The 288,358-nt window shown below is 37.4% G+C and overlaps 6 protein-coding genes and 1 long non-coding RNA gene across 9 annotated transcripts in view; 4 read left to right on the forward strand and 3 right to left on the reverse strand.

Moving 5' to 3' along the window:
- Window positions 1-25,224: 25,224 nt before the first annotated feature.
- UCHL5 (ubiquitin C-terminal hydrolase L5) lies at window positions 25,225-44,129 on the reverse strand. Its single transcript, XM_080602157.1, has 11 exons — window positions 43,900-44,129; window positions 43,395-43,458; window positions 41,347-41,452; window positions 32,691-32,816; window positions 32,545-32,606; window positions 32,320-32,450; window positions 30,440-30,503; window positions 29,246-29,348; window positions 28,708-28,821; window positions 28,262-28,360; window positions 25,225-25,844 (listed from the first exon to the last, which is right to left on the reverse strand). Exons 1-11 carry the CDS (start codon window positions 43,979-43,981, stop codon window positions 25,800-25,802), a joined length of 996 nt encoding a protein of 331 aa, XP_080458283.1. The 5' UTR covers window positions 43,982-44,129; the 3' UTR covers window positions 25,225-25,799.
- Window positions 44,130-44,175: 46 nt separating this feature from the next.
- RO60 (Ro60, Y RNA binding protein) lies at window positions 44,176-62,258 on the forward strand. Of its 2 annotated transcripts, none has more exons than XR_013954276.1 (9): window positions 44,176-44,386; window positions 49,477-50,075; window positions 50,593-50,813; window positions 51,070-51,216; window positions 51,960-52,097; window positions 52,417-52,533; window positions 53,305-53,411; window positions 53,867-54,013; window positions 55,327-55,464. XR_013954276.1 is itself a non-coding variant. In XM_080602154.1 (9 exons), exons 2-9 carry the CDS (start codon window positions 49,496-49,498, stop codon window positions 55,477-55,479), a joined length of 1,617 nt encoding a protein of 538 aa, XP_080458280.1. In that variant the 5' UTR covers window positions 44,177-44,386; window positions 49,477-49,495; the 3' UTR covers window positions 55,480-62,258. The 2 variants fall into 2 exon arrangements, 1 of the variants encoding a protein (XP_080458280.1); XM_080602154.1 differs by having other exon boundaries at window positions 44,177-44,386; window positions 53,305-53,418; window positions 55,327-62,258.
- Window positions 62,259-62,989: 731 nt separating this feature from the next.
- On the reverse strand, window positions 62,990-65,594 carry GLRX2 (glutaredoxin 2). Its single transcript, XM_080602163.1, has 4 exons — window positions 65,320-65,594; window positions 64,916-64,985; window positions 64,295-64,471; window positions 62,990-63,671 (listed from the first exon to the last, which is right to left on the reverse strand). The coding sequence occupies exons 1-4, from the start codon at window positions 65,352-65,354 to the stop codon at window positions 63,552-63,554; spliced, it is 402 nt and encodes a 133-aa protein (XP_080458289.1). The 5' UTR covers window positions 65,355-65,594; the 3' UTR covers window positions 62,990-63,551.
- A 1,798-nt stretch (window positions 65,595-67,392) lies between these two features.
- On the forward strand, window positions 67,393-163,829 carry CDC73 (cell division cycle 73). The gene is made up of 17 exons (XM_080602155.1): window positions 67,393-67,631; window positions 71,588-71,693; window positions 72,103-72,172; window positions 73,124-73,186; window positions 73,275-73,327; window positions 75,032-75,120; window positions 77,351-77,567; window positions 87,670-87,768; window positions 89,059-89,137; window positions 96,657-96,721; window positions 145,327-145,384; window positions 148,232-148,267; window positions 148,583-148,670; window positions 155,843-156,004; window positions 157,882-157,982; window positions 161,505-161,646; window positions 162,888-163,829. The coding sequence occupies exons 1-17, from the start codon at window positions 67,501-67,503 to the stop codon at window positions 162,922-162,924; spliced, it is 1,596 nt and encodes a 531-aa protein (XP_080458281.1). The 5' UTR covers window positions 67,393-67,500; the 3' UTR covers window positions 162,925-163,829.
- On the forward strand, window positions 96,728-108,812 carry LOC308198919. The gene is made up of 2 exons (XR_013954281.1): window positions 96,728-105,877; window positions 106,437-108,812. It is a non-coding gene; the product is annotated as an uncharacterized lncRNA (long non-coding RNA).
- B3GALT2 (beta-1,3-galactosyltransferase 2) lies at window positions 118,493-145,305 on the reverse strand. Its single transcript, XM_080602156.1, has 2 exons — window positions 126,250-145,305; window positions 118,493-121,361 (listed from the first exon to the last, which is right to left on the reverse strand). Exon 2 carries the CDS (start codon window positions 121,230-121,232, stop codon window positions 119,964-119,966), a length of 1,269 nt encoding a protein of 422 aa, XP_080458282.1. The 5' UTR covers window positions 121,233-121,361; window positions 126,250-145,305; the 3' UTR covers window positions 118,493-119,963.
- Window positions 163,830-285,443: 121,614 nt separating the features above from the next.
- LOC308198916 (uncharacterized protein) overlaps window positions 285,444-288,358 on the forward strand; it is an 802,411-nt gene continuing 799,496 nt past the window's right edge. The window contains exon 1 of one of the 2 annotated variants that reach the window (XM_080602161.1): window positions 285,444-288,358. This exon is cut by the window's right edge and continues 882 nt beyond it. The gene's annotated coding sequence lies outside the window, so the exon portion shown is untranslated. The other variant, XM_080602162.1, reaches the window with a different exon arrangement.

The following is a 288,358-nucleotide window of genomic DNA, read 5'->3' on the forward strand; positions in this document are numbered from 1 at the left end:
ACCCAGCTCAGAGAGAAGGCAAGTCCTTAGGAGAGTAGAGATTTTATTTCTGCACAGACAAAAATAAAAATAAAACCCTAAGCAAAAAGCTGAAATGTTTTTCTTTTTGCTTATAATAATGTTATTTCTTCTAAAAGAACATCCTTCACTCTGTAATAAGGAACTCAAGCATTTATAGTAATATATTTTAAATAGAACATGAATAGTTTAAAATCAGGTTAAAAACAATCTGGCTTGTAGTGCTTAATGGAAGATGGAAAATGCAGTCAACAGAGAAACATTATACTTCACAAGGGAAATGTTCTAATCTATTCTTAACTCATTTTTATCAATAATTCCCAGAGCTGGCTTCTAGCCATTCCAGATGAATAATCTAAATCCAGGAAAAAAGCAGTTTGGACAGACATTATCCACATCTGTAATTCATCTGCCTTGCTATATTAAGTCATTCACCTGTTAAAAACTAATTTACTGGTATATAGATTAATATGCTTAAAGGTTACAGAGCTAAAAATAACGCTGCCTCCAGGATTTTCTATACTGTGAAACACATAAATTATCCTTGTCAGGAGGCTGCTATAAAAAGGCTTTTGCTTGTACTTCTAGAAGCAGACATTTTAAAGTTCAGTCCGGGGTTATATTTGGCAAACACAACTTGAATAACTTCACAACGTATATAAAGTTGTGTGGTTTGTTATTGAAGGTACTTTGTTATTGTCATTATTCGGGGGAAATAAAGCTATTGGTCTCACCATGCACGAACAGAATAGTAGCATGTGCCTAAAACCAGCAAAATTATGTATGAATATATATATATTTTTGTCAGTGGTGATTTTTTAATTTTTTTTAATAACAAAAAAAACGTTTAAATCTCTAAGCGCTCTATGGCTGAGCCAACTTAAAACTGCAAATTTTCTTTCTGCAAAATGACTGCCCCAGCAGGATGCAGCTGCAGCTCCTTCCCCCCCTCCTACCGTCCCTGTCCTGCTCACCCACCCCAGCCACCGCTGTCTCAAGGATCCTTCTCCCGCACACCCCATCACCTACTGCACCGGGCAGCCCATGTAACAGTCGGCCAGCATCTGTCCCCTGCTGAGTTTAGCAGGAATGAATTAGGGAATGTGTTTTTATTCTACCTTGCGCATCATGAATAAAACCATTTGCAAGGCTGCACAGATGCACCGTAACCTCTGTGCTGGTGTTACGACAGCCCCAGTAGGGCTTAATAGAATATTTATTGCTTGTCATTAAATACAAAATGGAAAAAATGCTCTTCAACCTCTGGGAGTCTGGGATGACTTTTGCTGACCTGAAAGAAAAAAACAAGGTTTCCATCTCTAATTTTGATTTGGAAAACACTGAGAAGTACTTCATGTAGGGTTAACTCTAGAGCTCTCCAGTGGCCAGGACATAACCTTTCAGTGCCACTCAGCAAGGCCTCGTGTCTTCTACGTACAGCCAAAGCCTCACAGCGTGCTAATGAAAACGCAGCAGGAAAGCCAACGTGGCAGAATGCCAGTTTCGTTAAATAGAAAATGTGCAGCTAGTAAGCTCTTGTCCATAAAAGAAGTTATCCAAGGGCCAAAACAACAATGGAAAATTGCAGTTCTAGTGTCAACGCTATGCCAAGGATTGTCAGAAACAAAGGGATTCTGCTCCAGCCAAGCAGATGGAAATTCTTCTATCGCGTCGAGATAAAGCAGGCCTCCCTCCCGGGACCCGACCGCACAGTTACACCGCTGCCTGAGCAAAGCCTTTCAACCACTCCCATGCAGAGCAGCATCCAGGAAGGCGGCTTGATACTGCAGCTATTTTTATTATTGATCCCCGCTTCTCTTGTACGGAGAGATACGAGCAGAAGGACACCAACGTTCCATGAAAAAAACTTCCTTTGATAAACAGGATGTTGGATTTTGTTTGGAGTCCCCCTCACACCTGTTCTCTTTATGGCTGCGTAAACATCCTCGACTCCCCGCAGATCCTTTTGCATACTGTACACATAACACATCTTCCTCCTGCTATATTCATCGCTTCAGCGGGAGCGGTTGGCGCGTCACTCAGCGCTCACGTTGTTAACGGGGTGCATGAATCACTTGTTATCTCATTTACGGCACCGTGGCAGAAAAAAGCAAAGACAAATACATGAACCCATTCACAAACATTGCAAAGAAATGCACAAGTTTTCCTTTTAGCAGAACAAATAATGAGAAGTGACCTATCAGATCCCAAGATCAGCTGGCATCCTGCTCTATAGAATTACTTGTATTTACCTTCTCTTGCCTTATCTAACTTGATTAACTTGCGTTCAGGATATGAGTATACATTCATGTTTGTCTTTCCAAAGAGAGTACCATGACTGGAGCAAAGCTCTGCTGGAGCAAAATTCCACTGAAGTCAACGTTATCCAGCCGTGCAACACTGACATGGACACATGGGCTGAGTTATCGTTTGTTTTGATTGGTTAGATCACATCCTGAAGAGGTGCCATGGCCCCGCTGAAGTCCATCACTGACCACACGAGGGGCTCCAGCCCCTGCCTCCAGCAGGATGCTCTGGGGAACACCCTGGGGTGTTCCTGAACAAACAAGCAGGGAGCAATGTCAACCCTGTCACTTGAGGATGCTCCAGTCAGCATTGCTCTCCATTTCCATGTTTCCCCACTCGTCTGGGTCCTTATCTCCTTTCCTCCCCATCTCCCCAGACTCATCTGGGCTTTCAGTGGTGTGTGCACTGCCTTCCCCTGCCTTCACGCCAAGGACCATTCAATGCTGCAGGACAACGCCAAGGACCATTCAATGCTGCAGGACAAGCATTGGCTGCCTTTATCCAGAGAAGTCTAACTGCAGCACGGAGGAGAAAACCACGAGATACCAAATTCTGATTTAAAAATGAGGTTTATACATAGCAGCAAGAGCATTAAATCTTGAGGTAGGAGCAGGTACGTGAGCTTACAATTAAGATGCAGCTCTTCTAGAGTTACTCTACTTGTGATTCAGCTCTTAAATTTGGGATGGCAATTTTCTTGTAAGATCAAAGAGAGATCCAATATGTGTTACAAAAGATAGGCTTTATCTTGAGACATATATCATCTTAATAAACAAAAGACAGGGACAGAGACAGGAAATCAATAAACTCGGTCTAGGAACAATATCAGGAACAATGAACTGGGGAAGAATAATAAGAGGAAATAGAGAAGATCAAGCACACTAAAGTAATTTTAGAAAGAAAGAAGACAATGACGTTCCTCTCAGCTAGCAGGGGAACTACAGTGAGGGTCACCTGGGTAGCTAGAAGTTATAAATAGTATGGAACAATAGCAAATAAGAAATACCAGAACTTTTCAAGCTGAGAGGAAAGAAGTTTGACTTTAGAGTTCCATACTTTTTTTTTTTGTGTAGTAACTAATGATCATGTGAGTGGGACTCTACTTTTTTCTAACTAGAGGTTGTTTATGAGTGCCCCTCACACTGCATGTCAGTTAAAAAGTCCAGGGCTGAAGAAAAACTTTGCCAAATCAGGGCTCCTGGCACATGGCCACAGGGTAAGATCAGAGAAACTAATCGAGTATTTCCACTGAGACTGTGTGAAGAGGTAAAAATGCTGAAGACAGCTTTCTAAATGACTGTACAATAAAGGGAGATCTGAAATAAAACAACATTTGAGGCAAGAAAAAAAAGAAAAAAGTTTAACTTGATTTTGACCTGTCTCAAGCAAAGGAAAACAATATAGCTGTAAGCATATCCCATACCTCTGATTGTCTTGATGTTAGAAATGACTGACAGTGAGCTGCACAACCAGCTGATCTTTAAGAAGCACCAGTCCAGTGTGGAATGAGCTGCTGACCGTTCAGGAACAGGGTTTATTCCATAGGAATTGTTTTCCCACTCCTCCACTACCCTCATTTACTTTAATCAAGCAGCAAGTTACAATACTTGTGGGCATTTACTATCAGCCTGCAATGCACAAGAAAAAGTTACAAGCAAGACAATAGGAGAAAGAAGAGAGATGCAGGGGGGTAACAGTAACCACAGCTAGGACTGCACTGTAACAGTTCTTTTGAATTGAAAATTCTTAATTATTCCGTGAAATCAAGCTCAAGCAACCCCATCTCCCAAGATAACTAGTGACTTGCCCTATTCAGCACCTGGGTGTTTCACTGAAATCCCCTATTAAGCTTATGGAAATCTATTTATAGTTGTCATTGTAACCATCCAGTTCTCTGTCTTTTCATGGGTATTTCATTACATTCTTTGTTTTCCAAAATGAGTCATTCTTGCTTTAGAGTCATTTCTGAAGACAATACGATATGTGGAGATAATGTAATATTTTCCTGCCTCCAGGAGTTTTCTCAATAATTTTATTTCATTTCAGAGGACATTGTAAACATGTATAATCACATTTCTATTCCTCTTGGGCTATATCATCAGCTGCTTTTAAACAGTATAGCTCCAATTTGTGTACCAATTCTAATAAGTCTTTCTCACCGAAATTAGCAGCATGATACAGATTGACATTCAAATAAGATTTGGCCCAATTACGTAATGTCTAACTACAGGCATTAGTTTATTTATTAAACAGTTGGAGAAACAACAGTTCAATTATTATTATTATTTTTTAAAGCTCTTAATGACTATATAAATAGGAAAAGCACTAAAAAAAATCATATATGTGAATACAGTAATTAAAAAAGATAAACAGTATTCTTTTGGACCAACTTTGAGCTTTGTCACTACCATGACTGCCACTCGTTTATATGCCAAGAAGAACTGTGGCATCCCAACTGTCCGAAAGGCATTTGGGAAAATTCATGCATTTGTCCCACTGTGACCACCAGGACGACACAGACCTGCAGCAGGATACTTAACAAAGGTCACTGCTGGATTGTATTTTGCAAGTTTTGATTAAAGAGAGCTTGCAGCTATTTTTAAATTCTAGAAAACAGGCCTAACAAGGACAGACAATTAAACTATTCTATATTTGGAGACATACTTGCTGACAATGGATTTGGCTTGACTTGCCTTTGCTCTTTTCTGACCCCAGTGAGTCAATATTTTATCCTGATTTTCAAGCTAAAAGACCACGACTAGATGTGTTTGATACACATGTGATTTTTACGACTGATTAATATATACTGACAAATTCTTGTCTTGGTTCTCCTTTGCTTCTCTTCCTCCCTCGCCTCTACTCTAGACAAGAAATAAAAATACCTCGGCCAACAGAAGGGTTTATTTGACCTCATTTTACAAAGTCTAGTTGCAAACAACATTTTGACTGAGTAAAGACTTTGCAAAGTGATATTCCTGCTGTGCTACAGGATTATCTTTCACTCTGATTACATGCAAATAATATGAGATCTGAAAACTATAGTGTTGTTTATTTTCCCAACTTTCGTCATCATCAGCTGGCATGCTATGTGACGAAGAAGAAGAAAAAAAATGCATTTTTATACTTTCAGAACTCAGAATATTTATGTTGGTTTCAATGAAAAACACCAAGCAGTCCGTGTTTTGTCCCCCCAGAACATACGGGTTTTAGTTACTTAAAAGAATCCAGAGCTTCCACTTCCCTTCAGGAACCCTTCAGGCTTATTTAGGACACATCAATGAGAAATTGTGCGTCACATAGTATCTGGTAGTTTTAATCTTAATAATTTAACATATTAGTATGTCCCACCACTTTATTTATTTTGTACTTTAATAACAGTCACATGAATTTAAACAGGTAAATAAAAAAAATCCCAACTTTCCCATTATGGGTGACAGAAGACTCTGTTCTGTGCAGATACAAGCTACCAGTTGGATGTGAATAAAGCAGCCAAAATCAGCCCTTTAAGGAAAAACCTTGCTAGTTTATCAATAAAAGGCGAACAAGAAAGAAATGTTATGTATATTTATATTAGAAATGAGACGCATGTTTTCAATAATGAATACTAACATCCATCGGAAAAAATACCGAGAAGAAACAGGGAGGGCTTCCAGCAGACTTCTTCAAATGTGCCCCACCACAGAAGCAATCTGAGCCATAACTATTACAGTTATTAGAAGTATTTTGCTCTCCATCTGGAAGTTTAACAAAGTATTAGCCCAAACTGATGAAAATTAAGCTGGGGAAATTATACCTAAATATTCATTATTAGAATGAACTGGAAAAATTATATCCCTGTCCAATTACATCTTTGACAAATCTTCAGCAAGGGCCACATATCCTGTTGTACGCCATAAACACCTCCTGTAAGCTCAATGCACCTTGAAGGAAAATGCTAGTGCAGCAGCTTTTGCCATAGGCTCCTGCTAAGAGTGGGATAAATAAAATAAACGTAACATTACAGTAAGATCATCCTGTTCCAGGTACAGCGGGGCATCGACAAACCTGTTCTGCTTTCCCTTTGTATCGTTAATGCTCTAATTTTAAATCTTTAAATATTGCTTCTTTGTTGAAAGGGATTTATGAGCAGGCACAAGTCATCTTTTGTGTGCCAATAAATACCCTGGTGTTGGAATAGATACCTGAAGAGCTGTGAGGTGAGTTTGTCTAGTTTAGACTACTGCAAAGAATTTTGGTAGCAAGCTTGAAGATGCAAAAATAGTCTGCAAAGCTGTGGTGATACATGCTCCTAACAAGCCTAACTCAGAAAACCAGTAAAAATCAGTAGTGGTGGATAGACTTCAAATTTGGGAAGTACAAATCAAAAGATGGTACCACTCAGAGTACATTTCCTGGCCTGATAACGTTGTGCAGGAACATTAGTTTACATACAGCTCAGAGCGTCGGGCTGTAGAAGCTTAAAGAAGCTTGCAGGTTCCTCAGGAGGAGGCAAGCAGTAGCAATTTTTTATTTGCTGTCATTCCCACAGCTGAAGCAAAGAAACAAGACAGGAGCTGGCCATAGCATGTTAAATTAATCAAAGGCTTAAGGTGCAAAATTACTGAAACAAAGTTATAGCCCTAGACACGAGTTTCAAGTTACCCTCTCAACAAAACGAGCTTCCACTTGGGAAGATTCCCAAAACCACGCAAACGGGCTCAGCAGCACCTCGGGGCTACGCACGATGCTGGGTGGCTGCAGAGCACCAACCCCAGCCCCAGGTGCTGTGCCAAACCAGAGAGGAACCCAGGGACAGCAGGAAATAAAAGAGAAGAGGGAATCTTTCACAAAGATAATGATTAGCGAGAAAACTACTGACAAAAGTTACAGTAAAGACGAAAAGTGATTTGTATAAAGGTAGGGCAGGTCGGCACAGAGCTCCACGCCCCAAACCAGCAGCGCGGTTGCAGTGCTTTTCATTCAGACTTGAAAACGTTTGTCTGATGCAAGCTGTTCATCACCTTCTAGTTGCAACCTCTCTGGTCTTAACGGTGCCCTTACGCTGCCTACGAAGGACGTCCCCAGGGAACTGTGGGATCACAAATAAGATTTTAAGACCTATTGGCTCGTGCCATCGTACTTTGTCCACTTACGCACAGGTATGGTCGTGGGCACACTCCACCAGTTAGGGGAATTCTCTACCACATCCAAACACTGTATTACTATAAATGCTTCCAAAAGCTTTGGGGTATATTCGTTCATGGGATAACAACTGCTCCTGAAAGCTTTCCTTTTATTTATCATTTATTTGGTCAGCAGAGAGTGCAGATGTAGGGGATACGGTGGCTTCATTTTACACCAGTGAAGCAGAGCACAGAAGCTGAAATAACTTGTCTTGCAGAAAAACAGCTATGGGATTGAGAAAAGAATAAAGCCCTAGGCTTATACACCAGTGACATAATCACGAGACCCAGCTTTCCCTACCTAATTATTCTTATTGAAACCAAGTTAGCATTGGACACTGGGATGCTAGCCAGGGAATACATGGCAAGAACTGACCCAAAGAGAATTAGAAGTTTGCTTCGTGTTATTCCAGGCACATTAATATTTAATAGCCCCTACTGAGGCTAATCTGAATTTTTGCAGTGGTTCCCAAAGAGCTGAGAAAGTCTCTGAGGGAAGGACAGGTGCAGAGAACTGACTGAGCGTGCTCCTTACCTCATCTTGTCCTCAAATAGCATCTCTGTGCCTGCCTGCAACTATCCCAACCTGTTTTTTCATGCTGAACTTGAAACGGTTTGGCTTGGATGAATGCCTGTAAACAATATACAAACTCTACCTTTGTTTACTTGTTCTAGCATTGTTTTTAGTGCTGCTGGTATCTGCTACTCCACAAAAACAACAAAAAAAGCTTTTGATTTCTTGATGGTAGAAAAGCACGATCCCTTGCATGGAAATGCTCTTTGTACCCCATGACATACTGAAAGCCGCCCATAAATATTGACATTTTTGTGTTAGGTGAGATTCCAAAGAAGCCATCGCTCACTTCTTGTAAGCGAACCAAATATCAGAAAGGCCCAGGCTCGAGTATCTTGCTGCTTGATGCAACTGACAGAACAGTTAAACAGACAAGCAGCAACCCTAAAAATAAGTTGCCCACGCAGGGAAATATTTTCCTACAGATTATATGGCATATATTTGACATTTACTTGACCTCATTATACAGTCAAATAAGATATGTGCAGCAAATAAGGTAGGTGCAGCAAAATTATACTTAAAGAAAGAAAAAAAAACAAAAAAAAACATGGCAGGAAGGTACTTTAGAAAGTTGTACCAAAACCATTGCAAATTCTGTACTCAGAGGGACACGGACCAGGTGCAAGGGTCGCTGCTCTGCAGGGTGGGCAACAGCAGAAAACGCACGGCTGGCTGCTGCTCGCTCACCTCCAAATACTGTGCTGGCCCTAGCACCTCACCCACACAACCCCGTGTGCCATGATAACCTTGTAGGAAAACGCTACCGTGTTTGAATCAATGCAAATGTTTCTTACGTAAACCGAAGCATCTTTGCAGTAATATAATTTGCAACCTGAAAAACTGCAGAATTACTAGCATTTACAGTAATCTACTCTCGCAGTGTTTACCTTGTTTTGGTAGTTACTTGAAGATTGATAACACCATCCCCTACCTCAGTGCTCTCATCTAAAAATCTTAAATCTTACTTTTCCTCATTGAATGTATTGCATACGATCAACTATTTGTTTTACGGGACTTTTTCCCCATCTGACAAAAATCTGATGCAAAACCAAAAAAGCACTCCATAAGAATACAGCACTTCTCTTTCTAGTCTCCATATCAAAAAGAACGAGAGATCATTACATGCTAGGAGAACAGCAAATGGAAGCAGTGTGGAGAAGAGACTTCTGCTCCCAACTAGGAAACAAATCAGCAAACCCAGGCGTTTCACAAGACGGAAGAAAACTTAAACCGAGTCTCATTTTAGCCTTCTGTGTTCAGGAAAAACATCTGAGACAGTCTCAGTGCAACCTCTGCAGATACAAAATTCATACATGTGACTTTGCAGAAGTCTGTCAGAAGGTCTCTTATATTTGCTTATGCACACAAATGTAAATGATTCCCATACGCATTTGCAGGGCTATTTGGAAAATGTTATGAATTAGAATTGCTCGGTCAGACCATTCAGTGTAATTCACTGTCTTGTACATTTTCCTTAGATCCACTGCAAAGTGGACGGATGTTTCCAGATGAAACATTTGAAGAGGCAGTGAATTTCTTCAAAGAACGTTACTCAGTCACTTCCAGCAGCCCTCAGTGATCCCATCCTCGTAGCAGTTCCCATCACTTCTCTGTCAGATGGGTATTGAAGATAAAGCTGTGGTTTCAGCAGTTGTTGAGGCAAAATGAACACTACTGCCATCATCCTGCAAGCTAAGCAAGTCTTGATTAAACGTCTAGATGCATCCACTGAACTGCTCATCTTTCGATGCTTACACAGGACAGCAAAACGCCTGTGGCAGTGGAAGGATCAAGTCCTGTTTTGTGCTACTCACACTCAGAAAGGTGCTTACTTGAAGAAGGCATTTGTGTGGGCAAGGAACTGCACACCTTGAAAAGTGCTGTCTTCAGGCTGTGGGTTTGTGTTTTTTTTCTTGTTGTTCATTTTACAGGAAAAAACACTTTAAACAGAGATAGAAGCTAAGTGGAATCTCTGCACTGAGTAATCCTCATACATGAGAAACATTATTATAATCTGTGATGGTATAGACAAAATGATGGCATATACCAAAATGGCATAGACACAGCTGCTTCCCCCCCCCCCCCCCCAAGTTTTATATTATAATAATGAGGGACAAATTCTATTTTCTGCCAGGGACCTCAACAGAATTAGAGATGTAGAGATGTAGAACAGAACAGGATTTGTGCGCTTGCAACAAATCATGGCAAAAGTGTCATGTTTCAAGCAGACTTGATTTTTGAAAAAAAGCTGGGAGTCACGCACTAAAGCATTCAGTAAACACATGACCTCCAACACACAACTGACAACATCAGGAAACTCCAAGAAATTTCTGGACAAAGATTTTTCTTCATCTTACCCTTAATGAGCCTTTGCATAAAGCCCCACTCGGTCTGACAGCAACTTAGTTATCAATGTTCTTAATTAAAGCCCCACTCGGTCTGACAGCAACTTAGTTATCAATGTTCTTAATTAAGCAGGCTCAGCTCTTCATGTCAAGGTATTTTAAGAATGTCTCTGATTTATTGTTGGAAGAAGCAGAACTGTTGAGCCTTAAGGCTTTTGCACATTGTGGGAACACATCAGGCCTTGAAAGCATCGCCCACAGACCCCACAATACGTGTGACTCATGAGATGCTATTCTTTTTTGAGTATGCAATTAAAAAATATTATTTATAGGATCACATATGCTATTAAGAAACTGTTTTCCTCTGAAGTTTAGGCATAGCAAGGGAATAATAATTTGGGTAAAATGTAGTATGCGCAATTTCTTTGAACTAGGGCCACATAACGTATCTTGGCAAAATATGTGGTTATAAAGAAGGACTCCAATTCCGCCAAATAATTCTGACATTAACAAGTTTGCTGAGGTTAACATCTGCCTGTTTTTGTCTCTGAAGTGACTTGAGCAGCAAAGGAGTTTAAAGAACATGAACAGTGGAGTCATTTCCTTGTCTTAGGGTACTCCTGTGCCTTGTGATGCGTCTTTACATATATCCTTGTACAGGTCTTTCAGTTCTGGAAAAATGCTCTGGATAGGACTTGTCAAAAGCATTCAACACAGCCACATCTGTTCCCACCACAGTTTGGGGCAAGAGGTCGGTAAAACCCAGTAGGGCAGAGAGGCATAAGCTGCATATTACATGACTGTTCTTGCCATTGTCAGTTGTGCTCTGAGGACTTCAGTGACGCAGGAGATAGCTCATCAGTGCTCATCTTGGCCCAGGCTATAAGGACAAAGTCTTTCCAAAGATGACATTTACAAGAAAATTTAAGTCACAATCAGCTGGAACAAAGCATTACAGAATGGCACTAGGTTTATGATAGGTAGCTTTTCTTTGTACAAAATACCCCTTTTCTGAAGCTGATTACACCGTAGAGAATGAAGCATCATCTTACTGAAAATGAGCAGGAATTGGTTGTTTCGCATGCAGCAATCAGAAGAAAGGTAGGTACAGTTCCAAATACAGTGGCACCTGGTAACTTGGGCTAGAACATGAAGCCAGAAATTCATGAGTGTTTAAAGCCATGCTCGCACCTTTTAGTTTCAAACCTACTCAGGTTAGTCTGCTTTTCGTGCCTGAAGCCTAGTAACAGTTTTAAGCCTAGTAATAGTTTTCTAAGATTCAAGTACAACCCAATTCTTAGTATGTGCAAAAAAAATAAAAATAAAATAAAGCAGGTGGATGAATTGGAACATGGTGAAGATCTGTTCAAGAGGAGACACCAGAAAACAGATGAGAGAGAGAACACAAGTGATTAAGGCTGTACACTCTCTTTGCAGCACTGTCTTCATCTCCTAGGCTCTTGAAGGCAGCCTAAGAGAGGAGCCCCAGGCAGAAGCCCTGCTGTGAAAGGACCACTGCCAGTTCCACTCATGGTGCAAAAGGCAGGAGGGCAGTTCATCTGCCGGTGTCTGCTCATTCTGCAGCACAGTTTATAAAGCAGTGAAAGATTTTAAGTGGAAAACCCGTAAGCAGAAGACACTTTTTGGTTTTGGCTTCCCTGCCTCTCAGCACAGAGCGAACTCATACAAGGTTGAGATCCTGAGAACAAATTACCTTTCCCCTCATAAACTGAATGCTGTTGTAAGTTTTTGCATTTCCCGTGTTCTCATTCAGAGCAATGGCACACGAATCAAATGCAATAAAAATCTGTTGCTAAAACATACCCTGAAACACAACCCGGGCTGAAGGAACAACTGTCGCACTTTGCACACAATTCAGAAGGGCATTTGAGTTCCTGCTGTCGCCAGAAGTTGTATTTTAATCGTTAGAGAACATGATATGCCTGGGACTGCGTGCAAGAGCTGCACAACACTGCAACATGAGCAACAGCCAGTATTTTTCCTTGGTTCATGCTAGGCAAACTGTCATAGTTTCTTTTCTCTCTGATTTTATGCCAACATGTACCCAGAAAGCTGTCGTCTAGTCTTTCTGTCCCTGTGATGTATTGCACCAATCTCTTATTTCCCACAAGCTCATTTCTAAAAGAGCTTCTGTTCATTTATGTCTGCCTCATAAAAGATCTGCATTGTTTTTCTCCCCACCCCTGTCAAGACTAATAAAGAAACATTTTGCTAAGAAAAAACTTGAGCATCAATCAGATTTCATAACTGATTAGCTGGGAGATACTCTGGCTGCATTCACAATTGGCCTCTTTCAACTGCTTTTGCTTCTAAAATTAGCTTAGCTATTTCCTGCGAGAAGTTTCAGGATAGAAGCAGAGACGCCCACAACGCAGCACATTCGGGCTGTGAAAAGCTGATCGGGCTACCCAAGAAACCAGAGAAACTGCTCATCTCCCTGCCGCCAGCGTGGCCATGGGAGCCCCACGCTGCTAAGTGTAGCTGAGGGTCCTGCATCTGGAAGTCTGATGCAGCAAGGGAAAGTCAGAAATGGGTGCGTAAGACAAAGCACTGCTCGTTAACTGCATCCCCTACATAACCAGGGTTCCCGTTATTATTTATGCCCGGGCTTGTTCCCACTTGGCTTGCTGGAAGCCAACACCTCACCTCTGCCAACAGCAGGGTTCACGTGTCCTGGAGATGCCCTGGGTGCAACACCTCAGCCACCAGATGGTAAAAGTAGTAATTTATAAAAATGGTTCCTGCCCTCATGCATAAATAGATGCTGCATCCCAATTTTCAGAAGTTGTTTTCTTCAGCCAATTTACTCACTCCTGTGAGATTCCACAGGGTAAATTCTGGGAAGTCCAAACAACCCCTTTGCGAGCAACATGTTTACACCGCACTCCGTGCAGGCCCTATTTACATGCTTTACACACTTCTGACTGTAGAAGAAGATTGGACCTTGATAAAAATAAGTTACAATTACTTCTCGGAGATGCATACATTTTCTCCCTTTGCTCAGGTTTACTTTCTGCCACCGGCCAGCCTGCATTATGAAACACAAGCAGAGTGGTTGCTTCCAGTCACGGTGCAGTCAGTCTCACGCAAGACATTTACCAGGAGACATTTCCTTTTCAAACGAGGAGCTGACAAAACCATGTCTTGCTATGGACTGCTCTAAAGTGCAGGCTGGGAACATGTATTTCTGAGCAAGATGCAGTTTCTGAAAATAACTTGGTAGAAGAACAAGATAAGACACTGTGACTGCTTCTGAAGGTCTGCTCAAGGAGTACTTTTAAAGAAAAAAAGTAATCAAGTTGTAACAGAAAGGTCTAATAAAGGTGCTATCCCCCTGAAGTCTGTGATGACATTTTATCAGAGTAACGCCAGAGGAGCAGTTAGGCACATTTGGACCTCAGGTCTGCCTAATAAAGATAGATGTGGAGTTTCTTTATCTAACATGTACTGTATAAAGAGAATAGACCCTCAGTGACTGAATGAAGCCAGCTTTAAAAGGAGACACAGCCCAAGTTTCTGTGACACCGCATATCTTACCCTGCTAGGAGAGCCAGGTAACGATTCTTCTTTTACTTTATCTTTTTTTTTTTTTTGGAGGGAGAGGTGGAAAGAAACCTTTTATAAAGTGACAACTGATCAAAATAACAGCATTATTCATGCAGGATTTTGAACTGAAGAGGTTGTTGAGGAAAAAAAGACTTCATCAAAATGCTCACTGAGATACTGATACTGGCAACTTTAGGCCAACTTCCCCCTCTGTATGCAGACAGTAACATGATTACTTGCAAACATACAACGCAACATGGCTGCTCATGAAGGTGACACATAATACTCCAAATAAAAAACAGAGAAAATTGTATTTAAAAAAAAAAAAAACAAGCAAAATAACAAGAACAGAAAGCCATTAGCTGCAAGTCTGGAGGCAAAACCGGATGCTGTTACAATTCTTTTCAGTCCTGTTAACAATTTAGGCAGTGTTTAAACTGTGGGCATGAATGCTCTCTTCACTACTCACTGCCAAGGTCTCAAGGAAGAAGATATAAAATGGATCATAAGAGAATCAATGCGCTGAATGTGAGCACCAACCTCCTTGTTTAAGGAATTCCCCCCAAATAATATAAAGGTAATTTAATCTATTGAATTAGTATCAGCTTCTAAGAGGTTGTAATTAATTTAATGTACACCCCTACTCTGTTAACATAAGATTACACCAGATCAACTATTCCCAGGGACTCTGTCTTGCATGAATTGTATTAAAAAGTTAATTTTTCTTTGCATGCTTAAAACCAAATCATGTTAGACCCTGTAAATTATAATCCAATTACACTGTTCAGCCTCATTTAGTCCTCCTGCTAAAGGAGGTCAGCACAAACAGGCAAATCCAACAAGCTACAGCAGTGCTTTACTACAGCTGGGCATGGAAATCCCACAGCCAAGGAGCCAGCGGAGACCAAGCAGGAGCTGAGCACAGTGTGTGCATTACACACATCTACTCATTTGGGGATGTGCTGCGCAGTTTCTCCTTATCCTCATCAACACCAAGATACAGTTTCAAAATCAGCACATCACCTTAAATATATGTTGCCAGAAAAGAAGACATCCTAAGTAGCAGGGGGCAATGATTTTCACAGAAACATTTTGGATCCAGCCACAGTAAAGAATCTTGGGATTTCAGCTTGTACCTTTTTGTCAGTTGGGTTTCAGTAGGTCCTGCTCACTACTTCAGCATGGACGGAGAAATTTGACAGTGTTGACAGCAGCCAGGAAGATGGAGACTCCTACAAGTTGGTTTGGCCAGCAGCAAACACTGAATGTGATGCTGTCCTAAATCCTCCCCACCTCTGCTGCTGGTGCCGGATGCGGAGCTCAGGAGAGCATGAGGGCGAGGACAGACACACAGAGCCCAGAGCACGCATCATCAGCACGTTTCCACAGCATTTCTGTCAAGAGGAGGGCAGGATTTGCGCTTTTAAAGATATACAAGAAAAATAGTGGTGATGGTCCTTACCTGCTCCATAACCCCCTCGTGGTTACAGCATTGCCCAAGGAAGAAACGAGACATCCTCCCTTTTCCCACAATGAGGCCACTGGAGGTCAGCATCCCAGGAGGGGCAGACGTACCTTAATCTGGACAGAATCAGGAGATAAAAATGCAATTAAAAATCTGTAACGCTATCCCTCCAGTAAGTAGCAAAGAGCTTTCTACATCAGTCTCTGCTTGCTCTATTTCTTGCATTTTCACTTGAATTACCCAGAATGAATTTACCTTATTTAACTTTGCCTTGTAGCCATACTGTAGGCTATGTAGACACAGCTGAAAACGTAAGAGCAAATAGCTAGAGAGGATCCCATGCTATATGCTCTTTTCTTGGAGCTCAGGACAAGATACTCCTTGATGGGGGGATATTCTGAGGGGACTGGGAGCCAGAAAGGGCTCAGCTGCAAGAAAACATCCAGACTTGGTCCTGCCCCTGTCTGGCCCAGAGAAAAAGAGTCAGCTCTGCAACAAGCTCATCCTCCCCAGTTCCTGACGGAAGTTACCTTTGGAAAACTGAAATACCCCTGCTGACTAGATCATCCCCCATCTGTGTCAGAAGCCTTCCAGGATATGTCAGGCATCATTAAGCCTGCGATGTGGTCCAAAACTAAAAAATCCCTTATAGCCATGAGGCACAAGAAGAATTGGATGCTTTGATATACCTTAAGGTAGTTTTTACAGCAAAGCAAATACAAGTACGAACTAGTTAGTGGGCCTGCTTTATTAATTCTGTATGTGCTAACCGTGTATGTGGTACATCACACGCTTAAATGTAAAAAATATGCCTTAAGTACAAATGCTTCCAATGTTTCCAAAGTCCATTGAGGAAGCTGGAAAAAAGAGATCAAAGTATCAATGAGGAAGTGACCTTTGTCTGTCGCTTCTATAGAGTACTCAAAGTAATGCGACTCTATGCTTTATTCTCGAAGATAAAAAGTGTACTATAGGACAAGATTAATTAATCAGTACTTCATGCAAAACAGACTATTTTAATAGTTTGTAATTTTAAAGTAGCATTTGCATCTCCAAATATCAATCCACTTTCTGTTTTTTGCTTCAAGTTCTTCAATATGAACTTGTGACGTGAAATTTTGCTTGACTGTGTTGCAAAAGAAAAAGGTCAGGAAAAGAAATAAAAGAATAGTAAAAAAAAATAAAGATAAGTGTATTTAAAAAAGGTGGGGGGGAAGGGGGGAAAGAAGGACAGGAACAGTAGATAGAAGCTTTTCTACTTTCCTAGTTTGTTACATGGTTTATCAGAATTAGATAGTGACCTTGAACACTGAGCTTTTACCAAGTTTGTAAGTAAGCAAGAGAACAGTAAAGCATAAAACCTCTTATAAATAACGAACTAAGAACAATATGGGCTCAAGCCCAGTCTAAATTAAACATCTCATTTTTAACTCATTGCTGTCTCAGAGATGTTCTGAACTTCGTTTTATTTACAGCATGACAGGAGACGTTGTAGGTATTTCTTATCTGCAACAGCTGCACACTAGGACCTGAGATGAAAACTGTTTAGAACTACAGCAAGTAGCTACTCAAAGGCAGTGAACTGACCGAGTGTGTAAGCTACATATGCAGACATGAGCCTTACTGTACCTACACAAACTATTTATGCAAGAAACCTGACTTGAGCAGACTCTTCATATGCACATAAATATTTGCAGAACCGGGAATCAGTCAAATGCTGAGAAAAAACCCTCTTACACTAAATAAATAAATAAATATCCAAATACCTTGTGACAACATCTAAAAAAGTTGTGAAGCTCTCAACTAAGTCCCAATGTTAATCACATCTTCACAAGAAAAGGGTAACAAACAACTTCCTTGCCTGTGTATTTGAGACATAAGACCAAATCTAATTGAAACAAACAATTAACATCACTCATCATTAAAAACCATTGGGCCATGGCAGTTTTTTCTCCAGTGGAACAGCTGATGCATCTGACGTAGTGTCTGATTTTTCAGTCAAATATTTTTATTTTCTTTGGGGAAGAAGTATTTGAATGTACCATTTCAAAATGAACGATCTTATATAGACAAACGCAGCCTTTAAACCAGAACAAGGATCTGGACTTTGGCTTCACTGCAGCGAAGATTGCTATCTTTAGAGCTCGGCGTTTGCCATATAGCAAGTAATTATATTTACCAAGATACGAGGACTGTAAATTCAGAGTGTAAGTCTAAAATAGAACCTGAAGCATACAATGTTCCTGCTGTCTGCTATGAGCACAGTCATTAACATTTTACAGCAGTTGTGACCTATAAACTCCGTGTGCTGTGTATTGCGTTTGTGTACGCAACAAGCCATGTGGTAGGCACAAGTCACTGAATGCAACTCTGCAGAGGAAGAACTGCTATAGTCAAAAGAAAGGCTCTGTGAAACTCTTTGCACATCTACGTACATCTCCTGGTGTCACCTACAGGAATGTACGGACACAGAAGAGAAAATTCAATAATCCTGTATTGCACAGCAGAAAAGTCATCCAGATGTGCTCAGTGGAAAATAATTTCCTGTGACATTAATATTAATGAAAACCAGCATGTGCATTATAAGAATGAAGAACAAATCTTGCTTCTTTTCTACACAAACCACGTTCTTCTCTTCTGTTGCTCTCCCATCACACAACCAAAACATATTTTCAAGTGCTTCTTCCATGCACATTACAAACTCTCGCCCCACTGTCACCTCCAGCTTGCTGATAAGAAAAGTCTCGAGACGTGTTCTTTGTCAGTACTATCCGACTTGCTTACCTCTTGCGTATTGTGTATATCTGGCTGTACTCAGCTGTTTTGGAATAAACTATGGCAAACGTATGATGCAATTATCCTGATGCAAACACTGCATGAACATTGCTGCAATCTAACTGCTCCATCTAACATGAAAAACAAGTAGTTCTAGAATCACATAAATTTCTGCCCTTCTCATCGCTTCTTTTTTCTTCCACTTCTGCAGAAGCTTCCAAACACTTGTCTGTGTGATAGAGAAGGCCACTTCTCTTGTTTTCCCAATTTGGGTACTTTGTTGGTATTGAACTCCATTTCTCAGCTTTGAATTCATAGCTTTCCATAAACTCTTCGGGTAATTTCAATTCCAGCATCATCTTCTGTACAAATATTGCTTAGCTTCTCAAGACAGGAGAGCATTCAGTCTCTGCAGCGCGCTAAGCCCTATCATTTACACCTGGCTTCCTTTCAGCTGGTCGCAGCTTTTACCATTTTTGGTTTCCCGAGTCCACATCACGCTCTAGGCACACTTAGTCAGATTTCTGTTAAGTATCGCAGACAATACCGTTAATGCGCGTTTGGTGGCTTCAAACTGGTAGCAGATGGCACAGCATGCAGCTTGAAGTGATTCATGAAACATAAAAAGGATAACAATCTACTGGAAGTGTCTCATCCCACTTCAAAGCACTGAACGAAAATTCCAGCTACACAGAATTCTGATTCCCTTGCATCATTTCCAGGGAAAACAACTAAAATTTTTTTTCCGCTCCCCTTTCCATCACATAAACAATATTAGGGGCCAGGCTTCCAAAGCCAACCAGAGATTACAGTGTCTGATATTGAACAAATGAAAAAAATATTTCTGAAACAGCCAAATATTCTCTTCTGGCTTTGACTGTTGTATTTCTGGTTTGCAGTAAAGTTACAGTTAAAATATTTCATGCATATAATACAAAGGGGCAGTTCATACCCCTTTTGGTAACTGACAATGCAAGAATGTGAAGTTTGACTTTTCCCTAATATCACAGGGGTCTATCACAGGTAACATACCACTCTCATGGTATTGCCAGCAATTTGACTTGAGTGCTTTTCATAAAGGAGCAGTCCCAATGATAAGTTATTGAGGATTGTTTTCACATTTAGGGTAAATTGCTACATCTTGGGATGGTGGAAGCATAAACCAGGGAGAGCAGCATGTGTAGCACAGAGTACACACTGAACAGTCTCTCTGGAGTCGCTGCATTTGATTAAATTGACGAGTTGCTGAAGCACAACACGAAGTGAAGGAAGAAGAGATGATCGATACCTAGAAGCATATTAAGCTCCAGAGAGCCAGTATGACCTTGTGATTGCTAGGAAAAATAGCTAACAGAAATCAAAACATTAAGCTAAGAAACTGAGGACATTGCCATTAGAAAGCAATCCTAATACAGTTAGGCATACAAACCTCCCAAACAACCGAGGATTCTGAGACCTGATTTGATAAGCACAGATAGATACTTTTTCATTTGATTTAAAAAAAGCACCAAATCCCGCGCATAGCTATGATTTTGATGGCACACAGTATGCTTCAGTTTGACCCAGGTCAATGCAGCAGGCTGCAGAAGTACGATGAGCACTGGGTACAGAGGGGTGCAGTCCGGAAGCAGCAGGGGCAGGCTGCTCTCCCAGGGAAAGACCTACAGATCCAAGGTCAGGCCACAAAGTGAACCAGCAGGTAAGGATGAGGATCAGGTCTGTGGAGAGTAACCAGGGCCAGACACCAGCAGTCGTCAGCAGGCAAGGTGTTTTTTCAGACCAAAGGTGCCAGTGGCTTTATTCTGGGTCATGCATTAAGTGCAAGAAGTTCAGAATGTTCAAAACCTCAAGCCTACCGTTAAAACAGAAATACCGGGGGAGTTCTTTAGGCAACACAGACATTTTCTCTATTCGTCATGTTATTTTGCATGTTTGTTGTACAATATCGAAGGCAAGTCAAATTCATTAATTTAAATATATGTAATAATACACTCTCAAAGTGAAAATAAATAATATCCTGCTGAAGCACAAAGCAAAGATTGAAGTTCTACATCTAAACTTTTTTCCTTTGATGTTTTTCCTCAGTGGTAAGATTCATTTTTCAAGTAACTTTAGTTGTGAAGTTTGCATGTGCAGAACACGTTTCTTATCCAGAATGCTTCCTACAATCACAGAAATTTTGAGAAGAACGAATTAATCACACTGCGAATAAAGAGAAATCCATTGCATTCGTTATATCCTTCTTCTAAATTGGCATCATTTATTTGGCTCCAGTACATCTCATTGCTTTAATCGATCAAACCTGTGGATGACACTTCTGGTATCTTAAGTATTTACCATTCACTCAGCGAGGAATTTACAATGAAATGCTTATGGGAACTTTCATGAATGACGGAAATACCTTCAGTTAAGCAACAACTAAACAGATTCCCCAAGCAGAACCAAATCTCCTGCTTGTTTTTATTGGACATCTCTGTTTTTTTGCAGTGGGAGGAAGATCATTTTTATGCCTAATCAGTGATTTATTATGAGTCACAAGAAGTGAATCAAATTTAATGGAAAATGAATCACATACCACAGTATCATCCATTATTGCTACTTCCTCAGGCTAAATTTCTTGCTGCTTATGGAATTCACTGATGTTTTTATAGTCCTCGTCTGATACTCGCATGTTTCAAACACACTAAGAGGTTTAGATCCTTCATTACCTAACCTCATAAACTTAATGGAAACAATTGCAGGAAATGCTAACTGAATTAGCTTCTGCAGAAACAAACTGCAAAACATTCATGTAACAGCATACTTCAGACAGGGAATTGTCTGACGTAAAAATAAAGAGTGGATTTTTAAGAGTCAAAGCTAAAGGTCATGCTAAATGTTTGCTAGATTAAAACCTATGCTTTAAGATGCTCAATATTGCAGAAAAATGCAAAATAGAGTGGTAAGATGAGGTTTTATTATATTGAAAAGCTACTCAAAGAAACAGCATAGCAAGTGTACAGGTCTATTTATATCATAACAAGTGTGTAGGTCTAACTATATCTAAAAGGCATACTCAGGATTATTAGGCTCTCTTATTTTTCTCCATTTATGTAAATCTTATAGCCTCACTGTCCAAAGGCGAGACCTGTGGAACACTGCAACTAAAAGAAATTAAACAAAGCATTACTTTATCTGCTGTTCATTCACCCTTAAGAGTACGCTAACAATGTAGATCCAACTAATTACCGAAGGTCAGAAGTCTCGCAAATCTAAGGCTTTAGTACATGAAAGTGAAAGGTAAATCCATTGTACACTGCAAGAACAGTGAACTTCAATATTACTCCTCAAGGTAACACACACAGGCAGCATAAGCTGTGGGAGGGAAAGAAGGATAGCTTCCTACAGGAACAGTTTGGAAGAATAAGCAAATACAGTATTTCATACTTTTACTTGTGCGTGGGGAGGAAATTATTCTCCACTGTGGCTTTCCAGGGATAAAGAAAAATTTCTCTACCACTACAGCGGACTTAAGTCATACTTAGTCTTTCTAAGACATGAAAATCATTAAACATTCATTTCCCGAAGAAGCTCTGTTTTTGATTACGTTCAGATAACTGTACCCATGGACTCCACATCTACAATTTCTACCTCCGTCGCATCACGAGAATAAATACATCTACTATTTGATCTGACATTTAAGAAGCTGATATAGCAATGTGTACATACAGATAGCATGATTATTTTCTCTGCAATACCCTTTTATTTAAAAGGATGCTGTGAACTTTAAAGAAAAGCCAGATAAGCTCATTTGCATTACTTAATGAGAGAGCCAGCTAAGAATAATTTTATTTTTTAATTTTAGGTATTGCAATTCAAGTGGAAGAACTACTAGTAGTAGCAGGTCATTTTCATGAACAGATGTAGAAATGCATAAACATCTATCCTTAACATATAAAAAGGCTAGCTTTATGTGTGTGTGTATATATATAGTATACACACACACGAATCTTTATATATAAATGAATCTTCCTAAATCTCCCTGTGTCCTTAAACAGAACAAGAGACTGTGTCCCCAGTACAACCATCTGGATCTAATCCTTCCTCTAACAACTTTCTTCTGCTCAGGGGTAATTTAACTTAAATTCTTCTAGTGCAGGTCCATTCTATTTTATCCTTCTGTGACCAAAATAAAATTTATTTGAAGTAGTACAATAGGAAAGATAATACTTTCCCCTGAAGCAAACACTTAAGGAGTGCAGTGGTATGTCTGACTTCATCTCTCCCTCCTAGCCAAAACCCGTGCTACTGTATTTTCACATGACTTAAACTGGGCAGCTACTCACCCAAATCAAAACACTGTTGAACATGCATATATGTTTACCATTTATATTTTAGAACTCACGTACAAAAAAAAATAAAAATGTTACCCTGTGAAGGACAAAATCAGGTTACGGCAGAATTATTAAACTTTTGTCTTTCGAAGAACTTAAAATATGAACTGCACTTGCCGTGACTACAACAAGATTTTTAAAGAACCATTCAAGTCTGGTTGGTTGGTCAGCTCATTACAGTTACCTTTAAAAATAAATAAGTAATTGAACATCTTAGGTAATTAAGGAGTAGAAAGCAATATCCCAGACATCTCAGGACAATGCCATATCCTTTACTATTCAGTGAAAGACTATAGCGCTGATATCGCATGGGTGTTCAGAGTGTTAAGTTGCTGGATCATAATTTTCAGTACTTACTGTTTTAATATTAATATATTTTTAAACTATAGCTTCAGTTATTTTTACAATTTTCATTAACTGGCTTCGAAAGGAATCAGCTAACAAACATGATCTCATGCTGCAGTTGTATCATTACGCATTATTTGGCCTCACTCGCCAAAATTCAATTGGGGGTAAACAGGATTAAAGCACATCTAAACCCTGACTATTAATAAAGACAAACACACTGCATTATTATTAAATTTAGCACTGACAGCCAAAGCACAGCAGTGAGATCACACTGAAATTTTACAGTGAGATTTTATGTTAACAGACTCTTACTAAGTGGGAGACACGCTGACCTCTTTTGGGGGACAGGAAAAAGCAACGGTAAAGCAGATTTCTTCACAGAAATTGAACTTACTGTTTGCTACCAATATGGCCAAATTTCTGTTTTGACAGCTACTCCACAACATATGTTTTTTTTCCAGCAAGATGCACAGCCCTTGAAATAAATCAGAGCACAAACCTTTCACCATTCTATAAAGAGCAAAATAAGTCTTAATACTGTAAGACAGAATAATACCCAAACCTCTATCTTGATCCCCCCCACCCCAACACCTTTAATATGGTAATTTATCGAATTCACTTACAGCTTTACATTCATGTGATACCATCCTAAATGTAAGTCACACATAAATCATAACCTATAAAACCAAGATCCACTTTATGACAAGTGCTTTTACAAACTTGGTGAAAATGGTCTAAAATCATTAAGGTTTTGATCAAGAAAAACAGAAAGACTGTAATACACAGTACGCTAGCTTTAAGTTGCTCTAGTTCTACACTAAATGCCTTTTTGGCTGATTTAAAAAAAAACAACACATTTTTCACTCACACTGGACTATCAAGTTTTGTTCAAATTTGATCTCGACAGTCACCATTCTCCCTGTCTATTCAATATCCACCTTTTTTTTTCGTTCTACTAATTCACATTTTAGTTGCAATTAGAATTGTTTTTTCAAAAAAAAAAAAAACACCCAACAATACAAACCTATTGTTTTTTTCTTCTTTAGCAAAATTCCTTTTCCTCTTATACACACCCTAGCATGCACAGAGGAAAATAAAAGGAGAATGGAGTGTCTTCAAATTGACATCTATTATGGAACAGGAAAATTGTGTTGTAGAAAGTTATTAAAAGTCTTTGAGAATGTCATGGTACAGCTATCACATCAGGCTATCAGTTAAACTATAAACATTTTCAACAGATGAAGTTTAGAGTACAATTTTAAGCTCAGAAATGCCTCTTGAAAAAGAAAGCCTTTCCCTTTTCCTAAGCAATGCTGCCTCAATTAAATACTAATGTAGAGAACACTTGTACAGAGCTATCTTCTGGCTTTCCTGATCATGGCTTACCTGATCAATTTTGTACAGACATGGCTTTCATGTCCTTTTTTTTTTTTTTTTGAAACAAATCTTATCCTTCCAGCCACTGCAATGACTCAAGTGGATCCTTTCAGCAGGAGAGTGCAGTTTATTTCTTTAGTCAAAATTTTATCCTGTCAATATATGCAATATATATAAAGCATCAACAAATAACAGAATTTGTTTCACATCCTGCTTTCCAGAAGTTTTCTGGATAGAGTACATTCTCATCATACAAGCCTACCAGATCAAATGACCTCACAGTTCAATGCAGTATAACTATAGGCAAAGTGAAACCAACACCTTTTACCAGTTTTAAATGTCTTCCAAACAACCTGAGTCCTTTTACTTGTTTTTCTTTATTTCTTATCCAAGCCTTCCAGGAGAAAACTGTAAGTTTTCTAAATGAATTTATATATGCTATACACTAATAATGGTTGAGTAATTGAAGCATTATGTATTGTTGCAATGGCTGTTACTATCCTTACCAGAATGGTTTGCCTTTTCATGGTTCACACTGAGTAGCACTAAGAGAGTAGGAGGCTATGCAAGCTCCGCTCCCTTTGGTTCACAGGAGACAGGTCAAGCATCTTCCAGTACAATGTTATGAACAAGAATCTTCCTACATGCTTTTTCTTATGCAATTACATTTTCTTATACGACTAAATTTTCTCTTACCTCCCAAGGTGAATTAAAAAGCATTGTTTTAAAGGCAACTTCAACATACTGTATAATAGGACTATATTATATTCAAGAACACTAACTCCCTGAGACAATGCTGTACCTTCTTTCTAAGACAAAATGACAACGCATATACTCAAAGTCATAAGACTGATGACCTTCAATACATACCTTAGTTACCTTATCCGATAATAAAAATACCACAGGAAGAAAGTTTGCCAAAATAAAAATGGGAATATTTATTATCTTTTCTACTAAAGCAATGCAGATCTTTTGAGATTATACATCGGTCTTTGCAAATGTTTCTACAGCTAAATTCATAATTTCCAACTTTGTAAAAAAATTAGACATGGACTTCTTAAAAACAAAGACACAGGGCATGTCACTGAACAACTGGATAGTAGGGATGAGCTCAGAACAACTGTTAGTAGGGATGAGCAAAGGAAGCTCATGCTTATGCGTAAATTCTGGCATTTGTATCATCATAAACTTATGTGGGACAAAATGGGTACATTTTCCTTAAGCATTTTAGGCCCACTTCCCAAGCTTTCAGAAATCAGACTTTTAAATACTGCATTTGACCAAAAGAACCTAAACATTACTTAATAGCCCTACATGCACATGATGCAAGAGGAGGAAAAAAAAATTTGACCCGTGCATACAGTACAAGACAAACTGTAACAATTGTCAAACGTGCACTGGACAAAATTTAAAGTTTATGAAAAGTTTTATTTGTTGTCATGAAAATAGTTTCAGAAGCACATAATTGTATGTATTTTGCAGTCATCTTCACTTGGCCTCCTGAACTTTCTTGGCATTCTGTTTTTCTTTTGCCTAGAATGCAAAGGGGGATACTGTTAAACTCTGATGAGATAGATCTACCTTCTGTAGCTTTGACTGACTAGTCATTCTATTACTGAACCTTCAGCACAGAATGTTGTGGAAAAAGACATTCAAAATGTATATTCAGATGCTTCAGAGGTATCCTACTGCTGGCTTACTACTACTATTATTTTATGTATAACAGAATGTAAGGATACATACAGGCATAAGTTTATATAATACAAAAGAAATTTTAAAGTTACATAATTCCTGGGGGTGTGGGAGCACTTCTTTTTAAAACAGAAAATTTAACTTTGAATTTTCCTACCTCCACTCATTCCTTTTAGCTTACAAATAACTCTTACTAATGAAAATATTTTACTTCTCAGGCAAAAATTATATTCAGATACAGAATATCTGGAAAATATTACAGGTGAATTCAAAATTAAAGGAAGATTTGTTCCAAGAAATGTAATCTAAGTGAATGTATTTCCTCTAGATGTCTGCAAGACAGCATCAAGTTGGGTGGGACTATTTATCTGGCTTGAGAGTAGGAGTGCTCTGCAGAGGGATCAGGACAGGCTAGATCAATGGGCCGCATCAAGCTGCATGATGCTGCGTCAGCAAGGCTAAATGCTGGCGGCTGCACTTGGGGCATAACAACCTCATGTAGCGGTACGGGCTTGGGGAAGTGGCTCAAAAGTTGCCTGGCAAACAAGGAGGTGGTGGTGCTGAACGTGATTCAACAGCGTGCCCAGGTGGCCAAGAATGCCAAAGGCATCCAGGCTTGTATCAGAAATAGTGTGGCCAGCAGGATTAGGGAAATGATTGTCCCACTGCACCTTGAGTACTGTGTTGAGTTTTGGGTCCCTCACTACAAGAAGGGTACTGAGTTGCTCAAGTGTGTGCAGAGAAGAGCAACAAAGCTGGTGAAGAGTCTAGACAACAAGACATATGAGGAGTGGCTGAGGGAACTGCGGCTGTTTAGTCTGGAGAAAAGGAAGCTGAAGTAAGACCTCATTGCTCTCTGTAACTACCTGAAGGGAGGCTGCAGCAAGGAAGGTGTCAATCTCTTTTCTCAGGTGAAAACTGATAGGATGCGAGGCAACAGCATCAAGTTACATGAGGGGGAGGTTTACACTGGATATCAGGAAGAATTTCTTCGTGGAAAGGGTGGTTAGGCTTTAGAACAAGCTGCCCAGGGAGGTGGTAGAGTTGCTGTTCCTGGAGGTATTTAAGAGACCTGTGGATATGGTGCTTGGGGACATGGCTTAACGGTGGACTTGATGATCTCAAAGATCTTTTCCAACCTAAATGATTCTGATTCTATTCTATGGGCTTCAAGAAAACACAGATAGTTCCTAAGAGCATTCACTGTCTCCTCCCCCCTCCTCAACTATATATCAGAACATCATAAAACCAGACTAAAGTTACTGTTATAAAGTACTACTCTACAAGCATACTCTAAGTAAGTTTAGCTAAATGAATATACTCATTAAATAATACTTAGCTTTTTTTTTTTCGATTTAATAATATACAGATCTTTTTTGACGTGAGTTGAAAATGAGGGATACTGTCTACTGCACATCAATAGATATACAAGCTAGTACAATGATCTCATTACAATTTAAGTACTTGAATCGCCATATTGCTATAAACAAACTTTAATAACCTTGTCAGGGTGACAGACACACTTTAAAAAACACGCTTTAACATTGATTTACTATCAGGGTTTATATTATTAGCTAGATACTAGACAAAGGGCAAAGCAATGAGCCAGTGAATTGGTACTGGGACAAAGAAAATGAGAACAATTTTCAAGTCCTCTGAATAACCAGAGTTCTGTGCTGAGGTTGCCATCTAGCGTTGACAGCTAAATAAATCACCAGAACAGCTTTAAAGACTCCAGCTTGGCAAAAGGAATCAGCCTTGTACATAGGTATCTGTACATGTATACTTTTATTTTCGGTTCAAAAAGGGATGTTAAGGTAGCATGGCAGAACTTCTACTACATCGCTGGGGTTCCACATCACAACCTTAAAAGGAATTTTTTATTTTTCAGAGTAGAAAAATCCCAAATCATGCTTGTACTGCAGATTTTATGTGCTGTAACATGACCTTTACCTGATACTAGATTGCCTCTTCCTCTATCACCACCAGAAAATTTCATTTATGTTATCAAGGAGGAGATAGAGCATGCTTTTGCATAAAAGTGTTTAATCTCCAATCTGTGTTAGAATTCTACTTCTTGAGAATCACAAGGGACTATCAGATAAACCAGCAATATATTTCAATGTAGCAGTTTCAATAAACGAACCCATGCCATTTATGCTGTCCTAGACAATTGACTGCATTTTAAAGTAGAAGGTATAAAAAATTACAGCAATACATTGTTTTGTTTCTTATAAATTCAACTAAAAAATACTCACTTTTTCTACTAATGGTATTAACTGTTGGTGTTCTGCTAAAGTCTTCAATAATTCCATGATGAAAGGTAAGTAGTTATGTTTTCTTCTAATATTTTCAATCTAAAAATGAATTTAAAACATTAACAGAATTATTATATGGTTGTTATATGAGCAAATTCACTGTGCTCAAAATAACTTTTTAAAGTGAGAAATATACAAAGAATTGACAAAACAGAACTACAGAGAATGCAAACTGACTTGCAAGCCTTATGCTAAAAGGAAGCAAGCTGGTAAGTAAAATGTAAATTCAGGACTGGCAGGTGAATTTATGTAAAATATTTAGCACATTGTCTTTCTAATACCCATCCAATTCCCTCAAATTAATTGCAACAGCCTCCCATAGACCTAACAGCTAGCTTTCTCTTGCATTTTTTCCATACTTTAATCAAAAAGCAAAGGCTACATACCTTATATCTTTTTAATTTTTGGTTTTCTTCTTCAATTAACATCTGGTATTTTGCAACTTCTGACTGTATAGAACTTAACATGTTACTACTTTGATCTGTATCCATAGGCTCCTCCTTCCACAAAACAGAAAGTGTTAAACAAAGTTAGTGCAAAAAAAAGTCTTGCCTTTTGAGTATTTCTATTACAGAAAGATTCAGTTTTGCTTACAGTTCTGGTAATATTCAAGGAATTTCTGCAGTTAATTTTAAGTGTATTATTTTTTTTTATTAGGAAAATAAAGGTTCAGTTACCGCAGCATATTAGCCAGGACAGAGAGCCACATTCTGTGGCCATCCTGTACTGAGTGCTCAAATTAGCTCACTTAGGTGATCCCTGGGTATCACCCAGGTATCTCCAGCACAGCATTGGACAGGTATAGTAATCCTTTTACTTGAAAAGGATTTTCAAGTAAAAATTTATTACTTGAAAAGGAGGTGAATAATAAAGACAGAACTGTCACCAAAGAACTACCCCACTACCTTAAATAACATGACTTACCTCTGCAAGTTGCCGCTGTAATTCTGCAATTCTCTGTTCATATATCATCTTTCTGTCAGACACAATAGCCATCAAATTAAACCTTATCTCGCCTTCACTGTATCTAAATAAAGAACAAAAAAAAAATCAAAATTAGTCTCAAATAAAAAAGCCTCCTCCAGGATTTCCTTCCATTATAAGGGAACACATTTTTGGAGGGCTGGGGAGGGAACATAAAGAGTTCTATTAATTGAAGTTGTGCTACAGATCCGATCCTGCCATGAAATAAAATCAGACCTCAGATTAGCACTATCCAAACTGTAACTCCTAATAACCTGCTCTTCCAAGATACTACTGTTCCTGCCTGTGGTCAAAAAAAAAATATTATTTGAAACTGTGTTCAAAAAAACAAGGCACCAGGAAAAAAATGATTTGGCTGACGACAAAATTTGTACAAGACTGCTGCATGCAATAGTTTATTTCTTCCTTACTGTTACTTTTTAGACAGTAACAACCTCATACGATGTGAAAAGTACATTCAACAGTTAGATTAACAGTCCTTTCGGAGTTTAAATTCTCCAAATGGGGTGTGGCAGTCATATTTTGCTTACCAAATAAAAGTCTCCAAGTAAAAGATTTTCAAAATTATTTCCTAAAACCAACATAAAATCAATTTTAACATGTTTAGGGCTGTAACCTGTGGTCACAGCTAAGAAGCTGGAAAACTTCTATAGTACCTTTTTCTAGCTTAAATTTCCAAAATAACCAACATACATAAGGAAAGCGTGTTTTTTATAAATACCAGATGTATGAATATATTTATTATCTGGTATTTTGAATTAAAAGTGCACACCCAAACTTAATCCATGGTAATGGCACTGAGTTTTTCACTTGTGAAGACCCATAGCTGTCTAACAGTTAAACTTGCTCTCATTTTTTCAGAGTACTAGCAGCATCTCTCTTCACTACACAGATACCTACTTTGATTAATCATACTGGAACACAGCGTATTTGAGACTTATCTATTCATCACATTTGGCTCATGTTGGGCAATAGGTTCTGAAGTCACGCTGTGATATGCGCATAAAATGATGCACAAGCTTCATTCCTTAGAAATTCAGTTGAAAGCCTTTAATTGAAGGAAATCAAGAATAAGGATATATTTTTTTAAACATATATAAGGAGCTGTATTTTAAAAGCATCATGATCATTTACTTTTGTATACGTTTCTCTATGACAGGCCGTACAGCACTTATCCAGTCATCTTGATTGCACGCACCTAGAAAAAAATAAAAAAAATAAAAATGACTTCTTCAAAGCTTATTGCAAATTCAGAAGTTGTATAATTCTGGATTATGCACCAGCTTCAGATAGAATATGTAAAAGTTCTTCCTAGGCAAGAATCTTCCTAGGCAACTGCAGTCTCAAACTGATCACATGATCTTTTGGGGAAGTGGATTACACTTTTTTGAATAGCTATATTTAGATAACTTCCCAAAACAATAGAAAAAAACCCTCAGTTTTAATGGCAAAAGCATCTAACATTTACTGTGATGATAAAAAATAGAAGAAAATTCTAATTTCAATAAGAACACAAACCAGTGTAACTGCACAATAAAGGCCAGAGTTTTTTAACTGATTGGAAGTCTATAAAAAAAAGGATGGACTCTTCAGAGGAAGAGCACAGCATATCATACGTTTAGTAAGTATTCATATTGTATAAAAATGTAAGAGATAAGGAAGTCAAAGAGACTATTGATTTTCTTATTCCCTGTCATAAATAATTATTTTCCAATAAAAGTTTTGCTTCATTAGGCCTACAAACGTGACTAATTGTTCTAAAGGATGTGAAAGAGGACAGAAAAAGGGAAAAAAAAAGTGATGGTAGTCATAGCCATTCTATTTAGGTGAAATAAAGAGTTAACACTGCTTACGGAATACTATGTAAAAAGTCAAACAGAAAAAAAAGGATATACAATAACTTAGTCTCCTGTTTGTCTTGGAACCAACTAACGATTCTCAAGATTCTCTTTAGACTAACTAAAGGTAATTTCATAAATTGATAATGTCTTTCTAGCAATTTCAGGACTGTACCATAAATGAAAAAGCTTGTATGATCTGTGATCATAACAGTTATGCTATTGATAGATGTGCTGGTTGTAGTCAGCAGCCAGACTGAAGGTGAGACTTAGCAGAAAGCCATTACTCAGCCTAAAAATAAATAAAATCGTCAAGCACATTGAGAAAAGATGTTGGAAACAGAGTTTGGAACACTCTGGATTATACCAGAGTCAAAAGAAACTGCAGAAACATGATAGGACTGTAACTTTTCAAGATACAAGATGTTACACGTACCACAAGTTAAGGAAGACTACAAGACATGAAACAGGAACTCTAACAGAGAATAAAAAAAAACTTTGAGCAGCTATTCTCTCTGATATATTTTGGAAAATATTTGCTACCTATGGAGAAAGAGGGCAAGGTGTAAATGTCAGCTGCATAATGTACAAGTACATGGGGTCAGCTGTACTTCCGCAAAAATAAATGATAAAATAAAGACATATAATTAACCTGTAGAAAAATAGCTTTCATAACATGACATGGGAATTGTCTTGGGTGACAATACCACAAACAAAAGATAACACTAGGACAAAGGGGAACAACACAGTAAGGAAAACAAAAAGCATTACATGGTTTTACCATTTTTTTTTTTTTGAGACAAAGCTGAAAATAACTTATTTCCTTGCACAAGGAGAGCAAATATCCACCAATATACTATTGGTGCTTCTCAATTTGCAACAAAACTATTAAGGTATTAGAAGCCCACAGGATTGCATAAGCTTTTCATTTGATTACTGGATGAAAGGAGAGATAAACAGAAACCTAGTGGAAGCAGGAAGAAAAATGGATTTTCAGATTAACAAAAATAAAAAAATATGAATTACTGCACAGAAGTATGTGACTGAGTTGTATATTAAGAAAATCTATTTATTTTTAATAAAGAACTTCATTTGATCCTAAAACATATATACAACCAAATTGTTCCACCAAGTTATTGTTAAAATGAAGGATGTTCAGAAAAGATGAAATACTACCTAAATCAATTGGTCCTTCCCTTAATCCATCTAGTTCATATAGCCGTCCATTAACAGGAACATAGCTTACAAAGTGAAATGCATCTTCTTCTTTTGCTGAAGACTTTGCATCAAATTCAAACATCTGTTGTCTACAAAGAAAATGTAAGAAAAAAAAAAAGATCTGAGATTAAAAAGAATTTGCCTGAATTCTGCCTAGCTGGAAAACATGTAAACACTTGCTACCTGGCAAAACTGTTGTGAACTTGCCGAATCACTTCTGAGTTGCTTAGTGCCAAACCTTTCATCTGAAATTAAATAAAAAAGTTAAATTGTAAGCCAACATATAAACAACACTGATACTTAAAATACAGAAAATAGTAGGCACTTACCGCAGCATCAAAACTTTGTGAAAATTCTTTAAATTCTGACAAAGTCTCTCCTAGATGGATATCTTGATGAGCGCAATTTAATAGCACACTCACTATGGCTTGAGTAGCACAAGCATTATTTATTACCTACAAAAAAGTGCAAGCGTTGAGAATTGGCTCAGTACTGGTGACAAAAATATAGTTTAAATTCGGTAACATGTTTGGTTACACACACTGCCCTCACTGATTCATGTTACTGCTTCGCTCTCACACAAGACAGCAAATCTAGCTGAGTAGCCACAGGAACAACTTTGCTGTAGAAGACCAACGAAATGAACACTGAATGACTGTTGTATATTAGTCATTGATTAAACTAGTGTTTCACACCTGTTAGAAACTATGTCATTCTACTGACTACCTCCCTTTTTGTCCATTAATAAAGGACAAAACAACAAGGAAACAACAAAAAACAGGAACCCTCTGATTTTAGTGGAATGACCAGTAAAACACTACTCATGGCAAGCTGCCCAAACTATATTAAATCTAATGTCAAAAAACAAGAGAGTCATCCTCCCAAAGAGGATGTCATTCAAATAGTTCAAATAATCAGTATTCCTAACAGGATTAGAAGCACTCAAAGAATATTCATTTGGGCAATAAAGCACATAACCAGACCTGGAATTTTTTTCTTAAAAGGTTATGCTGGACAAAACGTATCAAATATCCTAGGGATAAAGTAATAAATTTAGAGGTGTTCCAAGATATAAATATTTTTTCCCACAGACTTTTTGCTGAATACCATATGAAATATAAATACCATACGAAAATATAATTTTTTCACTTGTTTCTTACTTCCCAATGTGCCTATCCTTTTCAACATAACATTTAAGTTACTATTGTGTGACTGTTCCTTAGACTTGTGCTAAATATTCAGTTTTTAGAAATATAAACAAACCCCTTCACATTACAGTCGTGCCTTTAATGGTTTTTAAATCATATCCACACTAATATATATACAGCATTTAAAGAACATAAATGAGACCATAATACCAGAAAGACTTCTTATCAGCAGTTTTTTGCTCAGTGAGCTACAGACTGGGAAAAATAATGTATTTTCAACCTGTGAGACTATTTTTCAATTGAAAATGCTACTTAAACCTTAGGACTGAGAAAGAATGTTGCTTTTGTATAAAAAATGAAAATTATTTCGGGACTGAATATGAAACCACTTCCAACAAGAAATAAGGGGTGTGGGGGGGAAGAATGAACCCTCAACTCCCCCCAACCACAACAACAACTTTTTTCACAATCAAAACCATCAAATTCTCCTCATTGAATGCAAACAGTTGTCAAAAAAAGTTGACAGAAAAATCTGGCCATGTTTGCTTTTCTTTAATTCTCTTTATTTAAATTCTGTCGATCATCACTGCCCTTTGCATTGCCATTCCTGCTTCAGAAATTGCCTCAGAGACATCACTTGTTTCTCTCGATCTTTTATGAAATCCAATTGTGTTAATACTACATGCCGTATCAGACATTTATTTTTTGTACTTCATGACATTCTTAGTTCAGATTTAGTCCAGTCTTTATAGTGCAGATCATAAAGTAATACCAAAACACTTCTTAGTTTAAGAAAAATGCAATCTGGTTGTCTTAAATTATAACCAAGGGAGTCAGCTACACACGCAGAACAGATTATAGCACCTGAAAAAACTTAAATAGATTGCAGGTATGCAAGCTAAAGGCTGCATTTCACAGTTAGGAAAGAAAGAGCATGGAAAGAAGATCGGTTGAGGGTAGTGAAACAACAAACAGCAGCAGAAAAAGTGAATAACACAGACTTATAGAATGAAATAATTTGAAATCAATGAACTGTAACACAAAGGGAACCACGAACAATAGATTCTCTGCCATGTGACTACGGAGTGGTATCAGACACTGTTGTAAGAGAACTAGTTTGAAAGCAGGAGGATCTGAAGTGGATTACAGCGAGCCAGCCTGAAGCAGTGGTACAAACATTGCAGAAACTCAGCTGACACAGCAAGAAGGCAGGGAGGACAGGAGAGACCCCTGCAGTGAAGCGCGTGCTATTAAAATGAAGGTACTCTTGAGCAAACTTCAGCTGCAGAATAACTCATACAGGATATTAACGGCAGAGAGCACACCATGTGATGATAATTCTCACTGAAAAATCAAGATGAAATGATGAGTTGCTCTGGCAGACTGCTAACCCAACAGTGAATTCAGAAAGGGAAGGGAAAGTAAAAGAGACATTTTGAGTCTAGAGGCAGATCAGCACAGAAGCTGGACCAGCTGGACACAGGAGCTTGAACTAACAGCAAAAATACAAGGAAAAAAATGAAACTCAGCATGGATTTGTGGTCTTACACTGAAAGGCAAATATTGGACATTTTTGTATGCCAACTGCAGTGTGGAAGTAGTCTGCTAAAGTGTACAAGAACCATCTTAAACCATCTCGTCTTACTGCTAGAAAACAATACAGAACAAATGCAGATCTTAGACCAGTGCTAATGAAATGGAAACAAGTTACAAAACTTGAAATACTCCAGAATACGTGAGGGAAAAGGAAGAAAAAAGCAGTAAGAAGAGAGTGCTCCAGCAGAGCAACAGAGGGAAGGGCAGGTGATCGATGTAAAAGGACAGCTTGGTGCTGGAGTCAGACGACAAGGGAGAAGTACCTGGTGGAAGGAGGAGGTGCCCAGCTAGCAGCAGCCCACAGGCAGGGCCAAGTACACTGACCAAGGAGGTGACTGTGGTACCAAAGGTAGACGAGTGCAAGGCTTACTTGTTACGCAGCTCAGCATCCTATCACCGCATGCAGCCAGTCCAACAACGCTGTACATGCAAGCTATTACGTCCTTTTAGAGAGAAATGGTCAGGATGTCCATCTACCCCAACCAACTTCTGACGTATCTCCGTTACTTAAGGTGTCTCAGTGTTGACCGAAACCATTTTCTACATTCAGACAGCATGACAGTACACACAGGTTGTCCTAGAACAAACCTTTTCAGCATAATATTTTGAATTGAAGAAATTATGGAGGATTTTCTGCATTTGTCCAGAAATCCCCAAACTTGCTGTATATTTCTGTCCAGTAAGTCCTGGCGCATTTGAACATTGATTTGATCAGCATTCAAGGATTCTGACTTAAAGCAGACATCCGTATTTGAAAGATTTTGCTGTTGGAAGCTACAAGTTCCATTTAATAATATTTGAAAAGGAAAAGAAAAGCGAACAAACACAAACCAACCACCAGTACATATGCACTAGTAAGATGCAGAAGCCAGACTCAACCCCCCTGAGAAAACTGCTGCATTGCCAAGTGACGCTTAGCTTAAAACAAACCATGGCAAGGAGCTACTTGACAAGGCTATTTTGTCACGCTCTCCCATTAAGGTTCACAACTCCATAAGCAGACACCTTTCCCTAAGAATCCAGCTCAAGTTTCTGGGTCAGCTTAAGGTTGTAGTACTTTGAGTCCTCAAATTACATCCTCCATCCGATGGATTATCTATTCTGTTTTCCAAACAAAATCTCTGAAGAGCCCTGTGCCATAACAGGGTAGGCTACGTACCCAGGGTAACAGGGTACGGTGGTTTTTTTTCCTGGTACAAAAAAGACAGGGAACTCCTGGAAAGAGTCCAGTGGAGGGCCACAAAGATGATACGGGGCCTGGAGCATCTTTCCTATGAGGAAAGGCTGCGAGACCTGGGTCTGTTCAGCCTGGAGAAAAGACTGAGAGGGGATCTTAACAATGTGTATAAATACCTGAGGTGTGGGAGACAGAGGGATTTGGCCTACCTCTTCTCAGAGGTTTGTGGGGATAGGACAAGGGGCAATGGCCAAAAGATAGAGCACAGGAAGTTCCGCACCAGCATGCGAAAGAACTTCACAGTGAGGGTGACGGAGCACTGGAGCAGGCTGCCCAGGGAGGTTGTGGAGTCTCCTTCTCTGGAGATATTCAAGGCCCGTCTGGATGCCTACCTGGGCAGCCTGCTCTAAGGAGCCTGCTTTGGCAGGGGGGGTGGACCCGATGATCTTTCAAGGTCCCTTCCAACCCCTTCGATTCTGTGATTCTGTAACTACTAACACAACCAGCAAATCTCAAGGGTTTACATGCTAAGCATCAAAGAATTATAAAACAGTTGGCTTTACAAAGCCCGATGACAAAAATTTAGCATTAGGACCACGTTTTGAAACTTATTAATGTTTATAACTGCTAACTAACTTACTTAAGTCATCCTTTGGTATAAAAGTATAGTCTCCCTATCATTATATTCCATTACTAAAAATCTCTTTCTGATTTTCATCTGGTGTGTATCCAAGTTCATTTAATTTCTTATGATGTTATCTGTTATCCCACGTTTTGCTTTAGCATGGGTATCTGGTCAATTTTAATGTTACCAAGCCTGAAAATGTCAAAAAAAATTAAGCTTGAAATCAGCTGAAGTATTTGAAATTAAAAAATAATAATTATTTAATGTGCTCTAATTAGTGGCACAAAGATACCTACAAACCCAAGTTTTTTTATTACAGTATCATTAGCAAGATTTTGCTTCTGAAGATATAGACTTTTTTCCTGATTAATGATGTTATTGTTTTATTATCACAATTATAACATTCTATCATCACAATGCAACACAAAATAAATACATGGCACAAAATAAATGCATTATATCAATACTTCAGTAATAAAAACTGAAAGGGTTATTAAAATAACAATAAAAAAGTATGCAAGTCTACAGCTACAGCTTTCTTTTCTGTCAAAAGATGCTTCCACTTCCACAGCGGTCAGCACAGAACACAGCTATTCAAAACGGTGCTGAAGACAGCTGAATGCATTGAGTGGTACAATCACGTAACCGCTGCATGTAAAAATAATGGCAAGGGCCTACTGAAACAACACAGAAATCAGGAAATTCAGAGTTAAGGCTGAAATTGTATCCTTAACTCACCTCATTGTGCCTAGGTATCCTAGCTCAAAGGGTAATTCATCCAGAGTTCTGTGGCCCCAAAAAGAGGGCCAAATCATACCTAGGCATAACAGGGAGGCCAAATTTAAGATGAGTGCACATAAAACTGACCAATATAAAAAAAAAGCCTTTAATATGCATGCAGATTTGACAGACTTTAAAATTCAACTCCTCCCCCCTCCCCAGCATACTCATGATTTAACCTTGAACAAGATCAAATTGCCATTTAAAATTCAGCTTCAATATCATCGTGAAAGTGGGTAGGAGCAAAATACAAGCATGCAAAAGCTTCTTATAAAAATCAGGTTTCCTATCACAATTTGAAAGTTGTTTTGCTGGACAGGGTATAGGAGTTGTAGCCTCTAATATCTAAAGTTTCTCCCCAAATTAAATAAATTTCAACATACAATATTCGATTAATATTGAACAGAAATGGAGCTACACTATTAATATCATTTCTTTCCAATACTGAATTGTTGTTGCATATTAACAACTTAGTCTTGCTCATAGAGGATTTGGAATTTCATTTTAGAACTTCTCTGCAGTAAGATGTATTATACCCAATCTCTTTAGATGATAACATTTAAAAGAAGAAAGTGTATCGAAATGGGAAAGAAAGGCAATCAATGAACTTAATGAGATCTTTGTTGCCCCAGCGTCACGTTAGAACAGACTGGTAATCTTAAAAGTCATACAAATCTTGCTAACCCAAACAAGAAATCTATTTGTCCTGGGCTTACATCCTATAAACAAACATAGTTATCTTATTGATCACATTTTTTTTTGAGATGCTAAAAATAATAAACAGATTCTTTAAAGATAATGCCCCTACCCTCCTCAAAGCCACCATATTATTGGCCTTAAACATGTAAGGGGAAAATAAACTAAGAGGGACGCGAACCCTGCTGCTTGATAGCTGGGAGAAGTTGCTATTTTACAACAGAAATCTTTAATAGCAATGTTTGTCTTCCCTTCTGCTCCCAGGTGACTCAGCAAGATTCACAGACTGTGGTTTCAAGAAATACAGTAACATCACCTCTACCGTACGAGAAGCTCCTGTTCCCACTCACCTTTTACCAGCTTTGGTCTGTACAAACTCTCATTGTGAGACTAAACAAATACATCTCACAATGTGGCAGTAGACTAACCCAGAAAAATAAGCACAGGAAACCTACAGAAAACTGCTTGCTAATGATCTGCACTGGCTCATGGAAGTTCAACGAGCATCTGAGCCATCGCAAGAGAAGACCAGAACCATGCAGCCAAAAGGAGGCAGGATGGGAGGACCAAGACTTCCATATTCTAATCAGCAGCAAATATTCAGATCAGCCACTTGCTTGAGAAAACACTATTAATCCTCAAAACACAGCTCATCGAGTTAAAACTCTCACCTTAGAGGAAGTCAGCCTTTGTTAAAGCTACCAGAACTAAACAGGTGCTACACATTCCTGCCAAAATACTGAAACCAACTTCTTTCATTGATCTCTCGACTTTTTAAGTTTCATTTCTTTGCAGCTATTTCACTAGACATTCAGTCACAATACCTCAATCCATGCAAAACTGATCTGATGTGAAACATAAGCTACATCTGTAAGAAATGTTTTGATTTTGCCAAGCCAGCATACTCAACAAACAGATCAAACTAAAACATTACAAACAGATTATAATTTTAATCTCTTTTAAAGTTACTTTTGAACTATACATTCAATGTCATCCAGTGAAATAACTAGGAACTATTAATTTAAAATAGGGAATACTTCTGGAAACTGCCTTCCACACTTAAATTAATGAGTCAGACCAGCACACCCACCTTGAAGAACTGCAGGTGAAGGAGGAAGGAAGATTAGAAAGGTCCTTCACCTCCACAACAAGAAGTTTAACATGTTGGGATTTAATTTTAAAAAGCAAAATATGAATGCTTCAATGAATGCTACAAAACAAAGAAAGCTTTTTCACTGTTAGCCTTGAATTTTTTTCGTATTTTTGTTAGCAAATCTAACATTATCTAAGTTTTCTGATGTACATTCTGCAAAGCCAAGTTAAAGCTCAAAGCTCTTCTTAGCCACTTGCTCTTAAACAGTTGTCACATTCCAAAAAGGAAAATACAGGGGGGGAAGCAGATAAAGTTGAGCAAATAAATGCTTTCAAACTTTTGAGCTGCTGCCTACTCATAGGAAATGAGAGATGAAATCTCTTGCATGAGGATAAATTTGTGTTCATCTGAAAAAAAAAAAAAAAACAAAACAAAACCAAACCAACCTTTCTGCATTCACATCTGAGTTGCTTCCTCCTGCCAAGTAGCTACCCTTTGACAGTTGTATCAAGGATTTTCTCTGAGGTTCTTTGCAACAAGGCTACTCCATAGCCACAGCCTATCGATCACTAACAATAGGTTTGATTACGCAGAAAGAATAACCTAAAATGGTGCCTATGATGCCAATCAAGCTGTAAAGACAAAGGTCAACTACTGCTGATCACTGTATCCAAGAACGATGGGACACTGTTTGGCAGGATTCAAGAGCTGCAGCAGGGGAAGAATTAAGAAATAGTATTGAAATAGCCCAAGGAATAAAGTCAGCCACAACAGCAGGAAACAGTAAGGTAAAAGGATTATAAGAGAAACTAATTAAAGACTATTATCTGCATAACAGAAGCACATATACAGAGTAGTCAGGTGAGCCATAAATATACCTTCTGGTTCCATTGCTTTCCACATTTCTGTTTTTAGCTAGGAGCGCACAGACAATTCTTTATATCCTGAAATTTACGTAGAAAGCACTTCTGCGTTTGTAGAAAAAAACATGAGTGTGCGAGGCTTCTCTGAAAGCCTAATGATTTGCCCTTTGATATGCATGCTTTGTGTTTAAAACACGTAGTGCTATCATTCTTGTTTGAACAGCTTCAATTATGTCTTGAAAAAAGTTTAAAAAAAATATTAAACACTTCTGCTTTCATTCTGGTCACTTTCTCTCGATTTTTTTGTTTGTAAACAATACCTCAATGCACACAGCAGCCTGTCAAAGGTAACACAGAATTTCAGTACTACGCTGTACTTAATAAAATGCAATGGATTACATAGGCAAAAACAATCAACTCAATTTCAACTTTCTGATTTAAATACTTCAAACTTAAAATTTACAGACCAAAATGGTCTATAAAGTCTTAAAGAAAAGCACTAGCCCTGGAAACATATTGACCTGACTGCAGAGTATTTGATAAACACAAGAGACAAGAAATGGAGTGAAATAAACATTTTTTCCTATGATTTGTTGAAAGTGGTTTCAAAAACAACAAACACAAACAAACCAAAACCAACCAACACATCAATAAAAAAAGCTAACTACAAAACAAGCCTTGCTCCTTCTGTCAAAAACTAAATAATTCTTTATGGTACAGAAGAGTTGCTTGCTCTTATGCTCTTATTTATTTTGTCAGCCCTCTCCTCCTACATGAGCTTTACTTTCCTATACCTGATGATATTTTTGTCTGCCTTGACAGATCAATCAGATTCGCTTTGCTAATCATCTTATACACTGTTTCTTGTCTCACAGGACTTGCTGGAATTTATTCCACCTTGCAAAACGTTAATTTCTGTGTACATTTTAACAAAATGCTAGTTTACCTTTCAGTATTAAAAGCTCTGTTTCGTGACACATCTAACAAAAATACTGAACTTGCCGTACCTGTTTAGCAAAAAATATTGTATCCAGTCTGGAATCCTGAACAACAGAACCTGCTGGTTCCTCTCCAGGCTGCCACTTGAATAGGAAAATGAGCCCGTGTACTGGCCTAAAAAATAAAATTGATAGGAATAAAAACAACTATATTGAGGAAATGCATCAAAGCCAGAAACACATACTATAATTTAACCATATGCTGCTACAGTAATTCTGTTAATTATTTCTTTCTGAACACTAGGAGCTCACACTGGAAATTTTGGACATGGTCTTTTAATTAGGCAGAACATACTTCAGACTTCTTTCCACATATGCTAAACAATTCCAATCTGAATTGGCATTTAGTAGTTTTCCTAAGTCAGGACCAGTTTTTCTGGTCACTATAATAGTTGCACAACGTCCTTTTGAATTTGTTAGTGATTGGGAAATATTTTGATAGCTATTTACCAATCGTATATGTGAGCTGGAACTAAAGTTTTGATATTCCTTTTAGGCTTAAATAAAATATTCAAAGAATAGGACAGCTCTTATGAAACTTCACGCTTTGAGGTATCGTTCCAAGAAGATGCTTTTCTCCTCTACTAAAACCATGTCTTGCTATTCATACTGCTTGTCTTGCACTGAAATAGCTTTTCCTGCATGCGGCACTGTATTCAGTACTCACAGCTACATTAAAGCAAAAACTTATTCATTGTATCAGTTTGAAATTAAGGTTATCTCCACAAAGGTGCCACAAAAGGTTTATTTGCAAAAATGTGAACATGCTACTGTGCTGCATAACAAACTCTTCTTAACTTCCGACAGCATTAACAGTAGGTCTGTTGCGGGAATTTGAAAAATGCTACATGTTAATGTATCATTATTTTTTAAACATCTTCAAGTTATAATGTTGTATCTGTAGATGGGAAGGAAGGAAGCTGGTGAGGACTCAAGACTGCGAAGATATACAACTGACAGTAAAAACAAGTAACGCTGTTACTTTATGGACAAAACAGGTAACATTCCAATGGAGCACCAAATGAACTATGGCTCAGGCAGCAAATAATCCACTTCTGAAGTAACATTTCTGCCATTCAGGTGCCACTTGCGAAATACCTTCTGTGAGGCAAAAAGAATCTAAAATCGTACCTTCCATACTGATTGCTACCTCTCTGGAAAAATTAAACATACAAGTGTAGCTTAACGGCACAGCAGTAGAACGTGGCCTAGGCCGGATGATTTTTTCTCTTAAAATCTTGCTTGCAAACATAGGTTAACACTTAACGCATAATGGAGAGAATGGCAATAGAATTACTGCTGCCTAATGAGGACAGCACTGTTCCCTATGATATCAGTCATCATCAGTTATGACACGACTATTTGCCTTCACAAACAGTTCTGCGGGAAAGATGGGTTACACAAGTGCCTAGCTACAGTAAATTAATTTATTTAAGACAGCAGATAAAATGCCATGTTACACAGGGAAGAAGGGAGATAAGTTTTAAAAAAACAATGACCAAAAGTTAAGCAATTTGTGAAAGGATGTAATTCAAGCCAATGACAAAGTCATCAGCAGTTTTTCACGTTCTAGTTGCTATTATCATCTCTTCCCATAAACAGAAAAGCTAACTTACATACCAAGGCATTAATAAAAGGTCGTTTAATTACCAAGTACTTGATTAAATTAGGACTAGAGGGAATGGCCTCAAGTTGCACCAGGGGAGGTTCAGGTTGGAAATGAGGAGACATTTCTTCTCAGAAAGAGCAGTCAGGCATTGGGACGGGTTGCCCAGGGAGGTGGTGGCGTCACTGCCCCTGGGGAGGTTTAAGGAAAGGTTGGACATGGTGCTTAGGGACATGGCTTAGTGGGAATACTGATGGTAGGCGGACTGTAGGACCAGATGATCTTGGAGGTCTTTTCCAACCTTAAGGATTCTATAAATCAAGATCCTAATTAACTTCTGGGGAAATTAGGAAAAAAAAAAGCCACCTTCCTGAGTTTAGTACATTTCTTTTGGAGACTTCACAGGAGTGTAAACTAAAAAAAATGCATGTTAGAAAAGAAAGTTCCTTACTTCAGTTTTTCAAAATTTTCTGGCTCCAAGCTCCATATTTCTTCAACTTGTGCTCCTCTACAACCTGAATAAGGAAAGAGAGGTTTTCTCAAGTGCTGCATTTAAAAGGGGCGTAACCAATTAAAAAGGGAAGATTAATCTATTAGTTAAACAGAAACACAAGCGAAGTGTGCCTAGACTTTGTGAGGAAAAAAAGAAACGAGATGTGACAGGGATTATAAATTAATGGGCAAAATCATTTTGCTCCTATCACCAAAATCCCCACAGACTCACGTGCCGATTCTACCACACAACCCCTGCGCTGCTAGAGCTATTAAACGCGCGTCAGAGCAAAATTTCACCTCCGAGGAGCGGAGGCAGCCCCCCGCGGGCTGCCCACCTCCCCCCCGCCCTCTGCTCCTCCGCCGGGAGGCTCCGAGCGCTGAGGGGCCGGGGCTCGCCCCCCTCAGAGGCCGCCCCGGTGCGCAGCCCCGCGCCCCCTTCCCGCCCGCCGCCGCTCCCTCACCGAAGCCCTTGATGAGCTCGGTGAAGACGCCGGGGTCGCTCTCCATGAGGCACCACTCCCCGGCGCTGCTGCCTCCCGACATGGCGGCGGCTCCGAGCCCTGAGGGGAAGGAGGGAGCGCGCGAGGGCCGCCACCACCGGCACCGGCTCCGCGGCAAGGCCGAGGCGCGGCGCTCCCTTCCCGGCAGCCCCCGCAGCCCATCTCCGGGGCGGGGCCGGGCCGGGCCGGGGCCGGCGGCGCTCCCGCCTCCATCCGGGCACTGGGGGCGGCCCCATCCGGGGCCCGGGGATGCTGTCAGGGCGCCGCCGGGCGGAGCTGCTGGAGGCGGCCGGGGGAGACGGGGAGCGTCCGGCGGCCGCTGCGGGAGCTGCTGCCCCGCCTGCCCGAGCCGCCAGCGCTGTCGGGCCCGCCGGGAGCCGGAGCTGCGCCGCTGCCGGGCGTCGGGGGCTGCCCTGGGCCGGGCGGGCCCTGACCTGCGGCCTCGGAGGCAAGTGGGGGGCTGAGGGGCGGGGGCTGGGGCTGAGGGGGTCTCGGGGGGGCTGAGGGGGTCGGGGGGAACTGAGGGGGGCTGCGGGAGGGCTGAGGGGGTTATTGGGGGGATCAGGGGGTTGGGGGGCTGTGGGGTCGGTGCGGGCCGGTTGCCGTCCAGGTGCCTGCTCGGAGCCGCCGGTTTCCCGAAGCACGGGGCTGGCCTGGCAGGCGCAGCCCTCAGCTCCGAGCCGTTCGCCACCCTCGGTTTAGGGCTGGTTTCAGCCTAGCGAGCGCAGAGTGGGCGAGCGCGGTTTCTCACAGGACAAAGCGCATATGGTTTGGAAGAATTTGAGGGCGATTTGAAGTATTGTCTTTAAACTTTCAGTGCAATTTTTTTTCCCCACAAACATCCAGCTTAGTCAAAGTCTAACTCCGTACGCTTTCACTGTAGAGTTTGTTTCATCGTTGCTAACCTAGCAGTTTAAATTTAAGAACTTAAAAGACCGTGCTTCTGTTAAAGCTTTGTGCTTTAAGTCTATTTTTTTCATATGTACCTGAAACTTGTGCTGTAAGGCATCTCTAGAAAACCAGGAGTGATTTGGAGTAGTCACAGAAAAGGTAACCGGGGCTAGCTTGCAGAACTCAACTGTGTTGTGGTCCAGTAACACATGGGTATTGACTTGTCAGTCAAGTCTTAACCATTGGATAGGCTGTTTAGTGCCAGGCAAACCCATATTTTACTTACAGATTTATTTATATTATGTTTAGAATATATAAAAAGTACTTCCCTGTGGAAAACAGTCTGGTAGATTATAGTTTACATTTGATAAAATTCATCTACATGGAGAAGCTATGCTTACAAATGTCTAAAAAAGCAAATATAAAATGGATTAATTACTGCTTTACTAAAAAACCACAATAATTTAACTTCAACATTTTAGTTTGAATCGTTGATATCCAGCTATGATCTTTCTCCTGTTAGTGGGAACTGGACATTGTCAAGCTGGACAGGTTCACATCATTATTCTTTCATTAATAATTTAATTTGTTGTAAAGTGTCTAGTCTGCAACTTTTAAGGCTTTTCACATTGCTGTTTGCATTCAAACAACTCAGAAGTTTGAGATGGTTATGGAAGCAGAATATCCCTGCTGAATCGTCCATGAGTACTCAAAATTCAAGTTCACTGTTGCAGCTCAGTAGATGAAGAGTAGGGTTTTGGCTGGGCAGACATTCGCTGTGTGCATACATTTATCCAGCTGTGAGAGTGAAAGCTGTGTGCATTTACAGGTGTTAGAGGAGGGAAATAACCTTGAAGTCTGGGCAGAGGAGAGAGACTAGTTAGCGAGATGGAATAGCTTTGGGAACTTGTAAGGCTGAAATATAAAACAGAATCTAGAAGTGGCCAACACGATTTAAGTAGTTCAACGCCGAATAAGGGTGTTAAGGAATTTATAATTTGTATTAGGACCCAGAACATGCTGTTGATTTGAACCTCTCTCAGTCTGTGAGGCAGCAATGAACCATTTGAGAAAGGTCTGTTTTATATCCTAGATGCAGGTGCATGCTAATTGGAAAGCATTAATAATTTTATTATTTGGCTGCTATTCATTTAGAAAATTAGAAAAGGTTTCAGAAGACTTGTTGTAAGTGTTATTATTGGGAGAAACATTGCAGGTAATTCATTTCATTATTAAATGCTATGTGCCATCTAGGAAGACGACTTAGAGGGCTGAATGAAAATGAAGGTGGAAATCGTAAGAGTGTAAAACAGTATCTGTTTTTATAGCTCTATGAATATTCCTAAGAAAGCCAATCAAAGAGCTAAGCATCAGAAAAACTAGAAGTGTGTATCAGTAACTGTCTTTTTAGAATATGGTTGTCTGTGTCAGAAGCCAATAGGTGCTACAGTATACCTACCTCTTTTCAGTGCTGTGGATCCATACAAAAGCCTATCAATTTGAGTGAATGTAAAAATTGTCCATTAGTAACATAAATTAATGATATTTGTTACATAATTTAACAGAGAAGTGCAGCAGGATAATTTTCTTACTTACTGGTTAGCTCTAAACTTGTTTAGTACAATAAAATTTTAACGTGACATAGCACGTTCCCACTTAAAGGAGTTTTGCTTTTCAGGACGATATCTTTGATGGAAATACTAATCTTGCATTACAATACTTTATAAACAGCAACAACAACAAAATTTCAGATCAGATAACTATTAACTGTAATTTTAGAAATGTTAAAATTCTTTCATTTAGGTTTTGTTCCCATTCTCAGGGTGATGATGATAAGGATAGCTAATGTGTGATGGTGACTAGAAGACTAAGCATGTGAGGACATTATAATTGGGTGTAGTCCAAGTGAGACAGCGAGTGGACGTATCGGATGGAACCCATGCAAATGGAAAAACATAGGGGAAAATACTAAAATATTAAAAGAAATGCATGTATTTCTTAATATAATCTGCAAGGACATGCATAATAATCAGTGAGATCATAAACATTTTGATTGACTGAAGGCATGGCCCTTCCAGTTCAGTTTAAGTCTTGGTAATCCATAGGTGGCTTTTGTTACAGTGTAGTAATGTTTGTTATGGCACAGATAGGAAAGACACAACAAGCAATTATTCTGTACATTTCATATATCATAGAATCATAGAATATCCTGAGTTGGAAGGGACCCTTAAGGATCATCAAGTCCAACTCTTGACACCGCACAGGTCTACCCAAAATTTCAGACCATGTGACTAAGTGCACAGTCCAATCTCTTCTTAAATTCAGACAGGCTCGGTGCAGTGACCACTTCCCTGGGGAGCCTGTTCCAGTGTGCAACCACCCTCTCTGTGAAGAACCCTCTCCTGATGTCAAGCCTAAATTTCCCCTGCCTCAGCTTAACCCCGTTCCCGCGGGTCCTGTCATTGGTGTTAATGGAGAAAAGGTCTCCTGCCTCTCGACACCCCCTTACGAGGAAGTTGTAGACTGTGATGAGGTCTCCCCTCAGCCTCCTCTTCTCCAGGCTGAACAGGCCCAGTGACCTCAGCCGTTCCTCGTACGTCTTCCCCTCCAGGCCTTTCACTCATATATGGAGATCCAGCTACTCATGCATGGTCCTTTCTGCATTCCGTTCTTACTTGTACTTCAACATAATGGTGTTTTTCAATTTTTTTTCACACACTCAGGTTTTTTGTTTTATTTTTTTGGTTGGTTGGCTTTTTTCCCTGAAAAATATACTAACGGATTTCTGATTTCTGGATTTTTGTTTGGATTTTGTATGTTTATTATGAAACATTACCTACTGCGTAATGAAACCAACTAATTGAAATGTACTGAAAAAAAAGTGTTCAAGACATTAAAACAAACTGATATGGTACTCATGCATTGCAAATACCACTCTTGTTATTTTCAGTGTATTTACATCCTTCAGATGTCAGTGAAAAAGTCGGATGAACTATGATGTATTTAAATGGGTTTGGCAGGAAACATGGTTGGAATATTTAAGTAATAAGAAAAGCAGCTGAGCTTTGATGCTCTGAATAATATAGGTAAAGATGTTTTTTAGTTAATTTTAACTGAAACTTGCTTTTTAAAATCAGGTACCAGCATTTGGCTTTTTTTTTTTCTTCATAATTTTAGAAGCATGTAGAATATAATGGGACCACTGATGATTGTTCATGTTGTTTGTTTGTTTTTATTTATTTTATTTTTTTTTTAATTCTGGATGCAGACAGCACACCATTGCAGGTGGGCAAGAATGGAGGAAGGTAGTCTCTAGTCTCTTGCAGAGAAAGGAAAATTCTGTGTCAAAGAGAAAGTACGGAAGTTGTTTGTAAATAAGTATGTTACTCCGCTACACTGGGGAAGAAGTCTTTGTCTGCATTAGTGACATTTATTTGCGCTAACTTATCGTGGTCAACGAAGCAATGCTGTTCATCTTCAGTATCCAAAAAAGCACGTCAGAGCAAGATATGTACAATAATTAAAAATTGCCAAGTGGATTTCTTTGAAATGTCATGTGTATGTGCATATTTTAAGATCTATATAGAGTTTGATGGATTGGCTTACTGGTACTGTGAGTTTGTGTGTGTGTGTCAGCTGGTACCTCTCTAGGCTGTTCAGTGTCTCTTTACTGAGGAAACTGAATTTGTTGTTGTCATGTTAATGTTTTGGGGCTAGTGATGATAGTGGGGGTTGGAATTAGATGGTCTTTAGTGTCCCTTCCCCCCTAAACATTCTGATGATGGATTTTCTTTTCTTCCCATAACCCTGCTGATTTTGAGTCACCAGCATTTATTTCAGCTTGCATATTATGGGTTGAATAGTATAATGCTAAATGTTGTTTGAGCAAGAACAGTGTTGTTGCCTACAATTACTACTGCAGAACTCTTTTGCAGCTCAAGGGTTTATAAATACAAAGACCTGAAAGGCTCAGACTCTGGATTTTCGTGGTGTTTCCTTGCTTTTTAGCTTAAAATGTAAAGCAGTATAAGATTTGCTAATAAGTCCGTGTCTTGGATCTCATTTGAAACAGCCGACTGAGCCTGTAATAAAGATGTTTTTTTCTTGAGCTACTGCCAGTTGCTAAAAAGCAGTTGTGAAAGCATCGCTGAAGCCCACCATATTTAAACTCTCACGAAGTCTTCTGACTACCTAATTTTGCAGTATTTTACTTCTTTATTTTACTGTCACGTTTCTTCGGTTCGTCAGTATGACCAGTCCTTCTGCAAAATAGAGTGGGACAAGATCTGAGTTTTGACCAAATTCTAGTATACAATCTAAAACCCTACCAAGGAAAGTAGTGGCCAATGGAAATGGTGCAAGCCATGTTTTCTGTATGCCACTGATTGGGGTAAGGTAGCTTCTAGCTTGGTTTTAAGGAAATGAATTTATCACCATTATAACTCAGTTTCTTTTTTTTCTTTTTTCTTTTTTTCTGTAACTGGTATTTGTTATTGCACACTGAGAGCAGACTCTTAATAGGTTTATGAAGGAAAAATTACAAGTGTATGAATATGATACATACACTTAGATAAGAAGCAATAAAAGGATATAGTCATCAAGTTCTCACAGGACTTTTAAATAAGCTTTTTATTATTCTTTCAACAGACGTTTGGAAGCGTAAACAATGGAGGACGAGGCAAACCAAGTGCAATCCCTGAATGAAAAGCAGGTGCCGAACTCCGAAAGCGGTTATGTGTGGCATGTCACCGATATGAATCGACTGCATCGTTTCTTGTGTTTTGGTTCAGAAGGTGGTACTTACTGCATCAAGGAGCAGAAGCTGTGCTTTGAAAATGCAGAAGCTTTAACGAGGCTAATTGAAGAGGGTAGAGGTTGTGAAGTTGTTCAAGAGATAAAGACATTCAGTCAAGAAGGCAGAACAGCAAAACAGGAGCCCCTACTTTTTGCTCTTGCAGTCTGTTCCCAGTGTTCTGATGCAAAAACAAAACAAGCAGCGTTTAAAGCTGTTCCTGAGGTGTGTTGCGTACCAACTCATCTCTTTACTTTCATCCAATTTAAAAAAGATCTGAAGGAGGGCATGAAATGTGGCATGTGGGGCCGTGCACTGAGGAAAGCTGTTGCAGATTGGTACAATGGAAAGAATGGCATGGCTGTTGCTTTAGCAGTTACAAAATATAAACAAAGAAGTGGTTGGTCTCATAAAGATCTTCTGAGATTGTCCCACCTAAAACCTGCCAGTGAAGGTAATATGCTTTTTATTTACCTAGAAATACTATGTTTTAAGCCTCTTATATTTACTGTGGAACTGTTTTGGAAACACCGGTACCAGTGTGGAATGATGACATATTGGTGATCATATCCTGGAACTGAGTGATCACATCAGAAATATAACTGTTTATCTTCAGAGGTAAACAGGGTTTATTTCTTGTTTTTCTCTGCGTATGGCAAGAAAAGGTAAAATAATACAATTCCCTCAATTTGTTGCTATCTAGCTTACAAATGATGAAATAACCTTTTTTCATCATTTGGGAAGATCTGTTGGTTTGGAATGAATTAGGCTCCTGGCTTGCAAGGAGAATAAAACAGCTGCTCTAACTTGTATGGGGATGAACTCTTTTAGCTGGTCAGCAGGTCTGGGAAATTCCATTTATGGTGGTGGTTTTTGTTTTTAACAAAAAAATGCGCTAACTTTTTTGCTTGCCAGAATGATAAATGCCAATATAAAGAAGGTAATCCTGCTTGGAAAATATTTTTCTATAGGAATTGCTATAGTCACTAAATACATTACCAAAGGGTGGAAAGATGTCCAAGAAGCGTATAAAGACAAAGCAGTTTCTGCTGAGACTGAAAAACTTTTAAAGTATCTGGAGGCTGTGGACAGGGTGAAACATACAAAAGATGAATTGGAAGTTACTCATTTAATAGAGGAATATGGTCTGGTTAGAGAACATCTACTGACAAACCATCTGAAATCTAAAGAGGTAGGTAAAATTCAGGAGCTTTGTATTCTCTTTAGAGTTAACACTTTTTAGAGTATTAAGACTTGATTTCCATTCAAAAAGCCCTTATGGTTTATTTTTTTCAAGTTTATTTACACAAGTGGCTAATTTAATAAATGTCTCTTACATGTATTTTATAACTTGAACGTTTATTTCAAAATACAGTTATTTAATGTGCAGGTGTCAGTTTTTGTACTTGGGAATCTCATCTTTTTTCCTTCTGTTTCTTTGATCATAGGTTTGGAAGGCATTGCTGAAGGACATGCCCATTTCTGTATTATTGAGAAATTTAGGAAAGATGACAGCAAATTCAGTTCTTGAACCAAGAGGCTCAGAAGTGGGAATAATATGCGAAAGACTAAGAAATGAGAAATTACTAAAAAAGGTAAGACATTTTTCACAATCATCTGACTGACTTTTAACCCCTTCTAACCTGTATTTCTTTAGGCAACCTCTTTACAGAATAAAAGAGATTCTTTTTAAGAAATGTGTAGCTTATTCTTAAAAAACACCCAAACAACAACAGAAAACCCACACAACAATAGTGGAATTACCTTCACCTTGATAATAAAACTTTAATAATTTCTCATTTGATTTTCTTTGCCCCTATTTCCAAAACTTTTTTACGAATGAAGTGTAATGACAGCTAGGATCTTTTCTTAAATTAAGGTCGAGGCAAGCTTTGCTTGTTGGGTTCATCCATTGCTCCAGAGTGTTGTAATTTAGAATCAGCAACACAATCCTAAAAAGTGAGTGGAAGCCACTCTTACAGGATCCTAGGAAGTGAATGAAGAAACTAGCACAGCAGCTGAGAGAAAAAGTGACAGAACAAGGAGACTTTCTCCTTTCAGAGTGCTTTACTTTTTCAGAGGTAATGCAATAAAAGGAAAAAGAGGGTTCCAATGGAATTCGTTGGAAGATTCGAGAAAGGGAATGAGGTTCATCGTTACCTGTAACTGACAGCTATCAGTTCATGCTACAGCTTTAAAAAAGACTGCACAAACCCTTTGAACAAATTGAAGTAAACAGATCTTGCAGTAGGATCTTCTTTTTAGTTTGTGTTGCTTTTTTTTTTTTTTTAAGTGAGTTGACTTCTGAAAATTTACTGTTGATTTATTTTGTCTGTAGGGTAGAGTACATCCATTCCATATATTGGTTGCATTAGAAACCTATAAAGCTGGACATGGAAGCAGAGGGAAGCTTTGGTGGCGTCCTGATGAAGACATTTTAGAAGCTTTAGATGCTTCGTTCTACAAAACTTTCAAGGTAATAAAGTTCTTCAATTCACTAAGCTTTTTGAGAAGTCTCTTTTTTTTTTTTTTGAAAGCTGATAATACAGAAAAATTTGTTGGGTGGATAATATTTTTAGAACTTCATAATAAAAATCTTAGTAATAGCTATTTTATTAAACAGAGGACAAAAAAACCAACAACTTTCATATATTCAACTTTTGGCAATGTTATTGTCCCAATGTTGCCCGAAAAAGAATTAAAAAAAAAAACCACACACGTCTATGGTTGAAAGTAGAAGAAGGAAGAAGTTAATATATTATGTAGATATTTTCTTACTTTTTTTTTTCTTTTAGACAATTGAACCGACAGGGAAACGTTTCTTACTTGCAGTTGATGTCAGTGCATCAATGACCCAAAAAGTGTTGGGCAGTGTGCTGAATGCTAGCACGGTTGCAGCGGTGATGTGCATGGTGAGGCATTAAACTTCTTTTATTTGTAGCTATTTGCAGCTTGAGCTTTCCTTTTGATACAAAGGTACTCTAAAGCTGGTTAGAAACCAGAAGGAAGTTGATATATATATGTATAATTTTTTATTATTATTTTTGTTACCGAAGGTGTGGCTTTATGCTTTACTGGTAGACCAGATGCTTAAAGCAGCCAGATTCAGAAAGGTCACTTTGATTAAAACTGGAAACCAGCTTCTTTAAAGTGGTTGAGGCTGCTTTTTCACTTATTGAAACTGAAAATACATTGAAAAAAACACACACACACAAAAACAAAAACCAAACCAAAAAACCAGAAGCATTAATAATTTAATACAGATTGGATTGAGAAATTTTGGGTTAATTCTTCTGTGCATTTGAGCTATTGACACTGACTTTGTATCACAATGGCTTTCACCTCAATTTGATATTCTAAAGCTTCTTGTGCGTTTATATTATTAGAGTAGAACTTGTTTGCATTGAAAAATGTTTAGTGTTTTATGTCAAAGGGGAGAGAAGAAATAGGGAAGTATTTTTAGTTACAGTAATTAGAACATTTTTTTTTAGCTCTGATTTTGCACTGTCTATTCACAGTAGTATTACAAAGTATTTAAAGTATAGAGTGAAGCTTTAGCATATATAATGAGCCACTCTGACTTACATACAAAAGGTTATGATGTGTGTTCAGCAGGGAATGTCTTGGTTCAGTCAGGAAAAGTTCTAAATAACGTTTTTATTTTTTGTCTTCTTCTTTCTCAGGTTGTAGCACGTACTGAGAAGGATTCCCACATCGTTGCCTTTTCACAGGAAATTGTCCCTTGCCCTGTGACAGCTGATATGACGTTACCTCAAGTTTTAGTGAAAATGTATGAAGTATGTAAAAATAAATGAAAAAAATGCATTGCCTTTTTTTTTTATTTTATTATTTCTTGTGCTGTGGTTAGTCCATATCTGTATAGTAGAATGCTGTGTATTTTTTTTTCTCCCTTTTATTTAGGGGAGGTCCAGCAAATGTTATTATTTCAACTGCCTGAATATTAAATAAAGCAATTTAGAATGGCATTGCTAGATCACAATGGCTTAATTTGAAAACAATAACTTCAGTTATGTCATTATTTTATTTATTTAAGTGAAATGAATGAGTGAACTGTTTTGTTGTTTAACAAAGACGATTCTGTATGTGATATACCATGAGGCTTACATAAAAAGTAATTTTTCCATGAGTTACTAATTTCTGTAGTAATGTGTTCCATGTGTGTATATATATATTTTATATATATATATATATATATATTTATATAGATTTTTTTTTCCTTTTAAGATTCCAATGGGTACGACTGATTGTTCCCTTCCAATGATATGGGCTCAGAAAACACAGACAGCTGCTGATGTCTTCATTGTATTTACTGATAATGAGACATTTGCTGGAAATACTCATCCTGCAACAGCTCTTAGAGAGTACAGGGAGGTAAATATGCTTCTGAGTGCTTGCAATTGATGAATGCAGTACAGAATAAATACTAGTTCTCTACATGTTTTACAGATTAAACAAGTTGTCACTGTCTGCAGTAAATAATAATCTCTATATCGTTAAAAACAAATTCTATGCGTAGGCTGAATTAGTGGAAGTAATTGCTCGTATTCAAAACCATTGAATTGCAAAAAGGATTTGTAATTAAACTACTTTGCTAGCTGTACTTGTAATATCAGTGAAAATTTGTTTGGCATTGAGAGAGTGTATGAATTTCTGCATTCTATAATTCTATGATTGATGCTGAATTCTATAATTGATGAAATAAGTTTTTTACAGGAAGCTCTTAAATAATGGTACTGTGCTCCCAGAATTAAATTAAACTTTGATCTCTGCATTAGATCTCACAAACATGAAACAAAGTAATGAAGACAAGTCTGTAGGGAAACCCTCAAGAGGATAAGGTGATAGTACAATGTGAAGAAAGCCCTATATGTTTTAAAGTGGCTATGTATGCATTTTTGAAACAGAACTAAGAAAAACACTTCCTACGAGCATGTTGCTATTGAAAATTATTTGAACAGCAAACAATCTTTTAGGCTTAAAGGGAACTATTTCTAAATTAATATATTTTAAACTGCAAAGACAAGTACGTATGGGCAGTGATCTTCATACCATGTCCGTCCATTTGAAATTAATACCAGAATCTTTAACTTGCCTAGTGAAACCTTGCCACAGAGTTATTTAGTTGAGAGTAGCTCCCACTCCTAAATTTTTGCTTTTAACAAAGCATTCCCATACTCTGGCCTTAATATCACTTGCTTTGTTTCAACTTACACATTACTGACATGTAAATCAGCTCATTTAGCTGAGTTGTCCAGGTCACAGCTGCTTTATTTGTTCAACCAACACTTGGACTCCTTGCCTGAGACAAAAACACGCTCCTTGATTCATATTAGATGATTTGATTATTATTATTGAAAGTTTTCTCTCAGAATGATCTTCAGAATAGCAAATGCAGTGTTTACATTTGAAGTCTATAAATCTTAATATTGCAGGGAAGTTTTGCCAATAGCATTCGTTGTAGTTTATTTGTATTTGTTTAAATATAACTGTTGTTTTTACTGCAACTTAAGTACGGTGTTAACAGGCAGTCTGCAATTCTTGTTACGGCATACCTAGGTTCTATCAGTATGCCTCTTCAGACAGTGGTCTATGTACGCTAGATAGCAAGATTTGGCCGCTGTCTGTCATGTTTCATTTACTGTATATCTGTGTATTTCTGAAAATATTTTTTGTTCTTCCTCTAGAAAATGGGTATTCCTGCTAAATTGATCGTATGTGGAATGACGTCAAATGGCTTTACGATTGCCGATCCAGATGACCGAGGCATGTTGGATATATGTGGCTTTGATACAGGAGCTTTGGATGTTATTCAGAACTTCATTTTGGATTTGATTTAACATTCTAGGCATCTGCTCTTTCCAATGGGTCCATTGCTGGCAACAGACTTTTCACCTTGGGAACTCCCAGCCAAATATACTTTATTAGAATATGGCACATTATATACATATCAGAGCGTAACCGTTTTGCGAAGGGAAAACAAGAAAAGCAGATGAGATACCGCTTTTCTCTTTTCTCCTATTGCACACAATTTAAAATAACAATGGGAAGTTTGTTAAACGTAGCTACAGGGTTACACAACATGTAATTTAATTTCATTTATAATAGATTATAAATACTGAGATTTCTTTTTTCCCCTGTTGCTGTGGAATGCTTGTTTGCAAGAGTGAATTGATGAATTATTCCTAGGATGGGCAGGACAGAAAAGTGGTTTTAGCTTTTTAATAATGTTAGTTTAACAACTAACATTAGTTTAGAAGGATCTTTCTTTAGGCTTTTTTTTAACAAATAACTAAGGTTCAACAGTTTCCATAATTATACTTTAGATCTACAAAAGAAGTATTTTCTGGGATTTTTTCATGTGAGACCATGTAACTGTGATGCAGTATAAAAGTTACCCAGAAAGATTTTATACTGACAAAACTGAAAGTGGAAGAGCTCATGCTTCTATTTAGATTATCTGGATTTTTGAGGATAAAGTAATTGTTTCTAGAGAGAGGGGTAGTTTCTGTACAATGCAGTTTCAAAAGCACTATTTTAGATTTCATGTGCTTTGTTGAACGTTCAACAAACTTTTTAGTAGTGAAAGGTCTTGGAAATGGCTGGGAAGCCACATTCACTACATGTTATAACTTAGGTAGCATCAGCCCACTTTCAGTGAGGAAGATCAGCAAGTGCATGCGTCTTAGCCTACTCTTGAAAGCTGAGTAGCAACAACCAGAAACAAAGAGCTACGTTTTCTTCAAAGGAATGTATTGGATGATACAAAAATCTTCCTAATGAGAATACTTCATTTAAAAAAAAATCTTTTTGTAGATTAACATTATTTCTGATTTCTTAAATTAATTCAATCTAACATTTTTCCAAACTACCTCCAGTTTATAGTGACCAATTCTTAAAAACTTTTATGAAGTGTACAGTTGCCTCGTTCTCAAAATCTTGTTTAGGAAGTGATTGAAACTGGATTTTTATTTTTATTTTTTTTTTAGTCTGATAGTAAGAGTGTGAGTAAATACAGAGAAAGCTAGTGAATATCTTACCACTTTGGAACAGGAACCAATAGCAATTCATGTGTATGTGTATTTAAATCTGTGTGTGTGTGTATTTAGGTATGTGTGTATAGGGGGGAAGTTAAAAGATCTCTTTTCGCAGATCAGTCTTAAAAGATGAGAGCTTTTTTCAGTGATGCTTTTACAGCTTCCCCAAGATGTATATGTCAGCCTCTTTTATGCTAATTCTGGCTGTTTTAAACAGTGAATTTGGTGTTAATTTGAAAATAATTATGGTTTATAAAGATTACCCGATTGTGGTAAATGACATGTAAGACCATATTTTTCTGCCTAAAAGACAAGCTTTTAAATGTAAAATTCAAGTTCATATTATACTTTTGATACTTGTAACACTTTTCATTACGCCTCCTACATATTGACTCTAAGTTCAAAGTTTGCATTCTGTAGGATGGTTATCTATTTTGGTGCTATCTAAAATGTGAGATTACATGTTACTGAAGGTATTCTGCTACACACTTCTACACTACCTAAATGAATAAATCAGAACGGTGAAGGAAGCCTTTTCTGACATTGATGTACAGAAACAACTCTAGAGTTGTTTTAAATCTGTCGCTTAAAGAGCTGATGGTAAGAATGTTAGTTTTCAGTGGACATGAATGTAGTTACTTCTGAATTATCCCTACTGTTACAATACAGCTCTGATAGAATGCTTGAACACAGGACTACCACCAGCTTGGCAGGTGACATCCAGAAAAAAACAAGCGTTCCTGCAAAAACTGATAAAATAGCACTTTGAGTTTGAAAATTAGCCATTTCCTTTGAAAAACTTCTTACCAAGTGTAGTCTCCTTGCGAAATGAACACAATGAATATGGGGCATAAATGCACTTGCTCACTACATGTAAATTATTTAAAGTAAATGCACTGATGTTTTGGAGTTGTTTTTGGTAGTAATGTGTTTTAAATGAGGCAATAGTCAAACACTTGATTAGATGTTTCCTATTAAGCTAGCGATGTTGAAAATAACTGACAGATAAGTATCTTTTGCAGGTACTTTTTCTTTTTTGAAGTAGTATTTGTGAAGTAATAGGAAATATTTTGGACTAAATATGAAATGAGAAACTTAAACTGGTATTTCAAGTAACTTTTTGCAGTTAATTGCATAAATTTACTGCAAATAAAATATTAGACTAGTTATTAACAGATTGATTGAACAGTTATTGTAGCGTTGCATCCTTGAAAGCAGTCCGGTTTAAAATACAATTCCTTGAACTACAGTAAAAGTGAAGGTGAATTTTTCAGTAGAACTTAGAGAAAATGTTGACACTAGATAGCTATGTGCTATGTTAAAGATAGTCACCCATACTGGAGTACATAATTTGCCCCTAAATATTTACCATATGTCTGTACCAAAAAAATCTTGTTAGATTATTGTAGATGGTTGGTTAGCCAGTGTAAAGCTAGCACTGTTGAGATGATCTTGTCACCTGCTCCTCCTTTACAGTTTCCACAGAGAGGGGAAACTGAAGTAAATGCTGACAGATGAAACTTGGCAGTATGTTGGCCCTTGTTCCTCCTATTTTCTGTCTGGGGTTGGTTATTATCATACAGTAAGGGGCAGAGAAGACTGCTGTGTTTTCCTTTTCCATAGACTGATCTTTATTATCTGTCCACATGCTGAATTTTAGGGGAACTGTCTGACTTGTTTGCCGTAACAAATTTCTCCTGATTTTAGTCTTTAGTTATTAAACAAATAATTTCCAAAACAATACCTGGACATATGAAGAGGCAACAATTACTGTACTTTTTTAAAGGAAAAAAAGAAAAGCTAAGACAGTTGCTCAGCTGAAGTGTTAGTTCAGTATACAATAAATAAACCCTTTCACTAAAGAGTAGACCTGACTTTTTCAAGTTAAATGTTTGCATTGGAGGAACACTGACTAACAAAACAAAAATGGGGCTATAATTGTGCACTACAGTTTAGCAGTAAAAATAGAACAGGAAAGATTTTAAAGATAGTGAAGTTTATTCAGAATGTTAAAAAAAAAAGGCAAAAAACCAATAAAAATCTAAATGCAGAGTGCAGGTGTAGACTAGGTGAATGCAGGTTTCTTATTTGTCAGAATTAACAGGCTTTCAGTTTGACTGACATTTCACTGTGAGCCCCTAATAATTCTTAGGTGTTAGATTATTGTCTAAGACTGTAATGTTCAGGCACTTTAGCATAAAGAAAGAAGAAAAGGATGTAATGGTTGGAAGCACAGCAGAGGTAGAACGTTCTTCTATAAAGAAGGGCTGTAACCAGTGGACATCAGAGGTCATGTTTCCTTATAGCAGTGATACAGACAAGCATGTGGGCACGTGATGCTCAAGAATTCTTTAAAATTATGCATCGGTATTGTGTGATGAATAAAGACAGTAATAATTTTGCCAAGAATTAGACTTTTGTGCCAGGATTTTTAGACCTATAGGAAGGAAAGGGAGAGTTTGGGATGCTTGTAGAACTTAATTACTGGTAGAACTGGGGGCTTAATCCACAGTTGTGTGTTTAATAAAGAGAAGTCTAAAAGTAGGTCAAGGTCTGAAGTTAGCAGTGCCAGTCTAACTGCCCAGTACGTAACGGCCACTAATAACTGGCCATAAAGTACCTTGCTGCTTTAAACCACTGTTAAACCTGTTTGTTAAACATAAATCGTTGTGGGGACAGGACATTTGTTCTTTGTTGTTGTTGTTGCTTTTTAATTGGGGGCCATTAATACCCATTTATGGGTATTGCTTTCAAAGGCTATTTAACAAAGTGTATGTTCTTGGCTTAAAAAGTACACCAGCAGTTGTGGAAATGTATTTTAATAATGACTCTGTCTGTAAAAACACTAGGAAAATATTTTTCTCCATTGCAAAATGCTATGCTGCTTAATCACGTAGCCACCATACCAAAAGCATTAGTATTGGTTCCGTTTGTTGATTCTTCTATTACCCATTTTTTTCTCTGCTCTTCCTTTTCTCTGTTAATGTTGGCTTTTTTCTCCTTTTCCATCACCTCGTGAACCTAGACCTATACTTGAATCTCTTCTCACAAGCTCTCGTCCTTTCCTTTTTTGCTACTGTTCTAATTCTGCCTTTTTGCTGTCATCAAGCATGTTAGCTTAGCTAAGCAACTTACGCCAGAACTGATGTCATAGTATTTATCTTAACTTAAAAAAGGACAACTTTTTCACTTTCTTTGATTATATAAATATCTAGTAAGATATTTAATTTGCTGTATCTATAAGATTTTGGTTAAAAAAAAAGAAGTTGCATAAATTACAAAAGCGTATCTTTGTTTCTTTAAAAAATCCAACATCTGCCTGTGAAAATAAATGGCTTACTTTTATAAAACAACTATTTAAAATTGGCTTTTCAAATGTAAAGCTTCTTTCTCGAGTTTGTTGGGTAGGTCAGAGCTTTTCATTCTGCCTTATGTTATCAAGTTGTAATAAGCAGAATTAAGGAAACATTTAAATGAATCTTCTGGATGAGTGGGCAGCTTCTTAGCAATATTGAAAATATTTGAAGAATAGAATATAGAAGTAAACCTCAGCAAAAATCACTTGTCTTGCTTGCGCTTTTAATCTTCCTTGTTTTTTTAAGCATTTCATCACTTTATTGAGTTTATTTAGCTATTTGCAGTGGCTCACAGTGGACAAATACGCTGTAAGTAAATTGTTCTACGGGTTTTATTGCTGAAATGGTGGAGATTTCATCATACCCTGACAGAGTACAGTGTACAACGTTGCTGAGTAAGACTTAGGAGGAAAAGGTAAAACAGTAGGACTGTATTTTGTATGTGCTGCGTAAAATTAGCTAATTGCAGCATAAGGTTTGTGTCTTTTAAGTATGTGTGCTTACATTTGGATTTATGGTTTTGATACTGTAACGTGTGGTTTCTTTAGGTATTTCTGCATTCTGAATTTAAGTTTAAATATATATATTTGCATATATGTGGTACAGTCAGAACTTTCATAAATACTTCATTAACAAATAATGAATGGAAATAGCTGTTTCCCTAATGTTACCAGCTTTTTAGTTAAGCACAACTATTTACAATAGAACGTCTATTCTGTTACGTTCTCATATAAAAGTGCAGTTCTACTCTTTCAAAATAATTCTGTATACGCAATGAACAGATAAATGCATTCACAGCTCTGTCTGCTTAGTTAAATAACTTGATGTTTGTTTTTAGCTACTCATGCTTCTTAGGAGCATACTATTTGAGCTGGATGAGTGCTTAAGTATAATTTCCATTACAGAATATTTTAACGGACAATTTTTAACATTCACATCCCAAGACAACCATTATTTTAAAATAAACAGCTTTTGTTCTGGAGACAATACTAAGCAAAAAATATGGAACTTTTTATTTTGAATGCCTCTCCCTGCCCTTTTTTGTCCCTAGAGTAGAACCACACTTGAACTGCCGTATCATGTTTAAATAACTTAAACATAACATGGCTTTGTGCCATCCAGTAATGAAGGCACTGTCTTGCTGCTACTTTCTATGAAACAATACAAAATGAATGAGAAAACATTTGGATGGGGAGCCTTAATATAGTTGAAAAGAAATAATAAACTGGCACTCATGAGGCTCTGCAGGCGTACAGTAGGCTTTCTCAGCTGTTGGAGTGGAATATTGCCTTAAGTGCCCTGGGATTTCTGAAATGTAGAACTCAAAGTGGTATTTTAAACTACTGTTTTGGGACTTTTTCTATCAGGGAACAAAATGAAAAGTGAGGTCTTTGAAAAATTCCTTTGCATACTGTTATTTTTACATGATGGATTTACAAGCTTTCAGGTGCAAAATTGTTAATCTTCTAAGAAAACAAAACTGGCCTAAGAATTATACACAGGGAAAAAGAATACTTGGATACCAGCACATGTGCAAACTAAATTGCTTTATTAAATATAAATTTAGGGAGAGATGCACATTTGGCGTTTTAACTTAATGAGTGTGTCCTCGTAAACAAAGACTTAAGGCAATGATGAAACTAGCAAAAGGTAGTGAATTGCAATAATAATATAACAAGGTCAGTGTGTTTAGTTAGCTAATTACATGTTAAAGATGCACAGTGCAGATGACTGTATACTGAACTCTTTTTACAAACTGTTACTTAAATTTATTTCAAAGCTGCACTGCAGTAAGGAAGTTGTCAAATTCAGATGACAGCCTTATAATCACAATTATCCGAGCTGAAGATGGATGTGGTGCTTTGTTTCCTTGTGGAAAGAAAGTTGTTTATGTGCACGCAGTGCCCGCAACAATGGAAATAACAGACGTCTTATTCACAAGGAGTGAATAAAAATAGACTAATGTTTTTATTCTAAACTGTGCATCTTTAGTAGTGTAATTGTCCCTTTTACTGAGGAAAGGGATATAATTTTCTACTCGCGTATGATGAACTTTCCTGAAATAACCAAGTCTTGGCATTGGCTGCTCTGGCTTTGGATGTACATTGTACTGAAACTATTGAATTTGGATTTTTTAGACATTTAACTGCAAGTTAATATTGCTAGTAAACTGCATTCTGACTGTAGAACTTAAGTACTAAATAAACTCTATGCATATTAGACTCATTTTACTTGGTCTTAAGTTTCATAATAGCACTGGATTGATGATGATGTAGAGTTTAGTGTCACTGAGCTGCCTGGCTACACCAGGATATTCCAGAATGACAGCGTCTAGACTGATACAGTGCAGAATAAAGATGAAAGCAATTACCTACCACTCTAAAACTGCCACGATCTCTATTCCCTTTTTCCATAACACTTGAACTTATAATTAAGTACTTACAAGATCAGATGATGAAATACAAGGGAGGTAAACAAAGATGGATATCCCCTACCATTCATGACTGTCAAGGGAGAACCTCCTACTACCTTAATCTTCCACAAACATATATGACCAAAGAATTTAATCAAAGGACAGGGGCTAGGTTTGGGAGACTGTTGTAGTTCAAGCCTCTTCAGAAGATCTTAAGATACTCTCATACAATGAAAGCCTAGTCAGTGTTACAACAGTGACTGATCCTTTGCAAGATCGCAAAGTTGCAGGTTACATGTGATCCTCTGCTTGAATTGAGAGCAACCCTACGAGAGAATAGTGAAGCTGACTGACTTCCCCTACTGCCAGCCTCCTCTATTAAAAGGAATGACCGATACCACAAAGGGCACTCACTGATTGATCCAATACTTGCATAACACATTCCTGTAATTTACATTTAAGTTCTCTTGTAAATAAAATTACAATTTAAGTTGCACAAAAATAGGTGGTTTCAACACTATTTAGAAATACACAAAAGCAGAGCCATTAGGTACTGCTTTTAATAACAGGCAAAAAAAATCCAACTAGTACAAGTAATGTAGAAGTAACAAATGAACAACAGTTAGAAACTTGACATGCAGCAACATCACTATAAACGTGATGCTTTGTACTTTTTTGATTGCAATTTGACATTTAAAATTTAACAAAGCCATTAAATTGACCATGTATTGTAACTGTGGTAGAATGAGACTAGAAAGTAATCTTAGTTACGGAAAAAAACAAGCTTCTTCAAAAACCTTAACTCTACTACAGTCAGTATTTCATTGAAGCATATTACCACCACTGCAACACCAATAAAATGACATCATTAGAATACACTTGGAGTTCCAAGAGGTACATAACAACTGTGGTAAAGCTGAGGCAAGGAACCAAAGTAATTTGTCAGTTCCATAGAGTCTGTGTCAGAGAAGGATCTGAGATTCAGAAATTCTTGGCTGGAAGCAGTTAACCCCAGCTGATGCAGCGTGTCTTTGCAATCTTTTTAACTTGTCTGAATTTTTACCTGTTTTATATAAAGGCAGAACTAAGCTAGGCTAGATGGTGGTTCAGGATTTTCCTTTCAGTTGACATTGATGAATCAACGGCAGGAGCTTGCCTTCTTCGTGAAGTCTTTGGGTATCTGTAGCACCTCCAACAAAAGTCCCATTAACAAACACTCTTGGGACCTATCAAGAACAAGCATTGCATCAGTCACTTGAAAAAAAAGAAAAACGTAAGCAAACCCATATGGACTCAAGCACTGTTATGTATGCTTCCACATTCCACTCTTAGCATAGGTGTGGGTGTGTATGTATATAGTGTATACACACACACAATATTTACTCTCTTAATATGCATATTACTGTTTCAATATTACTGTACAACTCCTGTTTCCATAGTATTTACAGAAATGGAAAACTTTGTTCACTTGCTACTCAGAAGCGGGTTTGAAGTCACTACGGGGGAGATTCATAAATTCGAACAATTGAGTCAAGTGAGGCTATATAATATTAAAGAATGACAAACATGGTAAGTGCTATTGCAATAAATACGTCTATACAAATGAAAACTGACTTTGATACTTAAATCATCTTAGTGGCAGTACAGAGAAGATCATCTCTGAGAGACAGCCAGAAGGTCTCAAGAAAAAGCACAGAACCCTTCTGCAGTACCTTGTTTTTCATTTAGGAGCTTGTATCCCAAGTTTACTCAGCCCAAAAGACTGAAGACCTTGATATGTCCATAACCCACAGAAAACACGTAGTTTAAGTTCTTATTTTTCTTATTACATGCAAGAAAGTATACTCACTGTTCTGCCACCAGTCATCTGTTCAAGAACGTCTTGTATCTGGCTTCCGTTTTCATTCAAGTCCAGTTCTACAGCTGTGTAATTTACATTCATGTGCTCAAAAAGCTTTTTTGCCTTTTTGCAGTAGAAGCACGTAGTTTTAGAGAAAATCACCACACAGTTCTCTGAAATAATCTCCTGTATATTTACGAGAACGTTCAAGTAAGTAAGCCTTGTTTTTAAGTCAGTGTATTTTAACAGTATCCAACAGCCATGAAAACAGAGGGGAAGTTATAAATCTGCTATAATTGTAACAAATGTTTGGTAGCAGTAATTTGACGAACTTTAATCCCCAATACTGATAACAGTCCTGAATTAGACTAGACAGCTGAAGAAAAACATACAAAGGATACAGCCCAGAAAGACCAGGTACCAGCACTGGGGATGAACAACGCTGCCCGTATTACTTAATATTAACATTAATTACAATTAACTGTTAAAAATCGGGTGGGGTAGGCAGAACTTACATAACTTCTTTGTGCAATTCAGAGAAGCTGTGAAGCAGCCACGGTTTTTAGGCAAGTTGAAGACGCGAACAGCTGAAGACACAAATAACGTTGTAAGACACAAGCCATTTGTTACCTGGATTCGATTCGCAGCGTCACTGCTAGACAGTCCAACAGAGAGGGGCTGGCTGTTCCCCATCCTAAAGCTAAACAGAAATGCAAGTCAGATAATACAAGCTTACAAAGAAATGACAATTTTCAGCTCACAAATTAAAGTTGTTTTTTTTTAAAAGGATCGTAGTGCTGTAAATATTTCGTGTAATTTTCCCGTCACGCTTGGGTGCCCATCAGCTGCAACGCCGGGGCTGCGTTAGCTCCCACAGCGCGCAGGACGATCAAAATACAGCCTGACTTTACAGACTGCACGGAAAGCGGTTGCTTTCCCCAGACTAACACTTTAGTTTCCTTTTCAACGCCGACGACCGCGGGCTGTAGGGACACCCCCCAGCTCCCCCCTGTCCCCGTCCCGTCCCCACCCACCCCCGGCGCAGCCCGGCCGCCCCCCGCGGCAACATGGCGGCCGGCCGGAAGGGGCGGGGCCCCGCAGTCCTCGCGGCGGTCCGGTGCCGCTCGAGGCCCCCCCTCCACCCCCTCCCCGCCTCCCGGCCGAGCGCGGGGCTGCCCGCGGCGCTGCCTGCTCTGCGCCGGGGGTGGCGCCACGGGGGACGCCTCCGAGCCCCCGGGGAATTGCCAGACGGGGCCGCGGGTTCCCTGGGTGCCCCCTGCCCGCCTGCTGGGGAGGAAAAGTCTGAAAGTTGTGGCCTGGGTCACTGCGCAGCCGTCAGTCCCGTGATGAACAGCACAAGGAAATCGATTAATGTGTAAAACCGGCCCCTGTTCGCCTACGGTGCTCCCTTAAGGGTAACAGGTTGATGTGGATTCAGACACGGTGTGTTTATTTTGCTCCTGTGCTACAAGACTCGAGCAATCCTTCTTGATGTACATGATCTTGGTGAACTTAACTGTGACTTCAAATTGTCAAACCTTCTTTTGATTGTATAGAAAACGTGGCTGTAGTCTGTTACACCACGGCTGTGCTGAAGTAGTTTACAAATGCAGCTGGAACCTGTACCCATGCAGTGTGCTTTCGCTGTACTGAGCTGTAACATGTTTTCCCATTTCAGATAAAGGTTTTCTAGCTTCATCGCCTGGGCTAAAGCTGATAAGCATTTAGGTATCAAATACCATGTGGTAAAAACAATGATTGATATTACTGTGATCCCCAAAGCAAAGTCTGAACTGTTCTGTATACTTCTGTCTAAAACTGTTAACAAAGGCATACTGAAGTAAAAAGGTAAATCAACCACAACTTCATGAAACATAATTACTTTGTATGTTGCTAAAGAAAGTATTCGTAGTCCAGTTAAAAGCTGCTTAGGTGATGCCAAGTAGTTTTTGGATGAGAAGCAGAAACAGGACTGGAACCACTGGAAGAATTTCAAGTTCCATTTCATTTTTTTTCATGGGTTGCAGCTCCAGTAAATCTAATTTGAGAAATTACATTCTGTTTATTCATTATGGTTTTGCTTCCTCAGTACATGAATGCTATTCCTAAGTACATAGATAATACTCCATGACAGTTGAAAAATAAATATTGGAGGTGATTGGTATAATTAGTGATGTTACTAGGTCTAGCGTATTTGTGTATTAAACTCTTTTGACACCAGCTGTGAAATATTAGAAGCAGATTTGTGATACCACTAACATCTCAGACCAGGAAATTGTATAAACTGCTGACTGTTTGGCCAGTCTTGGTGTGTGCTACTTATAGGAAGAAAAACGATGCAATTATGCTCTTTGCAGTCTTGAAATGGGTTAAAATTTTCTGCTGATTTTGAAAATTTTCTGCTAATATTGAAAATGTTAAGAACATTCTGAGCATAAGCCTTCAGGAGACCTTTCCTCCAGGTGTGATATTCCAGCGTTGGTGTTGCCCAGCTGGTAGCAGTGCAGGTGGCTCTGCTGTGCAGCTCATTTCCAGTCCTGTGGTCGAGCAGAAGATGTTAAGTTGGACGGACGAGAAAGCAAAGGTGTGCTCGCAGGGGAAAACATGAACTTGGACTGACAAGAAAGCATGACAAGGCATGCTCGCAGGGGAGGCTTCGTGCGGCTGCTGGGCTGAGCGGTGCCACAGGAGCCCCACGAAGCCCTCCCCTCTGCTCCGTACGGACCCGGTCATGCAGGTGATGAGGAAATGGTAGGTGTGTGAGGAAATACCAGGCGTGGGGCCTCGTCAGTGGTTTTTGCAGAGACAATAAATATTTCCGGGATCACTTTATTTTACCGGGGTGTCAACCGCCTGCTCTTGTCAGAACTGAATTCTAATTCCGAATTCAACGTCAGCATTAAATCCTGACAGGAATTCAACGTCAGCATTAAATCGTGACAGGAATTACATTCCGACAAGTGTTTTTAGCGACTGATAGCACAGGGATAACACGGGGATTTCCTCCTTTCCCTCCCACCCCGCTCTGACCGGCTCGCGGGAGGCCCCCGGCGGCGCCCCCTCAGCCCGCTGCGGCCGCCCAGGGGCGGGGCGGGGCGGGGCGGGGCGGCGGCGCTCAGGCGTTCTCCGCGGGCAGCCCGGGGCCTGGCGGTTGGCGGCGGGGTCCTCTCGCGGCTGGCGGCGGCGGCGGCGGGGCCGGTGGCGGCGGGCAGAAGATGGCGGACGTGCTGAGCGTGCTGCGGCAGTACAACACGCAGAAGAAGGAGATCGTGGTGAAGGGCGACGAGGTGATCTTCGGCGAGTTCTCCTGGCCCAAGAATGTCAAGACCAACTATGTCATCTGGGGGTGAGCCTCCGGGGCCGCGGGGGGCTGGCGTTGCCGCGGGGTTTCGGGGGGTGGCGGCCGGGCTGAGCCCCGCCTGACCCCTGGGGAGGCTCCCCGGGGCCACACGGCTCGGTGCGGGCCGTCCCCGGGCTGTGAGGCCCCCTCCCGGGGGCTGCAGGCGGCCGCGGGGGCGAGGCAGCCCCGCGGAGCCTGTCCGGGTTTTTGGGGAGAAATCCCCCGAAATCGGTGCGCGCCGGGGCTCCGGGCGGCTCGGCACCCCCCGCAGCTTGGGCACCGGGTGGGGAGGCGGCAGTGAGCCCCGGGAACAAGGGGCTTCCTTGGCCCTGCCGTAACAGGCAGGTAGAAATCGCCTAAAGTAGCTACAGTCGGTAAAGTACTTTTCTATATTTTTTTAGAAAAGTTCTAGAACGTCAGTTTCTGTACCTGTTGAACTTGGTGGCTTGCTGTGCGTTGTTGGTAGTACGAGGGGCTGCTTTGCTCACCTTTCTTCGGAAAGTGGCAGCTGCAGGCTTGTGACGTCCACGCTGGAAGGGCTTCAGTGAATCCTTGCAACCCAAGAGAAACTAATGCTGCTTGTTAAATGTCAGGTAGTGAGCGCTGCAGGTAGTGATCAAAGAGTGCCGTGTGCTGGGGAGCTTGCGAGAAGACCAGGAGAGCCCACAGATTTCTCCAACAAAATCCTTGTGGCTCACTCTATCTGGGGATTGTTTTTTGATTTTTCATAATTATGATAAGGATATTAGCACTGATGCAATGTCTTCTGGTTTGAGGAAGAAAGGAAGGAAATCTGTCTATGTTAATTCATAGACAGATTTTTTTAAAACTGCTGTAACTTTACATTCAGTTTAAAGCTAGAAATGTGGTATTTCATCGTCTATTTCAAGCTTTCAGAAACCTGCTTGGGATTTAGTTGCGCTTCCTGGCTGAGAGGGGGATACTGGTAGGTAGACCAGAGAGGAAGGAAATATTTGCATAAGGAGATAAGTTTTAAAGCTTCTGATAAGTCTTGGTTCTGTTTTGCTGAGTAGCTACATAGACAGTTATGGTGTTTTCCTTGCTACAAGTCGCTTTTCCCAGGTGGTAATAAGTAATGGTTAACTGGACAGACACGTTTCACCCCCATTCTGTAGGGAACAGAGAAACTGATATGCTAGCCTGACTCTTCTACTGCTTAGGAAAACTTGATTTAGGTGTGGAAATTATTAACAAAAGACAAGAAGGTGGCAGCTGGAGAGAAAAACTTTATTGCGTACATTAACACAGCTTTATCTTTATGGTCAGAGAGGGATCGTGGGGGAGCAGAGGATGTGCCGAGCAGAAGCAGTAACCACATAACAGCTGTGTAGTTCTTCATCTCTTGTGATAATGTTACAGATTTTTTTATTTTTTAGTAACCTAGTAAATCTTGGTTCAGACCCAAAAAGATGGCTTCTGAACTTTTGGTAGAATGGGGCTGCTGTTGATTCACTGCATCTCTTGCAAACCACTGTAGAACATTCTGTCTTAAATCCTTAAATTGAAGAACCAGTTCTGCAAGCCGTGCTCAATACCTTTGAGATCACAGTTAGGGAGCTGTCAGTTTTTGTAATTGCTGGGACGTATGAGGAACGTCTTCAACAACTTGTGAGATTCAAAATCTCTTACTTGGGGCACTTGAGGGGGTCCAAACTATGCATGCAGTGAGCTGTTGTTAATAGCTTAATCTTTCACGAAGCCAATATGATTTCTGTTTTAGGTGTCCACAGCCTGGTTGCTGTAATTGCATCTCTGTCCGCTGCCGGTCTGGAGAGAGTAATCCAAGTCAGAGTAGCAGCGGTGGCATTCTGTCCCTTCTAGAATTAGTCCCGGTAGACATTTAACACTGTGGATCCTTGAGCAGCAAAGCTGGCAGAAGTCAGCAGCGCTGCCTTCTCTCCATGCTGGCACGAGTGGCTGCCAAACAGTGAATTGGTCTGAGGAAAGGAGCCAGGGTAAGGGTAACCTGGAAACAAAACACAGAAAGTTGTTCTTATGCAGGTTGGTTCCCAGATACAGTCCACAGAGCATAACTCTATGAATACTTCTGAAGGTAGGATGTACTAAGATGAGATGTTTTGTTTGTTTTGACATAATGGTTGGTCCATGGCCCCAGAAGAGTGATTATAGAATCAGTTTCAAAACCCAAGGAAGGAATCAATCTACCAGCACCTCATTTGACTTGTTTACCCATCAGAGGGACTTGTTTGGACCGTTAAGAAGTTTTTAAACAGAGAGCAGCTGGTCGTGGGTATTTTGCTTTGTGTGATACTCCACGTGTCCAGTCTTGTATTTTTGAGGATTACTGCTTGCTTCTGTGAATGAGACCCAGGAACTTAGAACCTCTATCAAAATCCATGCTTTCAAACACAAAAAAGGAAGTGGAGCAGTTAGAAAACGAATAAACTTGTGGTGCCCTTGGAGTGTGAATGGATGAACTGGAAATAAATTTCTGGTGCTAAAACCAACCAGGTGAAGCTTTCTGTTTTGCATTATGTAAACATTTTCTTCAGCTTTTAAGCTGGAGTTTAACAAGTATTAAAAGTTGCATCACTTTTTTTGAAGTGCTGGACTTTTCAAGGCCTGGATCATAAGATTGTTTTTCTGAAATAACTGATGTAATTAGTAATACGGGAAAAGAAGATTAATTTCTTTTGCTACTGACATTGTTTGTTAATTGAGTGAAGTAAGCTGCATTCAGACTAGCTTGCTTTTACCTCTTGATTTTGAGCAGGTCCTCTGGCAAATCTGTAAGGATCACGAAGTGATGTTGAAATGCCAGTTTGGGCTTAGATTTTCTCCTTGCTGTACAATTGCTCTCCCATCTGACACTCTCCCTTTAACATGCAGTATCTTGTATTGTCCTTGTAATAAAGCATCCTCTTGCAATGATAATGAGCATGGGGATTTCTTGCATGTGTGGCTTAGGTGAAGTACCAGCTGTGCACTGCTGAGCTTTGTCAATGCCTGGGGCTTTGTAATACTGTATTTCCAAATTAATAGATAACCGTTCAGTGTTTGTTTTCTAAATTACACCATTCATTGCTAAATAGTGTAAAGAAACTTGAGTAGATGAGCAGCTGGACTTTTTAATATAATCATTGGATGTGACGCACTTCAAAGAAATAATGACTTACTCTGAAAAGAGAGAATCTACAGTGTTGATTGTAAAATGAAGTGACAACTGCGGCACGGGACGCAGGCTTCGCTTCAGAGTCAAGTCTATGTGGAGGAAGCTTTTGTTTCTACTAGTACCCTGAACAAGTTCAGATGCTACCTGATCAAAGATAGCAGTGAAACAATAAAATAGCCAAACAGTTCCTTGCTGAGGAGTCCAGTTTTGTTACAGTTGTTCAGCCAACTTTGTTTCTTAGCAGTTGAAAGATACAAAGTCTCTTCCCTTTTCCTTGTCCTTGCAACAAAACATAACCCTCCCTTCCACCATGTAAATATGCAGACTAAGTTCTTGGAAGGAAGAGTGATAGAAAGATCCTTTATTCTACCAATTCCCACAGTATTTTGAATAATTTTTCTGCCTATGAAATAAGGTGTGTTTGTTTTCTCAGGCATTGCTAAGAAGGTAATGTGTTAAGCCTTCCTGCTTGTAATGAGTTCAGAACAGGTTATTGGGTGCTTTTGATCGACATATTTTTTGTTTCGCTTAGAAACAGAATTCCAAGAAAGCAGCAGTGGCATTATATCCACACTATAGAGACATCAGACTTACACAATACCTATTAAATGTACCAGAAGTGTAGCTCTTCCAGGCTAAAGAAAGTTATGCTTGAGGAGTGGTTTTTATTTCTTCTGCCTTCCCCCAGTGAGGTTGGCACTTATGTGGTGAGTGTCTTGATGCTGGTGGTGAGCCATGAGTAAAACCACTGCGTTTGGAGGGAAAACGCTTTGTTAAATGTTAAAAACTGTGTTTCATGATTTTACAGGACCGGGAAGGAGGGTCAGCCCAGGGAATACTACACTTTGGATTCTATCTTGTTCCTACTCAATAATGTGCACCTTTCACATCCTGTTTATGTCCGTCGTGCTGCAGTAAGTAGACCATATAGAACTTCATTTTGTCTGGTTTGAGCTGAGTAATGTTTGCATAGTTACTGTCAGAGAATGATGGTAGCATGTCTAGTGTCTGGGGAAAGGGAAAAAGGTATGCAATGAACTGTGTGTGTTTAAAAAAATACTCTACTGCTTATTTGCAAGTCTGAAATGAAGGAAAAAGTCTGTCCTCCCTTTGTTTTATAGCAGATGACGTGTTTCATTTTGTGTAGTTAAACATCCTCCAGAAAGTAGTTGCATTTTTAAGCTTGATAGTTGTGCTTGCCTGTGATGCAGGACATGTTTTCCTTTCTTTGTGCGGATGAGTGGTCAATGAAAGTGGAAAAATCTTCATCGAGAGTCTTTCTGAGGGAATAACAGTTTAATGTCAAGTCTGTTGTCTTTTCAGACTGAAAACATTCCTGTGGTAAGAAGACCTGATAGGAAAGACTTACTTGCATACCTAAATGGGGAAACATGTGAGTGATGTTTTCTGTTAAAGACGCAGTACTCTCTTGCTTTGCATTTATGGGATAAATGAGGGGGCAATACATGAGGGTCAATCTGTAGCTAAACTGACTAAGTTCAGGCTTCTCAAACTAATTTTTCTTTAAATTATTTTATTCTGAACTTAACTATTTTTAAGACACTTAGGAGCTGCATTCCTACACGCATGTTTAGAAGTGATCTACTTGATTATTAACAACCTTGGTTAATAGTTATCTGTTAGAATGCTCCATGTTTGTTTCTTCCTTCTCTCTAGATTGTGGGAAACGTTGATTTTGATGCAATGAGTGTGTGGGATAAAATCTGCGGTATAATAAAATGTATCAAATCACTGCTTTTTCAGTCTGGCAGATTTTCCTGGTATTCTGTTGTGCTAAAATTTCTGTTACCAATAGTCAAAGAAAAGAGGTTTTTTTCTGACCAGAGAAAGATAAATATGGCCTACCTTATCTTGCTCTGTCTTGCACGTGGTCTCTCTATGTTGGAATATGAGATGATTTCTGTAATATGAGTAGTAGACCTTTTTTAGAGGGGCGACTCTCAGGTTGTCTTTCTTCCAAAAAGCAGATGAACAAGTAGATCTTGATTCCAGGTTATAAAGTAACTTTTTGTGACTGTTTTCTCCTGTATAGTATATACAGGTCATAGAATTGCTGACTAATGTTGGAAGGGACCACAGAGTCATCTGGTTCAGTCCCCTTTTTGAAGAGTCAAATGGCCCCGAGCAATCTGACCTAACTTGATATTAAGTCAGGTTCTGAATATCTCTGGTGCCAGTGTTTGACAACCTTTGCTAAAGACGTTATTTTCTTAATATCTAATTAGAATTTACATTGTTGCATGTTATCTGTTGTTCTTCATCCTTTTATACTGAAATACTTATCAAACCTTTTATAATTACGTGAAATGTTGTTTGATTACAGCAACCTCATCAAGTATAGACAGAAGTGCTCCACTTGAAATTGGCCTTCAACGATCCACTCAAGGTATAGTTTAACTAAAAAGTAGCCTCAAAGTTTGTTTTATGAGAGTATTCTGCAATGCTGCATTTTTAATGTCCTCTTTTTCTTGTAGTTAAAAGAGCAGCAGATGAAATACTAGCGGAAGCAAAGAAACCAAGAATAGAGGTAATGACAGTAACTGTCATCGATACAAATTTGGGGTGTGTGTATGTAAATTATAGTTTTTCTCATTTTGTAGCAGTTCAGCTGGACTACCTGTCCTCTGGGTGCACACGCTACTTCTGTTAGTGCGTACATGAACCAGAAGGAGATAGAACTTAGGAATTCTAGCCTCTGGTTTAAACTTGAAATTTGAGTTGCTGGCTGTACATCGGAGTGTGAAAGGGTAAAGCTTGACCACGGATCTATAAATACCTGTTGCATTATGATCTGTCTGCTAGGAGCTATGTGATTAGAATCAAAGTGCTATGTAACGAGTAATTACTGTTATTTGCCATTTGTGAGCTGACATAACTTAAAACAAATGAGTAGATATCAATAAGACTGGCATTTATCTGCTATTTTAGTCTCTTTATAGCGGTATACAAAACTGTTGTCCCTGTGATTTAGTATTTTCTGAAGGGATGTGTTGGATAATTAAACAGTGTATTTTCACAAGTATCTCTGGAATAAAATCGACGTGTCTAGTTCTTACACATATTGTATTACGTAATTCTGCCTGGTTTTAAAAACTAGTTTATTTTTTCCCCCTATTACTCTTTAACTGTGTTCATCCATTTTTTTCCTTCTGAGTTGTTATAAATCTGTCTGTACATATTTTCAGAGCTCTGAGGCTTTAGATTTCTCCTTAGAAGAAGATTTATTGTAAATACATACATTCCATTATTCCAGAATTGGATTTGAACATTGCTTGTGCTTAACTTTATCAGCATAAGATTAATGAGAACTTTGGGCATTCTTAATGGCTCACAGCCACAATTGCTCTGAGATGACATATTGGTGATCTGTAGAGTTACATTCTACATTTCCCTATGTGGTTGTGATGCCATTATGTTTTCAAACTGTACGTCTTCAATGTCATGATTTGGAGAATCAAATATTCTACATACGAACCTGATCAGTTTATGGCCATCTTTCGTTTGTTTCTTTGCTGCTCTGGCTGCTCAGTCTGTAAAGTCTGTTTTAAGCTATTCAGAAACCGTTTCAGTGTAGAGGTTCCAGGTCTCTCCTGATACACGGGCATGACTGTTTTTGCTATGCTTCTGCTTTTTAGCAGTAGGACAGGCTTGACGATGACTTTGATTTTGTGGGGAAATAAGACTGATAAGACAAAAGTGATATCAGCTTTAAAGGTGGAAAAAATGGCATCAAGTTATGTCTTTCTGTTGCTTTCTCACCTTACATGTCTGTCTTCATCCTCGCTTGAGTAACTGGAAGTCACTTTACTAGTCTTTACTCTCAACTTGTCTATATATTCATTAAGAATGCCATTTATGAAAGTTCTGCATCAAAGTGTCACAGTTCTGGGCAGTTTTCTGTAAAAACATCATTGAGCTTGTCAAAAATGTATGTATGCTTACTGTTTGTCACCTTCAAATTCTCTTACTGCTTTTCTATTCTTTTGAATTATTGTCTCAGCAAGGCACTTTATAAGGGAATGGTAGTTTCCTTTTCATTATTCTAATTGTATATTGTGGTTCTTAAGTTTCCAGTAGCTGTACAATTAATACTAGTGCACAGTTCAAAAATGCTTGGAAATAAAGATAGTCCTTGCTAATCTTAAAGTGAATTCTATATAGTTTTAATTCTAGCTGTATTTCTGTTATTAAAGAGAATACACAAAAATTTAAACAACACTGTTACTCCTAGGATGAAGAGTGTGTGCGTCTTGACAAGGAGCGGTTGGCGGCTCGGTTGGAAGGACATAAAGAAGGTATCGTGCAAACAGAGCAGATCAGGTAGGAATACTTCAATTTCATATGGATAATGCTTAATTAAAAGACTAATAACAATCAGGCATGTGATCTTACTTTTGTCCAATAGCTCTCATTGGAAGTTTTTTGCCTCACCCCTATCCACCCTCCCCTTAGGTGCTATCATCTATTATGCTTGAGGGGATAGAACCTCATGCCTCGTCAGACTACTGTTCTTGAGTGGAAGTTCAGATGGTGTGGCATGAGATATCTTGATTTCTTCTTTTTTTTTTTTTATTCACAAGTATAAGAACAGTTGTCTCACTTTGCCCTCCAACCCCCACCACTTATGCTTTCTTCTGCCATGGTGTTTATCTAAGCAGTCAAAGACAATGAGCAGAATTGCAAAGGAAAGCTGATGATCTCTATTTCAAAGAAAGAAAATCCTGTACTGAGGAGTGTCTTGTGCACAAAAGGAGGAAAATAATGTAAGAATACATCTAAGGGTAGCAGGACCTCAGTTTGACTCCTTGCAGAGGTGAGCCTGTTTCCTCTGAGGAGGCAGTAGACTACCAGAGGATAATGTACTGTCATTGCTGTAAGTAGTAATCAGTATTCAAGTGTTTAAAAACTTGCCTGTCACCTTTTCTTTTCTGTTGTATCTATCCAGAATTTTGCAGAGAATGACTGCTGTTTTTGTCTTACACCATATCTTCCCCAAGCCAGGCAGAAAGGAAATAAAATTATTGCAAGACCTTGTTGATGCTAAGGATCTTGGGCTTAGTAGGTATTTAGTAGGATACCAAACTCTAGTAACTCATTTTCAAATACCTAAGTTCTGAAGCCATAATGTAAAGGTAGTTGCTTTATTTCTTGTGTGTGTCAGCTCTCAGAATGCAAAATGGGAATCATACTTCCTGCTAGGAAGGTGTATGAGTATGCAGTAACATTGTTTCATCTGCATTGGATTTTGCAAATACATAGTTTCACTTGATAGACCAACTGCATTCTTGAGAAATTTATTTCCTGAGCATAAGCCATGTTGTGAATGTTTGTCTGTCCTTTACCAGGATTAAATTTATGAGTTAGCCTTTCAACAATTAATATAGCCAAGTGAGATATAATTGCACCTAAGCACATAAAAATATCTTCCTATCTGTGTCTTGTTTAGGTGTACATAAAAGGAAACCGTTAGAACAAAAAAAAAAACACCACAGATTTGATTGTCATACCTGACTAAAAGTCAGGAAGTTTAAGAAACAAAAAGTGTAACTATGCACATTGTTTTGTGTAAACTGATAATTTGGATGTTAGTTTGAGTGTGCTACAAATGAAAGTTTTGGAGTATGAGACAATATTGCAGTGAAGATTACCAAATGTTATTTGTAATTACTTAGTAAAAATCTGTAAATACAGAATACAGTTGGATGCAAAAGATTGTCCCTTTAAAAGCGCAAGTGACATTCACAAGCAGTGAATTTTGTGTGTTTGTCACTCTTGTTGCTTCATTTAAGAGCAACAAATAAGTTCCCTTTTCAGTAGCTTAGGTGTAAAAGGAGATTGAAAACTTAAGCACTGTGAAGCAATGTGTTCTCAAAATATCACGTAGAATAGAATTGGTTAGGTGCAGTTGGGATTGTGCAATTCAGTCCTTTTTATTCTTCAGTTTACCTGGAAAACAATAGTGCTCAGTGTTTGGCAACTAAATCCTGCTGTGTTTACAATTAAAAGCAAACAGATAAAAATGTTGCACTCTTGGACTGAGCTGAGCTACTTCAAATACAGTTTAAGGTGGACAAAGTTACTACCATCTGTTTGTTTGGCCTACATGCTCTGAAATGTAACACTGATCTTCCAAGTTCCCAAGTCTGCATAACAGAGCCTCAACCAGAATTTAGTTTAATGCTTTGGAAGCCTGAGATTGACTGACTAGACACAAAATTGTAATTCGCTATAAATTACTAAGAGTTGAAAGTCAGATGATATTGTGAATGGAAGTGTTAGTCCTGATGCTTTGCATTTTCAGTCTTTATTTCTGTTGTTGGGATTTTTTTGACTTTTTTGTGCTAATACCTGTATGGAATCTTTTGTCAGAAAAATGCTGTCTTGGGCATTAGAATCAATGCCGAGCTCATATAATCTTTATGTATATGTAAGGTGACTTTTTATGGCATAGATGTAAACTTAAGCAGGAGGAAACTGCTCATTCAGAAATTCTCTCAGAAGAATTGTTTGTGCTGTTATTCAGTCTCTTCTGCTATTTTTGCTCATTTAGGTCCTTGTCTGAAGCCATGTCAGTGGAAAAAATTGCTGCTATCAAAGCAAAAATCATGGCAAAGAAAAGATCCACTATCAAAACTGATCTGGATGATGACATAACTGCTCTTAAACAGAGAAGTTTTGTTGATGCTGAAGTGGATGTAACCAGAGATATTGTCAGCAGGGAGAGAGTATGGAGGACAAGAACTACAATCTTACAAAGCACAGGCAAGGTAATGCTGTAGATACCAAGCTATTTCTATGGTCCAAATGGCAAACTGCATTTTCTCTTTATTGTATCTCTAGCTTGTTAACTATAGACTACAAATGACTGAGAGGATTATGCTTAGTGTTCTAGGTAAAGGTATGCTGGAGAGCTCTTGGCACAGGGACAAAGAATTAATTCTTTCCTCATTACCATAAGCCTAAAATGCATCTCAAAATACTTGTTTCAGCCATTTAAAAAATACCAAGTAATCACTTAATTCCTCTTAAACAAAGCTGGTTTGAGCCTTACAATTGGGAAGGCTGTAGGAAGTACCTGTAGGTGTAAAACAGACAAAAGTGGGGTGTACCTGATACAAGTAGCAACATAGGTACATTGAAAGAGAGTCCAAAGGCTGCTAAGCTGTGGAAAACAGTGGAAAAGTAGGGAGAGAAAATGATAAAATGAACAAAACCAGAAAGAGTTGGTGTGACGAGGCTTTTCTGCGTCTTTTTGTTCCTTTATGCTCCTTTAATTGATGTTTTTATCTGTACTTGGTTACGTGCCATCCAGAGCATGGTTGCAAGCACAGCTGATAGCCTAACTGTCCAAAGAGAGCAAGCTTTCTTTATAGCAGAGGCAATTGAGGCTAAATTTCTCAAGGAAGCAGTAAGTCAATTTCTAACAGATTGTGAAGGTCTGTTTTCCTGAGGCTGTTGCCAGATTGTATCCTTTGCCTTCTCTACTTCTCTAAGTACTATCACAGGAAAATAATGTCTTGACATTAAGCAAAGGAGTTCCCAGTTTTAGCTTGTCTTATTTTTAACAGTATTTTACGTGATGGTCATTTTTACAACATAGTCTCATGACCTCAGTGGAATAAACACTTAGGAATTATGGGGTAATTAATAGGTATATGGCACATACTTGTGTGTTACATGCAGAGTGAATATTGCTGCTTTAAGTCTGAGATTTGTAGCAATCTCACCACTGAACAGTTATAAATAAATAACTGTTAGAGATAAATTAAAAAAAACAACCACCAAACAAACCAAAACAATCCAAAACAAACAAAAAAACCACTTTAATCATCCAAAATGTGTGTATTGAAGGAATCTGGGTAACTTTTCCTCCTGCAGTGAATCAGTCATGGCATTCATATCTTTACATGCCTTGCAGGAGAGTCTTGCAAAGATGATAGGTAAAGAGTTGGATTTTTTTTTTTTTAATCCTAGTATCCATGTAATAACAATAAGATGAGGTAGTGATTTTAGGCAAAACCTAGCACAGGGAGAAGGACAAAAGGAGATCAAGTTTGTTTAGGGACTCTGGTAAGTAGTTCCTTTGACTAGTCTGAGGAATAATTAGCGAGTCCTCTTTTCTGTTTGCACAGAGTTTCGGGAGTGTTGATATGGACAGAAATCATCAAAAGCTTATATTTTTGTACAAGAAACTGTGAGAGTAAGTAGGTGGGGAAACATCATTTTGTTACACAGGGCTATGGTTAAATCCCAGAACCTCACAAAGGATTTTGATTTTTTGAAAGAGCCTTTGTAAGGATAGACTCAAGTTGTTAGGAAACTCAGGTATGTCCTTTCAGGCAAGTCATTCCTTACCTATTTGCCTGTTCATATAAAGAATTTTGATCCAGGAAGCACGGTACCCCCTGCAACTGCTCTTTTGGCTTTTCTGTATGATACTTGGCTTGCTAGCATGCCTGTTAACTCTTTTTATTGTAATTCTTCAGTATCTGCTTGATACAGGTTTATCTGCAGTCTTATGAATCCTCTTAGAATATGTTTAAAAATGAAGTTGCCTTCAATGGCAGTTTACCACGTAGAATCTGACTCTTTTGTATCTGAATAACTTTACAACTCCTGGGGTAACGGTACCAAATTATGAGCACCCTAAAATGTCAGTTTTATTGTTCCTTTCTAAAAATTGATTCAGTCTGAGACAGATCCTCAGGCTGTCTTCCCCACAGAGGAAAATCTCCTGTATGTGAACTTTACCAGCGTTCTCTGTAGTAAACATTGATGTATAGATGGCTTAAGATGTAAAAGGAAAACACTAAGAAGATCAGGCTACAAAACAAAATATACCATCCTTAACATGTTTTGGGCAGGTTTCTTCCATTTTTGATGTCTCTGGAAAAAGTATGGATTCCTTTAGCAAGATGGTCTTCAATATTCTACGTACAGCTCTGAAAGTTTTCATGATGCTTGTATTCTGCCCTTTGAGATGCTGCTTTTAACTATCTTTTAATAGTAACTTCATTGTTATGTCACTCCCTTTGCTGAAATTAGCAGTGGATTTTTTTATGGCAAAAGGTGTAAGGTTTTCTTTCACTTCATGAGAATGTTGAATTTGAGTACATTGATACCCCTGCTATAGTGTTCTTCAGAGTAGGTTCTATGGGCTAAATAAAGAACTGTCTTTCCTTTTGTGACTTCTTGGGCCAGATGCTCCAAGAAGTAATTGCTTATGATAGCTAAAGGATTAATCTCAGCATGGCTTCCCTTCTTGACCCACATCCTACCTACAAAATAACTGCGATCTCATAATTACTTTCTTTGGGATTAGTGGAGTTCTGTTACTGTCCAGTGCATATTGGCAGGACAGCCCTAGTGCTTTTGTGGTTTTGTACAAGTTGCCATTCATTGGTTGTCATTCGTGCTTTGGCACCAAGCTTCCTATAATGCACAACCTGTATCCATATGATCTCTTCCAGTACCCTTGTATTGTACTTTGCTATTGCATTGATCCCTGGCTGTCTTTATACTGGATTCATGAGGTTGCTATTGTTTTTAAAATCAGACATTTCACTTCACTTTTTTGTTTTTAAGATTTCCAGAATTTGCATTTGTCTGCTTGCTTACCTTTAATTTTTGCTTAGAACTTCTTGTTGAAGTATTTTTTATGTAGTTTTCTATCTGATTATTATGCACTCCTACCCTCTTCTGGAAATCTAGTGTTTGATTTAATCCCAGGTGGATGAGTCATCCTGTGCTGTCTCTTGCACATCTGTTGGCCTTCCCCAAGTCTGCGGTGTAGTCTTCTAGAGTTTATGCATAATGTGACATTTTCATGTAATTGCTTTTCAGAGCCAAAGTGCATTTGTTTAGTTTAAGGTTTTTCTTCCTGTTATAGTAGTTTAATTTTAGAACTATTTGGGTGGATATATGTTCAGAGGCAATTAATTTCAGGTTTGAATGAATGTATGCAACGTGGCTGTCTTGGTGAGCTGACAGTCTAACCACCCGAAAACGCAACTTCTGAGTTCCCTTACCATTTCTTTAACAGCCACAATTGTTGGGGGCTTTGAGAATCCTTTGAGAATTTGATCTCTTCTGTCTGTCTTCACTCCTCACACAGTCCAGTTCTAACTGTTGACCTTCACAAACAAGCACAAAAATCAGGGTAAAAGAATTGCTGTCTTAAGGCCAGAGATGTGCTGGGGGAAAGAAGCAGTACAGGCAAAGGGAGAGGAGTTCTAGAAATGAAGTCAACATTACTTCATCTGTGGATTAATATTTGGACCAGGTGTCAATGCTGTAAGTGTCTTGCTGTTTCCTTTGCTGGCCTTTTTTGTATAAAGCGCACACAATTTAGGATGTTTACTTACACCACGTTAGAAGGGTATGAATTGTGTTTTTGGTAACATAGTCATACTATTGACTATGAAACCTGTTTCTGGAGGGCAGGTTGAGCTTGTCAGATTTTATCTACATTAAATCAGTTTGAGCTGAAACTGCAAATCTTAAGGGAAAATACTAGCAAAATACTGCTTTTGTAACTTATTTATTGAGAGACCCGTTGTTTATTGAACTGGGCATCTTCTCTGGCAGCTAGGATTTGAACCCATACATAGAATATTTAACATCATAAGTATTTGGAGTTAAAAGTTTTGAATTACTGCTTTATATCTGTTTCATAAAATAAACCATTGAACATCTAGAAAAAACTTTGTGTTTAAACAGAAATTGATTCCTTCCTGTCATGTTCTTCCTCTCTTTCCTTCCTGAATAATTCTTTGATTTCTGTAATCTCTAGTAGCAGGCTTCAGCAATCTTTTTTTTTTTAAGCAAAAACCTCCTCATTCCATCCATTTCTACTGTAAATGTGTTCATAGCACTTGAATTCTTCCTGTAGGAATGCGAAAGTAGTCTAAGTAGGATTTTCAGCAATCACAAATATATTGGAAAGGAGTAATTATCTCAGTGATTGATGTACTTGAATTTTTTTTAGGTTCCCAGCACGTTTAGAAATATTATATAAATAGCCAGCATGGTAATTGAGTATGCTGGGTTGAACCTGTGCTCCTTGTGTGTAGAGAAAGCTTAAACCTGGACTCTTGGAAATTCACTAGTAATGGCCTTGTGAACTTGTAATTCTCTGAAGTGAACTGGTGTTCTTATGGGAGGAGTGTGCTCTGAACATTTTTTTTTTCAAATCTTTCATCCATTTCTTTTTAGGGATATGTTACAGATTACTGCTAAAACTTTAAATTTGGGGTAGCAGTTTTGAGTCGTATTTTCTTGCAAGTACGAACATATCAGAATTACCTTTCCTTGAGTAAACTAACCCTATGCACAGAAAGAACAACATAATCAGTCCAATTGAACATATGGAAGGCAACTTGGTATAGGATCTGGATTATATGAAACTCTGTCCCTCTAGCTTTGTTTCATAATCATTGGTTGATTAAAAACTGTGGGGTTTTTCAATATTTATATATTTATGATAATATTTCATATTAATTACTACATCTGGGTTGCAATGTTGAAGCAAAGGCCTCACTTCTTACATCCTATTAATTCCCTTATGCAGTCTGGCCAATTTGATTTTCTCACAATCTGGGTAGATAGTCCTCTCTCTGATTAATATTTATTGTACGAAAAAAATAAAAGCAAATGTTCTGAATTTTGACTTCGTAACATATTAAAAATATTTGCTTTCCTAACAAAGTAGGAAGTAAGACCAAATAAAATGTTTGTATTCTGTCTTAATCCTAGCATTTTTATATACCTTCTTTTTTAAATTAAAGCCTTTCAATAATAGGGTTGACCCCTTTGACAGTAAGTAACGTATTTGAAGTAAATGCTGTTGAGATTTTTTTTGAACATTTATAGTAATGAAGTTCCCTGTAAAGAGATTACAAGCTACGCTTACTACAATTTCAGTAAAAGCTTTTACTGAAAGTTCTTTTAATTGGCAAATGCTTAAATTAAAATAACTTTATAGCAAGACTAATATGGTATTTTTAGTTATTCTTGACAGCTAAAAGGTCTGAGTAAAATTTTGGAAATCTTAACATTCTTTGTAAAAGCAATTTTGTATTTGAGCTCTAGGTGGCAGAATTGTTCTATGTTCCTGACATTCACAATAGTGGTGAACTTAACTGTGAAGTTGAAAAGATGAAGGTGTGTCCCAGCTTAATAGCAATTAGTGCTTTCAGATGGAACGAGGGTGTGGTTCTAGAAGGCCTGTGCACAAGTGACATGGTATAGGTTTCAATTCCCAAACTCTACTTTAAAGTATATTAGCTTACTGACTAAAACTGGGAAGTATATTGCTGTTAGACACTTGTCGATGTGTTTTGAGTACAGCTCTTGAAGGAAGGATAGACCAGATCATGAAAGTTGTTTTCATATTGAGCAATATTGAATCTTGTTTTGGGACTAGGTACCTCAAATTTGTCTGGAGTAACAGAGCTATGTTACCTGAAGGAAATTTAGGTTAGCTGTAAAGTAACACCGCACTTGGGCACTTCTATGACTTAAAATAATAAAAACAAACAAAAAAAAACCCACCTGCATTTCTATATGGTGCATACATATAAGAAATAACTTCAGGTTATGTACAAGGTATTTTTTTAAAGCAGATTTTATGCTGTGTTCTATTTTCAGGACATTATAGTGTTGCTCTTTCATACTTCTGAGTTAGTGTTTATTCTATTTTAAATTAGATGCTTTACATGTCTTTCACATAAAATACTCTTGCTATAAAAATCTAGTGGGGGGAAAAAAATAGAACAAGTGAGGAATGAAACTTGTCACTGGAAACAGTCCACAAATAGGACTAATAACTGTTTTAGTGCAGTAGACTGTAATAGTACTTAAACTTTTTGACTGGTGGAATATTATTTGTTTCCCAGAGCAAATTTTGTGAAAAGGAGTGTGTGACTTTAATTTTCATTTTCCATGGCAGTTAGTGACAAATCAAGTTTTATTAATGCTTTTTTTTATATATGCCCTAGTTGGACAGTTTAAAAAATTTGTCCTATACTCTGCTCCAGTTTGTTAGCTATATCAGTTACGATAACTTCTTACATTGGTACTGTCCTGAAAGCATAACTAAAAAGATCTATTTATACTTAGGTGGTTCTTTTGCAACTTGTTTGTTCTGTTTATGCCTTCTGTATGAAACGTACTGTTGCATGAGTTACTGTATTATGGTCATTGCAGGCCAAAAGTGTATGGAAAATAGTTTGAGAAGTACCATAAGCCCTCTGCAAGCACGCCTGTCAGTGCAGTTGAACATCTTGTCCTTTTACTTGTTATTCAATGGAAACAAAGGAATGAAAATAGGAGAGGTACATGTACGTGTAATTCAAAAAGGAGGCGTTATTTCATGACAATTCCATCATCTGAGGTCGTATTTCTATCTGTGGTCTTTACGAAGTGTTCCTGCGTTAGGAGAATAAAGATGTTGGGTCAGAAATGATGGAAGCTTTTATGGTCTGAATAAGCACAGTGCAGAAAATATCAGTACTTCGTGTAGCTGTTCTACCTGTATTTGAATGCATGCAGCTGTCCCTGAATATCAATTTTGTATGTATTCAACTTTTGATTCTGAGGGCAGTCTAGCACAATATAAAATACAGTGCTCTAAGACTTCAATTTAGAATAACAAGGAGGAGAGAATCAGCTTCAATGTTTGTGAACAGTTTGTGCGGAAGATGCTTAGAGTTTAAGATGTAGGAGAGTGCCTTAAGTGACACTGGATCTAGGTGTGTGATTTAAATTTACATGTGTAAAACATTTTCTTTTAATTTTACAGTTAATCAGTTTATGTACCACACAAACTGTTTAACTTCTGTACTTTTATAAGAACACCTGAATACTGTTGGCACATTCATGCTGCGCAGCACATAAGAATTACTAAAAATCTGTGGTGAGAATATGCATTGTGCCTTGGTTTGTCATTGGCTGCAAAGGACTTAGCAGTATGTCTGAGCATATCAAGCACATGTGTAAAGAAGTGTGGAAGGGGCTTGATTCTTCCTTCTCTATGCCTGCTGTAAATTTGGATGATGTTTATAGTATTCTACCGCTCTTGATCATCCTGGGATGCAGGTCCAACAAGAAATCCTTATCTCAAATAAGAATTTGAGTTTATAGGGTTGTTTCTAGGATCTTCTTTCTTTGCTGTGAAATACCAGTATGTAAAATCTGATACAAACTGATTGCAGCTGATTTATAGGGATGTTGTGAAGCCATGTTCTGTAAGTGTTTCTAGTTCTGTATGTCAGATTTCCGCAAGAATTATTTTTTATGAGATGAAATCAATGTTCTTTCTTGATGATTGGTATTAGAAATTATTATTTCTAAAATACTTTCTAAAAATTATTAGAAATTATTATTTTTTGCTAACCTGATAAATAGCAGTTAAAGCTGTTCTTGTGACTAGAGCTCTTTGTCAATGAGCTTTAGGGTTAAGGATAGTTACAGAAATTAAATACAGGTTACACGATAAATATTGCAGTTTTTTTTAATAAGCTGTGCTATGTTTATATGAAAGCAGTTTTATTACAGATAGAGTTCTGCTAGTGATGTAACTTGGTGCTCTTCCCCATCAGATCAGGCTGATCTTATATGTTCTGGTATTTCTCCTAAAACAGCCTGGTGTTAAATTAACACCAGTGATAGTAACTTGACTTGCTGTATGTTAGTCACTATGTTGGCAAGGGATAGAGCATCTGCTCCTGTAAATCTTGAGAATTTATATACGATTGAAGGTTTTCCTGAAGAACATGTGTGACTCTTGCTGTGAGATGATGATCAACGATGTTTATCTGACCATAGCTGCTGTCCTTGATCGTCTGTTTGTTCCCATTGCCTTCTCTTCCTATCTACATCTAGTGCGTGCATGAGTCCTCTCTGTAGAGGCATGAAGGAGGATGGGAGAAGAAATCTGTTGCTATAGAGCTTTATTTAAGAAAATATCAGAAACCTGCTTTGATAGCTGCTGAAACATTCTTCCTCTTTTTTCTTCCCCAGTGTGGTAAAATACCATTAGGTGTAGACATGGCTGGAATTAACGAAGAGCTTTCATGGGAGTAGCAGCGCTCTAGGCAGATAAAAACAAGAATTGATGAACTTGTCCTTTTATACTGAAGTTTTTCTTAAGCATTGTTTTAAAAGAATGTTCAAATATCTTTAAGACCTAGTACAGAGAGACACGGATTTTTTTTTTGTTTCCTGGTCTGACCCCCAGATTGGAAGTTTTTGGTAATAAAACTGTAGCATTTGGTATTAAGTTTAACTAAATCTAGGGCAGAAGCTAAGGGATGTTTATATTCTGGATCTCTAAAGGGATGAACAATGAAAACTTAGTGGTCTTTCCTCTCTGCAGGGCTTTGCAAATCAGTTAGAACTTGCAATGGACTTTGTGCTCAATCGTTTTCTGTCACAACAATGTAATCCCACATCCCCAAACAAGCCAATAAACAGCAAGATGATGATCGTAGTTTGAGCGTTTGTTAAAGCACTGCTGTTTTTTTCCCCCTTCGAAACAGATATTACTTGCATCCTTGGGGGACCTGCATTTTCATGCTGTCAAAGAAAACATCAGCAAGAACACTTTGTAATTCTATGCTTATTAACAACTTCTTTTCAGCAAACTGGAGAATATCTTCAGGTTAAAAAAAAAAAAAAGGAAATTAAAATTTGGTCCAGGACATGGAATTTCAATTTATTAAAAACTGAGATGCTAAAATGCCTTAGAAAAAATCATAATCGGAAATTTAATTTCTGTTCTATGAGTACGTTAACTGCAGGTTTTATGAATGAGATAGGTTTGTGAAAGCTGGCTGTAGTTTCCCTGTGACTGCAAGACTTGGCTTCTACATGGACAATCACTCTAAGTTCCTTCTCTTGTTATTTAATTAGTTCATCCTTCTGAGTTTCAGAAGACTCAGGAGCTTGTCTTTCCAAGAGGCAATATGTGATGAAGCACAGCAAGGACTAGAATTGTGCTGCCCAGTCCAGTGTCTGGGGGAAGTCTCTGAATTTCAACTTAAAACATATAGTTGCACTCACTTTCCAAAGAATAGAGCCGATTTGGAGTATCCACATATAATTGATATGCACATGGCTCACAGCTCTTTGAAGTGGTTTTCCAGATTTTTTTTTGATAGAAAAGAACTTGAAATAGAGTGGTGCATGAGTTCTTTCAGCTTTTGTGAAAAGAACTTTTTGTGTGTGCAAGGAATGGCTTTGCCTTCATAAGTGGCTTCTGGGGGTATTCCAGTTCCAGCCCTTCTGGCTTGGAGCAAATTGATAACATGCTGACTGACTGAGGTCAAGTGAGTGAGCTTAGAGAAGCTTTGAATTACAGCTCTCTTTAAATTATTTCTATAAAAATCACGCCAGACATGTTTGCTTTATAATTTTTGCATTTGGTTTGTAATGCCGGTGGTCTTCGTTAACAATATTTCAGTGTTAGTCTTCCATAGCATTGTAAGCTAAGCATATGAATACTTGATACTATTCCAAACTATTAAAAAGTCACTTTCATTAATTGATAAAAGATTTCTTTTACTGATGATCCATTACTAAAATAGTAATGAAAGACGTGTACATATCTCTAACTTAAAATACATATTAAGTGGTAACATAATAAGTATCTGCCTTTCAAAAGTTTAATTAGCACTTTTTTTTCTGTAAAACAATCCTATTAATATTAGCTGGAGGAATATGCTTAAAAACATTAATTGATATAACTCATCCCCCAGTGACTTTTTTGTTTTTCTGTGAAGCACAAGTTAACGAAACGGTTTCTTTCATATGTATTAGTATCACTTGAAATAGTCATCAAGGTTCACAGGTATTCAATATGTTTTTCAGAACTTTGCCAAGAATATTTTTGCAATTCTTCAATCAGTAAAAGCCAGAGAAGAAGGCCGAGCACCTGAGCAAAGACCTGCACCAAATACAGCACCGACGGTAAGAGCAGCACCTTGAATATGAAGGTTTTCATTCCAAAAGTGCGAGTACACTGTCCTGTAGTTATTAAACATGAAGTTTGTTTTAGTGTCGTTGCAGTGAATGAATAACTTTCAAGCATAACTTCACAGATATTCTTTGCTTTAAGTTACATTTACTGGTATTTAAAGAGTTGAATATTTTAGTTTAATTTGTTCAATATGTTCTTGTTACTTACCAATGAAAGTGTTAGTGCCAGCTTCGGTATGTATCAAACACCAGAGACATTCTGCATCTATTTGGGAGAAATGTATTACTTGAGACTACTGCCATTTCAAACATTTTTTTGCTGGTTTTTTTTTTTTTTTTTGACAGATAGGGTAGCAAATGCTTAAGAATCTGGAACATGACTCACTGGCGGGAACAGCTTGAACCAGCTTTCTTTTGCCTGTAATAAATCAGGAGGACAGACTTACAGCTTTACTGTTTAAGTTGTCTAGGTATTAGACAGGGTTTGTTCTGTATGTTTACTATTGGTCTTTATTAAACATAATATATTCTTGAACTCAGTGGCAATCTGGTATAAAAACTGTTTAATTTTACTTGGGTTTATTCTTGCTACAACTGTATTTAACAAAGAACTAAATTTAAGTAGCAAGGTGAGTTTCAACTTTTAAATATTTGCTTTGTGTTGAATTTCATAAATTGTCCATGGGACTCTTCAAACATACTGTGCAGAATAGTATCAGCCACAGTAAAAATGAATTGGTATATAGTGGCATGTTATAGGTGCCTTAAAAAACAAATAAACAAAAAAACACACACACAAAAAACATGAAACCAAACCTCTCCTCCCCTTTTTATTTACAGAATGCTTTTTTTCACCGAATCTGGCTTTATTCTGGCAGTTTAACAGATTTCTAGCTTAATCAAGCTGGCAAGGAACATTGTGTGTATGGCTGAAGCCTTAACCATGAGTTACCAGTTGACAAATTTTTTCTGAATCTTGAGCTATTACAAGAACTCAGTGATTTTAGAAAACTTGAAGATTTTAGCTAATATCGTTTGCTATTACTACTCCAGTTTTGCCTCAGGTTGTTGTCGTTCCTTTCAGTATATACTTCCAAACTTAGGCTGTTCGGCTGTAAGTAGATGTTGAAACTAGACATAGTAGTATTCAAATAAATTGGAAGTCCTACAGAAGTGAACTAATTTTATTGTCTTAAGCAGTTCTATGTAATGCTTTGTGAACTTCACAAATCAACAGATACTTTCAGGATGTCTAAAAAGCACTTACTTAACTTGTTTTAGGATCCCACTTTGCGAAATAAGCAACCTATTCCAGCTGCCTACAACAGATACGATCAGGAAAGATTCAAAGGCAAAGAGGGTAAGTTGATTGTAATCCCTCCTAAAAATAATAATTAAAATAAAAAAGGGAAGTGAAGTCAAGGAGTAAAGTTAGGGTTCCAGGATTTTCTGTGCCGTTGCTTGTCAAACCTAAGCAAAGACCAAAAAAAGCTATTGCTGTGCCTAAAGTTAGCTTTTGTCCAATGGTAATACTGGGTAACCAAGTCTAAACATTATCTCTTAGCAATTCTTTCTACCATTTAGGAAGCAAACTGAAAGCTTAAAACTAGAACTTGCTGAAAAAAATTGTTTGGGAAGGTCACGTGCAATTAATAAATAAAAAACAAAACACTAGATCTGCAAATATGAGTGTTAGAGGTATCAAATGAAATAAGTTACCCCTCCTCACACAAACACAACTACTTTAGAAGTTGCTTTCAGTAATCATAAGTATTATTAACTTATGTGTCTAATGAAAAAAATGGCAACAGCAGTGCAAAATATTAGCTTCCTTCTAGAGAGAAGATGGAAATAATCTACAGTATTCAAGAATTTTCATTCATTTTAAACCAGGGTGGAAGCTTGAACTTGAGTGATGATTTGTCTTCCTAAATCAGAATTTTTGTGTCCCCCCCCTTGCTTTTTTTCATCTTAGGTTCTGGTTCTAGTAATGTTGTCTTGCTGTGTTTCGGTTTTGCAAGTAGTGTTTGTTGTGGTTGGATGTTTTCTTGTTTCTTGCAGAGGGCAAGGCAAATTCTTCTACGGTTCTGAGTTTCCTCTTCGTTCTTGTTATCAAACAAAATCATTCTTTTCCTTAATGAAGCTTCTTATGCATGATGCTTAGGGCATTCTTTTCTGGCTGCAAGAGCTTACATGCTGTTAAATGCTGCTGTAAATTATAGATGAGCAGTTCAGCTTGCGTCTTGCAGAGTATTTTGCTTTGTCAAAGTTAATACCATTTTTTGTTTGGGGAAGTTAATAACAAACATCTGAGAATTTACATGGTATTCCACGTATGTGCTGTACTGTAGCTGATTGTGTTCAATTTTGTATTGAAATGGGAAAGAAGGAAAAAACCCTCCCCTGAATATATTTACTGATGCCTGTTCAGTTTTGTTTCTGACAATTTTTAGTCTTCAGTACTTGAGCATTTTCCAAGTAGTTTTTCCTTCACTACAATTTCCTATGAAGAGTTTTTCTTAAAGTAAATAGCTATACTGGACAGTGTGAAATTAGAGCTGGAGAAATCAATTAATGCCCAGGTATAACAGTTCAAATGTACTGATTGTACCAATTCTTGCCCCACTGAGTGCATCTAACAGTATAGGTGGCAAAGTAAAGTTTCTCTGTGCTGCTCTAAGTCTTGTCCTTTTAGTAATGTTCCACAATGTTGTTTTTTCTTAAGGTTTCAACATAGCAGAAGTCAAAAATTGTAAAAATGCCACTACTTTTAGTCCTATTCGGTGTAAATTGGAGAGGGGCTTGCTGTACAACCACATGATTTCATTCCGTAATGGTGAAAAGAATAATTAACCAAATTCTTCGGGAAAGCATTGCTTGTGGCTTCCTGCTATTTTCATTTTATGTTTAAATTATTCTTGTAATTGCTGGATTTTCAAACGTAGATAGATACAGTTTTTCAGACGTATGTCAATTTCAAACAATTGTGTTAAGTGTTAGGTCTAGGCAGTAGAGGACTAAGAAGTTTTTAAAGCTGAAGAGACTCTGGACCATGGAAAACATCTTTTCCTGTCTCCTGTGCATTGTCAACAAAAATTCCTTAAAATTTTTCTCATTTTAAGTATATCTTTTAAATTGTGATTTCTGTTCTGTAGGAGAATTGGTAGTAGGAGTTCCAGAGTTCTGAAACATGACTAATGTCTTAGACATATTTATTGCATTCATTTCTAAGGTTAGAGGATTCTGTTTCTTTTTGGCAGAAAATGTGCAAGAGCTTCACGTTTGGAAAAAGTAGATTGTGCTTGCAATAGATTGCTTTTGTGCTCTCACTCTCCTGGCTTTGTGTGACCAGGTACTTTGATAATGTGTCTATTCAGTAGTGGAAAATATGCACAGATTTGTGTTGTGATTTTCTTTTTCATTAGTACTGTGACACTTTAAGAACTTGGATTTAATTACCTGTAAGATTGTTATTAAACTGTTTTAGATGAACTTTGCAGAGAAGTTTGTAAGCTCTAGCTAGCGTAACTTGGAAATCTAGGTTTCAAACTTCAGTTTTACTTGTTAGGGAGTAGTACTGAAAAGGAGTGTTCAGTAAACTATTTTGTAGAATGAAATTTGGTGTCAGTGACTTAATTACCATGGGTGTGAAGTGGGGTAGTGAATCATTTCCAGGCAGTCTGGAGAGCTGTTGCTATCTGTTTTGAAAAGCATACAGATGAAAAAAAAAAGTGATTATTCAATCTTATTCATCTGCAATTCAAGCAAAGCCTTTTATGTGAGTTTTCCAGTTCTGGAGAGTGGTATTCCTTCAAACTGTTTGTTTGCCTAGACTTCCTTCAAGAAACAAGTCTTTTTGAAACTGTTATTCTTAGGCAATGTATCTGTGCTCAAGTTTACACCTGGATCTGATGGCTAGAGCTGCAGCAGGTGCAGAAGCAAAATGTCTAGTGACCTAGATTGACACAGAGCAGTGGGCTCTGAGCAAATGGAAGGCACTTTGAGCATTTATACTCAAATGTGAGGAAATGGAACATCTGACTGCATGATGATGGAGAAGATAATCAGTCCAATAAGCTGATGCATTAGTGTGCATATTTTCATTACTAGGTCTAATTCTCCTAAATGAGAGGAGGCACTCAGGTTGATGCATGGTGATGCTAGAAAGGTAACTAGTGATGAACCACGCTAGGAAAGTATATGATTCTTTAGAGGATTTTTGGGTCATTGAACTGTGAAATTGTGATCATAATACATGCAGTGACTGGAGAAGAAAAGCTAGTCTTAATGTTAGATGGCGATAGTTTGTTTTGAAGCACTAGAACTGATTATGCAGTAGTAGTTGTTATTGTGTTTAGTCTCTAGAGATTTAGGTTTTAGACATTTCTTGATCAAGATGTTTTTAACAATGCTTCAGTTTATTAAACTGATTATATTTGGCAAACAGAAAAAGCTGTAATACATTTGCCACTATATGTTAATGCTGGGTTTTGCTTGCATTCTTTACTCTGTATTTGAAGTATTTAATCTGGACTGCTTTTTGCGTAAATGAAGTGTATATGATTGCCTAGCTATTTTGTAATTTTACTGAAAAAATCCAAGTTATTGAAGACTGTTATGTAGCTTTTTTTAGCAGTTGTTCTGCCTCCAATTCCAAGTTGAAAAATAAAGATCTGCAGTTTCACAGTCATGATGCTTTTCTTTTTAAAGGGTCTTTTCTTCCCAAATACTTACCCTTTTCTTAGTAGACTTACAATTTTAACTGTTGTTTTTTCTATCGTCATTGGTGAAAGTAGGATTTAGAAACTGGAGTTGCAAACTAATTCTTGGCCAGGCATCAATATTCCATGTCTGTGCTGCTGCGTGACTCAGCAGCGCAGGTTTGAGCCGCTGAGGAAGGGACAGAAGAAATGTATTGCATTTGTGTTCTTAATCAGAGAGGATGTATGGTACAGCATTTATGCTGATGTATGCTGGGGGCACGTCCCCTGGTGCTCCAGGTTGCTCTGTGTTCTGCTCTTCTTTACTGTGACCTGTTGGTCCTCTTGTGTCCTAGGGCTGCTATTGAGCAGCTGTGTCGGGGTCAGCCACTGCCCTCAGAGAATGCTCTGGAAGAAATGCCGCTCCTCTTTCTGTCTTGGCCCTTGAATGTCTTCTACAAACAGCTGCAGCAACCTGGCTAACAGCCTCAGTAATTTTTGAAGTGGGAATGCAGCCATAGCTGTGGAGTTCCTGACTTGGAAGCGTTTGTTCCCTGCTTTGCATAGGCTGTGTACAGGGAGTGGAGCTGAAGGTACTGTATGTAGCTATGTGCAGAAATTAAGACCTTCAAAAAAGGCACGAATGTACAGGTGTCAGGGCTCTTGCAGTTTGCAGTGTCGATTTCTGCAAGTGAGTGCAGTGTGAGTGGCTGACTGTTAGAGTATCACGTGGTAAATAAGAGGATCAGGGAAAAACTATTCTGAGCAAAGAATGTCCATGCTGTTGTCAGTTAAAAGAGGGTTGCTGTGGTTATCTGGAAGCTGGCAATGCTGAACTCATTCATCAGCTGCTTAAGAGTTTAAGGCAGGAAAGTTGCGAGCTGGTGGGCTGTTTGGGAGGTGGTTTCTTCTACTCATCCCACCCTACCTGCAAGTAGCAGGCCCTGGAGTCCCCAGGAGACCTCATAGTGGCTGTGGTGACTGTTTGCAGGAACCTAAGTGGGCACCTGCATTCTACTGGGGCCATTCAGCTTCTCTCAGATTTACGTTAGTAAGAAAAGGCACTCTGCCGTTATTTACCGATTATCAGAAATGTTTTATTTAACACCTAAGTAGCTGTTAAATAGCATTGGAAGGCCTGTATACCTGCTGAAAATACTTAGCAGGCTAGGAGCCCACTCACTGATGCCTGAGGCAATAGCTGGCTCTTCGGATCCTAGTTGTTTGCTCTTCTTGCTAGGAGGAGGGGGCAGTGCAAGGCTGGGAGAAGGAAAGCAGTGAGATCCAGGGCCCTGTTTAGCGGCTCTTGTGGCTCGTTACATGAACCAGGACACATTTTTGAGGGACTTGAGATTTTTGCAAAAGATGAAACCATTTACGATTGAACAGGGGCTTGTTCCCTGTGAGGTGCTTCTCTCCCCTTTGATTTTAAATTTTATTTTCTAACTGTGATGCTGGCTCTGTGGGCTTTTATTCCCTTTGCGTGGCTAATGGAGACTTGAGTTAGTTTTTGTTCTTGTATATTTTATTTTTAGTTCAGGAGGAATGCAAGGTTTTATAGGGACAAAGAAAAAGGTTGTTGGAAAGAAATACCTGAAATGGAGAGCAAATATGAAGAACTAATTAACTGTAGAAGTAGGGTTTGTGCTGAGAGGAAAGGAGCGGGCAGGCCAGGCATGGCAGGGTGTGCTGCTTGCTGGCCTTGTTAAGGGGTGTCTGTATTTCCTGAGTTTGGGAAGGATGTCTGGTTGAAATAGTTGAGAACCTTTTATGTCACAGGTAAGAAGAACCCATAATATGCCAATTTGGAGAGGGCAAAGTTTCCTCTGTTGGTAATCATCTGTAATCCCCAAACAGCTGTCATTCTAGATTATGCATCTCTGATTTGTGTCACTCCAGGTCAGCAAAAGCATCCCTTCAACTGAAGGGAGCTCTACCACATATTCTGTAAGGCCTCAGGCACTTCCTGAAACATTAATATGTTCCTTGCCTAGAAACGGTGACCTATATAGTCAGTGAGAAAACTGTTATTTGTAGAAATGCTGGTCAGAAGAAACTTTAGCTTGAGTTCAGCTGTATTAGCCCTGTGCTGAGGTTCAATGTGTAAAGAAACTCATGACTGTACCTACCTGCATTTTGCTTTCTCAAAATCAACTTTGCATAGTTCAGGAATGTCAAGCCTGGCAGAAGGGAGGGCTTTGAGAAGCTGAGATAAAGAAGGGCTGGAGCAAACGTGAATTTGTACAGTGAGATGGAGAAACGGCCTGTGACATGGTGGGCAGTGCAGGTAAAATACGATCCAGTCAGTAAGACTAGGCTTCTCTGCGTGGTGGTAGGTTTGATAATATTATTGAGGAGGAAGGAAAGGAAAAAAGAGGCAAAACTAAAAAACAGTGTTCAGATAGCAGATACCCGTCATTGTGGTGAGAGGAGTATGATCAGTTTTGAACTCTTCGGTATCTTCTCGTAGGCACTGGAGAGTAATAAAATCTGGAGAACTTTTATGCCTCATTTCCTACAACTCTATGATAATCTTCCTCATCTAAAGGAAGAAAGGATGATCAACGATAGATGCTTCCCAGGGCCATCTGTATTGTTGTCAGGGTTGTCTAGGTTTCAATTTAAGTTAATGTACTCATGGTAAGCGCAAGAAGCTCTAACAGTATTGAAACTCTGATATTTTTCTTGGAAGTTTGTAGGCTCAAGTATGAGAATTAACCTTGGTTATGCATTATTTTGGGTTTCTAAGTTTTTAAGCTGCTGCATAGTGTGAAGATGATGTAAAAAAAAAAAAGGCAATAAACCTCCAATTCTCAATAAGGGTTTCTGCAAGCATCAAGTACCTCTACTCAAGTCTAGTTGAAATAACACAGAAGTTGCTTAGCATAGACAAATGCTTGCAGTCACCATCATCCTCCATACCAGAGTGTCTTTAACTGCTTGGCTTGATTGCAGCACATGTTTCATAATCATGGCTAACCTGTGCAGTCAGGTCCACCCCTCAATCATGAGCCCATCTAGTATGTTGCATCTCTGCATTGCTGGGCCCACTGAGCTATAAATAATTCACCCTTATGTTGCCAGTGTAGATCCACCCAACCACTTCAGTCTTAGCAGCCTGATCCACCACCTGGTTGACTCTTGCATATGTGAGCATCTATGTGGCATACTTTAGCAACCAAGTTCTCTACTTGGGTAGCAATATCTTGCCACAGTGCGGCAGCCCAGATGGGTTTGCCTCTGCGCTGCCAGTTGCTTTGCTCCCATTGCTGTAACCACCACAAACCATGCTGATGACTTCTCATGGCCATCCCTGGTGATTAGTAGTAATCGTGCCATTTTAAGCATGAACTAATTGAGCTGTTGGTCGGTAGGGCCAGCTGACAACAGATGCATGAGATTAGGGAATGTACAAATGGGAAAAGGTTTCACTACAAATTACGATGGCAGCAGTCATGAGCTGACTTAGTACTGAAAATAGGAAGACAGAAGGGCTTCTCAAACCCCAAAAGGCTAGCAGCAGAAAGTTTAGTCACTGAGCACTTGTAGACTTCTGTTACTTAGCATATATTCAGCCTGATTAAAAGTGTTCCAAAAAAAAGCAAAGAAAAAACACAGCCTTTTATCACTTTTAGTCTGGTAGTGTGAATTTCTGTGGTTTCTGTTTTGTGTACCATGTGATAACGACACTATTGCTTCTCTGCACTGCAGAAGTGGGTTTATCGTATTAAGTGTCCATGGTTTTATAGTCAGTTGGTATACCAGTTTCTGATTAAGTACATTTTTGTATTCATACAGCTGTGAATATGTTGCATCATAATGCATTCTGGGAATTAGTTGCTTCTACATTTTGTAGTAAAGAGAATTTGAGACCGCATGCATATTGTTCCACATTCTTGCAAAGATTTAAATTTACATCCTTCCTCTGAACGATTCCATGCAGCAGAAGAAGCTTACTCTGGTTACAGAAAGCAGAAATACCAAATGGAGAGTTGCTTAAAGACAACACTGGTCTCTTAAATGCTAACCAAGTTTTGTAGTATGAACAGAACCTAAACTGAACCAACAACAAGACACGTTCTTTGCAAAAATAACTTCAAAGATACTTCTGATGTTGTCTGTTTAGTCATGATGTCTCAATGCTCAGAACAACTTACAAGAGACTCTTCTATTTTGCAGAAACGGAAGGCTTTAAAATCGATACCATGGGTACCTATCACGGAATGACTCTGAAGTCTGTAACGGTAAGCTAAAGGTCTTTCCTTAAACATGTTTTATGGAAACAATGCATGTCTTGTCAGCCTTGCCTAGGCTCTGGAAGGTCACTTTAGTTGACTAATGGAATTAATGAGTGTTTTTCTCTGTGACAAGGTAAAAATGTTTTGATTTGGTCATCGCATTTTAAAGAACTCTGTTCAAGGGTTTTGTCTGCAGTAAAAAGGTGCAATGGGAACGCTTTGCTGGCAGGTTTGTCTCGTTGAGGTGCAGCCTCTTTATGACTGATTATATTAAGACTGTATGACTATGTTTTTGCCAGCCTTCTGTATGCCTGTTAAGGACATCTTTTATACTCAGAAGTGATAAAACTATACTTGTGAAATCTTAGTAATAAAACTAGATTTTGGAATATTGATGTGTTTCCTAGTCTGTGCTTCATAACAATAAATTTGTTTAGTGGTAGAGGAATTTAACTTGCATTACTGTTTTGAAACTTTCTGGCTTAGTGAGATTGAATTCTTTCATATGACTTTGCAATGCTGTCAGTGGGAATTGCCACATATACAGATGAGAGAGACCCTCGAACAGATATCTTTTTTTTGCCAATATTTCTCCGCTTTTATGGAAATGGCTTGAATGTTCTCAAGCTAATGCTGTTTTGATCTACTGGTAAGTAGGACAAATGCTACAAAACTAATGTAGAGCCCTCATTAAAGTTTTTGCCATCTGTGTACCTATATAAATCTGAATTGGCAGCACTAAACACTCTCCTAAATCCATGTACCACTACTAGTTTGCACTCCTAATTCTAAGATAAAATAGTATCTTGAATGTAAATTTATTAAAACCATTTAGAACTTTTTCTTCTTGATAAAAGCTCTTGCTTAAGTCTTTCATTCCCAACCTCATTCAGACTTCAAATATTTAAAATAATTGTATGGCAATATTTTAAGGAGGGAATCCATTTACTTCTAAAACAAATGTGGATGAATTCAGAAATTGAGAGAGAGAGAGGGGAAAACCTATTATGTCCTCCGAAGATTTGTTCTTGCCCCTTGCATGATGTAAGGCTGCTTTATGAGGGATCACAGTGTTGTTATACTAGATCCAGATTTCTATGGTATGATGTGTTTGTTTCTATTCATATTGTTGTAAATTAGTAAATAGGCTGTGTTTAAATCGCCCTATGGAGGCAGGAAAAAAGCATGATTATAGTAAAGTAGAAAAGCTGAGATGTTGTAACATGTTTTGTGCTAACACTGAGATGTTAGTGTAAAAATTTTAAAAGTGAAGGAGTGACATAGTAACTCTAAAAATGATATTTGTTGGAGTTCATGAAAAATAATTAACTTTTGTTTTAGGAAACCTAGCTGGTATATTCAGTATAGTACCTAAAGTTTTGAGGTAGAATTAAGCTGTCCTTGCTGGTTTCAGCCATTAAGGAGGCAGATATAACTGATATAAAAAATTACTAATAAACCTTTTTGCAACATAAACTTGAAATTTTTGGAATAACTGTTTAAGAGGTATTGCATGACTGCACATAGAATATCATCTGGTGTCATGAGAAATATTAAAACTCCATCTGTTATTTAGCATTTTTCCAAGAAAGAATTTACAAGGGCTGTTTAGAACCTTATTTTACAGACTATTAAAAATTTGCCCTAGATGTTTACCTCATTCATAAGTTGCGGTGACATACTGACTTTGTTTTTCAGAGGGGGGGGTAAAATAAATCTGTTAATTACGTGGCACAGAAGTATTCATCTGTTTTTGTCTAAACTTTGTCACAGTGATGGATCTACATAGGCCTAACCCATAATCCTCAGACAGTTGTTTTGCGTAGAATGCTTAATGTACTAGTTAGCAAATTTTGCATTAAGCTTTTACTCTATTTTTTTGGGGAGGAGGGGGGGGTGTTCCTATTTTTAATGCTAGAAAATATAGGAGGAAATGGAAAATATCTCCCCAAAAGTGAAATGGAAAAAGTCCAAATACTCATTACTAAATCATAAGAATATGGAGAATAATATTTGAGTGGCATCCTACATATGCTCTGTCTTGTGTGCTATCCCCATACTAAAGGGTATTTGTAATATCCCTTTTGTGTATTCATCAAACATCTCGATGGACTTGAAGTGCTAGGTAGCTCTTTATTAGAGGCTGTTTTCAAAGTTCGGACCTCTCATTTCCAGATGAATGGTGAGTGAACTTTGAAGTGCTAATTTCTATGCCATTGTTTTCCTTTTAAGTTAAGTAGCTTTTCTGTTTGTTGGAGTATTTGTTTTCATTGGTGTACTATGGACACCAGTCATGCTTTTAAAACTTATTCTGCTTGGCTAAACAAGTCTACTTGGGAAATGAGCTTGCAATTCCCATTTGAGTATTCTTTAGCTATTCCAGTTAAATTCTTTTTTTCTTTCTTTTTGAACATGGAGATGTAAAACTTCACGTAGTCTTCCAAGTGAGATTTAACCAACAGCTTGTAGAAAGTCATTAAAAATTTCTTACTGGTTCTGAAAGTATAAATATTACTTGGAGATAGATGAATTAGCTATTTTACTTCATCTTCATTCTTTCTCACCTTTTCTTATTGTATTGTCATCTAGTTTCCCATTTGGTTATGAGCAGAGTTTTGGAAGAGATAATTTAACCTAATATGGTGGTTAATCTGAGTGTTAATGTTATTTGTAATACCATTTGCCCCTGCTGTTGTTTTCTCTTTGTTACATTGATTCTCTTGGCTTCCTTATTACTCATTGTCTTTTTTATTTTTTTTTGGTCAGAACTGAACAGTTTGTTCAGGCTAGACTTCCCTTTGAAAGGCTGATGGAGCCATTAGCTTGCAAAAGTGTTGATCTTGTAGCAACTGGAAAAACTTTATAGGCATATGATTGCTACCTGGAGTGTAAACTGTTGACCTATTGTCTGGAGCTGCCCATCTACTTCTTTCCTAAAATTTCTAAGATATCTTCTGTTTGTTTTCTGTTACCTTCCCTACATGTCTTCCACTTGGCATTGCGTGTCTTATTCCAGTTCTCTAATTCATTTTATGAAATGTGCAGAACTTCAGCTTTTTATTTGTTCTTGCTGAAATATGAGTTGTCCTAGATGCTTGTTCTTTTTAACAGCAAAACAAACTTCTGCATTTGACTGCTTTCTTTTCATCAGTGATGTTGAAAACTTTCTTAGCATTCAAAATTTGTGCCAGAACAGATGGTGAATGGTGGGCTTTTTTTGAAGTAATGTCAGCTAAAATAACTTGTGCTGCTGGCAGTTCTTCCCTGTAACAGGGTTTTTGCTTAATTGGCGCACTTACTTTCTCTTAGGAAGAACTGACTTATTTAATGAATTTTTATTGTGAAGCCATGATTTCATTATTCTGGACCTGGAATTGTTTATAACAAGGCATCATTCTCAAAGAGCCATTTTTTAATACCCGTGGCACTTTCCATTTGCCTGGGCTGATGGTGTTTCAGAAGCCTCTAATGTAGTGACAGTAGCTCTTGCTCTCCAGTTACCCAGCAGTTCATGTTGCAAACTCTGCTGGGAGACTTTTAGGGACCTACAGGTCTACCTGCAGGCCTCACTTCAAAGCAGAATCCCCTGTATAGCAGAACAGCTTCTGTGTGTTTGTTTTTATTTTAAAGTAGGAAAGTTTACTCCTTGAAACGGATCAAATAAGAGGTAGAGAAATATGATAATATTTTGTACCGTGTAGGATGTGAAGGAGTGCTGAGCGAGAATTTCGAACTGATATTCTCAACATGTTCTCTTTTGTGTACATTTGACTTGTTCAGAGCATTATCTGTCTGCTTTTCACTGACTAAAGAGAAATGCCATCTTTGAGACTAAGCCAGTGTCATCTAGTGGAAGCCTAGGAAGTGAGTTTGACCTTTCTTTTATATATAAAGAAATTGATTTTTGGACTAATGGTCGCTGTCACTGGAATGTGTGAAGTATTTAGCTGTTCCTATAGGTTGAGAAGTAAACATCAGACCAAACTAGCTGTCTGCACCTGTTTTAGGATACTGGAGAAATTGCTGGTTCCGTACAGGTCTGATAAAGCTGGATTTGATTGGCACTAAAGTGTATCCTCTTGCAAGCTGAGTGCGTGCGTGTATTGACTCCGTGTGTATACAAGTAATACTTCTCTCCGTGACAGTAACTTGGGGTTTAGTCACTGGTTGTTTTACCCATCTTCGAGTTTTTTTCTTTAAGTTTTCATGCCTTTAACTAATATGAAAGAAAGCAATAGATTGATACCCTGTGGAATCATTTCCACTGCTTTCAGCTCTGAGGGTCCTGACAAATGATCAGGTGTGATTCAGAGCTGCTATACCCTTGGATGTAAGCAAATAAGATCTGCATATTACTGCAGTAGGGCCTTACAGAAATTACTTTGCCTTTCCTAATTGCTGGAAAGCTCGCCCTTATTTAACTTGTGTTTTCTTCTAGTAATCATAGCTGCTGAAGCTCAGAAGCTCCCTGTCAGTCTTTTGTTTACTGCTGCTAATGGAATCTGTCACTGATCATCTGCACTTGTATGCAACCAGAAATACCGTTGGCATTTGGTTTTCCTAGTGTTCTGTAAGCAGGTGGATACAACAGCTCTCTTAGGTATTGAGGTGATACACTTCAGGCTATGCGTGAAGAATCAGTACAGTTAGTGAGTTAGGGTGTCAGTGGAGGCACCTGGCTTGTAGCAAACTCAAATGTGAATTCCTGCAGCGTAGTCAAGCATGTAAGTTTTGTCTCTGTTAGGAAGTTCTCTGCAAGTTTTTAGTGCTTCTGAGTTTTGTGTTAATGTTTTAGCTACAAATTCAAAACCCACTTATTTGGCTTTCCAGTGTAAACTGCCAGGCTTTACAGTACTCTTTTAGTTGTGAAATGATTCTGAGTAAACACGTGGGGGTATCGATGATTCAAAATCAAGCAAAAACAACACTCTGAAAAACACGTTACAATTGAATCAAATGCATTACATGGTCCTGACAGAAAACTACTAACTGCTGGGTGTCCCTACATAAGCCACACTACATGCAGGCTTAACTTCAGAACTGGAGAGCTGTTCCAGCACCTTTAAGGTCAGGAGCATTTTTTTCCACCAGTCTCAGATGTCGGTCTCAGATTTTGAGCATTAACTTGAGAAAGTATGTTACTGCTTCCAGAATCTTTTGAGTATATTACAGTCTCAGGGATTTTAATAATTTAACGGAAAGTTTTTTCAACCTCTGGTATAATTTGGAGTGATTTTTGTATATTAGAATGAAGGGAAAGGCTAAATTTCTGTCACTTTAAATATTAGGCCAGTGGAGAGAAAATGTGCAGGAGCAGAAGCAGTCAATATAGTGTATACATGTGTTTTATATAAAAGGCTATGATTCTGTGTAAGCTGGGAAATCCGTGAGACTTTTTCAAGTTTATATTGAGAAATTGAGTCTGATTTGGTACTGAAACCCGATATGACTTTTCAAAAGCATATGATGGAAATGAACATTGTCTTTCAACATGCAGATGAATAGCACTTAACTTCCAAAAATAAATGAAAATTGCACATAAATATTAGATTGGAGAGAGATAACTACTTACATCACCAGTTTTATATGTCATATCTTGCTCTCATTAAAATATTTGAAAGGAGTGCTGTTGAAGGAGGAGTCAGCAAAACAACAGACTCTTTGAAAGTGTTCAAAACCACCTCTGAAGCAGAGTGAGTTCTCATTTAGCCTGTGCATAAGCCGGTCATTATTCTGCATGCCAGCATAAGGTCAGCCTGCCCACACCCTTGGCTCTTGGGGCGAACAGCACTCTGCGTGCTCTGTGCACAACGTGAAGCAGCTGTGATACTGCTCAGCTTTTAGCCAGCAAACAAGGGTGAGGAGAACTTGGTAATAACTGCCTATTGCAAGAGCATTCCACAAATGATGCTTGAGGTAGAGGCTTTTTTCGTTGGAGTTGTCTTTTTTTTTTGTCGTGTGTTTTTATGTAATTAATTGGACATAACCACCTGTTCTTGGTCCACCAGGGTTAAGAGCTAGAACATGACCAGTAACTCAGAAAATCCTTGAGCTAGAAATTCCAGGAGACCGTTTCACCAGAGTAGTCTCCCAGCAACCTCATACTTTTCCTACCCTCATAGGTTGCTCTGGGACAGCAGACTGGAAGGCCCTTTCCTTGATGTTGTATCTCTGCACTCTAGTAAGAACGGATGCAAGTTTCCTAAGGACTATCACTGTATTTTATAGGCAAAGGTCTATATAGCAATTTTAGCGATGCCAAACATGACTGGTTGGCATAAACATGAGTGGTTGGCATTTTATGCCAACCACTCATGTTTATGCCAACCAGTCATGTTTCAAACACTAATTAAATGACTCTCGCCTAAAAAGTTTTAATGTAAATAGCCAAGTTGTTAAAGACCAAAGAAAATTACACACAAATGCTGCTTTCAAGAAAATGTGTTAGGTTGAACAATGCTGCACTCATTTTCTCAGTGATTGTAAATCATGTATATCTGTGCCAAGATATCTTGCCATTGTACTGCGTCATACAATAGAACTGCCTGTTTTGTTCCTCAGAATAGGTTTTTTATTTTGAGACCGAGAGCTGCAGTTCAAGAAAAAACGTGGATGTTGTATAACTAGTCACACATCTGGAAGTTAAGCATTTCAGTGTTGGCCAGTGTGCTGCTGAATAAAAGAGGGAGCAAGGCCTTGAGCCATCGAGCTTTGTTATTGAATGAATGTGTCTGAAGTCACTGTTCAGTGTAAAAACTTGATTGTGTCAGCGTGCTAAGTGTGCTTGTGGTATGCCTGTCAGACCCTTGAGGGATTTAAATGGAGGAGTGCGAAGTATGAGAATTCCGAGTATTTCTGAGTATACATTGAAGTGGAACTTCAGACATCCAGAGAGCCTTACGTACAAAAGCTTGAGAATCTTAAAAACTCTTGGTATGAATTTTAAGATGACTTGCTAGACGTGACCTGACCTGAGGCTGAATGCTACTGGCTTCTTATCTACCATGATGGGTGTCCCTTCAAGAAACCCTTCTGTCCTGTACACTTTGAGTTAGGACTCAGATCTTCTCCAAAAGCTCCAGGACTCATCTTTATTTGGAAATGTGACCTCAAATAAAAATTTCCAGCAAATTTACTTTGTATTCTTTGATGTGGTCTAATTTCTGCTTGAATCCTGCACAGGTGCCTAGTTTAATTTGTCTTGCTCAGGTATTAAGATTTGACTGAAATATCTGTTAATAAAAGTTTTATAGGGCATTGCTGAGTGATACTAGCTGAACTTGAGCTACAGACGTTTATACTTTGTCCTATTTGTTCTGACCAATCAAACATTATAGGCTTCACACAGCTTATACATTAAACAGTGTTGTCAACGTATTTCCTTCCACAGATTATCTCCAAACATCTACTGAATACGTAATAGCTGCATGGTCAATTGACAGTTTGTCATCAAATTTCTTCTAATGGTGGTAGAACAATTTAGCTGTTGGGTAGCATTCAAATTTATTCACAACATTTGAATATGGTATATAGATCTTCTGGACCTTTCCTAAGGAACTTCTAGATTTAAAAAAAAGTTTTAACCTACAGTCCTTAACAATGGAGATCACTGTGAAGGATTTAACACTTTACTGAGACATCTCCGAAATAAGTAATTATTTAAGAGATTGGGGTCACAGCCTTTTCCAGCACAGCTTGTTGTTCTAGTGGAAATTCTTAAATGTTTTAACAAATTTGGGTTATAATGATTCTTGCCACTGTTCCTTCTTAAATAGTTCCTGGTAATAGCTAAGAACCCAGCAAGGCAAAATAGCAGTGAGCTGAGTGTTCAGACAGCATGTCAGAAGGCATTGGTCCTGCTCTGAGGAGCTCGGACTTGAATTTAGCATAGTCTTAGTGATGTTTTCATTTCTTCTTCGTGGAAATTGAAGGGTAGTGGCAGAGAACCTGCTGGGTCCCTGGAAGCAGGGTCTAGGGGCATTCGGAGGATGGGAAGAGTAAAGAAGTGGAAGTGAATGTGTGACAGATGGAGGACCAGAAGGCAGAAGTTCACTTGATCACCCCCTCTTCTCCCTCCCAGTATATGGGTTACTATCCCATTGCCTTTGAATAGGAGCTGTAACACAGTTTTGAAGTTTAACATGCTTATCAACTTATGATACAGTAACTACATCAAAGTTGCAGCTCAAATATTTAATGATCAGCTGAGTGGCTGATGTAACTCATCTGAGATGACTGAAGGAAGATGTCCTCTGTTTGTTTATTGAGATTATACTGCTGTCATTAGGCCATATGACACTTTTCTGCTAGGTTATTTGCTTTTATTGGAGTAAGATATGATTCATTTTTTTGTGGAAATGAGTTTTCTGCTTGGAGTACTTGTGTACCGTAGCATCCTTGTCAAACCTTCTGAGCATGGAAGGTGGGAGAGTTTACTGTTATCCTAGCAATACCTGTAGTAACATGCCTCAAAGTCCAGTCTTGTGTACATCAGACTCAGTCCTTACTACAGGTTGTTAGTGAAGCCACAGCAAATTTTCCTTTGAGCTTTTTATTTTCATCAATCCTGTATTTTTCCATGTTGTCAAGGCCCTTTTTGAATGTCTTTTAAGGGCTATTGTTCTAACTTGTAGATTTAGTTTTGAAGTTAATATTTTAAAGATTTACCTCCTTTCCTTCTTCTTGCAGCTGTTTTTTCTCCTTATGTAGACCTCTCCTCAGCAGGTGGTTGGTGGTGTTTGAATCTATCCAGAGGGTATCTTAGTGTGGGAGGCTTTCTTCACAGGCGTTAACATGCTCTTGTAATAGCACGATAACTGTTACAGGAACCTATAGCTAAAACCCTGATATACTCAGAGTTGCTACTGTTGGTCCTGGGTACAGTCTTTCAGCATAGACTTTCTCATTAGGTAAATGACTGTAAAGACTATGTAAATGAAATCTGCATTAGTTATGGCTCACTCAACTAGCATTTAGGCAATACTGATCATACCTTCTGGCACATACCTATGATTGCAATCTGCAGAGCTGCCATCTGGAGCTACATTTGTTTTTACTGAGTAATATGCTATTGCAGAAAATACTTGCATCGCTGCTGCTGGAAGGGTGGTTCTTCGGCCTTTATTCATCTAAAATCCTCATGAAGATACTGAGTGTCTGGAGGTAAAGGAGACCTGTGTGTGTGAATGTACATGCCCTTACTTTTCATTCACCACTTCATATTTTGCCCTAGTTTTATTCCCTAAGGGATTATGTTTTCCTGGGGGGAGTTTTTTGGTGTGGGGATCTTCTAAGTCACACGAACCCCATGAGTGTACAACTTGAGGCATAACACTGGAGACACCAGGCAAAAAAAAACAATCTGGTTTCTAATATTTGTGCACAAATATGTAGTATGAATGTGACTTTCTTAGGGATGTTGATTAAACATTAAGACATTGATTTTCTTCTAAAGTGTAAAAGGAATTTTCCAAGATTTTTTTTGTCACATACGAACATGCTAATATTCAATATTTAATATTTCAGGTAATGTTTGTCCAAAATGTCAAATTTATATAAAGCAGTTGGTATCTTGATAGAAATTGATATATAACTGAGAACAACTTTTTTCACAAATATGCATTTTAATTAGCTAGTATATAAAGCTTTTGGTTAGACTTCATATAGCATGAATATTAACTAAATATGGTTTTATTTCATGTTATGTTATTTCATTTGGCAGACTGCTTTAGGAACTGTTCAGTTGGCTTGCTGCTTTAGAAGACTTAAGATGTGCTATTGGAACTAGAATATCTTGCTCCACCGTTCTCTTTAAGGTTAAAAGCAGACACTTTCCCTACATAAAGGTGTATGAGTGGGTTTTGTGCATAAGCAACAGACATACTTTTACACATTGGTTTAAAAAGGAAGTGTGAAGCAAAATTGTGTGAGTAAGCAAAGTGGTAGTGATGTGACTTGCTTCTTGTTAAATGTAGTTGCTGTAAATTCATAGTACTTGTAATTTCAAATAATTCTTTTTTTGAATTCTAGATTTCTTCTTAGACAATAAAAGTAATGTATCTTTTCTCCATAATCACCTAAGTCTCTCTTTGACCCAAGTAAAGCGTTACCTCCTTGTGCTCTGCTCTAACTCGGAGGGATGTGCAGTTGATCAGTTCAGATGTGCGCTTTCTGGTGGCTTGGTGCTGGCATTTTGAAGAGGTACAGAAAAAGTGCTGCCTGCCTTTCCTTCCTTAGGAGCGCTAGTCCGAGGGTCTCGTTTCTCTGGCCAGCAATTTTCACAAAATTTGACAAAGAAGAACACATTCTTCCAGGTTTGATTGAAACTGGAAAATAGGTTCAGAGAGTACTGTGGAAGGAGTGTTACCGACGTAGGCTGCTAACAAATCTGTTTCCTGCTGGGAGAAAGAACCTCTTGTTTTGCTTTGGAACAAGGAAACTTGAGGATGCATCATGTAGCAGTATTAATCAGTCCTACTTCCTAGTTATCTTGGGAACAGTTGATGTAAATGAGGCAAACAGACTGTGATATTTCTGAAATCTAAATGGAATACAGTTGTCATAAGAAAAAATAACCTGCCCAATGCATTTTATTTTATTTCCCCGTTGTGGTTACTAAGTAAAACAAAAGAATTCTGGATGGAAAAGACTACATAAGGCGTTAAGACAAATATTTTGTAGCTAATAATTTAGTTGCCTACATTATATGCAGATGCCTCATACTAGTCTATAAATTCCATTCTGTTTTAGTGGGATATCTTATGCTGTAACAAACCACCGCTTTTATAGTAGGTTTCTAATTAAGTCTTGAAAAATGAAAACACTTCCAAAAGTATCTGGACATGAACAGAAGGTGAAATTCAGATTTGAAATAGTAAAATACATATTAGCATTATGGTCTGCTTATTATTCTGTCCTAAAAAGTAAAATCTAAAAGATGCTGGACTGCCTGGAATAACATTATATTTGTTTTTAAAGGATAATCTTACATGTGGTACAAATTTCACAACTTTGTTAAAATTTGAATGTGTAAATCAGCTTCCTTTTCATACCTGGAATCTTTTGTGAAATGTATTTATTTTTATACCTGTCTTTTGCACTAATGAAAGGATAGCCTGATCAGGCAGTTTGCTCACCTTTATTCGGATACAACAACATGTGCATGAATGCTGTCCTTATTAAACATGTACTGTACAGCAAAAACAATACATTCAATACGTTTCCAATATTCACTCCTCTGGCAGTTCTCAGCAAAATTCTTAATGTCCTTTTATTTTGTTCTCTGGGAGGCTGCCAATAGTTGAGTTACATGATCAAATAGTGTGCAATCTAATATGAATATGCCACTGGATCTTTCTAAACAATGAGTACAGTAACAATAATCCATATGCAGGGAATGTGTTTTTAGGTGAAATTTTACGGTATATAGAAAATATTTTCAAATATTATCACTCCTTTATATGGAGTTGAGATGAAGATAAAAGTAATAAACAGTTCAAATCCTCCAGGTTAAGATCAAGAATGTATTACACATAAACAGTAGTTACTAAAATACTAGTAATTGTGGAAGTTCTCAGTTATGAATAAAAAACTTACCTTTAAGGAAAATCATGTAAGTACCTGATGCCTCTCATAAGTGGAACAAAAATGATTGAAGTCTGCCAAATATTAAATGTCAGGTTTTATCAAGGAGTTTCTGCCTCATGTTCAGTAAAATGATGTTGCTTTAGTGAAACCATATTTAAACTAGATTAAAATGCATAGATATATTGATACTGCATACAAGTGGCATAATATAAGAATGTACACAGCTTTGAGAAATATGTTCTGATTTCTTTTTTATTTAAAACAAGACTCATTTTGGCTCAACTAGGCTTCACCGTTTTCTTCTGCCATATTCCCCAGAAGGAAGCTAAATGAATTCTGTCCATAAGAAGATTGAAAGCTGATGGGTGTGGGCAGATGTTCTTTTCTCAAGGGTAAATGAGGTAGAATAAGGTTCTGTGGTAAGTCTGAAGGTGATGGGAGAGATGTTTTGCTTCCAGTTAAATTGCCATTACAGAAAGGTTTATTGGCAGGGAGGGAGCCCTCTCAGTCATTTTTGAAGTACTTGTGCTTTGTGACATTATCTTGGGTGGAAAAGATGTATTCTGTTTTTATTTGTTAACAGCCCATTCACTCTAACAGCGATCTATTACTGTTATACATTGATATAACTTGAAATATTACTCTGACTTTTATTTTGCTTCTTAATTATTTATTGTTTCACTCTAGGGTACTAAAATTTAGAACTTGTCTACTCAGAAAGGTGTATGCATATGTAAATCTGGGTTCAGTTGGTTTCAGTTCCTTTGATTAATACCTTAATATTTCTCTGTTGATAAAACCCTGGCTGAAATCCTGCTTATTTGTTACTACTGAGCTGCTGTAGGAGAGGCGCCCAGTGCATCCTTTGTGCTTTCCAGCAGTATTCACAGTGTTCTGTCATTTATACGACCTGATGCTAACCACTGCAGCAGCCTGTGGCGCAGCTGGTGTAGACTTCAACCTGCTGCTGAACTGTGGGAGGTACTTAACAGTTTGTTCTCGAGCTTGCTGCCCTGTTCAGCACTGGATCTTCCCGGATTCCCATCTTGTTTAGGGATTTTATGACAAGCATAATGAATTTCTGGAAGTGCTTTTGCATTCATCTAAATGTTAATCTAAGAACGGTAGCTGTGTGTAAGTTTGGAGGGGGGAAGTTGCACCCCCCTCCCCCCCATCTGAAACTCAATCTTTTTTTCTTCCTGGTAGCCCTGGAGTTCCCATCCCTTTTGAAGTTCTTCCTAAACTTCTGTTGCAGCTGCTGATTTCCCCAGTATAGGATTTGTTTTAAAGGGTTAAAGTTATTTTATGTTTCTAGTTAAACACCTCAAGTCTTTCCATGGTGAAGCTGTTGCTACCCGAGTGTCTGTAGCGGCTAGGAATCATGAAGAAGTGAAGTCTTGGAAATAATTTCCTTTTTCGTATTAGTGCCAGTGCTTCGTAGTTTTGCCATTCAGAAATAACCTTTTCTCTTTAATACAAAGGATGATGCAATCTAATATGGCAATATACGAGCGTTCCTTAAGGCTGTATCTAGATCAAGGCACTCAAGCGAATTAAAGCAAATTACCAAAGTGTATAACATCAACATTCATAAGTTATAATGCATAAAATTGCCATTGGCTGGTGATGTCTTTAGGAATAAAATTACTTTAGTTAGCTGTAGTTTAATTTCCTTGGTTTACAGTGAGTGAAGGCCAATTTACTCCTGCATTAGAAAAATCATGTGGGAATTGAAAGCATTTAACTTGATATGCTTTGACTTCTCACCTTTACTTTTATAAACATCTAGAAAGTGGGTTAGCCTGTTGTGTTTTGGAGATGTTTCCCAGGACTGTCGTATGCATTTTCTGCTTCTCACGTTCCTGGGGTCCTATTTCTTTAGTGCCATGTGTGTTTGCTACTGGATTGCATAGGATTACAGATTTGATCTGAATCAGATCAACAAATAAAAATCAACTGTCAGTCCTCTTCAGTCCAGCTAGTAATGCCCCGACATAATGAACTCCAATGGTATTAACTAGCTTGTAATTAGCTAGTTTATTAACTAGCATCCATTTTGCAGCATGCACAATTCAAGATCTTCTGGATTTCATGTAAATTCAGTAAACTTTGAAGTTTTCATAATGCAAATATTGTTCTATAATTGCTTTTCCAAAATATGTAAGTTCCGGAGATATTTTCCATTACACAGTGAAACACCTATTACCAGTACTTAAATTGAAGCCCACCACTTAAAATTTGTCTTCTCATTTGGTTACATAAACAGTTCAGGGCAGATTTTTTTTCCTTTTATTTCTTTGGTGCTTGTCCTGTCTAGGTATTTCACCAAAAGTGTGGTTTTCCTGAGTTTTGCCTCTTTTATCTGTTTAATAGGAAGAGATCTACTATGTAACACAAAAATGTCCCAGTTTCCAAGTTTATAATGAGAGAATAATTACAAAGTATTTCTACTGTTTTTTGATAGTTTTTCTTTAATGTAGCTAAGCAGCAGCACAGCAAGTTACTGTTACTTTCTGCTAACAACTGCTATAGGATCAGTTAAAAGCCTCCAGGTAGTTGAGTCTCTGCAGGTGAATTTCTCTGTTCCATCCTCTTATTTTGCAGTTAATGGAGAAATTCGGGCAATGTTCCTGTGAATTGCTGGATAGATTTATCAGCTGTTTAGGAAGGAAGTGTTGGTAATAACAGTTCCTAGTCAACATTTATTATGTATTTACTAGGCTTGTTAAAGTCTGTGGCTACATTGGCAAAGCATTGAAACCAGTCAATTTGTCTCAGTCTAATTTCATCTGATGCTAGTGTTAAGCAATGAGAGTTGGTCTACAGTATAGAACCAGTTCTCTGACATCTAAAAGACTGATGATTATTAGAAGCTTTGAGAAAGTTGTACAGAAAAGTCAGAAAATGTAGTTTGGTATTTATTAGGACCAGACAGATTTGTGTTATCTTTTCTGAATGAAGTCTCTAAAAAGCTACATTTAGGGAGTTCATGTCCATATGTTTTAAGACAAGACCAGTTAGATTTTTTTTCTCTCAGAGAAATTGTTGTATTGCTAGTGTGTTCTTGTTGTGTTTAGATGGGGAGATTGTTGGAGGATTTGTTTGCAGAATTGCTCAGTTCTTCATATGGCATCGTACAGAAATTGCCTCCATGTAGCATGTTATCACGTATCTTTTTGATATATTGGGAAAATGCTGAGTTGCGAAGAGGCAGTTGGCAAATGAAGAAAGTAGGACAGCAAGAAAAGAAAGCTTTATTGACCACTACAAGAACAATTCTGGTTTTGTTGACTTCCCAAAAGCTGGGACAAGCTAAGGCCATGGATTGCTGTGTCTGTCTCCATTGGCCACTGCCACAAATGAAGTGCCAAGTTACTTGGTTGGCCATGCAGGGAGCCAGATCTCTCTTCTGTGGAGACTCCTCTCACTGTGATAATTTTTCATGTCAAGTAACTGACAAAGTCGGTGTAAAATGTGTTCAGCAAACATTGAAAGCTATTTTTGCTCAAATGTCTTCAAGTGTCATAGGAAAAAAACGGGAACCATCTACCACTTTGCATTCTGTGTCTGGACGTGCTGAGGAAGGCATGGCTGGATCAGTCCATCCTTTCAGCACATGAACGCCATCCAACTCTGCAATTTGTCTTAATTATTTTCATCATTATCTTAATGCTGAAATGACTGTATCAGTGAATGTGGTTTTGTTCCCAGCACTGCAATCTGATGGAAAAATACTTTGCCATGTTCTAGCTAGTGTACAACTCTGTGTACTGCTTTCTGAAAAGCCGTTGCACACAGGTGGTGAGGTTTGGGAGAACCAGCATGTTGAGTAGCTTTCAAGCTGAAAAATTAGAGCTTATACTGACAAAATGGGGAAAAAAAATCTGGATCTTCAGAATATGAAAAAACATTAAAAAAAAAAAAGCTTACTCATTTGTTTTGAGTGAATCATATATTAGTACTTTAGCCACAAATCTCTCACAATTCCTCATGAATAAGGAATTTCTAAGTTGCTGTAATTCCTTTCAGTATAGCTCTGTGTAAATAACAGCTTTCTGGTGGTGTAAATACTCACAAGTCTAAGAGACTACTGTGATAAGGAACGGCGAGAAAATTGCTTTATTCCAAGTAAAATATTTTTTACAGTGGACAAAACTGTAAATACAGGATTTGTAGATGTTTCTCTTACAGAAGTAGAAGAGGTAAAGTATTAATATTAGTCTGGTTGTCATAAGCAGTCTTACGCACAACAAAAGTCATGTTTCTCAGGTGTGATTTACAGAATGCATGCAGAAGATGGCAGTTACAGACAGTGTGTGTTCAGATGTGTGAAGTCTTCTGCTGAAAAGGAGGAGGGGTAGGGAAGAAATGTGATTGTTCTTTATTACAGTTTCTCTATTCTGCTCTGCTAGTGTGAAATTTGGACAATAAATCATTTGAGGAGTTTACCTTTTCCTCACTTTATAATAGTAGAAGTGGGAGGGGAAATAATGGGGGGAAAAAATAAAAAATAAAACTTGAGGGACCCAGAGAATGCTGTTCTTTTTTTGTTTGTTTTACTGAATATGGCAATATTAAATTTTTTTTTCAGGATTAGAGCCCCCAGATTATTGGGAGAAGGCTGATAGTCCTTTTTTGACGTTAATGAAAGTGGGTGTCTTAAGTTGTTTTAAGTATCCATTTCTCAACCAAATTTTTAGTAGGAAGAAAACTGGGCTTTTGCCACATGTAGCAAGCAGACTCGCCTGCTATTATAAAGGGCATAATTCACAACTGGATAATATGCAGCAGTAACTATGGCTTTTGAGCTTGAATAAATTGAATTTTTTAGAAAATAAAAGAATTGAGATAACATAAAAGCATTTTCTGTCATTCTTTCAATTTATATATCTATTTTTACCATGTTGAGAATTCAGGAAATAGATAAACTTTTTAAAGTAATGTGGTTAACTTCCAAAACAGATAAAGCAATATTGATTTTGGTGAAATGATAGGAGTAGTCTGCTGCATCTGCTTTTAAAAATTGCTTCCAACTTGAAAGACAGAATTTTCTCATGACATCAGTAGGGGCGTTATTGAAAATACATTTCAGTTGAAGTTGCATTTTATTTAGGATCAATGAGATTCCCCCCCCCCCCCCCCCTTTTTTAGTGCCTCATTGTGCTTACAGCATAAGCTTTGCAATCTTCTTTTTGAAGAACAGATGTGTTGTCTGTTCAGGTATGTGTATGATATTTGCTCTTTTTAGAGTCTTAAGTAATGTCAAGAGCATACCTGAATTAAAATCTTGTTTCTTTAAATTATTTGGACATAAAAAGTATCTTCTTCCATGCTAAAAAAATCAATAAAATACAAGGCCTTAAATTATTCAAAGATGATACAATGGGAAATTGGTTATTCTCTTGATTCACAAGGCTGGATAATTGAGTTAAATTTTCATGTCTACGAAAATCAATGCCTAGGTGGACTTTGGAGAAATGCCTATAAAAAGACTGGCATTTGCGTTAACTGGCAGTAATGAATTTTTACATAAAATTTTAGACTGAGTCACAGATGGCGTTTTCCAGTGATTCATTTTTGTTTTGTTATCTTGCATCAACCTATATGTTATGGCACAACAGGCTTTAATTATGACGTAGATTTTCTTAATATGCCAGATGCATACTTCTGAAAATGATGAGAGCAGCAGTGAAATACTGAAAGAAACCTAGAATCTCTTTTATTCTTCAAATATTTCTTAGACCTCATCTTGTTTAAATGCAGGATATGTTAAATATTTAATAAAGGCAGTGAGCTAGGGTTTTGTTTTCCTTGGTGACTTGTTTGGTATTTTATTAACAAAGGATTTCTTGTGGCAGAGAGTTTTTTGTGTTTTAAATCTTGAGCTTGCTGAGACGTGGGAACACTTGGCCTTTCTACAACAGAAGACGTTGTTTTTTTTGAGAGTGAAGGGATTTAATGTTTTTATGATGGTATGGAAGTTTTTAATTTTTAACATTATAAACACTTGTGTTAACAGGGGAAGAATGGGGTATGTGTAACTTCTTGAGGACTTTGCGTTATCTCTTACATTCTTGCAGACATGGCTATTTCCTCTAGGCTGTTGTTTGTCGTCTTGGGAAGTTTTAATCCTTTAAGGATTTCACACTGTTCTCAGTTTCTTGATCTTCTTTATGTTGAATTAATTGCAAGACAATATCAAATCTGGTGTCCTTAAAGTATTAGAGTAAGAAATGTTTTGCACACATCTTTCTAATGAGGGAAATAAAAAAGAGCCTTTTCCATCATGCCCTCACTAGGTGTCTGGGAGGTCATTGTGAGTGGTTCACTGAGTATTGATACCAAAATGTCAATTATTGTTAGATCAAGCTAAATGGGCTAAAAGGAGATGGATGCACTTGTTCTGATGCACTTGTCTTCAGTGATGTATTTGTATGTTCATATATATATATACACACACACATTGTATGTATGGCTTGCAGTGTTTTCTTATTTGAAAAACTTTATATTGGTTACATGGTGATGAAAATTATAGAATAACATCAACTTCCTCCTCCTTGCTCAGGCAAATGGTACCTAGAAGACAACAGGAGCAACTCTGCTCAGTCTGTAGAAAGTGTTTCGCAAAGCGTTTCTTTCTCAGGCATTCCCAGGTGAATGAAAGCCCTTTCAGAAAATTCCCATCAAACATTTTAGCAGTCCTGACTTTGCCACCTGGTACAGCAAGTGTGCACAAGCTAAGCATTTAAATGGAAACCTTTGAGATTACATGAAGCTTTAAGCTATAAGCGTGCCTTGAGCTGGAGGGACTTTTTTGAGCTAGAAGTGACTTGAGGTTACTGTCTCGGTCAGAACGTTTTGACCACAAGCACAGCCCTGAGAATGGCGAAGGGAATGGTTCGTACCCGGTGGTTGGAGTTGCACAGTAGTTAGCTCATGAAGCAAAATGCATCATTACCATCATCCAGTTAGGGTTATCATGAAAACTGTCAGATTTAAATGCTTAAGAGGGTTCTTAACCGTTGCCATGGTGATAAGAGAAGACCATGGTGGTTTTCATCTCTATCCCATGTTCAGCTAAATTCTTCCACAGTCATTTAACTGTGAATCGAAGGTACCGGCTTGTGCCAGGCTGGCTTTCCTTTGAGTTAGCCAGGGGCAAATGAAGAATATAGCAAACACTTCCTTTCAAAATGAAATAGAAGCCCTAGATAAAACTGATCTGGCTTTCTGTGCTGTTTTGACTGTGTGTTGGCACTCCTATATGTAAAATAGCTGTTCTGGAGTTACTGACCTGCTGCTATTCATGCCGTCGTGTCATTGCTTGTAATTACTTTGGTGCAGGTTTTAATAAAGGGCATTCACTGCAATCACAAACCAGAAATCTGGTTACAGGAATAGGTTCACCTTAAAGTTTTATTTCCTCTAGAAGGGGGAAAGTACAAACACTTTTCACTAGAAATTCAGATGCTGCTTTCTAATTTGACCTCGCTTTTAGTGCTTTCCTTTCATCAGTGAGCCTGCCCTTGATGTGTTTGTGTGTGTATGTATTTTTTAAATGTGTGATGTTGATCAGGTGCTGCATTTTTAGTTTCACTCCTCTGATATTCAAGAGCTTTAACTGACCTGCTGCAAGTTTGTTCTCTACGGCTGTCCCCTAGCCTCCTGCCCCAGAAAGCCTTTGAATTAATTCTTGCCTTGGGTACAAAGCAAAGGCGCTGTTCTCTCCTTTCTGACCTACATTTGCACGGTGCAGCATTGCATAGCTGGCAGTGCAGCTTCCCTGCCTCCCTCTTCTCCCTGTGCTCCCCTTGAGTAGTGGCTATGTCTTGCAAAGCAGAGCTGGACATGGAAGGCTGGCTGGACAGGCTGGAGATGGAAGCTGGTAGGGATACAGCAAATGCTGTGTGTGATGGGTATGATCGCCAGCCTGGAATTAGTGGGGTCAGGAATGGTCAGACTGCACCACCCAAATCCCAGGCTGCTTTGAAAGAACAAACTATGAAATGAAAAGGGGAGATGCATTTAAAATTTTATAGGTGCAGTTGTCATAATGTAAAGAAATTGTCCAATAGTTACTTGTATTCTTTGACAGCATAAAGTAAGGATTAAGAAATGAGTTGTAAAAACGAAAAAAACACATGAAAATTGATGCTTTAGCAAAGTAGTTACAAGCCTGTTCTTGCTAATGGCATGAACAGAAGTAGTAGTAACTTCTGTATTCTTCTCTCTCTTCCATCTTTTCCTGGGAAGTTTTCAAAAATTGCAATGAGTATTCATTCAAGAGATAATATCTTCTTGCAATGTGGGATGATGTAGATATTTCAGATCAAAGTATTATTAGGGATTGTGTTAATCTATTGGGAAAATCAGTGGGGATGGGGGGCTGCCTAGGGTAATGAATGGCTTCTAGGTTCTGTTCCTGTGCTCATGCCATGCCTGATCTGGCATTGATTTTGAGCCATTTGTAACCTGAAACCCAGTCTGCCTTATTTCTTCAAGATCACTGCAGTTGTGTAATTTTTAATTTGTAGGACAGAAATAACTTATAACATTTACCTAAAGATCTTATCAGACACTTTTTTCCCCCTCAAAGCAACCACTGAGGCTTGCAAGTACCTTCACTAGTATTTTTTTTCAGACTAGAACAGACCATGAACTCTACCCATGAAAAAATCTGTCAATGGCTGGGGATAGGAGCAGCCTTCATACTCCAAAAGCTGTAGCTGTTCACTTCACATGCTTAAACCTATTGATACAGGATCCCCAAGTAACTGGGATCACCAGTACAACTGGAGATGTGAGAGGAGCAGTTCTGTTGGTAAATAGTAATGTGAGGCTTTAGTTTGGTTGTCTAGTGTGAACGCATAAGTCTTTATTCAGTTTAAAGTTAAATAAGGAAAAATTACTGAATTCCAGTTTTTGTTCCCTTGCTTACTTTGTCTAAAATGTTTCTTTGCCACAATGATGGTTCTGATGACAAGGCGTGTTTTCCTGTAATAAGTTTAGTCATGTTTTTGCATTTGATCTGAAGCAGACATGCAGAGAGCGGGGAAAAAAAAGCAAACAAAACACATTTAAAGAGAATATTGCACAAACTTCTATACCTTGTTGAGTAAACTAGTCTTAATTTTTTTTTTTTAGAAAACACTTGGATAAAAAAGATTTAAGTAGCCTTTGGCTGTCTCGATAGTGATTTAAATGTGTTTATAGAGTCGTTTCAAATCATACCCAAATATTAATACAATTTTTAAAAAGTAGGTTGGGCCCTTAAAAGGACATTATGAATGGGTTTTTAATTAACATCTTATACTCCTCACTAGTATTTTAACTAGGGAGAAGTTCAATGTACTGAACTCGTAGGTATTGTAACATAATTCTGCCAAACTCAGGCAGATTGGCATCTTGCATGAACTCCGAAGTGAAGTACCTAAGAGGTTGTTTGGTTGCCAAACTTTATAATGAAAGTGCCAAACTACTTAATGTTTAGTTATTAGCCTCTTGGACTAGACCCAGAAGCTAGTAACAACATTTTGAACTAGCCAAAGTTGGGAAAATCCAAGTAGAGTAAGTTATGGTCTAGCTTGAAAGTACTGAAGGCAGTGACTGGTGCTCAAGTCCTCACCACGAAGGAAGGAGTCAGAAGAGAACTACAAATGGGTGTTTGTTTAAAGAGTGTTCCCAAACACTTCGAACACAGCTTGTACTGCTGTGTTACATGAATGCCAATAATCATCACCACAACTAAGTCAATACAATTTCAATTGAGTTAGAGAACGTTCTTCTGTTCTGCATAAATTTACTATTTTCACACATTTGCTTTCCCCAGAAATGTCCATTTCTATGATTTAAGGTATGACAGTTTATTGGAGGACCACCCAAAAAATAGTGAAGAGCAAATTCCCTTACCCATCTTCAATAAGACCTCCTTAGGAGGACTAGACCAGTGTGATACAGTCTGCTTATGTGCCTAAGTTCCTGGATATATACAGCCTTAGGGCTGCTGAGAGTGCTCAGTAAGATGATTCATCTTTTCATTACAAGGAAAAAAAACCTGCTGTGGTCTCTGTATTGTGCATGGTATGAAAACTACACTTTAAGAATTAGGGAAAACTGGAAACATCAGTTAATGCTGAAGCTAGCAATTTATTTCTTCCTGAGCAGCTTTACTATAAAAAGTGAAGGCTGAAGGACCATAAATATAATCAGTTTTATTAAATAATAAAAGTACATCAAATATTTGTATTTTACCCAATTAAAAAGTACTGGTCAAACAGAAAACTAATCACAGTTCCATCATTTACTGCTTAATCAAATGCGGGTATTGCTTACCCTGGCACTGTGATAAGTAGTAATAACCTGATTCTGATGCAATGCTTCTGTAACTTTGTTGGAAAACGAAAGTTCTGTTTGTTAGAAAACTTGGAAACCTGTAAATAGATTTAAATTCTTCTTCAATCTTGTTTTCAGTGGCAGATGTTGTAGCTTTAATTTTTAAAATTGCTTTCATTTTGTTCTCGCCCGTATTGCTATCTGGAAATGTCAATCATATGACTTAGTCCTCCCCATCTATAAAGTAAAGTGTTTGGCTTAATTTCCTCTAGCAAACCTACTTTCACTTGACTGGTCTTTTTTTTTCTTTTTTTTTCTGAAAGGCAGTAAAGAGCAAAATCAACAAAGATTTAGTAGGTTTTCTCCCTCTTTTACAAAATAGAACATTTTTGAGACTGTGGTGAAAGACTTGAAGTTCCATTTTGCATATCCAATCAGCCTTTGAGCTGTCTTGAAGTTATGTAAAGAAATTAATAGCAGGTTCAATGAATTTGCACGAAGATGCCAAAATGAATGTTACTTGGCACCAGAATTTAGGAGCTTGCCCTATGACTTCTACAGAATTAAGCAACTTTGTCACCTCTTTCAGGAGGATGTAGTTGAAACTGGAGTTGAATCAAGAACACCAGTAACATTTCAGAAGGCAATGTACAAAGTGGTAGTCTGAACTTTGTTTTCATTTATCCTTCTTTTTCCTAATCCCTCCCAAAAAGCAACCATGCCAGAACTGGATGTACTTTAACGGAGTACTTCGGCATTGTTTTAGCGTTCTTTTGGTAGTGTCTTAACTGTAAATGTGACACTGCTAAATATGTTGTACGTTAAAGAAGTGTATAATAATTATGTGGTATTCGAAGGTAAAACTGATCTGCCCTTTGTGCATTTCCTTCGTTTCTCATTTTTCATTTTACTTATAATAATTCGAGATAACAAATCATTACACTGAAAAGAACTGGAGGTATGAATGCATTTTTTAAATAAAATTTGTGTGGAAAATATGCTCAATTATATTTTATTGGCACAGAAGTCAGCAATTGGACCACCAAAGTGTGCATGCTTATTATTGCACATTAACACAAAAATCCTTATCTCATCTTTTTTCTTCAAATTTGCTGGGAAAACCTTTTGGTGATGGTTTCATAATATTAGTGTTATCAAGAACTATACGTTTTATTTTAAATTAAAAAAATAATTTTCAGACTCCACTATGTGAGATGGGGATCAACTAAAGGCTGTCCCGTTAAGCTCATCCATTTTTTCACTGTACATGCGTTCAGCGATATTTACAAATTGCACGTGGGATATATTTGATAGAGGGAGTGCTGTCCTTCTAGTGCAGTTTACGGTGGCGATACCTGCCTGCTTTTTCTTTCGCTGCATTGGCACAGGCATTGTGCTTATTCTGTTGTAAGTGGTTCCAGTATTTGATCAGTTCACTAGGTTGGAACTGATGGGAGGTAATTAGGTGGCTATATTTACAGCTGGAGTAAGAAACTCGCCAGTGATTGAAGACAAACTCGTTGGGTGGAGGCATAGGGTCAATTCGCAGCTTGGCAAGGCAGATCCCCACGTATACATCCTCTAAATGTAAACGTCTGATGCTTAAGGAGACTTTAAAGATTTTTTCTGCTAAATCTCCAGAAAAAACGTAACCAGTTCCAGAGCAGAATACAGGATAACGTTCGCTTGGATACAAATCAGGTGGCATGTACCACTTGCTATCCTTGTTCCTGTTAGGTGCGTAACCTCTCATTAAATAACCTGTAAAATATTTGTGCCTTGGAGGAAGTTCTGGTTTCAGAAGCTTGTGTATTAAATACTCAGTATTGACAAACATATCACTGTCAGTTTTCATAACATACGGAACACTTGGACAATAAGATGCAACCCAGTTCATTCCCATCAGAGTTTTAATGGTTAAATTATAATAGGTGTCTAAATATTCTTGTTGAATGATGTCATGGTATTGTCTACTTTCCTCTCGTATGGTGCGCTGGAGGTATCCGTTTATCTTGATGCTTAGCCCCAGCAAAAAGATGCGAACAATTTGGATGCCAGGTGTCAGGCTTTCGTTACCCCAGGTTTGTCGAATCGCCTGTCTAGCTTCCACTTGGCCTGGCTCTGCAGCAATGAGCAAAATTAGGAAAGGGGTCTTCTCCTGGCATTTTTCAGGCTCGTTGATGATGTATTTGAAATGATACGAAGTTGGATGCCCAGCACCTTTCTCGTTGTAAATACTTCCATTGGCACTGAGCGTGTTTTCCAAACCGGTAACTCCTTGGGGTGACAGCTCGGTGTTGTTGGAATTGATGACTGTTTGAGGCCTGAGAGTCTGAGGTACGGCGTCTTTCCACACGTTCCTTAGAGAGCTGTGGTTCATCTCACTCTTAGTAGATCTAAATCCTCGCATAGTGTAAGCCATGGGATTTTCTCTGAAAGCAGCCCTGCCCGGCAGCCAGTCGTGATGATTAAAAAACAGAAACACAGCAAAAAGAAATACGAGAGACACCAGGCCAATGAGATGGGTGCGAAATAGAGACCTTTTGGTATTCCAGGTCATCTTTGCAAAGCAGCAGTGTCGTCTTCTCCACTGAAGCATGTTGTAAGAATCCAATGATGAGACAATGGCCAAGCAAAATGCTTTTCCCTTCCTTTCTGGATCCACTGCTATTCTTTGGTATTCATTTTCTTCTGCTTTTGTTGAGTGATTCTCTGCAAATGGCTCACTCTGAAAAGGTTTAAAAAACAGAACACAAATTTTTAATTTTACCTGTTCATAATATAAAAAGCTACAATGAGAAACTAGACATGGACCTATAACTGAGTTCCATTTTTTTTGAAAAACAGCCCATGTTAATATGAACAAGGTCAGATTTTTGCTAAAAGACAACTTTTATCCAAAAAAAAAAAAAACGAAGTTATTTGATTTGATTGCTTATATTTTTTTACGGTAAGAGTTGAAAATACTCAAAAGCAAACAAAACAACTAGAAAAAGTTGATCATGCTAGCTGAAGAAGTGTGAAGTAGACTTAAATAGCATCATGTATACTGACCGAAATCCTTGTACAGTGCTTGAAGAGGACTGAATGAAAAGGGCTTGATACCAGATGGAAGGTTTATTGGCATTAATTAAAATTGATTTGACATGCAGAGGCTAGTACGGTTCAGTTTAAAAAGCCTTTTTGTAAAATGGTCATGTAGTGGTGGTGGGACAGACGGTGCAGGGCTGATTATGGCAGGGTTCTGTTAGTCACAGTACACTGCTTGGCGTGTTTCCACCGGCCCCGACTGTGTTCAGAAAGTCAATGAGAAGGTGCACCTGTCAAAATTAATTTTCAGGGTCCAGTAACCTCACTGCACAGCCCTTAGATGGTAACACATGATAACGCTTCTGGTCACCTTTCAAGCACCTCTAACCTTCCGCTCCACAATGAAGGAAAAGACTCAACTCCTGGCTGTTGTGCCAGGCTCGTGTGCAGCTGATTTACAGTCAAGTGGTTGATTTTTAGTGGACAGAGATCTTAAGTAAATGCTCATATTAACAAGAAGTAACACTGCACAGCTCTAAGTTACTTTCTGGCAAACTGTCTGATGAACGTGACTCTTTTTTCCCTCTGCGGATTTAAATGTAACCGCTGTACTTCAGTTATCATGCAGAAATGTGAAGTATTGCTAATAGCAGCTGTAACTGTAGGAAAAAGTGCCAAAGTAGTCTGCTTCATTTTCTCCTAAATTTTTTTCATATTCAAGAGCAGAGTCAATATGGCAGCTTCATGATGCTGCATATTAAAAGCTGATCACATCATCTTGTAAATGAACCTTTCACTGCACAGTAGCAATTCGTTTGCGATTTTCAATTTGCTCTAATTTATTTCTGGGCCCTAGGGTTTTGTATAGGAAAAAGGATGACAGTTGAATAAGGGTCCCACAGAAAATGCTATTTTTAATATAAATGTGTAATTTATTAATTACTTTGCTATCTTCTAAAACCAATATTTGGATTAATTTCTGCATTTAAAAACTAAGTGACATGTTATATGGGGAAATTACAGGATTTTATGCTGTAAGGAAGTAATTTAAGAAGAGATGGCAGTTGAATAATATATTATGTGACTGTAACGTTCAGTCTGCCTAGTTAATGTAAGGGGAAAAGATGAGATTTCAAAAAGGATAAGGGGAGAGACATAACTAAGCTTTATTTTAATTACTGTGTCAGTTGATACATAAACAGAGTAATGTATATGCAGAAGACATCACTCACAATATTTGGAAGCAAGGGGAAGTAGGTATTGCACTGAGTTGAAACTGTAGCTTGTCTTATTAACCTCCACCAGGAGGAGCAAGTAAGCGGGGATTTTAACTGTGGTTTGTAATGATAAACGTATCTAGAAAGACAAAACTGCCCCTTACTTCTGTCTGAAATGGCAAAATATTTGCCTGGTGATCTATTAAGCTCTTCCCTGTTGTTGTTACATCATGTCCATGGATTTTGTTCTCAAGCTCACTGAAAGTATTTCTCTTTTATTATTATTTTTTAACTGCCTGGGACTGATGCTATGTACCAGAAACTGAGCTGTCTAAAAATTATTTTCCACTCCACAGATGTTAAACCTGTGTCTAAAATATGCTGCTTGAGAATCAGCCTGAAATTCCATACACAAATGCTTCTTAATGTTGCTTAGCTCAGAAATTATGCCTTAGGGTAAGAAGGAACTAAGCCCCTGACGTGGAAGATGTATGCTTACCTGAGCACTTACACCTTCTTTTGCATGCTTAGAAAAAAAAAGCCTACTCTCAAAACATAATTTTTAAAAACATAATTTTTAGTTTCACTGTGGTGTGCAGTGAGTTTTAAATGAAAACTCAGCTTTTTGGGATGGATATTTCTGTGTGAGCAAACACCAATGTCACTTCAAAGGGTATCCTAGAACTCAGGGAAAATAATTGTTCAATACCAGCTTGGAGCGCAACTGTGGGAATAGTTGACTAATTATCATTCCGTTTTATGTGTATGCAGTTTAGGAAGAAGTCAAAACAAGAACTGCATGAGGAGCTGAATGCAGAGTAGCAGCTGTAATTTGGATTAACTTTGCCACACTGAATTTTTCCACTTCTAAAACTTCAGTCGTTAGATGCAAATACTTTAGCAAATCTGTACCGCATTGCTAATCTGTTTTTAATTTGTAGGTAAGGTAGTAGGCTTTTTTATGCTCCTAGTTTCACACAAACAAGAGTAAATAAAAGGGAGAATCTGGCTATATATTATTTGTGTGAACTTAAAACTGCTGCCTTTCCATGATGCACAGAGAAATTGTCCCAGAAATGGGGTTGTAATGGGTTTACGCCCCCCTCCCATTTTTGACTGCACGTTCACATTGTGCATATTAGATTTCTTATGATTCTCATCCCATCTATCATTACAAAGCTTATTTTCAAAGAGGTTCTTTCTTCCTTAACATGTTTCCTTGATTTTTTTCAAGGTGGGAATTTCCTAGAAAACCTTCAGTCCCTGTTTGCCCTTTAAAAAGGCCTTGTATGGATAAAGGAAGGACCCACACCTGTTTCTTAGCATCATAAAACTACTGACTGCAGGAAAAAGAAACACACACACATCACCACAAACAACAACTTTTGTGCTTTGGTTTCTTTGTAATTCAGGTGTAAAACATTACAGTGAGTATTAAGCATTTGAAATCCAGCAATAGCAATTGCTCCATTGAAAAAATGTGCTGGGATGCGTTGATTAGAAGTAGAGAGCTGTCAGTATATATTAAAAACAGCATCAAATAGTGTCATGAGAAAAACCATTATTTTCTCTCAGTTTAATTAGGGCTAAAGCACTACTGCATTTGCCTGATTAAGATTTAATTTCACAGAAAGCTTATGGACTGGCACCAACCATTGGCAGTAGGTAAAAACAAAAAGCAAATAACCAGGTATAACCAAAGGTCTCTATACAGGCACCTTGTCCTCTGAAAGTATGTTGCTGCATGTAACTCTGCATTTCGGAACTCTGTCTTAGAATAGTTCTTCCTTTTGGGCACTTGGTTGTGCGGTCCCTGGTCTGTTGTCAAATGCCCAGTGTGTGCACTGTGAATGCCTCCTCGATTTTGGTTTGTGGTCTGCGCTCTGCTAGTGTTTCAGCTCCTTGTACTTTCAGTCCTGCTCTATAATTGCAGCTTTGCAGTTTGAAGGATTTGTCTCCCTGTTTACACGTCCTGGATTTTCATATTTTGATTAGCTGTGGGCAAATTCTTTAATTAGAAGAGTTCAGAAGGCAGCCCGAGCCGCTCTTCTGACAAACAGCAGCAGTTGCATATTAGGCCTCACATACCGTGCCTGAGTTCACTTACAAACTGCATTAATCTTTTGCACAAAACAGGCAGAGCTCAAGGTGAGGTCTGATGCTCAGGCTTTAAAATGTCAGATAGGGAAGTGGCACTGCCAGCTAGGCATGCTTTTCCAGAAGTACTGCCTGAGGGCAGAATTCAGTGTTTGTTTTAAAAGTCCTGGGAAGTGGCTTTAAAAGTGATCTGAAATGGGTGACTGTGAGATGCATCCCTAGGTATGTGAGCTCTTTCCAGTCGCAGTTGCTTCACTGCATGTTAGCATTGCCTTGGATAAAGAAAGCACATTTATGTTGCCGATTTGGTGATTTATGGCAGCTTATTGGCAGATTCTGCAGATAAGCACTTTGATTTCGTGGTGCCTAAATCACTATAGATTTAGGTCTTAAGTTTCTATTGTAAATAGTAACCTGTCTTCTTGCTTGCTTGCCACGTTTGATGAGGTATTTAAATTTAAACTAGAAGTAGAAATGAATGACAATTAGTTTGAGTGCCATTTTACAATCCAAGTTAAACAGGCAGTGTTTTCCTATTAAGCAGAAATTGCAATGATGGCATGAGGTAATTTACGTGCTCACCATTTTGAGTGTGTAGTGTTTGAAGGTTTCCTTCTGGGATCTCAGTGGAGCCTGATATTACTTGTAAAATGTGGTGCCTGATTGTGCTGCTGATGGTTTAAATCATGTCCAGTCTTTTGCACGCTCCCAATTTATGCTTGGCTGATATTAGTCTGATGACATTTTGCTGTGTTTCAGGGGCAAAAAAAAAAAAAAAAAAAAACCAAAAGCAAGTGTGAAAAAGGTCTGAAGGCACTTTTTAGATAATGTAATTTGACTGCACGGTCTGTTTTGATGGTTCAGTGCTCTCAGTGTGTGTCACATCATGGCCATTTTACCAGTGCTTTAAGATTACTTCAGATAAGGATTAATTCTGACCTAGTTTCCGAGGATTTCTAACTGTTTTTTTCTAGATTGGAGGCTTTGGAGTTTTTAATTTCTCAGTTAAATGCAATCATTACAGTAGCTACATTATCCCTTTAATCCCTCCTGTACCCACACCAACCTTGTGCAGGCTGTAAGCAGTGTATTAAACGAGTCTGAGATAGTGACATTGTTCGGGGTGGTGAAAGGAAAACCTGCTGGAATTTTTCCCCTGTTTAGAGACACGTTATCTCTCCGGGCTCTGCGAATTAGGAATGATCATTATCTGGAATGGCTGAAAAGGTAACAGACAATTGAATGAATATCACACACAAGGATTTGACATACCTTCCTTGGTCAGGCCATTTATGGTGCGAGGATTATACCCCCAGAAAATAGTTTTGGCACGCCATCACTTCAGCAAAAAAGATGCTATCGAACATGCGCACATCCCCCAGCAGTCTGCTTCCTGCGATCGCTTTTCACGGTATCCAATCTGTCCATCTGTCTGCCCGTTGCCGCGTTACCTTCCCTGCTCATAAGTGTTGTCCTTGTCTTGGGGCTTTTTGTTCATTGTTCGAACAAAAGGACAGTAGGTCTCGTTCCTGTTCCGATCGGGCTCGTCTGGTGTTCGCAGCCGATGTCTTGGAGCTTTTACATCTGGTGTTTCCCTTGCCGGACAATGCAGTGCTGTGTTCTCTTCTCCTCAGTATCCATATTTCTAACGGTAATGTTAGCTGTGAGTGCTAGCACGTAGTGGCTCACTTGCCTTCAGTAATAGGATTTGCCTCTCTTCCCTCTTTCATTGTTGCTAGGCAGTAGTAGAAATGGGTTCGAGCTGTTTTAGGCGAGGATTGTGGTCTCTGAAATCCATTCCGTAGTTCTTCAGCTGCTGCACAGGCAGGCAGCAGTTTAAATGTGGGCTTTGACAGATGCTGTCTTCTGACAGAGCAGAATTTAACGTCATTGCTTGGCTGAATCCCACGTGATTGTTTGCATTCATTTTGACTAAATCCAAAGGCAGCCAGAAACCTTTACAGGCTCTAGCTCCTATTTGATAAATGATACATATTCAGTACGAGCACAATGATAGGTGAAGAGTATAAAAATTGTATGATTATTAAATGGATGATTGAAGGTTTTTTCAAATTGTTTTCACTTTTCCTTGACACTGTAACTTATGATTCTCTGGGGGATTTTTAATGCGAGACATTCTATTTCCGTTTTCCAAAAGCTGTTCTGCACTGCAAAGGAATTATAAGTATTTAAACACCAAAGCTTCATTTAACCCATTTGGTGCTCTTAGTACAATTTTTTTGTGCCTATATGATGACAGGAGAAGGAGGTATTTCTTTGCTCATGCTTCCTTTACACATGCTTCACATGCTTCCCTTTTAAAAGCTTTTTGTAATCTTAGGTTAGTCAATTAAGCTGGATGGCGCTAATGTATAAACACGTGCTGTTAAGCTGCCTTTTTGCTGTCAATGGCTTTCTTCCCTGGTAAAGGTCGAAGTCTGGTATTGCAGGACTGGGGGCACTTGATTTCAATTACTGATGGATGTAAAACGACTTTGTTACAGACATACCTATATTATAGAATTTGTCTTTATGTTCCTGATGAAACTTGTGTTCCTTTCATTTCTCTTCTCTCAGTGACTGGCCATTCTACGTTGAAGCACCTGATTATATTTGCTATATGCTACAAATAAAATTTCTCAGTAGGGGATTCTGAAAATAGAATACTAGCAGCATACTTACCAAAATGTTTGCTGGTCAGTGCATTTGTCTATCCTTTTTTTTTTTTGAAAAGCTAAAGATTTCAGTGATTTGGACTTCTTTTTGTTGTTTTTAGCCAAAGGATAAAGCAAGCATAATTGGTCTATCATATGGATTGGGAAGGTACTGCCTTCACTGGCAAATAGGGCTTCCGCAGGTAGTCACTGTGTTTTACTACCCTAGATGCATATTCTCCTAACTTAGTAGAAACATGATCAGATTTATCAATCATCTATACATACTAAATTTCACTAACTTTGCCTTTAGCAGATCTTTGCTGATCTTGTGGAAAACTAAGGAAAAGGCTTCACCACCACCCCCCCCTCCCCCCCCCGCCACTTTCTATTTGTGCATGTGACTGTAGCTTTAGGGAGTCAAAGTTTCAGAAATAGTTATTTTCATCTAACTCCCTTCTTTAGCACTTTTATATGATACCGCAGGTTCCTGGATATTTCAGGAGGGTGGAACTTGCTTTGCTCTGGAAGTATGACCTGAAGATTTAAGTAACCTTGTTGTGGTTGTGGGTTGGAATAAGCTTTATTTTGGCTAAATCGCACCATGAAGGGTCAGTGGACTGCTTGTTCTTGATCCAAGGAGTAGTATGTTCCGTAACGTTACTATGGTTACATCTTAAATTAGAAGCTGCAGTGTTAGCCTTTGAGATGCTTCCATCTCTGAAAGCTAGGAAGGAGTTGTACCGATGTGAAGATGTGCTGTGTGTACGTAAGGAACACTATAGAGATACCGTGGCCAGTGCAAGGGTGACTGTGCAGTGAGTTCTGCAAAATTAGAAACAGATGTAAGGAGTCAGATAAGATGCCTAGAATAGCTTAGGCGCAAGACAACTGTGAACCATGCAGCATGTATCTGCAAAACAAAGGTGTTTAACTTTGGAATATTTTCTTCCAAAAACTTCAAAATTTTCCTTTATGTAATTTTTGTAGGATATCAGTCAAACCTCGTCAAACTACTTCTAAAATAAATTAGACCCTAAGGATGAGTTATTTAAATGAAGTTCTCTCTTGACAACAGTAACAGAAGTTTCTCAAATGAATGTACAGGGGTTGCAATAGTCAAGTGTACTGCTTAGGAAGAAAGATAATTTTCTGCCTGGTGGCCACAAGTCCCCTGGAAGTTAAACTAAATACATACATCACAGCTGACATGTAAACCAAATGTTCCAATATAGGCCATGCTTTTTGAGTACTCCATGAATACTCTGCAAAGATTATTCCATTTTATCAGAGTGAATTGTAGTATTATTTCAGCTGTAGTGTATTTAAAGCCTTTCAAGTGACAATTCAAAATGATTAATGGCAACACTTTCATAGGTAGTTATCTTTACTTTAAAACTTCTATTTTTCTTTTCAAAATGTGTTCATACATGATATCAGAATGCTTAGTTTAAACTTTGTGTTAAGGATTATTATGTGTATGGCCAGTGCCCATTTGTCTCTGCTTCTAAAAGAATACATTTCCAGTATGGCATTTAGATTAGAGAGGACAGGGTTACAGAATATTTGTAATGCGAGTGGCTATTTTGCGATCCCAGTGTGTTCCTGAACTATCACAAGCATATATGGAACTGAATGAAAAATAGCAATCTAGAAATGACCACAAGTGTCAGTATCGCCTGCCTTATTTTCCTTAGCAAAATTTCAATATTTCTTAGTTAATTGTGAAACCAGTCTTACACTTGCTGCATTTTTTTATAAATGGTTGAGATTTTGCGCTCTGTTGAAATGATACCCAAGCCATAAATTTAGCGATTCCACTAATCTTTGAATGTTTTGCATTTAACACACACATACAGCAATAGAGATCAATCTGAAATGACAGAACACGAGAAGAGGTTTCCAGTAACTGTGAAATGTGTGTATTTTTATGTTCCCTAATGAGCAGTTTATAATTGTTCTATCACTCAATAAAGGATTTAAGCACATCCCTGAATTTAGCAAAGTTGTTAGAGAGAGAAAAGACCGGATGATCTCTTAAAGTCGGGAGGGCTTATTCCATTGGCCCAATGAAAAATTTCAAGGGGATTTCTCATAATTCTGAAGCTTTTATTTTTTTATTAAATGAATAGATATTCTAGCTCTCCAAGAGGAATTCAGTCCTGGGAGTTTATACAGTCCATTGTGAAGAGCACAGGTCAGGAGTGCTTCAAAATGTCCACTGTCCTGTTCTATTTTTGCATTATGTGCAAATTTTGCATATTGAACTACTGTCCAGAAACATTTCTTTCCTCAATAACGTGTTGTTTTCTGTCTCTATCACATTTCCTCTCCTTCCAGTGTTGTGATTTTTCTTGTCTTTCCCCCAGGCTTTGCATCCAATTATTGCTGATTTTAAGTGCTAAATGAGGATTTTCTTTCCAGGGGATGGACGACATAATTTCATTTATATTGTGCAGCATTTTTGGATGTGCAGCTCTCCCCTGATGAAGTGACATGCCAGTGCCAGTGGTAGTATTTTCTGCCTGTCGCAAGCGTTCCTTTTGCATTCTGAAAAGAGCGTGGACTTTATGAAGCTTTGATTCAGCACAGCAGGAGAGAAGGCCAATGAGCAGAAGTACCAAATGTTCAGAGGCAGTTTAAAGAACTGTGGAAAATAAACTTAAGTTTCCCCCTTACCTTATGACCTTTTTCATTCCAGCTGCCTGCACTATAAGATCAACTTGCCCCTAGCATCCCCCCACACTTTCCCAGCATGAGAATTTGAAATGAAAAGTGAAATTGTTATAGGAACTGAGACTTTGGTGAAGACCCGGTGCTTTATATCAAACTACTTTCAAGACAGGAAGGTGGCATCCTGTGGAAGTTAACAGGTCATCACCTCTTAGGCCTAAGGAGAGAAATGCATTGTTCTAGCTTTGACAGCCTGCCTGTTACCACCTGCCCTGTCCCTTCTTTCTGCCCAATCTGTTCCCAAAAAAGGTGCAGAAAAACCTTTTTTCCTTTAGGCTGTCTTCTGGCTTTTGAGGCGTCCCAGGGATTTGAAGAGTTCTGGCCCCTCAGGTTCACTGCCCGGACACAGAGCTCCTGCCCGGCGCTCTTCTGGGGCTGCTGGATGAGCTATGTCCATTCCCTGAGACTGAGAGAACTGCAGCTCTGATGTTATCTCCTTGCTTATTTGTTTGGCCATGTATATGGTTTGAATATACATATTGAATATACTTACTGAATATGTGAATATGGGAGCATTTCATCAGCCTCAAAAATTCCTGGTTCTGTGTGTTAAGTGAAGTTGAAATTGGCGATGCAGATCTTCACTTCATGTTAAACAGCATGAAATTGAGCAGCTGGACTTTCAGACCTGTCAGAATTTCACCGATCTTGAGACAGAGACTTGCATTGACTCTTTCCATGTGTTACATTTCCTCAGTAGCTTTAGTACATTAATTTCTACAGCTCCATTCTGTAGGTACCCACATTTACAGCTGATTTTGTGGGATATACAGGGTTTACAGTAGAAACCACAAAGGTTTAGTAAGTGTCTTAAATGCCTGAAGCCTTTTCTTCTAACACAGATGCTTAGACTGGGAAAAGCAACAAAATCTGTGGGAGAAATCCTTTCCCCAGTGATCTGAGTGGTTCTATCCCGGTAATAAATTTAATAGTATTAAATAGTTCATATTCAATGTAAAACTTGAATCTTAACTTGGAAAATAAGTCCATTTTTAAGAGCAGTTCCCTACTGTGCTCTTGGACAGGACATGTTGGGGAAACTAAAATTACTCCCAATACCCTGCATACCAACTGGTTTGATAGGTTTACTTTGGCTTGGCCAGACAGAGCAGTGTCTGTTTTTTCCCCAAAGTTGTTCCATGTTAATGATTCCCTCAACTTAGTGGTTTCCAGTCAGTGTATATTAATGAATAAATCACTTTAATATGTTTAATATGTTTTATCATGTGTTGTACTTAAATTCATTGAAGTGATTGCCTGTTATTTCAAAGTAACGTGTTCTTGTGGAGAGATTTATTTGGAAGTATACATTTGTATATGTTTCTGGTGAGCAAAGAAATCAAGCTATTTTATAAAATGACTTCCCATGCCCGTAGTTGCTGGTCTGTCCTACAGATTTCCTCGTTCCACTTCTGAAGTTCACTTTACATTTCAATGACAGCATTCGTTTAATTACTTCCAAGGAAATGGAGACTATACCATGGAAAACATTCTTTTCGTCTGATAACTATGTTCGTAATTCCTTCTGTAATTTGTGTAAGACTCTAGTTTAATTTTGTGAGCCTGAAGGTTTTTTCATATAAAATACTGATGTATAATCAGAATTACTGGGATTTGGCTATTACTTAAGTACATGACCAACAGGAAGTCATTAGAGCTTGGCTTGGGTTCTGTTAATTGTCAGAGAATAGTGGTTCAGAACGAGAGAATTTTTATTTTGCTACTATCCTCAACTATATTTCAGTCATTTTTCATGTAATTTAGGGTTACCTGATGGAATAAGAAAGTAGAGGCAGCTCTCTTGCATGTTGTCCATCTCAAGGCATAGTATTGAAAATCATTAATGCATACTGTATGCAGGTTTGTATTGAACAGGAAGGGAAATATACTTAATACTACAGTCCTGAATGCAAAAAATTTGGCCTAAAATTAAAGACTTCCTATTTCTATGATAGAGATATATTCTAGTAACTCTTAATCACCATCTGCAAAGCTTTCTATTGCTGATCCGTATTACTAGAGTAAATTTATAGGGAGCATCTGTCGTCCTTTTAAAATAAATAAATGTATCTGTCATATTCATAAATCCCACAAATCTCATGACCTTGGATGACGGGTTGCACGTTGCAGATTCTTTTTAAGTCTTCTCTCAAGGATTTGTGTAACAAAGCATTTTTCAGAAATCTGAATGCTTATTTTTTTTCCTCCCAGTTCATGCACATTTGAGCTTTACTCGCGTGCAAGTGTTAGGGTTTACAGTTCCAAAAGAAAGCCGCTAACTTTAGGGAGACCAAATTTTTTTTCCCTCCAGTCTTTGGGTCTCTGTCTTTACAGTTTGCCTTGGAGCTTCTTATTTTGCCAAGTATAAAAACCTCAGTGATTCTATTAATATCAGTAAGAAGCATAGTAATGAAGAAAAAAACCACAAAAACAATGGATTTCTACTTCTATCACATTTGTAAGCAAGGAAAGGAATCAAAACACCTCCTTAACCAATTTTGCTTGGAAAAAGGCCTGGTTGCAATAATTAGAGTAAAGGGAATCCCTCTTGTTGAGAATTTAGGTCACCTCGTATTGAAAAGGTATCTTTTGCCGTTTTATTTTTTTTCCTTTTGACCCTATGTAGCATTGTCTGGAAGCATGCACCAGTATCATCTGTACTTTAATGCTGGCTTTGCCTAATGACAAGAAGGCTTGTTTTGTTCTGTGTAATTAACTTCGTTATCTGAGGTGGGCTGGGGAACGGCGTGGGGAAGGAGATAGCCCCGTAACACGGGAACCGCTGGACGTAGCGCGGAAAGAACAGCTTCCTTGAATCTCTGCTCTTCCCTCAGTGGCAGGTTGGTTGGGACCATTGCCAGGTTAAAATTGGATCTATGTATTCACATGATAATGCCCACAATCTAATAAGGCTGGTGGAATGTCAACCATTAGGGAACAGATGCGTCAGCCTACTCTGAATGGTCTGGTGGAGTCGGTTCGGTCCCGGGTGGCCAGAGCTAATAAGCTGTGATGGCTCTGTGTCGGATTGCTCGCTTGTTCTTGAAACAATGCTGCCGCATACATGAGATGCTTGCAAGATTTATAAATAGTAGCTCCATGCTGTGTGGCAGTGCTGTTTCTGAAGCCCTGCTAGCCTGGGAAGGAAGCTAGCTATGTTTCTGTGGAGCTACCCTGAGCGAATGAAATCAGTAAATCTAAGGCACCTCGCATCTAGGATGGAAAATCTGCTGCCTGGATTATCTCATTGATTGAGATCTGATGGCAGCGATAGGCTGGGCTTATATAGAATGGCTGTCATTGTGACTTGTCATTATTTTTACCTAATTTTCAAATATTTCTCTTCAAACCGGGCACTAGTCAATGACATGTTTGAGAAGAAAAGGGTTTTTGCTGTTCCTTCAAAATAGGCACGCATTCAACTACACAAGAATATGGCAACATAGAAGCGAAGAAATAAGGAAGAAATAGCTCTTGAATAGTTTTTCCTTACACTTTCAAAATGTCTTTTTAGAAGAACAAAGGAATAAATATGAAGGTGTGAAGTTTCTGTGCTTATTACCAGCGTTTTGAGCTACGTGCTAAACTACCATGTGCTGTCCTTTCTCAAAAGGTGATGCTGCTATTTTGATTTTGTGTTTTTTCTCACAAAAGTAGAGCAGCACCAGCATAAGACAAGGAAATTATTGGATGAGTCCCTGTGAAATTAAATTTGTTTCTGACTGGTAAAGCTCTCCAGAGCACGTACAAAAAGTTCCAGGGTGTCATAACAGAGGAATCTTGTTACTCTATTTTTTTTCCCTCCTCAGCGAGATCATTCTTGGCATTGAGAACCTTACCATCTTCCAAAACATTGTCTGCTCTCTGTGGCTTACTCATTTTTATTTCCTGCCACCTAAGTGCTCAAGAGTTTTCCAGTGAGGGGATCTTTCTTCGCAACAGATTGCTGTAAGAAAAAAAAAAAACAAACCTTGTTTACTTTTTGTCACTGACAGTAGGTTTTTCAAAGGCAAAACAACTGTTTGAAGTACCAGGACAGCTGTGAGGGCTGAAAGAGAGCTGAGCGGGTCTTACTGCTTAAGGCAGATTTCCTTCAGGTACACTGTGAAATCCACGGGATCATTAAGGACAACTGATACTTGCTAAAAAGTGAGTAGCAGAAATAATAGTTGCACTGAACCTTACCTGTGCTGCCCAGCATAGTTTGTCATCCGAACTTTATTCACAGTAGGAAGCTACTACTTAGATCAGTTTTTGTGTGGATGTATGTATATACAGACAGAAGAGGCCATTTGAAAACTTTTAAAAACCTGTTTTAAAATATGCTTTTGAGCCTGTTCGTTTAGTAGGGGGGGGGGTATTTTTTTCTGCAGCGATGGATGAAGATAGTATAAAAGTCATAGCATAATAGGAAGATCTGAAAGTTTGTAGACTTTATGTATGGCTCTTATCCTGTCTTGATCTTTGAATAGGATGCCCCCAGACTGTATGAGTGAGACCTTGCCAGCTGACCTTCATTTAAGAGGATTGCATTTCTGCACTACCGAAAATGCAGCTATGCCCTAGCTATTTCAAAGAGCTTTCATATTATAAAGCAGATCTCATAATGCATAAGCTAGAAGCTTGCAGATGGACTATCTAGCATATGGATTGTGTATAAAATGAAAAAATAAAAGTTGAATGCTGTCATCTTTGTGCTTTGAGAACGACTTAATTTAATCTTCACTATGAAAGGGAGAATAATGGGGAGTTTAGATATAATGCTAAAGGAAGCTGGGAGTAGAGGCAGATTTTTCGAAATGGAAAAAATTGTTTTGTGTGATATGGCCAAAATCCTTCCTGTATTTTAACATAATACATGGTTTATCACAATTAATTTTTTACATAGGCACATATCATTGACTTTGGTGTTCTGCAATAGGGCGATATGAATGATGTGTTCATTCAGAATACAAATGCGTTAGTGGCTTTCATTATCTATTTGCTATATAATATTGTAGCAATAATATGTTGCATGCATGCTAGTGCAAAAAAATTGAGGTCAATTCTTTCAACCTTGATATTAGATGAGAAGTACAAGTAACAAGCATTGGTGCTATCATGAAAACGTGGTGTACATTCTCCTACTGTTCGTCTTAAACACGAATCTGTGATGCATGAGACAACGGTCACCTGGGTGGGACACAAGTACCTTAATATCATGATGAAAACTGTGATTTTGTTGCTTGATTCACATACATGATTTCTTTTGGTTGGAGGAAAACAACCCTGTCAAAAGGTTGTATAAATTCTGAGTGCTGGGCTTTCAGAGTGTAGTTAAATGAAGAAAACAAAGTCAAACAGTACCTTGTCTGTTTGTTCTTTGGGTACAAAATAGAAGGTTTGAGTTTGTTATAATGTTTGGAGAACTGTTTCATCGAGGAATCTGTTAGGGAAGTGTAAAAGCTTAGTCTAGGAAATTCAGGGTTTGAGGTTCAGGTGGTTTCATAGCTGTTTCGGCTGACAGTGAAGTGATTTAGTGCTATGTATTAATGATCCCTGCAAAATACATTAAATTTTTAATGTCAACATCTTTATCTAGGAAGGAAAGCTTCATGCCTTTTGGAGTTATCCAGTTGCACTAAGTAGACTTGGGGGTGGGGTGTTGATTTGATCTATTTTGAGTGCCCTTTCATAATTTTAAACAAAACCATATTTTAATGAAAATTCTGGAATGAGAGTTCTCTAATGGTGTGTAGTGGAATAGATGTCACTGGCAAAGCTGGGAGGTGAGAAGATGGATGAACAGGACCATCACAGGCATGTAACAGTACCAAAACCATCACATTTTTATTCTGTGCATTTAACAGTGTGTGCAAAATTTCTTCATAATGCCCTTCATAGAGAAGATGTGGGTAGTCTAGAAGACAGTACATCAGAACTCCTGTGACTGCTGGGAGTGGGATACTAATATTGTAAACTTTAGAAATGCTGGGACCTCAGAATATCATACCGAGAAAGAAGTGTTCATGGTTCTTACTAGTGGCGGGAGCAGCCACTTGAGAATCCCGAGGAGCACAAGGTTTTTCTGTGGTGCTTTTCTGTATTAAATATGTAAAGTGTAGGAAACTGGAGCCTTTGAAACTCCTGAAGTTCGGTATTTCAAATGAGACAGTATTAATATGCTGCTTATGAAGTTCATACGTTTGGTTCTTGAAGTGTATATATATTCCATGGAAAAAAAAAATATATATATATACACACGTGTGTGCACATATATTCTTATGAACCCCAAAAGTACCGTCATGCTCTGATTTAAAATGTGGGAACATGTCTTCAAGGATTTATTTTGTTAAAATCTGAATGTAAACATTTTGATCCTGTAATAGATGCATTGTATTCAAAGTGAAACCTCCTGAAATATTTTATTTTACTTGACACAAAAACGTATGAATTCATGGGGCAGGAATAAAGCAGGGTTGCAATTGAATGTCAGCTCTGGTCATGCTATTTCTCCAAATAGTGCTTTTTCCTATAGCAACTATAGCAAGCCCATACATTGAAAATGAGAGGTACTTTGCATCTGTTTTCTCAGATTGAGTATTTTTAGTGAAATAAAAGTTCAGTCAGAAGGTGACCAGCACCTTAGTGCTTGGGGGCAGATGGTGATGTGCCGGATGTCCCAGCTTCCCTCTGGTGAGAACTGGGAGCAGGTCGGCTCCTCTGATCAGATCGTCACCTTGCTGTCATGTGTGATGTTGTTGCAGGTGAGGGAAGGAGATGAGGAACAGAATCTGCCCTAAAAGCAAGGGGTGTGTTCCCCCACCCCGACCAAAGGTGCTTTTCTTGCAGAAGCCTTTGTCTCAGGGTTTTGGTGCTGTTCCTGTATGTTTTAACCTTGAATAATGCTGTGTTTATGTATAGCACTTGGCAAACAGATTTCGCAGGGGCTTGTCTGATAGTACAAACTGTAAGCATAAGGCTTAAATGAGGCATTTGACAAAGGGAAAATGACCGAATTTGTGTTCTTGCTGTGGGGAAGTGATACCTTTTGCTGCCATTAGGATGGAGGCTGCTTATCCCTCTTGTTAAAAAGCAAAGTCCATCCGTTGCAGCTCCCCACACACCAAAAATGTATCTTGATTTGATTCACTTACCATCTTTGTGGTATATGATATTCTGTTCAGTCTGTTTTATAAATTACTTGAATTAAAACAGTAAGATCTATAGAGTAAGAGCAGGATAGAATCTGTTTTTTTTTGTTGGGTTTTTGTGTGTGTGTGATTATGGTGTTAGTTTGGTTAACTTTCATTCTTCGATATAATTTTTTTCATGCAATAATTGAAAATAGTCATGTGAAGTTATGCAGCTGGGACAGGACAAATATAAACAATATACTGTATTTTTGTAAGCATGCTAAAATGCCTGGCCTTCCCAGTTTATTACAGCGTGTGGATAACTATAGCATATGCAACTGCAGAAGTCATCATTTGTTCTTCCTGGACCAAACTCAGAAATTTTCACAGTAAATTACTGTTTTAACTTGCTTGTACAGGTATCACTTCTCTTTTAGTACTTTGTCAAGATTTTTATTGCCAGTACCCAAGCTAGTGTCTCAATGCACCGTGTGTTGATGCGAGGGCTTTGATAGATGGTATAGGTTGGAAAATTAGTATTGTGTTTGCATATGGCACAGAGCGCATACGGATGCATTTTTTTCCTTTTTCTATTATTTTTTATTTCCCATGTGTACAATTGGTATCTCTTAGCCCGTGCAGCAAGTGGGTGACCAAGACTCTAGTGAAGTGTATTAGTGTACGGCTCACACAGTAAAGAAATACAGAAAGAGTTGAGAAAATTAGAGATGGCCTACATTTCAATGCCAGCATTACTCAACTGATTGCATGCATTTGTACCTGAATGTTACTAGCAGCCTGTTGCAGGTCTCAAGTTCATTGCTTTTTCTAGACTCTTCCCTGGGCTGTGACTGCTCAAAATAGCCCTTTCTATGTTCCTCAAGGAACACAGTTTCAGGATTTCATCCTGATAATTTACGTCTTCCATGGTGATTATGTGGGAATTTGCCTTCACCTCTCTGGCCACAGCCACCCAAGACAATTATGCTTCCTTGCAACCTAATGCAATATATAACTGTGGTGTGTGTTAAAGTCACTGCGAGCTGGAATTGCTAAAGCTGTTAAGGTATGGGAGAGTAATATTAAAACTTCATTTTTTTCAGTGAATACAAATAGAAAGGAGAAGATTGTATCAGGATGAAACATAACTCAGAAAAGGTGGTGCTGTCTAATTTGTTTATCAAATAGTCATGCGGGGGAAAAAAGAGGTTTTTAATAGCTTCCTACATATTACATCTTAAAATCTCAATATTGTAGCATCCCTTGGTCTAGGAACAGAATTCAGTCTAACTGAGGGGAGACTGGAAAGAAGAGCTTCATCAGTTCCTGTTGCACTGAGGCTTTGAATAGCATCACATATAGTTGCTTGTATTTTCGTGCAGTTTGGCTGTTTTGGAAAAATTTTCGCACGCGTGAAGGATCTGTCTGTATTCGTTTAGGCACCTGCAGAGCTTTTAAAAATATTCTTCTCACACAAAGCATTTCATGAATCTTTCCAGAAGCTACAAAGGAAACTTTTTGAAGTCTTGTAAGCCTTTTCCTCTGCTGAGTTATCTCTCACCGAATGCAGGTGTAAGTGGGATCTTCCCATTGCTCCATACTGAGCAACGCTTTCTTTAATGTGCATATGACAGTTCCCTTTAATACCATTTTCAAGCATGATGTGAATAGAGAAACGACGGTAGTTTTCTGTGCGTTTAGTGTTTGACTGTCAGCAGTGCTTCTATGCAAATAGTTGTTTGAGCCCCACATTCTATGACGTTTTTGGTGAAGAAACACTTCATGTAAGTGTCTGGCTAATACCTGCAGTTACAGGTGGTATTGGAACTAGAGATTCATGAATGTGTGAGGTTGAAAGTTGGAGACAAAAACGTTAGGAAATTGCAGGAAGTTCTCATTTATGCACTTTTCAGCCCTATTGAGTTGATGTGACATACATTCTGATCTTAATATAAAGAAAACTAGTAGAGTATATACCTTTGTACCTGACTTCTGATAAAGATGAAACAATCCCTTTGTTCTCAAACTGTATTTGTCAAAAAAACTTACGGATTGCCACATAATATGCATGAGTCCAGCTCAAATAATTAACTCCAAAAAGAAAAGAGTTCTAAGCAAAAATAAGGTTTTAGTGATAATCTACTTTTCACACGCTTCAAGGGAATGAGTCATTTAAACATACGTAGATATATGATAGGTAGGTCTTTGATTCAAAAGAAAGAACCCGCCAGAAAGTTCTCTTTGGAGGTTCTCTTTAAATCTGTCTCCATAATGAGTTATTCTTGTTTGATGAAAGCAGTTTATCCCCAGGAAAATGGAAGTACATGCATGGCTGGCTTCTCTCCTGCTCCAGATTCGTAATCCAACAGCGATAGTTGGTTCTTGGTGATACCACCATAGTTTTCTGCCATCCTCACTTGCCTCTCCTTTCTCCTTCTCCCCTGTGATTATAGTGTTGCACTCTTTCAGAAGAGACTGATTTTCGAGTTGTGCAATGTATGTACTAACTTCAACAGTATTTTCAAAACATGGCCTCACCTATAATGAAACTTGCCTTACTTTTGTAAGAAGATGAGCATTAAGTTTTCTTTTGTGCAACTGCTTTTGAGGATTGGCAATCTCCCATCAGCATTTTGCCTCAAACTGTGCTTGAAAAGACATGATGTTCAGTGCAAGAAGTTTTGCATTTTGAATAAATGATTAATTTACGAATTTTTACTAACCTCTTTTGTCTTATGTCACATGAGTTTTTTAGTTGTCCAGGCGGTGAGGCAGTGGTGCTGCTTTCCTTATGTAATTAGTATCAAAGTGCTTTGATAACAGTAAATTTTTCCCTTTAAAATTCATTTTATAAAAATAGCTTTACTTCTGCTTAAATTCCCCTCATATTTTCTTGATTATAGGGAAGTTGAAACAATGTAAATAGTAGAAATGACCTTTTTATTATTACTGCGATCAACACAGGATAAGATGACTCTAATATTAGCAGTATTTGTATAACAGTTAAGGTTCTGTTATCAAATTCTATTTTATTTTACAGTGTAATTTAAATTTAGAAAGGCAGCTAAAAGCTCGCAATTTATTATTTAAATATCTGTCTTGGGGGACTGCGTATGCATATTTGTGTGCATAGAGGTATGCAAATGAGCTATACCAGCTTCATCCATAAATAAAACGATTATGTGAAATGCTCTTTAAACTTGACTGAGATTTTCTTGATATGAATAGAAGTCTGAAAATTCTTATGAAGATTGCAGAGGCAGAGCAACTCAGTTGGATTGTTTTGCTTGGTTCTTTGGAAGATTTCATTTCTGAGGCTTTTAAGGGCTTAAAATTTGTAGAACAAAGCCCTACATTTTCAGAATCTAAGCTATTTATATGAAATAGATATATATTTGTATCAAGCTTAAAGTAGGGCATCCAGACCAGATGTTTTTGAAGTCATCTCATTGTTTTCACTTTGTCGTACATTAACAATGTGTTCAAGAGTTAATTTCCAGAATAGTAATATTCTTTTCAACCTCTGCAGTTGGTTTAGACTGTCTTGGTTCTTTAGGCTGGCTTTACTACAATGTTCAAAGGCTTGATACTTTAAATCACTCACACAATGATATTAAAGTTGCTGGTAACTAAAATATTTTTGTACTGTCTTCCCTAAATCAAGTAGGTAAATTTGAAGTTTGTTCTTTAAAATTTTTTTACAAGTGTACTATCCAAATGTATTTTTTTCTTTCTCATTTGAGATTGGAGTGTTGCAGCTTTACTATGTTCATTTTTTTGGAATAGAAATGAGCTTGGATGAATTGTCTTCCTTCATGGATGTTGAAGCTGAAAGCTACTTAATGTTCTAAGTACAAGTAGTTGCTAATACTTTGGCAGAATCAACTGTTACTTCTTAGTTGTCCTATTTCTGTGTAGGAGCATGTAAATTACCTAATAATTTCTAGATTTTGGTGTAAAGGACTTTTATTACTATAAATTGTAAACAGGAATGAAATACAAATTAAATTTGCTAAATTAAAAAAGCCACAAGATGGCATCAAATTGTTGATTCTATCCTTTACTCCTAACATTTTTTTTAAAGGTCAAAATATTAGATTGTGTGGATCTCTACATAGGAACAGTTGAAATAGCGAATGTGCAGTGAAATAGTTGCAGCTGTTGAGTGTTTTCCTTCCAGCATTTGTAGCTTGTGAAGCAACAGTTTTATAAACTTTTAAGAGCTTTTTGTACCTCAAGAGAATGACTTATGTCTTTCAGGGGTCTAACATGGTAGGAACCATTAATATGGAAGCAGAATGAATTCTATTGGAAAGCGTATGCAGCATCGTATCTGTAGCTGATGTGGTGAAATCCAAGATAGTATTAAGGTTTCAGGATGCTTTCCTGATTTCTTTCTATGTCATGTTGTTGCTCCTGAATGCTTAAATACTCATCTTTAATATAAATCACAAGTAAATATATATAACCTTCTTTGGTAAATTAGCGAAACTAAACCAAGTAACGTGTTTTTGATTAAAATACAGTGTTAAGTAGTTGTCTTAAAGAAGATTTGTATTTTTTCCAGTTACATGGGTTTGTTACTAAATTGGTTTCAACTTATGAATATTCACAGTATACTTCTTAAGAGTCTAGAGTGGCTTGTGCATAAGAATTAGGTATGTCGTCTTTGAGCAAAACCGTTAAGTGTTCAGAAACTTTGAGGAAATGAATGTTCTTTAAATAGCTAAACAGTGATTTCTGCTGCTACTGATGCTCAGGGTACAGCTGCACAAACAAAAGCCACCCTAATTGGAGTTGGAATTTGCAGTGTGTCTAGTTACTTAAGAGTAACTTTCAAATTCCTAATGTGAAGTTTTTAACGTAAAATATCGTACTGTGCACTCGCTGAGAAATAAGCGACTGTATTTACAAGGACTTAGCTATTCTGAGGCAACTTCTCATTTGCCTACTCTAACAGGGCATAAATTAACACTTGCTGTGTGTGGTTAAAGGAACCCACTATAATATTTACTCTGTCAACTTGATCTTTTTTTCTCTCTGAGAGAAGCCATCATATATAGTTCTGTGGTTATACGTGCTTTGTAAACAGAACTCATGCCATAAATTAGTGCTTTGTCATAGGAAAAACCTACACCTCTATATGAATGCTCTTGAAAAGCATTCAGTTTGTATCTAAACTCAGTATCTTTTGTTTTCAGGACGGAGTGAAATGTTACTGAAATTATCTTTCTGATGATTTTCTTATAGAAAGCGTCTTTTTTCCCTTCACATATCTTGTCAACCATAAGTGCTTTGTGCTTTATTTTTTCTCCATCTTAATAGCATGCTTTTCTTAAAAAAAAATAAAAAATAAAAATAATAATGTGTGGTTAAAGTACTGGCTGCTGCAACTACATTTTTTTAAATGGTTGAAGTTGGTGACTTTAAATGGTAGAAGGTGATGATTAGGTCACTCATGATCTTAAGGTGACAAGACAGGTGATGAATCAGTGGCAGTGGAAGGGTGTATACCTTCAGTGGGTGACAACTGATCAGCGTCTGGTGAGAAGCCAGCATATCTGGGGCTGTGAGCTGAGATTCATCCGTGAAATTATCACAGTCTAAGGCGGTGATTTACAAAACTAAAAGTCATGACCTCCATCATTTTATTGATTTTGCAGAAATTGTTCTTACAAATGGAAAGGTCATGGATATAGAATTGGTAGCTGTGTTTTTGTGTCTACTCATCTAAATGAATTTATTTCCTACCATTAATCACATACTTTGATGTTACGCTTGCAATATTATTTATTTATTTTGCAGTTGAAGTGTTCTTAAAGCCTTGCCTTTTCCTTTTAAGCCTCTGCACAGGGTTTCCCATTCATTACTTCAGAGAATTCAGACAAAAGTATGGGGAAAAAAATCATTTGCAGGCTATGTATATCAGTTGTGACTGTATATTCTCGTGCTTTATGGAGATGTTGGTGAAGAGAAAAATCACAAGCACAAGTCCTGTGGAAACTAAAGCAAGGCTTTGTGACTGTAATTTTCTCCAAGGCTGCAGAAAACCTCCAGTATGTTTGAAGCAGCTCCTTTGTCCTACCCCCATGGCAGCTGCCATAGGACCTGCAGGTCTGTTTGAGGTATTGGAAGCACTCAGTAAGTGGAAGGGAAGGCAGAAAGGCTGCAGTATTGATTCAGCAGGGGAGGAAAGGTGAATGGATGCATGGGATTGCAGATAATAGTAGTTAAGCATCCAAACAAACTAAATTGGGTTTGAAATCTGCAACTTAGCATCACTGGAAGTGATGTTTCTGTAGCTTGCTGGCTTGCTTTCAGTTTCATTGAGGTTCTGGGACTTTAAAGACATACCATGGGAGAATTCTTGCGATTTCTTCAAAATGTGTCATTAGTGCACCACAGGAACAGCCTTTTCACATAGAAAATTATATTTTTCGATGGAAGCAGATGCAAAGTTTTATTTCTACTTTCTCGGCTAAAAGAAAGGTGATGCAGTTTTAAATAGTAGTTGTTTCTCAGTTGCAAGGCTTCTCTCAAAGATAGGCAGCCTTTGCTGCTGCTCTTCCTTCAGAGTGTGTTGTTCTGATTTTCTCAGGAATTACAGTGAAAGGACAGAGGCAAAAGTACCTTTTCTTAGATATTAAAACAAGTCTTAAAATAACAGTTACTGACTCAAATGCCCTACATAGATGTTGCTATTTTAACAATCAGAAAATAGTACAGAAAAATTCAGGGTTAATCCATTTCTTTCAATCAAAGGTTAAATCCTAGTGCTAAAGATTAATAGGAGCTTGCTGGATATAAAAAGCTGTGTTCTAACTTTCATGGTGGAAACTTGAAAGCACGTTCTTTAAGTGTTAATTAAATCATGGAACTTGAGGCTCCTTGCATGCAGTCTCCTGCTTTTTAGGTTCTTTAATTTTGAATTACAGAACATACTGTTATTTATGTGTGGACATACAGATGTGATAGGACCATACCGGAGTCTTTCCGAAGAGTTTTTCCTAGGCTAAGATCTCCGACCTTACCGAGTGCATCTCAGAGGTCGGATACACTCACATAGTGTTTAATGTTCAGATAAAATGCATGCTTGGTTTCATGTTGAAGGTTTTCTGTTAGCCTTGCAAATTGAAGTGGCTGGTTTTTGGTTGTTTTTTTTTCTTTTGTTGTTTTCTTATGCTGTTGGTAATATGTGTATTGTTCATTGGGGTTTCACAGAAATCACTAAGAGCAGAATTTGTTCTTGCAGGAATTTTGTTGCTTTAAAAGCAGACGTGTGACCTCACTTTTCTCTTACATGGTGTGTTGACTCTGCAGAGTTAACAAGAATAGTAGTACAGGTCTTTTGTTTGTTACATTAAGGTAATTGGATAAGGCATGAGCAGAACTAATTATCATGAGAGCGCTATTTCTGGTCACTAAAACTCTTCAAGGCAGGAATACATTGCAATTCCTTGGTCCTAGTTTTCCATCCTAGAGCATAAGCAGATCATGTTTTGAAATTTCTGTAGCCAATTTCCATATTAACCCTTAGTTACAAGTGATTGTGTTTAAAATGAAGCAATAGTATAAAGAATTTTCTTTGAGTATAGAAAAATGTTTCTGATGGGCATCTGATGGTCGAAAGGTAAACCTATAAAAGCTTATCAGGTTCTCTGCTCCCCTGCATCTAAAACAGGATCTGTAAAGAGTTCAGAGTATGTTCAATATTTTCTTTCTCCTTTTTAGAAGAAACACACTGCCCTCATTTTCAGTAGATCCTCTGTAGCTCTGTGTTCATTAAAAAATATATGTACCTGTCAAGAAGGCCAGCTATTAATGTTACCTTTTCTGCCTTTTCAAAGGAAGGTGCTTCTGCTCGAAAAACGCAAACGCCAGCAGCGCAGCCTGTACCACGACCAGGTAGGGTGACATCTTTTCATGCTTCTGCTCCAAGCAAGTATAAGCTTCAGAGAAGTTGTATTTAAAATTTTGGTTAGCTGAAGAATGAAGTGGAGGTCCTTTTTGTGGCTTTTAATGGCATATGTGTTGGAAATGACACGTGACTTTCTAGTTAGTTATACCACATGTAGCTTGAGAATTGAAATGTTCTGGTGCTTGGGTTCATTCTGTTCAGCATGTTTGCCCAGTCATCCTGTCGAAAGGACGTGACAGTGAAATTGAAAAGTCAAGTGAAAGACTTGGCTGTAAGGTTAATAGTTGAGAATGCCTTTTCAAATATGTAGTGAGAGTTGGTTAATATATCAAGGAGAAACAACCTAAATACAAAAGCCAGTCTCAGAAAGAGACTTGTTATACTTCTTCAATATATCAGAAATACAAGTATTTCTCTCAGTGTATTATCATTATTTCTCACACTTCTGAACACACAAGATGTGTAATGAGGTTAGAATCTTCAGCTGGATTTTTAAATTCCCAATCTAATAGACTTTAGCTACCAAGTCAGCTCTGTACATCAGACTGAATTTCCAACTGAAGTTCAAAGTTAGAAAGATGTAGGTATTTTGTTTTGTTTTAATGAGAAACCCATTGAAAAGGATTGAGGAAGACTGTAAAAATACAAACAGAAAATCGGTGCTTCCAAACAGCGTTGTGCATGGCTGTACTTAATTTACATATCATGAGAATTTTTGGTTTGGTGGAAGAAAGTTTCAAGTGAAAGGTATGATTTAAGAATGAGAAAATAGTTATTGTTATGAAGGTATTAAGAAGGGATCGCTTTTTTTGTCAGTAGTTTCTTTGGTGTTTTTTAATCAAAGCTGCCTTTCTAAATGAATATGCTTTTTTCTAGAAGTTTTGCTGGAGTACTGTGTTCTTGTTTAGATTACTAAGAGCTTTAAATACGTGCCTTGCTATTTCCTTGAGCTTTATTTCTAGGATTTAATGCTTTAATGTTGTAAAAGGATTCATCCCCCAAATCTATTCTAATACTGAATATTCTCACAGCATACCTAAATGCTGTTGTGCACAGGTTCTTCTGGTTGGTTATTTAGGTACTAGAAAGGTCATGCTGCCTGTCATACTTATCTCACTGGCCCTGTTGAGCATAACAATGCAAATGAAGCTGACAGACAGCAGTATGAAAAGGGTAGAAGTAGCAAGAGCAGGAATCTGACTGAATTGTCACAGGTCCCTACTTGCTAGTCGTAGTTTCACGTGCATTGACAGAAGTGTATTTTTTATACTGATGTTGCCCTTCTCTATTCAACTAGCTTGCCTCCATACTGTTGAAAAGAAAAAAAACAGTCTGAAGAAATATATATTACTACATTCCAAAAAAGGATTTCTTATTCTGCATGTTCTAGGACATTTGGGGGTTTGAGCCTCAGGAGGGAGGGAGTGTCTGTTCATAGTGGGTGACGGTATTTAAATGTGCAGTGTGCAGGAGGTTGCATCATTGCACATAGAAGGATTAGCTGAATTGATCGAAACAATTCTATAATGCTGATTTGAACAAATTTCTTAATTTTTTTGGGGGGGATACCTATTTAGATTATCTAGTTTTCTACTAACCTGTCTCGGTACAGCTATCACATTTCTTACAGATGCTTTATTTCTTGGCAGCTGATGCTGTCCATATGTTTCAGGAACTTTTTTTACAGTAAGGAGATAATTAAATTAAAAAATAAAAAAAAAAACATTGGGTAGGTAAAATTCAAGTAGTTCAATGTAGTATTGCCAGTTATATCTGTGCATTTGACAGTGTTAGGAAAAGATAATTAAGGATATAGTCTCAATATTTCAACAATGGCAACTGTGTGGTGTGAATATTTATAATGTTCTAGCCAGTTTCTGAAACAGTTGGTCATAAATAAACATGAGCAAGTTGGTGCTATGAAATTGGAAGTCAATTAATGAAATTTGTCATGCATAGTAGCAGTTGAGACTTAAGGTACAGTCTGCATCAATCTTTTTACTACTGAGTTTTCTAATTTTGTGGATTAGGATAATGGTAATTATTAAGCACAATAGTCCTTTCTTTAAGTTAGGAATCCTGAATACTCTAATTTATTAAAACTGAACTGTAAGATATTTATTTGGAGAAAGCCAGGTTATTCGGTAATAGCACCAAAGTGAAGAAACATGCGCTTTTCCAACTTTGGACTGAAACGTTTCCCAAAACTAGGAGGTCATGAAACATGGAAGACGAAAAAGGAAACACTTTATTGTGGGGAAAAATCCAACTAGGGGGATAATTGCAATCAGAAACTAACCCAAATAAGTCTGAAGCTATTGAAGACTTAGATTGTAGTAAGTTCTGTATGTCTGAAGGATAGCTAATCCTATGGAGATTTCATTTACTGTAACACCTACTTGTGGAAAGGTGAGGATCTGTAAAGATTGTCTTGTTGTGAAACAGTCTTCCTCTTGGTTCAGCACAGTTGAGCTTGGTATCTACAGGCAGCTTGCTTGAAGATTGCTGGCAGTGTTTCAGTGCTATACCGTCTTTTCCCTTTGGGGAGGATAGAGAAAGATGACTATTTTCAGAAAAAGCAGAGGAGATTGACTCAACTGTACTTGCATCTGTTTTCAGACAGTCAAAAGCTGTTTGTCTGCTGAATACTGAGACCCAAATTATAAATCCCCTCTTCAACTTTGTGTCTTGCTTCTCTGAAAATGATCTAATGACTATAGTGTGACTCCTGCGTCTCAAAACATTGAAAAGTGAGATAAACACTGAAATGTTTTGAGTCTTAGCATTTGTATTATGTATTACTCATTCTGTTGTATATTCTGTTTTTTTCTCAGTTTCTCAAGCAAGACCACCTCCAAACCAGAAAAAAGGTTAGTCATTTTTAGTTACTGTCCTTTTCATTTTTGTGTGAATTATGCCCACACTTTCTTTTGCTGGAACCACAAGCAAAGAGAATTGTATTTTGCTAAATGTGATTACCAATATTTAGAGACTCCTGGAGACTCCTGTTACAGGGATACGCTTTCTATGGTGAATGAAGACCTTCAATTTAGATATTCACTTACAGTTTCCCTTTAATATTTACCATAATTGCGGTCTGTTAAGCAAAATTTTGGTTTTGTGTACAGCTCCTTTAATTAAAAAAAAGAAAAAAGGCAAGAAATATAACTTCATTTTCTCTACAGGATCTCGAACTCCCATAATTATCATTCCGGCAGCCACGACCTCTTTAATAACGATGCTTAATGCAAAGGACCTTCTGCAAGATCTGAAGTAAGTAGCTGATTAGAACATACTAGAACATATTGTAATGCTGTATAAAAAATTGTTGTCAGATACAGTTTTATTAGTACCAAATTAATAAACAATCAGGAGGGAGTTTCTTCTGTCTCATGACAGACTAGTTTTACAGACCAGATTATAAAAGAAATGTATGCCTCATGAATAGTGGTTAAAAAAAAAAAAAAGGCAAAAAAATTCAGTGTTTGCACAATTGAGCCAAATGGGCAGATTGAGAAGATCTTACAGTACCATTTCTAATGACTAGAGTGGTTTTCTTCTTATGTAATGTATATGCATACATGTGCAAGTGATAACAAACCCTTACCATGGAAGAAGGCTCAGAGGAGCTAGGCAAGGATGATCACAGAATCACACAAGTGCTTGAATCAGAAGGGACCTTAAAGACCATCCAGTTCCCACCCTTCTGCCATGGGCAGGGATGCAACCCAGTAGACCACGTTGCCCAGGGCGCCATCCAGTCTGGCCTTGAACAACTCCAGCATGGGGCATCCACAGCTGTTCTGGGCAACCTGGTCCAGTGCTTCACCACTCTGAGTAAAGAATTTCTGCATAACATCTAATCTAAATCTCCCCTTTTGGAGTTTAAAACCTCCTCGTTGTCCCATCACTATCTGCCGGTGTAAAAAGCCACTTTCCTTCTTTTTTATAAGCCTCTTTAAGTACAGAAAGGGATCGTGCAGGTCAGAAGAGAATGCAGGAGATGACCATAGCCATGGTAAAGGAAAAGAGAAGCAGAGGTTGGCCTTTTAGATAAATGGCTATAGTGGCTGAGCAGATCAACTGGTTGTCTAAATGGTCTTCCCTGAGACAATCAATAGAAGATACTAACTTGTAGAGCCAGCCATACCACCAGGAGGGAAGTTTATATGTTGCCTAGCCCAACACAGAGTATAAAAACTGAACAACCAAAAAAATGAACTTTGAAGAGAACAGGCTTGAGCTTTCTTCAACACATATTTCTTCCCAGTGGCTGGGGACACGCAGCGTTGTGGTGATGAATATACAGTGACCGGTAATGAGAATCTGTTTGTATTGCCATCTAACTCCGTCTTGTACTTGTATATTATCCTTGTGTGTCGATTTCAGTTCGTTGCTGTATCACCCTACTCAATCAAAATCCCGTGTAGTGTCAAACCTATGCCCAAATAAGTAAATTCAATATTAACATTAAATTCTTCGATTTTGGAACGTCTAAAAGACCCTGGTCAGAAAGTATTGGACTCTCATACTAATTGGCACTTCAGACAAGATATACTTGAGAGTAAATGTTACTCAGTAAAAATTCAGTAATAATAGGACTTTTGATTTAGCGGTATGCTTGTGAATAAGAGTCTATAGAGTAAGTTGTGGTTTAAGTAGGTAGCTTTAAGGTAGGGTAGTGTTAAGACCATCTACAAAAGGGACTGCTACCCTTTATTAGGGTATAAATAAATTAAGTACTAAGAAAGATTGGGAAAAAAGTTAGTCAAGTTTTAAAAAAGAGAAGGGATTTTAAAATAAGAGAAGTGGGACTTTTTTATGGGTAGAATAACATTGCACTGATTTCAGTGATATTTGGGATTAATTCGAAAAATGGAAAGATTCTGGTAAGTTGAAAAAAGGAAAGGGAGAAGTAAGCTTGTATTTTTTGTTAAGAAGTTGCTCGACAGCAGTAGTGAAGTTAGGAAATATATAAGAATTCATACAGTCTAGAAACAGTTACAAAAGACAACATGATACATAAAATGGTGTATGCAGGGAACGAAATCAGAATACATTCTTAAAAGCAAAACTGCAACCTCATATCATAGCCAACCTCTGCATGCAGAGGGATCACTTGCTCTGAGGACAATGAGTGGTCAGACAGTTGGACTCTGACAGTGTGTTCTGTTTTTCTTTGCCAACATCGCTGTAACATCTTAAAAACTACATATGCGTTGATACCAGAAAGATGGGAGATGTTATTTTTGTTAGTTTTGTTTAGCAATCATTAGTAAATGTCTCTGTGCAGAAATAGTGGGTATTCTTTTTTAAAGTTCATATACAGCAAAAATGATAATGAAACATTATCAGTAAGAATTGATGAAAATTCTTTTAGGGAAATAATACTGAGTTGCTAAAATTGATTTATTACGTTGCAGTGTGCTAGAATATGGCAGTTTACAACTGCTGTTGCTTAAATAAATGAACCTATCAGATTCTAAAATTTAATTCATTATGGTTAAATGCAATCAACATGATACTTTGCTTCCGTAATGGCAAGGTAGAAATCAGTATTGTGTTTTTAATAAACAAAAACTTGTCCGACAGACCACGGTTTTTAAAGTTGCCTGTTAATATCAGTCCATTTTTCTGAAACAGTCATTTTCACAGAAAAATACACTGTTATAGATAGTTTGCACCAGTAGTCCATTCAAAAAGTTGGGTAGTTATTCTTTCTTCCACCTTCAGCACTTCCCTTATCCTTTATGAGACTTTATACGCTTGTTTTTGAAAAATAGTCTGTCCATATTGTGGTGCTAAATTTTAGTGGAGTTGCCCTAGAATTTTTTTAAAACAGCACTGTGAGATACAAGGTGCCTTCAGATCTCTAGCTATTCCTGGCTTCTAGATTACTGCCACATGCCACCCAAAGATCTGGTAGGCATGCTGGACTCTTAAGGCCTCTTATGAAATATTTAATCTGTGAGAAGGCTGGCTTTTAACATTATGATTTAATGTGCGAGCAGTTACTAGTTTGATCTAATTGTGTTGACAGAGGATGTTGCTTGTTTATGTGGGTTTTTATGCTTAAGAAACGATTACATAAGCACAAGCCCTGGATTTTACATCTATGTAGTTCATGAGTGTGGTGCAGGAATAGATATAATGGAATAAAGCACCTGTATGTCATCTCTAAGTATATCCGTGCTAGGAAGGCTGCACTGTTTCCAGCTCCATGGGGGCACAATTACAGTTAGCTTCTCTAGACTTGCTCCTAAAGAAGGCTGAGTGTTTGAGTGCAAAGAACTTGATCCTGGGAAGGGGAAAAAAAAAAAAAAAAAAAGGGAACAAAGGAAGACACCGACATAGTTAACAGGTATCGAAAGCTAAGTGAAGAAGCAAGGGACGTTGATGAATCAGAAATGCAACAGCAAAACTCAGAAGAGCAAAATATTAATTCAGCTGTGACAGCTGTAGCACTTTTCTAGAAAATGTGCCACCTGGTCTGTAATTTTTGCATTTCAAATTTACTGAAGTAGTTTGTTTAGGAATGGCTGCAGGGTTTGTTCTTAATGTTCAGGTATGCAGAGTGTGGAACTGGCCTTGATGTAGAATGATATATATGGGATGATTTTGCAGGGAAAAAGGGTTGTGTAGTTTTGCCTTGAGTCACCACCTTCTGTAATTCATTCCCCACTTTCAGCTAAATTTGACAGAACAGTAGCGATTCAGAAGATGCATTTCATTTGCCACAAGCTTTGGAATAAAAAAAAAAAATGATGCTGTCCACATGGAAAAACACCTAAATTAATAAGGAAGATGCAGATAGATTTGAATTTCTTGTATTTTTAGGGGTAATCGGCCTGCTTGTTAGCTCTATCAGAGACCAATGGTACAGCACAAGGAGAAGGGATTTCTGGAGCAGGAGGAGTGTTTGAGGGACATTGCAGAGGAATTTGCTAGGAAACGTAAGAGAATCCCCAGAATTCAGGTGAGGCATCTCTGGGAGGATGAGGCACGCAGGGCTGTTTGGGTAGGAAGGCTTTGGCGTGCGTGTGAAGCACACTGTTCACAGGCTGCAGTGCTGGCTCCCTTACTGTTCTGTGAGGTGTGGGGTAATAAAGAAGGAGCGTTTGGGTTACGTGGAACAAGAGTGGAGCAGAAATTTGTATCAGGAAGATGTAAACATTTAGGTGATGAATATATACTTTTATTATTATGATGATTTACTTAGGATATGTTTAACCATAGTTGCTTTTCTTAATCTGGTAAGAAAGCAGAGTACACAGTTAAACTGAATGGGTTGAAAATTTATAATTGGCCCTCTGTTATAAACAAAAAAAGCCTTTATAGTTAGTATCAGCAGTTTTGCACAGCTAAAAACGATGTAGCAAACAAACCCTTTGAAACTTCTGTTAAAGTACAGTTTCTCTAACTGATATTTGTGGCCAGGCAACTCAATGAGATTTATTCAACTTTGATATGGAGCAAACAGTCTGAAAGACTCAGGGATGATGCATTACAAAAGTGCCTTGTTCTCTTGCGAAGGTAGGTATATGAGGCTTTTGACACTGTAATCAAATAAGAAATAGTGAGAGGGTTGTAAAAGAAGTCTCAAATTCTAAACATAATCAGATGTGTGTTATGATGAGCTCAGTTACTGTCCAGCATTGGAGTCGCCTTATTTTCTGTTGATACATTTTGCAGAAGGCCCAAACCGGGAGGCGGAAAGCGTTGACCTGACCCGAGTGGAAGTGTTTTAAAGTTAATGCGAACAATTCCTTTGAGCTTAGAGCTTAGACACAAGCAGTTCTGGCAGTTCAGTGGATGGTGTCTTACCAGTTACCTCCCATAATTTGATCTTGCTCAATCACTTGCCCGTTTCCCTTAAGGAAAGGGACCTGCTGCCTTTAAGTGCGAAAGCGCACCAATTTTTATGCGAATACTGATTTTGGCAACTAACAGCAACAGGATTGAGCACTATTAATTTCCTAGTAAGAGTATAAATATAAAGATGGTTTCTAAATAAGTGTGGGATCACTTTTTTTTGACTAGGGAATAGTAATCTGGAGAAGCAATAAAAATGTAAGCTACTGCACAGTCAGGCTTCAGAACACATTTCTAGTGTACAGCATGATTAAAAAGGGGTCAAGTACAAATATGTAGTTAAGCTACCAGGCGGAGTATTGTGGCAAATTATTCCCAAGAGAAGATGGTGTTTTTGCTGTTTTCTTTAATACTCAGATTTCTTGAGTTTGACTTTTATGTCTAGTGATGGAGTAAGCCTCTCATAATAGAAATTGCTGTATGATTATAAATGATTCTCAGTTTGGGAGCACGTAGCTTTTATTATACGTGCTTGCATTTCAAGGATTTTGGAGCAAAGTAGCCATGGATTCAGCATGCATTTCATAAATGTTCTGTAAGCTGTTGTTTATTCCTCTACTCTGTGCGTGTACATATGTGTAAGCATTTCCTTCAATGCTTTCTTTGATAGACACCTTTTTTACTCTTCCCTTTTGAATCTGCTCATTGTATTGTTTTTTTTCTTCAGAACATTCAGATAACAAGGTATTTGTTCTGTCCTGTTCCGTCCTATTCAGACTTCTACAGCAAGTAAAATGGGAGGGTATTGTAGTCCAGAAGATACAGGCATTACGGCAACATTTGGTTTGCCTCAGTTAGGTAACAGTTTTTAGCTGACCATGAACTGGAGAGAAACTTGTCAATAAACTAGCATTGAAATGAATTCTTACACACAAGCATATGAAGCTAGAAGTAACACTGAGAATGTCTGTGTCAGCCAATATCGAGGTGCTTCAGATATAATTTATAGTGGTGAAATTGCCAGACTTTGTAGAATCAATATTGCTTGTTAATACCCTTGTTCCTCTAACTTGGTAGAGCTGGTTGGGTTTCCATTTAAAATGTGTTTTTAAAAGCCTAAAACACAATATTAAATCTGTAATGCTTCTCCCCAAGCCCTGATACCACTTTCTCATTGAGTATGAAATGTTAGCAAAAGCCAGTATTTTCAGGTGGGGTGAATAATGAACTTTTCCTCTTACTTCATTTTTCTTTCCTTTTTACTATTTCCACAGTAATTTAAAGTGCAGTCTACCTGTTGTTTAAGCATATTCAAGTTGTTTTTTAGTACTGAACTTAAAATGGGTTGAAGAGAACACCTTTAAAAATGTTTCAAGCAGCATGTCCATAAATGCAGTAAACGTTCAGAATGCACCATCTGCTTTATAATGAAGAGAAATCTTACCTGTTGTGTGGAGTATTGTGCTTTTAAAATATAGCGCCAACACTCCTGATACCTTGTGCAGTTAAGTGAAATATACTGTTTCTTTTTTGTCAGAACTTTGGAAATGAAATGTCAGAGGCAAACAATATTAGTAGTGCGACTGGGTGGTTCTCACTAGACTGTTAGGAGAAGGTGGCTCTGAGCTCTTGCTCTCTCCTTAGTTTTTTTGCTGGCCTGGTAGGTGATACTGGTCACATCAGCATACCTTTCTGTGATGTAGTTTTACATCTGTAAAAATGCATGATTTTATTATCTTCCCTTTTTCATTAGTAAAAAGCCCTACACTACTCTCTCATTTATGATGCCAATTTTAAGAACTGCAGGGTGTACTGTATTTTATTATTGCCATATAGAAGAGGTTCTTGAAATGGAATTGCTTTTTTTTAAACAAAGATGAGGCTGAAAAATAAAAATTCTGAAATTCATTTGGCGGGTCACTTCTTAACCATTTCTTTTTGTCTTACTGAGATTATGTGAGACATAAGGATCATGCTGTCCTTATTTTGTAAGCATTATTTATCTATCAGAGAAGCTTTTAAAAAATAAAAAAATAAATCCATAATTTTAGTACATGCATTGAAGTAACCAGATGAATCATCTGATCTTGTAAAATCACTCATTAAAAAAAAAAAGAAAAGAATAACATCTGATCCATTTGACCAAAAATCCCAGCTTTCATGAGGAAAAAATAATTCTGGATAGGTTTGAGTTCCCCAAGGACAAAAGCTATAAAATTTACTCCAGGAAGCAATGATTTCTTAATGCCTAAGCTTCCCCATGTCTTCACATGTTATTTATCCTTGATCATTAAAAATAATTTGTTATTGCTGTTCAGCAGGCTATGATCTGGCTTCTCATCTGCAAATGCGTTGGGTAAGGTAGGCAAGACATGCCACAAACATGTAAGAACAGCTCTGGCTGTAGATTTGAGGGGCAGAAGACGTTTTAGTACAACTGGTTTTGTCACAAAGACTCGTGAAACTTTGTCGTCTTGCTGTACTGAATGGGTAGTCATGGAGGCTTGGCGTAGTGAAAATGAGGTGGTTTCAGTGACTGCTGCCAATAATGCAACGTTCCAAAAAAGTTGGTACTTTTCCTGTTGATTCGATCAAATTACTTTTGCCTACTGAACGTTTCTTTATTCTCCAAGGTTTGTACCATCAGATGAAAAGAAGAAGCAAGGCTGTCAGCGAGAAAATGAAACTCTAATACAGAGAAGGAAGGACCAGATGCAGCCTGGGGGAACTACAGTCAGCGTTACTGTACCTTATCGAGTAGTAGACCAACCTCTAAAGCTTATGCCACAAGACTGGTAAAATAGATTTCCCATTACAAAAGCTCTTTATCAGGAGAATGCAGAATGTGGAGGGGACCAATAAAATTCTATTAAACTGCATAAGAAGTGAAGACAAGGCTGTAAGAATGGGTTTGATTGACTCTATAGGAGTGTTGTCTCCAGCTTAAAATGATATAAAGCTAAACTTCTTGATAGATCTTTCTTAAAAATAACATTTTGTTTTAACAATATGAGCAGCACAACTATTTTCAGTTTGTCTGAAATGTTCCAGGAATTCAAGTAAGAATGTTCATGAGTTTTCCAGTTTGCGATACTGTAGCATGCAAGTTGCTGAAGCATGGTCCAAGAGAAGAATCCTTCTTTATTATCTTCTTTCTGAATTAGAGCCTATTGGGAAGATGCATTTGCCGACCTCTTCAACATCTGCTGTTCTAACTTTTTTATAATAGTTTAAAGAGGGGAAAAAAAAAAACACAGTAAAAACAGAACTGCAGTTTCAGTAGTGAATCAGATTCAATGAACTGGATTCAATGATAGAAGCTTGCTTCTGAAGGGAGAGCCCCAGTTGGGGGAAGGGAATGAGAGAGCTTTTTGCAGCTTTTTCATAAAAGTAAAAGATTTTGTCTCTAAGCCCGTTCCTTGATACTATGAAAATATATTTCTCTTTGAATAGGAAAATTCTGGAGAAATAAGTTTATTATTTGTGAGGTAATGAATTAGGCAACATTCTTAGTTCTTCCTCAGAGGTGTGAGGATTTTAGATGTGCATGACATTTTTGATGGTTTTGTAGCTTCGAAAGTAGTTTTTAATGGAGAGGAGTATTTTTGGAAAGGTCCTATTCCTAAATTGTGTTCTATATTTAGAACTTGAATAAATCACAAATCAGTGGTTTTAAAATTCTAATACTGAATAGCACTTAAGAGGATCAAACCTTAATATCCAAATTGGTATTTAAAGTGCTTCTGACCAAAGAGAGAAAATGATGTGTTTTTATTTAGCTTGTTTTTAATCCAACAGAGCATCAGACATTAGCATCTGGAAATTAACACGTGGAAGTTTTTGAAGTTGTTGCTTTTAAAGTTTTGTTGTTGCTGTTTTTTCTGTTACCCGTTACAAACCTTGCAATGCAATTTTAAATGGCAAGCCTTAAAGTTTCTGTTTTTCTCTTAAAAAATATCACAAATATATCCCTTGATCATTCTTTTCCATTTGGGGTTTGGTAGACTAGAATTAAATTTGGGTGTTAGGTTAGGGATGCAATTATTTGTTCTAGTAGGTAGGAACCATGCTTGGATGATGTAAACGTTCAAGAAGAAGGCAGACTGTATGTGGGAGGACATGTATTCTCAAAGGTTTTTTCTGAAAATTTTATTAATATAAAAGCTTCATCATCTTAATCACAAATGTATTGTCTTAAACCGCAGGTAATGGTTACATACCCTCACAATAAATGACGCACTTTGCAACTGGAGGCAGAAATTTAGCAGCTGTCTCTTGCAATAAATTTTTAGAATAAAAGCTAACAGTGTGCAGAATAAAGGCTTTTAAATTGCTACATCTCAAGTTACAGTCTAATTTGTAGGGGATTATGTTTAAACTGTTTGAACACTTATAAAAAGCAAAACAATGTCCAGAAATAAACACTATTTCACTATTTCCAATAAATCTGCAAAGGGCAGAACTAAAAGTCTAGATAATTCACATAAGGTTTTGCTTTGTAATGGAGAAAATGTAGTTGTACTGAAGGTGCAGTTGTTAAATGGGATATATTACTATTACAAAAACAACAACAACAAAAACTACACTATGTTAAAATACATGTTTTCTTAAACAGGCAATGTATTTTAAATGTTCAAGGCCATCAGCGTGTTCATCCTTTTTATATTCACAGGGATCGTGTGGTGGCAGTATTCGTACAGGGTCCAGCTTGGCAGTTCAAAGGCTGGCCTTGGCTCTTGCCTGATGGATCACCTGTTGATATCTTTGCAAAAAGTAAGGTTTTTGTTTGTGTTTAAGCGTTTTAGGGTTTGTTAGTCTGCTTTTAGTTTTGTGGTGTTTATGCTCATGGTCAAGTACTGTTGGACTAAGTTGGTTGAAAAAGCAGGGGCTTGGGTATTCACACAGATGGCAAATATTAATGTGTCCTCTGCAACTCTTCTGTTCTGACCTGTGGAAGCTCATGGAAATCTTCTCAGAGCTGTTGTCTTTACCAGAGGTTTGGAAATAGCTAATGTACCAGAAAGGAAATTTACTTTCCAAGCCTGTAAAACAGGCAAAAAGGCTATTTATGTAACACTTTATAAACGGCTGTCTTCAGATTTCATGACTTGTTTGAAGAGAGGATTAATCACCCAGTATTTCACAAAGAGTTTTGAAAGTATGTTCTGGTGTTTGACAAAAACTTGGTGATAATGATGGTAATAGGATACAAATACTTCTAACGTGCAAGTTAGATGTTTCCATGTGTAGATTGGAACATTCACAAGTCTTACAAGGAGCGGCTGAGGGAGCTGGGGTTGTTCAGCCTGGAGAAGAGGAGGCTCAGGGGAGACCTCATCGCTCTCTATAGGTACCTTAAAGGAGGCTGTAGAGAGGTGGGGGTTGGTCTGTTCTCCCACGTGCCTGGTGACAGGACGAGGGGGAATGGGCTAAAGTTGCACCAGGGGAGGTTTAGGTTGGATGTTAGGAAGAACTTCTTTACTGAAAGGGTTGTTAGGCATTGGAATGGGCTGCCCAGGGAGGTGGTTGAGTCACCATCCCTGGAGGTCTTTAAGAGACGTTTAGATGTAGCCCTTAGTGATATGGTTTAGTGGAGGACTTGTTAGTGTTAGGTCAGAGGTTGGACTGGGTGATCTTGGAGGTCTCTTCCAACCTAGATGATTCTGTGATTTTTTTTTTTGTTAGCACAATTGTGCCAGTATGTTTTGGTGTACACAGAGCACTTCTCTTGCACTGTTCACTATTCTAATTGCAAAGTATGCAATAATATCTAAGGAAACTGCAAGCTTCTGTTCACTGTTGCTATTGCTTCATTGTGAAGCTGCCTTAGAAAATAGACCTTTTTATAGTGTCCAGTGTTTTCTGAGCTACAGATTTAAAAAAAATAAAAAATAATTCAGTTTGTCATCTTCCAGTTAGTATATTGAGGAGACAGGTCTGATCAGGTTTTGCATTGTGTGCATATTTGGTATAGAAGTAGGACCCCAAAAGAATGCTAGTTTGGGATGCAGAGTGGGGAACAGTCAGAAGGCTAAGGCTGTGAACAAGAAAACAGAATGAGTTGAATGAAGGATTGAACAGGTAGTAAGTGAAAGAGTCTTAAATTCAAAATTAAAAAAAAACAAAACAAAACCACAGGAGGGTTTAACAGAAGAGACTAATGAAAGAAATAAAGAAAATATGTAGGGGGACATAGGATAGGAATTGTAATGATAAATTTTGCTATGTCTAAAAATATGTCTAAAAATAAATCAAAAACCTAGAAAATCAAAAACCTAGCCTTAGGTGTTCAGACCGGAGATGTACAAATCCTTAGATTTTTAAAGTGAAAGAAAGGTACCTTTTCTTAATTGATTCATAAAGATATGTTGAAATACACCCTTTACATTTTAGAAGTGCATTCAATTGTTTTAAAGATAGCTATTTGGAAAATGCTTTCCTGATAGTGATCTCTAGTGCTTTTCCTAATGGCTTTATTCACTCCTCAAAATAAAAGCCATGTAAATTGGGAGTGAATGGGCAATGCCAGTGTAGCTATCGCTTTGCCTATATTTATTGTCTTCGATAGCCTTTGTAAAGGCACTTTCTGGGATCTGCAACAATCCATTGTTTCATCTACAGCTTGCAGTTCCTTGTGTAAGTCACAGGGTCCATGGTGATTAACAAGGATTTAAGGCATATTTCTGTCATTTTGGAAAACAAGAAGGTAGCTTACCGTAAAGAATTGGAGCAGAGTCTGTCAAACTGGTTTTATTTGTTCAATTGCTATGTCACACAGCATTTTGTTAGGTGAGTCTGTAGAATTGTTCTTAGTTTTCTTTCCATCTGTTCTGAGTGTTTAATGTTCATGTAGCAAGCAAGCTTCTTATCTTTGTGTCTGCAGGTGAACATTCCAGATGAAATTTTTGAATGATGTCAAGTTAATGAGCAAATATTTAATTTGGAATATCATTTTAAAAGTCTTTAAAATGCTAGAGTTTATTATTGTGCTTTAATTCTGATTTTTCAGGTCGGTTGTTTTCAGCTTAATATCATTTAACCTTAACACAAAGGTTGTCAATTGTTTTTTTTTTTTTGTAAATGCATAGCCCTGGTATGTGTCTATTTGCTTTCTCTAGGCTTATTTTAAAACAGGCAATGTTATATGGCAGATAGTATGTATGTATTCATGGTTTCGTTTCACACTGCTTGTCCAGTAGCGTTATAGGAAAACAGTAAAACTGCAGACTTCATGCACACTGAACAAAAGGTTTTTTGTTTTGCTTTTGCATTTTTTATTTTATTTCTTTTTTATTCTGCTTTATTCCTTACTGTGAGATATTAAGATAGACATCTTCTGGAGCACTTTTTGCTGAACCTTGGGATTCTATTCTAATTCTAATGGGTTCCTACTAAATTTAGCATACTGTGTTCACTAGCAGGGGTCAGGAAATCTGTTCCCCAATATTTTATACATTACAATTCCTTAGTATACTACCAAATATTGTTTTAGTAGCTAACAGACAAGAGTTAGTTCCCCCAAATGTACTTTGTTTTGGTGTTACATTTTGCTCTTGTTCATCTTGACTTATTCAAGAATATGTAATGCATCAAATTGATTACCAGATAGGAATTGTACAAGAGTTAAGTACTTTACACTGGATTGTGTCAAAATTATGATTTGGCCAAGGAAGCAAAAAGAATCACAAGAAAGATTTAATAGTCATCTTGCTAATACTTGGGGTTTACATAATTCACATGAGGCAATGCTTCCCCAAAGGAAAGTAATAGCTAATAATTTACCATTATTAGCTGAGTACTAGATCAGAAGAAATTGGCAGTACTATTTCTCAGAATATTTCATGTAGCATTTGGGGGTTATCTGCTTTCCAGGCTTCCTTCTCAGTAGTCTCAGTAAAATGAATTGTTGTTTTGGTGGTTTTTTTTGTTTGTTTGTTTTTTGTTTGTTTGTTTGTTTTTTAGGTTTTAGACAATTCAAAAATCTTCAGAAAGAATATCTTTGTTTTCCAAAGAAAACTCTCATGAGTTGGCGATGAGTTTCTGCTGTTCCCTTCGAATGTCTGCAATAGGGGCCACCCTTTCACTTAGAGCTATAGTAGTATGAGCACTGGAGAGTGGTCACCAGCCACTGTATTGAGTTCGGTGCCCTTTATTGACTGGTTGACTTTCTTGAGAGCTGGGCTTAATATTATTCTCACACTTTATTCTGAAAAAGGGGGAGATTCTCTTTGGCTAATAATTAAATACTGTAAAGTCATCTTGTATGTGCACTAAAGGTTTTTCTGTTTCCTGTAGTTAAAGCTTTTCATCTCAAATATGATGAAGTACGTCTGGATCCAAATGTACAGAAATGGGATGTAACAGTGTTAGAACTAAGCTACCATAAAAGACACTTGGATAGGCCAGTATTTCTACGCTTCTGGGAAACTTTGGACAGGTACATTTACTGTTGAAAATCCTTTATGCTCATGCTTTTATGATGTTCAGTGGGAATAAAAAGTTATGGAAACAAGGCAATTGTATTAAACTTAGACAGCTGAACAATGTTTTGTATTGAAAATATTTGTTTAGACTTTCCCTGACCATGCAGTTAAACATATACAGGTATATTTTCAGTATAAACAAAATAATAGTAGTCTCCAAACTATAATGTGTGTGGATGTAAAGGAAGGGCAGTTACTGATGACCGAGTAGTACAGTGATTCCCCCACCTCTCTTTAGGCAGAAGGAAAAGAGTGGAGAACAACTTACGTGGTGCATTTTTCCGTTGTTCCCCTAGCCCTTCTCTTGGACTACAGTTCTGAGCTTTAAGAGCTCTACTCTTTTCTGTCTGTACCTCACTAGATGACAGTCTAGCAAAGGTGAGAAACTACTTTAAGATAAAAGAGCTATAAAGTATAATCTTACTCTGATGCCTCTGGGCCCACAGCACCAGATAGAAGAGAAAGGTCAGAGAAGATGTGGCATATAATGAGTTTTGGTGTAGTCTTTCTTTCCTCTGTATCTTTGGAGCCTTCCAAGTACTTAGTGCTGCCTTTCATGAGAAGTGAGGGATGGAGGAGCACCAGCAGCTCTGTGAAGAGCAGCGCTGCTTCTGACTTTGCTTTGCCATGGCTCATAACCCTCTCTGAGTGAAAAGTTAATTGTAATATCTTTTTCATGTTTTAGAGAAGAAACTTGGTCATGAAGCAGCTGAAATATTGAGGGAAGAGAGAAGTCCATGCATTTAATGAGTGTTTAATCTTTTCATGTTGATTGCACAGCAAACTGCTTGAATGATTGAGTGGACTTCAAAAAGAAAAGTCCAGTGGGAATTGTGTAAATGATTCTGAACATCAAACTTTCTATGCGTTTTTATTTAAGTCTCAGCTAAACTATATATCTGAATTCCCAGTATGAGCTGGAGTTATCTTTAGCAACAGTTTTCAAATGCTAGAATCGTTTTGATGCCCCAGATGATGTGGATTTTCTTCAAAGCAAACATTTTAGCTTACTGTCTTGCAGTGGGACAAATACTGTGCATAATAAAGCTTTATGGCTTATAAGACATTACATCTCTTTAGCAACTCGCTAGTGCTCTAAGAATTTAGTTTTAACAAAGTGTGTTATTCCTGAGAGAAAAATTTCTATAAATACCAAAAAATAGTAATTTTGTGTTCTGTTCTTTTTATTTTTAAGGTATATGGTAAAGCATAAATCTCACTTGAGATTCTGAATCCTTCAGCTGCCATTTATTTCATGGAGTATGGATTAAGAACAATGAAAGAGGCTCCAGTTCGGAGACCAGAGCTCGCACTATGTAATATGTCAAGAACTTTACGAATGAAGAAGGGTCACAGTTTAAACTTTTTATAAAATCTGGTTTGGATGCTTCATGCTATGGCAGGTTGATACCTGTTGTTATTCAGAAGCAAAGGGGTTTTGCTTAAAACTATTTTTTTAATGTTGTTAGCCTTCTAGTCTGCAATCCAAATTGTATATTTTGATAGCAGCAGTTTCTTCTCTGTTTTGTTAAATTAGGCACATTTTTAAATAATGTGTTTTGTTCCTTATTAGAAAATAGATTGATCTCCACTGCAGGTTACAAATGTGTGTGTGCCTGTGCGCATGTGCGCACGTGTGTGTATATATATGTGTGTGTGTGTCTATATATATATATGTATAAAAAAATTATAGACACACTAACACACACATAGATGTTACCAAGGCTTTCTAAACCACTTAGCTTCTGAGCTTAGTTTTGGTTTTCTTTGCTTATTGTTTCATTTATTGAAAATATTTTGTTGTGAATGATACTACATTTTAGTTGATAGGACTTGCAAACTGAGCAAAATGAAGATTGTTTTGGATAAATCAAAATGTCAACCTGTATATGTATATTCTGTCAGTCTTTGAAAAAGGGAAGATGAAAAATCTAGAAAATTTTTTTTGGATTTGTAATGTCCCAGTTTACTAAATCTTTAAACTTTATTACAAATACCTTCAGGTCATGGTAATTTTAAATCTCCATTCTCCAGAGTTCTCTTTATTTAAACTGAAAGTGTTCCTATGTACATTCCCATCTATCAAAATACCTTCATGTGAGTTTAAATGTTACCAGGATTAAACAATGAATAGAAAGGGAGAGAGTTTGGATTTTTTTTTCCTAAAACAGCCACCACAAGGATGGAATCACTTTAACTTCTTTGCATTTGTACCTCTAATATCACCACTAATATTATTTTCTTGTGATGAAAGTAGCCCAGGCTATGCTTACTGAAGTTGTTGTTTTCTGATACGAGTGACTAATATGGTCTCCTAACAGTCCTGCATCAGAGTGGAAAATGAACTTACTCCGTTACCAAAGAACAGATTTGCTTGAGCTACAGTATAACTGACGCCAGAAGACCATGGTATTTGTATGGATTTATGGTATCTGTGTATCTATTTAATAACATTAAGTTGATGTTGCATACCAGTGGATGTAGAGAATGATTAAGTATTGTAACACCTGCATGGTTTTTTTCTGGGATAGAAAATACATGTTTATATTCCTGTTCTTGAAATCCAAAACCATGTTTTTTAATATACTTTACATTTAAGGTTTGACAAAAGTAAAATGTTCTACCTATTCTACTTTAGTTTTGCTTTTTATTTGATGTTACCTTCATTTTTAATAAAACCAGAAGGCACATCTCCTTCAGAGGTTTTTAAGATTGTCTTAAATTTATATGAAGACTGTGAGGTCTGAAAGGGTTTTAACAATATGTTTCTATCCCTGCTGTATCAGGATTACTATCTTTAAATTTAGCCAATTATCTTAATGGAAATAAAAACAAACAAACAACAATGACACCAAGATTAGAAGTTGTCACTGGATTTTTGAACAGATTCTGCAAAGTGGCTGAGAAGAGCAAGCAAAACAGAGCTTGTTTAAAATACACTAGAAAGTTCTCTTTTTTGCATGGGCACTTTGGTCAGTGCCAAGTGACTGTCTTTCTTAACACCTAAGCTTTATTAAAAGAGTATCTGTGTCATATGAGTGAGCTAAAAACATTCTATATTTTGGTGTAGCCTGTGCTATAGTTAGAAAAACTGGCTATCAACACCACAGTAAGTACCATAAGGAAGTTGCAAACTTAGCGTTTCTTACTGTTTAAATAGAGGGATATAACGTGTGGCTTTTTTGACTTTGAAATGTTCCAATTAGAAATGTAATTTTTTCAGACTTAGTACTTTACAGTACTAAAGAAAAAATTACAGTTTTAAATAAACTTCTACAATGAGCAGCAAATTTGCAAATCGAACTTTGAAGAGAAGTATGCTTCATGTGCACTTGTGGTATAGAGTCTATATATTGTTCTTAAAACATGCAAACTCCAATTATATTTTCTCTGCCCTATATTTCACTTGCATTTTAAAAGCTTGTGTAATCCTGGGTCCAATATTATACAGAGAAGATGGCCTGATGTAAATGTAAATTTTTGTATATATTGGGAGTAAATCCTCAGAAACTAGTGAAGTTATAGATGTGAAGCTGGCAGAAGAGCAAAATCCATGGAATCTTTGTATCAACTGTGCCACTTTCTATGGATTGAGCACACACTTTTAACATCTTCATTTTTTTGTACTCGCAGGCAATTTACAACACAAGTCGTAAAGTGTATATTGTGAAGGAGATGACACCTGATCATCTCTGATCATGTATCTCTTTGTCAGTCATAAACGTAGTGATGTTTATAAAAATGAGCCATTTTGCAATCAGATTCCTGCTGACATTATTGGAAGTTTAATTAGGTTGTCAGAGAATAGCATTCCTGCTGCCTTCAGAAGTATCTGCACATAGATTATGAAACTACTTGGACTTGAAAATTTAGCCTTATAGCAGCGTTTTGCAACACAGCTGGATTTTTAGACACTTATGTTACGCTTAATTTATCTACAAGTTAATGTAGAGTAATAAAGAAAACTGATACTAAGAACTGGAGAAGCTGCAGGATCAGACATCTGTTTTAGTGAGCTGTATTCTTATTGTTGAGCAAATTTGACACTGCTTAGAAGTGTATAAAATGTGTAAATTGTACTCAATTAAAATGCATAACTAAAACTGAGCTACTTTACTGATTGTAGTTTATTGAATGGTAGAATGATACTAGCATGCGAATCAAATTGGCTGTTTCTATTAAGTATCGTGTCATAACTCCATACTGTTTCATAAATACAAGATGAATGAGATGAAACGCGATAAAACAAGATGAAAACTGATTTGAAGTCTGCTCTTGGGCTCCTGTACTGTCAGCAGGTGATTATTTCTTTTGGTGGCAAGGTTATAGGGGCGAGTAGAGGTATCTGAAGTAATGATTTTATAGTAAGAGCTAAAATACCTATGATTTATACTCTTTGAACTTTCTGAATGTTACCCTAAACAAAAGCAACAAAGCAGGAATTTGTCATAAGGTAAAGTAGGACAACTGCTTTTTGAAATGGGCTTGCATACCTGAATAAATTGCAGATCAGCATCCTCCACTGAATAGGCTCAGCTATTTAGTTATTACCTGGGAACTTTTGTAGCAAGATAGTTTCACAAATAGGCACTAAAGTCATTGCTAGAAATAGACAACTTAGAGAACTATTCTGCAATGCTGTAAACCTTTTTATTTTTGAATGTAGAAGAAAACGTAGATAGCAGATTGTGTTAAGTTGCCCTTGATTATAAGTTCAACTATGTGGTATTTGTCAGATAAGCCTTGTTCAGAACAGAAAATTTGTTTTTGGCTCTTGTTTGATATACAGAGTATAAAATATTACCATTCTCCACAGGGACCTACAAAAATAAGTTTTATTAGTACAGCTTTCATTCTTTTGCTGGTGAAATACTCACTTAGTTGCTAATTCTTGAAAACACTATACAAAAACAAAAAACCTGGTCAAAATTAATGGCTTAGTGATTTTAAAATTTAATGTCATGAATGCATTTTAATTCAAAAGCCATAACTAATGCCAAGTACTTTATTAGAGCAATGAATTCATGAAAAATTAAAATCCATGCCTGAAGAAACTGTTGGCCAAGTAGGTTACAGTTCAGCTAATCTATGGAAAAATGTGTCACAAACTGGAATCTCTGAATGTCATATTCTGAGTTGTTCATTTGTTACTTAATTGATTTGAAGAACTGTGTCAGCTTTGCTTTTATTTCCTGAACAGATACATAATTGAATAGTGATTGTACACTTTACCTTCTTTGGTTATTTATGCATTCTTTTTACCTTAAGACTGTTAACATGATATGATAACTCTGAAGCAGATATTGAAAATGGATCGCTTTAAATATGAAAATGCTTAAATGGAGCTCATGTACTTGACAACCATGAAGATGGTTTCCTACTGGAACTATGATCCAGTGAGTGACATGGAGTCAATTGTTCAGCTGTCGTTGATGTCTGTAGATCATTCTTCTCCTGGTGTTGATGCTATCATAGAGTAAATTTGAGAATAATGATATTTAATCAAGCAAAATGCATTGATAGGGTAGCACACAGCAATAGCTGTGCTTCTGCACAGACTGATTTACTGCATTCATTTGTCTTTCAAGATTTTTTTCTATATTTCTTTTATAAGAATGCTAATGCAAAGAACAATCTCAGATGTTTGAAACTTCAATGCAGAGACTAGTTCACATGTAAAACTGAAAAATATGAGGCGGTACATAAAATCTATAAGAAAAGTAGCATGGTTCTTGGTTTTTATTTGCATCTGTAAATTCTTTTGCTATAGTATGTTTACATTTAAACTCAGAAAAACTCATTACTTGCTTCACAAGGCTTCTGCACGTGTCACTGGAATCAGAGGTAAGTCTTTGAGTTGCTTTAAGGTTTGGTTAAAGAGTTTGTAAATTATAAACTGCCTTTGTTAATGGGCCCAGAATTTACCAGTGGTTTTGAAGGTTCAAGTTGAAATAAGATATTTTCAGAAACTGGGACAGCCACCACTCAATGAAAGGAGAAGACAAACTTCTCATAAGGTTAAACCTTTAAACTAACAAAACTTGTTAGTTTAAAAAAACTAAAAACTTGTACTTAGTGACTTTTTTTGATAAATCTTAAGTTGTTGAGATGTCTTGCCACTTGACCTAGTATTTAAGATCTGCACTGTATTGGTGACATTTTTAGACGTAATAGCTTGGTATCAGCTGAAGTCCACCTTTTGAAAATTGCTAGCAAAAAATGTCTTGCAGAGTTTCAAAGACGAGATGCTTTTCTAAATGTAGGAGTCAAATTCTTCATGAAAGAAGAAGCAAAGGAAGCATGTTTCTCTCAGAACTGCTCCACTGGTTTAAATGAAAAAAATAAAAATAAAAAAATAAAAATAAAAACTGGTTAACACTGCTGAAGATCCTGTGAATAACACAGCGAGGCATGTATAGCCGCTTTGAATCGGAGGTACTTTCAGCCATGAATCTACCTAACTTTGTTTAAATTCACTTGTTGCATCTTGTGTCAGTTAGGTTGCAGATTGCACTGCAAAGTGGAGGTCTTTTTGTTCTGTAATAAAACCTTTATGAAAGAGCCTCTATGTTTTATGCATGTTGGAAGTAATTAGTCTGGTTGCTGAGAAGTTGCTAAAAAGGGAATAATGAGATTAAAGATGCAAGAAAATACGTAGATAGAAAAGCTTTGTAAAGAAAGATTACTAAACTGAAAGACTTCCACAACTGATTGTACGGGCGGAATAATTCTGTGTGCAGTGGATTAATACCCTAAATTGCCTTCCCAATAGTCCAATTTAACTTCATTTAATGGAGTGGTTCTGTAGATTCACTCCATCATTTGAAAAAATCTCTCTTGAATTTGATTAATTTTAATTTTTGATCTTGATTTCTTTGGCTTTGGTCAGTACCTGGTCTGTTCATCTAGCTTCCCATTCCCCCAGGTATCAAAGCAGTTGGATGATCTTCGAAATACAAAACTTAAACACGCTTAAATATATGCAAATAAAGACAAAGTTATATTCATATTATTATTCTGCTGAGGAGAAATTTGCATCCCTCATGATGCATGCTGTAATTTTTTACATGCTAGTTTTGTAGTGCATCACAATTGAAGTACAGTGGTCGTCTTATGTTGAATCTTTTTCTGGAACAGAAGTTTGACATTTGGGCATATAACATGAGACGATCAATGTAGTAACAAAGCTGCATAAGAAATTATGGCTAAGGAGAACTCTGTATTTAATATTTTAGCTCTCGTGAATCTTATTTATACAGTTTGATGCAGACTAAAGAAAGCTGTGCTCTCTTGCCATTTCCAAAAGTAAGAAATAGCCTTTGAGAATTTCAGCAGAGCAAATCTGTGGGGAAAAAAAAATATGCTAAATGCATTGAATATTTCAGGGATTTATTCTTTTCACAAATGTCACAGAGGTACCTTCAAAAGCAATCTCATCTTCTGCTCAGTCCACAAGTTAAAATGGTGCTAAATTTGCCATCACTAGACCAGTCATTCTTTGTGCATCATGTTGTGCAACGTATTTTTAAATGTTTCTTCTTTTATATTCTGGAATCAGGGTTTATACTATTAGTTCTGGGATGAATGACTTCAGATACAATATTATCAGTCACAGTAGGAAGGACCCTGGGGCAAATTTCTTCTAATTTTTAGCTCCTTAAGTGTATACTATCTCTTGCAACAGGAAATAATGACTGTTGCAGGTGGTAGTGCATCTGGGAAGAGATACTTTACAGAAAAATGGAAAAACAGGGGAAATTATGGTCAGTGCTTAACTGGAGGTAGGGGGCACAATAATTCAAAAGCATATTAAGTAATATGCTGCTAACCCTGTAAACTGTCATTGACCATATTGTACCCATGTCAAGTACTTTTTTATGATAGTAAAACATTAGACAAAGTTTATATTTGGAATACAGAGATGTCTGGCTTTCTTTAATGCAGCTCTTAATGTTCCATACCACACTTAGCAATGCAGCATATGGCATTGTCTGCAGACTGAAAGACTCCTTAAAAACCAGCAATAACCTTGAAGCTTTTAGTAACAAGACAGAGAAATGGAGGTTCTGCTGTGTTGTAAAATGATGGTAAGGTGAGGAGGTTCAGGAACATCAAAAGAGCCATATTTCTACAGTCGCTCCAGGCAACTATGATTCAGCTGAGCTTAACTTTTTTTTTGTTTATTTTGCTGAGTTTTTAGGCTCTGGAGGTTACAGAAGGCGATAGGCGCTTTCTCTGTTAACTGAAATGTCATAAAAAGTCTATATGGGAACTTTCAGGTTGAAATTTCCATGCTGAAAAATGGTAAAAACTTTTTCTTCATGTCATTTCCTTTATTAGAATGTGCAACTGAAACAATTTTGATGAAAGAGTTGTCTGATTTAGCTAACTATTGCATGTTTCTCCTTGGGTAAGCTAGCCAACAACGCAAAACCCTAATTTAGGTCATGGGGTAAACATAAACTGACATAGTTTGTTACTGGACTATGTAGCTAATGACAGCAGTTTGCCTACTCTTGCAAATTGATCACCATGTAAGAAAAAGAAAGTTATCTAAGTTAGAAAAATCTGAAAGTTAACACCTGCGTGGAAAAACAGCTGCTTGCACAGATTTATTTTGGATCAGCAATGCATAACACGATTGATATAAATTATTTTGTAAAGTATTGATTTTGAGTTGGATTATTTTCCATCTTTAACATTTCTAGGAATTCATTGCTTCTTCGCAATGACAGTAGTGCTTGATAACTTTTGCCTTCCTGTGAAGGTAGCAAGTCCAAACATCATGTCATATATATATGCCTAGAAGGCAAAAATTCAGTCTGCCTGCTGGAGAATGTAAAAGATTGCTATTGACTTACGCTTCTAAATGGATGCCTTGTACACTGTAAGAGAAATGCTGTGCTATTAACTTTTACCTTCCTGTTAAACCTCTTAAGTTCAATTATATGAAATAGTGTGTGTGTCTTTCAACAGAATAATAAATCTGATTTAGTGAAGTTGTGGGATAAAAGGCAAACCCTAATGTCATTGTGTCATGGAGAGTTAAGATTTATCTGTAATTTTCCATAGATGCCTTTTTAACTGTTATGCTCACAAAATAGTGTGAAAAAAAAAATTATTTATTCTAGATCAAGTATTTTAAGTGTTAAATTTGTCTAACTAAAATAGATACGGAATTTCTAAACAGTATGCAATGATAGGAAAAGATCTGTAGACACTCATATCACTATGAGTATAAATATACTCATTAAAACTGCCACACCTTGGCAATTTTAATTTGGATTACCTCTAGTCTGAGAACAGTCTGGTGAGCTTATGGAGTTCCTGTTAGAGTTTAGTTTCATTCAAGAGGAATGTGGATCATTCTCTCCAAGCCTGGTCTGTGAGGAGAAAGCGCAAGCAAACTAAGCGGGTAATGCCTGGGTTTTCTGTCAGAATGTGTTCCTCATCGAAACTGTGGCACCAATGTAGAAGCTTGTTCTAGATTCTGCATAAAATGGCTGACAGGCATGAACATTCTTGTTTTGTTACTGTTTGCGCGTGTGTGTGTGTGTATTGGTTCTCTATGAAACGTAAATTAGGTTCTTACTACAGGACTTTGTAATCCTTCCGGATAAGTGAGAGGCTTGGTAGTCTTAGCCTAAAACTTGCGTACATCTGTACCCTTCATCTTGACTCTGATCCTGCTGTGGTGGTGGTGGCACTTTGTGAGTAATGTAAGCATTGTTAATTGGCCACTTGGGGAGTTTCTCTGTTATGTAAAACATTTTTTTTTAAATGGAGGTTGTATTTAGGTTTATGCAGATTGTAAACATTACATTCTGTTTTCAGGGATACACGTCTTTTATCCACAATGTTTTTTCTAAAAAGGGTGCCGTTTGTTACATTTTTTTTTTTCCTTCTATATTGTTGGTTTCTCCTTTTTTGACTCAACTCTCCATTTGACTTCAATGTTACTTATTTCATCACTGGAAGAGAAATTAACATGTTTTCTTTGAAGGCTCAGGGAGGATCTGCTCTGCCTTCTGGCATATAAAAAGTATATGTCTTCTCTACAGACACCATGTTCATAAGGATGTGTGGCGACAGGGCGAGAGGCAAGGGACAGGTTGCTTCAGGAGAAACTAAGCAAAACCAAACAAACTTGTTAGAGCGATTCAACATGAGACTGGGTTGCCCACGGAAGTGGTAGAAATGTTTCCTGACTAGAAGTGCTCAAGATTTGGTTTAACTGGGCCCTGGATAACCTCGTCTAAGGCTCTGCTGGTGTTTAACAGAAGGTTGGACCAGGGGATCTCTGAAGAGCTGGAATTTTCCATGGGGCAGGTGGATGTGGGCCTGCTGGGGGAAGCGGCGCCTCGGGCCTGGCCTGGGCCCAGGGGCCTGTCCTGGCCCTCGGGGCTCCACTCCCCTCAGAGCGGGACGCTGCTGGCCTCACCCCCCTGCTCTTCCCCCATCACAGACCGCCAACTCCACTGCCCTGCAGCAATTTTAACAAAACTGAAGTTTTCCCCTCTCCCTTGACTGCCATGTCGGTGGGATACCTGGCCAGGAGAGCAGGAGGCACCTGGGCAAAGAGGAAAGCGGTAAGTTCTGGCTGGGTTTTGTCTCCTCACGTTAATCAGTCAGTTTCTGTTTACTGGAAGATAGTGGCATTTAAATGTTGTTCTGATTAATCTTCTAGTAATGGCCAGGAAGATTTTCCGATGTAAATATTAACAATCAGGTTTATTTGCTGATAGTTTTCCTTGCCAATTACTAGCTTCAGTTAATTCACATCTTGATGTGTGAAGCACTTGTAAGAGTATTGCAGCAGTAACTAAACACTTTTATGTGGAGAAGCACTTGTAAGAGTCCAAATTTTCAGATCCAAATTGAGTAAATTACTTTATACATTGCAAAATATAATGTCTTCAAATATTAACTATGATTTTTTTCCTTCCATTATCAAGAGAACCACAGTGTATTTAATTGATTTAACGTAAATGTAAGTATTTTGAGAATAATCAGTGTTTCTAGTCCTGTCTAAATGAATGGTTTTGTAAACCTTCCTTCAAATCACAGTGGAATATTTTTATATGTGGAGATGAAAACCATACCTAAAAATAAAAATTAAAAAACAGCTATTTATAGAATTTTTATGCATTATTTGCAGAGTTACCAGGATGACTTAGAAAGGTAACTTCCAATATAATTAGCCCTCATTTATTTTCATGATCCTTACATCTGAAGCATATCAAAAGCAACTGGCTAATGGACTAAAATTATGATTTGTTATAGAAATGCTGGAGTTGAACCAAGTATTACTGCAAATTGGTGTGCTACTTGAAATAGTTGTGGAGATAGAAGTGTCCTTCACAGAGCAATTTATTTATATTCACAGGAAAAATAATTTTTGCAACATGACCAGTAGACTGTTGGGGCACAGAACTGAAGTAAAATTAAGTTTTTAACTTAGTCTAGATTCATGCTGAATACATGAATATGCAATACTTTCGCATATATTTTGTTATATACCATATCTATATTTTATTATATTGAATAATATACTTTGGAAGAAAAAGGCATGTGGTGGGAGAATAAAGTTAGTTATGAATTAGTTTTGAATCCAGAGAACTGAGGTGAAAATAGAGATTGGAGGAGAAAACAGATAACAATCTTCTAGCTCTTTTTCTTCTTCCAATCACCCCTACAGAACCCATGTACATCAACTCGATCTGAAATAGCATTGTTTTTAAAACAGACCTACAAACTGCAGAGATCTGTTGATGTGGAAACCTGCATACACATGTGTGTTGTGGACCTGTGGACCTCAGTATAGCATTGATCGTGCTGGTGGGGTGGCATAGACCACACTGTTTTGATCTGCGGCTCTTTCACCAAGCTCCTGGCTTTTCTGGCAAATCAGTGTAGTGGAAATGCGGTGGCAGTGTTTCCATAGCTGCCTGGACCGTTCAACTTGCACAGGGGATAGTACAGACGGAGCAGGTCTTCTGAAATCGTTGGCTCTGTTTTGGCTATGGTGTGCTACCCTTTGCTCAGTTTCATAGCTCTTCTTTTTGGTGTCATGCTGCTCCCCGTGTTGACGAAGTTCTGTTTACCTCCCAACCAGTTGCAAGACCTGACAAGTTTCTGTACAGTTTAGGTATTCATTGAGATGGTGAGCTGTCTGCAGTGTTCCTTCCTAGCTTCTGTTCAGAGCATGAGATGCTTCTTGTCGTGGCGGTGGGACGTGTCCAGAGATTTGCACGTATCCACCACCAGTCTTCGTCCAAATCTCTTTCTGTGGGCGCATCTGCCCTGGTATGGGAAGTGTATTCACAGCAAGCTTATGGCAGCAAACAACAGTGTGCAGGGCATTTTAGACTTTGACTTTCAGGTGAAATCCAAACAAATTGGCCTGAAATCTTTTTCTCCGTCAGAAAGCTGAGTTCTGAGATGTGCACAGTCAGGCCCATCTGCCAACCATTCATCTTCTGGATCTCCTAACCACCAGTGAATGAGTTAGTCTACGCTTTTGCTTTAGAAGCGGGAGATTCTGGTATCCTGAGGAAACAGTGGTTTTTTGTTGTTGGATTTTTTTTCCAGGTTATTCTGAGAGAGTTATTTTTCTGACAGCAACAAGGTAATATATTTTTTGTAATCCCAAATGTGGTGGTTGGTAGTCTGCATGTTATCTTCTTAGATTAATGTAGGGTACGTGCCTTCTTCCTCTCTAGCTGAAGCAAGACAGGAGGGTGTTTTTGAGGGTGACAGATGATTAGTTTTGGACTAATTAGATTTAGAGATCTCAAATTTCTCCCTGGTATGCTGAGTGAAATGTAATAGATCTTTTTTGCCTATCATCCTGTCAATTTCAGGAGGCAGCTGTTTTTCTTACCCTGATGTTTTACAGTTTCCCAAAAGGTTAACAGTAAGCGTATGTCTGCATGCATTGTCTTGTGAGGGAACTCAATGTGAGTGTACTTGTTGGGTCTTAACAACTGGGAACTTTCTTACCTTGCCATTGCACATTTCATTTATGTAGTGTCTTTCCCCATATCTATCACCTCTAAGAGGGTATTAGAGGAGATTTAAATATTTCTGGTGAAATATCTTCATACAGATTTTTTTAAATGCTTTGGTGCTGCTCTGCTTTTCTTGATTCTTCTGGAATTTAGTTTGCCTTCTTTCCCACGCAGTACGGCTTAGATACTCACTTCTTCATGCAGGAGAGGTCATGAAGGCTTTCTCTTACAGACAGTTGTCTGAAAGAACTATTCCTGTGTTGCTAGCTGAGAAATCCAAAACTATGGGCAAGTCACAAGCCTGTTCTAGGTGCCCAGGAGATTTTGCTGACCTGCAATAAGCTTGCTAAATGGAACCTTTTCTTGTCTTTGTGGCACATTCCCTCTGAACTCAGGCAAGGTCAGGAACCTCCCATTCCTAACATTCCTAAAAGGACAAAGCCAAGGTTTTTATGAGGCTTTCTGTTATAGTTGAGCCACCAAAAACTGATTCGGTGCTTGGCAGAGCAGCCTTTCAACTGTTGCTTGTATGATGGACAGTAAGATGCCTTGTCAGATAAATATGAGGGTGCAGGATCTTGCTTGCAATGATCCATAGCATAACTGGATATGCAAACTATTGCTTAGTCAAAAGAAAAATTCCAAGCAGCAGCTTATTAGAGTCTGAAGTTCTTCTTGAGATGCATGGAATAATGAGTTTTAGAGATGAGTTAGATGTAGGAATTACGCTGTGAAATTCTCTGATACGTTCTGTGGGAAGCTGAGCAGTCATCACAGTCTCTTGTAGCCTTAAAATGGAGTGATTTTTGGAGTGGTTTGCTTTACTGTACAGGGAAAAAAGGTTTGCTTTACTGTACAGGAAAATACAATCTGTTCTGTCACAAGAACGTCATTTGCTATCAAAGTAGTCTGAAAAAAGCAAAAGCAGAGCATATGAAACATTTACATAATCAGGTTTATTTGGACAATGCTAGAAGGAAATTTAATAGAACAAACTCATACATGTTAAAAATAACAATTACTGAAAATGTCATGCCCCTGAAAGATGTTGAACCGGTTCCAGAGTTCGCTCATTTGATTAAGACAATCTGTTCTCTTTACAGGGAAATGCAGTGGATCAAAACGAAGATACGAATTCCTCTGTGGGAAGGTGGCATACGGTATGTACTCACTGTGAGTAAAAGGGCCATTATCCGGCCTTCCAGAACATGTTACCTGCTCAAAAGCAGTTTATCTTGGGAGGCTGATTTGGATTCTGGACATCAGCTCTTGGGTTTGAGCTGCTATCTTAATTTGAACTGATCGCTTCTTGAAATAGAAGTGTTAGAGGTGGGAAGCAGGCGTGCTGTTTTTCCAAGTGTGAAGCAGATGTAATCAATAACTTTGCATTCATTAACAGTTTGGTGTCTTTGTATATAATACTTAAATATTTCCTTCTTGAGCTTTTCTAAGTATTTTGTTACATATTTCTAATTGTTCAAAAGCAGCAATAAAAGATTTAATGCTCTGGAATTCTGGGGCTGTCACAATGCAGATAAATAGCCAAGCCTGTCACATTGCTGTCATTATCATGATGTAGCACAACCTAGAGGACACAATCATGCTTAGAAAACTGCCATTTATCTCTGACCAGAGCGAAGGCTTTGTAAAGTGATACAGCCCTGATGTGTGCTGTACTTCAGAGGCAACCGGAAATTACGAATAACATTTAACCTCTTACTGATGGTGAATATTATTAGCCATTAATTTTGAGCATCGAGGTTCTTCACAGGTGTATATGTTACCTTGTAATTGCTCCATTATTTTTACATCCAAATTATAAAAGGGCATGCCCACACAATCTGCTGTATTGGCGCAGCAGCATTGTATGTGAAAGAAGATTTCTATAATAAGAACAGATTAGACGAGTGCAGTGTGGTTTTTTTTTCCTCTATAAAAATCCCTTCCTTCCTAAATACTCTGTTTGTAGTAGAGACTTAGAAAAGGCTGCAAGTCAAATTCTTCAAAACGTTTGGTAAGTGCAGCTGCTAAAAGCTCTCAGCTCCAACAGTTCTTCTTTTGTTAGGCCCTGGTTATTCAGTACATCTGTGTTATACATGATCACAGCACGAGACAAAGGAGGCAGGACAGACAGATATGTGACAGATGCATAACATCTGGAAGGTGTATTTCAAGGTGGAGGAATGACACGGGAGTTCTTCAATAATAGCTAATTGCAAGAATAAAATACTTTTGCACTGACTTTTCTGGGGGAGATGTTTTTTGTCGTTCTGTAACCAGGAAGCTGTTTTCTAGCTGGGTCTCCCCCCCTCCCCAGGATGGCGTCTATCTTATTACTCAGACCAGGGGAGGTTTGCATTTAAATGGAGATGAGAGCTTCACTGGCAGCTAAAACCAAAGATGGGTTGCAGCTGATTCATGAGGTAAATGAGCCTTTGTGCTGTAAAGTAGTTCATGCTTTTAGAGTAATAGGATCTAGCAGTCATCGGTTGAGATAGCAGCAGTTGGTGCTATTGTACTTCATTCAGGAGATCGAAAGCAGTTTTTCCATCAGAAGTAAAAAGCAGCTTTCAGAACCCAATCTTTAACATATGCATATGGCAATATTGGTAGTACTTTGTGCAGTGCAGACAGCTTCAGATTCACCTCTTCCTCAAATAGAACCAGCACTTCATGGTAGCAACATATGTTTTAAAATATCATTTTTGCCAGAGACTAGCGATTTGATGTGACTCAGTTTTCTGAAAAAGTGTAAGACTGTATCATGTGTTAACACTAGCATGCAAAATCAACTTTCTAAATATTTTGCTATCCTGACAGTTGGAAACAGCTCAAATGAAATCTCAGGTTAATTTCAAGATGAAGAAAGGGAGTGGAGAGGGGGCTGTGCCTTGCTGTAGCTGCACAGGTTTATCCTTGTTTGGGATAACTTCGGTTTCCGGATCCCTGTGGCCGTCAATCCAGGACTGCAGTGCTCTCTCTCCCTCTGGCATTGCTTTCTCAGGGGAAGGCTAAAGGAAGGGGCATGCAGGTGGCAGATAACACCTTTTGAAATGACAGCTTGGTATCTCGTGTACTTTCCTCTGCAGAGCATTGTGGAACTAGAGGCTGACACATATTTGCTGTTCCTTCAGTCTGAGCATATTTAAAAAGCAAAACAAAACCAAAAAATGTTGAGGTTTGGTCTGTCCCAGTTACGGTTCAGCTTCAGAAGCCTTTGTAGAACTTGCAAGTTCTAGATCTTCTACCATGACTTGTGAGCTATAAGGACAGTTTCTCTCATTCCTGGCCTCATCAGTCTTTAAATGTTGAGTCTTGACCTTTATCTGACCACTGTCTTTTCTTGGTGTATACATAGATTGCTTTGCATTAGTACGTGGTCTTTCTGATGAAAGAATTCGTGTTGAGATGCTGGTTGGGCTTCTGAGAGATTCAGCTCACAGGCAGGATGATACAAGAATTCTCTTTAGCAGAATGAATGGTTGTATTGGGCGTTTTTAAATTGGTTATTTCTCCCTGCACCCCCAAAAGAATGAGAGCAAATGATTTTCAAATTAATTAGCTTCTATTTCACATAGGTATGATAGCAAATAAAAATCACTCTTTGAGCAGTTCTTGTATCTGTGTTTTTCAATGTCTGGAAAAAATAGGTGGGCATTAATTTTTGGTGTAAATGATAGAGCACAAGAAAAACATTTTGTATTAAGGAAAGAGGACAGAGGAGAAATCTGGAGGAAAAAAAGGGGAAGCAGGGAAAAACGTAGAAATAATTTCACAGGTGCCTTGAAACTTAGTCATATTTTAATGTAAGGAATGCTTCATTTCATATTGCTTATTAGATTGGTCAACAAATAATTCTTAAGAATATTAATTGTAAGATGAACTGGTTAGCTTCACATTTAAGACTAAATGGATCATAACTAGGTGTTTACAGAAAAGGATAGGAAATACTATAAGGACATCGGCTTGCAGATGCAGGGCTTCTGGAAATAACGTGTCAGAAAAAACAATAGAAATTACAGACCAGGATACCAGTTTTGTAGCCCAACAAGAAGATACAGTTGTGTTATGCCTGCCCCAAAGGGGTAGTTCGATGCAGCGCAAGGATGGGATGAAGCCAGCTCAACAAACTCTGCTGATCCAAATATAAATTGAAGTTAGGATGCGGTGGAATTTTTAAATCTTGCCTTTAGTGAATACGCTATTCAGCTTGTTGCAATGACAGGCACATGGGAGCAGAGGGTCTAGCATTACCAGTCTCAATTTGTCTCTCTCCTCAGCCTTGCCTGCCGTACTTTGCACTGGGACATGTTTAGCCAGCAGCCATTGAGCACCAAGCCATTAAGGACAGCTGGGTCAGGTGATAGTTGGGTTTATGTTGCTTTATCGTAAACTACCATCAGTTTATATTCTGTATAATGTGGTGCTCTTCAGTACACCTCTATTGGATACACTTGTATTTAACTTATTTCTGTGGAAGTTATCAATTCTTTCTTGCTTGTCAAAGAAGTACGACTATCTGAATGCTGGAAAATGTGAACAGTTGATTTCCATGAGCTGAGGTTCATAGGTGGTCTCTGGAGAGCAAGTTTAAAAAAAAAAAAGGCTATTTTCTCACCCAGCTTTTATTTAGCAGTCAGAAAACAAAGTCTGCTTCCATTGCAGCTGTGGCTTTTTCCACACCCTTTTCATATTGAGTGAAAATTGAGCACACACTTAAATGTTTTGTCCTGGGATCATAAAAAATATGTCAAACTTTTGATCTGCATAGAAATTAACATATGCAAACAACAGGAGAAATAAAGGGCATAACTAGCTTGAAAATAAATTTCACCTTGAGATTTAGGAAGATAAAATGCATGTTTTTAATAGCTTTATACCCCTTTAAGGCATAATAAAAGTTGACATTATTCAGACAAGAGTGAACAGACAAATATTCTCTAAAACCAAAGGACAATGAAAGAAACGATACATAAAAAATGCTGAGAGAAAAAGACAAAACTTATCTTGATAAAATGAGGCATGGGGACTAAGCTCCCTGGAGTTGGAGAGATTTGTCTGTTCATTTGTAGGGGCTGCGTAAAAAAACCTTTACAGTGTACGTGCAAGGTGCTGCTCTGCTGTCTCTTTGAATGAGTTGCAATTTCTGTATTCTAGCACCAAAGGGCCAAAAACTCCAACCCACAAGATTTGATATATGCAGTAAGTTTATTGGGGAAGCTTCTTTATTTGCCTTCTCCTTCAAGGTTTTTAAATGGGATATTTTTTCAGCATAAGCAGAAAGGCACTTTGAAGCTTGAATCCTTGAAGCAGAAAACATCAATTTTATTAAAAAAAAACAACAAACAAAAACAAACAATAGTGGCAGAAAAACAATATAACAAAATTCATAGGTTTTGACTTAAATATTAGTCTAAAATTGCATCTTAAGCCAACTAAGTATTCAGAATTCTTGTAAAGAATGCCTTTCTGCTGGAAAGACTGCACACTTGGAGTTGTGACATTCTAAAGGAATGGTTTCGTTTTCTTTGAGTTTCCAGCAGAAGTCAGGTAGGGAATTTGGGTGACTTTGAGAAATCTCCTCCTTCGAGGCTTCAATAGAAACCTTTGATTTGGAAGAAATGCAGTGTAGGGAAAGTACCAGAAACAGCGAGCTTTCAGAGTTCTTCCTGTCCTTAACTTTGACTTTTTCTTTAAGAATGATACTTCTACACCTACTCCCACAAACAAAACTGGAAAACTAAGGGTTGAACCATATCTCTGAAAACAAAATTGGTCTTTATCAATTCCCGAAGTGTAAAATTGTTTAAGTTACGCTAATGGAAACCATTTCTGTGGTATTTCTTCCTAACTTTCCTTATTTGCCATACACACTCCTCATTCCAAGAGCTAGAAAGTCCCTAAAGCAAATTTCCTATAAGCCACTTTTTTTAGGGGGGTAATGGTGGGGAGTGTGGGGCAGGGGGACTGTGATGCTTTTACTGTACTGCTAAAAAATTGCAGAGAAATCTCTGGGTCAAAATGTTAAACAAGATTACAAACAGCACTGGGAGGGGCTGGGGGGCACTGGAAGGAGCATGAGAAACTGAAACTCTTCAAAGGGATTTCAGCAGGAAATGCAGCAGCAGGACACAAGCTTCTCAATGGTCAAGGGCACAGCCAGAGTCCCAGAGAAAAACAAATTCATGGGATCTCTGCCTGCTTTTTCCCCATGCCTGTTCATCGTGCTGTGGCTGCGGGTTCCTAGACAGTCAGTTCTAATGATTTTGATGTGGGCATCCATATTTCAGTAAGTTTCCAGTTTCAAGAGCATGTTCATGAGTGTTTTAAGCTGTTATAACTGTGAAGATAGTCTTGCATATATGACCCAAGCATAATGTATAGAATAACAAACTACAGAGGTAGTAAAAATTAAACAAGCTTTCTCAGTTCCAGTTTTTGGATGACTTTTGGTATTTTCACTCCTGTTTGAACTATTTGGAGGTGTCACATACTTTATCTTATTGCTTCATGTTAAGCATATGCTGTAGAATACTAGCACATTTACATATGATTTCTGTATCAAATGTAGATTTGGAGTTTAATCTTCATTCAAGGACAATAACTGTTACACAAACTGATGAGAGTTTGCTTCAGATAGTATTTAACTGGGTTTCTGGAAATGTAAATTTATCCTAAAAGATTTATAAGGAGAAAGGAAAGGTGGATATTAGTGAAGGAAAAAAAAAAAAGCAACCAAACCAGATATACAGATACTCCCTAGAGTTAGTCTGGTACACAGATTAGAAATAACAGCCCATAAGTAACTGAAATCTTACCTAACTTCCTAATATTAAACTTTGAAGAAATAGGAAATTGAAGATAGCAAATTTATTAAATAAAGGTTCTGTTCTCATTGAATGAAACTGGAGCTCGTAACAAAGCCTGTTTAAAACAACCTTGGAAGAGTAAGCATAACACTAGAGAACTGAGCAGATACTAGAAAGTATGACACCACATGCATCAAATTAGCTATGTATAATTTGAACTGTGTGTATTCAATTAGTAGTAATAATTACTTGATTGTGTTGTTGAATTAGGTTATCAGTAAGATTCTGGCTTTGTTTTATGGTGTATTTGTTTTGTCCATAACAAGATTTTGAGGGTAGCAAACTCATGGGAATTCAAGTAACCTACTTTTTAACTTGCTTGTAACAAATAGGTAAAAAGTGAGGAAAACAGAAAAGAAACATGAGAGCCAATCTTGAGTTGACTTTTTAAATAGTGACCACCGTGTACTTTACACGGTATTAATTTTTGTTTAGTCATATGTTTTTTCCTTATTAAAGAAACATAAAATATTGCTAAATAAGTAATTGCAAGAACCTGCTACCTTTTAATAATATTGAAGTTACGCATGCCATAAAATTAATGCTTGAATGGGGCACTGTGGAGTAGCTAAGCTGAGATAAATAGAGCTTTGGAGTGGACAGTGTTAAATATTGTCTTGAAAACTTGAACACCTCTGAACTCAGGCAAAGGTTTTCCCTGTTGGGTTAGATAATTGCCCATTTCAATATATTCCTGCATCAAACAAGTGGATTGGATTATATGGAAGCTGCCAATAAAGGAGCCTGTAGCCTTTCAGTATCTTTCTAGGGCTCTGTCTAGACATCCTCTGTTCTGTGACAATGGATCGTGTTATCCGACTCTTTCTTTCTCTCCCACTTTCCCAGTCTATTACTACTTTTCATATCAGTTTTGCTCCCCATTTGCCCTTCTTTCTTTCTTATTGCCTTTAGTATCAATGTCCTCTTTTTCTTCACTTCTCTTTGTTTAGCTTATCCCTAGCTTACCAACCCATTCTTCCTTCCAAAGAAATAATGATAAATCCTCGATCACTCTGCTTTGTGTTTATATCCCTTTCTCCATACCCTATCAGTCCTGTCTGTTCAGGCTGCATACTCTTTGCAATAATGTACTCATCCTTTACAGTGCTTACAATAACAAGTCTTCACTCTTGGCTGTCCCTTAAACGTTAGTTTTATGATTACACATAAAATAGAGACAATTGCTTAGGCATATATGTAAATGCTACGTGCTCAGTGGTCGCTTTTGCCTGGAAAGAATTCCTTTGAGTAAATGAATATCCTTTAGTATTTGAATGGACATAGAGAATTGGTTGCTAATATTCTGTGCCTTGAGAATGAATACTGTGATTTTTTGGAGAAGTGATTTTAGATGCCTAAGTTGGAATAGCAGCTATGATTATTTTCCAGAGGACACTGAACATCTCACCTCTGGCACTTTTTGGAGGTCTTATGTGCCCAAACCCAAATGCTATCGAATTACATCTCTCTATATCTCTCTAATTACATCTCTTTACAAAGTACTGGCTTACAAATTTTGAGTCCCATTCATTTCTTATTAGCTTAAATACAAACTGTGACAACATGGCATGATTTATTTGCCCATTTTTTCCCAATTCCTTCTTTAGGAAATCAAATTCATTTCCTTGCTCCTTTGATTTAACCACTACCATTTTTTTTCTGTTGGTGTTGAGTTGTTTCTCTAGTTACAGAGCTGTATCTACTTAAAAATAGTTGAAAGAATAGGCATTGCACCCTGTTTATTTCAAAAATGTGTCTGCCAGGAGTTAATGGTGACCAGGGTGGTCCCTTCTGGTTCCAGGTTGCATTTGACCTCAAGATACAATTTCAAAGAAAGGACCCAGTGATGCTGTCTGCTCAGAACAGTAGTGCTAAAAGGCTCTTACAAAACTGTTCATTTTCTGGCAAAACTCTGGTGCTGTTGCTAGAGCTCCATTGCATATCTTTGCTTACTCTAAGAGCAATTCCTAATGCATCTTTTCTCTGGCAGGTGTTTCTGCAGTGTAAATGGATCACATTGTGTTCTAGTGTTGCAGGAAATTGGAAAGCTGAGAAACAGAACTGACTGAACTGATGTGTGATCTGAGGGGATTAGAGCAGTAGGTGATATAGGCAACAGGGTTTTAATTTGACAACTCCCTCTGGAATTGGCTCAGCCCTGTACAAGTGCATTAGCCATGTGCAAATATCCCAAAACAGTCAAAGCACGGTTATTTTTATCAATATTAAGGAGTCTTTGACAATTCTGATTTAAAAAAGATTTTTATTTACTCTTTTCTATGTAATTTATTTCGTTGAGGAAATCTTGTCATGATCCTGAAAAGCAGAATCCTGTGTGCCTTTCTGTTGTCTCAGGGAAAGATAAAGTGATTAATGGTAACAATGAAATGAATCCCAAGTGCATGAGTTAAAGTAATGGGAGCTCAGCTGTTACACCACTAGTAAATGGAAAGGGAAACTTTTCATCTTCCTGCTGCTGAAGAGCCCAGCTTCATCATCCCCTTTTCTCTGCTTGTTTTCTTTGCTAAATTCTCATTACAACAAGTAGGGGCTGACATCTGCCAGAGAGAGTTCTTATGAATGACTGTTTTCCTGTTAACAGAGGCAAAAACCTGATGGAGGAAAAAGGGAGACTATATAAAGACACTGTTTTTCTTTGGCTTGAAAGAAAAAAACACACACAAATGAAAAGGCTTCTTTATCCTTTGGTGGAGGAAAAATATGTGTACAAGTTCTTTTCCAAGGGGAAGTTGGATCTTCTTAGATCTCATGAATCTTTATGGATGAAGAGAGAATGGAAGGATAATGGTGGGGATAAACAATTGGAGAGACAGGTTTAGAAGAAAGGAAAACTAAGGGCACAGAGAGGTGTGAGAAGGGGTCACAGCAGAAACGAGTGGAGGGAGAGTGTGTGCTAAGGTGGGGAATGGTCAGACCTCACAGCTGGCTAAGGGCGGGTTACAGGAGAAGCATCCAAACTTCACAGGTAATTGCAAGGGAAGTGGAATCTTGGAAGGGCAGCAGCAGCCATGTCAGTAATACCATATAAGATGGAGATGACTACAGCAATGGGATCAGAAATAACAAATTTGTCGATTTGGAGTGAGCGTAGTGGAATTAACAAGTGATTCTGGGGGAGTTGGGTGAGAGGCAGAAAACTTTGGAGATAACTGGAGGGCACTAGGAGGAACCTTTTGGGGAGTATTGTTTGGCAATAACAATAAAATTTAGGTAACCCCATCAGAAAGCATAGATGACTTATGTAATAGGATCAGAAATACCAAATGTGGGTACGGATGTGGCAAAACTAGGACCAAAAGGAAGAAGCATGTAGGAGCGGGCAGTTCCTCTAGGAGGAGGTAAGGGGATCAAGGGGGAAAGAACGAGCGTGGAAAAGGGCTGGCTGAGTGTAAGCAGGCTGCTGGTCAGTCCTTGTGCCTAGCTGGACATGGCACTTGTCTCCACAGCTCATCCCCTCTTAGCGAGCTGTGCATGTACTCATGGGCATGCTGCTGAGGTTCAAGCTTGACCAGTGGGCCAGAAGAATGAGGTCTTGGCGGCAGCAATGAGAGAAGGGGTTAGGAGTTGTGGGGCCAACAGGTCTGGGGGCCTGCAACCAGTGGGGTGGAGCTCTGCAAAACTTCTAAAGCAAAACTTTTGGGTGCCTGACTGGCTAAAGCCTTTCCTCTGTGAACTAGGTGATGCTGGGAAAGAAGACTAATGCTTTCTAATGGTGTTTGGGGTATTGGGTGAATGTGAACCATAAACACGTAGGTACTTATATCTAATGAGATGACCATTTATAGTTTTGTAGTTGTTTGTTACAAAAGTAATGTATGTTGTGACCAGAAACACTTGATATCATCTCTCTACATTAATTTCTATGTTAGTAGTACCTCTGATGGAGGCATGGCTTGTTGACTTTGTTAGGATAACTCCACCCATCCTAAAAGACATGGTACAATAATTTTAGCTCATTCAGTGATACAGTGCAACTTGTTCAATACAAAAAGATGTGGTGATATGCAAGCTTCCTAATTCTGATGTCAGTAAGATAAGAAGAGGTTCTTTTTGACACAATAAATAAAAATGACAGTCCACTTAGATTCTTTGCATGGTTTGTCAGTTCCAATTCTCATCCATGTTCTGAAGTATCTCAAACATGTCGAGATCAGAACATGCTTTGAATACCTTACAAAGTGTGATTTTAGATCCAGCAAAATCTAATGGAGATCTGCACTCTGGTCTTACTGCATCTTGCGCTCTATACAGCAGCTCTGCAGAAAAAACTCCCGATTGTCCATGGACCTTTATTTTTTTCCTCATTGCTTTGTACATGTACAAAACAGATACAAAATTACTCCTAAACCTATCAGCAGAGTGTTTCCACCCACGTACTAACTTCATAAATGTTAGCAAAACTGCAAAATAGTTGAGAATTAAGGCATTTCACTCCATGTCCTTGGATTTTGAGCAGGTTATTACCATAACAAGATGTTTTCTCTCTAATGTTTAAGGCGTATAAAGTAAGAGACCGTTATTATCTAATAAAATCCAGAAGGCAACATTAACCTTAGACTGTCCCTTCAACTGGATTGAGGGAGAAAAACTGGAATGCATTTTGCAGAAAGAAAAACAAGTCTTGATTTATAAACTTTGTATAAGGGAGAAACCAGCACATGCTTGGTAAGGTGTTTCAGCAGCTGTTTTATTCTCATGGGTAAAGAATGTGTAAGTTCCTCGTCCTGAATTTTGCTGATGCTAGATACTGTGATAGCTGAACATGCTGATCATTGCAATGATGATGAATATTACCTACTAGATTAGAGAAGCCTTTTCATTAGGAAAAAATAAAACAAAATCAGTATTTTTTTTGGTGTGTAAATATTTACTGGCTTTTACAAAGCTTTCCTATTCTTTATTCACTATTAGTAAGTTAAAAATCAGAATAATGTATGGTGTATTTCAGTTGAGTTAGTGTTTTCATTTGACTTTGCAAAACTATACAATAGTTGTCTTGGGACTGTCAGATAGTTATGCTTTGAGCAAAGAATGTCCTTATACTGAAAAGGTGCTGTGTTTGCTTATTCTTTATTTTTATAAAATAAAAATCTTTCTTTTTTTTTGAAGAAAGTTAAAAGAACAGATTTTTTTTTTTACATGTCTATAAGTAATTACCTAATTTCTATTTAAACATAGTTTTAGCTATATTTAATAGCCAGGTAATTCATTTTCTTAATGTTTCTAAGCTGGCTTGAGTGACGTGACCTTGAGGTATAGAGTGGGTTTCCACTCCCCACCCCAATAGGAGTGAGGCTGAGCTGTCTTTGGGGAAGGCAAAGGTTGGGTTAGAAAGAGGAGAGAGGCAAAGCAACAGGTAAAAAGGGGATTAAAACCAGCAACTTTTTATGTTCCTTTCAGCAGAAAACAGAAAAGCTGGTAGCCTTTTCTTAGCAGGTTTTCTTCAATTTTGCTGATGATACTTCTGTTATAGCAAGTAGGTGGTCATAAGAAAATGTCAGCTGATCCAGACAGATCCTATGCAAGAGTTAACAAGTTCTAATTATACAGACCCCTGAAAAATGCATTGTTCTAATATTAAGACTTGGAAAAGGTAGTGAATTTGAGTGGCCTACTTTTATAACCTAAAAATAATTTTGTTACGGGTTAATTTTTCACTTCAGCTTGAGAATGGGAGAGTAGTGCATTTATCTTTTTTTTTTTTAAAAAAAAGGCTGAAGCATTGCCCTTAGTGCAGAACTCAGCTCAGTCTCAGTTGTAAACCTCCAGACATCAGTTTGCTCCTTCTGGAAAGGAAAAGGGGAATGAGCAATTTGGACACTTTCCACGTGGTAGCTGAATGGGGTTCAATGCTGTTGGTATTTGCTGTCTTCGTTGCAGCTCTTCCAGCTCTGCTCATCCACCTGGAAAGGTTACCAGATGACGCTCGTCTCCATCAAAATTTCCTTTGAACATTCATCTTTCCTTGGTCGTGGTTTGGCTTTTGAAAACTTCAAGCCATGCAACAGAAGGAAATGGGGATAAAACCAGTGTCAAGGCAAAGGCAGATTCTGTAAAAGCAGACGGCAGATAGGGTTGGAGAAGCGAGGCAGTGGAGTTAATGAGGCCCACATGCCAAACTGGCACCTCTGTGCATGCTGGTGTCATAGAAATTAACTGCCTGGATAGGACAAAATGATGGTATCCAAGCAATAACATTTTAGCCACTAGCTATTTTGGCAAAAGCTTAATTAGATCAGCTATTAATTTATTAGGCTCTCAACAAATGGACTAGTTCTGCTTGTGCTTGGTGTTTTTTGTGTGTCAAAAGATCTTCAGATGAGTGAATGGGAAAGAAAAACAGGAGGGAAATCAGATGAGGGGTAGAATCTCCTAGGTAATGGGTGGGGTTTATTTTTAGTCAGTGAGATATTTGTAATTAACTTTTGCATAGCTCTTTCTCCTTCTCAATAAGTACTATTTTAACTTCTGAAGACACAACATACTGAGGTTTACTGTAATACTGAAATGTGATGCTAGAAAGCTAATTTCAGTTAAATATGACATAAAGGAAGCATTCATAATGGCAAAAAATAGTGTCTCTGTGGTGTCTAATGGTAGTTTGTCAGTATTTCATCATGTGGTAGGAAAAGCTTTAAAAACTGCCTTCCCTTTATCAGAACAATGCTGACACTGATCATGGGAGTTTGTCTCCATCTTTCTAGAATAATCATTGTCTGCTTCATTTTTAGCTGTTCAGTGGCATGCCAAGTATCCTATCGAGAATAAAAGCCATTTTTGTTCCTCCTGTGTGTTTTAACTTTTGTTACACTGTGCACAGAATCCATAAATGCACGAGGAACTCAAGATCAAGGGTTCTGTTAGTGTATATTGTTTTACTTATACTCGCATGGTTGGATACCAGTGATGCCAATTCCTTTTTTGACAAGTCAGCCTGCTGCTTGCTGACCAGCTCACCGACTGACAATGTAGTGTCAGGCTCCTGTGCTGTCCCTTTATGCTGGAAAAGGAGCAGAAGTCAACAAAATAGGATCCATCTGGATGCTGATTCTCCGGAGATTCGGTAAGGCAAGCTTGGCGAGCCCGTTGGTGAAGCCGAGTGTTGGTTGCTGTAGCTGGGAGGAGGGAACGTTCTTCTGGAGGCTCTGCGAATCGAAGCAGGAGGATGAAAACTTCATGCCATAATATAGCGAGGTGAATGCCTCAGATTTTTAATTTGCCTTTTTTATGCTAAGGAGAAGAAAATGTATCCTGAAAAGAAGTCTTGTGGAAAACATTTTCCCTTTCTAAATAAATAATGTAAGCGCGTGGAACACAGTTGCTACCTGAACTATTTTGTTCACATCCTCAGCTACTGCCAGCACATCTTATGGAGAACGTTAGGATGGTTTATCTAGGTGGAAGAAATCCAGGTGGACAACAGAGACATTCCATTGTGTGTTTTGTTTTGTTAGAAGAGTTTTTAAGTTTGGATGGGTGAAATTTTTACCTGAAATTATAAATAGCTGATAGGATTTTTGAAAGTACTATGTACAATAATGCCAGGTAATTTCAGGGGGAAACTGTCTGCCAGTTTGTGCCCTAAGATTTAATTATTAACATCTGGAAAATTTTGCTTTCAATCCTAAATGTAAAAAAAAAAATAAAATAAATTTCCAGTAGGAAACATTTGCATTTTTTCTTTATTTAGATGCAAAGCTGCAACTGTCTCACTTTGTAACCCCAGCTGTGAGCTTGCCATCAACCCCTGCTGGGATTTGCTGCCTGTGCACCTGGACATAGGCACTTACATTTATTATGTATTTTTTTTATTGCCAAAGTAGTGGCACTGTAGGGAGGTAAGCAGCACAACAGTGGTATATTGGGAAGGAAATCGATCTCTCAATATTCTGTCTCAATTTGATTCAAAGAATGTAATAATCAGTCTTTTAAATATGCTAGAACATCACTGGACAACTGAGAAGTATCCTCCAGCTAAAAAGAAAATCAATACCCTATGATTAATAATTCCAGAGAAATATGGCTTTTTTAGAAACTCAACATTACAGAGATGATCATAGCTTTTAAATGCTACCTGCATTCTTCTGATTTACAAATAAGATCTCATACATGTCCTAAATTAAGTTTTAAAACTGATACTTGATATTGGAGATTACAGTTCAAAAGTATAGCTTGGTGAGTATAGTAAATTTTCTTGTTCAAGAATATCCTATGGCAGGACTATGCTCAAACATTGTATTCAGTTAAATATTAAAAAATCTTTAGGTTCTAAGCCTACTCATCTTAGAATATGTCTCTTCATGTTATCAAGCTGGATTTGTGTGGCACAAACGTCTTACCCCACGTTTACTAAACCTCTGCTGAGATTACCTGCATTCTTAGATTTAGGCAGCTGCTTAGATGCATTTATACCACTATTCAATTTTTCTTTTATGATGGTGCTTGCAGTCAGAACAGCAGTGTGAACTTGTCAGAACAGCGTTAGTTTTCTTCCAAACCTGCTGTGGAAGCCTTCCTGTCCTCTTGCCCCAGTCTCCATGGGACTGGCAGAAGGTCCCCGTGAAGAGCTTCACTGCCCCAGTGTCAGGCCAGCCAGGCTCCAGGGCACAAAGACTGCAAAAGAGGAAAGTCTCTTGTGGAAATTTGGGTTCTTGGGATCTATTGATTAGTGCATTGCTGTGGCAAAGAATTAGTCTCCTTTTTCAAGAAAAGGTCTACTTCAAGGGCTGCTGTAATGATTTTTTTTTTCAGAATTCATTTAAGCATGAACATAAATTTACTTGCATGTGGATATACACTCTCTCATTTTCAGTATTTCTGTCCTGTAGGGGCTAGACATCTGCAGTCACTTAGCAGAACGTTAATGCTGGTGTTACAGGCAAATTATTAACACCCGCTCTATGGGAGTCACTTCATCACTCTACCGTTCATCTCAGCAACATGTTTCTTCGCTAATTCAGGCAGACAATATTCCAAAATGTCTATATAACTTTGTTTAATTATCTGAATTCAATAACTTTTTCAAGTAAAGTATGTTTTCTGCTGTCATCTCAGAAAAAAAGCTCTGGATGGAATGGCTGATAGGTATCTAACTTTCAAGAGAGAGTTCATTCTGAGCTACCTGGTCTTTTAATAGATACTTCTCTGAGCATAAAAAAGGGCAAAGTTTGTGTCCATATCACTTTAGTTTCTCATTCTCATCTTAAAAAAAAAAAAAAAAAAAAAAGGTTACTTTAGAGATTTCTCTGGAACTCGTGTCCCCAGAAGTAAAATTGGACTGCTGAGTTGTATGCTTGTACTGTTGACGTCTTCTCTTGCTGTGAATTGTGTGGAGTTATTTGGTGGACACTTTTGACCAGGTCTCCCACTGGTCATAGTCCCTTCTGATTTTAGTCAATGCAATTCTAATATAGGTGAGCGGCTCCTGCGTGTTCATGAGCTTCTCTTTTAGTTCAGACAGGCATTAATAAGTGGAGACTAGAGCTGTGTTTTTCAAGCTGCCTTTCATGCAGCTAATGTTAAGGCACACAAATAAAGGAATTCTTGAAGAAAAATGTGGAAATACTTTTCATCCTGTAGGTTTTTACAAAAATGGTTTTCAGCTATTTGATTTTTTCCCCCACAAGCTTATATGATAGAGCATCATACCTCTAAAATAAATATCCATTCTGTGCATGTGTTCATTTGTAACTTCTAGTGTTTTTCCTCCTACATTTTTCTGCAAGAAGATGGAGAATGATACAGGAAAGAAAAGGTAGAAGATCATTTGGGGGAGCTACTGGAGAAAAAAAACAAACTACATTTCTGCTTTCAAAGAAAGATCACCTAACAGAGCTCACTTGTCACTTATATGAATTCAGTGTGCTTTCTTAAAAGTAAAGGGAAGATTTTAATCCATTTTAAAACTAGAAGCTTTTTGATCCATTTAGAAAGTGGAATTTCTTCCGTTCAGGTAGGATGTCAGGCTGATGCTGCTAAACTCTTTCTAGGACTTGAGCTTGGCATCCATTTGGAACATTATTCAGGCTCTGTTGTCTTGTAGACTTTAGACTAATTGCTTATGACTTGTGTCTGCTTCCAGAAGCATTTTATAGCCAAAACTAGTACAAACTGGAGTTCCTGGTACATATATAAAAGCTGGTAACTAGTGTTTGCTGGTCATGCGTGGATATCTGATCCTAAATTCTAGCTGTTACCTCGTCAGAGATCTCATTGGTGCAATTTTACAGATTTTTACAGAGTTTTACAGATAAAGTCATTGGAAAGAAGGATGGAGTGTTTTAGGAAAAATAATCCTTCAAATGAGGCCAAAGAAATAAGCTATGTAGTAACTGTGCAGCACCTACATGTTCTCCTGCATGTTTTCTTGCTTTATTTATTGTTGTCTAGCAGCTGCCATTTGACTTCTCATCTAAGGACTTCTCATCTTTTTCATCTTCACTGTAATGGTCAGTAATTTTCTGGCTTAAAATAGCCTGATTATTGCCTTCTTACTAGAAATTGACTGTTTATCTAAGAATTAATTTAGCATCTTCCAGCCTTTTAAGAAAGCAATTATCATATAGCCCCACACATAAGAGAAAATTTTATGCAACATAAAGCATTACAGGTTTTTTTCCCCCCTAAGCTAGAAGGTAATACTGCACATAGGTAGATGTACTAGCCATTAGTTTTTTTCTTACATAATCCCTAGGGAAACCCTTGCAAGTAAAAATAGAAATAAGAGGTTTTGATTTGCTCTCTGCGAGGTTCCTCCCCCTTTGTCTCCCGCCGAGTGGATTAGTGATTGCTCTGTCAGGGGGCCATAGCAGACAGCCATTTACAAATTGCAGTGACTGCATGGCGAGGCAGCTGTCTTAGGGTGTTCTCTCCAGAAAATACCACTTAGGCCCCCATTTCCAGGAATCGCGGCACTTTCTTATTGATTTGTAGGTGAAGTTCATGGCATTAGCTGGCTCTTGTTCGTTATGACAGTTGTGAGCACATGGTGCTAGAAGGAAGGGTGGGTTGACAAGCGGTTCTTTGCTCTGGGGTATGCTGTCTGCACAGGCTGTCTGCCTTCTGGGGAATGCTCTCTGAACCAGTAAAGAGGTGGTTTGGTTATTAATTTGTTTTTAATTTGTGATATGGTGAAGAGTGTAAGAATTCTTGAGTATTTGTTGTAAATTGTATGTACTTTTAGTAATACTTTCTCTAATATCAATGCATTCTCCAGCACATGTAGAATAACTGTGAACATCTGTGATCCAGACCTATTTGTAAAGCTTTGGTGATAATGCCCAAGTTACTGCCTCTTTGTTACCTCAGGCTGTGACGTCTTCAAATCACAGAGTAGCAGGGGTATCAAGCAGGAGAAGTATGCAAACAGGAAAGTCCGGAGTGGGATGGAACAGAATAGAATAGTTCAGCTGGAAGGGACTGACCTAAAAGACCATCCAGACTATCTTCAAACAGTGTGGGCTGTCCCAACAGGCAATGTTTTTCCAGTTCAGGCCATCAAAACAAAGCAGGAGCCAAGTAGCTCTGACATCAGAAGTGGCTGTACACAGCTTTTGTGTATCTCTCAGATGATGAGGCTTTGACTAGATGAAATCAGTCAATGTCTGGTTGCACCTTAGAGGAGTCAGTTATGAGCCAATTTTATTTCTCTGTCGCTCTTCTGTTTCAGCTGACTATAGTATTTTTAATTTCCTGACCTGATCTGGTATTTGGCATTGCTGAGTGCTGCTGACTCCCAAACCACTCCTTCATTTTTCTAATTGAATTTCTGGCTTTTAATACCATAATTATCCTGAGGATATCTAGCTAATTTACCAGGACGAATGCATTTCTTTTTTGAATGAAATCATTTAGGTCTTCCAGGATATTGGGATCTTCAGAATGCAACAGAAGGATGGGAGAGCATTTTGCCAGCAGTAGCTATTGATAGGAAGTTGAAGAAATTATTTAATAAAATTTCATTTTTCTGATGTTACCTGTGTGGGTTTTTTTATTTTTATTTTTTTTATTAATACAGTCAAGGATAATACAAAGTTAGAAATTATTTCAAAGATTTCAAAGTTATGGAGAAGAAAACAGAAAATAAACTCATGCTATTGTATAAATCTGAATGTCTGCTTCATCGACCAGCTCAAAATACAGATAATTCAAAGCAGAGAACCATATAATGCATAGAGAAGTGGTGAAAGGTGTGGTGTAGTTCTCTGGTAGGAGAGCTTAAACATTTTCTGAATTTACAGCCTGGGGGGCAGGGACACCTGGGGGGTAAATAATATTATGTTATGAGTAGCTTGCAGAGAGAATAGAGAGCGATCCCTTACTGTTTCTCACTATGCAAGATCTAAGGAAGATGAAATAAATTGCTGTAACAAACCAATGAAAACTGGCAAAATGTAGTGGTGACATGTTCCCTAAACATCTGCTTCTCCTGGGGTCACAGTCAAGATCTAGAGCTTTGTATGGCTGCTCTAACATTATGCTCCCACTGTGAGGCAGAGAAGTTATATAATACCCAATTTGTACAGGCCCTTAGGAACTGAACACCCATGATCGTGATGGGAATTTAAGACAGTGAAGTACCTCTAATCTAGGTGTTTTTAGGGCTCCTAAATTAGAGCCTTACTTAGTGTATTTTTTCTTTGTGTTTTGAAAAAGCAAAACTGTCTTAAAAAATAAAAAGAAACAAAACTGAATGGATCTGATCACATCACTGAGCCTTTCAGCCTTGTGGTTTTAAATAATCATTTTAAGGGTGTTCAAACACTGCTGTAGATTTTCTGCAGGAGGCAGAAGCTAACTCCTCTCCATACTGTTCATGGCTTGGCAGAAACATCTGTGACATGTTTCTGTATGTCTCTGGTTTTTATCTCTGCTAGAAACTTGTTTACACAGGTTGTTGGGCTGCTCTGGCTATAATCGTCTGAGTAGTATAAAAAAATAAGGGCTTAATTCATCACTGACTTTAATTACAGAAGTACATGAATGGTATACAATATACTGCTGAACTCAGTTCAATTTACAGGTGGTATGATGATAACGTGTGGCTGAATATCTAGCTGAAATTAGGCTAGATTTCTAAAAGTGCATTTTAAATATATGAGGGGAAGGATGGGTTAATGAAATGTTAGAATAGAAGAAAACTGTGTTTCTCTTCAGATACTTAAACCGAGGAGCGGTCGCTTGTACTGTATGTCCTACTGGTGTTGTACTGGGAAGGAATTTCATTTGCTGTCTCATTTGTTTTTGTCTCAGGATTACTGGGTAGCTTTGCTAGGAGCACTTTGTTGTGGGTATGTCTGCTCATAGCATTGAAAGTTTGCCTTGTACGTTTTAAAGTAACCAAATTTGTTTTATTTTCGTATTAGAATGTCTATTATCGTAATATCTGAGGAAAAACTACAGATTGCTGTTTACTGGTATAAACTTGGTCTCAACTGAATTCTTGAGAGATCTTTGTTTATGCAGAATCCCTGTCTAGTGATTATAGAGAAAGCCTCTCTTAGGGAAGAGTCTAGCTTCCCCTAGTGAAAATGTGCACAAACCCTTAGGGATGCAAAAATCAGAAAATCATCAAGAAAGGCTAATTTTGCTGTCAGAGCAAGTAATATTTTGAGCATCGTCAACATAATGCATTACCATTTAATATTTGATTGTCCATAGGGATCTCACTTCTTTGTACAAGAAAGAGAGAATGATTATACAAGGCCACTACAAAATTCAGGAATTCTTGAAAGATCCTTTTTTCTAAGCTATTTTTCCTCTTTTTCCTTTTTGTTTAGTAGAAATGTGGAAAGGACAGTGATCTTCAGGATGTTTAAGAAGAAATCAATTTTCATTCTAGTATAAATATACGGTACCAAGAATGAATCAAAAATCTGAATTAGGAAACTGAGCAACAGCTATTACTGCATGAAGATAGACTGCAGTAAAAGTATGAAAAGGAACATGGAAAAGAGCATATGTATTTGTGATAATATTGTGTACTATACTGGGCATTATTCTGATAATGCTGATACTTGATATGCTGATACATATAGGTAGATGTATTGATAATTTATATCCTCATATATATATACATACGCTGATAATTACTGATATATGCTGCTAGTTGTTATCAGTGGTTAAATGCATTTCAACTTTGTGCTTGACTGGATCGACAGCTTGAATTACAAGACTGATTCATACCAGAAGTATTAGCCTTTATTGTTTGAGCTAGGAAACGTGGTTCTGTTGAATAAGAAAAAACATGAAAAATTGTCAGGTGTTCTATGCAATTTTTAAATACAGAAGGAGATAGTAGACTTGTAATGGATATGGATTTAGCAATAGTGGTTCCCAACTCATGAGAAACATCTTGCTTTTAAGATATGATGTTATTTGCATACAAACACATCACAGTTTAAAACAGCATCCTATCACTTGTCCAGAAAATCTTAGCATGATGTCGCCATTCAAACGCATTGTTCTGTCTGTGGACCAAGAAAGGTAAGAAACTATTGTGGTAGATAATTACAAAGTCTATTTCACAAATAAATTGCCTGACCAACAAAGCACTGAAGTGTATACTTTAAGCATGTAAGTAGTTTCATCTTGATATTCAAATTTAACAAAGACATTAGACACAGTATTTAGTTATAATCATGGAGTTCTTATCCCTTGCTCTGTTTCTTAAAACTGTATTGTTACTTCATTTGTACTGCAAGTTCTCAGCACTTTATTTGCTGAGATAGTCTCTTGATCTACATTTGCTGTTAAATCTTCCTCCATCCCCTTTTCTAGATTTATTTATTTATTTTTGCTACAGCTTAGCGTTTTCAAATAAAACACAGGTAAGGAAGATTAGAAACAAAGTTGTATCAACTATTTCAAGGTTACTTTTGCATTCTAAAAACTTCCAAGGTGTTTGGTATGTTGAAATCTGCACTAGAATTTCATTTAAACAACTGGGACAGTTTTATTCAAGAGATTTTAAGGGGGAATGGGGGGAAGGGAGAAAAAGAAAAGCTCTGGTCTATAACAACACATTCTAAATAAATCCTACATCTCATATATTTGACCCTAGTAGAAAAAACTTTATCTCAAGTTTTGAGTCACACTACCTTCATTTTTATATTTGAGCAGTCCTGTAAGAGTCACCATAACAATCACAGCATCCATGAAAAATATTACTGTACTGCTACATCTTTTGAGATGGGCAATAAAAATGTTGATTTTTTTTTTCCTCTAGCGGCATATCACTGAAAAGGTTGCCTCTGGTAACTAGTTTTTTGACTAAAAAATGGCCTGAAGTCCATACAATATTTGAAAATGCAAAGTTATTGTTCTACAACCCATGTAAATGACTTGCATCAAGCTTTTGTAATGATACAAAAAGTGGAATTCCAAATTATATGGAATTTGCTAGGATAACTTTTTCATAACCATAATTGTGCATGGATGCAGGAATGAATCTCAGTTGCATAATGATAATAAATGATAGGAGTTTGTACTTTCAGAAGAAAGTCTGAAATATCTGATGTAACACAACTAATCTGAGAGAGTTGGAGAGTAGAGAAAATTGTGTTTCAGAATTAGTTTTAGTTGATAGAAATAACTGACTCTCAAAGCATAAAATCTAGTTTATACAACATACACCAAAAAGAGACACATTTCCTCTCATCCTATTGTAGAAACTAGCCCAGAATTCATTACTGCATAAATAAATTCAGTGGCACGTGTATCATATAGGCTTTTTATTCAAGCCAAGTTTTAACGCAGTTTGTATCACTGCTAGGTAAACAGATAGAAGCTGGAAAACAACGTGCAGTGGTGCATAGGGTTCAGATTTGTGTAAGAAGTGTGATCTACTTCTTTACGCTGAACAGGTAATTTAACCCAGGTCTTTACCACCTTGCCCCTCTTTGACCTCTAAGCTTCTGAATAGCATTATTAATATTTTCACGTAAAAAAGAAACAAATAGCAAAACAAACTTTCATTCATGCAAGTCCACAACAAGTTTGGGCAAAGTTATCTTGGCAGATTAATTTTTGCCCATCTGTGTTTGTGTGTGGGCTGTAAATATAGTCACGAGGCTCTGCAGAAAAAATAATCTTAAACTGCTCTTTCATTTAATATTGCTTTATGGTCAGTTAAAACAGATTGATGCTTACTACTGAAGGTTGCTACCGCAGTCTTCATTCACTGGGCTGAACTCTAACCTGTTTATAGATGCTATATTACATGAGACAGTCGTGCTATATTTATTCATCCAGGCTGGGATTTTTAAAGGACATGGAGGCAGCTACTTCCAATTAGTGTTATCTTTATAATCAATTATCTGAGGGTCCCAGTGTTTACAGATCTGCACAGTGAGATTACAGGATTGCCCTACAAGAATTACTGCTGTGGTGTCATGTTTTTTTTCTTTTCTTTTCCTTTCCTTTTTTTTTTTTTTTCCGCAAGCTAGAAGGGCGAGATTTTCCTGAAAAAGTAGCAAACTAAAGGAAAAATGGGAATATGAACATGGTCAAAACTTGTGTGATAATACCATTTCAGATGGTCTCCACTCCATAACGTGCCATTTTTCTCTTACTATAATTCCATTCTAGTGTTAGTTGAACTAATATGATTTAGGTTATTACAGACATTGCAAGCAGGTCTTGAAAATGTCTCAGATAATGATGCTGTCTCTTGCACAAATGACTCAAATTCAAGACTTTCCAGCAGTCTGTTTATAGTAATGTCATCTTCCTGTAGTGTAAATCAGCCTGAGATTAGCGAAGGCAAGTACGTGTTAGCAAGAAATTGCTGCATGTCAGAGTTCTTGTAAAACAGACATGCACACGATTCTTTTAAAGTGGATATATGCTTAGTGCTACAGTTGGACAAGACAATTTATTTTTACTGTGCCTTAGATATAAGAATGCTGCTGATGTTGAGAGATAGAAAATACTGTACAGGTTTAAATTCATCAGAAGTTACTAGATGTTGGAGTAAAATTACTTCCATTATACAGTGATTGGTGGAACTTGTCAGGAAGGAAATGATGAAGAAGGTGCTTTGCTGAAATGCTGTGTGTCATCTCGCTGCTGGCTGCATTATTGCAAGTACCATAACATGGTACATTTTTATATGTTTATTACCCATGACAGTAACTGTTTCTTGCATGACTTTCTAACTGGTATGTTTTGTGATGATTCATGCTGGGTTACATCAGTTTTACTGTGTTACCTCATTCAATGAGATGTGAACTGACACAACGTGTTGTACGAGAAGCTGGAAACTTAAGGATAAAACATTTTTGTGTAAACCTAGTGATTTGAAAAAAAACCAGATTTTCTTTTTCCTTTGGGAACTGAACTTTGTGTCTGAAAGATAAATTTGGAGATGACTTTATTGTTCAAGTGTGTCTAAAGTATAGGATGGGAAAAACAGGCTTGATATCTGCTTATATAATTAAATACATTTCTAAATGACGGGGTCTAAATGTAAATGAGACAAACATGCGTCAGGAAGTAGAGAGGTGCAACAAATCCTATGCAGAAATGTTAGAGGTGAAGTTGAACTTTTTCTTTGCTCATTGCTTCATTCACTACTCACATTAGCGGCTTGCCTCCTGCTAATCTTTACTCTTTGTGCCTACGTTTGATTACAAATTGCCTCTGAGCAGTTGCTTTGTAAAGCAACCTTTGAAAATTTAGTTTGATTTGCAACTGTGGTGGAGTTATGGATGTAAAAACCTCCAGAACATGTAATGTTGAAGTAATTATGGAAGAAGTCATACAGCGGTTTCCATAATTAATCTTAACTTTCTGTCAGCTGTTAATTCTGCTGTTAAAAGTTATTGCTCCTAGACTGCCTGTTTCTTGGAGTTAAGACTCTTTCTTACCCAAGAATGAGTGTAGGAAAATCTGCATCCCACCAATAGCGATGCCAACATAGAACAATCTTCCATCACCATCTCCATTAGCTATTACTCTTTGTATCTGTTGTTGCAGAGATAAAAGCCACAGGTGAATGAAAATTAATCTTAGGCTTTAGTGATAGGATAAAGATGATGGTTGCTACCAAAAATATTCTGAACTATGCATCCTGTTCTGCTAGAAAACTTTAGACTATCCCCTGTAAGTAAATGTGGGCCATGAAATAAATTTAGTTTGTATGACCATATCAGTTGTTTTTTTTCCCTTCAGAAACTAGATGCATCTACCTTTTGAAAATATCAGTGTACTTGAAGTAAATCTAAAAATTCTGTTGAAACTTTCTGCACTCTCCTGAGTCTATGTAATTCTATGCCTTTATTCCTTCTAGGTATATGTAATGTGGATCAAAATATTTTGTTCTTTGTTAAAATCATAGTTAGACAAATATGTTAAAAACATGTTTAGAGAAGGGAAGGAAGAAGTTTCTCTTTCTTTATTGACAGACAAACAGAAAGTGGGTTACTGCTGCTTTAGAAATACAAAGAGTTATGAAAAGCTCTTATGAATATTCTCTTGTCTCGGAGAGTTAGTAAACCTCTATCTGTCTCTCTTCCCCTCCCATCACATATTCAGGATGACAGCCTCATCATAATGTGGATGGGAAATTTGTCATAATCAGAGAAACTCATCTCATGGCTCAATCGCTTTCATGAATATTTATTTACTTTCCAGTGGAAATTTCTGTTTCTCATCAAAAAGAGAATTAACAATCTTAAACATCCTTTTCTGACATCTCGATATCTTTGTTCCCTTCTTAGGGTAAATGATATTTTGTTAGCATACTGATGTTATCCTTAGTTGACCTCTGAAGACCAGTATATTGAAATTTTATTATGCCACCTGGGGTTTAATTTTTTCAGTCTGAGATTGACCTTCGTGCAAAGCTGAGAAAAAAAAAATAGCCTCTAGCCAATGGTAGCTTATTTATGTAAAATTAATTTCTAAGGTCAGTCTGTTTCTAGAGCTGGTTTTGTTCCTGTAGAAGATTCCGTTATAAACAGCTTTCTGCGTTGGTCATGCTGATTTACTGTTTCACTTCAGTTTTACATTTTCTCAGGGGGTTTGTGCTTGAACAGGGTTTGGACGAGGTGATTTCCAGAGGTCCCTTCCAGCCTCAACCATCCTGTGATTCTGTAATAGTTTCTGGGAAAAAAAAAAAAGGAATATACTTTTATTAGGACATTGCAACATTCTGAATATAATTCTTTTCTTCTAATTCAGAACAAAACCTGAAATTCTGTAATTTGTTTAGGAACACAAATATGAAAGGAAAGAAGCTAAAAATATGAAAATGTGGTTTTGATAGTGTCAAATGCTACAATAAAACATGTCTGAAAGGAATATTTTTCTTAAAATCGACTGCTTTTATGGAAAAGATAAATAAAGTGATTTCCTTTAACCTGGTCATATTTTAAAACATTAGCGGATTTTGAATGTTTTCATAAGGTTACATTTCTGTAACCTTAGCCATTCCTTTCCAAAATCCTGTCTGGTTATTGCCTAGAAACAGTAATGTTGACAGAAATGTGTGTAAATTTATGATGGAAATTGCTAGATATAAAGAAGTGATAACTGTTTTCTTGTATTTTCTTCATATTTTTGCACTCTGTCAACACTCAGTCTGTTCCATACTTAACTTTTTGTCCATCCTCTTTTCATTCTCACTGTTCATGTAGCACCTGCACTTCTACTGTGATACATAATTTTCAACCTATTAGTTTTCAGACTATAATTGTCATTTGAAAAAGAAAGGATTAATTGTCATTATCATGTTTTGGTCACACTCAGTTTTAATAACAATATATTGAAGTTGTATTGAAATAATGTAATTATCACCAATTGCATTTACAGTCGTCTTTTTAAAGCTGTATCGCTAAGCTCCACATGTATTTTTTACGCCTTTTTTTTTTTTTTGTTACCAAGTTAATTTATATAAAATTTATATGTAGCTATCCTAGAGGTGATTCACAGGCTGAATGTAACCTTCGTCAACACACAAGCATTATGGACTACCCGTGAACGTACACTATGAAAAGCAAATTTCTTTGTGATCATGAGAGGTCGGTGTAGCTTAGTGAAGGGAGCCTGCTAACATTTTACTTAGAACTTGCTAAAGATGGAATAGAGCTCAAGAAAGATGTGTAAATTAATATTTATTAATGTCAAACTTTCATATTTTATTCATGTTTTATTCTACAAATGTAGGAATATGATTGGTATTCTGCAAGGACATTTGAATCAGCCAACAACATAGCAAAAGCTGTCATAAAGTTCACCAAATATGACTCTTGATGTTAGTACAATTTCCATATAACCTTTTCAAAATTATCAGTACTGTTATGTTAGTAATTTATATAAAATCTATTTCTGTGACAGCTCAAAGGAAGGAAGAAAAAACAACCAAGCTTAGAAATGGAGAAAAAAAATAATTGTCAGGTATTTTATTTCCTCAAAATATCAGGAAAGAAGCAAAGCTGGCATTGTTCCCTCTATAGTCGGTTCTATTCCCTCCCAGATTTGCTGTTCACTTAGAGAAGGATCCAAATGAGCTCACTTTGGGGGGAAACGTTCTTGTTAATGTGAATTACTGTATAAATGGCTTCTTTTTCAGAAAAAAAAAAAACTGTATTTAGAAAGATAAGTAAATTTGCCCAATGCCAAGTTAAAAAAAAATATAATAATTTCATAAGAATTAAGTATTCTGATATACATTAACAATGTATCATTACAATTTTTTTTTAGAATTTTATTAAAATAAGTGAGTGATACTAGTGAATTATTATTATAGGTCTTTCAGCTGAAACAGGATAAAAAAAGATGAAAAATAAAAATCCTAATACGTTTTTTTTTTTTAATTGATGTTCCTCTATGATACTCATTGGAGTTTATAAATAAGCTACCTAATGGAAAAATTGAGGTTATTTGTTGTTCAGTGCATAAACCTATCTGCTCATGCACATGCATGTCTTTTATAATAATTAACATGGATCTGATCACTCTAAGCTTTATAGTTTTTCAGATAAGGTATCTCAAAGTCCCAAGAAGTCTTAATTTTCATGAGCTGTAAAAATAATTATATTTTAAAGTGCTTATAGTCGAATGAGGCAATTGATGAAATTAGTAATACCTCACTCTTGACTGCCTTTTATGTAAGGAAGTTGAAGTTTTGGCACCTGACTAAACGCTGGTCTTACGTGCAGGCTGCTGATGCCCAACCTGAAATGCAGCACTTTGCGCAGAGGAAAATTAAAATGTGGTGAGGTTTTATCAACAAATTCTGAAGGCAAGATTTCCTTTAAACCATGATGAATTTCTCATAAACTGGGAATTTGTGCTTCTCAAGAGTTAGTATGGCTGGTTTTTGTAATGTCTGCGGATTTATATCAGTATGTTTGATGGCGACATGATGCAAGCTTGATATAACAAGCATTCTGAAGGAAAAAGGGTTGCTGCCTTTGCTGTTTTGCTTTTTTTTTTTTTTGCTAAGGATTTTGGTAGAAACAAGGTGGTTTTTTTTAATAATTTTTTTAAATATTTAATATTTAAAATAATTTTTTAATAATTTCCAGGTTCCTGCAAAAAGGAGGAAGAGGGGAATTCCCCCTAATTTAATGTTTTAGGAATTTGATGGATCTGTAGGGAAACCTTTGAAAAGACATAGGGCTACCTGTCAGAATAGGGCAAATGTAACTGTTCCACAGTATACAGTTTCTTAACTAGTCATTTGCCTATGGAAAGACCAGCTCTGATAGTTTCTTTTAGGGTCTTTCAGAAACCCAGGCTGACTTGATCATCTGTATCTGCCTTTTATACCTATATTCAAAGAACAGCAATGTGTTTGTGGGACAAGATTTTGCCCATAGCATATTCCTAGCAAGTATAGTATTTTGCCCATGGATACATGGACATATTTTCTACCACTTTTCCCAGTAAGGCTGCCAGTCTTTCAGTTTGATCTGTTCTCTGTGAACCATCTGAGAGCCTTCTCTGAATTTGGTGTTACATCTGCTGTGACTTAGCGGTGGTTTTCATCAGAAGGTTGTTGTCAATTGTTCAAACACTTCGAGTTCCTTTAGATGTCTTGGTTGAATATGATATGGTTCAGGCAATTCACTAAACCTGTTTTCTGTTGGAAAGCTTATCACAGAAGGAAAGAAATATTGGATTCAAGTGTGTTTTTATTGTCATGGATCCAGATACTGCATTACTGAATAGAATGGGAATTTTGCCTGTTCATCTGGGAGGATGATCTAGGATTAGGTGAAAAGAAATTTGCAGTGAAATAACAGTGTCCAGGTCTGTGGCAAGAAGGAGTGGACTCCAATAGCATAAAGGAAAATGTAGTACAAAAGGAAACATTTAAGATTTCTGAGGGATAGATTGTTCCATCCTTGAAGGTTTTTAAAAACAGAGCAGCCATGTGTCTGCTGGAGATATTGCATGTAAATCAGATCTTTCTTGAGGCAGCAGGGGGCAGAGAGTCACCTCTGGCAGCTGATTGCATCGTTGTTACTCAAAGTGCTGTGAAGAGATGAAAAGGTGATCTGTGGAACTGCCACGAGTCGTGCAATACATGTGCAAGTGAGCGCAGTGGATAGATGGCTAATGGCACCAGATACAGTGGATCAAACTCTTGACTCTTGTCCATGCCTGCCTGGTGTGTCATGACAATAATAATAAAAAGTGTGATTTTCTAGAAGTAAATCTGAATTTACTAATATGCAAAGTACCAGTTTGTCTTCACCTCACTTTCTCAGCCTCCAGACAACATGAGGTACGATATGGATGCAGGTCCTGCCCTACTCCCCAATCCCACCTCCCCCCCCAAAAAAAGTTGTGTAATACATCAACTGGAAGTTTAAAACCTCCAATATAGGTAGTTTGTTGAGGTGATCACTATATTCTATGATTCTGTCACAGAGCTTCATAGAACTAGGCAATAGAGCTGATTGTTTGCTTTTAATTATAAAATTTCATATATTTCTGATAACAGAAGACAATTTCTGCAAGGATTATTTTCCACTGCTAAGAACCAGATTGCTTCATTTTTTAAAAATGTTTCCCCTTTTTCTTATTAACAATCTTTGGACGATCTTTGGATTTTGACTTGAACTGCACTCATGTTTTTATTTGATTTAAGGTCTAATTCAAAGGTGGTTAGACTTATCTGGGAGAGAATGAGTCTGTCTTTATAGTATCATTCCTTCCTGGCGGATTTGTGCTTGGGTCTCCCACACAAACTAGCAAACCAAAATGCATAATTTCATGTTTGTTGAGTGTAAGGTCTGCATCCAACAGTTCAAAACCAGTAGCAGTCAAGATCCTAGCAGCAGTATTTTGGACACATTACTGGGTAATTAATGCTTTCATTATATCCATGAAGTAAAGTATACATTTATGATATATTTGTTAGTGCCAATAATTGTCTCAGGGCTAGAATGTGGTAGTTGTTTGTGGAAATCTTCTTAGAGGAAGCTTATAATCAAATCTTTTTAAACAGTAAGAAGGAAATCTTCATTTCTTCTTTTTAAAACCAGAAACAATAACAACAACAAAATTCAGCTTGCTTAAACCCTAATTCCCTTTTTAGCATGTTGAACATTGCCACAAGGTTTAGAAGGAGATGTATTTTTAATGCCTAGAAGAGATGGTCAGTCACTCTCTAAGAACCTTCAGTAAAATGTTGGCTGGTTTTCTGGCTTCATTAAAATCCTCCTGCTCTTCTTGTGCAAGTAGATCAGCCCAGACAATTACACAGACCTGAATTTAGGCTGCCTCCCAACATATAAGAACATCTTCCTGTGGCTGCTATAATAGGGATAATTGGAGCCTCTTTGCTTATCTCTCATTACAAGGGAGAATTTGCTTGGAGGAGTGCTGAATTAGAGGAATGTGTGGTACAATTATTTCTTTTAGAGACAGCTTAATAAGAAGCATTGACAGACAAACAGGAAAAGGCTGATGTACTAAAACAACATTCTTAGGTGCCATAATTATTTCAAAGTGAGCAAAGGAGTGTAATTATGACAGGACATTTATGTCTAGAAGATGGTGAAATTCTACCCCGTGTAATCAGCCATTCACCCTCCCTGTCAAGAGCAATTGCCAGGTACAAGTAAGACTTCAGAGTTTAACTATAATGTCAAGTTTACTGTCTTACTATAGAGATACTATTTCAGTTGTACTGCATGACATATTCTCCAGCTAATTGCTGCAACGTGATCCCCATGTATTACTGCTCAGAATGAAACAAGAATCCCATAGACAACTGGCCATGACTTCTTGAATGTATAGTATTTTTGAGAGGAGAAAATTGTTGATATGGGAAGATCTTAGCAGTGCACTATTTTGAGATTCATTTTGGTAATATCTAAAATAGCACTTTTTTAAGCAAGGCTCTTCTAAATAAATGAAAGCCGCCTAGCTGCCATTGTTTTTTCTGATTCTTCTTAAATACAACAGAAGAGATGGGATTTTCCTTTCATTTATACCATCCTTTTCAGCATTGTCACAGGGGAATTTTGGTGGAGCAGCCACAAGAACTGAACCACATCACTGAAGGGCCAAAACAACAGAAGGCTTTAAATGAGTTAGTTAAATAAACTATGAGCTGTTCAAATGAAATGAGCTGTTCAAATAAAATGGCTCTCCTTTTAGTCTAGCTGCATCTGCTGGAGACTTTTGCCAGACTACCTGTTCAGCAGGTGATGGTGTGAGTATGAATGAACCGTACCCCCAGACCATATCTGTAGGTAATGTGCCCAAGACATTTAACCTAAATCCAATGCTGAGCCCACCTGAAGTAAGATAAAGTCTAACTCTTCATCGTGGAAGAGCAGGCTTCTTCACTTATTGCCCCCCCCCCGTAGGGATTTGTACTGATTCTGCTGCTCTGATACCTGACATGAATTAGATCCTGCAAAGATTGTATTTTATTAATTTATTTTAGTTTTATTATTATGAGCCACATTTTGTTCTGAAATGCATTACCCTTCTTTCACTGAAATAAATATAGCTGTAGAAAATATTTTGAGACAAGTGTGATCTAAAATGTTTCAGCTCAGAACTTGCAATCTCAGACAATGTTCTTTTACTCTATACTGTTTCATTTTTTATTTTGGCAATCTTTTTCTGTGCAAGTCACAGAGGTATGAGTGACCTAAGAAACAGAAGGTAGTGGAGGTTTGGCTCCATGCATTTTGTTGGAAGAAGGACTGAATGACTTGGGCTACTTCCTTTTTGGATAGTAACCACTACATTTGAAAAATCATATAAAAATTAATGCTACTTACGGCGTACTAAGTGTATGAGATTATCTTAAGACATAAAGGGAAACATGTTAGAGAAATGGTAAAACACTGTCGTGTTTGGATTGTCAGGAAATCAATAGCCAGTTGATGAAGGAGAGGCCAATTTCTTAGCAGCCACAGAACCAGCATTCCTAAAAGCACATTATGGCTTTTGTAAACCGGTTAACACAGGTTATAAAAGAGCTAATCCCCCTGAAACCTAGTTTACTACATATAATGAGTTTTTTATGTGGACTGCCTTCTGGTCAGGTAATTAAAATAAATAATAAACCAGTATTTAATTGTCAATTACGTCCACTAATGCAGGGGCTTCCACTTAATTATTAATAAATAACATGCTCTTTGCTCTTCATCTTGATTATTTTTTTCCTGCTTTTCCTTCATCCCAATTGTTGACTTCACCGCACTTTTGAAAGATCACAATTTTTCAATGTGCTCTTACTTTATTTGACACAGTATTGCTATTGCTTGTCCACCTCTTCTGGAGAAACAATTGCTACTGCTACCTTTTCTTTGCATTCACTGAGAGTTGTCACAGCTTCTTCTGGGACGTAATTACCACAGATATGTCACCGTATAACTCTTCTCCTTTTCCAGCTTTTTTCTCTAAGAGTTATGTATAATAAAATCTTTATTTGTTGACTACATAGAGTTCTATACTAGACCTCCAGGACCGTGATTCACAGCCTACGTACTAGAACTTTACACTGGGCTGTTCTTAACCTTCTCTGCAAAGCCAGAGGGCTGAAACAAGGGAATACAAATTATAACAAAATGAAAAGGTTCTTTTTATTAATTTAATCCAGAAGTGCGAAGTGCTGTGTTTAGTAGTGCAGACCACTGCACATTTCTGTGAAAGTGATTGCACTTGACAGGGTGGAGGAAGATGGAAACCTTCCCCCCCACACTTGTCATGTTTGTCACAAATAACAAGGAATATGATTGTATTGTATTTTCTGTTTCTGACTTTTCCCTACTTTTCTATGACTTTGTAGTAAGCCACGTGTATACTTGATTGTGGAAGAGAAATCTTGTATAACCTTTGTGGTGGCACCAAGTAGCTGTTGGAAGGTTTGTTTTTCTTGATTTATGTATGTATTTATTTGTGATAGGTTGCCGTTAGTTCACATCCTTGGAAGTTATTAGCAATTGGAGGAGTAGGGAATACACTTCTTATGCTTTCTTGATGCCCAGGTGTGAAGAAAGTGAAGAGACTCATAGCTTCCCTGACACAGGTACCCGGTGACCTTTTTAGTGTCCTGGAATATTGAGACTGTGAAGGGGCTCGTAATGTGCACCATTTCTCATGGTGGTGGCAGTTAATGAGCATGTCATCCTATAGGGGTGTCAGTTCACGCAGAATTTATATCTGCATGTATGTTTTGACCTTCTGAGCTGCACTAGCACAAGTGTTTGTGCAGCTGTATTTCAAAACAAATACAGAAAAGATCTGTGGTTAATAAAAAAAAAAAAGGAAAAGGTTATCACAGATCTATTACATATCTGTTTCATTGCACAACCTCAGAAACGATTGTTTGAGCAAAACTGAAGGAGACAGAAATAAACATATACTTTGTGCGATGAGGATTGAAGGCGTTTTCACAGGGACTGCACCTAAATCAACCGCTGCACTTTCAGGCATTAAGAAAGTGCAATACATTATACGCCAGTGGTTGTATGTGCCCTTTGGACTACCTTTTGCGGAGTGATTTCCCACTGTCCACAACCAGTACGTGTAAGTAGCTTTGAATATCAACATGAAAAATGTGAAAGTTAATTTATTTCTTTTACACATTCCATAATTTCCACGAGTGTTCTTGGTGCTACAGATTGTTCATCGTACAGCACTTTTTGTCAGCACCCTTCTGTTACGCTAGAGTAAAAAACCCCAAACATTTATTACCTACTTGTGTTACTAGTTAGACTGCAAAAAAGAAAAGAGAAAAAGAAAGCTTTTAGCTACAAGATTTTGGAATATTAAACACAAGGGCTTGTATCATCCTTTTATTTAATGAAAACCTCAATTTTTCACAAATGACTATTGTAATTAGACTTTGCTTCTCTGATCTGAAACCTGATCTTCTGAAAGGAGAAGTGGTTGTGTTATCAATTGACAGGTTCAAACATGAAAAATAAGATAATGAACGCTGCGAAAAGTAAATGAAGCGTACATAATACACCTGAGATTATATGTAATTTTGTTAAATTAATACACCATGTCTTAAAGGTAGTAGAAATACTGTAAAATGTCGTGATGAAATAGAAAAAGAAAATGTTTCATATTAATGCCATTCTAATGGAAAACCACTTAGAGCAAATAACTGTAATTTGCATTCTGATCCCTGTTCTGTGAAGTGGCTTATCAAAAAGAAATATTCCATTACTTCTCTATAAAAGTTCTAATTTTGAATTAAAAAAATACTTTTCAGGTGGATCATTAGAACAAATTCTGTCCTTTAAAAGCCTGTCTCCCTTATCACAGTGCAACTTGCAAAAATGCATTTTAAACAACTTCATTCTGTACATGACAGGCTAATTTTCCTGTTCATGGGTAATTATTGAAACTTATAAGATTCCTGTCCATTTTTTTCCTTTTGGAAATGCAGACTCTAAATTACTTTAGGGACAACCTTGTTCTGTTCAAAAAAGATTTTAGTTAGACAGATTGTTTTAAAAATCTGGCCACAAGTGTATGTTTAAAAAAAAAAAAAAAAGGCACCCAGAAACATATTAGTGGAGATAAGAATACAGCTGATAAGAATTTGATAATTACTTGTTCTTCTTTTAAGAGCACATTTGCAATTTATGCAGCTCAGTTCCTATATAGCCTTTAAGTCATGGATTTCCCACTCATTTTGCTCCTGCAAAGTGACTCAGTGCTGATTGTGTCTCTCCTTCCCATTTTTTTTTTTAAACATTATTGTCATCATAGAGTCATCAACGTTACTAGTGATTTTGGGTGAGAGACTCAATTTCTGAATGCTAAAAGGAGTGGAAACTGGCATAGACTTGATTTTGAGAAGAGAGATGCTTAGCAAATGTTGTGGTCCTTAAGAAAACTGCAGAGGAAGACTCACAAAATGAACAGAGTGTATCTACAGCTTAATGAAGCAAGCATAATTCTTTACGTACCAGTTATGGCATGGAACATTTTAAGATTTATGTACCATACAGCATGAACAACCAGAAGTAGACTTTAGTGCAGCTGCCTTTGTTTTTGTGGAGCTGAAAACCTGCTGTGCTCATCTAAGGGCAAGTGATTACTGTTACAGTCTCTTGTTTTGACAGGTATCATGGCTTAAACTAGCTTTTATATTTGGAACTAATGAAATGGTGGATAATCACTAAAAATGAAAGTAAGAAAATCAACTGTTTTAAATTAATTTCAGTAATTATTGGTAGGCAGCTCTGGAATGTAGCAATCGATATCTGCTTTGATTTTATAGCCTAGAATAATGCTGTTGATTTGTTTACTTTAATGCCTAGCCTATTTGTGATGAAACAAATTTTACCTGCTCTTCCCAAACGAAAATATGGTTCAGCCAATGCATAAAACATCTTAAATGCTTGGCTCCTGTTGATAGCACTGTAATGAGGTTGGAAATGTACTTATCTGTAGGCATTGTATGAAGCCTAAGTATAGTTGTCAGGGTACCTGCAATTGCTTTGGAAAACAGATTTCTGAAACACTTAGGGCTCTGCTGACTGCTGAATCATTTCTACTTTCTCTGTGAATGATAGAGACTTCGCTAGGGCAGCCAAGTGGCCGCTGTTGGAATAGGAGGGACCTGTCGCTCAGCACAGCACAAACTTCTGGGCCAAATGAATGAATGGCAAGCAGCATGCTCCTCTGGGAGAAGCAGCATATCATGGAGTACGCAAATGCAGGGAATCAAAATATGTTCTACGTTAATGACTATGTCCTTAATAACCACAGATCAGTTTCCTGGTTAGAATACAGGGAGGAGAAGCAATGGAGGTGGACCAATGTTTTCTCCCAAGAATAAGCATAGGGTTTTTCAAAGAAGCCATATAACACCTGTGCAACTGGTTCTTGCTCATAATGTCAATACTGTGAAGTCTCTCTTCTGTTTTTCGCTCTCATATATTATGAAGTTAAACATGTAGTGAGTGAAATGAAAAACATGATTTAAGTTTTAACTTTGTCTTCTACTTTGTAGATGCTTCAAAATCTTTCTGAACTTGGGTCTTCTTGTGTGGTTCTGACAGTTTGCTTCTGACTTGCTGCATGAGTCTGCTAGCCTTTCCCATCCAGTTTTCATCAATTTTGTTTAGTTTCGTGTAGATTCCAGGTAAATTTGTCCCTTTCATTTATAAAGCACTGCTGTCAGCTGAGTCAAACCCCAGGTTTGTTGCAGAAGACAGGAAAATACAGGTATAAATCAGGCTGAGCCCTCTTTGTTTCTACGTAGCAGCCCACTGGTCATATTTCAGTAATACGGGATGTTTCTTTTAGCTGCTGCGTACAGTCCAGCCGGTCAGTAGCATCCTTCTTTGCCCTTGGCTTTGGAAGCATCCCACAGTTGCAGCCTCTGCTTTCGGATGTTTTAGATCATTCTTTCCACTCAGATCTGAGGCCTTTATAACCTCCTGAATTCATTGTTATTTTGCACCAGGCATGCTGGCCAAATATGAGGTTAGCCTTTTAAAAAATGCAGAGCTGGACTGAATGATCCATTTAAAAGAGCACGATTGCTTTTGATTTCCCGTTTCTGTCTTGTTTTGAAAGTGCTTCTCTATTATTTCTTCTGTCAAAACCAGGATTTCAAATGCCTTTTTAGTTTGGCCTAAAACTCATCCTGCAGAAAGGACTGAGGTGACCGGATCCTGAGCAGTATGCTTTAAATCGCTCTTGACTGGAGATGCCAGGCTTCAGGAAAACTCTACCATACAAAATATGTCAATACTGCTGCTTTCAAGACACTCTTACTAAAAGTTATGCAGTGAAGCAGTATGAATTATTGACAGACTAAACCCTTGTCTGTCACATGCTACCTGCTGCAGGTGCCTATATCTGCAGTAGTAGTAGATGGGATCGATTCCTCTTTTTGCTCCCTCTGTCTGTCTTCATTTCCAAATGCAATTGATCACTGCCCGGTCACTGTCTTCACACCGTGTCCCTCCAGTAGCCACCTCATGCTCTGTTTGTCACCTTTCGCTGACACTATCGATTGCTATTTTTCTCAATCTCTCTTTTAAAAGCCTGAACAGTATACAGACCCACAGAGAGCTTAAATAAGTCAAAAGGAAAGAACCTCTTTCTTTCTTTCATTCTCCTCCCTCAAAAAGCACTTAAATGTGTATGTTCTTGCCTCAGACAGATGTTATTTCTCCTTGACTTACCTCATTTCCTGTGGAAAAAAAAAAGGCAACAATCTCAAATATTAACGCTGGCAGCTTGCAGTCTTGTGTTTCTTCTCTGAGCCTACAGGGCATACCGTAGGGAGTTTGTGTTCCCTTCCATGTGCGGCTTACTGTGGCGCTTATTCCCCAGAGCCTGAATCACTATTTAGTGAACAACCTCACTGCAGCTGTAAAGAAGGAAAAAAAAAAAAGCCTTTTACTGAAGGAAGCTGGGGATTTTTTGAGCTTGTAGCTTTCTTGAATCTCACCCACTGTTCTGAAAGTAACAATGATGATTAGGAAGTCTGGAAGGAAAGGTGATGCCTTGGGTTTGTCACGTCCACCCATCAATGCTGTAATTTCTTTCATGCTATCTGGAGGTTGACATCGAAATGGCAATTAATTAAAAGCAAATTGTTAGCGTCTTTTGAACTTGAGTGTTTCTTCAGAGATGGGAGAGGTAACCAGGCTCAATATTTTCATAGCTGCTTACTTTTAACTCTTAAGCCTGCTTGAAGGATGTTTGTGTTGTAAGTTAATATTGTTGGCAGATTTGTTCAGATGTAAAATACATCCACTAATTAGCTCACTTGGTAGTTAAGGGCCTTTTATTTTTATTTTTCATTTTCCCTACAAATTATGGCAGAATTCACCTCCCAGTAAGAATAAGAAAAAACTAAAACCCTGGAGTCTGAATCTATGTTGGAGTGGTTTCTGGTCACTTCACTGAGATCAACAGAGGTTTGGTTTGGGGATTTCCTTCATGAGTTGGTCATTAATATTCTTGTAGTGTTTTGATATAAGATCCCCAATTGCTGCAATTGCATGTAAGAGGAAAAAAGTGTAAAATGTGCAGTTAAGACAAAAAGTCCTCCTTACTATAGGTTGATGCAGAGGTTGGGATACTGCTCTTTCCTTCTTTAGGACCATTTTCCATTTAGTGGAAACAATTCGTTTGAATACTGCGGAATTTGTTTGGACTAGATCATCTGTTTGCCGTAATATACATTCAGGTGATAGGATGACTGATGATTTTTTTTTCCTCTCCTGTGTGTCTATGACTCTATTGCTACTGGCTTGGTCATCCATATTGGCTTAAACATGACTTTTCTGTTCAGATGACTTTAACCTAATGGCAGTTCCAGGGGAAGCACTCCCATGCCATCACTCTTGCTTGCACAGATTGGTTACCAGTATACACTTTCAACCACAAATGCCCTAGATAAATAGCATGAAAGGTCTATTTGGGAACTTTTCAAAAGCTGGAAAGAATTCCTGTTCAAATGCATTTCATGATATTCATTACAACTGTATTATCCTTTATTCCTTAGACCACCTAGTTACTCTTTCCTGGTGCTTTAAAATATTTGTAAACAAGCTTTTTCCTCTCTCTCTTCCTTGGTCTCCTCATAAGTACATTGCCATGCTGTGTGCACTGCTGCTTTTAATTTTCCTTTGTGATTAAGTCTAACTTGTGTACATATAAATTTTGCTGTTCTGCTCTGGTTTCTCAGATTTGCCAGTGTTTTTGCAATAAAGAGGTACATGCTGTAATGAAGTCCAGGGTGCATTCAAACTAGAAAAATGGAGAGAAAAACACCTCAATATTTCTCATACTGTGTTCTACCTTTATAGTGTTAAATTGCATCTCAGGTTTTCAGAGCTTTGTTTTTTTGATTGTTTTTTTTCACATAAGTCCTTAGCAATGAATCTCATCTTGTTCATCCAGACCTATTTTGATTCTAGCTTCTGTTATTTTAGCATTGATCTTTCATTTTTCTTGAACCTTAAGCCTCCTGTATCCGAGTGCTGAAGCATCATGAAATAAAAGGAACCCAAACTCTCATCCTTTAATCTGCTCTTATATTGTGTTGCCATCTGAGCTACATATCCAGGTTTTCCTCCCACAGCCATGACTGTAAGAAACTTTGTGTTACTTCAGATAAAAGCTGGCTTGGCCTAGAATCAAATTCCACAGCTAGTGGCTTAGTTATTGAACCTCTATGATGGACACACCAATGGATTTAATCTAGCAGTGATACCTTTCTAGGCTAGTCAAAAGTCTTTAGAGTATATTCTTCTTGTAGTGGTTAGCTGGAAATGGATTGAAATCTTAGCATTGGGAAGTACAGCACTATTTACCCTCCCTACAGTATCAATAAAGACAAGAATGCTGCGTGTAATCTCTAGCAATTATCCTGTATAGATTATTTTAAAAATATATCCTATTTAGTATACGTTGTTTCTAGTCAAGCCTGGAGAGTTAAAATTATCGAATGAAATGTGTAAAAGATCTGAAATCTGTTGCTATGGCTCAGAAGCTGCTTATCTGTACTGAAAAGAAAGAGGAGCACGTGAAAATGTTTTTATGAGAAAAACATTCGTGTTTAAGAAACATATTGATACTAGTGCTCTGCTAGGCATCCTTTGTTTTAAGATTTCTAGCAAATGCAACTACTTTTTAATGAGAAGTTGTTCTGTGGGGGTGCAGTAGCTGTTTACCATTCTAAGTGTGGGGAAAAAATAATCTATCTTCTATATGGCAAGCAGTTGGCTTTTAAATACAGGCCCAGAATTGCTGTAAATTAGAAACTGGAACACAGGGGAGAAATCCTTCATAAAGGAGAAAATAAATTGTTTCATTCCTTCCTATAATTTGGAATTATTCTGGTATTGAGGGTTCTTACCTCCCACCCCCTTGCTTATTTGTATTTCTCCCTGAGCTCCTTAATGCTTTGTCCTCACCTGTGCTTTGCTTTGCTATTTTTCTTCTAAGTTGCACCTCTGTGGTCATGGTGGGCGCACTCCGCATCAATGCTGACAGGCAGCAGAGGGCTGGAAGAGAATTTAGATCTTTTCTCTGTTGGAGGGATTACAGTGTGATAGCTAAAGGAAAATGGTTGTGCTCTGCTGTCGGCATCTGGGAAACTTCCTTCAGTGCAAGATCCAGGGAAAGAAGAAGGCTTCCTTGCCTGAGAGATGCGTACGAGGGCAGCTGCAGATGTCCTTCTTGATGATCTCAAGGTCCTGTGCAAGTCCATATTCCTGTCTTCACTGAGCTTGAGTTTTTCCCTTGACTTTTACCCTTCTCAGGAAGGAAGAGTTCAACCAGAGCTTGATTAGATAGTGGAGAATATGGAAAGAAGGAAACAATAGGAAATCAGAATTTAGAAGTTCTGCTGCTGAAGAAACTTTGATTCTTTCTGGTGTTTGATCCTTAACTTCAGTCAGTTGGCTGGAATGTAGTGAAATGACAGCTCAATTTTCAGCACTTATCTGGATGTGCTGAGCACTTTGATAGGAAATTAATGGACATGAAAATATGGGGATGAGGGGATGCATGCTTTATGTGCAAAGAGCAGAATGGCAAGACCAGAGGAACACAGAATTTTCAGCAAAAGGATGGAATGTAACCCATGTTTTTGTGCAGAAGTGCAAATCATTTTCCTCTGCACTCTACCGTAATTTAACTAATGAAGTGCAGGAGGAATATTTATGTTAGAACTTGCTTCTAATCTCAGTTTGTCGGTCACTAGAAAATCTCATTTTGAAAAAGACGGTGGTTTTTATAAAGTAGCTCTTCTTGTTCTTTGATTTTTTAGTTCTTGTACGAATGCACAGGCCAAAAGGCTCAGTAGTATTTTGTTTTTCAGTATGGGGTGAAATGCTGAATGAAAGAGCATTTCAATATCTTCAGTAGAGCAATGAGTCATTGCAAACTTTTTTATTCTTTATGTTGAATTGTGCAATAATTCAGTACTTGTGGATTTGATTAAAAATATAAGGTAATATGGGCATGAATAAATATTAAGTTGTGGTATCCACCTGTTATTTCTTCTCAGTTATCTGATATGAAACAGAAGCTTGCACCCACTCTATGCCAACTAGCATTGTGTCTTCTCCTGTCTGTGCTTTATTAGGTTGTTTTCACGTTGATGTTTAATGTATTAAGGCTCAGATAAAGTAAGCAACTTGAACAAAATATCCAGAGATGGCTGTAACAGTGCTACTAAAATACCTCTGTCTTCTGTTTAGTGCTGTTACCTGATGAATATATGGATGTTTTCAAAGCAGTGTCTTGAGTGTCACTTTTCTTTTATTTTCAAATTGCCGTGATTTGATTGTTCTTCTACCACATCACTGAAGTGCCGATCATCTCACTCTGTGGCAACCTGCCTGGTGAGGAGGTGTGACAGCAGGTAGTTGCTGTTACTCAGGTGCAAACCACGGAGCAAGTTAGGGCTCAGTCATGACTACTTTCTTGATCCTTAGTTCCAAAAAAGGAACTAAGTTAATTCACCTCAGCTGGCTTGTCTCCAGTAGTCTCCTGGCTGTCTATACCAGAGATTCTCTGTCTTTTTCCCTCAATCCCATCTTTTATCTCATGCTTGTTAGCTCTGGGTGATGAATATTCTTTCTCCTCCCTCCAAAGGCAAAACACAAAGTGTAGAGCTCAGCTATTCCTCTTCTCTGGTACATGACCCATGGCAGTCCAACTCACTCAGTTCACTTTGTGTTAAGAACTGCTTAGAGAAAAAGGAAAAAATAAAAGAAAAAAACACAAACAAAAAAACCAACAACCACCAGACAAACCATCCCAGCCTTTCTCCATTAGCAAGAATAATCAATGGGATGAAGTAGTCTATGCACAAAGTTACTAAAGACACTGCAGTTGTATGACAGTGAGAAAAGTAGCTAAACTGCACAGTGAGGAAGTACCTCACTTTGCCTGGTGTAATGCAAAAGCTTAATAAGGCACAGAAGTGTAGTGAATATGCACACAGAGTGCAAGTATTGAAACTCAGATGCTTCTAAGTTTTTAAAAATGAGTGGCGGCCTTAAAATAATCACCTTGGCTGACAGCGAGGGTATGTTTCTATTTTTGTTTTCCCTAGAAACAGCACAAACCTGCAGTTTAAAAAGAATCCCTTGATTAAACACTCAGTGAATGCCTGTCTGCTGTAATGTGAGGCTAGACTGAGCAGAACACAGACATACATACTCCTGATAATGACTTCTTAGGTTTGAAATTATTTAATTTGGTTCAAGCATGGGATTCAGTGAGGCTGAACCTGCCAGTGTAAATGCATTTGTAAGGACATGTTTTAGAATAGTAAGCGGGCTTGGTCGACATTCTTGTCAGAGTCTTGAAGAAGCAATCCACTCAAGAATATGCTGTCCCAGTGCAAGCATAGTCCCAGGGGTGCCCTGCGGTATGCTGGTATGTGCTGGCACCCTTGCACATATTATAACTCTCTATACTCGTTCAGCTCATTGTTGCCAACCCCTGTCTGTAAGCAGGCTAGTTTGAATATTCTGAATAAAAATCTCTTTTGTGCAGGGTTATTTAAACACTTCCTCCTGCAATAGAGACATAGCCATTGTCAGTGAAGTTAAAATTAACATAATTCTCAGTACTAGGGGGGCTCAAAAGGGAGCTATGCTACTTTTTCAGAATAGTACAAGAGCTTAATGCATTCTCACATCACTGTTCCATACCCCTGGCAAATTCATGCCTTAGAGACGTAGAGGAGAATCTGGAATTTTAGCTGGTAAAAAGTCACAGAAGCACATAGTTTGATAATGGGTTAGAAAGCTATTTAAGCAGAGGAAAAAATAAACACCACAAAGATAGATTTTGAAGGTAACCTTTGGTTAAGTGAGTCTGTTAAAAAAATAAATTAAAAGAAATAAATATATATTTAGTCCAGGTTCTGAACACCTTATTCAGACTGCTGAGTATTTATTCATTGCGGTAATCGTATTTTTTAAAGTATGTATTCCGATATTATTGTCTTAAGTATGTGTTCCATCTTGAAATGTGATTGTGGAGTTTATCTAAATGGTTGGTACAAAATATTCACCTTCGCAGATGCTTGGAAGTCCAGTCCTTTGAGTAACTAGGGGCAGAGGGGAAGAAGTCCGCACTGCCTGCATGTGGAATAAAATGTTCTGCTAGGTCTGAGCTCTGGAAGTAAAAAAATGATAACCTAAATCAATTGGACTAAGGTAGTATCTTGGTAGCTTTTCACATAAATTAGCCATCTGACACTTCACTACAGCTGAATTTGTGCTGAAACAACTATTTGTCTGCCTTCATGTTTTACCACCAGCAAACCAACCTCAGTTAAATTTACACAGCCTTTTTCCTTGTTTAGACAATTCTAGTATTTACAAGCTGCACATGTGGCCAGAAGCTGGGCTGAATATATTACTCAGTTGCTTAAGTAACTGCAGAATTACAAAGGGAGGCAAAATCCTTGCTGATGATGCTGACTTTTCATGATATATTTGTGTGTTGTATCTGACTAGATAAAGTTTTGCTGGAATTTTTTTCACTGTTTAATTTTGGCTAGTCTTGCAACTGGGTTGACTCTAGTGGGTGAAACCTCTGTTTCATGGGAATGGGCATGGGAACACTGTCCTTTCTCAACTCTTCTTAGGCCCAGCCAGAGTAACGCTGCCTTTTTCTTTTCCATTCTGACAAGCTGAGTGAGGTTCTGCTCCTACCAGGCAGAAAGGGAACATTTTGTCCTCTAGTGTCCTCTCAGAAAGTAAAGGGTTGAAATGAAGCAGTGGCCAAGGCATCTGGAGACTAATGGTAAAATGGAACTTTATTACTTTAAAACGTTTTCCTTGTTTCTATGGAGCATCTTCAAAATACTTTTCCTCAAGATGAAGACGAACTGTATGTCTCGTGATTTTACCTTACTTACAAGTTACCTATGAGAAAAATCTGTCCTCTGTTTTACTGCATATAAATATTTTTGCTCCCAGATATATCACATCACTTAATTCTTTGCTTCCAAGTCCAGTGTGTTGACAAACATACACATAATCCTGCAGCTCTAGGAATTCTCTTGGGCTTCTTTGAATTGCACACAGTTAATTACAGCATTGGCCTATATTAGCTTTAAAAAAGCAATCGCCCAAGAGTAATTACAACATTAACTTTTAACAGGATAATAAACTTGCAGTGGTGCAGTCAATAACTTAGTATGTAATGTATTATGTGAATTAAGAGTGTTTTTTAGTTAATAAAAGTTGTGTAAAGCAAGCTTTTATCCATTTGTCTTAAATGACAAACTAAACCTCAGAGTAAAACCTGCACACCTACCAGATGCTATGAAAGGAGTATTAAACAAAAAGGTTGTTTTTAGCTTTAATTTGGTTAAATCTTTACTTAAAGGAATACTTTCATGCTCTGTGGATAATGCTTTTCTAAAAGGATAATAAACTCCTTTCATCCTGCCACAATAGAAATATTTAAGACTCGCTTTTTATTTGTGTCTCGATAAGGCAAATTCGCTAAACCATTAAGTTGGAAATATTTCATCTGATGATATTATAATCCTTTTTGAATTTTCATGAAGTCACCATGTACAAGAACAAAAGAACTATTTTGAGACAAAAAAATAATTAAAAAAAATTTTGGAACCCTGTGTTTTGAGACAAAAAAAAATATATTTTTTGAACCCTATGTTTAAAATGGCTAAAACCAGATATCTTAACTGAAGCTGAAGTCTCCTGTTTCTGATCAGGAGGGTATGCTAGTGGAGAATAAAGACCTAATGCCTGTGTGTCATGTTAACCTTAGCATGGACATGGGGATCAGATATAGTGTTCCCAGTAACGCAATCAGGTGAATTTAGTCAATTTCTCCATACGTTCCTGAGCTGGCCTTTGGCTCTATTCAAGGATCTGGCTTTATTTTTTTAAATTTAATGTAGGTTGTGTAACAAGAACTAGGATGATGTTTTGTAAGACTGAAATGTTTCACCACAGAATTGGACCGGAAAGGTCAGTTGCAAAGCTACTGGTAGTTGTCTGTTGTTTGTGAAGCCAGACACTGCCATCCACTGCATACATCCTGCAGGCACTGCGAACCAGAAAGCTCTCTGCTTCTGCTACAATATTCTTTGCAGGTGACAAATGGGACTTGCTAACTTCCTGGGACTTCTTTCTCCCCTGTACTGAGGCCAAGGAAATGAGAAGTGATTATTTCATAGTCCTTCAGAGAATGCAGAATGATCAAATTTATGTGCAATTAAGCATGAATATTCTATTTAATTCTGTAATAGCAAACTAGTTTTGGAGATTGGATGGTTTAGACTCCTCTTAGTCCGGAGACTGTCAGATGGGAAGGAAGCATGACAATGGAGGCAATCACTGTAAGTGTGCTGATTGATCAAAGTCAGGTATAAGTCAAATTGAATTCCATAAAGCCTCACTTGGTAAAAATGTTTTGATGCTTCATGAAATTACATTTTAAAAATTCAGGCTTACAAGTAGGATAACTGGTATTCAATTTCTCTTTGAATATAGTATTTTTCCAATAACAATTTGTGACAGAGGTGTTTATAGTAGGCTTGACTTTTCAACTGTACTAAAATACCAACATTCTTGTTTCCTCTTTTTAAAGAATTTTATGCTGGGTGCACACTGCATGATTGGTTTTTTAATTGGTAATGCACCTTAGGGCCTGACTGGTTGCAGTTGCATTAAACTAAATCCATACTCACCGTATTGAAGGCAGAAGGGCAGACTGGGTTGTTGCTGGGCAGCACTTCCCTGTGTCTCAGGACAAACCCATGTCTAGTTTGTTCTGAAGCACTTCTAATCCCCAGGGAGAGTAACTGGTGGGTGGCCCCGGGTGAAGATGTGGCTTTCCCCAATATCCTACAATTCAACTTCAAGTTAATCAATACTTCGTATGATTTGTTCATTTGTTTTTGTAAGTTGAAGAATATCTTTTGTTATACAAGCATTCTGAACAACTTGACATGTTTTTGTTTCTGATTTTGCACTTCTTAACAGAGCAGAAGAAATGATGTTATGCCACGAGTGCCTGAGTTATCTTTACAGTGCTCGTTATTATGCACATATTTTGTTTAGTGTGGAGACACTCAGAAGATAGCGACAAGGCCCAGGATTCACAGGGTCCTGGTGTATTTAAATGTATTTACTGGTTATAAATTGTACTGGCAAATTATACTGGTGGTAAATGTATTCTTCATAAAAACCTTTAATGTAAGTTCCTTTTGGCTAAACTTCTACTACAGGATTTTCTTAGAAGGAATTAGCTACGTTAGCAGCACCATTAGAAAACAGTGATATAGTGTATATTAGCAAACAATGAAAGAAACATGAAGAATTTTTTTATGAGGTTAACCATGCTTTCCATTTATTTAATAGGTGGAAGCTAATTCTCTACTGCATATCAGCAAAATTTGCCAGTATTCTAGCACAGTTATTTTTATTTAATTTGTAAGACTAGACACGTTACCTTGCTCTCATCCTGGCTCAGATTAGCTGTGCTATTTTTCTTTGGAAAGCAGGTCATTATTTACTTATATCTTGGTAATTATAGTTTTCAACAGCAAAAATATTTGCTAATATAATTAACACAAATCTGTTATAGCATTAGTGAAACTCATTGGCATTTTCCTCTTGACATTTAACCATCAAACAAGTCATTAACTATTATTGATTATGTAGCAATGACTTAAAAATTGTAACTCAGTTTACGATGTGTGAACAGCTTCCCACTTGCTTTTCCCTAAGTAAACAACACAACAAACAAATCACCAGTTTTAAAAATTTCACTTATTAAATTTGTACATACAGCTGTTTTGGTGAAACTGTTTTGTCAGGGAATCAAGCTAGACAAATCAAATTTGCTGGAGGGTCAACAGAAGATGCGACTCAACCACTCCACACAGCCAAGTCCAGTTTATTATTTACAGAGCAGAATACCATGGGAGTTAATTTAGAGGGTGATGCATGTTAGCCTTCAGTCATGTCTGAAATGGCTTGTAATTACAGTGCAGATAGAATCCCACTTAGGGAAGGACCGCGAGGAACTTCTTGTTTGATTATGCATGAATCAATCTATTTTCTGGTTCCATGTTCAGATGTAAAAATGAAGGCAACAATATGATGCATTTCTGTGCTGCTTTGTCATGCTATACATCAGTGGCTGCTTCCTAGTGTGTGTTTACATGTGGATTTAGCACAACACGGTTCGATTTTATGTGGGCAGATTTTTGGTGAAAAAAAAAAGAAAATATTACCCTTACATCTAATTACCTTTTAGCTATAGTCAGGGTGACTGATAAAGAAAAATAATTGACAATATTTGTCTGTTTTAACTTTGCCAAGCTAATATCAAGTAGGCAATCCTCAATGGTTTTTTTTGGCTATTGATAATCAACCTCTTTATTACAGTCACATGAAGGATAAATGTATTTATCACATGTTAAAATGTGCTTTAGTTGTCATTAACCCACTACAGCAGGGTGATTGTATTTGTGCAGTAGGGAATGTGACCTGGCTCCTTCTAGCATGGTGAAAAGAGAAAATGGCAGAAAATATCAGGTTCAAGGGGACGGACAGAAAACTCTGAAGAAGTTGCAAAATCCTTTTATCAGACATTTCACTGAATTTTCTTGCACAAGTACACATTATGAAGGAGTATGACACTGGATATCTAGTCTGGCTACAAAACTAAATTATCTGCAAATATACGTGTTGTCTTTCTCTTGTTTTGATGGGGTAAAACAAGTCTTTTGCTTAGGATACAAAAATAAATAAGGAGGAAATCTACTCTGTTATCTAAACATTGTCCTGCACATGAAGATGAAGAGCGCACCTAATCATGTTCGGGTGATAAGCCAACTACTGTCTTTGATACTAGTGAACTCCTGAATCACCCTGTATAAAAGGCATGTGATGCTTCCTGGGATCAGTATGCTGTTTACCCAGGAAATGTGTGCAGGACAGCTGCTTTGTCTATTTCTCAAGCAATGATCAGCATCCTGATGCCTAGATATAAAACCAGAATGGCAGCAGGATTGCAGGAGGAGTCAGTAGGGGGGAGCTGAAAGCAGGAATAAGGTTTGCAGGGTGATAATTAGGGAAAGAGAAGAGGGAGCTGCCTGGGGAGGATGAGGGAGCAGTGGAACATGACCAGGTGTCAGGCATTAGGTGAAGTTCTCTGTCATGGGGTAGTTTGATAGGCAGAAAGATGGCAGAAAGGGAGTTGAATGCATGTATGAGATGTCGAGCATCATTCACAACTTGAGGGCTGGAACGAATGTTTAAAGCACATCTTGTTTCAACCAAGCGATCCATTCATCACTGCCTTGTTTGTGTGGGCTTAAAAAAATACTAGTATATCAGCAGCCACAATAAATGAGGCACCTTAAGTACACCTTAGCATATCTTAAATACAAACTTAATGAACCAAACACTCCAAAACCATGTTTGGAACATGCTTAAATTGGATGAAATTGCCAAAAGAATGAATAAAAAAAGTGCAAATCGTTGTGATGTGTATTACTCTGTGGCTATATCAATTGTTTTAATATTTATTCAGTATCATTTTGCTGTATGATTTCCTTTTCTCTGAGTCTTATCTTCAAAATTGCATTTATTCAAGGGTTCTTTTTGTAGTTAATAGGCTGTTCTGTGAGAATTTATCCTGTTGCTTCCTAAAGATCAAATTTAAGCATGAAAAAAATTGCTTTCTTTTTCTGGACTGTTAAGGTATTATAAAAAAAAAAAGTAATTTCTGTTTACTTTCCTATGCTTAACACCTCAATCTGTGTTACATATGTGCTGAGAAGAACATTGATATAAAAGTAAAAAATGTTTGCTAGGGCCGCTTGTGTTTGATGCAGTGCAACTTGTTTGTGCACTTTTTTCTTGCCACCACAAGCCTTGAACAATGACCCAGGAACCACCAGCCTGTGGTCTGAAATTGCCTTTCCCTCACTTCAGTACATTAGGGTCTTCTGCTTCAATATGCAACTCTCTCACATATCACAATATGTACAATGTTACTGTAGTCTCCAAAAGCCATTTAAGTCCTCAGGAAAATATAGAGAGGGTGTATTTGATGGCAAAATAAAACCATCAGCCGGTACCATAAGTGTAACGTACAGGAACTGTACTGTATGCTGTTACACCATCTCTCACACTTCAAAAATAATCTGAATTCTTCCAGAGAAGCAATATGTAGACTAACTATGCATGGTGCATGTAATTAATAGCCACAAGCATGTGGCTCTGCCAGCTCTGTCTCCACTGGCATCCTGTGCTGGGGCTCTGGGTTGCACCCTGCGTGCTCTTTGTCAGCCGATGCTGCTCCCAGCAGGACACTTAGTTTATAAAGTTTCAGGTCATTGCCTCCCCTTGGCCTCTCTTCACCACACACAGCTCAACAGGGAGGGTGCTTTCAGCTGTGAATGCCTCCTAAGAACTGGACGTCTGACCCTCTGGAAGAGCCTGCTGCTAGGCACTTCCCCAGGAACTTATTTGTCAGGCCAGAGGGGCTGAATGGCAAAAATTTGCCCTAATCTTGTCTTCCTACACAAGCAATGTAGAAAAAAGAATTTCAGCCTTCTATTTTTCCTTCAGAGTAAGGTTGCTGCTGCTTATTACTTGGAGGCATCCCTTTGGAAGACACAGACTAGTGCACCACCAAGGAGTTTCCCTCATGTCCGTAGGATGGGTGTTAGTGTGCAACTGGGGGCACTTGAACAGGGCAGCGTATCCCAGCCACCCTGCATGTGGCTTTCCATAATATTGTGAATGTATTCACAGAGGAAAAACTCAAGAGAGAAATATATATATATATATATATATTTCTATTACTGCCTTATTCAGGTGTAGTCACAGGGTGGTACAACGCAGTGTCGTGTATCTTCAGCCTAGCTGTAGGCCAGTTTGTACAGCTACATGATATAGAGCAATGCCACTTCATTACAAGCCCCGATTTTGCAAACAGAACGACGTTACTATGGTGCTATTTCGTGTATAATGTCTTTTGATAGAGCTAAGTAGCAATGCCATGCTGATCTGTGTCTGCTTCTCTAGTGCCTGTCTCTGGCTCTAGCTCAGGGCTGTGTGCACCATGCAGTGCTGCACAGTGGTTTTATGCCAGTGCTGCCCAGGAATTGTGTTACTGGCTGATGAAGCCATCCATCAGTAAAAATGCAAGCTTTATGATTTCTATTTAGGGAACAAACTTATTTTCAGTTCCCAAAACAATGTACAGCTGCATTTTAAACAGTTTTCAATACTTATTGTGTGAGACAGGTAGTGTAAGAACTTCTACTGCCAAACCCAGCAAATCTTATGCACAATTTCTGAAATGTATTCCAAAGGATCAATGTTTTCTGGGGCCTTCACAAAGCAATCTAACATTAACGCTGAATGATAGGTCAATCATATAAGCGTATTTGCTGAATTTCACTTCAGTGTGCTTTAGACAGCAATTTGCTAGTAATTCCAAGTAAATTTTAGCTCAAAAATCATTTGCCTCTATTTGTTTATAAAAATAAAAAAGCGAAGAGCATCATCGTAGTATTATATTGCAAATAATGCTATTGCTTCACAGGGCCTCTTATTCTTCTCAGCGCCCTTTCTGCTGTTTTATGCTAGTTACCTTTCAGCTCCAGTAATAAAAGATGATAAATTAATTAGTGCAAATGTGTGATAATTAATGTCAGATGAAACAAACATAAAACACAAATGGTTTATAACTAATCAATAATTATGTACTATGCTCAATCTCCAATATGCAGGGCATGTCTAAATGGTGTCATTATAAAGAAAATCAAATTATTGCACAGCTGTGTTGATTACAGAGCACCATTGTAACTTTCATCTTCTTTATTTGGTTCCTGCTTAAGTCATGCTTTTGTGCCCACTTCTTATAAATGGAAAATGTCTCCCTCTCTTTTCTGCCTGTTGATTTATAGTTAATATTGATGCATAAAATTTCCTATTATTGCAGCTTTCTCAAGGTCTTTCACGGGTATTATACAGATAGACTCCAAATTCTTTCACTGCAATAATATAGAAGCATGGAAGCAGTATGGAAGATTAAATACAAACTTAAATGATATATGTCCCTGTGTTTGGATTTAATCAGTGCCCGAAGATATTTTGACCTAAATTACCAAATATATTGCATTTTCCTAAGAGGTAGCTGCAGCCAACTTATTCTGAGCTACTCAGATTTACCTTCATGGAATATGGAACAGGTAAAATTATTTATGACCCATTCAGTCACTAGTTCTCGCTTTGGATTGAAAAAAAGGTCTATACATTTGTATTCATGTGCCATTTGATTATTCTCTTGCTTTGCCTAAAGGATGAGAGAGGAGGAAAAAAAAAGTGGTGATTAATATTTGACAAATCTCCAAAACTAAAATACTGTAGGAGTGAAATATCTGTGGTATGTTCTTTTTGGCATATGTTTATTATATAAAGTTTGTATTTTGCATAAATTTTAAGTCTTTCTCTGATGAAAACACTATCCAAATATCATCTGCAATCCAAGCCTCATTCTGGACCTGAAGTTTGCTTGCAAGTGGTCTCTTCATGGCGAGGTTGCCACACCATAAAAATACAATAAAGTGCTCATAAGAACAGGACGCATTTCAGTGTTTGTATGTTGCTTGACATACAGGCACAAGAAACAACATTTTTATAGGCTTTTTTTTTTTTTTTAAATTACCATGAATGAAAATACCAGCCTTGTAATTTCTAAAGTGTACAGGATAATTATAATATAGATTGCCAAAAGATTTTGTGTTTTCAACAGAGCCGAGAGTTGACTATTGAAAATGACATTTAGTACTTTCTGTGAGAATAAACAGGTGGCATTAGCCAAAGGGATCAGTGAAATCAACAGTCTGGCTCCCAGTCTGCTAAGCACATTTGCTTTGGACATGGTAATTCTAACCTCCCTTAAAAATTGTGGCCAAGGTTCTTGTTTCCGTGATGGGTGACTTTTCATAGAGCTTAATAAATGAGGTCCTTTCCCATTCAGTATCTACTTGTGGGCTGTTCTGTCTGTGACTAGAATTGAAACTCATCAGTACTGATCTTGGTGGTAAAAAATATTAGAAAACACTTTTTTACTAAAGAGCTTTCCAGGTATACAAGCTTCAGAATTGCTCTTAAGAAATTACTGCTAACACTTTTGAGGCAGAAAAGTGATTTTTCTACTGTTTTCAAGTGTGAGAAAAAGAAAAATGAAAAGTTCAAGTCCAGATTTCTGTTCTTCCTTAGGTTAAATGTTTGCAGAGACCTTCCCTCCTTCACTGGTCTTGTAACACAAATTTTCTTTCTTCACCTTGGCCGTATCCTGTCGCTTTCGTAGTGAATAAAACTGTTGAGGCTGATATCATAAATCTAGCACCTCTGCAATTAAACTAACTCATTAGTGTGATTGTGGAAAGGCTTTTGCTGTAAAACTTGAAAATTGAATTTTCTTCCAGGGTAAATTGTAGTTCTATTTAATTATGTAAAAGTTATCCAGAGGGCAAATACGGAGACTGGGAACTTAATTTATGGAGGACTCCTACAACCAAGGCTGCCAATTTACTCTGTACTATATCCACCGACTTTCTGGGCCTTATCAGCATCTCCATCTCATTCTGTGTGTCTTGGGATTTCCTTCAGCACTCCTTCCACCTCCATCCTGTGTCCTTTTTTTTCTGTGTTCATTCCCTCTCAGGATTTCAAGCAGGCAGACAGTTTACCCACCAGTTTAAGACTTGGAAAAAATGTGAAAGAGACGTGCCTAGCTTGATTCAGTTACTCTCTGCTGTTTTGCAGAGTGGAAAGTATAAATCAAATATGCATTATTTCTAACTTGTTCATTTAAGTAAAGTAACTTAATTTAGGAAATAAATTGAATGAAGAAAATGAAGAAATTATGCCACCTGAGTAATTAATTCTGTAAATAATTAAACTAAATTTAGCACAGAATTGCATATATTAATATGTCATCATGTATTCCATTACACACAAGATTGTTGTAAATGATTTAGGAATATCTTGCTGAAAAAAGTGTCTGTATGGATTTAGGTAATGTCATGTAAAAATCTGAGATGACTGGAAGGCAAAAACTAGCACCATTAGAACGAACTGTTTGGTCTTGAACAGACCAAATACCAGCCAGATGCCAGAAAGTGCCTCTGTGTGAATGTAAATGTCTGCTTGAACCAAACCTTAAGATTTTAATCCTAGAAGTGACCTTCTTTTCTGATCTAATGTACAAACTCACCCAGAGAATTTTCTTTAAGCATTCCCGAAGAATTTGGGTTTAAAGTGTAGTAAGGTGCTAGAGATGATGATGCAAGTCCCTGCATTTTACAGAAATGTTGCATTTTTGCCATATTTAATTAGGGGTATGTCACATTAGTCATTGATAAAAAACAAAAACAAAACAAAACAAAAAAAAACAACAAGCAAACCTATGGTTCAGCATAAAAGCAAGTTATGACGGTCTTGGACAAAAAGATGAAGAAATGTTGAAGATCAACATTAATGATCAGTATTAAACACTACATCCTTATACTTGAAGCAATAATTTTATTTATAAGCAATTTACTTAAAGTTAAGGATATATACATTATTCTGAATTTATTCACTTTAAATATTAGATTTATTTCCAAGTAAAACCAAATATACTTACAGAGAAGTAGCAAAGTCCCTGCTAAATTCAAATCATTCAGTTGTCTTAATTACTAATAGTCTACTTAATACTTCAATGTTCACAGTGCTAAACAAGCCTGTATAACAACTTACAAGGCAGACAAATGTCTTATTGGGGATTCTGTGGTTGTGGAAATTGTGTGTGAAGCATCACAGGTGTTAGAGATGAACCTATATGAATTATTCTGTGTTCTACAGGAACATAGCGTAATACAAATAGCATGTATTATGCTATAATACCTGCCACCTGCGTGTAATCTTCTAGTTTTCTTTGTGCGCTTAGTATTTGTTTTGTATTTAAGGTGTACTTAGAGGAATTTACTGATCAGCTGAAATAAGCTACAGATAGCCAAGAATTCAGGAAAGAGCAGTGTTTCAATTAAAAAAAAAATAAAAAGAAAAAAGAAAAAAGAAGAGCTGAAATTGGAACACTATCTGTTTTCTCCAGTTCCGACTCAATTTCATTTGCCAGGCAAGCAGCTATTGGAAACCTGTCTGCTTTCCAGCAAGCTCACCTGACAAGCTGCTGGGTTTCCCTGAGCTGCAGAGCAGAAGCAGCTCTACGATTTGGGTTGCAAGGCCTAGGTTTTGGGCATTTGTGCAGCCTCATCTTGCAGGAATGCTAGAAGCCTGAAAGGCCTGGCAACTCTGACTTTATTCCCAGCTCCTCAGTGTGAACCCTGGAAGCGATCAGAGGAATCCTGCTGGGAAATAGGACACTCTGATAGCATCAGCTCTTGAAGCTACTGCAGCAGACTCTGGGCAATCTAATGTCTGCAGGCATCAAGGGCTGCATTTGTTTTGTTTCATTTTTTTTTCCATTTCATTAGGAAGTAGAGAATGAAAACAGTTATGCGTTTTATACAGATGTATATTTGTAAGTTCCTTCCCTTTCATTCCAGGGCACAACAAATCTATCAAAGTTCAGCCACAAAAAGGGAAATCTGAGGTTTTGATCAGCTCTAGCTCCCTCAGGGCTGTTCAGAGTCCCTAATCCTAACATTACATTCCTCATAAAGGCAAAGAACAGACCATGCAAATGCAAGTAATGGAATGAATTAGACTAAGTAACAGCACAGACTTCTTGAAACTATGAAATGAAGTTTGTAGGATTTAATTTATTTGACTTTCACCTCTGATTCCTTCTTCTGACTCATATACAGCAGGAATCAGTTTTGGATCATCAAATTCCTTCACTTGAAACACAGGATTATCAAACTGTATCCCGTTCAACAGCAAATTGAACTACATGGGAGGCAATACCCCAGTGATGAAAGTTTCATGTCCCATCAGCAAAGCTGCAAATAGGCTAAATATGCCTGTCCTCATATTTTCTGCACAGCAAGAGGAGCCTCTTTACAGATTCCAAGAGCAAAGAGAACTGCTGCATGCAAAGTGATCTCCAGACTAGTCTCTAATAAATCTACCATTGCAAGCCCCACATTATATTCTTTTTTTCAGAAACTTAGGTAATTCCACCTTTAAAGCAGGCAGGTTTTTATTGGAATCTTCTATCTGATATTCCAAATGGAAGACAGTTGCAAGATGTTTCTCCCCTCCTGGTTAAAAAAACAAACAAAAACCACTAATTCCTACTCTAAATGTGTACAGCTAGAGTACAGACATTTTTTCATGGCCCAGCATTGCCTCTTATACTTATCCTATGACATGTGGTGTCCTAAGACACCTACTATGTAGACATCATCATGTCCTACACTATTTTAAGCTAAATAACCTAAGTTTTAAGGGACTGGTGCCAAACTGACTATATATGAAGTAGTATCATAAACAGCGTAAAATAAACTGAGAAAATAGTGCTTTTTTTTTTTTTTCTTTTTCTATGAATCTTTGCCTGAAATTGCTCTTATATATTTTCAGGCCTTATTAATAACAATATTAAATAGAAATATTTTATCTTCGAATGTGATTTTTTTGGATTGACAGCTATGCTTTAAAAGTGGTGTTTAAGTAGCCCTAGCACATACTTTCCTAATGTCTCCCCTTTGCACAGGGCTGTATCTCTTACCCTTTTATGTTTACAGTGCAGTTTTGACAGTTAATCCATTTTCCTTTTTATGTCTGCTGCTTCTTGGGGAAAAAAGCTCTCTCTGAAAGTGCTCATTTTTTTTGCCCGGTATTTCTCAAACTGCTTCTTAACCTCTTCAGTCTGTCCCTCTTCTGAGAGGAGTCCTGGAGGAGCTGTTTTTGTGGCATGTTCCACGTGGCGTCATTTCTGACGGAGGGATCTGTTCTGAACTCAGTGCTTCCTTTCAGCAGTTCTGCTATGAATTCACGCTTGTAAAAATGTGCATTTCCTGCTGGCTCTCAGGCTGAAATTTTCATATACTCTTCAGAGCAAACCTAAGAGGTGACATTAGTGCTTTGTCTGAATGATGAGTTAGCCTGCTGAACCGCTGAAGGCTCTCGGGCCACATCCTCAGGTAGGATACAATGGCACAGCTCTATTTGAAGTCAGTCGAGCCGTGACATTTGATATCAGTTGGAAATCTCTCCTGTGAATTTTAGGGGTTTTGTGTGAACCTTCCTGGCCTGTTAGTATGTCTGATGTAGTGCGAAGCAGACCTGTTGGGGATGATAATTTTATGTACAGAATGAGGCATTACCTAGTGTGAGTGACGGTATTTTATCAAAGGAGGGGAAGAAGATACATGCAGACCCAATTACTTCTGTTCACCTTGCATTCATCTAGTACACAGATTTGTTCCAACAAGGCTACGTTGGTTAGGGACATCACTAGGCATGGCTTATAATTAATAATGCTTTTCCTAATCACAGACTGAGATTGCAGTTAAGTTTTCTCTCTAATACTTTGCTTTTGCACTGGATGTGCAAATTTGGCTTTTTTTCTTTTTTTTTTTTAATTTAGTTTTATTCCATTCCATTTTGATTTCAATGTATCTGTTGGTTTGTGTCTAAGAGCAGCAGGTGTGGATGTCCTTGAGAAAATTAGAACTTCGGCTCATCAGTTGCCTTTGAAGCTAGAGAGACTCTTTTGTGCTCTGTTAAGCTCTTCCTTTGTATTACCTTTTGAACAATATGTTTTCATGCTTCTTCACTCTGGTTGTATGAAAGCTGGGGAGATGTAAGAAAGTCCTACAGCTTTCTCCATAATTGTTCTGGTTCAGGAAATGTGAAAGAGGTGTATAAGTTATCCCTTATCAGAACACCATCAGTTTTGATTTTAAGATGCGTCTGAAGCCATCCAATCCTGATGGAAGGTTTTAATATTTATTTACTTATTTAAAGGCTTTAAGGACAACATGCTATCTAGCATTATCAGAGCAGCAAATAGACTTTCAGTGGGATGCCTCTGATCATCTCGAGACCCTCCACCCATTACAACTGCTTTAGATATCAACAGTGAAATCTGTACTTGATGCGAGTGAGCAGCTGGACTGTAGAAATGTAAGGAAAAGCAGCAACTGAACTAACCTTGTGCATAGCAGTTTGTAGGAATTGCCTGATTAGAGCAGGATTTTAACACAAATGGTATTAAAGGCAAAGGGAAATTAAATGAATCTAGTTATGGAGTAGTAATTGTAATAAGTAGCCAAGAGGCTATCTTGGCCAACTCAATTATTCTTTAAAGTTGTATCTACACTAGGAGAAGTCTGCCAAGTGTAGGTTCAAAGAGGCCGTGATTAAAACAGAGTAGGTGAGACAAAGAAAATGCATGAATAAAAAATACATCATCAGCACACAGGGGTAATGTGGCTGAAGTTGTTGGTACATAGGCAGATTTAATTAGCGCAAAAACACATGATGCAAATGTTAGATAAGATCAAGGATTTCTGAACTGCTTTCTGCATGGAAGGAATTTGTTGTGAGACAATGAAAACAGAGTAGGTGCTTTAGTCTGCTGTCCGAGCTGATGCCCATGGTATTGGCTGTGCAAAATTAGCTGACAGGTATTCTGGTCTCTGTATTGACCTGATAATATAAGGACTAATTTTGAAACAGTATTTCGTATTTCTGATGCTAGAACGCAGAAGTTCTGGACTTTGTACACAGATTGAATTGCTCATCAGAAAACATACACATCAAGTTTGAAAATAAGAGCATCTATCACCAGAGCCTTGTATAAGTCAATCCTTTTATTTCAGAAAACAGCTACTCTACTCAGAATGAAACATTAATGTAAGGCTAGTAGTCAGTTTATAAGCAAGATAATATTAATTATAATAATACAAATAATATTTGGAGGAAAACTCTCCTGTGTTGCATTTGTATTTCATTTGTGCTTTTCATTATCTTGAATAAGGAACCACTATGCTATGTTGCTTTTTCGCCTCCAGCTTATGCCAAGCAATTCCTTCCCATTTACAGTGCCCTTCCTGCACTCTCTCCTTTATTCTCCCATCTTTTCCTAGGGTAGTCGGATGAATTTTTGTCTCTTTTCTCTGCTGCATAAGCTGGCACTATCTCAAACATTCATAGTGTTGCTCTCAGTTGTTGTTTCCTCTCCCTGCAAAATGCTGTTTGTGGCTGTGTTTAAGGGCTTTGTTCCCCTGGACGGAATGATCTGCGTAGATGGCTCAGAGCAATGCTGTAGGCTAGCGCGTTTCTGCAGGAGAGGTTCTGCTTTCTCGTGGTGACACAAAGAGAAAGGGAGCTATGGCTGCTTGAAGCTGCCATCTTGTGCTGTGCTGAATGGATAAGTAAGGTAAGAGTAAATTGGCAGCCACAACGGAGCTTTTCTAGCAGCAAAAAAGGCTTGCTCATAAAGAAAGACTATGTATAATAAGGCTTATGTGGAGAGATTAAAAAACCAAACAAAACCAAACAACAGAAGAGATGCTCCTCCCAAGTGACTCTGCCAAAAGCTTCTTATTCAGAAGTACTGAGGATCCTTACCCCAAGAAGTGCTCTGAGATATCAAGATCCTTTTAGTGCCTGCAAAGCTGAAGCATTCGGAGTTACTCAGCGGTGTCTGTCCAAATGTAGCCTCTGGGATTTGAGGCTGTGTTCTGTGCCTGCCTTGCTCAGTATGCATCTCCACACTTAAATCTGATCGCGTTAAGTGTGCTTCTGCAGCAGCAGATATTTTCAGTGCTAACAGATATTTTGGATGTAACTGGCACTTGAAGCGACAAAGCTGATTTCTGTCATTGATTAACTGGATGGTTCTTGTTTTAATTGGCACTTATAAATTTGGACCTCTATAGTATAGATCTTAATGTTATTTGTGAAGTGTTGCTTTGACAGTAAACTTTCTACTAGCATCTGTGTTTCCGTCTGTCTGTGCACACAGCTCTTCCATGCCGAAACATGTGGATAGTGTTGCCCGTTTACGCACATGGAAAACAGCTGAACAGAACAGAGAGTTTACAGCACCCATCGCTTTGTTTCAGTCCTTACTGCTGGTTTCAGCTATTGTGATTCACAAAGTTTTTTGTTTGTTATTTCTTGTAGAAAAATGCAAAAGTTCTCATTGATTCAATATACTCCTTACTGTGAGTGCAAGTAGATCCTTTCCTGAGATGGAGAGTTCTTTCTCCTTTTACTAGACAAGGAAGAAGTATCAGCAAATCAGCTTAGAATGGAAAAACAAACAAACAAACAAACAAAAAACTTATATATTTGCAATAAGACAAATAATTTCAGAAAATTAGCTACCTATATTTTTTGAGTCCTGAACACTTTTGCTATGCTTACATAGCAAGTTCACACCTAAAGCTTTAATTCATTTTCTCAGTGAGCTTAAAATCAGGTGATGGAACACTTGTTAGCAGTGCATTATTGCTGTTCCTGGGAGAGCACACAGGCATATAGGGGAGATCAATCACAGTTTTAAAGTTGTCCATTTGGACATGTCAGTGCATCCATTTAAACTTCCACTCTGGTAATTGATTAATTTTTTTTTTTCCCTATGCTTTTTGCAAAGACAGAGGGAGGCAGCGATAGCAGGAAGCATGAGCTGGTTACACATTTCCCTGCTGGAGGGGCCAGAGCCCAGTGCTTTTGGAGTTCAGGACTTCTGTAGTTCTCTCTAAAGGTGGCTGGTGGAGTTTTTTTCTTATGTCGGATATCTGAATAAAAGAACATGTGCGCTGAAAACAGTTCACCTTTAGCATGTGGCAGTGCACCACTGTATGCCTGGGGCTGCGTGGGGAGGGGAAGTAGAAGGTAAAAGGGATGTTGGAGGGCTCGTGCAGAAACTGCTAGAGACGGTTGCCAGCCTTTATCAGATATTTACAAAAAAGAGCAGGTAGTAAAATGGGATTTATCCATGAGTTATGTGCACTTACTTGTCATTGGGGAGGACGATGAGTGAAATACTTCACATGCTCTGGTGATACACTAAAAGATTCTTAAATCTAGGTATACACATATATAGAAGTAATTGGAATCACCAAAAGCAAGATTAATTACCTTATGTGATAAGTTTCTAGAGTGTCTTGTTTGGTGTATGAGTTTAGAGAGACATAGGGAGATAGTTCTTTATATACGGTGAATCTAACTAAATTGTAATGAATGGTTGAAATGCTGCTCTCAGTTGAACCAATCTAATAGGATTAGATGGGAATAATGGAAAATGTTATGGGAAGTAGAATCTGACTATCTTTGCAAACAGTTAGCAATGTCTTACAACTAGAAATAGTTGGTGATATTACAGCTCACAATTACTACATTTAGCACAGGATTTGCAGGCATCAAATTTTCTTTTTGCAGGGTGTCTTAAAAACAAAGACTGCCATTCAGCATATGGTTTCCAGATTTAAAATACAATTTCCTGAAGGCAAAAAGACTGCTGGGTATAGTAAAATGTTTCTGAAATTTATATTATTTTCAAACCGGTATTATATGCATGTATTCTTTTTAATCTGTCCCTTTTTCTGTGGTTTCTTTGGAAATAATTTTTAAATTCAAAGATTTCAAAGGCTGTGTTCAAATTTTGTATGGTGTCAGCCAATTTGAACAGAAACTAGGAATCGTCGGCTTTCAGCTTATGTGGAATACACTGAAAGTGATCCAAGTATCAAGATTTTGGGGAGCAAAGCAAGAGTCATTTTAACAGAGGAATCTCTTTTTTCCTCAAGTAGTCAAGACCTTAAGAAGCAGGTCAAGAAACTTTATTTTTCAGATGGTAAATGTTCAGTCAGTAAACACTAACATCAAGGTTTGTATTTGTTTTTGTCAGGTGTTTGCGTTTAATTTTCATGATCTCCAAATACCTGAGGAACATTTTTGCCTAACTGGAAGTGACGTGCAATAAGCGTTTGTACAAATGTCTATCCAGCTTCTGACAGGAATATCTGCATGTTTGGTTTTTGATTGTCTCTCTATTAGAGCTTCCTCACGTAAGATAAATCTAGCTATCTGCATTAGCAACATTTGGGTTTTCTTTATAGTATGTATAGTCATGAAAATAGGCTTTTCATTGTTGGGCTTTTGTAAGTTTAATAAGAGCACTAATGGGAATTTGTAAAATCTTGCTTTCTTATTTGCTCACATTCTGTGTAGCAGGTTGAAAAAGGTTTATATATGTGTATGACTTCAATAACAGCAGTTTAGTACTGTAATGAAGAGTCCTGGTTCATTAGTTGCATCTTTCCTACTGATTTAGTTATGTTCTTTTTCAGTTGGAAAATGCTTAATTTTAATTAATTAATGCTTAATATTACCAATGGTATGAAGGTCTGATCAGCATATATAGTAGTGTTATCTGCAAACAGCCCAATTCAAAGGAGACTTATCACACAGGTCCCTACACTTATTTGTGATTTCGTTGTGCCTTACATTGCTCAGTTGCAGAAGTGTATGCTTGCTGGGGAAACTGAAGCATAACGAGGGTAGGAGCTGCCTTAGGCCATACATCAGAGTACTGATAAAAGTGGGAATAGTCTCTCTTGTGTTTTTATCCACTGTCAAATTTTGCACTGAAAACATAGCCTAAACCAAAGTTCACTGGTGTCAGAAGGAATAGTCTCATTGACTCTGACAGGTATTAATTTAGTTTTATGGTATAAGGCTCAGGCAGGATACACAACACCCTAGAGATTTAAAATGTTCACAATAAGAACAGAATTTATTCTCCAAACATTGATTCATTTTCATAACTCAATGTCACCCTCTTTGTTTTTCCTATAATATTAATTTCCAAAAAGACAATTAAGCCCGCTGAAACATTTGTGGGAATGCATGTGTGTGCAGAATCAGTCACTTCTTGTAATTATGGCCTCTACTTCTATTACTGCTGCTTAAAAACGGACATTTAAACAAAAGAGGATTTCTTTTCGCCAAAAAGACTTTGTGCTACTAAATGCTTGCTTGTTTGTTTTCCTCTTTCTGATTAATACAGCCCTATCTCAGACAGAAAACTAGAAACAACAATCACGGTTATAACACTGCATGATACATTGATCCAATCTTGAAGGTTACCCTTTCAGTTCAGCAGCTTCATTGACTTCTAGATAGTATCCATTTGTATTTCCAGGCATCTTGGAGACATTATTGCAGCCTAAAGTTTTAGACTGAAGGTTTGGAAGAACATATGACAACCTTAGCATTGGTTTGGCATTCATTTTAGATAACAAACAAAAAATAACATTTGGAATACCTTGTATTTCATTCTTTTATAGTCTTTGCACCTAAGGAGAGTGATACATCAAGTCTGGAAAAAGCTTCATCATATACATATTTCCTTCCTTCCTTCCTTCCTTCCTTCCTTCCTTCCTTCCTTCCTTCCTTCCTTCCTTCCTTCCTTCCTTCCTTCCTTCCTTCCTTCCTTCCTTCCTTCCTTCCTTCCTTCCTTCCTTCCTTCCTTCCTTCCTTTTTCTTTCTTTCTTTCTTTCTTTCTTTTCTTTCTTTCTTTCTTTCTTTCTTTCTTTCTTTCTTTCTTTCTTTCTTTCTTTCTTTCTTTCTTTCTTTCTTTCTTTCTTTCTTTCATTTCTTTCTTTCTTTCTTTCTCTCTCTCTCTCTCTCTCTCTCTTTCTCTCTCTCTTTCTCTCTCTCTCTCTCTCTCTCTCTCTTATTTATTTATTAATTTTAACAGCTAGAACTTAGTTCCCCAGACTTCCAGAAGGAGGCCTAGAATTAGATGTCTTGAGTTCAGCTTCCTTCTCTGACACAGACTAGCTTTATACACATTGTTTAGCTTTTCAGTGCACCTGCTTGCAATTGGTAAAATGAAGGTAATGGATCCAAATCAGATCAAGCAAGTAGTTGACTTTAAGCCTATGAATGCAAAGGCTTAAAGATTTTACTATATAAAGACCAATACTACTGATCTTAGGGAGTTATAAAACTAAGGAACATTTTTATGAAGAGTTCTGGGACCTTCAACTCCTTGAACTTGAACTCTGGAATTTGAGAAGCATTATTATTAGCTATGGAAGTTATTCTCTCATCTGATTCTGAGATGTCTTTTGTCTATATAAAAGCAATAAAATATTATGATAAGTAACTTGCGCAAAAGTAATTTGATTTTTGTAATTTATTAAGGAGTGCTTGAAGTGTGCAACAACTCAGTGATTTGTACCTTTTTACTATTTTAAGAAAGTAGAAAAATGTCATTTGCATATTTAGATGTTTAAAGTTTATAAATTAAAACATACAAAATAGCTCATAAATGTTAACAAAACTCTTCATGTAGTACTGTCTAAAAGGATTAACAAATCTCGCCTTGTGTTTGCTCTCTATTACATTGGAAGGCAGAAAACGCTCTTAAATATACCTCTGTAATCATGTATATTATTGAACAGCTATTGATCGGTACAGTGTTTGGGAATAAAAAAATCCTTGACAAAGCTAAGCAAAAGGGCAGGTACTTTACTCCAAAGAAAAAAACTATCTGTCTCATCACAAAAGCATTTTCAAGGACATAAAAACTTCAGTCCCAAATGGAAGTATTTTATTAGGCAGCTAAACTTCTCAAGTTTTCTGCAGATTCTTCAATTTTAGATTTAACTTCCTTTAAAAAAGCTCCAATTTATGTTGGATTCTTGAGCTAATTTTTAGCTTTAATTTTCTGTGATCACATTCTCTTCCAAGGAAATAGAATAAGGTACAGACAGAATAAGAGTAATGAGGTTCTAATTCCTCTTTCAGAATGTCAGTTTGTTGATACTCATATTGCATATTGCCAAATGCCTTGAGATGTCCTACAGGGCCTGGCAGAATTGTTCAGAAAACAGTGTTATCCATGAAAAATCATTTTAGAAATGTATTTATTTTTGTTTTTCTATGTGTTCTAGAGCACATTAATGTGAGCACTGGAATTTAGTTATAAGAGCTTCCCCAGTCCCCCCCTCCCCCCTTTTTTTTTTTGGTTTTTGTTTTCCAAGACTGTATTTCTTTTTTAGTTTAGATTTAACAGGACCATTTTCTATTGCTTTCACTTCCTATCCACCTACTGGAAAAGGTAAACAAGGAAACAGTCCTGCTCCCAGGAGTGTCCAGACCGCTTATTTGTTACTTCATGTAGATGTGTAATGTGAGTCAGTGTAATTCTAGATGATGGTAGGTATCTCTGTTGGGTCCTGTAAAATTAGAAAAAGGTGTTTGGATACCCTCAGCTTCATTGTAACTTCAAGTTAGACTTGATTAGATCTGGATTCACCACCAGGAAATGTTAATGGTACGGGTTGTCAGCTCTTTACAGTCTATTATGCACAAGAATGTAATTGCAGTAAGAGAAACTATAAGCAAGGGAGTTGTGTGAGGAGAAAGGGATCTAATTCAATATAAATGCTCCTGTAAGTGGTTGGAAAGCAACATACAGAGATTAAACAAGTGGCAGAATGTCTCATTTTTCATTCTGCTCAAATAACTTTATATTGTAAATTATCATGGGTAGCAAGTTCAGCCAGGAAGTTCTTTTTGATGGAAGAGGTACTAGAGGTATAATGCAGAAGAATATACACTCCAAGGTGCTTATAAAAGTGAAGGAATTTCACGTCATATTTCTACACTATGGCTTTCTCACTTGTGACACACTGGCAGGTATACCCAATGCTAATATTAACAACACTACCCTAACATAAAGCAGTTGTGTTTCATTTATAGGCATCGTTTTGTAGAGTCTATGATCTCTGTACATTCTTCCTTTTCATTAATATGAACTTAGTAGATCTGCAATAAGGAAAAGAATGATCACTGAAATGAAGTTTTGCAATATTGAGTTCCTGGGTCAAGTCAGAGCTTGCTGAAAATCGGTGGTATTTTTCCTTTCTAGTGATAGGTAAAATCTTCAAGCCTAATTGCCTGGAGAGCATTCCCATCTCACTCTTTCTTAAGGATATTGATGCTGCTCAAAATACAAGCTGCTTTCCACTGGTTCTATTCCAGTCTACTCAGTCTTTTCTGAAAGTGTATGATGTGGAACGGTGATGCCACTGGATGTTGGGAGGCATATATCATTTTATGGGGAGGGAGGATTTTATAGACCATTGATGGAAAAGTTATAAATTCATCATTTTATTATTATTTTGAAAAAAAAAATCTCAGCTTTAAGGAGAGAGAGAACAAACTTTGAAATGCTAAAACTGGCATGTATGTTAGGAAGAGTGTTTCTTCTGGTAGGGAACAATAAGGGGCCAGAATTGCTCTAGAGTGGTTGTAGAATGGCTATACAACCAGACTTAGGTACAAAAATACTTTTTTTGGGGCTTTGAATTAGAAAACAAAACGTTAAGATACATTTGTCTCAATTATATTTTATATATAATATTTCAGGGCCCTCCCATTTGAAATGCTTTACCTTTACTTTGTGCAATATTTGCAGTACTGATAAATCTATAGCCCATAGTAATCTGAGTCATGCATGCAATTATGAACAGATGTGTTGTTTGAATTGGAGCATAAAATACCAAGGGATAAAGTTGTTTGTGTGATGAATACAGTTAAGGCTTGATAATGCTGTCATGAACTTTTCAATCTCCTTTTGTCACAGTTTTAAAATTCAGTGAAGAATAAGAAATAATAATAGCAATAAATTAGAAATATAGAGAGAATGTCTCAGAAATGTTGCTGTAATGGAAATGCCTTATCCACAGTAGGGATCCACTTTATCTGCACTTGCTTACCAGCCCTCTCAGCTAGCAGACACATTTCTTATTGGAGACAACCCCAAATTCAGTGAGGAGTCACTGTTCCTATCTATATATATGAACAAGACTGACATATCCCTCCTGTGCAGTCTCTCAGAGGTAAGACATGTTTGTGATTCATAGGGCGAAAACCTGGGACATGGACTTTGTGAAGTTGTATTGAGGAGTAAATGTCTTACAGGGATGGAGTACTAGAGATACAATGCTACATACATACTGAAGTCCAGTTCTGTTTAGCAAAGTGCTTTGGACATGTATTCAAATTCTTTTTCCCTTCAGTGAGACATTATGCTTTGTAAACTAAATAAACCAAGGCACACAGTGACTGACAGATGCGAAGTTCTTTCCGCCACTAGAAGATGAAAGCAAGATTATTTCCATTAAACACAGGCAGTTTTGCCTCTTTAGTGGGAAGGATAAGGTAACAGGCAGAACAGGATTGATCCTGTTTGCTCACCATTGCAAATCTGTTATGCATTAATGACTTAAAGGCAATGGTCCTTGCAAAGATAGGGGCCCTATGAGAATTATTAGCGATAAAGACTGGTGCTTTACTACTCTCATGGTAATAACATAATTATTCTTGGTCAGAAACTGCTAAGTTTCTTGTGATTCTGCTTCTTCTGTGTTCTCATTCTTTTTATTTGCTGTTCAGTTTCAGGAAGGGTCTAGCAAGGAATGCTTTGCTGTTTATAAAACGAATTTATTGAGTGTTCTAGTGGTTCATCCTAATCTGAAGAAAGTAAGCCACTCCCTATTATGCAATAAGCTTATGAGAATTATGTATAAAAAGACAGAAAAAAGATGAGTTGGGCATTAACTTATTAAACTGCAACTAATAAGCATTTATGCAATGGCCCTTTTAAATACGAGTCATGCCCCATTTAAAATCTAACTGAAATTATAGCACATTTCATTAAGAAAGATAATTGCCAGTTCATTCCTTCCTAAAAAATTAAGTATATATTACAACATGTTAAAATCTACCTTGACATTTAGAAAGTAAATACAGCTTGTGTGCTATTGGCAAAAGAAACAAACAAAACACCAGAGGGTATACTATCTGTTTCCAGTTTTCATGATTAGGGTCAAAGAAGGGAAAATTAAATATATATAGATTTATTTTTCAGCGTCACGGTAGAATTTCTTAAAAATCTTAAGTTAAATAAAAGAAAGTAAGGAGTGAGTCAGTAGTGTTATCTAACTGGTAGCACCTCTCTGTCTTCAAAAGGTCCATGTTAGTTTACAGTAGCTAATGACTAGCTTAATTGCTTGTTTTGTTTCACTTGCATGGTTAAATTAGGCTGGAAAACTTTTTAAAGGATACAGATGGAGTAATGTAGTGTTTTTAAAGAAACATACAACATGACATTAGAGACGTTCCTACTTTAATTTAAATGCTGTTGGCATGTAAGCTCTTCTTTGAGGAAAACTTCCAACTAAATATTTCTTCAAACTTTCAGTCTGCCATTTCTACCAAAAGCAGAAACAACCTTTAAGCAGAAAACTCTGAATCCTTATCACTACCAACTTGCATCAAGCTAGCGTTGTTTTAGATGCAAACTCCATCGTATATCACATCTCCTGCAGATTACGTATGTCCAGTTATTGGCAGGTTTTTCCATATGCTCTAGCCTTTTAAAATGATCCAATGACATAGAGAAATCAAATTTGCCACTGAACTAAGTCCAGAGAGATCAAGTGAATCGTGGCTGTAGAGAACCTGGCCTGCGGGAATTTAGAAGTTTATAGCCACAGGCTGCAGAGGTCTTAAAAACCTTAGCAGTAGTTAAGATTGAGATCCAATCTGCCAAGGTTTATGGGAACAAGCTTGAATAGCAAAGGTGCTTTTCCGTTCCGACAACTAGGAAATTGTCATTGCAATATTACAACCTTTTAAAATTATTTGTTGTGTGTGTGATAAGAGTGACAAAGGAAGGAGGAGAAAGTCAAGACTGGAAGTTATGCCCTCTGCCTTCAAGTTGGTTGCTCTGAGATAACAAGGGATGAAAGTCATTTGCTGGTGGAGAGGCAGAAAGCTTTTTTTGTTTCCCCTGGCATTTAAGAACTGAGATAGCAGAAGAGATTGGTAAGAGAGCAGAGGCAAATGTAATCAAATCTCCTTATAAACATTTACAGAAGTCCAAAGGAAAGGACTTGCGGTTTGGAAAGGTAAATGCTTTGGTGATATTCAGTGATATAACCTTGAAAAAAGAGAATTTAATACCTATTTTTCTGCTTATCACTGACTTCCTACAGTGCATATAGAAATGTTTTTTCCACTTTAAACAGGGTTGTCTTGCTGTAAACAAGTTGTGGCATGAAAATGAAGTAAGGTGGAAAATGTGGTGAATTAGGTATGTGACTTGACTTCGTAGTTTTCTGCAGCTTTAATAAAGCTTCTGAACCTGGTCAAGATGGAAGAATTTGTGTTAAACTCCTTTGTGAGCTGGATAAATTCTTTAATTAAAGGTGAGACTTTCTTAGTCAAGCTGTGAAGGAGATGCAAGACTGTAAATGTGAAATTTCCCCAGTAACTAATTTCTCTCTCTTTTAGCTGGAAACAGACACATAAGGGAATGTGTAAATGTTTGGAGAAATCTATACAGTAATTGCTTGAACTATACCCCCAAAGTTGCACTGACATATTAAACATCAAAAGTCGTTTGAAATTTGGGCATGTTGAACAAAATAATCCAAACTGGCAAATGGAATGTTTCTGTGAAATTGTTCAACAATACGTGCAAACTGCAAATGTATTTCTGCACCTTAAGCCTCCCTCTGTATCTGACCCTATATCATTTCTGCATGTGAGTAAGGCAGCACAAGATATGGAAAGAAAGTGGGAATGCAGTTTTAGAGTTGGTTTAAATGAGACCTAATTGACTTTAAAGAGTGAAAATTACAAAGTAGTAAAAATGTTGGTGATGCTGATTTGCTTGTAAACACTGTTAGGTCTGTTGAAAAATGTTCTGAAAATATTTTGTCCTGATGTAAGTTTCCAGGAAAATGAGCAAAACATGAAGATTAGTTAATTAGTTAGGAAAATCTAACTTACATGAAAAAAATCTGCATTTTTTTTTCCTGTAGTTTGAATGAAAATGTTTTATTTACACAGTTTTGGTCAAAAGTTAACATGTTTCTACTGACAGTTCTTTCTCAAATGCCCCATGGCAAAAAGAAAATGAAAGAGAATGTATCTTGCCTCCGGCTTTTATCTGGGTGCCTGGGAGCACGATGTATTTGCTAGAAACCTGACATTAAGCCTAATTTAACTGTCAGGATGGAGGGTGGGATGGTGAGACCAGGCAGCAGTAAGATGGATCCTGATGCTAGGCCAGAGTGCTCCTCTCCTCCTCTCAGCACCTCTCCAGCTCTGCGCCTTGTCACCGGAGACCTGACTGGTCACCACTGGGACAGGACTGAACGTGCTCCTGGCCCAGGGCTGGTGCTGCTCGCCTCGTGTGAGGGCTGTGGGACTGCTTTCCTGCATCTGCTCTGCTGGTGGGGACACTGCCTTGCTGTCACCATCAGCTCCCAGCTTCTCTCCCCTAGCAGCCCATGCTGTGCCCTGACACAGCCTGCTAGGGGAGTGAAAATCTGGGAAATTTGTACTCAACAGGGGCAAAATTACCTAGGGAAGATAGCTAGACTTTTAGCTATATTTAAAAAAATACATAAGAAAATGTGCCTTCAAATAAATGCTTCACAGACATCTATTTTGAGCAGCATAACTGAACTAGTGCTAAGTCAGGGTGAACAGTCAGAAGCATGAGACACGTTCACCCACTTCTGGTATCTCTTGGAAGTTTCAGAGAAAAAGGGGGGAAATGAAGTGACTTCATTTCATTTGCAAGAGCCTTTGCAACTGTATTGAAAAAAATTGTTAGTCTAGAAGCTTAGGCATTAGTGTGGGAGTTCAGAGACCTGAATTTTAATTCTGTTATTGTCTTCCTCTGCGATCTGCAGCTCATTTTAAATATTTAGTCCTCACCCACACGGCCTTGACCATGCACCTGTTTTCATATACACGTCTGTACATGGATGTGTTTGCGAAGCTACCCTAACTTGCAGTTTGGAAATATTCTGGTTTTCCTGCAACAAACAGCCTCTTTGGGGCCTGATGCTGGTGTTTTCTAGGAAAGAAATACTACTTGTTCACTTTACAGAAGGTTTTGTCCTTAAGTTTTTTATAATCTGAGGGAGAAATACCAATACAAGGAAGGTCATTCACTTTAGATAAATTTCCTACTTTTAAACAGGCTTTAAATATTAAATTATTATTGGTATATTTAGTAGCTCTTCCTGACCAGCATCTAAAGTAATTGTGATGTTAGTGAGAAAATGAATCTACAGTTGTTTAATGTATTCAGCAGCGAAATTAATACAACGGCAGTTGTCAGATAATTTGAACATTGAATTTATAGGAGTAATTTTAATTTACATCAAGCACTGCAGGCAATTTTTACACATCGATTTGCATTTCACTGATTATATTCAGCTGAGGCAAAATGGTGGCTTTTAAAAGTTGCTTTTATTTCAATATGTTTAATGCAACGTTGCAGGGACTGTGGAAAGAAGATATTCTTTCTGATGTATTTTAAAAACTAAAGTTTTCAAGGAAAAGAACAGTTTAACAGCACTTCATTTGTTTCAACTGGAAATGTAATTAATTCTGTTTGTATCCCACAGACAGTGTATGAACACTCATAATGTTTATTTTGCATTTTTAAACTGCTGCTCACTTTGTTAATTGTGAATTGGAATGAAAAGCTCCATCTACAATACAACAAAAATGGTCTGTGGTGTTTGACTTCACACTTAAAGTGCCAACCTTTTAGTACTGAATACGTTAATGTTTGAAAATTATGGATGGATGGAAATAAAGAAATCAAAATTATTGATAGTTTGTTAGAAAAATATTCAGATAAAGTATTGCCCAACAGCTCTGTTAAGACACACCATGGTAACATAGATAATCAGATGTTCGATGTACATCTGGTGGAAATTGGTGTACTTTCATTTAAGTCAGTGTTAATGGTGAGGAGCTCAATATCTTATTATTATCATGGTCCCAAAAAATTAGCGTCTCCATATTGCAAGCACATGTGCATATGCAAACATAGGAAGTATAAACATTGTAAAAGTTACAGGGATTTTATTGAACCTTTCCAGATGATGATGTACTTCTTTTTAATTGGAAGAATTCCAAGGTATATATTACCATTTAGCTCTCAGAATACACGCAGTTGGCCTTTTCATTTAAAATAGGCACCTGGGCTGTATTACTGCAGTTATTGATGTGTATCTTACAAATGAGGCCTACTTCGTGGTATCCGATGACTTGATAATGAACATTTGCTTTTCACTTTGAAGTCCAAACCACCAAAATATCTTAAGGCAATTGCATTCGACACATTGAGCTCTGCCTTTAGCCACACTGTAAAGTCCTTCCCTCTGAATCCGTCTAGGACTCTGGGCAGACTCTCCTGTAGAGAGAGACCAGTGTGAAAGCAGAAGAGGCTGTTGTCCTCTAGGACATATGTACTTGTATGGCAGCCTTGGCAGGAAAGCATGAAGAAAATCTCATCAGTACTTAGTAAAGTTTGTCTCAAGACCAAAGTGCATCCCATATTCAATGCATCCATGTGTTTCTCTTTGTGTAGCTCATAGCTAGACGAGCTGTGTTCCGTATGACTAATGCTTCTTTCCCAGCATGCCAACAACTGCACGTGAATTTAGGTACAGCACTTTTCAAGTTTCATTTTAGTGGTCATAACTGTGTTTTATTTTATCTGAATTATGTGCTTCTCAGCACCCCTAATTAAAATACACCGCTGAGAGGGTTTCTTATATCATCCACTCCCATCTAGACACAAAAATCCTTGATACACATTCATATAAAAATATTATATTTCTATCCATAGTGAAATGGAGCCATAGTGAAAACAAATGCTCAAGGACACACACCATGTTCAAGACAGAATAAATAACAGTTACCAGTGAAATAAATTTTACAGTCTCCAAAATTGTACGTGCTCAATTTGTCTATGTGAAACAATGGTAGCTTACATATTCTCATTTGCCACTTGTCCACTTCACTGATCCTCTGTGGTAAAAGCTGCATTAAAACTAGAATGATTTCTGTTTATATCTTTGGTTCTTTGGAGAAGACAATGCAGTTATACAAGCACTATCTTTTATTTTGTAGCTTTATTCACAAATACTTCTCTCTCTCTCTCTTTCTTTTTTTTTCTTTTTTTTTTTTTCTGTGTTCTGTGGAAGTCTTGTTTGTTTTGTTTTGTGTTACAGGGCTGTCCAGGTAAGCAGAATACAAAATGCTTGACTCCTCTATACCTAATAAATTTTTTTCATCTGATTTTCTATCTTGGCTAAAGGAAGTAAAAGAAGTAAAAGAAGTCCTGCAATAAAAGCAGTCCTATAATGTCTGGGTACCTAAATACTGATAGGCTGTCATTTATCATTCTCTCTTTGTTTATAGTCCCTTAGTCAGTTTCCAGTCTGTGCTCATCAACAAATCAATATGAGTGATTTCTTATAAGGGAGATTATTTGGCACACACTTTGATTTACTTTAATCTACTGAACTGTACGTCATTCTAAACTACTATATACCTTTCATCCACTAACTTATAGAATTATTGTAGGAATGTGTGATGTAGTTTTCATAGCAATGTTTTTTGGAAATACATGTTCTGTAGTCTGTAGCTCTGGTACTGGTAATGCATACATAGTTTTGAGACTGACTGGGTTTTTAAGTCCAGCATTCAAGTTGGAGGGAACTGCTAGGGCTATGAAATGTTGTGATTTTGAATTTTGTATTTGTTTTGAACTGAAATAATTTTGAATATTTTTCCTGCTAAAGAACAAATACATATATTTTAAAATTTAGCTTTTTCTCAGGAAGAAGTGCTAAGTACAGAATTTTCAAGAGAAAATTCTTCTATCTTTCAGAAACATTTGCAGCTGTGTGGTTTGGGCACCACATGTTCTGAAGAAATACACAGTTGGACTGTCTACACTGAAGTGGTGAATTCCTGAGCTTGTACTACCTGAGATAACTTCTTGGCTGAAAAGGTAAATAAAAATAACTCAACATATTTCTAAATATATTATGATTTGTTGACTTTTAGGTTTTTATATTCTCAAAAATAGCAATACTAAATAAATGTGTGGGAAACTTTTCCACTTATACCCCAATTCTCTCAGTTTTCTTCTGATCTCACAAAACTTTTCCTGGACCTGTTCTCTACTACTCATAAGGTGCCACATTTGACCTCTCCCTTTATTCAGTTCTAACTTCTGTCCCAGCCTTTCTATATTCAGTCCAGACTCATTCAGATAACTTTCTTACCCCTTACACTAGACTCTCTCCTCTCAGATAAAACCCCACTTCCTAGGATGCCGATAGCAGATCACCCTCATCTCAGGTCCCCCCTGCATCTAGAGCTTTTTCTTCACGCAAACCTGATAAGGAGATCAATAGCTCTTCTTACTTCACCATGCTTCTTTCTGCTGAGTGAGTATATGCATTGCCTCCAGCACTGCAATTAATACCTCTGGAGTTCATAGGAAATACTATTTCCAGCTTCCTCTGAGGGAAAGCTGTTAGAGAAAACATGGACCAGAGTCTCTAATTTTTCTTGAGGTTTGTATTTGGCAAGTAAACCAGGGATTGCTCGCTCACTCACTCACTAGAACAGGGCAGTGTGGCCTTATTTTAAATTAGTTATAGGCACTATCATGTTTGCAGTATTTCCTGAAAGAGGTGTCTATTATTTCTCTTCTTTTCCTTTGTTTGCTTTCACGGTTCTTTCTTGCTGTTTGTTGTCAAGTCTTTCAATCAACATAATGAAAGAACCTGATTAGTTTCTTTTGTTAAAGAAATAATGTAACTCAGCTGGTAAAACAATTTCTGAATAAAAAACAGTCTTTCTGGTTGTAAATAGGTTACTATTTTCACAGAGGAAAGTAAATTTTCTTAGAGGAAGGGTCAAACTTTTCGATATATTACTTTGACGATGTCATTACAGTATAACAGATTTTATTACCAGCCGTATAAACAGTGCATAAATCTTCTCCAAAATTTATCAGCTATAAATTAATTCCAGTAACAGGAGACTCTTTTTGGAAGAATAGTAGCTCGTAATTGCCTTCCAGGAGTGCCTGATGAATTAGAAAGTGATACTGGAATTTTACATCTTGGTCTTGTGCTCTTGTATTTGTTTTGTTTAATACGATACCAGTATTTCAGTTCACAAAAATGAATGCAAAATTATAAACATTTTGACTCAGTTTTACAAGACTAACGATCATTAAAATTTTGTTGGCCACATGGAAAAAGAGGTTGCATATCTTACCTTTACTTGTATTCAGAATGATTTTCTTAATACCAATAAGAACTGCATATAAAATAAACATGTCGAAGATCCAGTTCATAAATATATAAATGATTTAAAAAAATGACATTGTTCAATACATGAAGCTGTTTGCATTCATCAAAAGTTGCGGTTTGGTGTGTGGGTGTGAGACAGGGAGTTAATATAGGCATGCATTTGTGCCTTTCTTTAGTTGTGTATCCATATGGATTAACTTTCTAGCAATTTTAAAACGATAAATAACAACACTTTAAAAGAGACACCTGAGGTAAGTCTTTAGGGATTTTTTTTTGTTTCCTTTAGCACTGCATTGCTCTACATATTTAGGGTTAAATTTACTATTAAATTAACACAGTTTGAGATATTATATTCTGTATTGATCTGAAAAGGTTCACTATAAAGAGGAAAACCAGGAACCTAGTCTGTCTGATGGTAACATTTTAGCAGTAACTAAGCCAAATAGCTCTCAGTAATTCGGGTAAAATCCCTGCTTTAGATATTTCTTCAAAATTGGGTTACGTGGAGGAGCTGCAAAATCATCAGCTATGCTCCACAGCTCCTGATGATGTAAATTAAATAAATTTAAGCAAGTTTTCACCAGAAAAAAATCTAGCACACAGGTATGAAATTTGTAATGATTAAGACTCTGCATACTGTTGTTTCTGAGGTCTTTGCAGCATTTTCCTTCTGCAAATAAATGTCCTATGTTTCTCTACCACCAAATGCAATAAGATATTTATGTGCAGCAATTGGACCTAAACAAATAAGGAGTAAGTAAAATCTTCCGACAGATACTAGCAAGCTGTGTTTATTCACAACAGGCAGTAAATTTTAGCTCCGATCCCTCCTCAGGGTCAGCTCCAGTTATGTCAACAATATGGGCAGCAGTTATGGCAGCAGTTTTTGGGCCCCCAAGGCAGTTACGAGTGGTTCACTCGGTATGGATCCTGGACCATAGGAAATACAGTTACATGCTCAGCACCCAAACTCACAGGTCTTAATTCTGAAGAATTTTTTGCTCACCAGGCTCTTTAGCAGTCAAACCTAACTAACAAAGCATGCTTATTACTTCTCTGATATTTACTGAGACATTGGAAAAGACTGGAAAAATAATGATTCTGAAAAAAACAAATCACCCTCACTTCAGTCTTTATTTGACTCAGCTTACTTCAAACTTGAATTTGGCCTACAAATATTGATGTATTTGATGCTGCTTATACATAGTGCACAGGCCTCTGGGCAGAACACATCCGTCTGTGTGAAATGATGCCGTGCTGCTCTTCATCTGTCCTCTATGACTAATTTGTTCTGTGAAACAGTACAGAATTGAATAGTAATTTCAGATTTATAATCACAGAAGTGCCTCAGTTGTACTGGATTACAGCGTTATTACTGCTTTCTATTAGATATGTGTAATTCTTTGGGACTTAGAATGGAACAGAGTAAACTGAGTACCAATAGTGCTTATACTGCCTTGTGAGTATTCAATACATGTATGGAACAGGGAGTGTGTACATTGAAAAATCTTTTCTGCAATTTTAAATAAGGAGAGAGAGGAAAACAAACACAATATTTAAAACATTTCAAATGCCAAGACTCTTTCAAAGTGTCTGGCAACTCTTCCTGAACCTGAGAAGTTGGAATTTAGCCGCATACATGAATGCTAACCAACTAGTCTCCTCTCTGGCTGTGTGGCTTCTATCGAGTTTTACAGTTCAGCTTTTTCAACCAATTCTTCCCTAAATATCAGTGTTAAAATTTGACAATTAGAGCCAGTTACAACCATAAAGAAGACATTTTGCAAATTTTTTCCATCAGCAATTTTCCATCCTTGCCAGTAGCAAGACGTGCAGGCATTTTTAAAGCTCTTTATTCCATCATTTTTTGATTGCTAAAAAAGGAGTATGTCTTTATGTCCATCTATTTCTAAACTGAGTATGCTTCTGCTTGAGTAATGCATGACTAAGAAACAGTCCACAAGATGAGTGGCAACTATGTCCCACAGTTGTCCCAGTGTTGCTTTGTATTCTGTGCCTTTGTACAAATTTCATAACTTCTTTGGGAATTACACATTCAGCACAGGCATACGAGTGACTAATGTTAAAATTCTAAATTTTCTGTACATGAGTGCAGAAATGTAAAGTTGTTTCCTAACAATTATTTCTGAGCACTACTTTTCTTTCTTCTAGTGCCCTGTGCAAAAGCTGAAAGTACATAGCATAGTCATGTTTGAATGAAATTGAAGAAATGAGACACGTAAGATTTCATACCATATCATTAGCTTGGGATAGGCTTACTTTTCTTGAACACTTTCATTAGAGACCTTTTCATATACAAAACATGTGTCTTGCATTTCTGTGCTATTTGCAGATGCCCTGTCTATTCTGTACGTTTCCAGAAGAAAAGCCACTTCTACTTATCAAAATCCTTCAATTACCATTTCTGTTTTTCTGGCAAGAAGTAGTGGATTTTGAATATATTTTCATAAGTTGAAAATTCACTGGCAACAGATAACTGCAGTTTGATTTAAAGGAATGATTCCTCCTGCACTGTGAAGTGAGGACAGGAAAAAATCCAGAAAAAGATAATGACATGCCATGTAATGAGCTGCCTTGCTTAGTTTCTGATATTCTGAGAGACATGCAACCTGGAATGAATACAAGGTCAAGAACAGAATTGTCACTAAAGACCTCAATTTCAGGAAACAAATCATATATGAAAAAGATGTTGCCATGAAAGGTTATTTCTTGCCCTTTCACCAAACTTTTTATTGTATTTTTGATTGATTGCCTCAAATGCAAGCAATAACAATACTTCACCAGGCAAAATTAGTGGACATATATTTAAACAGCATATAAATAGCTGTGAGATAGTGCAGTTTAACCCATCAGCTTACAGCTTTAAAAATCAACAGTTGATTTTCTTCAACTGTAGCTTTCTAGTTCTACTGTGAGATAGTGAAGAGTGTTTTCTGCACACTTTTTTTCTTCCTTTAAGTCTAGTGTTGCTGGATCTTATTGATCTAACATTTGAATGTTTGAAAGCTCAGTGAAGTAGGGCCTTCACTTACAGTAACCTTCTCTAAGTCACGTCCTCTTGCTTTTGTTTAAGTTTTCACGGGAGATTTTATTTGCTGTTCTGAAATGATCTAAAATAACAAACTAGTTTTCAGGTTTTCAGAAGTCAATTACCATTGTTGCTGTTTTGACTCTTTTTATCCTAACATTACAAGGAGTTTTACTTGTGCTGGTTTGTCTTAAGGTTGTCCCTTTTTCTTTCTTTGGCTTTCCTTTCTTCATACCAGAGGTTCAAATAGTGATCTATGATTATTTACATCCCTTTTATATTGTGAATCATCTTTATTCTCACAGCAGGAAAACTGATGGGGAGGGGATGAAAATTAACTAACTCAAAGAGAAGATTCATTTAAGTGACGCTGAGGTTTTTCTCCATGATGTAAAGGAAATTACTCCATTGGTGGCATAGGCAGATGCCCTGCAGATGTGTGAAGTTCTGTGCTATTGCTTTTGAGAAGCTGCATGGACTGCCCAAACTGTTAATGACTCAGTTGTGAAAACCTTGCTCACAATAGTAAAAAGGTAGTCATAAAAGTAGGGTCACAGAGGAGTGAAAGCAACTGTTCAGTGTGTCAATAAAAGATACGCAGTGCATAGCCACAATGCAGAGCTATAGCAACAGTTTAATATTAGCCACTTCTCTGGCAAACTTTGAAATGAAACATATTTATAGGCTAATAATTTTTTTTCTTTTTTAATTTAATGTTGAGATATACAACTTGAACATAGCATTCAGATGAACAAAAAGGTTCACTCTGACAGCTTTCTTCAAAAAGATTCAGTTTCATGCATGCTTTTCAGGGCATCCTTGTCTATAACTTTGCTCATGAGAAAGATGGAGACTTAAGAAGGAGAAGTGGAGGTGGAAAAAGGGAAAAGAAGAAATGAGGGGAAGCAGCAGAGGAAGGATGGTATGCCAAGTTATTTTCAACTTAGACAATTTTGGAGGTTTGCCTAAAGGAAAGTAAAATAAAATAAAGGCACTAAAACTCAGGCTGTGGTGTGGACAAGTGTGTGTGTATGTGCGCGCACATGCAAACAAGAGAGGGGACAAAAGCAGACAAAGGCAAACTCACATATGCTTAGTTTCAAGCTTCTGTTCTTTTGGGGTCCTTCCTCTCCCCTCCTCCCCCCCCCATATTCTGTGTGAAAGGAGTCAGCAGCATAGCTTTTGCTGAACAGCTCATAATTTACAAGACAAACTTGGAAAATCTCCAGTATATCTGCCACTCTAATTTATACCTATGAGGATTAAAATGTCCAGAAAAGCCATGAAGATGACTAAGTATATTCCCATTTGATCAATTACAGTGTCTCATAAGAAAATGTAAGGGTAATATCTACACATATATATTTAATAGATGTCATATACAACCTGGGAAATATGCATCAGCAGTGCATATATTAATTTAATAAGTCAGTTAACATTTTCATTAAAAGTAACCCTCAGGATTATTCTTGAATATGATGTGTCAGGCTGAGCAATAAACACAAGCTAGTTCACTTGTTTGTCAGACTCTGTGTTTTTGATATAGCAGAGGTTTCTGTAGACCATATCACTTGTCAGCCTTTTGACCTAAGGTGAGCAGAGGGGGAAGAATCTAGAGAAGACATCCTTTGGTAAAGTCATCTTGACTTCACTGGACCAGCAATAATTTATTATTATGAAGACATGGTCCAGAATCTGCAACAAAGCCTTTTTTTCTTGCTTTCTTTCACTTTTTATCTGCCCTTCCCCCCCCTTTTCATTATTTTATTTTATTTTATTTTATTTTATTTTATTTTATTTTATTTTATTTTATTTTATTTTATTTTATTTTATTTTATTTTATGTTATTTTAATTTATTTTTTTTCTTGAGGAATTTATTTGTTTATTTAAAAACTTTTTAAAGCCATGTCTAAGAAAATTAAATGACCATGCATTAATCTAAACTGAGATGGTGGGTAATCCTACTCTTGCTTTTTTTTTTTTTTTCTCCTTCCCCACCTGAAGAGTAAAGAAAGAGTAAAAAAAAAAAAGAGTAAAGAAAGAAAGAGTAAAAGAGTAAAAAAAGTAGAAAGAGTAAAAGAGTAAAAAATAAAAAAAAAGAGTAAAAAGAAAGGAAGAGTAAAAAAATAAAATAAAATTATACTTTACCTGTAGCACCATAAGTATCAAATCCTTTGGTAGCTATTGCCTTCTTCCATATGCCATTGAGAGCTGCATAATTCATGTGAAGCAAGTTATTCAGCCAAGAAAAAAGTAGACTGCAGAAGAAAAAAATGAAAGCATTTTTCAAAAAAATTTATATATATGTTGTTTATTATTGTATTGGAATTAAACTGTCTCCAATTCCAATTTAGCAGACTGGAAAATGCCAGCAAAAGTAGTAGCCAGATTTAACATTTTCTTTATATTTTGAATCAGTTTTAAATAGGGGATCTGCTAATAGAGTAATGTTTATACATTGTGTTTCCATATACTTTTGAGATATTAACTTCTGGTTCCAGAAAGCTAGGTACTCAAAATAACTTTTTGCTATTTAGGGCTTATTGTCTTCTCTGTCTGGAATGCCAAGAGACACACATCACTGTAACTCTGTTAAGGATCCCTCAGTGTCAGGAAATGTTATTTGAGAGATGGAAGAGAGACATTGTTATTCCAGCCTCCTGCACAGTGGGAAACAACCCAGCAGAAAACTACTGAATAGATCTAGGCAGAGAAGTTTCTGATTTTGAATGTGCTCCCATTCCCATGCCAAAACTCCAGAGTGAGTTGCAGTGCCTATCAATTATGTGAAATGAGGCAGACCCACAACTAACAAATGCAGGATATTCATGTTTTTATATAAGCATTTCTTGGTCTGTAACCTTAATACTATCAGTCTTCATTTCTGACATGAACAGTGCTTAGTGGTAAAACTGAGGTGACATCAAATTTGAGTGAAATGTAGTAAATCTGAAAGCAAATTGCTCAGCACTTTGTCCAGTCAAATTCTGAGTATTTCCTGGGGCAGAGATCCAACAACCTCTCTGGGTAACCTGAGATCACCAATATGGTGTTAAAAGAAAAGGGTTTTGTACTGGGTCAGAATTTCTCTTGTGCATCAGTTTTGTTCATTGTCTCTTGTCTGACCACTGTGAACCTCTGAGAAGGGTCTGACTTCATATTCTCTGCACCCTGCCATCAGGTAGTTGCAGAAGAAAATAGGGTATCCTCAAAGCCCTTCTCTCCTTAAGGCTGAATAAACCCATCCTCTCCTCATATGCCCCATATTCCATATTTTTGGACTAAAGCATTTTTGACCATCTTGGCATCTCAAAGCTAGGGCCATACCAAGGTAAGGATCATGTGTTGCCTAGGTCTAATTCCCTTTAATCCACAAAAACAACCGTTACAACTTGTTTTTTTCAAACCTCTGGATCCTGAAATATGTAAATATGGCAAATTTTTAGCAAAAAACAATCCTATGAATGACTCTACCCAAACATACATACATATATATATATATACACATTTTTTGTGAGTCTAAATACATGTGAAAGAAGCCCTCTTCCTGGTAAAATTATTTTAAATATCACGCCAAACTTCCCCTGTGGACATACCTGAAGAGAGACTCAATGGTATGACTAGAGGATGATCAGTCCCAACATTTAAAGAACGTCAGTACCATGCAAAATGAAATGGATTTTAAATTAATTTGCTACTTCTAAAGCAGAACCTTGCCAAAGTTTGGTTTTTCAATCATTTTTTAAAAGCAGGAAAACAGAGCACAAGATGAGATGCTTTTCTAACGCTGACTCATTCAGTAGCAATCTCTGATATGAAAGAGGTGTTTTGCTATGGTCTGTTGGACAGAATGAAGAACAATGCCCTTCCCGATGTCATTGTTCATTGGTGTATTCAATGATTGCTACTTTTTGATCGAGGATATGTTCAATCATGTAGTAGGCAGAATTTCATCTCTGTGAATGAGCTGTTGAAGTGGAGGTTTTCCATTTAGCTAGTTTCAAGAGCAAGTCTCAGGAGCTTTCAAAGAATGATTAACGTGGTTACAAAGAAGTTTGTGTACTGGAGGGTGATCTTCCTGCCCTTTTATGAAGCATCAAAAGAATGGTCTACGAAGTGGACAAACTGATGTGAAAGTTATATTGCAAGTCCAAGAATACACATACTGAAAAATCTAAACTGCTATAGGAGACGCTGATATTGTGATTTCACTACTCTAATTTTATAAACAACCAGAGTTATAAATTCACTAGATAAATCCTCAAACACTTAAAATTTACATCGATCAAAACCTTTTGCTTTACTAGTATTACGTTTTGGGAAGTCTGTGTCAGCTAAATTTTTGTACATGTTCATTTTTCTCATGCTAATTTCAAGACAGTTCATTGTTAAGGAAAGTATAAAACATCTTTTCCTTCTTCAAAATATTGCCAAGTCAAACCTGTTTGGTTTGCCTTCTATTCCGGGCTTATAATATTTGCCTTTCCAAATCTAAATGCTAAGTTCTTTCTTGAGCCAGTCATAAAATAAATGGTCCTTTGTTTTTATTTAGTTATAAGTTTACATAGAAAAAGGTATTTATATGTAGAAATTTGGCATTCATATTTTTGTACACATGGATTACATGTAGGTCTGAGAAATCATCATTCATGCTCTATCTGGACAACTTGTACATACGCTGTTATTTATAAGTGTCTTCTCTGATTACTGAGAATCTAATATTATGATATTATTACTGTTAATTGTTACTGATTATTATTACTGATGCATGGATATTAAAAGAAAAGAAGGAAAGGAAAGAAGAGAAGAGAAGAGAAGAGAAGAGAAGAGAAGAGAAGAGAAGAGAAGAGAAGAGAAGAGAAAAAAGAAAAGAAGAAAAGAAAAGAAAAGAAAAGAAAAGAAAAGAAAAGAAAAGAAAAGAAAAGAAAAGAAAAGAAAAGAAAAGAAAAGAAAAGAAAAGAAAAGAAAAGAAAAGAAAAGAAAAGAAAAGAAAAGAAAAGGCAACAAAAACAGGAGCTACATTTTTTACTTTGTCAAAGAGATTTCGTCTGGATTCATTTTGAGGGTTAGTAAAGGTTGCTGCATTTTTTTCTATCTTATGTGGTTTTCTCATCCCCAGTTAATTTGACACTGAGAATGGAAATTTTGGATGAGAAGAATCTTCAGAGATAATCATTAATTCAAACAATTCTTTTTTGTTTAGTTAGTTTTTTCCAATATTGAAAAATGGTAACCCAGCCGATAGTGCTGTGTGTACCCAACTGTGCTAAGTGAATTGTGGGAAGGATAATGAGAAGAAAAATCTGAAATTTATTCTTAAAATGAGCTCCAACATTGCAGATTGTTTGGGGAAAAAAGGAAAAGAAAGGGGGGTGTTTGTGACTCATTCACCTTATTCTTCCATCAGTTAATTTTCATGCTTGCATTTCTAAATATGGTGAAAAAGATGTCTTTCTCTCTTCACTTGCAACTTAGTGAACTTTAAGTGCAGTGTGTGCAGTATTCTGTGCACAGACACAGTAACCTCAGACTGTGTTTTGGGCTATTGCTGCTGCTGCTAACATCTATCCCATTACCTGCATTTCAGCATTTTGGGACTAAAGGCATCTTTTCAATTTGAAAGAATTAAGACCAGCAGATAACACCAAAGTATTTCTGCTAACCTCTGGAAAACTTTTCTGTGTCAGCTCTATGAAAAAATAATGTGAAAAGTGAAAGTAAAGTTCATAAAAGTTCATAATGTTAGAGTGCACTATCCCTCACAACTTGAATACATGAACAGAGAGAGAGTTTCAGCCTTCAGGAGTGCTTGTATTTTTTTCACAATTTTAATTTATTTAAATAAGTAGGCAAAAAACTTGGGACAGTACCATCTGCTCAAATCAGTACCATCCGTACCATCTACTCAAATTTATTCCTTTTGTGTCCCCAGAAATCTCCCTGACAAACCAAAACCACAAAATGGCTCTCACTTCCACAGATATCCCAAGGTTGCGTTTGGAGGTGGCTATGCTGCCTGACCAGGGGACACTGGAGCTGTCTCAGAAATAAGATGTTTTAGCCTTCCAGCCAAGAAAAGTTGTAACATCAATGATGATGCCATGAATAGAATTTATGGGCTATTGTGTATTTATCCACTGCCATTGCTAAGCAGTGCAAGCAAGCTAGCAAAGCTACCATCAGCCATAGCATCTGTTAAGCCTTTAAAGCATAACTTCAAAATTAGACCCTGTGTTTGCAAATCCAGTGTAATGCAAGAAGTGCCATCTGGCCTAGATCTATTTGGGACTAAATCAACTTATTTGTGAAACTGAAGAGAGAGACATCAAAAAAAAAAAAGGGGGGGGGGGGGAGGGGGAAAATTTGTGTCAGAATTTACAGTAGTTGGCATAAGACATGTGTCAAACATTCCTGTGCAACAGGATAATGCAACACAATGCATTTGATCATTGTATGGTTCCAAAGTACTCTCAGCAAGAGGGAAGAGAAGGGCTCTCTGTAAAAGCCTGTTTGGCTTTTGCAACATTTTAACCAGGTATAAGTATGCATGATGACGAGATGGATTTCTGTGAGTCATAATAAAATTCAGGACTTGAGTCCTGAAGTGTATCCTAAAAACACATACTTAAACTGTGTACCAGAACAAACAAAGACATTTTCTGGAAATAAATGGCCTCATTTTACATTCTGTAAAACCTGAAGGCTGAATAATCTGCCTTGTGATGGGAAAAGAATTTTGAGGCAGCATAAACGTCATCTCTGATCCAAAAGCACCTAACAGGATCAAAATCACTGTCCACAATTGGGCAGTAATCACAGTTCATGGCAAGAAGAGCCTCTTCTGGAATACTGAAATGGTAACCTTTCTTTGACACTTTTTGAGGGACTTCATGAGGGAGTATGTTAAGTGCCTGAAAAACGAAGATTATTCTATACCACAGTTATGAAATATCAGAAATTTAAACTGTCAGTCAATTATTTTTCTGGATTCTGCATGTAAAAGTAAGAAAGCCTAGAGATAGCATTCAAAGATAGAGACCCAAAGAACAGTATTAAAGGAACAAAGAAATAATATACAAAATAACAGTTGCAAAATATTTCAAACTTATGCAGTTTTTAACTGATAGAGTAATGTCTTCGGTGTCAGCCTAGAAACATATTGGAAGGGTGACGTGGAAATGAGGCACTCATTTTTCATTTTGGGTTGCCACATTCCTGAGTTGCCACATTCAAACAACGAGACACGGCATGACTGCACAGTTTCTGCTGTAAAGTGGGAAGGCAGTCTTATCAGCACAGAGAATCTGGCAAGTGACAGAAAAGGCAAAAATAACAGGAAAGGGTCTAGGGCTTGAAATGTGACTCCCTGTCAGATATGCAGATTTACTGGTCAGTAAACCAAATGACAGCTTAATGAGGGAAAGACCAGATTACTGGGGAAAGAATCTGCTGGGTCTGATGACTCTTGAGGAAAATAAAGGACAAGAAAATCAGATGACCAAGAAGCTGGAGTTCTTTTCATTTTACTATTTTTTTTTTTTTTTTAATTTTTGTAGTTGTGAAGCACCACCTGTGTTTATTCATGATAAAATACATGCTGTAGTCAGACAGATGTTCTTTGTTTTTCAGTTGCTCTTAGTAGCTAAATTGGGATGTGGCTAGTACATATATTCTCTACACTTTTTCTCAGTAATCTTACCTAGTCTATAGACTAAAAAAAGATTTTGGAAGCAATGATTTTCAGAAGATTGTACTTAATTTTAGCACTCCAACTGGTTTTCCCCAGGCTCATACTGACAGCAATTCCTGAGCTGGATTTGAAGCTATCTCAGAGACAGTGCCACCAAGCATGGTGATGGCGGGGGTGCAGTCAGTTGACATGAAGCAAGAACTGAGGGTAAGGTTGAACCTTCTGGGGACACTGCAGTTACCAGGCACAATGTTGTACGCTACAGAAGCAGCTCAGCAACAGCTTCAGAGACAAAGTTAGGGCCACAGCATGGTATATGTTGATATTGTATAGTGGGCTCAGGACACCACTGGATTCCTGCAGAATTCCCAGGCAAAAGTCATATATTCTTATAGCTTGTAAACTTGGTGTTGCTCTAGAGCTCCTGCCACACTACAGTCCTACAACTTACCTGTAATATAACATACATATATTTTCATGTAACAAAGTTATGATTTAAAAAATGTTAATGCCAAAGGAATTTCTTCTTGAAGTGGCACCCATTTTAGCATTCAAAAAATATTAATAAAAGAAGTTTGTTCCTAGTACTCTGCAGGACTTATGCAGATTCTTACCTTTGAACATGTATAGTTTTATTCTAGCTTAAGGTATTGAAGGATTTGGATCTTATTTTTTAGTTTTCCTTATGGCAGTTTTATAAAATTAAATAAGATTTCTTATCATTTGTGCTGTGTTAAAATTATGATTTGGTGCATTATAAATTAAAATTTAAAGATGCAGCAGCATTTTTTTTTCAAGTTATTTATACAAAGCTCAGGCATAGTTTTAAATCAAGCAATTTAAAATCACTGATTCAAATTACTCCCCTACTGTTTTGGCTCTTTCAGGAGAGACAGGATGAAGTGTAGGATTTTTTTATGAGAGAAATATTTCATAATGTTTACATGTGACTGCTTGATGAGGAACTCATGATTCGTAGAATTAAAGGAAAAGAAAAAATGTATCTTGCAGCAGCGTTGTGGCAAAGCTTTTAAAGACAGAACAGTCAGGGCATGTAAAACTGCAGTTACTATAGTAACAGGATCTTAGTCCTTTATAAATGAATGTGGAGATTTTGGGGATGTACAATCTGACATAGCACCACTGTGAAGCTAGTCACATTCATTACGGTTACCATAAATTTTTGTTACAGTAGAATGAAAAAAGCCCCAGTTTTTAACTGAACATGGAGAGGGGGTAAAAAGGATTATCCTAGGGGCTATGCATGCATGTGAGAAGATGGACATTGCTTTGGAGCGTGGGTAACAGAAGTGGTCGATGCCTTTGTGTGAATTCCTCCAACAAGACTCCTAGATAATCAATGAAATCGACAGGCTCATAGACAGGTTTCTTAGGAGATCTTTTATACACAGAGCAGGAGTCGCAGAGAAAGGCTGATATTCAAGTAATATTTAGAAAGTGAATTACAGAGATGTGCAAAAAAGTCCTATTGTAAAGCTTGCGCTTAGATGTATTTTGGATCCACATTTATCACCTTAAGGTCCATTTAAAAATGTAGGATGCATCCTCCTCTTCTAAACCTTTTGCAGACTAGCCCAGTTCACTAGGTTAGGTGAATAAGTTTTGTTTTGTTTTGTTTTATTTTAAGAGTATAACTTGTTATATTACCTGGGGGTATGAGGAGAATAACATTGGTGGGATTTTTACGGTTGGCCAAATATACGGTTTAGAAGATGTATCTAATAAGAATTAGATAACAGTCAGTAATATCTAAACTACGTAATACTGTTAGAAGCTTAATTCAGCTTCTATTTGTAGTTAAGTTACAGTTTTATAATAAAATCTTTATGATAAATAGATTTTAGTTACAAAGTCTGCTATAATGGGAGTCTGCTACAACTTGCTAAGGCAGGTTTGAGAACAGAAATTTGTTCTTCCCCAGATTTCCTTACGCTTTATAAACTTGAATTTGTAACAGCTCCTCTGTGTAACAGGGAGAAGATAGTAACCCTGAAACACAGGGTGCTAAGAAGATGAATTTAGTATAGAATCTGAAACACTTCAATAACATGACCATGCTTGCAGTTGTTCAGATTAGTTTAGGGAAACCCTAAAATAAATGTAGTTCAAGTTTGTTATGCTTTGGAAATTTTTCCTGTGAATGGAAACATACCTATACATAACATAAGAATTTACAACACTGTGTAATGGTATAGAAGGAGGGAGAGAAAATTACACTCAATTTTCTATGCAGTGAATGTTATCAAGGCAGGAAGAAAGTGGGAGCTTTCCATTCATATGCTTTCCATTCTTTTAGGTTACTGAGCTCTGGGGTTTAAGAGGGTTTAACCTGCTGTAAAGGAGGATGAAAAATGTTGCTGCATATTCACATCAACAGAGGAGTGAAAATGTAGATGTAAGGGGCGTTATCTATTATGTATTTTACAGTAAATCTGTTGATCTTGAATAGAAAGAGTTTCATTAATTTAAGTGGACCTTTATTTGGAGTTTTACCCAATGAACAAGCAGTGGTGTTTCAGAAAGCTATAACTTTCCTGCTCAGTATTCCTCCTCTCAGAGTTTCACAGTATGAATTTTGTGTGCAAACTTTTCACAGTTAAATAACACTTGAAAGCTCAGGGCAGTCCCTTGTCTGGGTTGGCTGCTGGGAATTTTCATGAAGAGCCAGTCAGGAGATGAATATTAATTACAAGTTTGAAAACAATATTGCAGTGGTATGTCTCAGAGGCAGACGTGAGCTGAGCTATTGTGATGACTTGCCATAGCTGAATAATTAAAGGCACACATTATATGGACAGGCTAATTAAACTGTAATGTACATAATTATTTTGGACATCTAAACAGTGAAGTATGGTGTTATACAGCCCATTGGCCTTCCTTTCTCATCTTCTGCTCCTGGTCTTTCTCTATATATAACGTGCAGCCTGCCATTAATATTTCAGTGCTTGTTGTGGGCTGTGAAGCTTTGAGCTAAGTTAAAAATGTGCTTTAATAGGTGGAATATTTTATTTATGCATTTACTAGAAGAAGTTTGAAGATTTGCAAATCTTTACCATAGTCAATATGAAAAAAGAAGGAAAAGAAAAAGAAAAAGAAGAAAAAAATTCCCTTGCTACCCATTTAGATGAGACTGAGAAAGGTTTAAAGTAGTAATAAAAAAAACCATTATGAGCTGTTGTATTCTGACAACATAGTCCCTTAAACTTCAGTATGACTAGAATGAAAAGCTTAAGAAGATAATAAAGATGCTATCTATCACCATAAAGTAGGGATGTGTTGACAATTTTACAGAGTTCAGGTTTGCCACCTATCAGCTAATGAATGCGATGGGTATTTTAAACCAGCTTTAAATTTAGATACATGAGTCAATTGAAGCTGTTGTTGTTACTTGCTTATTAAAAATAATATACAGAGTATGGCCTCTAAGTATTCTGCAGTGGATCTTTCCAATTCTTCCTGTTCAAACTGTTTTACTTTATATAAATAGAGTACGTAGAGAATAATTATGATCTAGGCTAAGTGGCTATATTTTCAATATCTCATAATCTCAACTTTACTATCAAAAGAAAGATACATAAAGGTGATATAGGTCTGAGGCACAGAATATCTAAGTATTTAAAAATAAAATACAATATAAAACACTGAATTAAAAACAAAACAAACAACAAAAAAAACCAACCCACAAACCAACAATATTTTTGAAGAGCCTGAGGAAGATCCAGGCAACCTAGTGCCTGATCCAAGAGGTAATATCTTTTGTGTTATTTTTGATATGTCCTAGAAATTAACTCCTCTTATGGATTTATTAAGATTTCAAATAATAATGAACAGTAGAAGTCTAAGGACTGCAACATTTAGTCATCCTGACAAAAAGAAATATTAGAAATCAAAGAGAGGTGATATACTGACACACTGAAAATCACTACTAGATGAAGTACTGTTAAAAATTACAGCATCTGTTGACCAGCTCATAATGAATTATGTGATCATATCAGAGCTGGCAAAAATCTTTCATTTGTTCATTAAAAAATGGAATTTTTGCACAGTGCAAACCTTTTGCCATCTTGACTCAATTTCAGGGAACATATGTATACAAAGGAAAGTAAGACATTTAGAAAACATTGAAACAGAATTATTCAAAAAGATTTTATTTTTATATTTTATTTTATCTTATTTTATTTTATTTTATTTTTTTATATTTTATTATTTTATTTTATTTTTTGAGACTGGTTTCCCAAGAGACTTAGGCACAAACCCTAGAACTACAGTAGGGATATTGATGTCCCTTCTACTTTTACACATCTTCTCAGCATATGAGTAACACGGATTCAGGTCTGCTGTCTGCCTAACTCAGAAGACAGACAAGAACTTAGGTATATTGCTTTTCCAAGTCAAGTGATATGGAGTATTTGAAGACGGGTTTCTCTTAATCTTTCTCGTTTAAAGTGTTCTACTTTGCAAAAGTAATGAATTATTCATTGGACAAGAAAAATAGAGAAAGTAAGAAGAACTCTGAACTGAAGCATCAATTATTCATACAACTTTAGATCCCACGACTTTGAGTGGAGAGGTGAATAGTAGTCAAAAGTCTTTGACAAAAATCGTCTCAAGGATTATCTTTTTTCATATTTTTGTCCTAATTGCATATATGATATGAGAAAATTATCTAATTTTCATGAAAAAGGCAAGACCATGTAGTACAAAATATATATATACTTTGGTGTTGTCACTTTGTCTGCTCTTTCTATACGTGTTCCTTACTCCCTTTTATTCACAGTAATTTCTATACTATCTGTTAATTTCCCAGATTTCTTTAGATTATTCAGTATTTGTTTTTTTTCCCCAGTTAAGAGCATTCCAAATTTAGTTGTGGTGTTAATTTAAAACAAAGCTTGAATCTGAACTAAATTAAACCTATAAAAAAGATTTTTTTTTAAGAGGAGTATAGAACAGAGAAAGTCATACACAGCTGATCATTTGATTTAGGTATTCTTTTCCATAGGCTTATTGTAGTTTCACAGCCCTTCAGAGCCCCACAGAGTATACTAGCCAGGATATTATACGATATAACAATAAGTTTCCTTCCAATAAGTTCCATTGTATAAATTCAACATTCCCTTATGCTGTGATGTAGTTATCTACCAAAACATGGTATGCATGAGAGTTTCAAATGATCAATGACTTCATGATGAAATCGTTTGAATCATGTGACAACTTTTTGGGTATGTTTTTTATACTGGTACAATGCTGTAAGACTTACGAAGGATTAATAATGTATATAAGAATATATTAGTATTAATATAACATCTATAAAATATTAGTACATATTTTATGGTGCATTTTAGTACATTATGAATGATGAATTGGTGACAGTAGATGCCTTTATAAAATATTTATTTTGCACTCTGGTTTTAGTTATGCTATATGCTGCTGAAGAGCCATCAACAGAAAGTGAATAAAGTCATCAAGGTTACAGTAAGCTATTTATAATGAAACATGCAAGCTTAAAATTAAGTACTGCAAATGATGACAACAAGTTGACAAGCTACAATTATACAATAAACTGTTGTCAGATACAGAATAGCCCCCTGAGGTGTTCTATCTTTCTTTGAAACATGGCATATGGAGCACTTTTATCAAATTTTTAGCCTTTAGAGTATAGCAAAATGAAACTGTATCCATCACAAATCCCCTAATGAGACTTTGAAGAAATGTAGGTAGTAAATTTTGAAAAATCAAGAGCTACTTCTGTTGTTAAATGGTTGATTGATGTCCTACATGTCATTGTGGTACTGACAAAGCAATTCAAAATATTTTCCAAAGGTAGATTAGTTTCTTGTCTTCATCCATGATTGAAGAATAGTTTTTAAGTGTCAACTTTCTAATCCTATATAACCTAATTCTTCTAGCTCTTCTAAGCAAGCAATATAAATTACAGTATAATTTCATATTCTTAAATCTTTCTTTCACTTTTTCTTACTCTGTACAAAGTGATAGGCTTTAAAGGAATCTCAGATATAAATATTAACAGAGTAGTGTTAAGATGAAAAGAAATGTTAATGTTAGTTCATATTTAATTAGGAGACAAATCAGCTCTTATTTTTATATACGTCTTTTTTGAACAATGACTAACAAAATATTCCTTGAGACAGAAGACTGTAGTCTAGAAAAATTCTATCTAGACTTGAGAATTTGATTTACAGATATTAAGCTGAAAATAGCATTTGTCCAAATCACAATTAAAGAACAATGTTTAAAAAGAATTTTGCCTTAGGGGAATATTTCCCACTGTATTGGAAATCTGGTCTTCATAATCTAGAGTCTGTGGTCACCTAGAAATCTAAGTTATGTCTAAAGGAAGAAAAAAAAAAGAGTTTGTACTTGTGTTAAGTGATGGTTTGATAATATCAGAAAACATTTTTTTTTTTTTTTTCTAAAAAAGGTTAGAATAGTCATTGTAGCGGAAACTTCCCTACTCTGTCCCACTAATGAGATTCTCAACAAAGTACGAAGGATCACTACTAAGAAAAAACAGATTGTCCTCTTTTTTTGCATCCATTTCACCTTTGACATGTTTACAGAACTTATATTACACCTTTGAAATAATTCAAAAGTCATCAGCAGAGACTTGTGTGTATGTTCTTGACCTGAAGGAAAATCTGAAATGTCTGTAATACTATATAAAAATATTAAAGGAAGTGAGTGTCCTAAATCAGAAATCAGGAGTGATCTGGCCATCTAGGTTTCTTGGACTCTTGTACAACTTTAGTGTCACTTCACATAGTCTCTTATCTAAGTTTTTCTTATTTCCTGCTGTTACAGAGATAAAGTTAATGTTCCATAGATGTCAGGATTACCTCACTTTTTATTCTATATTGTGCTGTGAGACTGGATGGCTATAGATTTCTAAAATATTTAATATCTATTTCTCTTAATATGGGTAGAAGCGAAAACTGGTAAAGTTTATTCTAGAAGAGCTGCCCAGTGAAGGTCACTTAATTTATACAAACAGTAGTCAAATTAGAGGGTCCCTGAACTGAAAATTGTTGGAGATGGAGAGCCCTTATGTGTCAAATAGGCTTCTCTCATTCTTTTATCTTCTTCATATTTTTCTTATAACTGTAGGGGTACTGTCTGGGAGATGGTGTTTGATGTTAATTGGACCTTTGGTTTGGCTGAGCATGGTTGTTATTGTCTTCTTCCCTTATGTTCTCCTTACATCCACAAATACAAGTAATCTTTAAAAAGAACATTTCTTTCTGGCTGTCAAATCCACCAGCCTTATGACTGTCAGTGTAGCACTACAGTGCTATCTAAAGCTCTAAAAAAAGTAATTCACCCTGACTTTCACATTTTCTCTCTCCTGTCATCATTTGATATTTTTGATTCAGTATCAATGTTTATTTTATTTTATTATACTTCCATCTAAAATTTAGCAACTTGCAAAAAATAAAATAATAACTGTTAAGGATCTGGATCAGGATCCAGATTTACCTCAGCTGATATAAATCATTACAGCTTCTTGGTCTTCAACTGACCTGCACCAACAGCCCTGATAGGGAGACTCTATTTATGTTTGCTTAACGTGATGCACAGCTTCACAGGAGAGTCTTTTCTTGGAATACCATGTTTGTTTCTAGCTTGTTGAAATGTTCATGAACTATACTCAGTAGAAATATTTAACAGAGATAATTGTCTGACACAGAAAAATCATCATAGAATTGTTTCCAGGCACCGTATTTCCAGGAATAGTTTTATATTCATATTACTGAGCAGAAAAAGGCTTATATAAAATATATTTTAAAGAGTTGTGATTTATAACAAATGTAGGTGACGAGTCCCAATGTAGTCTGCCAACTTGAGAAGTAAATACAGGGAGCTAAATTCATATCCTATTAAACTCACACAGACAGGCCCTTAGCTGGTGCAACAAAATCATATCAATTTTCTGATTGTTTTTATTGCTTGTTTGTTCCAAAATGACCTTCAGTAAGCAGTACTTTCCTTCCCATCTCCTCAAACAAAAAGAGGTCAGTAAAACCAAGGCTGTCAAATATCTGTCAGAACAGATTTATTGTACTACTTATACCTGTTGAAGTAGATTTTTTCTCCTTCTCTCCTATAATCTGACCCAGGGGTTAAACTCTCAAGTATATTATATTATTTATTTTTTCTCTTTCTTCTTGACAATGTATACATGAAACAAAACAGGTGTGAGTCAAATCCAGGGGCATGGATTACGTGAGTGAGTATGAACGTTCTCAGTGTTGGCAAAAGCAGATTTAAAATATTACCTGGCTGCAGGTATTTCTGTTAGTTGACTAAAAATAAATCCCATATTGCCTTGTAGTTCAATTTTGATACAAAACTGATTCTTCACACAGCATCTGCTGCCTTGAGCTTCTGGAGTTGCCATCTAGTCCAAGTGGGATACATTTTGGAAGGTTTTCCTGCCCTTCCATCTCTTCCTCCCTCATGGAGATCTTGTGCAGAGTCAAGTCTGGCAGGGTAGAACTGGAAAAGCTAACTAAGGTCCCTACATTTGTATATATATATATATTTTTTACCTCTGTATACCTGGAATAACATAGTGAAAGGTAAACATAATCTCACTGAAACAACATGGTTGTGTTTACGAGTAACAGAGATCTGCATTATTCCTTAAGAAGCTGTTATAAAAATCACCAAGTGCTTATAAAATACCACTCTTTCTGAGATGTAAATTTAATTACATAATCCCTCATTTCAAGCATATATTGCATTTACTAGCTGTGAAAGACTGAGAATTTACAGAAACTCTTTTATACCATTTACTTAGTTGTAGGGGGAATTATAACATATGGTAAACACAGAAGAAGTCATTAGTGCAGCTCCATGGATATTACCTCAACTGCCACATTGCTGGCAATATGTACAAGTTGATCTGGAATGTGCTAAGCACAAAGTATCCAGTAATGTAATGTTGAGAAGACTCAGAATGGCAGGCAGAAAAAGAAGTCTAAATTTATATTTGCACCTTTAATCTTCCTTAGAATGATCTTGAAACACAAGGGCTAGATTCATTGGCTAGAGTCAACATGACCAGCTCGATTTTCTTCACAGGTTTACCGTTCTGTATTGCCACCTAGTAACAATCTGGCTCACTCTGTTTTCTCTGAGACCAATGTTATTTTTGCTAATGGAAGTGTTCCCAGTAAGTATGAAAAGGATAATAATGTCAGATGGCCAGATACTGGCTACCACATGATTGGATTTCTGTGAACATGATCGTCCAGGATATCTAGAGCCTAAACGATAACTGGAAATTTTACAAGCAGCTGCTATATATTAGTACATCAGCTCCATGGTGCACATGCTGTGGCGTGCATTTTCACCTGTTCTGACCAGGAAATCCACACAGACACAGGATTCTTTCCTTAGACATGGCAACAATCCCAAGTGAAAAAAGTGAAAAACCCTGTAGCATTTTTTTACTGGATGTGATATTGGTTGCTTTTCCAGTTGCATTTTTCCGCCTTCTTGAATTAAAAGTAGTCTATAAAACATTGTTAGAGAGCATAAAAGAAAAAGGAAAACAGCAATGTAGATAAGAATGTGAATACTGACTTTCCAAGATAGTAAGGGTTAGGTAGGACTCTTGATCCAGTCCCCAGAATGGGCATAGACCAGAGGCAGAATGGGATGCTTCAGCATTGTGTTTAGGTGGGCCTGTAAATACTTACAAGAATTGTAAGCAATACCTGTTTCAGTGCTTTTAAAACAGACGTGTACTTTTACAACATTAATCTTTGTGTGTTTCAGAGGAGCTGTTCTGTATTACATGAAATCAGAATGAATCTATCACAGGGCCTACCCTCTGTTGGCCCTGCTGAACCAGGCCTTACAAACGCCAGCTCTCCTGGTATGAGGTGCAGTCAGGAGCTCTGCGTAGGCTAATTTTTCCTATCCAGAAGCAACAGCATTAATTACAGCTCGTGCATTTTTCACTGCTGAAGCAGTTACACAGTCCCCGTTATCTGAACTACTTCAGTTGCTGTCCTCCTGGGCACACGTGAGCTTCACTGCAGTGTCCAGTTTAGGCAAGCTGCAGGATTGTATTTTGTAAGGAATGAATTCAAAAGAGAGTGAATAACTAAATTTATGGAGGAAGGTCTTGAGACGTGGCACTCAGGATGATGCACTACAGGACTTTGTGAAAAGGCAGCAACGCATTCGGCCTGGGAACAGTGACAGCCCCTGTGCTGTAGGGCTCTGGTACCCTGGGGATTGTGTCTTCTTTGGCTGTACACACCCCTACATCTTGAGCAGGTTCCTCATACGTGTGTGTGTGGGGGGGAGTTTCTCTTGTGCTGTATCCATGTTGCACTGTTGTTGTCTATTACAAGTTAATCCTGCTTCTTATGTAAAAACTTCTGAACCACTGAACCTAAGGGTGTGTACTGAAGAAGTAAGGATCTATTGGAGTTAAAATTAAATTAGTTAATCACCTTAGGACCATAACTCAAATATTCTTTAGCCACTTGTTATACATACCTACATACCTAGTATAAATTAACTTCTTAAAATACTAACTCTCCTTATAAAACTTGCACTTACAGCAAGGGTCATTGGGGTGGATTTTATAGGAATTTTGGCTTATTGCTTTACTACCCTTACAAACTTTAATGTAGCAGATGGAAAGTCTTAGTTGATCTGTTTGCCTGTAGTTGTATTTTGTATATGAAGAAAGATGGAAATATTTTGAATCAACCAAACTTTCCAATTGCCATCTTCCTGCTAAATAAAATGTGATAAATGGATACATAAAAAACACATTTGCTTACATAAAAAAATAAAAGCAAAATAAAAGCTCAAGATAACTTATTCTGTAAACTGACACAGTGTCTCAAGACTGTTTTATTGCTTTCTTTTGTGAGCTGCTGGTTTGAAAAGCCAGTAGTGCAACGAACATGCTTGTCTCATGAGTGTCTGCTTGTTGATTATTCCCAGGACTTCTTCAGTGTAGCATGGACACTGACAACACATTGTTTGCTTCTTTGGATAAAAATTTAATTGGAATAACCTTGTTTGTGTGGATTGATGTTCAAACATGGAAGAATAAATATAGTTTTATATAAACTATGTAGTATATTTGATACTGTTGTCAGAACAGCATTTTATGGACTATCCGTCATGAGGCAATTTGGCAGACTATGCAGCATATGAAAATTTAGAAGATATTTTTATAGTGCATGACTAAAGTAAGAAAGGATGCAGAGATTGTAAGATAGATGGATCTCTGTGAGTAAAAGAATTACTGTGAACTGTGGCAAAACAGGGACAAACAAGGTCAGGTTTGGAGTGGAATTAATGGGTGAGAGAGTAGATGGATCTGAGATGTGACTTGCAGTGAAAAGTATAACCAGCTGGACAAATTGAAAACTTTTGCAGTGTCCTGTACATCAGCAACATCCTTTTGCAAACCTAATAGGTGTTCTGAGGTTTAAGTAATTGAAGTTAAATCCTCTGCTAGGCTAAATAAGGCAGTTCTATTGACCACAAAGGGATTATTTACCCAACTGAGGATACAACTTGCAGTTTTTCCTGCTAAAGGGGATCACAGACCCTTTACTCTACTGCAACCACCACCAACCAGTTGCCCTCTCTCTCACACACACATTGCTTGAGAGGGCTGTTCTACCAAACTCTCTATCATCTAATTTATTCTTCGACCAATTAACGATATCTGCTGTGAGAAAAAAGAACTACATAGCTTCTGGCTGAGTAAAGCTTATGGCTCTTGGAAGAATTTCTGTGTGGAAGCAAGGATACAGAGTCAGACCAAGGTCAGTCTTGTCCTTTATCTTGTGGCTGTGATGGTGTCCATCAAGCCATGCAGGAGTACAGAGAGGGTGCTGGGACATACACATAGCAGCACACCCTCTGAATATTCAGAATCGCTTCCAGCTTAGAGCGATTTCTGAGTTCAAGATGTCCTGAAGCAGAGGTGTTTGTTTTTAATAGGACTCATGGATTGTTCTTTAGTGATTTTGTCTAGTGTTTCTTCCAACCCATGTAGTCCTTTAGCATCTGTTTTTATTTGGAAAGGAATTAATAATTTAAATATATGTTATATGAAGAAATGTCTCGCCATTATACATTGTGCAGAGAAGCTTGCTCTGATCCTAGCTCTGCAATTCTATTTGATTTCTTCCCCTCTGCCACCCCTTCCCTGCTTTTGTATTGGAAGAAGCAGTGAACAATCAATCTCTATTCACTGTCTTCCCACACACAATATCGTAGACCTCTCTATTCAGTTTTCAGTTGTCTCTTTTTCAGACAGAAAAATACTAATCTACTTAGTTGCTCCTTTTACAAAAGCTGTTCCATGTATTTGATCATTCTTGTAGCTTTGCTCAGTACCTTTCCATCTCCACAGTATGCTTTTTGAGAGGAAGCAGACTTGGTTTATGCAGTAGCATAATAATATTGTCTGTTGTAGTCTTCATTACTTTTCAATCATTTCTAACAGTGAGTTTCCTTTTTAACCACTGCTGAGCACTGAGCTGATGTTTTCACAGAGATATTTATTATAACAACATTTATTATAACATGAAAAGCTCATTCCTGCATGACTGCCAGATGAAAGACCATCAGTGCATGATAAAGTTGGGATAGTATTTCTCCTGGCTGCACCATCTTCACTTACCTGCATGGAATTTTATCCCTGGCTTCCTCACTAAGCAACTTAGTGTATAGGAGCGTCTGCAAACCTTCAGAAGGCTTGATATCTATCCTAATTCAGGCTTGACATCCGTCCTAATTACAGTGTAACAAAACCACTCTAATAGGTGCACATACCATACTTTTGGGATAAAAACAGTTTAATGGCAGCTCAGTTTATGGAAACAAATGCTACCTGCTGACAGCTCATTCTGTGGAGATTCTTTTTATCTGACTGAAAAATGTTACTTTAAAATTAAATGAGGGCTTACCTGGACACTGTGATGCAGAACTGTGACATTCAGTCCAAAGATGTTAAATAAAAGAATATTTCTCAGTGGACCATGGTCTCTCCCCCTGTGAATCCCCAGTCTAGTAGGTAAAGCAAGAGAGGAGGAATTTAAAAATCTGATCTTGAATTCTGTTGTTATGAGTGGTTCAAAATTTGTATAAACAGTTCTCTCATCCTCTGTTTTTTTCTTGTTTGTACACATATGGTCATTTATCTAAGCATTTGTTTGAAGTCTTTAAAAAAGCATATGTTTAGCTTTGTTATGTAACTTACTTTCTAAATAATGCATTTTACTTATTCCTTCCACAGATGCTTCCAGAGATGCTGCTGGAGGGAAAAAATGAGGTTGAATTTTTGTTTAAGATATAATATTTTGTTTTAGAAGTGTATTTTTAACATCAGTAAAATGCCTGATCAGGATCAATAACTAGATCCCTCAAAAATAACACTGAGGTACCTGAATAGTCTTCCTGCCCCAAACTTTGAATTCTTATCTCAGGGCAAATTATAAGTCACAGCTAAAAATTGGAATTTATTTGAAAATTAATTAAAAATATCTCGGACTTTTTGTTGTTGAAAGGAGACATTTAAGTTGAACCTCATTAACTTTCCTATTGCAGCATGACTGAAACCCTTCATTTTAGCAAGGTAGAAATATTGATTTTTCCATGGTGATTTTGATAGTATCATTTCATTTTAATCCCAGTTTCCTAAGGAAATATGTTATTCTTCAGCCCGTAAATTCATTTTGAATTCACTGGTGAATTTAAAACATATTTTGGAAATGCATGAGTAATATTAAATTCCCACAGATTTGTTAAATAGCCTGGCAAAGAATAAGAATCCTGCTAATGATCTCTTTAAAGAAAAATGTGAAGTTTAGACTCGGTCTATGGTATTCACCACAGAATCCACATTAAAAACAAACAAACAAAAAGGAATGCCCAAACCTTGGGAAAAGCTTTTACTATGCTACTATTTTTTAATTTCAATTGTATTCTCTATACTAATTTCTCAGTGTTTTACTAACTACCAGAGAAACTGATATCATCTGTTATTTTTTCTCTCATATTAGGATCCTGTATTGTTTAATGAGAGATATCTTCACAATGCCTTCCTTAGTTACAATCTCCCATGAAGCATAAGTGCTTTGACAAATCTGTCTCCATTAGTTCCGGTGCTCATGAAACTGCTTGTTATGTTGCATTTTGCAACATAAAAAATATATAAAGAATGGAATGATTAAGTTAAAATGAAGCATCTCATCGAAGTGTTACTGTAGTTAGTAACGAAAATTTCAAATAAACTGCCACTTTACTGAAAGACTCTGCAATAAAAAGTCTCTTGTCCCTTCACCAGAAAATTTTCAAACCACATTCTGCAATAACTTTGGCACTACTGCCCTTCTCTGCCCAAACAGAGCGATTCTGAGAAAGTGCAAATACTTCCCTTGAGTATCATCAATGTCTGGGTTAAATATGGAGTGTAGAGATAGGAAACATAAATTGATTTTTGGCTCAGGAAGAAGGAAGGCTGCACAAAATTGGAGACAATGACCATATTGTTATTAAATACCTCTGAAATCAATTTCTTGGGAAATATAAAACATTTCTCTTTGATACATGTTCCAGTGCAAATGGCTCAGACATGATGCTGTCTATCGGAAAAGAGGAGTAAGCATGGAAGGACTAACAAGTTCTGACTGGTCTAAAAGTCTTCTACAGAGAAGATAGAAGATATCTTTTTGATTTCCTCATTAAGGTTCTGGTAGTTACAATGCATGGAGACTATGAGACAGGAAGATAAAGTAGCTAGGCAGAATTAGAGATCAAGTGCTCTAGATTTAGGTATCTGTAGTATTAAAATGGTCTCAAGTTTCATATCCAATGTCGTAATTTTCTACTGTATTTTTATATACTGTGTTGCACATTTGCACTGAGTTTTTTGTTTTTACTTATTTTAGTAATTAAACAGAAGGTGAGTTCAGTCTGAGCAATCTGAATGAGATAGATTTGGTTTCTAGCTTTGGGATACAGAAATGTACCAAACATAAGTGATGGAAAGTGACGGAAAAAAGCCTTATGGATTGATTTAAAAAAAAAAATCACACGCAAAACCCAAAGCAAAACAAAACAGAACAAGCTTTAGTAAAAGGGATGTGATCTCTGTTCTTTTCCAGCACTTTGCTTTGTTTACCATCCAGTCCCTAAAAGCTTATAGTCCTGTTCATTAAGAAAAGGTCATGCTAATCCTCCCTGGTCACCTCTCACCATGCACAAGTGCTGTGGTGCAGTACAAGTGGTAGAAATATTAATCCTGCCTCAGCAGGCTTTTATTTGGCTTTCAAACTTATAATCAAAACTGGCATTTTATTGCCCAAACTGATTACATCTCTGTAAAAACCAGTGCATTTGTGTATTGTGTTTTTCTAATGTTTTTATCTGTGCCATCTCCTGAACTAGCACTCAAGGAAGAGTGTATGCAGAGCTACTGGAATGAGCAAAAGGCAGGAATGAACTGCAGAGTTAAACAAATTCATTAATCAGAGCCATGTATACCTGTCAGTGTGTTCCAGTTGGTGGTATGAAATGCACATGAAAAAGACAGAGATATTACATAACTTGATAGAGATAAATCCCATTAGAAACAGTTTAGAGCATTTAAAAATGAGACCTGTGTACAGCAAGGTATGTCTCTAATCCGCAGCCCCTGTGGGGATCTAAGCATCCCCTCTGCTTTCATTCTAGTCCATTGCAAGTCTTTCTGCCAACTTCAGTGAAACTTAGAACAGTCTTTTACTTCTTATTGCTAGATTTTGTTTTCTTTTAAACAAACATCAACAATTGTAGCAAATCAACAGTTCTAGTAAAATGAATTTGGAGTTGCTGCACTCAGAGGTACTGTGACAGCATAAGTGTGTTACTGTCAAGGTGAAATATAACCTAAAGAATATTATGGAATTTAGATACCTTTATCTAAGATTTTCACTAAACAATATAGGCTGTCAAATTTGGATGAATATACATTTGTTTTTTATGTAGCAACCAATGCCTTTTGTTGCTTTGGTAACAAAATGCAACCATATACAACTCTTCTGTCTTATCGCTTCCCATCACTTAAGTTTAAGAGCATAAGTAGTTTAGGGTAAGAACTCCTTACAGGAGCTCCACAGATGGCAAAACCTGATTAAAAATATTTAACCTAAGAAGCTCAAAGTTATGGTCAAGCTGAAAAGGACTTACTTTTTCTGAAGTCAGGGAAGTTTACAGGAAGGACATTGAAAGGGTTTTATCTAAAATGGAGGCTTGTGGGTTTCCTACCTCCCTTTGACTAAAGAACCAACAATTCACACCACAAGAAAGTTGATCACACCATTTCCTTTAAAGATGCACTTACCCCTGATAAAATATGATGCACCAACACACTGTTTTTCTCTCTCCAAGAGAGAGAAAAGGTATTATCATATAGGATTCCATTCCAGACTGCAGGTTCTGCATCGATGAACATTTGATTAATTTTGATTCCCTGGATGTATTTGGGCCTGCTTTTTAAAGTCGATGAGCATTAATAGTAGCCTAGGGATTGGAGCCTGAGAAAGACTGAGAAATATGTTATTGTTAGTATGTTATTTGGAAACCAGGAATTGTGGATTCTGATTCTTCTGCATATGATTGTGCATAGTTAAAGAAAGCATAAATTGACATAAATGGGTTTGGTAAATACACTCTTCCTGCCTATGACACCTGACAGGCTGGATGGATTATGTAGTTTCTATTTTTTGGGGGGTATTTTTGTATATGCTGTGAATTTGAATACTTGCCTGTGCTTTTCTGCAATCCAAGGTGACGTGAATCAGAGAAGGAGCTGATGGTTTAAAATGATCGTAGTCTTTTTTCTTTTCCAATTCATGTGAGAGCTACTGTTGCACTGACGCTCTAGTCCCTTCATTCCCTGTGTCTTCTGAATCCAGTATGCAGCCATATTCTTTCAGCTGTCTCAGGGCTACAAGGTGTATGAACAGGTAATAGGATGGATAAAATATATTACTGTTTTAGGATATCACACAGACTATTTTTAAAATACATGCCAGAATTTAAAGTTCTGACCAACAAGTTTTGCACGTATTTGAATTATTCAGTTAGTTCTGAAAGAGAGGAGCTCCCTCAGTTCTAACAGAAATTGCACTTCTTTTGTTCCCTGATATTGTTATTAAAGAGTCACAGACCTGAATTTCTGATTATTGCTGGATTAACAAATTGGCAGGCTGTTTGGCGGTTGGATCAGAACAAGAACTAGCCCCACGCTCACAAGGTGTCTCACCCCTGACCTGGAAGAATACCACTGGGGTGAAATAATCCATTTCCTCGTTCAGGTTTTGGAACTTCTTTTGAAACAGCAGAAAAAGCTGCTAATTAGCACTAACAGCAATGTTTTTTTTTTTTTTTTGTCCTGGAATCCTTTTCTAATGAGATTTCCTTTCAACTTGCTACAGTGCAGTGCCTGTATTAAAGTGTTCAGTGTAGGCAGCAGCTTTGAACCTTCATTTTGAAAAAAATCTTCATTGAAGTGACAGCCCCCCCTCCCAACCACGAGAATTGAAAAATTGAACACTGGGTGAAATATGCATGGGATTTAATGCAAACGAATTAATAAAGTGAGACAAAGAGTTTTAAAACCCACTTATTTGGTGATTGTTTCACCAGTTTATTGGAGGGAAGATTCCTTCTAAAAGATCTGTGGGACTTCTCTTTCATGTTTCATGTACATGCTGTTTCCTGTAATATCAATTATGTAATAGGTCAGAATCATAGAATATTTAATATCCTTTTGTCTGCAATGGAAAATATTCCAAAGAGAAACTAGCTGAATTTTAATTTCATGGCCTATATATTATAGTGCAAATGCTGCAGTTAAAGCTGGGGTAGGAGGAAAGAGGCAGAAAAGTAGAGTGCTGGAGGTTTGCAGAAAGCCTTCCCAGTTTGCCCCAGCAGAATGACTGGCCATGTGGAGGGACCATGTGGCATCTGCTTCTGCTGCTCTCTTGATATAGTCTATGGTGTTGTGAATGAGGAAACTGTGGAGGTTTTGTTTTGTATTTAAGGTTTGCGTATTTAGAGCTTTTGATTTCCTAATGAAAGTCACATGAAGGGCTGGAGTTTGTTAATAACAGCATGAATGTGGGAAGGTTGATATGACACTTCCCCTCTAACTTTTTGCTGTTTTTGAGGCTTGGGAGCAGACTATGTCCTATGTCAGTTTTCTTCAGCATTAAACAAAGATTTTGTCTAGTAGTACTGACATAAAAAAGTAAAGCAGAGCCATTTATTTTGTTTAATGAATAAAATAATTTACATTCTTACACTGATATGTTAAAGGGTTAAAAGTTGAGTTGTCTTATCCAGCTACTGTGGTCTTCATCAGTGATAAAATAATTATAACAGTACAGCATGATATAGAAGTTAGGGCTACTAACTGATGGTAGAACTGAATCTGAATTAGTGGTCAGAACAGGAACTTCTTTAAAAGTTCTTTAAATTGAAAATACGCAAGTCTTACGAGGAGCGGCTGGGGGAGATGGGCTTGTTCAGCCTGGAGAAGAGGAGGCTCAGGGGCGACCTTATCGCTCTCTATAGGTACCTTAAAGGAGGCTGTAAAGAGGTGGGGGTTGGTCTGTTCTCCTACGTGCCTGGTGACTGGACGAGGGGGAATGGGCGAAAGTTGCGCCAGGGGAGTTTTAGGTTGGATATTAGGAAGAACTTCTTTACTGAAAGGGTTGTTAGGCATTGGAATGGGCTGCCCAGGGAGGTGGTGGAGTCACCATCCCTGGAGGTCTTTAAAAGACGTTTATATGTAGAGCTTAGCGATATGGTTTAGTGGAGTACTTAGTGTTAGGTCGGAGGTTGGACTCGATGATCTTGAGGTCTCTTCCAACCTAGAAATCTGTGATACTGTGATACTGTGATATATTTTAATAAAGATATTAATATATTTTCAAGGATAGAAAGAAGAAGAAATGTCTCCTTTTCCAGTTAGTAGTAAAAATATCGTGAAAATTGATCATTATGGAGGTAGCACTGTGTTAAAATTATGAAAAACTTAAGAAAACTCTTGACTGATTCTTACTTTAAGAAATGTTTTGGTGATGTTATTGGTGAAATCTCCATGTTTATCTCTTTAAATCTCATTTTCAATTGTTTATAATACAGTTCAACCATGAAAAGAGGCACAAAATGGCAGGACATATTGACATAGAAGGGTGTGGATCACTGGGTCTTGTGAATTTCCATTCTTTATGTCAGCATGCTGCTTTTGAAGATTTTATTTTATTTTATTCTTTTTTTCCCAACTGCCAACACTTCAAACTCAGCTGTGGCTCTACCAGTCATACTGGCTTCTTTCCATGGTATATGTGCCCACCACAAACAGATATTCTGCAGGCTAAATTACGCTTTCAGCTACCCTTGCACAACTTCACTGCTTTCAGATGATGTCTGTGGCGACACCTGTGCAATTCCATTAGCCTTTCAGTGTTCCAGGTCATTGTCACCACAAGCAGTATCTGAAGCTAATGGGATTTCTCTGCTGCGGCGTAGAATGAAAGTTGCACGGCAACATTTCTGTAGCTGGTAATTACGCATTAGATGCTAAGAACTCACTTCAATTGTCAGTCTAGGTATTTTTGTGGTACTTACAGTTGAAGAAAAACATTACAAATGGCCAGATTCTGAAACCCTCACTCAGGCTGGACAGTATCTTGCTATACAAGAAATCTTAGAGAGGCAAGGTACTGCTCAATGCAAATAAAGCTTCAGAATTTGGCTGAAAGTGATACAGAAATTTGGACATCACTTGGACGAAAGTGATACAGAAATCAGACATACACAGTACATATGTATCATGTATTCATTTTTAACCTCACTTTTTCCAACAGAGTAAATTTAAGAGAATGTGAGTACAAATGTAAGGTCCTGTTAACGTAATTCATTTGTGTTGCTGCAGCATACCTCCTTCGGGCATGTACTGTGAGGTAACAGCTTCCAGTACTTGCAAGTAAGAGATCATTAATAGAATGGTTGATTTTGTGGTGGGCATGAACATACAGAACAGTGTGTGTCTTGTTTTTATAGCAAAGGAAACCAATGTATTACAAAGAACAACACAGCGTCACATTTAATACCTGAAGATTTTTTGTTTCAGCAGCCTAAACTAGAGTGAACAGAATTATAAGAAATATTTTTTTCTTCCCTGGTAAGGTACAAGAACAGATGCTGCTGCCAGGCTATCCCAAAAACAAAGAACACATTTTGGAGCCTGGTTTCCGTATATTCTTTTCCTTCACCTAGTAACATTCTGCTTCCCCAGTCAGTGCTGCCGATCATCATGCATTCAGGCAGCCCAGGAACAGGCCCTTCTTGTTATGGGGGGAGAAAAAAAGAATGATAGGAGGTATGTTCTCAAACAGCAACTCTTCAGTCAGGGTGAAGAGAGGATGCTTACTGCTGGGAGAATCGGGCCCTAACTGTAAAATCTGGAAAGCTGCAAATGATGAAAAGAAGGTCTGAATCTTATTCAAGCACTACTTCCATTATGTTAAGGCTATATTTTCTGGATAAGCTTGTGGTGCTTAGGAGTGATGAGTAAGCGATTTAGCATTCACTGGCAGAGCCCTGAAGGCTGTCCTTGCTTTGACCTTCCTTGATGCCTGCAATATGACATGTATGCACCAGGCAATCATGTAAAAAGCCAGGAGAAGGGTAAATCAAGCATGTTTCTTTTTGTGTGTTGTTGCAAAAAGGATAATAATACTAGAAGTAAACATTAGATAGAAAAGAATAATGCAAATCCTAAAACAAAGAAAATCTCTTAAATGAGAGAAACCAGAGCCATGGCAGTTTGATATACGTTGAATCGAAGTGATGCGCTGTGAAATCAGACAAATCTTTTTTGAGAAGCGAGTGACAGTCATGGGGATTCCTGGTTGCTGGGATGAGCAAGCTGAGCTACACTACTCACTTAAATTGCTTTATGATTCAACAATTGTATGAAGCCACTGTTTTAATTAAATTATAGATCTTGGGAAATACAGATACCATGAGATGTTTCAGCATACTTGTACTCCAAAAAAAATGAGTTATAGATTAGGTGTCAGTGATCTGCCTAGAAATTATGTTTTAGGAACCTGTGTATCTATACTACATGATGTAGTAAAATGAACAAATATTCCTTTATTAACTCCTTTACTGATCAAAAGTACATTTTGTGTAGCAAAAACAAGCCAAGACTGGAAGTAGAAAAATGTGTGAATATAAAGATTCGTTTGTACACTGACTATTTGGGACTGAACAAACCTGGCGTGGGTTCCAGAATAGCTTTGTCTTCACAGCTTCCTAATGTGGTAGTACTTGATAATCTGCCTAGCAGAAAAATGATCTTCTGGCAGATTTTTTGTTTTCAGGAAAATGTGTATCCGAGAAAAAGATACCGGTGTTCCGATTATTTATACTGCAATAATTTCAGTAATACTATAAAACGTGAATAAAATCTGTGTTATAAAACACAGTATGTAAAACATTAAACAGAAGAATGCCTCACCTGATTGATAGATGTCCCAGACAGCGGATATAATCCTTTGAGCACTGGACTTAGGCTTTGGAATTCTTTGCCTTTGCTGACAGCTTTTGGGATAAATCATATATCTTCACTGTGCCTCTCTTTGCCCTGAAAAATAATGTCACTGATTTATCAATGAGAAATCCTATAAAACTATAGTTATTTTAGCCAACAGTGTTTTCATTCATTCATTGCAGTGGGATTTGGTTTACATTTTTTTGCCAGGAGGAATGAAATATTAGCATCAGAGTTAAACCAGAGTAAAAAAAAACCTGTTCAACAAACACTGGCAGAATATTGCTGCAGGATAAGCTTCTGGTACTTCCTATGTTATGTGATATATCTTATTTTCCAGCTGAGATGATCTTATCCAAACCCATGGAAGTATATATAATTCTTTTCTTTGTTTCCACTGAGAGCTGGATCCAAAGTCACATTAAATACGATGAATAGAAGGTTTCTGTTAGCCATGACTACTGGGGACTGATAATGGGAAAAACGGATAACTCTATGGTCCTTTTGTGACAAGGAGAAGACAGAAGCCAACTGTTTATTTGTGGACACTTTCTTTGCATGTAGTATTCTTCAAGATGTATGCAGTCCTGAGGCTGTCTCTTATGCATGGATGAAATCTTTTGCATGATGCTTTCATTTCATGAACTTTACATGTACACACTGGCAGTGGAGCGAGATTCCTTCAGGGATTCTAATCTATTCCTCTTTTCCTATACTGGAGTCTTTCCACTCATCTGATTCACAGCACAATTGTAGTTATTTGAGAGAGTAAACTGCAAAGCAGAAGTAGAAACAGAGAAGAGTTCAGAACACTTAAAGTGCTGCAAAATTCACATCCATGCACCCTTCCGGAGGCATCACAAGGGTCAGTAACAGGCTGACTTTGCACCTATTTGCAACTTAGATGGGTAGTTATATTTGTTTAAACTATGTAGAAAATTGCTGTCTGAGGCTGTCAGTCTGACTTATAACACTTCATGCCAACCAATTAAAAATGATAAAGTAAGAGAGAATCAAATCCAAAAGTATTAAACCAGGAAAAAAAAAGAAGGAAACAATTTCACTAAATGAATTAATCAAACTGTATTACAGAACTAAATAAATCAATAGTCAAGGCAATTTCATCATATTTTTTATCAACATGTGTGCCAAATTTTAGACTGAGTTAAGAAGAAAATGAACTCCTTCAGCCCTCAATATTATCAAAATCATGGGAGGAAAAAGAAAGCTTCTCTGCTGCACCCCATCATTGAACTGTAACGTTGTTGGGAATACAGATGAAACCTTAAACCTCCTCAACAGAAACACCTAGAATATAAATCCTGGTGGCCTTGGACACATCAGTGAAAATAAGTAACTTTCTAATGCCTTTATATATATGTATGTGTGTATATATATAAGTATGTGTGTGTGTGTATATATATATATATTACCTTTGTGCCTCAAATTTTTATCATTTCCCCTGCGCTCCCTGCTGCAACCTAGTGGTAACAGTTGGAATGTCTTTTTGTCTTTTTTTTTTTTTTTTTAATCTAATGTAGAAAACAGCGTTCTTGTCATCCTGCAATCTTGTCGTTCTGTCATCCTGCTTCTTTAAACAGCTGTCTGTCTCTCTCCCAGTCGATCTGAAATGGTTTAGGATAGCTTATGAACAGATGATTCACAAAATCAGGGAGAATTAAGTGCCATAGCATGCTTTGATTCTTGGAAAATATCCTCTAAAATGCATTTGCTTGTTAATTTGCTTATTTCTGCCAGCTTCACATGTTGCTCATGCTATCCCTGTACTGCACCAGCCATGTGCAAGAAAGACTTTTTCCATTTCTGCAGATTGGCTTTGGCAACTGATACTGCCCCATTTACTCTGTGCTCTGAAGGTATGGCTAATAAATAGGAGAAATGCAAATGTGATCACAATGAACTTCCTTAAAAGACTTGTGATTCAAGAGGAAAAAGTATGGTGATGTTGCTTTCCAGACTCCAAGAAAAGAGAGTAACCACGTTGCTCTCCTTGTATAAATGAGCATGTAGATAGACACAGAACTCATTCTGTATGCTTGTGTAGGTCATGTTACATACCATCCCATCTAAATCTACATGAGCAAGCACATGCACACACATCCCACACATCTTTGACATCTTTGTTCATATTTTTTTTTCTTGTTCATAAAATCAGGGATTCTGTCTGATATGACATCTCTAAGGGCATTATTAACTTTTTTTTTTCTTCATTATTTTGCTTGCTGCATTGCTTTGATAGTACATCTAAGAAAAAAATGTTTTCACTGTTTGCTTTTTAATTCAAGAAATAGAAGAGAGAAACTGAAAATATGTGGGTTTACTCCTGTTTTTTTATTTTTTTTTTCCTTTTTTTTTTTTTTTTCAGTACATTGAAGATACAGGATTCTCCTCTATGATACTGTCAAGGTTAAAAAAAAGTCTCGAAGACATTATGTTTCCCATGGGTTTGTACCCATGTAGGTACTCCATTGTACTGCTGTAGAAATTTCTGAAGTGGAATTAGAGGACAATCTTTACATTCCACATTTAAACAGAAAGAGGTAAACTATTTTAAAGACCTGAACTGAGTGATCAAAAGAGGAAAATACACGTGGCAGTAATGCTGGATCTGACACCATCAGATTGCTCATACAGTGTTCATTTTCATTCATCATGGTTTTTTTTTTTTTTCAATTGCTCTCAAAAACCCAAGGAAAGAAAAAGAAGTTCTATGAATAATTTAAAGCAGTTCTCTCCTTTCAGTCATCAGCCTTTTTGTTCTCGTATGTATCTATAACCTCACACCAGTCCAGTCATTTTAATTTATCTGTGGTTGTGATATAACCATATCAATGTCTAAAGCAGTGGGAGAGCAAAATGGAAAAGAAATATTTATAATGTTTTAAATAAAAAGAAAAAAGAAGGCAAAAATCCTCTAACCTGACTAAAGTTTTACAAAGAAGCGAGAGGTGCAAAGACTTTCTTTGAAAGACAACCATTGGTTTGCTGGTCATTACCAACTACAGGGAGCATCTAACGAAGAATAAAAGTGAATAGCTTTTTATTTAAGGCTACCTTGTTTATGAGTTTTTTTCTCCTTTCTTTGATTTATATCATGCTTCTAAGATGCCTTCTTTCTGGGTACTCACCCCATATGATTAGCATCATCATTTGCATTACAATAATACTTCAGAAGGCAGAAGTGAAATCAGCAGTCTTTTGTATTAGACACTATATGAACCTCGCCTTAAGAGCTCATTAACTTAAAAAAAAAAAAAAGTAGAGACAGAAGAAAGGAAGTGTTGGTCTTCTGTAACAGGAGCAGGGGAACAGGGACAGAAAAACCTAACTACATGGGAGATACAGAAATTGCACCACCTTCTGAGACCCAAGTCTTTGCTTTGACCAGAAGATTCGTTTCTCTATATCACCCAGTTTACAGCTTGCAGTAATTTCCAAAGAAAACATGCTCATTTTAGAACCAGACTGCCCTCCATTCTATAGCAATTTCTTCTGGAAATTCAGAATAAGCACATAGTGCCAGAAAATTTAAGAGTTTACAGGTAGTATTAGTAAGAGAAATCATATATTGAGACTGGTAGCCTAATAACCAAAGAAAGGCGGTATGCGTGTCCCCTGGATTCTAATTCGGAGCACAAATACAGCAAGTGCAAGTCATTCTTTAGCAGAAAATACTCTTGTTCATGTGGTTTGTTTCCTTGGTTCTGTGTGGTTTATACACAGCAGCACTTCTCAGGTTCACAAACAGGAATTGAGGCACAAAGCATCCTGCCTCTCATTTCAGCCTCTACTCCAGGAGCCAGGTACTGAGAAGAGAAATGCAAAACTCTTCATGAATTGAAGTTGGGCATAAATTGAATTATACCAGAAAATAAAAGAGGTAAAGTGATGAAAGTGAAAATCATTGTGAATTGAGTCAAGTTAAGCCGAGCCTTCAGAACAGGCATGACGAATGAAGATCAAGGGAAGTGGTAATAAGAAAGAAAAGAATCTTTAATAAAAGCAGCAGGTTATGTCTAGGAGGCTGTCTAGGCTTATTCCACTGGAAGATCAGAAAGTTGAAAGACCTATATCTGCATTGCTTGGAAGGGAACTTGAATTTTGTTATTTGCCATCATGAAGGTATTTTTAACGTCATTTACACATCTGTGTATTTATATACTGCAGGTACAGAACTAAGCAGGACCAGAAAACATATTATTATTAATTATTATTTTTTTTTCAGGGTAATTGTTCATGCTGAAAATTACCCTTGGACAAAATGAGTTGTCATGTCTGGGAAAATAGTATCAAGGAGAGGAACAAAGAGGACAGTATATATATATATATTATATATAAAAAATATATATATTTTGATAGAATCATAGAATATCCTGAGTTGGAAGGGGCCCACAAGGATTTTAGAGGAACTTTTAAGCTAATGAAAGAGGATCTATTTTATTTTTTTGGAAGCTTACTAATGAACTAAAGAACAGATGTATTTGGGAGACTCATCAACCCCCTGAGTAGCAATGATTTGAAACAGTTTGTCATATCTACTTGATCCTGATTAAAATAAGACAAATTAACAGTTTTCACCTCTCTTGATGGAGAACAGATAACTGTCATTCAGTGGCTCTCTCCATCATAGACTAATTCACTGCTTTTTTTAACCTCCCAAATAGATAATTTCAGCAAAAGGATAAATGCAGCCCCTTTCTCTAGCGCCATATTTCTCCTTCTCTACTGCAGGCAGCCCTGAAGGCACTAATAGCCTTGATTACCCTGATCAGCCCCATGTGGGATCCCACCCCACCTGCTGCCCATGGCAGGGTCTCCATTTAAACTCAGGTGTGCAGCCCCCTCCTCTTTACCAGTCTGTGCTGTAAGCCTGCCTGTTCCTTGTCTTGCTCTCTGCTGTTTGTTGCTTGGGTCAGTCCTAGCTCTGACTTTTGATCATGCCTTTGTCTGAAGACCCAAGCAATAGTTGGAGCCTGCATAATGCTATTGTTTTTTAAGAATAGCTTATTTAGTTAACGGTGGGACAGCGAGGTGTTGTAGAAGGGACAAGTTAGTTCAAAAGCAGTAGAGGTGTGTTCTTAGGAGAAGATGGGTATAACCTGGACCTTCAATTGCACTATGGAGTTTGTGAAGACAGACTTTGCTACCAGCCTCAAGTATCCGTATCTCACTTAGACACCTGCAAGAGAGCAGATGGGCCACAGGAAGCTATGGGTAGCGTGGAAGAGAGAGACTTATTTCAAATATCTGATTTTATTATTTTTTTGGGGGACGGGGAGAAATGTGAAATCATATATTTGATAGAATTAAAAGATTAGTCTCCATACATCATCCTTAGCAATAGAGTCTAAGTAAAAAAATGATTTGCTAATATTTTGTAGGAAATCTACTTCTTGATCTGTGCTGAGCTAGCCAAGTTTCAAGCCATTTAAGGGAAATATTTTGCATTAAACAATATTAGCCAAATAAGTTATAATAAGTGAGTCTTTCTGTTGATGTAATATGATCTGAATTAGTGAATAGGCTGAAAATAAGGTTGCTGTTATTTTGTTCCTTAAGCAATCTTGTCTAAGGTGTCCTATGTTTAGATAGTCTCACAGATGCCTCTAAATGGATCCGAAAAAGAAATTTATTGAGTTCAGAAGATGAGAAAGCAGTCTGTAAAATGCTTAATATTTTTAATGTTGAATGTAGTAGGATTGATGGATGCCTAACTCTCCTAAAGGCTAGTTATTTCATATGCTGATTTGGGTGGCTCTTTTAAGAGAGTCTTCCCAAGAAAGAAATATGGAAAACTTACTGAGAAATCAAAGATGTGAGAAGAGAAGATGCCAGGACATTCTAGCATATTTCTTTACAAGCACATGCTATGCTACTGCAGACAGAAAAATTCATGACTTGGTAACTTATCTTATAATCATCTTTTATAATTCATGGGCACTTTTAGGTTTTTCATCATCATCTAAGTATGGTGTCAGTAAGCATAAAATCCCTCTCTTCCTATGTTGTCACCCTAGAGTTAGCATTTCTAATGTAACTCTAACTTTCCTCTAAGGTCAGTAAAAATGTCTACTGATCCTTACAATTGCATTCATGTGATGAAGAGCTTCTTTGTATGTGACAAACTTTCAGGGAATCCTGTGACATTCCTTCAATTTCTCAAGCAAAATAATTCAGTGCTGTGATGGTTTCATTGAAAGCATTGTAGGATTTTTTTTTAATGGAGAAAGTTCCTCCCAGAAGATGAGTTTTCAGTGTATACTTCTTAGGGTTGTTGTGTGCATGCTAAAAAAAATAAAATAAAAAAGTAATTGACAGAGAAGTGATTGATAAACTTAACCTAAAACAACTGATGTGAAGTAAGATAATGGAACTTAATAGCTGAGGGGAAAAACTGTTGTTTCTTTGAGGCATGATAATTTTGAATTAGCTTTCCACTGTGAACTTGATTTTGTTAAATGCAAATCCCTGTACTTTCAGATAAGTGTAAGTAAGCTATCTCATCTTTGCCACAGCATAAAAGCATCCCTAGGGACATATACTGTAGATAGCTTGAAGATGGTGAATCTGCAATCTAGATGACTACTTTTTGTCTTGTTTGTGTAATAATATTCCAGAAGGGTTGTCCACCTGACTGTAAAAGGAGGAAGTTCACCTTTTCCTTGCTTTGTCTTTTGGAAGCTGAAAATGATTAATGCCCTTTAAGGAGAACTAAGAATAATGCAGCTA

The sequence above is a fragment of the Anser brachyrhynchus genome, assembly GCF_964034855.1.
Source record: "Anser brachyrhynchus genome assembly, chromosome: 8".
Taxonomy (NCBI): Eukaryota; Metazoa; Chordata; class Aves; order Anseriformes; family Anatidae; genus Anser; species Anser brachyrhynchus.

What these genes read in the sequence shown, in the direction of transcription:
- UCHL5 (XM_080602157.1), bottom strand. Translation starts at nt 43,981, where the DNA reads ATGTCGGGAGGCAGCAGCGCCGGGGAGTGGTGCCTCATGGAGAGCGAC. An exon ending in ATAGAGAAACGTATACAAAA is followed by an intron (nt 29,349 to 30,439) that starts GTAAATGATCAT and finishes TTCTTTATTTAG; the next exon opens with ATACAGTGAAGGCGAGATAA. An exon ending in AAAAATTAAAAAGATATAAG is followed by an intron (nt 28,361 to 28,707) that starts GTATGTAGCCTT and finishes ATTCATTTTTAG; the next exon opens with ATTGAAAATATTAGAAGAAA.
- RO60 (XM_080602154.1), top strand. Translation starts at nt 49,496, where the DNA reads ATGGAGGACGAGGCAAACCAAGTGCAATCCCTGAATGAAAAGCAGGTG. An exon ending in TTTTAGTGAAAATGTATGAA is followed by an intron (nt 53,419 to 53,866) that starts GTATGTAAAAAT and finishes TTTCCTTTTAAG; the next exon opens with ATTCCAATGGGTACGACTGA. An exon ending in CTCTTAGAGAGTACAGGGAG is followed by an intron (nt 54,014 to 55,326) that starts GTAAATATGCTT and finishes TTCTTCCTCTAG; the next exon opens with AAAATGGGTATTCCTGCTAA.
- GLRX2 (XM_080602163.1), bottom strand. Translation starts at nt 65,354, where the DNA reads ATGTTGCCGCGGGGGGCGGCCGGGCTGCGCCGGGG. An exon ending in GCGGCCGGGCTGCGCCGGGG is followed by an intron (nt 64,986 to 65,319) that starts GTGGGTGGGGAC and finishes ATTTCTGTTTAG; the next exon opens with CTTTAGGATGGGGAACAGCC. An exon ending in AGATGACTGGTGGCAGAACA is followed by an intron (nt 63,672 to 64,294) that starts GTGAGTATACTT and finishes TGTTCTTGATAG; the next exon opens with GTCCCAAGAGTGTTTGTTAA.
- CDC73 (XM_080602155.1), top strand. Translation starts at nt 67,501, where the DNA reads ATGGCGGACGTGCTGAGCGTGCTGCGGCAGTACAACACGCAGAAGAAG. An exon ending in ACCAACTATGTCATCTGGGG is followed by an intron (nt 67,632 to 71,587) that starts GTGAGCCTCCGG and finishes ATGATTTTACAG; the next exon opens with GACCGGGAAGGAGGGTCAGC. An exon ending in ATACCTAAATGGGGAAACAT is followed by an intron (nt 72,173 to 73,123) that starts GTGAGTGATGTT and finishes GTTTGATTACAG; the next exon opens with CAACCTCATCAAGTATAGAC.
- B3GALT2 (XM_080602156.1), bottom strand. Translation starts at nt 121,232, where the DNA reads ATGCTTCAGTGGAGAAGACGACACTGCTGCTTTGCAAAGATGACCTGG.